Source organism: Microcaecilia unicolor, chromosome 3 (assembly GCF_901765095.1).
Source record: "Microcaecilia unicolor chromosome 3, aMicUni1.1, whole genome shotgun sequence".
Taxonomy (NCBI): Eukaryota; Metazoa; Chordata; class Amphibia; order Gymnophiona; family Siphonopidae; genus Microcaecilia; species Microcaecilia unicolor.
Genome location: NC_044033.1, coordinates 199,345,663 through 199,574,349, shown reverse-complemented (window position 1 = coordinate 199,574,349; position 228,687 = coordinate 199,345,663). Strand labels below are relative to the sequence as shown.

At 48.7% G+C, this 228,687-nt stretch overlaps 3 protein-coding genes and 1 long non-coding RNA gene across 5 annotated transcripts; 2 read left to right on the top strand and 2 right to left on the bottom strand.

Moving 5' to 3' along the window:
* Positions 1-21,161: 21,161 nt before the first annotated feature.
* Positions 21,162-28,013, top strand: P2RY11 (purinergic receptor P2Y11). Its single transcript, XM_030197095.1, has 2 exons — positions 21,162-21,300; positions 26,792-28,013. The coding sequence occupies exon 2, from the start codon at positions 26,824-26,826 to the stop codon at positions 27,754-27,756; it is 933 nt and encodes a 310-aa protein (XP_030052955.1). The 5' UTR covers positions 21,162-21,300; positions 26,792-26,823; the 3' UTR covers positions 27,757-28,013.
* A 6,523-nt stretch (positions 28,014-34,536) lies between these two features.
* On the bottom strand, positions 34,537-78,879 carry EIF3G (eukaryotic translation initiation factor 3 subunit G). The gene is made up of 10 exons (XM_030197087.1): positions 78,774-78,879; positions 77,559-77,605; positions 55,716-55,804; positions 50,849-50,908; positions 50,530-50,634; positions 49,563-49,755; positions 48,970-49,077; positions 48,248-48,384; positions 47,570-47,676; positions 34,537-34,640 (listed from the first exon to the last, which is right to left on the bottom strand). The coding sequence occupies exons 1-10, from the start codon at positions 78,791-78,793 to the stop codon at positions 34,625-34,627; spliced, it is 882 nt and encodes a 293-aa protein (XP_030052947.1). The 5' UTR covers positions 78,794-78,879; the 3' UTR covers positions 34,537-34,624.
* Positions 78,880-85,723: 6,844 nt separating this feature from the next.
* DNMT1 (DNA methyltransferase 1) lies at positions 85,724-189,715 on the bottom strand. 2 transcript variants are annotated; one of them, XM_030197082.1, is made up of 34 exons: positions 189,140-189,711; positions 179,204-179,246; positions 172,978-173,085; positions 171,850-172,099; positions 171,458-171,521; positions 171,056-171,146; positions 170,316-170,362; positions 169,863-169,914; positions 169,411-169,494; positions 168,686-168,795; positions 168,253-168,371; positions 168,044-168,136; positions 163,772-163,923; positions 152,098-152,285; positions 143,589-143,769; positions 143,270-143,367; positions 142,467-142,614; positions 141,752-141,867; positions 141,369-141,570; positions 140,808-140,941; positions 140,516-140,689; positions 139,853-140,077; positions 139,249-139,441; positions 131,981-132,071; positions 131,733-131,864; positions 131,177-131,459; positions 130,829-130,970; positions 130,315-130,481; positions 124,064-124,241; positions 122,557-122,752; positions 122,285-122,448; positions 104,024-104,140; positions 103,323-103,413; positions 85,724-86,143 (listed from the first exon to the last, which is right to left on the bottom strand). In XM_030197082.1, exons 1-34 carry the CDS (start codon positions 189,187-189,189, stop codon positions 86,106-86,108), a joined length of 4,521 nt encoding a protein of 1,506 aa, XP_030052942.1. In that variant the 5' UTR covers positions 189,190-189,711; the 3' UTR covers positions 85,724-86,105. The 2 variants fall into 2 exon arrangements, with proteins under 2 accessions (XP_030052942.1, XP_030052943.1); XM_030197083.1 differs by lacking the exons at positions 85,724-86,143; positions 103,323-103,413; positions 104,024-104,140; positions 122,285-122,448; positions 122,557-122,752 and adding an exon at positions 123,156-123,230 and having other exon boundaries at positions 124,019-124,241; positions 189,140-189,715.
* Positions 92,499-102,912, top strand: LOC115466073. The gene is made up of 3 exons (XR_003941499.1): positions 92,499-92,840; positions 92,979-92,989; positions 102,400-102,912. It is a non-coding gene; the product is annotated as an uncharacterized LOC115466073 (long non-coding RNA).
* Positions 189,716-228,687: the final 38,972 nt, after the last annotated feature.

Below are 228,687 nucleotides of genomic sequence, written 5' to 3'. Positions count from 1 at the left end.
AACACTAAAACTTAAACCAGTATAAGCTAGCAGCCAACCCCCAAGCAGCCAGTAAATCCTTAACAAAGCAGAAAACAAACCAATAAACAATTACCACCCCGAAAGGTCAAAGAACCCTGTACTCAGAAACAAGAAACACGTGCTTCAACTGACCGAACGCCACGGCGCTACGGTCCCTCTCTGAAATGCAGAGGAAATATATGTATAGCAAGACTTGAAATTTAGATACCTTTTAGCCATAGCAACATAGACCATAAGTACACCAGAACTCTGCCAATCATACTCACCACAAAGAAACATACACAGCGGGAGGGTTCTTGACCGGTCTGAAGGGTCTAGAGGAAAGAAAATTAGCAGGTAAGACCTAATTTCACCTTCCTCAGCGACCCTCCAGACCGGTCAAGACGCTTGGGAAGTACCAAAGCAGTACAACTCCTAAGGGCGGGAACCTTGCATCCCAGAAGTCAACACTGCCGCACCAAAACTGGCATCCTCCCTAGCCTGCACATCCAGTCTATAATGTTTCACAAACGAATGCAACGAGGCCCAGACCGCCGCCCTGCAAATATTTTGAGGCAGAACCAGACCACTCGCCGCCCAGGAGGAAGCTACTCCCCTGGTCGAATGCGCCTTCAGTTGGTCAGGCACTCTACGTCCCTTGATCAAATATGCCAAGGAAACCGCCTCCTTCAACCATCTGGAAATAGTTGCCTTAGAAGCTGCAGCTCCCTTCTTTGGACCGCCATACAACACAAACAACCTATCTGAAGACCGAAACTCCCGAGTCCTGGATAAATAAGCCCTCAAGACTTGCCGAACATCCAGCTTGGTTAAACAGCGCTGAGACGCATCTCCCAACTTATCTCCCAGCACTGGCAAAGAAATGTCCTGATTTACGTGGAAAGACGACACTGCCTTGGGTAAAAACAATGGAACAGGTTTCAAAGAGACCTTTTCCTTCGAGAAAGCCAGGAAAGGTGCACGACAAGACAAAGCCTGCAACTCCGAAACTCGCCGCACCGAAGTAATAGCCACCAAAAACACCGACTTCAAAGTAAGATCTTTAAGAGTACTTGACCCCAAAGGCTCAAAGGGAGGCCCTACCAAGACTTCCAACACCAAGTTCAAATCCCACGGCTGTACAACCGGTCACCGAGGAGGACAAATCAGCTTTACAGCACGTAAAAAACCGAACCACATCCGGGGAAGACACCAAGGAGACTCCCTGTATCCTTCCCCGAAAACAGGACAGAGCCGCAATCTGCACCTTCAAAGAGCAAGACCTCTGTCTACACCATCCTGTAAAAACTATTAACACCTCCAGAATGGAAGCGGTCCAAGGCGAACAAGAACGATCGTTACACCAACCTTCAAAGATCCACCACACCCTAACATAAGCAAAGGACGTGGAACGTTTACAGGACTGCAACATAGTATCAATCAGCTTAGTTGAAAAACCTTTCTTCTTCAGCCTGTCCCTTTCAAGAGCCAGGCCGTAAGCGAGAACGGAGACGGGTCTGGCATCACGATCGGACCTTGCACTAACTCCGCCAGCGCGAGCGGCCCACCTATCGCCAGACATACTAGATCGGCAAACCAAGGCCGACAAGGCCAATTTGGAGCCACAAGAATTACTGTCCTGGCATACCGCTCTATTCTTTGAACTATCCATCCTATCAAGGGCCAAGGAGGAAACACGTACAACAGCTGGTGAGGGGGCCACGCGAGCACCAGAGCATCGATCCCCTCGGATCTCGCCGCCGGCTGAAAAACCTGGGTACTTGAGCATTGTCTGACGAGGCCATGAGATCTATCAACGGCAGACCCTACTCCTTCACTAGGCGACGGAACAATGGACGATGTAGCGACCACTCTCCTGGATCCAACGTGTGCCTGCTGAGAAAATCCGCACTGACGTTGTCTACTCCGGCTACATGACTTGCCGAGAGACTCTGAAGATGAAGTTCTGCCCAACGCATTAACTCCGCCGTCTCCTCTGACACCTCTCGACTCTTGGTATCCCCCCTGATTTATGTACGCCACTGCCGTGGCATTGTCGGACAGTACTCGAACTGCCTTGCCTTCGAGAAGATACTGAAGGGACTGCAGTGCCAACCTTATCGCCTGAATTTCCAACCGATTTATGGCCCACAAGGCCTCCTCCGACGACCAGCGACCCTGAGCTACCTCTCCGAGACAATGCGCCCCCCCAACCTGCTAGACCGGCATCCGTCGTTAGCACCGTCCACTCCGGAGGATCCAAGGGCATGCCTTTTTCCAGATTCGGCATGTGAAGCCACCATCGCAGCCTGAGATGAACCGGATCCAGCAAGCGCAGTCTTTTCTCCAAGCTCTGAATCTGAGGAGACCACCGCTCCAACAGTGCCGCCTGCAGCCGCCTCATGTGAGCCCTGGCCCAGGGCACTACCTCTATCGATGCCGCCATGAGTCCCAAAATCTGAAGGTAAGAGTGAGCAGACGGGAACAGTTTGGCACAAAACTGGCAAATCAATAACTGCATCTTGGCAATTTGAACTGCCGGTAACAACACCTGGCCCTTCGCGTATCGAAGCGAACCCCCAGATATTCCAGGGATTGAGTTGGTACCAGGTGACTCTTGACCAAGTTCACCACCCAGCCAAGCGACTCCAAGAAAGCTACCACCTTCGCCGTTGCATCCACACTCTCCTGAAGGGACTTGGCGCGAATGAGCCAATTGTCGAGATACGGGTGTACCAACACTCCTTGTTTCCTCAAAGCCGCCGCCACGACCACCATAACCTTGGAAAAGGTATGAGGCACCGTAGCCAGACCGAACGGCAGCGCACAGAATTGAAAATGCTGACCCAGAACCGCAAAACGGAGAAACCGATGATGCGCCGCCCGAATGGGAATATGAAGATAGGCTTCTGTCAGATCCAAAGCTGTGAGAAACTCCCCCTTCTGCACCGCTACTATGACCGAGCGCAACGTTTCCATGCAAAAGGAGGGAACTTTCAAAGCCTTCGTTGACCCTTTTGAGATCTAGAATAAGCCGACAGGAACCTTCCTTTTTGGGGACCACAAAATAAATCGAATAACAACCTGTCCCCCTTTCTGAAACCAGCACGGGAACGACCGCCACCAGATCTATCAGCCGATAAAGCGTCTGCTGAATCGCCCTGGCCTTGACCCGAGAGCGGCACGGAGAGGAGAGGAAAAAAATCTGGAAGGAAAGTCTCGAATTCTAGCGCGTACCAGTCTCGCACCACTTCGAGTACCCACTGATCTGATGTGATATGGGTCCACCTCTGATAGAATTGGCTCAAACGAGCCCCTACCTTTACCAGAGGCTGGACCCGCACACCTTCATTGTGAAGCACGCCCGGAGGACAGACCTTCCCCTGGCGCATCTCGGCCTCCTCGCCGACCTCCGCGAAAGGGCTGAGTACACTGAAAAAATCAACCTCTAGGTGCAACACTAAACCTACGCGGCCTATAGCGCTGAGTATCTTTTAAATGTGCACGCCCTGCCATACCTCGACCCCCTGCTTTGAGGCGGAACTCTGGCAAGCGCGGCATTTTGGCCTCACCAAGACCACAAACCAACTTATCCAACTCTTCTCCAAACAGCAAGGTCCCCTTGAAGGGGAGAGAACATAACTTGGACTTAGACGCCGCATCCGCCGTCCAACCACAAAGCCAAAGAGCCCGACGAGCTCCAACAGCCAATGCCATATTCTTAGCAGAAGCTCTCAGCAGATCATAACTAGAATCTGCCAAAAAGGAAGAGCCCATCTCTAACTTGGCTAGCTCTTGCACCAAGGAAGCTCTATCTAAGGCCGGGCCATCCAAAAGTTTTTCAGCCCAACGGAAACATACCCTGGCTACTAGGCCCCCGCACAGAGCGGCCTGAAGTGACAATGCCGAGAGATCAAAATTGCGCCGAATGACTCTAATCTATCTGGCAGATCTCTGAGAGCAGCCCCCCCCCATCAACCGGAATAGCCGTAGCCTTGGTAACCGCGGTCACCACCGCATCCACTGTCGGCGACTTAAAGGAGTCCTTATCCCCTTGCGGAATAGGGTACAGTCTCGCCATAGCTCTGCTCACCCTACAAGGAGAATCTGGGGAGGACCACTCCTGGACGATCTCTGAGATCCGAATTCATGGGAAAAGTATGCGCTGCCCGCCGAATTCCCTTAACTAAAGGGTCAAGCTGCTCAGCGTCCGCTATCACCGGCTCAGGCGAATCAAACCTAAGCGTGGACACTACCTGCTCAATCAGCTCAGGAAGCTCATCCCTAGGGAAAATGCGCACCACCGAGGGGTCTTCACCTGGCAAAGGCCCCTCCGCCTCAGAAACCTTGTCCACTAGGAAATCATCCCCCAGCAGACTACCCTCGTCGTCTGAGGGAGGCAAGGAAAACAAATCTGGCTCTTCAGACCACTCTAAACGCTGTTGCTTAGGAACCAGAGGCCCTGCTCCCTTCAGAGGCTCTAACTGATTAGGGCCTGACTGCCAGGCCTGAAACATGGCCCAAATAAAATCCGGAGGAAACCCCCATGGCCCCTGCACCTTCCAGAGGCCTGGAAGCACTCTGCCCCGGACCTTCCAACAGCGGGCGAGCAGCCACCCCCGTGGCGCCCGAATCCAAGATGGCGGTTCCTGCCAAAATTGGAACCACCGCTACGGACCCAGAGGACAAGTCAGAGCCGGGCAAACCTTTACCGCTACCTGAACCCTCCGCAGCTAGTACCGGAGGCGAAGAATCAGGCTGTTTAGGCTCCCCACAGAACCTGCATTGAGCTCCTGGTGCGTCTACCCCCTTTGCACACAAGTACGGCAGCGCGACGACTTTCCCGCCGACATCGCAAATTTAAAGCGGTACACCCTAACGTCCCCGCTCTCTCAAAGTTGCTTAAAATCCCCAGGCCTCTCTGTCAGCTTCCCAAACAACACAGTCAAGCACTGCCAAGCAGCCAAACACTGTTTCTTTTTTTTTTTTTTTTTTCCACACAACAAAAGCCCAGTTGCTAAGAGCTGACCTGGACCAGGGTTGCCAGATGGGCGGTTTTCCGCAACCCACCGCAGGAAACTTTTGCCCGCGGTTTTTTGGGCTTGTTTTTTTTTTCGCGCGGGTTTTGGGCGGTTTTTCGGCTGGCGGGGGTGGGGCTAACGGCGACAGGCGGGGTTTGGTGACGTATTGGGTGGGGTGAGGTGACGGCGGGGGCGGGGTTGATGGCGGCGGGGGTGGGGTGTGGGCGGGTTTTGGGTGGGAATTTTTTTTTTTTTTATATGGCAACACTGACAGGGACTAAGCACTCAAGAGGCAACAGGCAGAAAGTTCAGAAAGAGGATTTCAAAGCTACAAACTGCCAGAAGTTATGGCTCTCAAGGTTCCTGTCACAACAGGAGCCGAGGTACATGGCTGCCTAACCAAAGGCCAGCCGGGGAATAAGCCACACACCGGCTAAATTCCACAGAGAAAGTACAGGGTATTAGTTAAGAAAATCTAATCCTACCAGACCAGACTGACTGCTCAGGCTGCATGTCTATCCTCTGCTGGAGACTGAGATTTACTGGCTGCTTGGGGGTTGGCTGCTAGCTTATACTGGTTTAAGTTTTAGTGTTCTCAGTCTCCCTCTGCTGGTGGGCATGCATAACCCAAGCATCTTGACCAGTCTAGAGGGTCGCTGAGGAACAGGGCCTTTCTCTTCTCTCCTTTAGTCTCACTCATTTTCTCCTGTGTTTAGTTACTTTGTTAAGTGCAGTGATGTGCAATACAAACTGGTATATCGAGACTTGAAATAAACACAAACGTTGCAGTTCTGGGGCTGGGATCTTCTAAAAAAAATAGAAAAGCAGTGGAGGGGGAGATCTATTTCATCTCTCACCCAACCTGAACCTCAGTCTCCTTTCCCCTTGTATCTGCTCCCTGTTCGCTCCTAGATCTGCTCATTTTGAGCCAGATTCAGTAAATGGTGCTGGGAACAGAGGGCCCTTTGTCGAGTAGCGTTTAAGGGGAGGCCTGTGCCCACCTTTGGGTGCAAGAACTTACACCAGACTGACTATGTGCGCATCTGGGCTTTGCCCCCAAATTTGGGTGACCTAGAGAGAATCCAGGGATTTAACCGCTCTCCTAAAAGATGCTCGAGGTGGCTTTTGAAACCAGCTGCAAGATGTTCCTTTCCCAAAGAACTTGCTTTCTAACTGGGTTCCTGGGTCAACCTGAGAAAATGTAACTTGTCCAAGGTCACCAGATGCAGCTGTTTAAGAAGTAGGATTTGAACCCCCACTGCTGTAACCACCAGCTCCCTCCATGTCCAATCTAGGGGGGGGGGTCCTTTTGCTAAGCTGTGGAAAAAAATGTCCTTAAGTGGCTCTTACCTACATGTTAAACCCATTTTTTTTTTTAATAAATTTTTATTGATGACTACAACAAACTTACAAGTCAAAAATTGCATACTGCCCTCAAGCGAATGCTACATACCTGTAGAAGGTATTCTCCGAGGGCAGCAGGCTGATTGTTCTCACTGATGGGTGACGTCCACGGCAGCCCCTCCAATCGGAAACTTCACTAGCAAAGGCCTTTGCTAGTCCTCGCGCGCTCATGCGCGGCCGTCTTCCCACCCGAAACCGGCTTGTGTTCGTCAGTCCCGTATGTAGCAAGACAAAGACAAGGGAAGACACAACTCCAAAGGGGAGGCGGGCGGGTTTGTGAGAACAATCAGCCTGCTGTCCTCTGAGAATACCTTCTACAGGTATGTAGCATTCGCTTTCTCCGAGGACAAGCAGGCTGCTTGTTCTCACTGATGGGGTATCCCTAGCCCCCAGGCTCACTCCAAACAACAAACATGGTCAATTGGGCCTCACAACGGCGAGGACATAACTGAGATTGACCTAAAACATTTACCAACTAACTGAGAGTGCAGCCTGGAACAGAACAAACAGGGCCCTCGGGGGGTGCAGTTGGATCCTAAAGCCTAAACAGGTTCTGAAGAACTGACTGCCCGAACCGACTGTCGCGTCGGGTATCCTGCTGCAGGCAGTAATGAGATGTGAATGTGTGGACAGATGACCACGTCGCAGCTTTGCAAATTTCTTCAATAGAGGCTGACTTCAAGTGGGCTACCGACGCTGCCATGGCTCTAACATTATGAGCCGTGACATGACCCTCAAGAGCCAGCCCAGCCTGGGCGTAAGTGAAGGAAATGCAATCTGCTAGCCAATTGGATATGGTGCGTTTCCCCACAGCCACTCCCCTCCTATTGGGATCAAAAGAAACAAACAATTGGGCGGACTGTCTGTTGGGCTGTGTCCGCTCCAGATAGAAGGCCAATGCTCTCTTGCAGTCCAATGTGTGCAGCTGACGTTCAGCAGGGCAGGAATGAGGACGGGGAAAGAATGTTGGCAAGACGATTGACTGGTTCAGATGGAACTCCGACACAACCTTTGGCAAGAACTTAGGGTGAGTGCGGAGGACTACTCTGTTATGATGAAATTTGGTGTAAGGGGCCTGGGCTACCAGGGCCTGAAGCTCACTGACTCTACGAGCTGAAGTAACTGCCACCAAGAAAATGACCTTCCAGGTCAAGTACTTCAGATGGCAGGAGTTCAGTGGCTCAAAAGGAGGTTTCATCAGCTGGGTGAGAACGACATTGAGATCCCATGACACTGTAGGAGGCTTGACAGGGGGCTTTGACAAAAGCAAACCTCTCATGAAGCGAACAACTAAAGGCTGTCCTGAGATCGGCTTACCTTCCACACGGTAATGGTATGCACTGAATGCACTAAGATGAACCCTTACAGAGTTGGTCTTGAGACCAGACTCAGACAAGTGCAGAAGGTATTCAAGCAGGGTCTGTGTAGGACAAGAGCGAGGATCTAGGGCCTTGCTGTCACACCAGACGGCAAACCTCCTCCATAGAAAGAAGTAACTCCTCTTAGTGGAATCTTTTCTGGAAGCAAGCAAGATGCGGGAGACACCCTCTGACAGACCCAAAGAGGCAAAGTCTACGCTCTCAACATCCAGGCCGTGAGAGCCAGGGACCGGAGGTTGGGATGCAGAAGCGCCCCTTCGTCCTGTGTGATGAGGGTCGGAAAACAGTCCAATCTCCACGGTTCTTTGGAGGACAACTCCAGAAGAAGAGGGAACCAGATCTGACGCGGCCAAAAAGGAGCAATCAGAATCATGGTGCCTCGGTCTTGCTTGAGTTTCAACAAAGTCTTCCCCACCAGAGGTATGGGAGGATAAGCATACAGCAGACCCTCCCCCCAATCCAGGAGGAAGGCATCCGATGCCAGTCTGCCGTGGGCCTGAAGCCTGGAACAGAACGAGGGACTTTGTGGTTGGCTCGAGATGCGAAGAGATCCACCAAGGGGGTGCCCCACGCTTGGAAGATCTGGCGCACCACTCGGGAATTGAGCGACCACTCGTGAGGTTGCATAATCCTGCTCAACCTGTCGGCCAGACTGTTGTTTACGCCTGCCAGATATGTGGCTTGGAGCACCATGCCGTGACGGCGAGCCCAGAGCCACATGCTGACGGCTTCCTGACACAGGGGGCGAGATCCGGTGCCCCCCTGCTTGTTGACGTAATACATGGCAACCTGGTTGTCTGTCTGAATTTGGATAATTTGGTGGGACAGCCGATCCCTGAAAGCCTTCAGAGCGTTCCAGATCGCGCGTAACTCCAGAAGATTGATCTGCAGATCGCGTTCCTGGAGGGACCAGCTTCCTTGGGTGTGAAGCCCATCGACATGAGCTCCCCATCCCAGGAGAGACGCATCCGTGGTCAGCACTTTTTGTGGCTGAGGAATTTGGAAAGGACGTCCCAGAGTCAAATTGGACCAAATCGTCCACCAATACAGGGATTCGAGAAAACTCGTGGACAGGTGGATCACGTCTTCTAGATCCCCAGCAGCCTGAAACCACTGGGAAGCTAGGGTCCATTGAGCAGATCTTATGTGAAGGCGGGCCATGGGAGTCACATGAACTGTGGAGGCCATGTGGCCCAGCAATCTCAACATCTGCCGAGCTGTGATCTGCTGTGACGCTCGCACCCGCGAGACGAGGGACAACAAGTTGTTGGCTCTCGCCTCTGGGAGATAGGCGCGAGCCGTCCGGGAATCCAGCAGAGCTCCTATGAACTCGAGTTTCTGCACTGGGAGAAGATGGGACTTTGGATAATTTATCACAAACCCCAGTAGCTCCAGGAGGCGAATAGTCATCTGCATGGACTGCAGGGCTCCTGCCTCGGATGTGTTCTTCACCAGCCAATCGTCGAGATATGGGAACACGGCACCCCCAGCCTGCGAAGTGCCGCTGCTACTACAGCCAAGCACTTTGTGAACACCCTGGGCGCAGAGGCGAGCCCAAAGGGTAGCACACAGTACTGGAAGTGACGTGTGCCCAGCTGAAATCGCAGATACTGTCTGTGAGCTGGCAGTATCGGGATGTGTGTGTAGGCATCCTTCCAGAGAGCATAGCCAATCGTTTTCCTGAATCATGGGAAGAAGGGTGCCCAGGGAAAGCATCCTGAACTTTTCTTTGACCAGATATTTGTTCAGGGCCCTTAGGTCTAGGATGGGACGCATCCCCCCTGTTTTCTTTTCCACAAGGAAGTACCTGGAATAGAATCCCAGCCCTTCTTGCCCGGATGGCACGGGCTCGACCGCATTGGCGCTGAGAAGGGCGGAGAGTTCCTCTGCAAGTACCTGTTTGTGCTGGAAGCTGTAAGACTGAGCTCCCGGTGGACAATTTGGAGGTTTTGAGGCCAAATTGAGGGTGTATCCTTGCCGGACTATTTGGAGAACCCACTGATCGGAGGTTATGAGAGGCCACCTTTGGTGAAAAGCTTTCAACCTCCCTCCGACTGGCAGGTCGCCCGGCACTGACACTTGGATGTCGGCTATGCTTTGCTGGAGCCAGTCAAAAGCTCGTCCCTTGCTTTTGCTGGGGAGCCGAGGGGCCTTGCTGAGGCGCACGCTGCTGACGAGAGCGAACGCGCTGGGGCTTAGCCTGGGCCGCAGGCTGTCGAGAAGGAGGATTGTACCTACGCTTGCCAGAAGAGTAGGGAACAGTCTTCCTTCCCCCGAAAAATCGTCTACCTGTAGAGGTAGAAGCTGAAGGCTGCCAGCGGGAGAACTTGTTGAATGCGGTGTCCCGCTGGTGGAGCTGCTCTACCACCTGCTCGACTTTCTCTCCAAAAATATTATCCGCACGGCAAGGCGAGTCCGCAATCCGCTGCTGGATTCTATTCTCCAGGTCGGAGGCACGCAGCCATGAGAGCCTGCGCATCACCACACCTTGAGCAGCGGCCCTGGATGCAACATCAAAGGTGTCATACACCCCTCTGGCCAGGAATTTTCTGCACGCCTTCAGCTGCCTGACCACCTCCTGAAAAGGCTTGGCTTGCTCAGGGGGGAGCGCATCAACCAAGCCCGCCAACTGCCGCACATTGTTCCGCATGTGTATGCTCGTGTAGAGCTGGTAGGACTGAATTTTGGCCACGAGCATAGAGGAATGGTAGGCCTTCCTCCCAAAGGAGTCTAAGGTTCTAGAGTCTTTGCCTGGGGGCGCCGAAGCATGCTCTCTAGAACTCTTAGCCTTCTTTAGGGCCAGATCCACAACTCCAGAGTCATGAGGCAACTGAGTGCGCATCAGCTCTGGGTCCCCATGGATCCGGTACTGGGACTCGATCTTCTTGGGAATGTGGGGATTAGTTAGAGGCTTGGTCCAGTTCGCCAGCAATGTCTTTTTCAGGACATGGTGCATGGGTACAGTGGACGCTTCATTAGGTGGAGAAGGATAGTCCAGGAGCTCAAACATTTCAGCCCTGGGCTCGTCCTCCACAACCACCGGGAAGGGGATGGCCGTAGACATCTCCCGGACAAAGGAAGCAAAAGACAGACTCTCGGGAGGAGAAAGCTGTCTCTCAGGAGAGGGAGTGGGATCGGAAGGAAGACCCTCAGACTCCTCGTCAGAGAAATATCTAGGGTCTTCTTCCTCTTCCCACGAGGCCTCACCGTCGGTGTCAGACACAAGTTCACGGACCTGTGTCTGCAACCTCGCCCGACTCGACTCAGTGGAGCCACATCCACGATGGGGGCGTCAAGAGGTAGACTCCCTCGCCCGCATCGGCGAAGCTCCCTCCGCCGACGTAGTCGGGGAGCCTTCCTGGGAGGCGACGGCAGCCGGTACCGCACGCGGCACCGACGCCGGAGACCTCACCTCGGGCGATGGGCCAGCCGGCGCCATGCTCGACGGTACCGGTGGCGCAAGCACCGCCGGTACCGGAGGGTTAGGGCGCAACAGCTCTCCCAGAATCTCTGGGAGAACGGCCCGGAGGCTCTCGTTCAGAGCGGCTGCAGAGAAAGGCATGGAGGTCGATGCAGGCGTCGACGTCAGAACCTGTTCCGGGCGTGGAGGCTGTTCCGGGCTGTCCAGAGTAGAGCGCATCGACACCTCCTGAACAGAGGGTGAGCGGTCCTCTCGGTGCCGATGCCTGCTGGGTGCCGACTCCCTCGGCGACCCAGAGCTCTCGGTGCCGACACGGGAAGGAGACCGATGACGATGCTTCTTCGACTTCTTGGAACAAAGCATGTCACCGGAGCTTCCCGGCATCGACGAGGAGGACGTAGAATCCAGCCGTCGCTTCCTCGGGGCCGAGGCCGAAGGAGGTCGGTCTCGGGGGGGCTGTACCGCAGGAGCCCTCAGGGTAGGGGGAGACCCACCCGAAGGCTCACCGCCACCAGCAGGGGAATGGACAGCACCACCGTCCGACGACATCAGCCGACGAGGTCCCGGTACCACCGACGTCGATGCAGCTGTCCGATGTCTCAGCGCCGATGCAGAGGGCCAATGCCTCGATGCACTCGATGCACTGGCGGCCGAGGATGAAGCTCTGGACGCTGAAGACGTCGATGCACTCGATACCCCCGGTGCCGATGCCGACGAAGAGCCCGAGAACAAAACGTTCCACTGGGCCAATCTCGCTACCTGAGTCCGCTTTTGCAAAAGGGAACACAGACTACAGGCCTGCGGGCGGTGCCCAGCCCCCAAGCACTGAAGACACGACGCGTGCCTGTCAGTGAGCGAGATGACCTGGGCGCACTGGGTGCACTTCTTGAAGCCGCTGGGAGACTTCGATGTCATGGGCGGAAAAATCACGCCGGCGAGATCAAAAGTCGAAATGGCGGAAAAGGCACCGAAAAAACAAGGGGAAGAAAACTTCGACCCGAGGCCTAAAAGCGGCCTACCCCGACGATGAAAGAAAACTTACCGGGGCGAAAAAGCTGAAAATAGCGGGGGGAAAAAGGACCAAAGAGTCCTTTTCCACACAGAATGGATTTTTTTTTTTTTTAAACAACACGACGAACGCGCGAGGTCGACTTTGCGGGGCCCGACACGGCGAAAACACGACCGTACCGAGCGCGGACAAAAGAAGACTGACGAACACGAGCCGGTTCGGGCGGGAAGACGGCCGCGCATGCGCGGTGCGCATGGGCGCGCGAGGACTAGCAAAGGCCTTTGCTAATGAAGTTTCCGATTGGAGGGGCTGCCGTGGACGTCACCCATCAGTGAGAACAAGCAGCCTGCTTGTCCTCAGAGAAATATAATGTCCAATTAAACTTTTACACTTTTTAACTCTCTGGGATTATGTGTTCGTCATCATACATTTTCAATTTCCCCCCCCCCCCCCCCTTCCCCTCCCATCCCTCCCTCTCCCTTCTATGCCAGGTTCTACATGAGGCTTAGTTATCCATTTAAGACTCTACTACGTGCTCGTGGTGTCAGAGTGTTCAAGAAGGGCATCCAGCATTGGAGGTATTTTTCACCTTTCGGTGTGGCTAGATCCAACACATCTTTTCTTTCTAGGGCACTTAGAGAAATCATATATACTCTCCACCGCTGAATTGATGGTTTCTCCTCCTGGAGCCATAGCTTAAGTATTGTCTTTTTCCCCATCATCACCGATCGCCTTTGAAAATTTCGAAGTCCAGCCCTACGTGGTCCTTGGTTTGCAAAGTCCTCGAATAATAGACCTGGGTGCCTTTTCCATTGCATGTCCCACATCTTAGAAACATTTGTACATATTAATGACCAAAATCTCAACACCGGTGGACAGTGCCAGAACATATGACCTAGGTGTGCCCCTCGCCCCATACACTTTGAGCAGTCGTCGCTGGGCCTTAAGGTTGCCCTGAATGCTCTATGTGGCGAGATAAAGAGTCGCATCAAAAATTTATACTGTGTTTCCTGTATTTCGGGAGCCCCAAATTCTTTATAGCATGCCTGCTAGCTGGATTGTATGACGTTATTTCCCAGGCTACAGCCCAGCTCCCCCATCCAGTCCTGTGTCAATTTTTGATATTGGATTGTGGGCATAGCCTCTCTTATCTGCGTGTGATAGTACTTCAGTGGGACTATTTTCCGTGCTGTCAAATCCAAAATTTCTATCAATTGTTCCTTTACTTTATAGGTCAGTGATGGCCCGGAGAGAGATCTTACATAATGCTTCAATTGGTCATATACTTGGTTTTATACTTCATACAACCATTGTTATTTTTTAATTTTGATTTTTTATGCGAATAAATACATTTTTTGGTATTCTCATCCATTCTACTCACTTTTTTCTTTCTATCAATTGGTCATATGCCAGGAAGTCCCTAACCTCTATCCCCCGACGTTCCTTCAACTCTTCTTTAGACTGTAGTGTTCCATCCTCCCTCAGGACCTGATATAGAAAAAATATGCCTGCTGCCCTCCACTTGTTGAAGGTGAGCGATGAGCTTCCTACTGGGAAGTCTATGTTACCCCCAATAGGTAAAAATGGCGAGACCTGGGCATTAAAGCCAAAAAGTTTACTTACACATTTCCATGCCTTCTGTAGAGGCGTAAGCAGAAATGTAATATGTGATGGCGTTTTTGCTTTACTGGGCCCCGCGTGTAGCCAATAACTGAAATGTACCTCACCCAACATCCTGCACTCTGCTTCTGAATATGTAAAATGTGTTGTCCCTCTAATCCAATCTGCTATGTGTTGCATACATCCTGCAACCGATATCCATTTGACATTAAGAGCTCCCAGCCCTCCCTTAGCTCTTGGTAAGTATGTTTGCTGCATGGATATTCTGGCTCTTTTCCCATTCCAGAGGAATTTCTTGAGCAGCCTATACAGGTCTAGCTCATCTCTCCGTGTTATATACAATGATAACACTTGCACTACATATGTCCATTTTGGGATTATAATCATGTTGTATATGACTACTCTCCCCAACAATGAAAGAGCCAATTTCTGCCACATCATCAAAGTCTTTTGTGTAGTTTCCAACAGGGGTTTTAGGTTAATTTTATGTATTTGGTCTAATTGGGGTGTGAGGTATATTCCCAGATATTTAATTTTGTTCTCACTCCATTGTAAGGGGAAGGGCCCCTCCCACTGTGTTTTTATTTCTGATTTGTTTGGTAACACTACTGATTTTTGTCTATTTAGTGTGAAGCCAGAGTGGTATCCAAATTCTTCCACTGCTTCTAAAAGATTATGTAGTGATCTTTGTGGGTCTATTAGCGTAAGGAGTATATCATCTGCAAAGGCCAGTATTTTGGTTTGTAAGCTAGGAATGGCTACCCCAACTATCTCTTCATTGTTTCCCACTGTACGTAGGAAGCTCTTCTTATAAGGGGGACAGTGGGCATCCTTGTCTTGTGCCTCTTTGTACTGGGAAAGCGGAGGATACCATACCATTCACCACTATGTGTGCTGTTGGTGCTGTATAAAGAATAGACACTGCTCCATGATACCACTCCTCCAATCCCAGATATTTTAATACTTCAAACAAATATCCCCACCTAAACTTGCCAATATCATGGGATCTCCTTTGGCCTGGCTGTGTGCCATGGCCAGTAATGCTCTATGGACATTAAGGCATGGTTGTCGTCCTTTCACAAATCCCACTTGATGTTCGCCTACAATGTATGGCAGATGCTTTGCCAGACGAGCTGCTAATACTCTAGCTAATATTTTTATATCCACATTGAGTAAGGAGATTGGCCTATATGCTTCCAGGTCTTCCTGGGACTTGCCTGGTTTTGGAATCAACGTTATAAGTGCTTCATTTGTTCTGGGAAATAGTCCCCCTTGCTCTACTGCCTCTAGAAAATATTTTGTTAGAGGTACCATCACCCGGTGTACCATCATTTTATAATATTCTGTGGAAAACCCATCTATTCCTGGGCTTGTACCCCCTGAAAGTGACATAATCACCTTTCTCACTTCCTGCGTACTTAATGGGGCATTAAGTTGGTCCTTCATCTCTGGGGAAAGGCGTGGCATCCCCGAGTCTTCCAAATAATCTTGAATTGCGGTGCTTTCCACCTCTGGCTCTGCTCTATATACCCCGGCAAAATAATCCTGAAATAGTTGAAGTATTTCTGGTGGACTATTTTTCCTCGTACCATCTGTAGCCTTTAAGGTATGTACAAAGGTCTGCCCAGTCCATGTTCGTGTTATTCTCGCTAATAGTTTCCCATTCCGATTCCCAAATTTATAATATTGAAATCGCCTATGTGCAAGATATTTTTGTGTTCTTTCATGTATTAGTGTGTTTAGACTTGTCAGATCCGCCATCATTTGTTCATAATGGGCTCTGGTAGGATTGTTTTGATGTTTTCACTTAGATTTTATGTGCTGACGCTCTAACTGTATGATTCCTTGTGCGATCCTCCTGTTTCTACCTGCTACATAGCTAATGATGTCTCCTCGTAGGACCACTTTCGATGTTTCCCAGAATAACCCTGGCGTTTCTTGGTGTTTATTGTTAGTGTCAGTGTAGCTTTCCCACTTCTGTTCTAAGAATGTACGGAAGTCTGGATTATTTGCCAGATATGCTGGGAATCTCCAACGTCTAAATTGTTCCACTGGAGGGCCCATTGTTAGTTCCACCCAGATTAATGTATGGTCCGATATTGCCATCGGACCTATCTCTGCCTCATGTACTTCCGAGAATAGTGTTGTAGCTACTAAGATATGATCTATGCGTGACCAAGTTTGATGTGCTTTTGAAAGGTGTGTATATTCCTTGTGTGTTGGATGCAAGAGACGCCAGGGATCTACCAGTTCTAACATTGTGCATAGGTAATCCATCTCTTTGCCCTTGCTTGTCGTTCCCCAGGCCACTGTCGCTGACCTATCCATGCTGGGATCCAAAACTTGATTGAAATCACCCATGATTATCCATGGTGCTGTATCATATTTCAGCCCTAATTTTACCAAAGTGTGCCAAAAGTTTGGGTCTCTTACATTCGGCCCATATATACCACAAATGTAATATTCTTGTCCCAAATAATTTAGATGAACTAATATGTATCTCCCTTCTTTATCTTTCTCTAAAAGTGCCCGGTGTGCCCTTCTTAATGAGAATTGCCACTCCCCCCCTGCGTTTTCCTGCAGATGAAAAATAGCAGTCTCCCACCCACTGTTGTTTCAATTTTAGATGTTCCGCATCTGTTAGCTTGGTTTCTTGCAGGCATGCTATTGATGCTCTATATTTTTTCAGGTGGGCTAATATCTTGGTCCTCTTCACTGGGGAGATAATCCCGGAGACATTCCAGGACACCAATCGCAGTGCTGCAGGACTAGCCATTATCTCGCATGAGAGTGGGGCAAGGGCAAATTTTTACCAATTTCCAAGGCTCCGGGTCTCCCAGCCAGGACCCTTCACCTGCCTCGTCATGTTTTACTCTATTTGTCCATTTCTCCTTATAGTGCCCCATGAGACCTGGCTTAGCTTGTTCATCCCTACCCACTCCCACATCTATCCCCCCCCCCCCCCTGCAATCCTTCCCTTTCTCCTTCACCTTTTCCAGCATGCCTTGTGTTCGGCACACGGATCTGTTTAATGCACCCGGTAACCCACATCCAACCCTCATGATACATAAATGAACTCTTTTCTGCTTAATCCTACTTAGACTATTCCAACTTTTAACATTCTTTGTATAACTTATCTATCCATTGGAGCGTCAATAGACCCTCATGATACATAAATGAACTCTTTTCTGCTTAATCCTACTTAGACTATTCCAACTTTTTTAACTTTTAACATTCTTTATATAACTTATCTGTCCATTGGAGCGTCAATAGACCATTGTCCTTTGCCAAATTCACTATCCACCATGTTTTCTCTGTTCGCTGTGTTCCCTCTGCGATCTCAGCCGCTTCAACCTGATGGTGTTTCAAATCTCAGTATTCTCATCCCACCGAGGAGTTCATCCATTCCAAAGCCGACTCCGGTGTGGTAAAGATTTTCCATCCATTAGTTGTTTGGACTTTCAATGTAGCAGGGTACTGTAGTATAAATCTTTGCTTCTTCTCCACTAAACGTGTGCAGGCCGGTGTAAAGGCTCTTCTCCTTGTTGCTAGTGAGATAGAATAGTCTTGAAATATCTTTATGGCGCCACCTTCAAACTTTGCGTCTTCTTTATTGTTTTTATATAGCTGGAGCACTGCTGCTTTCTGTGCATAGCGATGAAACTTTGCGATAATCACTCTTGGCCTGGTGTCTCTAGATTGTTTTTGGCCTATTCTGTGCGCCCTATCCAACTGGATATTACCGCCCTCATTGGCCTCCGGAAACCGCGCCTGCAGCCATGTTTCTAGGGTGGATTTAATCTCTCCCTCTGTTAGTGTTTCAGGGAACCCCACAAACCGCAGATTTTCTCTTCTGGCGCGGTTTTCCAGATCATCGATTTTTTGTTGATATTCTCTGGTTACTTGTTCCAGTTTTGCGATGCTCTCTGCATGCTCGTTCTGGACATCCTCTACCTCTGAAACGCGCGTTTCCAGTTCTCCAGTACGGCGTGTCAGCTCAGAGGTGAGCGCTGTAATCCCAGAGATCTGTTCCGATAGCTTGGTGAAGCGCGGGTCTAGTGCACGTACTACCGCTTCGGTCAGGTCCGGTATCAAGGAGTCTGATGGGATCTGGGGCGGCGATGCGGGCGGTGAGGCCGGCGCCATTTTGTTTTCGGCTCCTCGGAGCCTATCGTCCTTTCTCTTTGCCGTTTTTGTGGCTGTCGACATTTTATTTTGTATCAAAAATTTGTCCATACACTCCTGTTAGCTTTATCTTCTACTCAATATGCCTTGTGGAGTTGCAGAACTTCCCAAAGCTTGGGTTAGATGTGGGTTCCGGAGCCAACGATAAGACCCACGTCCACCATTGCTCACTGCATCACGTGAACCCCCTGTTAAACCCATTTTTAACACAGCCGTATCCCCTCCTGATTTTCTATTTGTTGCATTAATGGTCATGCACTAATATCTCTATTAGTGAATGCCATTTTAAAATATTTACCGTGTGAGCGCTTGTCGCTGTCCATTTTGTAGGCAGTAAGGGCTCATGCGGTAATGGAGTGTAGAATCATGAGCACAGGTCAAAAAGAGCAGAGGCTGACAAGGTGGTACAACTCTGGAATCTATCAGAGATTGAGAAGCCTGTAATTTATTAAAGAACATAAGCCTGTGTAAACTCAGGAATTTATGATCTATTATGATACCCTTACGGGCAAGCTGGCGTGGGAAAGGTGCAATTATGGATGGACAGAAGAATGTGATTTAGCAACTTAAGAGAAAATAGATGGTGAGAACAGAATGATTTCAGGAAGATAAGTGCTGAAGTAATGTGAAGAATTGCTTAACACAAAAGGTATATAAACAATTGAACCAGTGCATTATGTTGGAGAGGCAGTGGCAGACAACGTTTGTGTCCCCTGCTCTCCACATGAGAAACTAGCATTTGTAATTGTAACTATATTGGTAAATAATTGAAGCATTGCTTTTCTCATACGTGTGGCCTTCCTAGTCTTTTATCTCTCTAAATTGCGAGTGGCTGGTATTAATTTGGGGAGGTAGTAAAAAGACTAGTAATATATAACAGGAGGAATACCCACTCTCTTCCCCTGACATACCCTCTCAAAAACAAATCCGAAATATTTATAGCGCATGCAGATTTTCAAGTTACCCCCAAGATTCCCGAGCGTGGCCTGCAGCACTCCCCAATCATTAACACCTAATGCAGCTTAGGAAAAGAGCCCCTTAATGTATTAAAATTATAGTCTTCCTATCCCAGTAACATAGTAGATGACAGCAGAAAAAGACCTGCACGGTCCATCCAGTCTGCCCAACAAGATAAACTCATATGTGCTACTTTTTGTGTATACCCTACTTTGATTTGTACCTGTCCTCTTCAGGACACAGACTGTATAAGTCTGCCCAGCACTATCCCCGCCTCCCAACCACCAGCCCCGCCTCCCACCACCGGCTCTGGCACAGACCGTATAAGTCTGCCTAGCACTATCCCCGCCTCCCAACCACCAGTCCCGCCTCCCAACCATCAGCTAAGCTCCTGAGGATCCATTCCTTCCGCCATTTTCTGATGCCCACACTATACCCTGCAGCCAGTTTCCCTTGAGGGGGAGGGGTGAGCTCAGGCACACTTCCCCTGTGCTCTGCTCTGCAGGCAGGTTGGTATATTCTCCTCCACTGGTACTGTGAGTCTTTCACAAAAACCAATGAAATAAGCCAGGGCTATACCTTAGCAGCTCAAGGTCTCCCAACTCTACACTTCCCTGTCTAATAAAAGTTGTGAAAAACAGGAAGCTGCTGTTTCTGTCCCAAGCAATGAGCCATTGTGCACATCCTGGATTTCTTCACTTGTTGATAGGGTTTTCTCTGGGGTAGTGCCAGTGCTAGGGGGACTCCAGTTTAGCTCAGATATGTGCCATTCTAAGAAGCCTGAGACAGTCAAGAGATCATGAATCATGCTGAGGCAGGAGCCAGGAGGGGTAAATCCTCCACCTCAATGCAAACTGTCAGTGCAAAAAAGGGATCCAGCCCATAATCGGACACGATTGAAACTCACCTCTCCATTTACTGGTTGCAGGAACTCTGTATTACTCCTTTTTCAGTTCTACAGCGCTAATAGACAAACACAGCGCTGTACACCGACCATGAACATCCCTGTTCAACAGAGCTTACAGTCTAATCAGAACCAACAAACAGGATAAATAAGGGATAAGGTAAATACTTAAGGTGGGAATTATAAAACAGACATAGATACGACTGGCTTCACACATTCCCTTTTTCTCTCTCACCTTCAAAATCCAAATTTTTATATTTATTCTTTCTTCACCAACCTCCAAACAAATGTCTACCAGAATGATCAAGGTGCATTCCATTCAATTGTAGATAAAATCACATGACACCAGCACCTGCCTGATACCATATCCAAAAATCTCTAAATGTATGTGCCTTCAAAAGAAGGAATTTTTTTTATTTAAATTTTAAATACCATCTACTAAATGGTGCCAGCCAACCTGGCAGCATTTGTGATCACTTGCAGGATAATGAGGTGCCTTCCCATAAAGGGAGGTTAAAAACCGACACATGCGTGCGCAGTGGTGGTACTGGAGTCTGTGGCTGCCACAGATTTATGACTATAGCACAGTGAGCCGAACGGTAACTGAATGAAGAAAAGCTCACAGGGTAAACAAAATAAAGAGTGAGAGAAGGAAGCAGACTAAACAAACAGGTTTATTTGCTATAATATTTTGGACTCGACACGGCATTGTGTTTCGGCACAGAAGTGCCTGCCTCAGGAGTCTTGTATTGAAGTCGACTATAAAGAAAAGAACAACCTATGTGGCCGGGAGGGCAATGTGTAAAAAGGTGAGCCGCACACAGCACCGAGCACGATTGCTCGGCACTACTTAACTCAGAACGGTTTATCCTTTGAGGAGTGGAATATCTTTTTACACACTGTCTTTTTAAAGACCATTTTTTACACATTGCCCTCCCAGCCACATAGGTTGTTTTCTTTATAGACAACTTCAAGACAAGACTCCTGAGGCAGGCACTTCTGTGCCAAAACACGATGCTGTGTGGAGTCCAAAATATTGTAGCCAATAAACCTGTTTGGGAGACCATTTTAGAGGTGGAATAAGAACTTGGAGCTGCTCATTTCTAGTTCTGTATTCACCAGTGTATTTTTATCACAGTCATAGTAAACAAGTTTGAAAGTGTCACATTTATTTTTTTTTTTCTAGCGGCACAAAAAGGAAGGAGAGCCAGAGAGAGGGAGGGACGAGGGAAGACGGGGCTGGGGAGGGGTGTCTGGGTGTCTCAGTATGTAGAAAGCAAGAGGAACAGAAGCTTATCCGGGCTAAACTCCAAGAGAGACCAGGCAGAGGCCGCTGCTGAGGAGCCTCCCAAGGGGGTGGAATAACTTTCCACAAAAGCAAGGACCCAAGACAGGAGGAGGTGAGATGTGTGAGGGATCCCAGGCTTGTAGACAGAGCAGAGAGAAGAGCTTGCTCTCTGAGGAGGGGGTAAGATCCAGAAGAAAGATCTGCTCACAAACTCTCCCCCTTTGTGGCACTGAGTCCCCCCCCCCCCCCCCCCCCCCCCCCCCCCCGGGCATCTGTAGAACAGGCTGAAATTCTTCTTTTGGGGAGGTGTGGGCTAGGCTAATGTTGCATTTCCAGTTCTGCTTGTTGCAGGAGTTCTGAAGCCAGGACTCTAGGGGTTTTTGTTTCTTATTAGCTATGGATATTATCTGATCAACCCTTGTGTTCTGCAATACCTGGGGGTGGGGGGCATTGGAAGGTTTAACCTCTAAGCTGCACAGAAATCCTAGCCCTGTTGCCTGTAGAACATTGTTGGAAAGCCAGAAGCCTGTCTTCCCTTTCTTTGGAGAATAAAAAAAAAATTCCCAAATGGGTTATTTGACAGGATTGTGTTAATACTGGTGTGTGTCCCTTCCTTTCTGACCCCTCCATCCCCAAACCAAAGTAAAATCACTGAGCATAGACTGACACCTTTGTTCGGACTCTGGTGTAGGGGGAAAAGTAAAGGTGGGGGGGCTTTTTTTCTGCCACTACTGTAAAATATAAAATGTTTTCTGTAAAATGAGTTTATCTTGTTGGGCAAACTGGATGGACCATACAGGTCTTTATCTGCCGTCATTTACTATGTTACTACTCATGCCATCCCTATTTGAGAATGTCCTTTAATAAGTAGATTTAAAACAAAATTCGCTTTTGGAAAGCTTCTGTGCTGAGCAAAGTTCTGACTGCGCAGTTTATTAGGGAATGGAGAGGGGAGGGCCACATGGGGGATATATTATAAGTGATAGTTCTGCCAGGAGAACCAGTATAACGGGAAAATTCTGTTACTTTCCTAAAAGAAACGCCTTCAGAAAATGGAAGAAGGAACCATCTGAAAATAACAAGAAGCAGCATAAGGAGTGTCAAAGCAAATGCAAGGCGCAGATAAAGAAGGCCAAGAGGGATTACGAAAAAAAGATAGCATTAGAGGCACAAAAACATAGCAAAAATTTTTTTTGGTATATTAAAAGCAGGAAGCCGGCAAAAGAATCGGTTGGGTCACTGGATGAGCGAGGGGTAAAAGGGGCGATCAAGGAAGATAAAGACGTAGCGGAGAGATTTGGGTGGGATACCGGTGTCGGAAATGGTATTTCAAGCGGACGAGTCAGAGAAACTTACTGACTTCACAGTAAACCTGGAGGACGTAATGGGGCAGTTCAGCAAACTGAAGAGTAGCAAAATCTCCTGGACTGGATGGTATTCATCCTAGAGTACTGATAGAACTGAAAAATGAGCTTGCGGAGCTACTGTTAGTGATATGTAATTTATCCTTAAAATCGAGCGTGGTACCAGAAGACTGGAGGGTGGCTAATGTAACGCCAATTTTTAAAAAAGGTTCCAGGGGAGATCTGGGAAATTATAGACCGGTGAGTCTGACGTCGGTGCCAGGGAAAATGGTAGAGACTATTATCAAAAACAAAATTACAGAGCACATCCAGGACATGGATTACTGAGACCAAGTCAGCACGGCTTTTGTGTGGGGAAATCTTGCCTGACCAATTTACTTCAATTCTTTGAAGGAGTAAACAAACATGTGGACAAAGGGGAGCCAGTTGATATTGTGTATCTGGATTTTCAAAAGGCATTTGACAAGGTACCTCATGAAAGGCTACAGAGGAAATTGGAGGATCATGGGATAGGAGGAAATGTCCTATTGTGGATTAAAAACTGGTTGAAGGATAGGAAACAGAGAGTGGGGTTAAATGAGCAGTATTCACAATGGAGAAGGGTAGTTAGTGGGGTTCCTCAGGGGTCTGTGCTAGGACTGCTGCTTTTTAACATATTTATAAATGATTTAGAGATGGGAGTAACTAGTGAGGTAATTAAATTTGCTGATGACACAAAGTTATTCAAAGTCGTTAACTCGCGACAGAATTGTGAAAAATTACAGAAGGAACTTACGAGACTAGGCGGCTAAATGGCAGATGACGTTTAATGTGAGCAAGTGCAAGGTGATGCATGTGGGAAAAAAGAACCCAAATTATAGCTACGTCATGCAAGATTCCACGTTAGGAATTACGGACCAAGAAAGGGATCTGGGTGTCGTCATCGATAATAACACTGAAACCTTCTGCTCAGTGTGCTGCTGCGGCTAGGAAAGTGAATAGAATGTTGGGTATTATTAGGAAAGGTATGGAAAACAGGTGTAAGGATGTTATAATGCCGTATAGCTCCATGGTGCAGTACTGTGTTCAATTCTGGTCACTGCATCTCAAGAAAGATATAGTAGAATTGGAAAGGGTGCAGCAAAGGGCGACTAAAATGATAGTGGGGATGGGACGACTTCCCTATGAAGAAAGACTAAGGAGGCTAGGGTTTTTCAGCTTGGAGAAGAGACGGCTGAGGGGAGACATGATAGAGGTATATAAAATATTGAGTGGAGTGGAACAGGTGGATGTGAAGCGTCTGTTCACACTTTCCAAAAATACTAGGACTAGGGGGATGCGATTAAACTACAGTGTAGTAAATTTAAAACAAATCGGAGAAAATTTTTCTTCACCCAACGTGTAATTAAACTCTGGAATTCGTTGCCAGAGAACGTGGTGAAGGCAGTTAGCTTAGCAGAGTTTAAAAAGGAGTTAGACGGTGTCCTAAAGGACAAGTCCATAAACCACTACTAAATGGACTTGGGAAAAATCCACAATTCCAGGAATAACATATATAGAATGTTTGTACGTTTGCCAGGTGCCCTTGGCCTGGATTGGCCGCTGTCGTGGACAGGATGCTGGGCTTGATGGACCTTTGGTCTTTTCCCAGTGTGGCATTACTTATGTACTTATGGAGCTGTGACACAAAGGTTCTTGCAGGGTTGGGGGATGGAGTTCCTGCAGTGCTCTGGGGGGAAGTTCCTGTAACATCCCCAGCTCTGCAGGAACTTTTGTCCCAGAGCCCAGTAGGGATGGAGTTCTTGCAGGGCTCTGAGAGAAAACTTTCTCTAGGGCTGGAGTTCCTTCATAAGTTCCTAAAAGGTTGGAGGTTCCACTGGGCTCTGGGACAAAAGTTACGGCAGAGCTGGGGATGCAATAGAGTCCTGCAGTGCTCTGGGAGAGAGGTTCCTGCAATTGACTTCATCTGGTGTCAATGAAGGAGAGGCAGCTACTGGAATAATTTAAATCCACCTTCAGGGTAATCAGAAGTGGTGCTCCACTGGAAATAATGTCTTTGCAGGGTGGATCATTTTCTGGCCCTTAGTGCTGCACATGGGATAATCCCTCAGTTAGTGGCTTCTTCCACCAGAGTATTAATTTCCCAGGAAATAACCCATCCTGAAGAGCTCTGAAGGGCGAGTGGGCACTAGCCAGTATGATTCATTATCACACCATTACTGAGTTTCCAACCACGCACGATATACTCTGGGGCATGATCTTATCTGCTGCTGCCAAGTTTATACAAGATGTATAAACTCATGCACGGCCTTGTCTTTGCATAATTGTACCGGTTCACAAAAAAAAAATCAGAGAATCTGGTCAGTTAAAAATCACCAAGAAATGCAGAAAACATGCAGCCCTTGCTTCTCTTTTCTTCCACTCCCTCACCCTGAAGGTGACAAAACACAGCACCTCAGGATCTGCAAAGCATACAAGTTTAAAGGCCGACTGAATTTCAGTTTAGGTTTCAGTTATGATGCCAAAACCAGCCCAAAATCCTTTTCAGTTTTGGCCGATAGGTTATTTTAGTTTCCATGTTATAGGAGTTTTTCAGGACCTATGATTAGGTCCTGAAAAAAGGAGCCTAAAAGCAGATTTGTTGAAAAGCTGTTTGGCTAATAAAGTCTAAGCACTTGGCTATATGAAGTCCATTTCCCCTAATACAAGAGTGTGTACAAGTCTCTGTTTATTCCATACATATTGGTTAATAGTGATACTGTTGTATTTGTGTACTGAAATTATATACCATCTTTTTTGGATTGCTATTTTAATTTCTATCCATATTTTCCGTTTTGGATGAAAATGACCGTGTTTTCGGTGGAATCCAAAAATTTGTGCTTTGTCCCATTTGACTCCACCCCCCTCCCCTGAACAGAAATTGCTCCTCCCCCACCTGTATGCACTCCTGAGCCTATCTTACAATCCCTTGACATCTACAGGTGTACTTAGGGCAGTTATTCCTACCTATTCTGGCTGTCGTGACCGGGGAATCGCTCCTGCCCTGACTACACCACCACACCACCAGGGGACCACAAATGTTGTAATGAACTCTCGATGGGGAGCAACATTTTCTAGGTTGCTCTCTATGCTGGTTTGTCACACAATAACATAGTAAATGACGACAGATAAAGACCTGTGCAGTCCATCCGGTCTGCCCAACAAGATAAACTCATTTTACATGGTATGTGATACTTTATACTCGAGTTTGATTTGTCCTTGCCATTCTCAGGGCACAGACCGTAGAAGTCTGCCCAGCACTCTTCTTGTACTAAAAGTTCTGAAGCTAATGTTGAAGCCCCTTAAAATCTACACTCAAGCTCATCCATATCTATTCAGTCACGATCAGGGCGTAAACCGTAGAAATCTGCCCAGCACTGGTTTTCCTTCCCAATTACCAGCATTGCCACCCGCTAAGATTCCGTGGATCCATTCCTTCTAAACAGGATTCCTTTGTGTTTATCCCAAGCATGTTTGAATTCCATTACCATTTTCATTTCCACCACCTCCCGCTTGAGGCAGAAGCGGAGCCAGGTTGACGTGGAGGGAGCGACAGCGGACTTCCGCGGGCGCACATTTTCAATGCAACACATTGAGAAAAAAATAGGCGCAGGAGCTGGCAGAACTCCATTTGGGGGAGCAGCCGCTCCCCTGGCACTCCCCTGGCTACGCCACTGGCGGGAGGGTATTCCATGTATCCACCACCCTCTTTGTGAAAAAATACTTCCTGTCATTACTCCTGAGTCTGCTCACTTTCAACCTCAATTCATGTTCTCTAGTTCTACTGCCTTCCCGTCTCCGGAAAGGGTTTGTTTGCAGATTAATACCTTTCAAATTTTTGAATGTATTTATCATGTCACCCGTTTCTCCTTTCTGCCAAGGTATACATGTTCAGATCGGCAAATCTCTCCTCGTACAGTTTGCAACGCAAATCCCATACCATTGTTATAGCTTTTCTTTGCACCGCTTCCAGTCTTTTTACATCTTTAGCAAGATACGGCCTTCAAAACTGAACACAGTACTCCAAGTGGGGCCTCACTAACAAGTCACTTAGTCCTCCATTGCACCAGGTACAATGTACTGCTTAGATTGTGAGCCCGTACAATTGTATGTAAATTGCCAAAAGAGGTGGTATATCAAATTGATAATCAATGTGAAAGGGCATCGTGCAATGCAAGCAATCCACAGCTGATCCTTTTCTGGTTTCTGTTGCCATTCTAGGTGCCCTCAAGAGCCCCTGTGGGTGAAAAAGCATGGAGAAATGCAATACGTCCTTTGCCGCATTCCAGGTGGCCTTCCTGCCCTCTATGTTTGGCATCGAGTTTCTCTTAGCCTTCTGCGGGAACGTCCTGGCACTGTACCTGTTTACCACCAGAGAGAAGACCTGGCACACAGGGATCATTTACTCCGTGAACCTGGTAGTTAGTGATCTGCTCTATGCCCTTTCCCTGCCCTTGCTGGTGATCTACTATTACAAAAACAAACACTGGCTCTTCGGGGAAGGAGTCTGCAAACTGGAACGCTTTCTCTTCAACAGCAACTTGTACGGGAGCATCTTCTTCATCACGTGTATAAGTCTGAACCGCTATGTGGCCATTGTCCACCCCATGTATGCCCACAGCAGAATAGATCCCAAGCATGCCAAGGCCATCAGTGTGGCAGTCTGGATAGTGGTGGTGGCCATCTGCGCCCCGGTATTTACCTTCTCCTCCTTGGAGTCACGAGAAAACGCCACTGAATGTATCGGCACTGCTGTTGACGGACGCCTGTGGGATTATCTGCCCTACAGCTTGTTCCTGGCTTCTTTCGGGTGTGGGCTACCTTTCCTCCTAACTCTGGCCTCCTACACATCTGTCGCTTGGACAGTCTTCAAGAACAAGAATCTCAAGGGGCTGGAGAAAAAAAAGGTGGCTATCATAGTCTTCGTGGTGCTTGCTCTGTACACTATCTCCTTTGTGCCTTACCACGTCTTAAGGAACCTCAACCTCTACCGGCGGATGCACAAGTTGGATTATCAGGACTGCAACACCTGGATTCATTCTGGCTTCCAGGTAACCAAGGCCCTGGTGACCCTGAACATGTGTGTTCACCCCTTGCTGTACACTGCTGTGGCTGACAGCATGAGATCCATCTACAGCTGTGCAGAGAGGGAAAAGCCCACAAGAACCAACCATGGGATACTGTAAGCCTAGAAGTGGCCAAAGCTGGACTCTGGATGCATCAAAGATTTGATCAGTAAACCGTGGTGGCTTGTTGCTACTTTCAAACACCCAGGAGGGCTGCAGGACTGTAATAATGAAATGCCGCTTGGGTAGCTCCAGGGAAAACAGCAATGAGGGCTGCAGCTTTGTGGTTTGGATTCATTAGGACAAGAAAACAGAACCCTAGTGGTTAGTGCAGTGGACTTTGATCCTGGGAAACTGGGTTTGATTCCCACTGTAGCTCCTTGTGACTCTGTGCAAATCCCTTAACCCTCCATTGCCCCAGGTACAAATAAGTACCTGTATATACTATGTAAACCACTTTGAATGTAGTTACAAAAACCACAGAAAGCCAGTATATCATGTCCCATTCCCTTCTCTATGCAAGGGGCAGCAACCTCATGTGCAATAAACTGTCATACTGCTAGTGTGACTCTGTTCAGCACATTTATTTCTATATTTCCGTCCAGTCGGGCGATGGCTGCTGAAGGAGTTAAGCGCTGCTCCCACTGTGGTAAACGCTTTGTAGTACGTGCTGGCACAGCCGATGGGGGGAGGCGGAGCTGGTGGTTGGGAGGCAGGGCTAGTGCTGGGCAGACTTATACGGTCTGCGCCCTGACAATGGCAGATACAAATCAAGGTAAGGTATACACAAAAAGTAGCACATATGAGTTTATCTTGTTGGGCAGACTGGATGGACCGTGCAGGTCTTTTTTTGCCGTCATCTACTATGTATGTTACTATGTTACATACTGCTGCCAGATGGGACACTTCAGTCCGTCTGTTTCTTGTAAGAACTGGTTATGATTTTTATTAAACGCCATTATTCTGTTAATAAAATATTTTGTCTTTTAAACATTGACAGTTTTGTTCCATTCTCTAATTCCTTCTGCATTTTATCAGTCTTCTCTGGTATTTTCACCCCCTGCGCTCTCTGCATTTTGTCAGTCTCCTCTAGTATTTTCACCCCCTGCATTCTCTGCATTTTGTCAAGAGTCTCCTCTGGTATTTTCAGCCCCTGCACTCTCTGCATTTTGTTGGAGTCTCGTCTGGTATTTTCAGCCCCTGCGCGCTCCATATTTTGTTGGAGCCTCCACTGGTATTTTCATCCCCTGCGCTCTCTGTATTTTGCTAGTCTCCTCTGGTATTTTCAGCCTCTGCACACTCTGCAGTTTGTCAGTCTCCGCTGGTATTTTCAGCCCCTCCGCTCTCTGCATTTTGTTGGGAGTCTCCTCTGGTATTTTCAGTCCCTGCACTCTCCATATTTGTCAGAGTTTCCTCTGGTATTTTCAGTCACTGCACTCTGCATTTTGCTGGAGTTTCCTCTGCTATTTTCACCCCCTGCATTTTGTCAGTCTTCTCTGGTGTTTTCACCCCCTGCATTCTCTTTTTCAGTCTTCTTTGGTATTTTCAGCTCTTGCACTCTCTGTATTTTGCTAGAGCAGCTGTTCCCAAACCTGGTCCTGGAACACCCCAGGCAGTCAGTTTTCCAGTCTATCCACATTGAATATTCATGAGAGAGATTTGCATGCCTCACCTCTACGGATACAGACACCTAGCTAAAGATGGGCCTTCCAGTCTCTGCCAGCTTTAAGTCCCAGAGATGTCACTTCATTTCCCCTTCACTTACTTTTAACTAGAGATCCTTGGTGCTTAGCCCAGGCTTTCTTAAATTCTATTAGTGTGTCACCCCCTCCCCCTCCAGTTCCCCTGGGAGCCATTCCATATAAAGAAATATTTCCTGATGTTACTTCTGAATTTATGCTTTTAGGGGGGCTCAAGCTATAACCCCTTATTCTCAGCTTTCTCCTCACTGAAAAAGGTTTATTTCTTCTGCCCATAGGTGTAGTTTGGAGTGGGCATGAGGGGTGGCACCCCCTTCAAATGGCACAGGTGCTAATGTTGAATCAGCCCCCTTGATTCCACTGACAATTTGACTTCCTTTCCTTGCTGCCCCCCCCCCTCTCTCCCCATCACAAGCAAGCAAACTACACTGATGCCTTTAATTTTAACTGGGAGCAATGTCTCCACATGGTCAGTTCTGCACACACGACAGGACTGAACCTCACTCCTAAGCCAGGGTCTCTCACACTTACTGCTAACGCTCACAGTAAACTTGCATCATGCCAAAGACAGCTTTCCTCTGGAGCTCGTAACATGTATAGGTAACTTTTCCAGGTGCGCTTGGAAGTTCTTTTTAGCAAGTCTGTGAAATCCAAGACAGTGGGAAATTTTCTGTATCTTTCTGCCACATTAACTTGGTTCTCAAAGTACCTTCTCTCTCTCTCCACCCTATTCACAGAGTAGTCGCTTGGGACTGACATTTCTATGATTAATGTGTTTCTCTCCTTTACCACCATGTGTGGTTTCCTTGCATCCAGCTTATCAGTTGGAACGAGAATGTGTCATGTGATCATAACCTCTTTGCTTACCACAATTCTTATGGTTGCGATCTCAGTGTTTTTCCAGTTTAGCCATGTTGTAATGTTTACAAAGTTTCCAGCTGATGAGAGCAGACACCTTGTTGTGTCTTTTCCCCTTTAAGTGTTTATTTAAGACGGTTAATGTTTACAAACTCACAACAACCCACTGCTTCTGTTGTTTGAAGCCAGGGTAGCTCGTATGAAGCAAACATAGGCTAGTGAATCTACATTGGAGAGTGCCTGACTGATCCTCAATGTGCATTTTCCCACTGCTCCAGTGAATGCACTACTTCCACGGTATGCAAATCTATCTCATGCATATTCATTGTGGGTATCCAGAAAACCTGTGTCCCCAGGACTGGGTAGAGAACCCCTTGTTGTAGATGAACTCGTTTGATGGGATTGTCCCAAGCACCCCTATTAATGGGGGGGGGGGGGGGGGGGATGAGCTTGCAGCACTTAATAGCGCTGGGGTGACTGGAAGTCAGGAGAGTCTTGTCTTCCTGTCACCCACCTCACTTTTGGCCTTGGAAGCGGTTGCACGTGGGCAGCCTATGATTGGGCTGTTTTATGATTTAAGCTGTCTTGAGCGCCAAACTTTAGGGTTTTGATTGGCTGTTCTTCAGGGTGGGATGTATCTGTTCTGTTGTACTTTATCTCTACAGATCAAGCAACTCTTGTTCCTGGAGGCAGCTTTCTTGCCCTTTTTTGGTTGGCATGTTTGCTCATGCTTCATTGATGTTTTCAGCTGGTTGAGGTAGTCTATCGCAGCTTTTTGGGGGAGGGGGGTGAATACCCAAGCAAAATGTTGAAAGCCATTATTTTAAGTTCTGGGGTGTAATCTTCACCTGGCAGAGAACATTAGGGCTCTATCCTTCAGCTTTGAGACAGTTCAGGCATGGAGGGTCCACGCCAGTATATCAAGACCTTGCTATGCATGGCGGGGCAGTAATGTCAATTTCAAGGGTATTCAACTCAGTGAGGAGCTAACTCTCTCCTGAGACAACTGGTGTAACCCCTGAAAAATCATGAAAAGAAAAAAAAAAACAAAAACAAAGAGAAGCAAGCCTCTATAGCATCAGAAATCCCAAAGAGGACACTCCAACACCACGGAAAATGCCGAGGTGTAAAGATCGCTTTATGCACATACTAGCGACCAAGAATCATGCTGCACCAAAAGAAATGTAAAAAGAGGCCGAGAACCCGGAGGGAAAGGTCTCCATGGCAGAAGGTAACTGTGACAATGTCAAAATCACTGGTGGTGTGAAGAGCTAATATACATTGTATTCTCTTGTTACTATGTAAGCTGCATTGAGCCTGCGATGAGCAGGAAAGCGCAGGGTACAAATGTAATAAATAAATAATATTCATCTGAGAAAATCTGGGGCAGATCCAGTGAAATTTATTTCTGTTTCTTACATGGATATATATCAACTGCCTCCAGCTCTGAAAGGGGACTCGGAGCTCCTGGAAACTGGATTCCTGAAGGACTTTTGAGAGTGAAAGAGCATCCTCCTATTACAGCAGCAAAAAAAAAAAAAAAAAAAAAAATCCTCCCAACACCCTCAACTATTGGAAGTCCTGATTTAAACAAAAAAACAAAACAAAACATTGATTCAATAAAGATATGGAACCCTAAAACAAGAGATGCTTGTAACTGATTCCATGTGTCAATCTAATATAATAATTTACTCCTCCAACATTCCAATGTGTGTCACTGGGATTGTAACTACCTGCTGACATCACTCCTCCAACGTTCTCCATCCCCCCTCCCTAACTGGGACCCTGGAACTGGAGGGAGGGGGGACCCTGGAAATGGGAGGGAGGGGGACATTGGAACTCAGAGGGAGGTGGAGGGGGGCAGGGGAGAGATGATGCACATGGATGGATGGAGGGGGCAGGGCATGGAAAACGTTGCCTGCATATGGATGAATGCAGGGGAGAGAGCATAATGCAGGGGAGGGAGGGGACAACAATGGAACTGGGAGGAAGGGGGGACGACGACCCTGGAACTCGGATGCCAGGAAGGAGGGGGACCCTGGAACTGGGAGGGAGGGGGGGGGCCCCTGGCACACACTCTCATGCTCACACACACACACACACACTCTCTCACACACACTCGCACCAGTCTCACTCTCTGTCACACACACACACACTCGCACATTCACTCTCTCTCTGTCACTCTCACACACACTCTCTCTCAAACATACACACGCCAAGGAAAACCTTGCTAGTGCCCATTTCATTTGTGTCAGAAACGGGCCTTTTTTACTAGTTTAAAATAAAAGCTTTGTAGTTTTCACAACTCATGTGCAAAGATTCTGTAATGGCCGGCTCAGATTTTAACAAAAGATCAGATGGCCGCAGTCCTCTCTGACGCTAACGTGCCGGTCAAAATGCAGAATCACAAACAGCTGCAGTTTACGGAGACCGCCAAACTCATCTCACAGATGGCCTCCGCAGACTGATTTCCTCGCTTGCTGGCTCTGTATTACAAGTCTGCAGCAGAAGCAAGTGTTATAAGGAGGGAACAGCCGCTCTCTGCCTTGTGCCTAACCACAGCCAAAGGTTAAAATGCACACATTTCCCCCTCTGTCAGGCGAGAAGCGGCTCATTCATAGTGTGCACAGGTTGAAACTTCCTGACCACAGCAGGCATGGCAGGATGTGGTATTCTCACGCTCATCATGACTATCTGGAGGTTTTAAGATCGGTCTGGGCAGGGTCGCAGCAATCTATGTACGGGTGGTGTGGCCACCCAAAATTCCACTCTGGCCACTGCCTCCCCTGCTTGGCATTCACAGTAGGCAAGGTGAAAGCGCTAAGGCACGTCTCAAGCTCAGGATGCCTCGGGACCAGAGCCTTTCCATGCCTGGCACATCACTAAGACCCACAGGAGGAACTTTAAAGGTTAAGAGAGACAGAGAAGGAGCTGTCTGCTGACAGCTGGATGACTAATTCAGTCTCTCTTAACCTTTAAAGTTCCTCCTGTGGGTCTTAGTGATGTGCCAGGCATGGAAAGGCTCTGGTCCCAAGGCATCCTGAGCTTGAGACGTGCCTTAGCGCTTTCACCACAGTGATGTGGTTCTAAATAGCAGCTTAAGACACCCACAAGTTCCGGACTCACTTTACAACCCGACTCCCAAAAGTAACACTGCAACTACCAGGTTCCAAACAGGGCTGAACTTCTGACCCGCCCCCCACATCGATGCAGAAGCAGTCGAGTTAAACCCTCCAGAAGCCAGACCCGCCTTTTCTTCAGGATAAGCTACCAAGTTACACATCTACTTGGTACAGATTAACGCAGATGGGGGTGGTAGTTAAAAACACTATAGCATATAATTCCCATGGGTATCTGAGGCCTTCAGAAATCACCCAAAAGCATGACAACATGAAAGGGATGTTACAGGCCTTTTTGGTTGCCAGAAAGGTCCGGCCAAACCTTGTGTAATATTTCCAAGAACCCATAATGCCACGCTTATGAGGTATATTACAAAACCGTGGCCCTTGAGGGAGGGGCAAGGTGGAGCTTACAACCAGAGCTAAGCAGAGATCAGAAGCAATGCAAGGTCTGCAGTGGGCACAAGTAAAGGCTAGCCGGGTTGTAGACAGCCATGTGTTCTGAACCGTCAGCTCGTACATATACTATATTGTACTAAAATCCTCTCCTCTTTCACCCTACTTGTAGCCAAAACATCTTCTTTCACCTCCCGCTTAAAGCCCCTTTCTTGATATCTTTCACTAGTGCAGCCACAGCTGAATTACACACAGCGCATCTTCAGCACACACTTACCCAGAGCCTACCATCTCATTATTAAAGCATTTTTGGAAGAGGTCCTCACTCCTGTCCAGCATTATAGAGCTTCTGTTACTCTTTGTCCCTTTCTTTCCCTCTTGCCCCCACCCACAATTATCAGTGTTTCTGTGCCCCTCCTGCTGTTATCTGCAGCTCCTTGGCAGAACAGCAAGCTCCCAGGTCCCCTGTCCTCCCAGCAGATGCTGGGTTTAAACCCATCACACCATCTACTGCCAATTTCTTCTTCCTTATCCTGGTAACACCAAACAGCAGCCTTTGGATGAGGGTATCATAGGCTACACAACAGTCCCCTTAAGGGCTAGGAGATGCCCCTCACAGCTCTAGGAATTATACAAATAGAGGCCGAGCACTAGAAATGAGACTCTCCTGTCAACCACGTGGATACAGCTGTCAGGAGAGGAAGCAAATAATTTCTACAACATCAAGCACTGCATGTAGACAAAGGCAGGAAGGTGATAATACAGAAAGCTTTTCTGATCCAGAGACTGCAGCAACCACCCACTCAAGACAGTACTCTGACAACGAGGAGCCTGCAGCAAAACCTTTTATTCTAGAGACAGCACAGATACGGAATCCTCCGCAGTCAGTTCTGAAACACAGACACCGCCTCCCCTTCAGCTGTTGGAAGGCCTGTGGGGGGAAAGGAAAAAAAAAAATCAAGGTTAGAGTAACAGGGAGGATTAGGTGCCTTACAGGAAGGAGACTTAAACTAACCAAAATTGGAAACTAGTGCACATGAACCAAATCGTTCCATACCAATGCAAACTGACTTCCCACCCCAGCAAAAGCCACTACATAAGGATGTACAACCCCAGCCCAGACATCTGTGCTCCATCTTTCAGAGTTCTCATTTGAAAACGGACCCCAAGATTCAGTCAGTTTAGAATCCATGCATTGGATCCTTGCACAAAGGTAAAATTATGTATAATCATACCTGATAATTTTCTTTCCATTAATCATAGCTGATCAATCCATAGACTGGTGGGTTGTGTCCATCTACCAGCAGGTGGAGATAGAGAGCAAACTTTTGCCTCCCTATATGTGGTCATGTGCTGCCGGAAACTCCTCAGTATGTCGATATCAAAGCTCCATCCGCAGGACTCAGCACTTAGAGAATTACACCCACGAAGGGACACTCTGCCCAGCTCACCACCGCCAAAACGGGGGAGGGGAATTAACCCAGCTCATCCCCACACAAGTGGGGGAGGGGAATCCGTCCAGCTCATCCCCGCGGAGCGGGGGAGGGACACCACCCCGCCGATGCGGGGGGATCTGGCTTATCCTGCAACCGCAACCGCGGGAGGAGCTGACTGACCCTAACACCGCCGAAGCGGGAGGGGTACAAAGCTGCCCTACAGCCGCACGAAGCGGGAGGGAGTGCCGGCAGAATTTTAAGTCTCAATCCAGCCCCGTAAAACGGAGGGGAGAGGAATGCAGCAGCTCACTGTAACACAAACTCGTCTTAACTCTTGAAGAATCCAAGTGAAAAAACTTGAACACGAAGTCTTTCTGAAGTAACTGAAGACTAAACTTGAACCTGAAATGCAACCAGAATAAAAACAGTACAGATACCTGGGAGGGGCTATGGATTGATCAGCTATGATTAATGGAAAGAAAATTATCAGGTACGATTATACATAATTTTACCTTCCATATCATCAAGCTGATCAATCCATAGACTGGTGGGTTGTGTCCATCTACCAGCAGGTGGAGATAGAGAGCAAACTTTTGCCTCCCTATATGTGGTCATGTGCTGCCGGAAACTCCTCAGTATGTCGATATCAAAGCTCCATCCGCAGGACTCAGCACTTAGAGAATTACACCCACGAAGGGACACTCTGCCCAGCTCACCACCGCCAAAACGGGGGAGGGGAATTAACCCAGCTCATCCCCACACAAGTGGGGGAGGGGAATCCGTCCAGCTCATCCCCGCGGAGCGGGGGAGGGACACCACACCCGCCGATGCGGGGGGATCTGGCTTATCCTGCAACCACAACCGCGGGAGGAGCTGACTGACCCTAACACCGCCGAAGCGGGAGGGGTACAAAGCTGCCCTACAGCCGCACGAAGCGGGAGGGAGTGCCGGCAGAATTTAAATCTCAATCCAGCCCCGTAAAACGGAGGGGAGAGGAATGCAGCAGCTCACTGTAACACAAACTCGTCTCAACTCTTGAAGAATCCAAGTGAAAAAACTTGAACACGAAGTCTTTCTGAAGTAACTGAAGACTAAACTTGAACCTGAAATGCAACCAGAATAAAAACAGTACAGATATCTGGGAGGGGCTATGGATTGATCAGCTATGATTAATGGAAAGAAAATTATCAGGTATGATTATACATAATTTTACCTTCCATATCATCAAGCTGATCAATCCATAGACTGGTGGGATGTACCGAAGCAGTACTCACCCAGGGCGGGACATTGAAATCCCTGACCTCAACACTGAAGCTCCAAACCGGGCCTCCGCCCGTGCAGCCACAGTCAAACGGTAATGCTTGGAGAATGTATGAGCCGAAGCCCAAGTTGCCGCCTTGCATATCTCTTCCAAGGAGACGGAACCGGCCTCTGCCATCGAGGCCGCCTGAGCCCTCGTGGAGTGAGCCTTCAGCTGGATAGGCGGCACCTTCCCCGCGGCCACATAAGCCGCTGCAATGGCTTCCTTGACCCATCTTGCCACTGTAGGCTTAGCAGCCTGCAGACCCTTACGAGGACCTGCAAACAGGACAAACATATGATCCGATTTCCGGAAATCATTGGTCACTTCCAAGTATCTGATGATGACTCGTCTCACATCCAGATATTTAAGAGCAGAGTACTCCTCTGGGTAGTCCTCCCTACGAAAGGAAGGGAGACAGAGCTGCTGATTCACATGGAAGCGAGAAACAATCTTGGGCAGGAAGGAAGGCACTGTGCGAATAGTCACTCCTGCCTCAGTGAACTGCAGAAAAGGCTCTCGACATGAGAGCGCCTGGAGCTCGGAAACTCTTCTGGCTGAAGTGATAGCCACCAAAAAGACTGCTTTCAACGTCAGGTCTTTCAGAGATGCCCTCGACAAGGGTTCAAAAGGCGGCTTCTGCAATGCTCTTAGTACCAGGTTGAGATTCCACGCAGGCACCACTGAGTGCAGAGGAGGGCGCAGGTGATTAACTCCCTTGAGAAAGCGCACCACATCTGGCTGCGAAGCCAGGGAAGCACCCTTCAGGCGGCCCCTGAAGCAAGCCAGAGCCGCTACCTGGACTTTAAGGGAACTGAGCGACAGGCCTTTCTCCAGACCTTCTTGCAGGAACGCCAACACTGAAGCAATTGGAGCAGTGAAGGGAGAAAGTGAGCCTGCTTCACACCACGCTGCAAAGATACGCCAAACCGTGGCGTAAGCAGTAGAAGTAGAGCGCTTCCTCGCTCTCAGCATAGTGGCGATGACCTTGTCTGAGAAGCCCTTCTTCCTCAGACGCTGCCGCTCAATAGCCAGGCCGTAAGACCAAAGGGGGAGGGATCCTCCATCACCACGGGACCCTGATGTAACAGGCCCTGCTCCACTGGCAGCCGCAGAGGATCGTCGACTGAGCCTGATCAAGTCCGCATACCAGGGACACCTGGGCCAATCCGGACCCACCAGGATTACCCTGCCGGGATGCTTTGCCACCCGGTCTAGCACCCTGCCCAACATGGGCCAGGGCGGGAACACATAGAGAAGCTCTTGTGTCGGCCACTGTTGGAGAAGAGCATCTACTCCCAGGGATCGAGGGTCCCGTCCTCTGCTGAAAAAGCGCGGCACTTGGCAATTGGCCGATGACGCCATCAGATCTAGGCTCGGCTGGCCCCAGCGCTTCGTGATGTCCAAGAACGCCTGAGCAGATAGCTGCCACTCTCCGGGCTCCCAGGTATGGCAACTGAGAAAGTCCGCCTTGACATTCATGACTCCGGCAATGTGGGCCGCTGAAAGCTGCTCCAGGTTCGCTTCCGCCCACTGGCAAAGATTCATAGCCTCCTTGGCTAGAGGGGCGCTCTTGGTACCTCCCTGGCGGTTGACATAGGCCACAGCCGTGGCATTGTCCGACAGGACCCGTACAGGCTTCAACACCAGTACCGGGATGAACTCCAAAAGCGCCAACCGAATGGCTCTGAGTTCCAGGAGGTTGATAGACCACTTTGCCTCTGCAGGAGACCAGAGCCCCTGCGCTGTCCTTCCCAAGCAGTGGGCTCCCCAGCCCGACAACGAGGCGTCCGTCGTGACGACAATCCACTCTGGGGTCACCAGAGGCATTCCCGCAGACAACTTGTCTGTCTGCATCCACCAGCTCAGCGCCTTGCGCACTGCTGGGTCCAAGGGAAGGCGCACAGCATAATCCTCCGACATCGGAGTCCAGCGCTGCAGCAAAGAGTGTTGAAGTGGTCTCATATGAGCCCTGGCCCAGGGCACAACTTCCATCGTGGCCGTCATAGAGCCCAACAGCTGCACATAGTCCCAAGCCCGAAGGGGAGAGGCTACTAGGAACTGGTCCACCTGAGCCTGAAGTTTGACAATCCGATTGTCTGGCAGGAACACTCTGCCCACTTGGGTGTCGAATCGAACTCCCAGGTACTCCAGGGACTGAGTCGGGCGCAGCCGGCTCTTCTCCCAGTTGATGATCCATCCCAGGGAGCTCAAAAGAGCAACTACCCGGTCCACAGCTTTGCCGCACTCTGCATAAGAGGGGGCTCGGATCAACCAGTCGTCCAGATAAGGATGGACTTGTACCCCTTCCTTTCGTAGGAAGGCCGCGATGACCACCATTACTTTGGAAAAGGTCCGCGGAGCAGTAGCCAACCCGAAAGGGAGGGCTCTGAACTGGAAGTGTCGTCCCAGGACTGCAAAACGCAGAAAGCGTTGATGAGGAGGCCAGATGGGAATATGCAGGTACGCTTCCTTGATGTCCAAGGATGCCAGGAACTCTCCTGCCTTCACTGCCGCTATAACAGAGCGGAGAGTCTCCATGCGAAAGTGCCGCACTTTCAAGGCCCGATTGACCCCTTTGAGGTCGAGGATAGGCCGGACAGAACCTCCTTTCTTTGGTACCACAAAGTAAATGGAGTAACGTCCCTTGCCAAGCTGACTTTCTGGCACCGGAACGACCGCGCCCAGGCGGATCAGATTGTCCAAGGTCTGCTGCACTGCCACAGCTTTGACCGGAGACTTGCAGGGAGAGAGTACAAACCCGTCTTTTAAGGGTCGGCAGAACTCTAGTTTGTAGCCGTCTCTGATGACTTCCAGCACCCACGCGTCTGAAGTTATTGTGGTCCACTCGCCCAGAAACGAGGACAGCCGTCCTCCAATCTGCACTGGGGCGTGGACCAAGACCCCGTCATTGGGTACGAGACCCTGGGGGAGGACCGGAGGGAGCACCTCTGGGACAGCGGTCTCTGCGAAAGGAATGCTGCTTGGGGGAGAAATTCCTCTTGAAGGAAGAGGGGGCAGAGGAACCCGACTTGCCCGGGCGGTACCGACGGGCTTCCTGCAACCGTCCTCTGGAGGTACCGGGACGAGTACTAGCCCGAGCCCTGACCTCTGGTAATTTCTTGCCCTTAGACGTGCCGAGATCGGTCACGATTTTGTCCAGCTCGACCCCAAAGAGCAGCTTGCCTTTAAAAGGCAACCTAGCCAGGCGGGATTTAGAGGCGTGGTCAGCAGACCAATGTTTCAGCCAAAGCCACCGCCGCGCAGAGATTGTCTGAGCCATGCCTTTCGCTGAGGCCCTCAAGACATCATACAGCAAGTCTGCCAAATAGGCTAAGCCCGATTCCAGGGCCGGCCAATCAGCCCTCAAGGAATGATCCGAGGGGGAAGCCCGCTGCACCATAGTCAGGCACGCCCTGGCCACATAGGAGCCGCAAACTGAGGCCTGCAAACTTAAAGCAGCCGCCTCAAAGGACGACCTTAAGGCCGCCTCCAATCTACTGTCTTGGGCGTCCTTTAGGGCCGTGCCACCTACCACCGGCAACGCCGTTTTCTTAGTCACCGCAGTGATTAAAAAATCCACGGTAGGCCACAGATAGGCCTCACGTTCACTCACAGCCAAAGGATAGAGGCGGGACATAGCCCTAGCCACTTTAAGGCTCGCTTCTGGGACATCCCATTGAGCCGAAATTAAGGTGTGCATGGCATCATGCACGTGGAAGGTTCTAGGCGGGCGCTTCGTCCCCAGCATAATGGCAGAGCCAACAGGGGCTGAGGGAGAGACGTCCTCCGGAGAGGAAATCTTCAAAGTGTCCATGGCCTGTAACAACAGGTTGGGCAAATCCTCTGGGCTAAAAAGCCGCGCTGCAGAGGGGTCATCCGCTCCATCCGAGCGGGGATCCGTCTCCTCCAAGGAATCCGCAAAGGACCGTTGGGAGACCTCAGACACGCTGCCCTCATCTACATCGGAGGAGACAAATTCCTCCAAGGCCTGGGAATCAACCCGAGGGCGTTTACCTCTGGGAACCTCAACCTCTTTACCAGACGAGGGAGCAGGGGCAGCGTTGTGCATGAGGAAGGCCTGATGCAGCAGCAAAACAAACTCGGGGGAGAAACCCCCCAGACTGTGCACTTCCGCAGCCTGGGCAACAGCCCTAGACGCACCCTCAACCGGCGCTCGCAATAGCGGGGGAGAGACATGCTGCGCATCCAAAATGGCGTCCGGCGCGAAACTCTGCGAAGGAGCCGCGCGGGAAGAACGGCTCTTAACTTTAGCCGCTTCTGTGCCGTCGCCCAAATTAAGGGCGTTCATGGCATTAATGTCTCCAACCTCAAGGGCGGCCCAAGAAGAAGCCGTCCGAGCCGCGTGGCCGGCCAAGATGGCGGAGGCGAGGAGCGGGGGATGGGCGTTTATGGCGGGAAAAACCGCCACGCCGGAGGAAGGACCGGGACATTCATCGGTCACGAAACTGTCACCCAACAAGGGCGAATCAGGCTTTAAGACCCCCGCATCCCCTCTAGAAGCGCTCAAGCGACCCGGGGAGCGACCCTTTGCGCCCTCGCCCTCCGACGCCATATGCCACGAGGAGAAGAATCGGGGAACCCCCTGCCCGCTATAAAAAGGTAAAAATTACCTGCTGTCCGCTCCGAGTTGTAACGACCTGGTGTCCCAGTGAGTAGCTGCAATAGACGCTTAAATAAATGTCGAAATAAACGCCTTTAAGGACGTTCAAAATTTTTTTTTTTTTTTTTTTTTTTAACGGAGCCAGCGGGAGGGGGGAGAAAAGGAGGGACCTGGCACCACCAGGTTTGCACTTGCTCAAAAGAGCCCTCAACCCCAGGCACTCAACAAAACCTAAAAGGAGCAATTAGACCTTACCTGCTAATTTGCTTTCCTTTAATCCCTCCGGACCGGCCCAGGATTGGACTGATGGGTTGTGCACGCCTACCAGCAGGTGGAGACTGAGAAAAAAACTCTGACTCTAGCGAGCCAATAGGAGCCCTGGTCATGTGACCCTAGCCTCAGTATTTTCATAACAAAGCAGAAAGAACAAACAGTCTGTGCCTCAAGGAATTCAAGCAGCCAGCGAGCACTAGTAAGTACGTGCTCTTATTATAATGGCTCACCGAGTACCCTAACCAGAGCATCGGTATGGCCAGATTATCCTGGCTCACCACTCTAACCAGAGCAGCGGTATGGCCTTATCACAATGGCTCACCGAAAACCTTAACCAGAGAATCGGTATGGCCTTATCACAGTGGCTCACCGAATACCCTAACCAGAGCATCGGTATGGCCCAATCATTGTGGCTCACCACGTACTCTAACCAGAGCAGCGGTATGGCCTGCATAGAAAATGCATCATCTTTTTTTTTTTTTTTTTTCTTTTTAAACTTGCAAACAAAACAGCTCTGCAACCAACAATTGAACATAGAAACTTAGACAGAAATATAGAACACGGGAGGGGCCGGACCGGAGGGATTAAAGGAAAGCAAATTAGCAGGTAAGGTCTAATTGCTCCTTCCTTAGCATCCCTCCGGACCGGCCCAGGATTGGACTGATGGGACGTAACAAAGCAGTAGTCCTACGGGAGGGACCCCAGCAGACCCGCTGAAATCACTCGCGACGCAAAAATCGCCTCCTGCTGACACTGCACATCAAGCCTGTAATGCTTAGAAAACGAATGGAGAGAGGCCCAAGTTGCTGCCTTACAAATCTCCGCTGGTGGAACCAATGAACACTCGGCCCAGGACGCCGCTTGCCCTCTAGTTGAATGAGCTTTAACAGAGTTCGGGACAGCTTTACCTGCCAAAAGGTAGGCTGACCCTATCATCTCCTTGATCCACCTAGATAATGTGGGCTTAGAAGCCGCCAGCCCCTTACGGTGACCGGCCAACAGTAGAAAAAGACGGTCCGTGCGTCGAAAATCTTCCGTAACTGCGAGATACCGCTTAAGCACTCTTTTAACATCCAGAGTATGTAACTGTCGCTGTTCCTGCGTCCCTGAGGCCGATCCCAAAACAGGAAGAAACACTGACTGGGACAGATGAAAACGGGATACCACTTTAGGCAAAAAGGAGGGAACCGGATGAATAACCACACGCTCCTTGGAAAACTGCAGAAAAGGAGATCTGCATGAAAAAGCTTGCAACTCTGAGACTCTCCGAGCCGATGCAATAGCCACCAAAAACACTGTCTTAAGCGTTAGATCCTTCAAAGAACATGCTTGCAAAGGTTCAAAAGGTGGTTTCGTGAGAGTCGAAAGAACCAGATTAAGATCCCAAGATGGAAAGACTGATCTTACCGGAGGACGAAGAAGGCTGACTCCCTTTAAAAAACGAGCCACTTCCGGAAGACAGGAGAAAGATTTACCTCGAATCCGACCTCTAAAGCAGGAAAGAGCTGCCGCTTGCACCTTAAGAGAAGAAAAAGACAGCCCTTTATCCAACCCTCGCTGTAGAAAATCCAACATCTGAGGCACAGATGCTCGAAACGGAAGGATGTCAGCCTCTGCACACCAGGCCTCAAAAATTCTCCAAGTACGAATATAGTTTAGCGAAGTGGAACGTCGACGAGACCTAAGCATGGTGGAAATCACCGGTCCTGAAAAACCCCGTTTAGCTAAACGGGCTCGTTCAAGAGCCAAGCCGTAAGACAAAATCGACCCGGATCTGGATGTGGAACTGGTCCTTGAACCAGCAAAGTCCTGTGAACTGGGAGCTGAAGAGGAGGCGCCACCAATAGCCGCTGTAGATCCGCGTACCAAGGACGCCGCGGCCAATCCGGTGCTACCAAAATTACCGGTCTTCCGTGATCTTCGATCATCTGTAGGAGACGGCCTATTAGCGGCCACGGAGGGAACGCGTAAAGAAGGTCGGAGGGCCACTGTTGCAAGAGAGCGTCTACCCCTGCCGCTCTTACCTCCTTTCGACGACTGAAGAAACGAGGGACTTTCGTGTTGAGATTGGATGCAAACAGATCTAGAACTGGAGTGCCCCAGCGCTCCACTATCAACCGAAACGCCTGATCGCTGAGCGACCACTCCCCGGGATCGAGAGTGTGGCGACTGAGAAAGTCGGCTTGAACGTTTTCCACTCCGGCCACATGCGATGCTGAAATGGCCGAGAGGTGAATCTCCGCCCAGGCGAGGAGACTCTCCGCCTCCCGACACAATAGACGACATTTCGTTCCCCCCTGACGGTTGACATAGGCCACTGCCGAGGCATTGTCCGACAGAACTCTGACCGCTTTGCCTATTAGTAGAGGCCTGAAGTGCTGCAGGGCCAACCGGATCGCTCTGGTCTCCAACAAATTGATTGATTGAACTGCTTCCAGTTGAGACCAAAGACCCTGGGCCCACTGCCCCAGGCAATGCGCTCCCCAGCCTCGGAGACTGGCATCTGTTGTTAACGGTATCCAGCGAGGAGATTCCAAAGGCATGCCTACTGTGAGATTCTTCATCCGCAGCCACCAAAACAGCGAGCTGCGCTCTCTGTTGCGGAGAGGCAGACGCTTCCATAGTGACTCCCTCTGAGCGGACCAACGCGATAGAAGAGACCACTGAAGAGGCCTCATATGGAGTCTGGCCCAGGGTACTACTTCTATGGTGGCTGCCATGGATCCGAGAATCTGAAGATAATCTCGAGCACACGGACGCTGCTGTTGAAGAAAGGCCCGAATCTGAGACTGCAGTTTTAGAATCCTGGCTTGCGGTAGAAACACTCGGCCTTGTGTCGTGTCGAACGTGACGCCCAAATACTCCAGAGATTGAGAAGGAACCAACCGACTCTTTGACACATTTACTACCCAACCTAGAGACTGCAAGAACTGCATCACTCGTTCTGTGACACGACAACTCTCGTGATAAGACTTTGCTCTGATTAACCAGTCGTCTAGATATGGATGAACCAGAATCCCTTCCTTCCGGAGGGCCGCAGCCACCACGACCATAACTTTGGTGAAAGTGCGGGGAGCCGTCGCCAAACCGAAGGGCAGAGCACGAAACTGGTAATGCTGCCCTAGAATTGCAAAGCGCAAGAACTTGTGGTGAGCCGGACGAATGGGAATATGCAAATAAGCCTCTGTGAGATCCAAGGCTGTCAAATACTCTCCCTGGCGCACTGCGACTATGACTGATCGCAGGGTCTCCATCCGAAAACTTGTGACTCTGAGAGCGCGATTGACCGGCTTGAGGTCCAAGATAGGGCGAAAAGAGTCTTCCTTCTTGGGAACTACAAAATAAATGGAATACCTGCCTTGCCTGTACTCGGAAGGAGGGACTGGACAGATAGCGTGAAGATCTAACAGCCTCTGTAGAGTCTCCCGAACCGCCCTCACCTTGAGAGGAGAACGACAGGGAGACTCCAGAAAGGCGTCTGCAATAGGCCTTGCGAACTCTAAGGCATAACCGTCTCGTATAACTTCCAAGACCCACTGATCTGAAGTTATGTGGGCCCACCTCTGATAGAACTGAGAAAGACGAGCTCCGACAGGCACCAGACGAGAGGCCCTCGCCCCTTCATTGGGAAGGACGGGTCTGTGATCTAAAACCTGGAGAGGAGAAACTCGCTCCTCTGCGAGTACCCCGAAAGGACTGTGTCCTATTGTAGAACCGAGATTTATGAGGTTGAAAACCCCGACCAGTCTGAAATCTACGGAAACCTCTACCTGGACCTCTACCAGAGAAGGAACCTCGACCGGACAGGCGGGGTCTATCTTGCGGCAATCGAGGAACTTTAGCATCTCCTAAGGAATTAACCAACTTATCCAATTCTTCCCCAAACAAAAAGGACCCCTTAAATGGAAACTTGCTCAATTTGGATTTGGAGGCCGCATCCGCCGACCAACCTTTCAACCACAGCGACCGGCGAGCAGCGACTCCCAACGCCAAAGACTTAGAAGATGCTCGCAACAAATCATATAAGGCATCCGCCAGAAACGCCGCTCCCGTTTCAATCCTAGCCACCTCTAGATCAATAGCTTGAAGATCATCCGAAGTCCTGTCCAGAACTCTCTCTGCCCACCTAAAACAGGCCCTAGCCACTAAGGACCCACAAATGGCAGCCTGTACTGCCAAGGAAGAGACATCAAAACTATTCTTGAGCAGAGAATCCAGGCGTCTGTCCTGAACATCCCTAAGAGCTGTTCCGCCATCTACGGGGACTGTATTCCGCTTATTCACCGCCGACACCACGGCATCCACGACCGGCACCTTAAGCAAAGACTTATCCACTTCAGGAACCGGATAGAGACGAGCCATAGATCTGGACTGCCGGAAAACCGCATCTGGGGACTCCCATTGCGCTTTAATAACATCCCAAATATCCTGGTGCATAGGAAAAGTCTTGGTAGCAGACCTAGAGCCTTTAATCAAGAAATCGACCTTACGGACTGCCGAAGCTGGCTGTAAATCTTCAAAGTTCAAAGTAGAAGACACCATAGAAATTAGCTCCTGCAAATCATCCTTATGGAAAACTCTGGCTACAGCAGGATCTTCTCCCTGAGCAAAAGAAGTAGCCTCAGGATCTGGAGAAGAAGATTCCTCCCAGATATGATCCGCCAGATCTTCCTCTTCTTCTAAGAAGGGCATTTCCTGCTCATGAACTGACTCCAAATGCTCCCGCCAATCTCCCTCCCTAGATCTCTTAGAGGGAGGGGGAGCAGCCATACTCAAAGGCCCTGGCTCAGCTGAAGAATCCCCTTTCTGCAGCAAAAAAGCCTGATACATCTGGAGCACAAACTCAGGAGGAAACCCCCCTGCCTGAGTAGGCCCAGCCTGCATCAGTGCTCCTGCAGAAAAAACATCCAACGGAGGTACCGAAAGCCCTGCAGGCTGCGAGGGAGAAGGAGAGGGCGAATTCAAAATGGCCGCCGTTCGCGCCAAAACCGGCGTTCCGGAGTCCGGGGGCGCGCCTGACCCTTCTGCAACCACGGGATCAGAGCGCGCCGGTGAAGAGACCGAACCAGCTGACTGAACCGCTGCCGGCAAAACCGGACCCGACGCTCCCGCTAGCGCTGTACAATACTTACAAGCGCCTGAAGATGAAACACCCCGACGCTGACAAACGGAGCAGCGCTTAAGTTTTTCCGACATCGCTGACGCGCGCGTGCACGCGCGTACCCAATTCGCGCCGAAACTGTACTTTTTTTTTTTTTTAAACAGCACTTCAATTAACAACACGAATCCCCCGAAAACAAATAGAAAAGGGAGCCAGGCCAGGCAAAGAAAAAACTGTGCTCTTTATGGTTCCCTGCTGTGGAAACGCTAATCAGCCACACCACACACACTTGACAGTAACAGAGCTGCCTGCTCGTTTAATCAAGGGGACTGAAGAGATCTGTGGCAGAGAGACCAATTTAGCCTCTTTTTACTTCTGGCTGCCTCTCCCCAAAGGTAAAATCCCCTTGCTAATCAAAGGGCTACCCTTCCCTTTGAAATTGAATTAGATAATAAGGGAGGTGGGGAGGAACAAGGGGGGAGGGACCCGGGACACCCGAGTTTTCACCCCTGAGGCTGAAAGTCAACCAAACTGAAAAGAACACCTAACAAGCCTCAAAGAATTCCTGTGGCACAGAATAAAGGCAGACTAAAGCCATCAATAAAGAAAAAGCTGAAAGACAATATAGAGAGACTAATGGGCTCACTCCTACCTGCTGGGAGACTGAGAAATACTGAGGCTAGGGTCACATGACCAGGGCTCCTATTGGCTCGCTAGAGTCAGAGTTTTTTTCTCAGTCTCCACCTGCTGGTAGGCGTGCACAACCCATCAGTCCAATCCTGGGCCGGTCCGGAGGGATGCTAAGGAAATTAGGCTTGGAGGCCTAGCCAGAGCTGCTGCTGTGTGTGACCACCACCTGCTGAGATAGAGAACATACTGAGGAGTTTCCGGCAGCACATGACCACATATAGGGAGGCAAAAGTTTGCTCTCTATCTCCACCTGCTGGTAGATGGACACAACCCACCAGTCTATGGATTGATCAGCTTGATGATATGGAAGTGTGCATTCTTCAAAGGGGGCAGGGAAAAACACCTCTGAAAACCTCCGACCCTAGAAACACAGTTTATAGACAGTGAGCCAAGCTAAGGGGGGAGGGGGGGAACAAACAAACAAAGAGAAACATACTTTGCCCATTCTACGTTGAGGATCAAATGGTCATAACCGAAGCCAGACACGCCAGCAATGGCACGAGCAGCATCCTCTCTGCGGTGGAAACTGATAAAGGCAAAACCCTGCAGAACACAAAAGGAGACGTCATGTCATTTCTGACACACTCCATTAGCCCGAGAAAGGAACAGGGCCCCCAAGTACCATCAACTTCCACTCCTACCAAAAAAAACACACAAGCCGTGACAAGGGTGAGCTTCTGGTATATACTATGAGATTTTACCAGAACAGGAGAGTTTGTAAACTATGCCAGCCAGGATAAGAATCTCTCAAATTAAAATAAATGATGGAATAAAAAACAAAACTTACTAAATTCAATACCAATGTGCTTGAAGCCACTGTTTGAGGTCCTCAAAGCGGGGGCGAGCAGTGAGTGTTAAAATAATAGTGTTCACCCACAGGTAAGTAAACACTCACAGGGGGACAAAGTGACTCTACCCCAAAGTCATACACACTGAAAACACTTTAAATTAGAACTGAGGCACAGATCCAAGGCAGAGCCAAGACTGCCAAAGTCTTCCTCTCTAACTGGTTGCCCTATTGGTCCGCCCTGAAACCTCCCCACAGCAGATAGCTTCTGAGGTGTGGTTAGTCAGTTCCCCCCCCCCCCCCCCCCGGTTGACACTGCTCTGTTACCTTGGACTGCCCCGTGGTCTTGTCCTTGGCCAGGTAGATTCGGGAAATGGACCCGAAGGGCCGGAACAGCTCCTGCAAGTCCGTCTCCCTTGTGTCCTCTGACAAGTTGGTGACACGGATGGTGGCATTGTCGTCAGCTGTTGTAGAACAAAACACAAAGGATGGAGAAGCGATTAAAATAAAACACATGCAAAGCTAGGTCCTTCTTTCGCCAATACACACAGAGGAAAGGATTAATGGTGCAGTGGCATAATGAAGGAGCCCACCAAGCATCTGTCTCATCATGGATACGTGCAAGACAGATCACTGAATCTATGAACTCCAACTTTAATCTGTCCGCCATCAAGTGCCCAGAACCCGCCGCAGCATCTTAAATAAGATATAAAACCTCCATCCTGCCTCACTTTGGATAACCATGAACCTTCCTTTGCTAATGACAGGGTTTCAGTCTTGCAGCACCCTAACCCTCCCCTTAGCATCTCTCCCTCGCAATCCGATGAATGGCTGACTGGGAAGATTTCTGAGTCACACATCTGAGCCACAAAGTAGAACACATCTTTGGCCCAAGGGTATATTGGGGAAGCGCCAGACTTCAGCAGCTTAATATGACTGCCCCCCCCCCCCCCCAAAAGGCCCACCACGTTCTCTTAAATGGGGCAGGGTGGTCAGGAAATTCCCCCCACCCCCTACCCCCACCAAAAGTGTGTTAAATCTCTCTGTACCTCTGCGGTTGGGCTGCATGGACTCCCCCCTGCGGCTTGCTCCATCTCGGAGACTGGGAGGGACGTACTTCCCAGTTTTGCTCTGCTGAGCCTGGGCTGGTTCTGGCTCTGAAGAGACAAGACAAAAAAAAAACAGAGCGGAAAGATTGTAATCATGTTAAGAATTTGCAGGATGTAAGGGATAAGGAGAAGAGAGACAAGGGCAGGATCTAGGGAGAAGTTTGTAAATCTAGCTATTGCTGGTTAACGCCAGGAGAGTAGCTAGGTGGGGCCACGGGGGCATGGGCCCCCCACAGATTTAGCACTGGCCCCCAACCCCCACCAGCCGAAGTCCTCTTCAGCGCTGGTCTCCTCTCCGGCGCGTTTAATGATCTGTTTCTGTGAGTCCTGACTCCTGATGTCCTGCATGTAAGTGCACATACGTGCAGGATGTCAGAAGTAAAACTCACAGAAACAGATCAGCAGGTTGGGGACCCCCGCCAGCAAAGGTACCTGGCGGCGGCAGAAAGGGGGTGGGGCTAAAATGTGCCCCCTCACCTCGGGCTCTGGACCCCCCTCCCGCCGAGGTCTGCCTACGCCTCTGGTTAATGCACCTGCTCCTGGGACCTTTTCTTTCTCTCCGGTGGAGAGGCCCAGCTGCTCAGCCAGCTCCTTTTGCATGGGCCCCAGCGTGTCTTTGTACGGACAGCGCGTGGTCCAGTGATCTCCTTTGCAGATTCGGCAGGACACTATCTTCTGTCCCTTCAACTTGTTCATAGGGTCTTCGTCCTCCTGATTGTTCAGGTCCTATGAGGGATGGGGGAGAAGCACTGGTTACTTGGGTGGGCAATTGTGGAGGGGGAGCTGCAGCCTCAGCTCACTGACAAAAAATATTAAAAGAAAAAAAGATGGCAACAATACACAGTAACACAGTACGTGACAGCAGAAAAAGACCTGTATGGTCTATCCAGTCTGCCCAACAAGATACAAATCAAGGCCATATGAGTTTATCTGCCATTTTCAGGGCACAGACCGTAGAAGTCTGCCCAGCACTAGCCCTGCCTCCCACACCGGTGCTGCCACTCAATCTCCGCTAAGCTTCTGAGGATCCATTTCTTCTGAACAGGATTCCTTTATGTTTATCCCTTGCTTTTTTGAATTCCGTTACCGTTTTCATCTCCACCACCTCCCTCGGGAGGGCATTCCAAGTATCCACCACTCTCTCCATGAAAAAAATACTTCCTGACATTTTTCTTGAGTCTGCCCCCCTTCAACCTCATTTCATGTCCTCTAGTTTAAACCTAAAGAGCTTTATATGTGAAACATGGTGGTGATATTATGGGGGGGGCCAGATGCTGCCCGAATACGGTACTTTCTGAAAGTCACACTGCATATTTTAACCCCCCCCCCCCCCCCCGAGGTACAGTCTTTCCTGGATTTAATTTTTTTGCCAGTTTTAGACTGTGATCATGTACCTTTTCCAGTTCCTAGGTCTCTCTCTGTATGGTGCTCCCCCTTCCCCCACCATTACCACACCCACTCCTCTTTTTGGTCCCCAGCCTCTCTGTACAGGTGTCTTACCTCCTTGCTTGTAATAAATGTCATGAACACATCATCACTAACGGTGGTTGTGGCCACGTTAGGACCAGGAGCATCAAACTCTGAATTCCCAAATTTCTTCCAGTTCTATGCAATAACAAAGTAAAAATAAATCAATAATGCCACTTCCACACCCATACAAAGTACAAAGTAAAAATAAATCCATAGAGTCATTTCCGCACCCATAAAAAGTACAAAGTAAAAATAAATCCATAATGCTATTTCCACATCCATAAAGAAGTACAACTCCCAAGCAAACATTATACTACAATCGATGGACCCCACACCCTTCCAAGCCTACCTTTCTTCTAGCCACAGCCTTCGAAGCCTTCCTCGTTTCAATTTTGTAAGTCCGGATGATCTAGAAAGAGAACAGCGTCAGTCAATTTACGAGAGTGGAAAACTTGGGGTGGGGCTGTTATGCTGCAAAAATCCACCACATTGATCTCTGAAAACCAGCTGAACTTGGCTTTTAGGGGCTGGATACATGGCGCTCGAGAATTATGCCACATCTATTTACCAAAGCGCCCACCTCTCCCCACTGCGACTGCCATTTTCTCAAGTCCTGTAACTAAACACAGGGCTCTCCTTTTATTTTATTTATTATAGCAATTTTACATATATATTCAAGTATTCAACTTGTTTGAAAAGTGGTACATTTCACATCATGTTTCAAATTTAAGTAACAACTAATAATTTGAAATCCCCTCTCAAGTCCACAATATGGGATTCAAGATGATAGAAAGTGGAATTATATTCAAACAGAAATACATTTTTAAGAACAATAATTTGAGAGGATCACAGGTTACACTTTTCGGTGTTATCATCAGTGCTTTTTTTGTGCCGGTACGCAACGGTACGGCGTACCGGCACCTTTTTTTTTTTTGCTCCCCCCGCCCCGTGAGTCCATGTCCCGCACGCAGTACCAGCCCCCATTTCCGGCCGCTGCTGCTTCTCCTGTTGAGCAGCAGCGGCCGCTACACAAAGAAAAAGATTTTTTTAAAAATTGAAACCTGGCTGAAACGCGGCACCCCGGCACTGTAGACAGCCATTAGGCATTGGTTGTTGCCCCGCAGCCGCTCCTCCTCTTGCCTCAACGTCACTGCGCTCCTCCGGGGTCTTCCTCCAGGGGCAGTGACGTGGAGGCAAGAGGAGGAGCGGCTGCGGGGCAACAGCCAATGCCTAATGGCTGTCTACAGTGCCGGGGTGCCGCGTTTCAGCCAGGTTTCAATTTTTTTTTAAATCTTCTTTTTCTTTGTGTAGCGGCCGCTGCTGCTCAACAACAGGAGAAGCAGCAGCGGCCGGAAATAGGGGCTGGTGTCGCGTGCGTCGCGACTTCGCGCCGTTCGCGGGAAACTTGGCAGGGAGAGGGAAACCAACAGAGGGAAGGATTGGGGAGAGAGAGAAAGAGGGAAACCAACAGAGGGAAGGATTGGGGAGAGAGAGAAAGAGGGAAACCAACAGAGGGAAGGATTGGGGAGAGAGAGAAAGAGGGAAACCAACAGAGGGAAGGATTGGGGGGGGAGAGAGAGAGAGAGAGAGAGAGGGAAAACAATAGAGGGAAGGATTCGGGAGAGAGGGAAAACAACAGAGGGAAGGATTGGGGAGAGAGAGAAAGAGGGAAACCAACAGAGGGAAGGATTGGGGGGAGAGAGAAAGAGGGAAACCAACAGAGGGAAGGATTGGGGGGAGAGAGAGAGAGGGAAACCAACAGAGGGAAGGATTCGGGAGAGAGGGAAACCAACAGAGGGAAGGATTGGGGAGAGAGAGGAAGAGGGAAACCAACAGAGGGAAGGATTGGGGAGAGAGAGAAAGAGGGAAACCAACAGAGGGAAGGATTGGGGAGAGAGAGAAAGAGGGAAACCAACAGAGGGAAGGATTGGGGGGAGAGAGATAGGGAAAACAATAGAGGGAAGGATTCGGGAGAGAGGGAAAACAACAGAGGGAAGGATTGGGGAGAGAGAGGAAGAGGGAAAACAACAGAGGGAAGGATTGGGGAGAGAGGGGAAAACAGATGGAAGGATTGGGGAGAGAGAGAAAGAGGGAAACCAACAGAGGGAAGGATTGGGGGGAGAGAGAGAGAGGGAAAACAATAGAGTGAAGGATTGGGGAGAGAGGGAAAACAACAGAGGGAAGGATTGGGGAGAGAGAGGAAGAGGGAAAACAACAGAGGGAAGGATTGGGGAGAGAGGAGAAAACAGATGGAAGGATTGGGGAGAGAGAGGGGGAAACAGATGGAAGGATGGGGAGAGAGAGGGAAAAACAGATGGAAGGATGGGGAGAGAGGGAAAAACAGATGGAAGGATGGGGAGAGAGAGAGAGGGAAAACAGATGGAAGGATGGGGAGAGAGAGGGGGAAAACAGATGGAAGGATGGGGAGAGAGAGAGAGGGAAAACAGATGGAAGGATGGGGAGAGAGAGGGGGAAAACAGATGGAAGGATGGGGAGAGAGAGAGAGGGAAAACAGATGGAAGGATGGGGAGAGAGAGGGGGAAAACAGATGGAAGGATGGGGAGAGAGAGAGGGAAGACGCTGGATGGAAGAATGCAGAAAGATAAAGGGGAGACACTGGAAGGTTGGGGAGAGAAAGCAGAGCTGCTGGATGGAAAAGGGGAATAGAGAAAGACTGGAGAATAAGAGGAAGGGGCATGGGGAGAACAAGGGTGAGGAAAAGATGAAAAGCCACAGGTAGATGAAGGAAATTAAAGAATGGATAGTAAGAATGAATTAAATCTGGACAGAGAGAGAGCCTGAAAAATATTGAAGAAAGCAAAGAAAAAGGAGACAAAAATGACAAATGGCACAGAAGAGTTAAGCGAAAACAAAGGAAAGCAGAATCACAGACTGGGACCAATATGGAAAGAAAAACAGTCACCAGACAACAAAGGTAGAAAAAAATCATTTTATTTTCATTTTAGTGTTTGTAATATGTCCAATTTGAGAATTTACATTGGCTGTCTTATTTTGCACTGGGTATACTGGAGCTGTAAGAGCTTACATTGATTATTTATAATGAAAAAAATCACGTTATTTTTTTCTCCTATAGTACTATAATATTTTCAATGATGTCTGTTTATATGCGCCATGGCTGGTATAGGGGGTGTGGTTAATGTGGGTGTGGCTATCATAGGGGTGGAGCCATATGTGGTGACCCCCGCCCATAATGAGTACCGGCACCTTTTTTTCTACAAAAAAGCACTGGTTATTATCTATATCTAAGGAGAAGGTGACATTTTCAAACTTCCTTATTTCGCCTCTTTTGTGTCTCTCTAGAGACGTCAGGAAATATCTGTAGTTTTTGGCCTAGGAAAACTTTGTCCTTATTTCTAAAGTACATTTTCATTATCCAGGACTTATCTGGTGGCAATGCTATCGTCACTATCAATGTTGTTGGAATAACAGGATCATTATCCGATGACTCTAGTATAGCAGATATATTCAAGTCTTGTTTCTGATTATCTTGATTTAGTATTGGTAAAGAATAAACCTGGGAAAAGGGAGGGATAGTCTCTTCTTTCACTTCAAATATTTCCATTAGATATTTCTTTAACATTTCCCTAGGTGACTTAGACAATTGTTTGGGAAAATTTAGGAATCGAAGGTTATTACTCCTAGCTGAATTTTCCAACACTTCCGTTTTTTTCCTCAGGGAAATCAGATCTCTCACCATAATCTCTTGTTGGGTTTGAAGTTTTTTAACTTCCAAAGTCATTTCTTTGTCCGTTTGCTCTAACTTTTCAACTTTATTGTCCAAAACTTTAGTTTTTTGTTCAAGAATTAACATGTCCTGATTCAGTTTATTTATTTGCAGAGCAAGAGTTTTTCCTAGACCCACTATTGAAGTCCAAAGCGAATCTAACGTTACTTCAGCTGGCTTATTTATTTCAAAAGAAAATTGTGTGAGTAGTATCTCTTTCTCCAATGATTTCTCCAGAATCAAACTTTCAGCTTCCTCCACCTTAGATGAAGTAGATGTTTGTGTCTGGGCCCTCAGCTCACAAACAACCGGATCTAATTCCTCCTGCCTCTGTCCACCTACCCACTTTGGGAAAGTAAGTCCAGAGACGCCTCGGTTGGTGTGCTGTAACCCGCGGGTTGCAGGGGTGGTTTCCTTAGGTCAGGGCTGAGCATCAGCTCTAGCCCAGGAGAAGCTTCCGGGCCTCCACTCGCACCGGCGCTATTCAGCGGGCTGCCTTCCGACATTTGAAACACCGAAGTAGTTGGTGTAGACGATATCTGAAGAAGCTTACGAATATCTTGAGAGACAAGAACTTGCCGTTGCGGGGCTTTGGAGGCAGGGCGTCCCCGTCTTTTCGGCATGTTTAAAGGAATTATTCTCAGAGAGCTGTCGAGCGTAGCTTGCTAGCGTCTCAAAGGTGCGGCCATCTTAAATCCTGTCAGTCAGGGCTCTCCTTTTATGATGTGAACTGGTTATGACTTACCAGTCTCACCGTGACTTTCATACACCGACTTGTACTTTGGCGATAGCAATACCCTGCTGTTAGAAAGCATCAGCGCAGACTGTGGTCAACTTGCCAAAATATCTGTTAAGCAATGCTCTCCTGAACAACAACAACCTCATAACATTATTAATTCAGCACAGTTAACGGCACCATCATTGTTCTTTCATGAGGCTTCTGAAGCAAATGGAGAGAGGGGTGTCCATGCAGTACCATATACAGGGGCTCTAATCTCTGAACGTTAATACTGAACAAAGAAGTACAGGGCCCACACTTCAGCCTCTTCTAAATGACATCTACCATACAGAGGGCTAGAACAGGGCCATGCTGTAAGGGGGTCAGAGTCATGTATTTGTGCAGCGCTGCGTACGCCTTGTAGCGCTATAGAAATGCTAAATAGTAGTAGTAGTAGTATTTGATATACGGCCTTTCTGCATTATAACCAAAGCAGTTCACGTATTACATACAGGTGTTTTCTATGGCCGTTGGCAGAGACTCAAGTCTAAATTTTGTACCTGGAGCAACGTGTCCAGGGTCACAAGGAGCTGCAGTGAAAACTGAACCCGGTTTCCTCAGTTCTCAGCCCACTGCATGAACCACTAGGCTACTCCTCCACTCCATGTTCAATAGCCAGTATATTCCGGTACATTTTATAAGCGCATAGGCTGTCTCTCACCGTCAAGTGGCCCAATGAGGATGCACGCTTACCTTAAACTTCTTGCCATCTTCATCTTCCTTGTACTCTGTTATGATTTTGGTGTTCCCTTTTATAACTTCTTTAGGCGATGGGAGGGGGCCTGAAAGAGAAAGGTGTTGAGTTTCATTTCATTTTATATATCGCTTACAGGTTCATTTGCAGGTGCTGGGTCTGTCCCTGGTGAGCTTACAGTCTAAGTAGTACACTGTACAACTGTTGTACCTGGGGCAGGGTGAATTGACTTGCCCAGGGTCACAAGGAGCTGCAGAGGGAATTGATCCTGGTTCCCCAGGATCTCAACCCGCTGCTGACCATCAGGTAGCAGTGGGAAATGAACCCAGTTCCCCAGGTCCACACCCCGCTGCACTAACCATTAGGCCACTCCTCCATTCTCCTGATGTGTCTGTTTTATTATAACAGCGGTGGGCTGTACCCCGTAGGGATAACCATTCCAGGTAAAAGTATAGAAAGTAACGGAAGTCCTTGCAGAATAAAGCCTCTTACCCTCCTCAGTGATTTGGCATCTGCTCTTTACTGTCCTACACATAGAGCCGCTTCCATACCCATAACTCTGAGATGGGAACATATGTGTACTGTTTTCCTTTTCAGCACCACTTTATATGGTATATATTTCATGGCAATTATTTAGGAAACAGAGTGGGGTGTTACTGACACTGCTTTCACTGGCCACAGATGTTTATAAAACTGGAAAGGAGTTTGAGGATGGAGTGGAATGAACAGACTGAATCTTATCAAAACCCTGCCTGTTTGGAAAAATATCCTTCGTGTCAAGGGGCCCTTTTAATAAAGGGCATTAAGCCCTTAAAGCATGGTTAACCCATACTAGACTACTGCAGAAATGCATTAAATGATTCATTCATTCACTTATTGAACTTTTTATACCACCTGTACTGCTATGGCAATATCTGGGCAGTGTACAATATAATTAATATTCTAAAAAATCAAATGAAAGAAACTTCATTAAATCAGACAGGAAAGAAACAACAACCACTCAAGAACATAAGATACAAAAAACCCCCCAATCCTACTATATAAATGAAGAGTGACTGACGTGCCGCACATGCGCAGAACAGCGCAGCTGTTCTGCGCATGTGCGGCACGTCACACAACGCTTCAGACCGACCCACACCCACCTCCTCCGCCTGTCCCTTAAAAACGATCACAACTGCTGAACATACCCACCTCCTGCTCCCGCCCATGTGCGGCACGTCACACATTGCCGCCCCACCCCTGCCCCGCCGAAGTCGCTACCGCTCCTCCCCTGAGGTCGCCACTGGCCCCCCTCCACCCGGGCCCTCTCCGTTGAACTTACAGCACTTCACCTCCGAAAGCACAGCAGACAGCGGCAGACTGCCTCCCTTCAGCCTTCCTTCCCTCCCTGTGTCCCGCCCTCGCCGAAGTTACGTCACACGAGGGCGGCACACAGGGAGGTAAGGAAGCCCGAAGGGAGGTGATCTGCCGCTGTTTGCTGCGCTTTCGGAGGTGAGGCGCTGTGAGTTCAATGGAGAGGGCCGGCGGTGACCTCGGGGGGGGGGGGGGGGGGGCCGCGGCGAACTGGGAGAGAGGGAGGGAGGGAGAGGGGGGGGGGGGGAGAGAGGGAGGGAGGGCCCTGGAACTCGGAGGGAGGGAGGGGGGCCTGGAAGTCAGAGGGAGGGGGGGCCTGGAACTCGGTGAGAGGGAGGGAGGGAGGCTTGGAACTCGGAAGGAGGGAGGCCTGGAACTCGGAGGCTCTCTCTCTCTCACAATTCACTCTCACTCTCTCTCTTTCACACAGATACACACACACACACACACTTTGTCTCTATCTCTCTCTGAACTCACTTTCACACTCTCTCTTTCACACAGACACACACAGCGGCACAATGACGCTGGGAATGGATCCCAGGCACATCGCTCACACACACCGCACATACAGTGAACTCACTGAAGTCCAACAATAACGCACCATACCTCATATAGGATACAGGAAGATGTATGGGGGAGGGGGGGCAGGCGACTCAAAAACGAGCCCTGCTTTGCTACCTCAAACAACTGGCTAAGGAGCAAATGACCCTCCACTGTCATAGGGACACCTAGCAGCTCTCTCTCTCACACACACACACACACACACATATATATATATATATATATATATATATATATATATATATATATATACACACTGTCACTCTCTCTGTACCCCCAACTTTTCCCCGCACCCTTTCAAGCACTACACATTACGTTCATCAAATTTTACATTATATGTCAGAAATAAAAAATATTGCCCATTTTAATGGGCTTAATGGCTTGTATAATATATACCAAGGCCTCTGGCCATCTAGTCAACAAGTACAATTTCTATAAGGAGATTGCCAGAATGAAGTAATGAGTTTTCAAACAGTTTTTAAATGTGATGAATGACATTTCTCCTCATAATTGTGGGGGGAGGTCGTTCCACAGCTTGGGAGCCAAAAAGAAAAACGATATTGGCATGTGGGTTCGTTCAAGTTTTGGACCAGGGAGAAACAGTCTGTTACTGTCCAAAGAACGCAATAAGTGGGTTGGTGAATAAGGAATGGTCAACGATGACAGATATGCAGATTCACCAGAATGGAAAGAAAGAAACAGGCTATTTTGCCTGTTTGGGTACACTAGCCTGCGTGTTACTGATTTTTCGGAGGGGGCAGAGAGTGGGCGTTCCCATGTGATCCAGCTACTGTGTTATACCACGCGCTACCTGGATAATGCAGGAGATGGTAAGTGCTCCCAAGTTAACACAGGGCACCTATTCATATTCAGGCAGCAGGGAAAATGGAAATAGTAAGTTACAAACCCTCACAACTAAACAATAAGCAGGAACCTGAGTTATTTTTCCTTTTTATTTTTTTCCAATCTTTATCTTTAATAACAAGACATAAAAATAACTCAAAACCATAAGACTATATAATCACAACTACTGACATGCTGCAACTCTTCAGCAAGTGGCCATATATCAAAACTTCTGAAGAGCAAATACATGTATTAGAACAACCCTCCCTGCTCCCCCCATACTCCCAAAACCTCCTTTCCCACCCCCCCTGCCATGGCCACTGTAGCCTAATAAAAGGAAAACAGGTCATCAGCAAATTTAATATGTCAAGAGAAAATTGTGTCCAGCCATTAAGCAGAACCTGGGGTATTTTTCCTTATTCTTTGCCACAGAAGATCCATTTGAGAATGGGGCGTAGAAGGCAATTTTTAAAAGGAAACACTCCCTCAAAACCAGAATCCGTGACCTTTCCCTTTAAAGTGCTGGCCTTCCGAAAGCCAACCAACTTAAAACACAAACTAGTGAAAGGCAAATTCCAGAAAGAAACTCAAAAAGAGAGTGGCACACAGCCTTGCAATATATCTAGCTGCAAACTGTGCCAACACATTTCACTGGATCCCACGGTCGCAAAGGAAAAATATTCAACATAAAGGAATCCTTCACATGCTGGAGTGGAGGAGTAGCCTAGTGGTTAGTGCAGTGGACTTTGATCCTGGGGAACTGAGTTCGATTCCCACTGCAGCTCCTTGTGACTCTGGGAAAGTCACTTAACCCTCCATTGCCCCTGGTACAAAATAAGTACCTAAATATATGTAAACCACTTTGAACGTAGTTGCAAAAACCTCAGAAAGGCGGTATATCAAGTCCCATTTCCTTTTCCCTTTCTTCAAATGTGGTATATGTCGCTCAATGTAAAAAGTGTGAAGAAGGGTGCTATATTGGAGAAACAAGCCAGATGCTAAAGATGAGATTTAATCTACATAGAACATCATATGAAACAAGACAATGCCAATGAATGGACAAGCACAGAAGAACAAAAGGCCCTCCTCGCACAGGTCAATGCAAGCGGGCAAACACAGCGAAGGTGACACCAAAGATGATGCAAAACAAAATGTCCAACGGTCTCAAAGAGTTCACATCAGAAGTTTTATTCCAAGTATAATGGACTCGAGACAAATCGTGTTTCGTAGGGTTACCATAGGTCCAGTTTTACCAGGACATGTCCTCATTTTGAGGACATGGCCAGGCAACCGGGCAGGTTTTGCCAGCCTGTTTGTCTGGATTTGCGGACAAACAGGCAGGCTGGCGGGCCTAGTGGTGTCCTATCCTCCCCTTCCTGTTCTGCCCTGGTGGTCTAGTGATCTCTTCGGGGTAAGAAAGAGCCCCCTCTTTCCTGCCCGGAGCGCCTGCAGACTGTTTTTTTGCTGACTCCGGTCCCGGTGCCGATTCAAAATGGCTGCAGAGAGTTGAAGCAGCCTCGCGAAACTTCTGCAGAAGTCTTGCAAGGTCACTCTCGGCGGCCAGTTTGAATCTGCGCTGATATGGGATGGAGCATGACAGTCTCTGCAGCTGCTCTGGGCAGGAAAGAGGGGGCTCTTTCCTGCCCCAAAGAGGTCACTAGACCACCAGGGCAGTACAGTAAGCTAAGGGGAGGATAGGACACCCTTAGGGGGGTGTGGGGGGAGGAGGGTGAAAGGAGGCATGGCGGGGGGGGGGGGGGGGGGGCATGTGTCCTCTTTTTGGGGGGAGCAAATATGGTAACCCTAGTGTTTTGGCCACAGAGGCCTGCTTCAGGAGTCCCTGTGAAGTGTAAATATATGGCTTCTCAGCGCTCTACAGGTTTTGAAGGCAATAACCTAGATTCCGTGTATCAATTGCAGGAGCGCCTACATCCAAAGTCGAAGGTAAAATTATGTATCATACCTGATAAAGCGAATGCTACATACCTGTAGAAGGTATTCTCCGAGGACAGCAGGCTGATTGTTCTCACTGATGGGTGACGTCCACGGCAGCCCCTCCAATCGGAAACTTCACTAGCAAAGTCCTTTGCTAGCCCTCGCGCGCCCGCGCGCACCGCGCATGCGCGGCCGTCTTCCCGCCCGAAACCGGCTCGAGCCGGCCAGTCCAGTATGTAGCAAGACAATACACTTCAAGGGAAGACACAACTCCAAAGGGGAGGCGGGCGGGTTTGTGAGAACAATCAGCCTGCTGTCCTCGGAGAATACCGTCTACAGGTATGTAGCATTCGCTTTCTCCGAGGACAAGCAGGCTGCTTGTTCTCACTGATGGGGTATCCCTAGCCCCCAGGCTCACTCAAAACAACAACATTGGTCAATTGGGCCTCGCAACGGCGAGGACATAACTGAGATTGACCTAAAAAATTTACCAACTAACTGAGAGTGTAGCCTGGAACAGAACAAACAGGGCCCTCGGGGGGTGGAGTTGGATCCTAAAGCCCAAACAGGTTCTGAAGAACTGACTGCCCGAACCGACTGTCACGTCGGGTATCCTGCTGCAGACAGTAATGAGATGTGAATGTGTGGACAGATGACCACGTCGCAGCTTTGCAAATTTCCTCCATGGTGGCTGACTTCAAGTGGGCTACCGACGCTGCCATGGCTCTAACATTATGAGCCGTGACATGACCCTCAAGAGCCAGCCCAGCCTGGGCGTAAGTGAAGGAAATGCAATCTGCTAGCCAATTGGATATGGTGCGTTTCCCTACAGCCACTCCCCTCTTGTTGGGATCAAAAGAAACAAACAATTGGGCGGACTGTCTGTGGGGCTGTGTCCGCTCCAGATAGAAGGCCAATGCTCTCTTGCAGTCCAATGTGTGCAGCTGACGTTCAGCAGGGCAGGAATGAGGACGGGGAAAGAATGTTGGCAAGACAATTGACTGGTTCAGATGGAACTCCGACACAACCTTTGGCAGAAACTTAGGGTGAGTGCGGAGGACTACTCTGTTGTGATGAAATTTGGTGTAAGGGGCCTGGGCTACCAGGGCCTGAAGCTCACTGACTCTACGAGCCGAGGTAACTGCCACCAAGAAAATGACCTTCCAGGTCAAGTACTTCGGATGGCAGGAATTCAGTGGCTCGAAAGGAGGTTTCATCAGCTGGGTGAGAACGACATTGAGATCCCATGACACTGTAGGAGGCTTGACAGGGGGCTTTGACAAAAGCAAACCTCTCATGAAGCGAACAACTAAAGGCTGTCCTGAGATCGGCTTACCTTCCACTTGGTAATGGTATGCACTGATTGCACTAAGGTGAACCCTTACGGAGTTGGTCTTGAGACCAGACTCAGACAAGTGGAGAAGGTATTCAAGCAGGGTCTGTGTAGGACAAGAGCGAGGATCTAGGGCCTTGCTGTCACACCAGACGGCAAACCTCCTCCAATGAAAGAAGTAACTTCTCTTAGTGGAGTCTTTCCTGGAAGCAAGCAAGATGCGGGAGACACCCTCTGGCAGACCCAAAGAGGCAAAGTCTACGCCCTCAACATCCAGGCCGTGAGAGCCAGGGACTGGAGGTTGGGATGCAGAAGAGCCCCTTCGTCCTGCGTGATGAGGGTCGGAAAACACTCCAATCTCCACGGTTCTTTGGAGGATAACTCCAGAAGAAGAGGGAACCAGATCTGACGCGGCCAAAAGGGAGCAATCAGAATCATGGTGCCTCGGTCTTGCTTGAGTTTCAACAAAGTCTTCCCCACCAGAGGAATGGGAGGATAAGCATACAGCAGACCTTCCCCCCAATCCAGGAGGAAGGCATCCGACGCCAGTCTGCCGTGGGCCTGAAGCCTGGAACAGAACTGAGGGACCTTGTGGTTCACTTGAGATGCGAAGAGATCCACCAGGGGGGTGCCCCACGCCTGGAAGATCTGTCGCACCACACGGGAATTGAGCGACCACTCGTGAGGTTGCATAATCCTGCTCAACCTGTCGGCCAGACTGTTGTTTACGCCTGCCAGATATGTGGCTTGGAGCACCATGCCTTGACGGCGAGCCCAGAACCACATGCTGACGGCTTCCTGACACAGGGGGCGAGATCCGGTGCCCCCCTGCTTGTTGACATAGTACATGGCAACCTGATTGTCTGTCTGAATTTGGATAATTTGATGGGACAGCCGATCTCTGAAAGCCTTCAGAGCGTTCCAGATCGCTCGCAACTCCAGAAGATTGATCTGTAGATCGCTTTCTTGGAGGGACCACCTTCCTTGGGTGTGAAGCCCATCGACATGAGCTCCCCATCCCAGGAGAGACGCATCCGTGGTCAGCACTTTTTGAGGCTGAGGAATTTGGAAGGGACGTCCCAGAGTCAAATTGGAGCAAATCGTCCACCAATACAGGGATTCGAGAAAACTCGTGGACAGGTGGATCACGTCCTCTAGACCCCCGGCGGCCTGATACCACTGGGAGGCTAGGGTCCATTGAGCAGATCTCATGTGAAGGCGGGCCATGGGAGTCACATGAACTGTGGAAGCCATGTGGCCCAGCAATCTCAACATCTGCCGAGCTGTGATCTGCTGGGACGCTCGCACCCGCGAGACGAGGGACAACAAGTTGTTGGCCCTCGCCTCTGGGAGATAGGCGCGAGCCGTCCGAGAATCCAGCAGGGCTCCGATGAATTCGAGTTTCTGCACTGGGAGAAGATGGGACTTTGGGTAATTTATCACAAACCCCAGTAGCTCCAGGAGGCGAATAGTCATCTGCATGGACTGCAGGGCTCCTGCCTCGGATGTGTTCTTCACCAGCCAATCGTCGAGATATGGGAACACGTGCACTCCCAGCCTGCGAAGCGCCGCTGCTACCACAGCTAGGCACTTTGTGAACACCCTGGGCGCAGAGGCGAGCCCAAAGGGTAGCACACAGTACTGGAAGTGGCGTGCGCCCAGCTGAAATCGCAGATACTGTCTGTGAGCTGGCAGTATCGGGATGTGTGTGTAGGCATCCTTCAAGTCCAGAGAGCATAGCCAATCGTTTTGCTGAATCATGGGGAGAAGGGTGCCCAGGGAAAGCATCCTGAACTTTTCTTTTACGAGATATTTGTTCAGGGCCCTTAGGTCTAGGATGGGACGCATCCCCCCTGTTTTCTTTTCCACAAGGAAGTACCTGGAATAGAACCCCAGCCCTTCTTGCCCGGATGGCACGGGCTCGACCGCATTGGCGCTGAGAAGGGCGGAGAGTTCCTCTGCAAGTACCTGCTTGTGCTGGAAGCTGTAGGACTGAGCTCCCGGTGGACAATTTGGAGGTTGAGAGGCCAAATTGAGGGTGTATCCTTGCCGGACTATTTGGAGAACCCACTGATCGGAGGTTATGAGAGGCCACCTTTGGTGAAAAGCTTTCAACCTCCCTCCGACAGGCAGGTCGCCCGGCACTGACACTTGGATGTCGGCTATGCTCTGCTGGAGCCAGTCAAAAGCTCGCCCCTTGCTTTTGCTGGGGAGCCGCGGGGCCTTGCTGATTCGCACGCTGCTGACGAGAGCGAGCGCGCTGGGGCTTAGCCTGGGCCGCAGGCTGTCGGGAAGGAGGATTGTACCTACGCTTGCCAGAAGTATAGGGAACAGTCTTCCTTCCCCCGAAAAATCGTCTACCTGTAGAGGTAGAAGCTGAAGGCTGCCGGCGGGCGAACTTGTCGAATGCGGTGTCCCGCTGGTGGAGAGACTCTACCACCTGCTCGACTTTTTCGCCAAAAATGTTATCCGCACGGCAAGGCAAGTCCGTAATCCGCTGCTGGATTCTATTCTCCAGGTCGGCGGCACGCAGCCATGAGAGCCTGCGCATCACCACACCTTGAGCAGCGGCCCTGGACGCAACATCAAAAGTGTCATAAACTCCTCTGGCCAGGAATTTTCTGCACGCCTTCAGCTGCCTGACCACCTCCTGAAAAGGCTTGGCTTGCTCAGGGGGAAGAGCATCAACCAAGCCCGCCAACTGCCGCACATTATTCCGCATGTGTATGCTCGTGTAGAGCTGGTAAGACTGGATCTTGGACATGAGCATAGAGGAATGGTAGGCCTTCCTCCCAAAGGAGTCTAAGGTTCTAGCGTCCTTGCCCGGGGGCGCCGAAGCATGTTCCCTAGAACTCTTAGCCTTCTTTAGGGCCAAATCCACAACTCCAGAGTCATGAGGCAACTGAGTGCGCATCAGCTCTGGGTCCCCATGGATCCGGTACTGGGACTCGATCTTCTTGGGAATGTGGGGATTAGTTAATGGCTTGGTCCAGTTCGCAAGCAATGTCTTCTTCAGGACATGGTGCAAGGGAACAGTGGACGCTTCCTTAGGTGGAGAAGGATAGTCCAGGAGCTCAAACATTTCAGCCCTGGGCTCGTCCTCCACAACCACCGGGAAGGGGATGGCCGTAGACATCTCCCGGACAAAGGAGGCAAAAGACAGACTCTCGGGAGGAGAAAGCTGTCTCTCAGGAGAGGGAGTGGGATCAGACGGAAGACCCTCAGACTCCTCGTCAGAGAAATATCTGGGATCTTCCTCTTCCTCCCACGAGGCCTCACCCTCGGTGTCAGACACAAGTTCACGGACCTGTGTCTGCAACCTCGCCCTGCTCGACTCCGTGGAACCCCGTCCACGATGGGGGCGTCGAGAGGTAGACTCCCTCGCCCGCATCGGCGAAGCTCCCTCCGCCGACGTAGTCGGGGAGCCTTCCTGGGAGGTGGCCGCGGTCGGTACCGCACGCGGTACCGACGTCGGGGACCTCAACCTGGGCGATGGGCCAGCCGGCGCCACGCTCGACGGTACCGGTGGCGCAAGCACCGCCGGTACCGGAGGGGTAGGGCGCAACAGCTCTCCCAGAATCTCTGGGAGAACGGCCCGGAGGCTCTCGTTTAGAGCGGCTGCAGAGAAAGGCTGAGAGGTCGATGCAGGCGTCGACGTCAGTACCTGTTCCGGGCGTGGAGGCTGTTCCGGGCTGTCCAGAGCGGAGCGCATCGACACCTCCTGAACAGAGGGTGAGCGGTCCTCTCGGTGCCGATGCCTGCTGGGTGCCGAATCCCTCGGCGACCCAGAGCTCTCGGTGCCGACACGGGGAGGAGACCGGTGTCGATGCTTCTTCGATTTCTTCCGAAGCATGTCACCGGAGCTCCCCGGCACCGACGAGGAGGACGTCGAATCCATCCGTCGCTTCCTCGGGGCCGAGACTGAAGAAGGTCGATCTCGGGGGGGCTGTACCGCAGGAGCCCTCAGGGTAGGCGGAGACCCACCCGAGGGCTCACCGCCACCAGCAGGGGAATGGACAGCCCTCACCTGCACTCCACCCGATGCACCACCGTCCGACGACATCAGCAGACGAGGTCCTGGTACCACCGACGTCGATGCAGCTATCCGATGTCTCGGCGCCGATGCAGAGGCCCGATACCTCGATGCACTCGATGCAGGGGCGGCCGAGGAAGATGGTCTGGACGCTGACGACGTCGATGCACTCGAAGATCCCGGTGCCGATGCCGACGAAGAGCCCGAGAACAACACGTTCCACTGGGCTAGTCTCGCTACCTGAGTCCGCCTTTGAAGCAGGGAACACAGACTGCAGTTCTGAGGGCGGTGCTCGGCCCCCAGACACTGAAGACACGACGAGTGTCGATCAGTGAGCGAGATAACCCGGGCGCACTGGGTGCACTTCTTGAAGCCGCTGGAAGGCTTCGATGTCATGGGCGGAAAAATCACGCCGGCGAAATCAAAAGCCGAAATGGCGAAATTTGAAGCACCAAATTTAGAGGGAGAAAAAATCTCGACCGAGGCCGAAAAGAGGCCTACCCCGACGACGAAAGAAAACTTACCGGGGCAAAAAAGCTGGAAGTACGGGGAGGATTTACACGAAACCCGGCGGGGGGTTTCCGGAGCACTTCCCGACTAGGACAAGCTTTCCCGAAGGAAAAAAACACGTTCAAACAAATTGGACGCGCGAGGTCGACTTTCCGGGGCTCGACACGGCGAAAACACGACCGTACCGAGTGCGGACAAAAGAAGACTGGCCGGCTCGAGCCGGTTTCGGGCGGGAAGACGGCCGCGCATGCGCGGTGCGCGCGGGCGCGCGAGGGCTAGCAAAGGACTTTGCTAGTGAAGTTTCCGATTGGAGGGGCTGCCGTGGACGTCACCCATCAGTGAGAACAAGCAGCCTACTTGTCCTCGGAGAATTTTCTTTCCATTAATCATAGCTGATCAATCCATAGACTGGTGGTGTGACTGGTGGGTTGTGTCCATCTACCAGCAGGTGGAGATAGAGAGCAATCCTTTTGCCTCCCTATATGTGGTCATGTGCTGCCGGAAACTCCTCAGTATGTTGATATCAAAGCTCCATCCGCAGGACTCAGCACTTAGAGAATTACACCCACAAAGGGACACTCTGCCCAGCTCACCACCGCCGACACGGGGGAGGGGAATCAACTCAGCTCATCCCCACACAAGTGGGGGAGGGGAATCCGTCCAGCTCATACCCGCGGAGCGGGGGAGGGACACCACCCCGCCAATGCGGGGGGATCTGGCTTATCCTGCAACCGCAACCGCGGGAGGAGCTGACTGACCCTAACACCGCCGAAGCGGGAGGGGTACAAAGCTGCCCTACAGCCGCACAAAGCGGGAGGGAGCGCCGGCAGAATTTATGTCTCAATCCAGCCCCGTAAAACGGAGGGGAGAGGAATGCAGCAGCTCACTGTAACACAAAATCGTCTCAACTCCAGAAGGATTCAATCGAAAAAACTTGAACACGAAGATCCTCCTGAACAGGAACAGACGACTAAACTTGAACCTGAAATGCAACCAGAATATATACAGAACAGATTTCTGGGAGGGGCTATGGATTGATCAGTTATGATTAATGGAAAGAAAATTATCAGGTATGAAACAAGTTGCTGCCTTACAAATCTCTTCCAAGGAGACGGACCCGGCCTCTGCCATCGAGGCCGCCTGAGCTCTAGTGGAGTGAGCCTTCAGCTGGATAGGCAGCATCTTCCCTGCGGCCACATAAGCCGCTGCAATGGTTTCCTTGACCCATCGTGCCACTGTAGGCTTGGATGCCTGCAGACCCTTACGAGGACCTGCGAACAGCACAAACAGATGATCCGACTTCCGGAAATCATTGGTCACTTCCAAGTATCTGATGATGACTCGTCTCACATCTAGATATTTGAAAGCAGAGTACTCCTCTGGGTAGTCCTCCCTACGAAAGGAAGGGAGACAGAGCTGCTGATTCACATGGAAGCGAGAAACAATCTTGGGCAGGAAGGAAGGCACTGTGCGAATAGTCACTCCTGCCTCAGTGAACTGCAGAAAAGGCTCTCGACATGAGAGTGCCTGGAGCTCGGAAACTCTTCTGGCTTAAGTGACAGCCACCAAAAAGACTGCTTTCAACGTCAGGTCTTTCAGAGATGCCCTAGACAAGGGTTCAAAAGGCGGCTTCTGCAAAGCTCTTAGCACCAGGTTGAGATTCCACGCAGGCACCACTGAGTGCAGAGGAGGGCGCAGGTGATTAACTCCCTTGAGAAAGCGCACCACATCTGGCTGCGAAGCCAGGGAAGCACCCTTCAGGCGGCCCCTGAAGCAAGCCAGAGCCGCTACCTGGACTTTAAGGGAATTGAGCGACAGGCCTTTCTCCAGACCTTCTTGCAGGAACGCCAACACTGAAGAAATTGGAGCAGTGAAGGGAGAAAGTGAGCCTGCTTCACACCACGCTGCAAAGGTACGCCAAACCCTGGCGTAAGCAGTAGAAGTAGAGCGCTTCCTCGCTCTCAGCATAGTGGCGATGACCTTGTCTGAGAAGCCCTTCTTTCTCAGACGCTGCCGCTCAATAGCCAGGCCGTAAGACCAAAGGGGGAGGGATCCTCCATCACCACGGGACCCTGATGTAACAGGTCCTGCTCCACTGGCAGCCGCAGAGGATCGTCGACTGAGAGCCTGATCAAGTCCGCATACCAGGGACGTCTGGGCCAGTCCGGACCCACCAGGATTATCCGGCCCGGATGCTTTACCACCCGGTCTAGCACCCTGCCCAACATGGGCCAGGGCGGGAACACATAGAGAAGCTCCTGTGTCGGCCACTGTTGGAGAAGAGCATCTACTCCCAGGGATCGAGGGTCCCGTCCTCTGCTGAAAAAGCGCGGCACTTGGCAATTGGCCGATGACGCCATCAGATCTAGGCTCAGCTGGCCCCAGCGCTTCGTGATGTCCAAGAACGCCTGAGCAGATAGCTGCCACTCTCCGGGCTCCAAGGTATGGCGACTGAGAAAGTCCGCCTTGACATTCATGACTCCGGCAATGTGGGCCGCTGACAGCTGTTCCAGGTTCGCTTCCGCCCACTGGCATAGATTCATGGCCTCCTTGGCTAGAGGGGCGCTCTTGGTACCTCCCTGGCGGTTGACATAGGCCACAGCCGTGGCATTGTCCGACAGGACCCGTACTGGCTTCAACGCCAGTACCGGGATGAACTCCAAAAGCGCCAACCGAATGGCTCTGAGTTCCAGGAGGTTGATAGACCACTTTGCCTCTGCAGGAGACCAGAGCCCCTGAGCTGTCCTTCCCAAGCAGTGGGCTCCCCAGCCCGACAAAGAGGCGTCCGTCGTGACGACAATCCACTCCGGGGTCACCAGAGGCATTCCTGCAGACAATTTGTCTGTCTGCATCCACCAGCTCAGCGCCTTGCGCACTGCTGGGTCCAAGGGAAGGCGCACAGCATAATCCTCCGACATCGGAGTCCAGCGCTGCAGCAGAGAGAGTTGTAGTGGTCTCATATGAGCCCTGGCCCAGGGCACTACTTCCATCGTGGCCGTCATAGAGCCCAACAGCTGCACACAGTCCCAAGCCCGAAGAGGAGAGGCTACTAGGAACTGGTCCACCTGAGCCTGAAGTTTGACAATCCGATTGTCTGGCAGGAACACTCTGCCCACTTGGGTGTCGAATCGAACTCCCAGATACTCCAGGGACTGAGTCGGGCGCAGCTGGCTCTTCTCCCAGTTGATGATCCACCCCAGGGAGCTCAAAAGAGCAACCACCCGGTCCACAGCTTTGCCGCACTCTGCATAAGAGGGGGCTCGGATCAACCAGTCATCCAGATAAGGATGGACTTGTACTCCTTCCTTTCGCAGGAAGGCCGCGATGACCACCATTACTTTGGAGAAGGTCCACGGAGCAGTAGCCAACCCGAAAGGGAGGGCTCTGAACTGAAAGTGTCGGCCCAGGACTGCAAAACGCAGAAAGCGTTGATGAGGAGGCCAGATGGGAATATGCAGGTATGCTTCCTTGATGTCCAAGGAAGCCAAGAACTCTCCTGCCTTCACTGCCGCTATAACAGAGCGGAGAGTCTCCATGCGAAAGTGCCGCACTTTCAAGGCCCGATTGACCCCTTTGAGGTCGAGGATAGGCCGGACAGAACCTCCTTTCTTTGGTACCACAAAGTAAATGGAGTAATGTCCCTTGCCAATCTGATTTTCTGGCACCGGAACGACCGCACCCAGGCGTATCAGGTTGTCCAAGGTCTGCTGCACTGCCACAGCTTTGACCGGAGACTTGCAGGGAGAGAGTACAAACCCGTCTCTTAAGGGTCGGCAGAACTCTAACTTGTAGCCGTCTCTGATGACTTCCAGCACCCAAGCGTCTGAAGTTACTCTGGTCCACTCGCCCAGAAACGAGGACAGGCGTCCTCCAATCTGCACTGGGCCATGGACCAGGACCCCGTCATTGGGTATGAGACCCTGGGGGAGGACCGGAGGGCGTACCTCCGGGACATCGGTCTCTGCGAAAGGAATGCTGCTTGGGGGCAGAGGAGCCCGACTTGCCCGGGCGGTACCGACGGGCTTCCTGAAACTGTCCTCTGGAGATACCGGGGCAAGCACTGGCCCGAGCCCTGACCTCTGGTAACCTCTTGCCCTTAGACGTGCCGAGATCGGTCACGATTTTGTCCAGCTCGACCCCAAAAAGCAGCTTGCCTTTAAAAGGCAACTTAGCCAGACGGGACTTAGAGGCGTGGTCCGCAGACCAATGTTTCAGCCAAAGTCAGCGCCGTGCAGAGACTGTCTGAGCCATGCCTTTAGCCGAGGCTCTCAAGACATCATACAGTAAGTCTGCCAAATAAGCCAAGCCCGATTCCAGGGCCGGCCAGTCAGCCCTCAAGGAAGGATCCGAGGGGGAAGCCCGCTGCACCATCGTCAGGCACGCCCTGGCCACATAGGACCCGCAAACTGAGGCCTGCAAACTTAAGGCAGCCGCCTCGAAGGACGACCTTAAAGCCGTTTCCAATCTTCTGTCTTGGGCGTCCTTTAGTACCGTGCCACCTTCCACCGGCAACGCCCTTTTCTTAGTCACCGCAGTGATTAAAGAATCCACGGTAGGCAAAGTTAACTGGGTGTGTGGCTGTGCTTTCCCCAAGGGCCATACTGTTAGATTATTATGAAGATTATCATCTAGAGAATAGAACATACATGCTACTGTTGCGGAAGGCAGGGGTTTTGGGGAAGAAAGTGATTTTAGGAGTGTGGGTGGGAGATGAAGCACCGTCTTTTTGGGTGTGGAGAAATAAATTTCATGCCCTAATGGCTTTTGAACATAGATATGCTAAACACACGCCCAAGAGGCCGAAGCAATTCCATGAAGTATGGGGAGTGTACGTGGACTCTCTGCCACACAGAGCGAGAAGTCTGCTGCTAAATGCGGGTTGAGGACTGTAGGATTAAAGAGAGGACACTCCAGGGAGATCAGTGATTTATATAGGATGGGGGGATGGGGTCCCCCTTTGTTTTAGGATCGCTGTCTTCCTCTTCTCCCCCCCTCATGATGGACATCTGTGTATATAAATACCCCCAAAATTAATAATTTTTTATTTTTTTTTTGTCTGTGTGTCTTGGACTTGTATTTGTCTGTGGTCTGGTGTCAGATGAAGATTGTTGCTGAGAGATGGCGACTGGGTGGGAGTGGGAGGGAGGGAAAGGGAATAATTGAGGATGCTAAGTGGAAAATTCATCGGACATATCACAAAGTAGAGATGTATTGATGGGAGCTTTAAGTACATCTCCATATTGTTTAATTGTTCCTTAGAGCCCACAATATGCTCACTAATTGTTCAGCTTTTGGGCGACTGGTAAGGTGGGATGGGAGCTGGGAGTTTGAAGATAGGACTGAGTTGAGTGCACATGTTCTCGTATAGTTATGACTGTTGATATGTTTTGATTGACTGAATTGTTCAAACACACTGTTTCAATGGGAAAAGGGGGAGGGTGGGGGGGGAGGAGAAGGGGGGGAAAAGTTTGATGAATATAAGTAATAAGATGTTTATTTGGATACGAATTCATGCTTCACGTAATGTATATTCGAAACCTGCAATATGTGATTTCTTTGATCAGGAAGAAAAGGGGGGGGGGGGAAAGGTTGCAATAAATAGTTGGAAGGGGGGGGGGGGGTTTAATAAATAAATTTGATGACCATTACTACGGATGTATACCGGTGATGTTTCTGTTACAGCTGTTCTGTATGTGCTTTAGTGAAGTTGTATTTTTGGATTTTGTCATCAATAAAACAGTTGAAATCTAAAGAATCCACAGTAGGCCAAATAAAGGCCTCACGTTCACTTTCAGGCAAAGGATAGAGGCGGGACATAGCCCTAGCCACTTTGAGGCTCGCTTCCGGGACATCCCATTGAGCCGAAATTAAGGTGTGCATGGCATCATGCACGTGGAAGGTTCTAGGCGGGCGCTTCGTCCCCAGCATAATGGCGGAGCCAACAGGGGCTGAGGGAGAGACGTCCTCCGGAGAGGAAATCTTCAAAATGCTCATGGCCTGCATTAACAGGTTGGGCAAATCCTCTGAGCGAAAGATCCGTGCTGCAGAGGGGTCATCCGCTCCATCCGAGCGGGAATCCGTCTCCTCCAAGGAATCCCCAAAGGACCGTTGGGAGAACTCAGATACGCTGCCCTCATCTACATCAGAGGAAACAGCGTCCTCTAAGGCCTGGGCATCCACCCGAGGGCGTTTACTTCCGGGGGCCTCAACCCCTTTAACGGACAAGGGAGAAGGGGCAGCGTTCTGCATAAGGAAGGCCTGATGCAGCAGCAAAATAAACTTGGGGGAGAAACCCCCCAAACTGTGCAATTCAGCAGCCTGGGCCACAGCCCTAGACGCACCCTCAACCGGCGCTCGCAAGAGCGGGGGAAAACCATGCTGCGCATCCAAGATGGCGTCCGGCGCGACACTCCGCGAAGGAGCCGCGCGGGAAGAACGGCGCTTAACTTTAGCCGCTTTTTTGCCGTCGCCCAAATCAAGGGCGACCATAGCATTAACGTCTCCCACCTCGAGGGCAGCCCAAGAAGAAGCCGTCCGAGCAGAGTGGCTGGCCAAAATGGAGGTGGCGAGCAGCGGGGGATGGGCGTTTATGGCGGGAAAAACCGCCGCACCGGAGGAAGAACCGGGACACTGACCGGACTCCAAACTGACTCCCAAAAAAGGCTATTCACATGCATATTTTCAAAGCACTTTGGGAGGCTAAGTGCTTTGAAAATGAGCTTGTCAGGCTTTGAAACCCCCGCATCCCCGCTAGACGCACACACGCGGTCCGGGGAGCGATTCTTCGCGCCCTCGCCCTCCGACGCCATAGGCCACGTGGAGACCAATCGGGGAACCCCCTGCCCGCTATAAAAGGTAAAAATTACCTGCTTCTCGCTCCGAGCTGTAACTAACTGGTGTCCCAGTGAGCAGCTGCAATAAACGCTGATATAAACGTTGAAATAAACGCCCTTAAAGGACGTTCAAAACGGAGCCAGCGGGAGGGGGGAGAAAAGGAGGGACCTGGCACCACCAGGTTTGCACTTGCTCAAGAAGAGCCCTCAACCCCAGGTACTCAACAAAACCTAAGAATTAGGCTTGGAGACCTAGCCAGAGCTGCTGCTGTGTGTGACCACCACCTGCTGAGATAGAGAACATACAGAGGAGTTTCCGGCAGCACATGACCACATATAGGGAGGCAAAAGGATTGCTCTCTATCTCCACCTGCTGGTAGATGGACACAACCCACCAGTCACACCACCAGTCTATGGATTGATCAGCATGATGATATGGAAGCAAACATTTTGCATCATATTTGGTGTCACAAGACAATGCCAACCAGGATGTCACCTCCGTGGGACAGCACTTTACAAAAACAGAACACTGCATCAATGATTTTATGGACCATGATTTCACCTATATTTAAATCTTCTCAGTCCTATATTCTTTTTAGGGAAAATTTGAAAACCCCTCTGTTTCAGAAATATGTATCCCATGCTAACTACTGATTTACAATTTATTCTTAATCACTAAATTTACTATTATGCCCCTTCTTCCCAGTTAAATGAAACTGGCTTCTTAAATAGTTGTAACCTGTGTTAATAATAATAAACATGCTGCATAAATATAATGAGAAACAGTTGAACAGTATAAAGTTCCTATGGTCAGTGAAGTGCAAGTATTAAGGCAAAAGAGCTATGAGTCACAAACCTGTGAAAACGATAAGGGAGTCATAGAATCAGCCTTGAGCTGGGTAGCCTTGTGTGAAACAGAGACAGAGAGTCTGTGCAAGGGTAGAAAAAATGCTGCTGACATTTGTAGATAAGAAAGAACAGGCTTCAAAGAAAAGGGTTGCTGACGTGCAGGCATTGGGTGCAGTACGAATGTAAGTGAATATAAGCTGAGCAAAATATATGTAACCTAAGCAAACATATATCTCTGTATTACTGCTGATCATATAATGTGAGTATACTTTGCTTCCTGTATGATGTTCTCATACTGCCTCTGTCCAAGGGAGGACAGTTGAAAAAATAAAATTGTTGATTATTCTTCTTTATAATAGGTGTCAGTTTCTTTGTTTACACACATATAAGGTGTAAATAAACACCTGCTTAGAACTGTGAGGTAATAGCGGGATAGAAATCTAATTTACCATTACCATTTATAGTGAGAATACTAAAAGGAAACAGACAATCCAGGAACGCAAGGCCTTTGAAACTTATTATATGGAAAATCAATTATCCTACCTGAAATATCTAATGACTCGGACAAACTTCTATTTGATTTTCTAATATCTGTTGCCCTTAAACTCATTGTTAATCATTGGAAGGATAACTCACCTCTTTCTTTCCATATGTGGTGGAATTGGGTTATATTTTATAAGGAATATGAAAATAATTTAAGTTGTACTTTCAAGAAATCTCTAAGTTGTTAAAATGGACAACTTTACATAATTATTTATCTAGTATATAACTCACAAAGGTCAGCACTCTGTTATCCGAAAGTATTTACACATTGATCCTGGATATACACTCATTGTACTCAAGCTTTCTCCGGAGTACTTGCTGTACTGTTCTTGTTACTAATATACATTTGTGACTTGTTTATATCAGAATTTAATTATATTTATTTACTTATTAGGATTTATTTACCGCCTTTTTGAAGGAATTCACTCAAGGAAGTGTACAGTAAGAATAGATCAAACATGAGCAATAGGCAATTACAGCAGTAAAAATATTCAAATAACAATACAAAGAATGGCATGGAATACTCCTTATATAATTTTGTATTTTCAATCATACTTGATAAAATATTTTTCAAAAAATAAAATTGACACCCATTAGACAGGACTTAAAGATCTGGGTTTTCTAGCCCATTATAAACCATAAAATTCTACTACTTTGTCACCCTCTTATCTACAATCCATCTCCCCCCACCTCTCTCATCCACCCAGCTACCCCTGTTTCTCACCTTACCCACCCCACCCTCTTCCTGTGAGACTGTCATTGGAATGCTTTGGTGTTTCACTTATATATACTGTTGTTTATCAACATTTGTTTATTTCTGAAGGATTATCCTCAAAAGCTAATCAAAAAATGTATTTAGACCAATAAAAAAGTATCATCTTATTTTCTTTTCTATGTTTCATTTCTATTTATTACCTTTACATTTCAAAACAATACAAACCTTTCTGGTAATACATATTGAAAAATCTAGAATTTTTAGCAAGGTGTTAAGACTTGGCTGTCACAGTCTGCTTTTCAAAGCTAGCTGTTCTTTGCGGGAGCTGCCAAAGCAGTGAAGGGACAAGCAGGTTTATATGTTATTGTAATCCTCAGAGAACAGTGCTTGTTGGATCCGATATGATAAATAAGGACTAATTTAACCCGGATGTCTGAATCTAATTTCATAGTAGTTAATGTTATCAATAGAAATCAAACAAAATAAAACATGGAAAAGAAAATAAGATGATACCTTTTTTATTGGACATAACTTAATACATTTCTTGATTAGCTTTCGAAGGTTGCCCTTCTTCGTCAGATCGGAAATAAGCAAATGTGCTAGCTGACAGTGTATATAAGTGAAAACATTCAAGCATTACTATGACAGTCTGACAGGGTGGGAGGATGGGGGTGGGTAGGAGGTATGCATGGGGACATCAAAGCATATCATTGATATTCTAACAGGATGGGTGTGGATAGGTGAGGGGAGTTCACTTAATGGAATTAACTTAATAGTGGACTTATCAGATGGACAATGAATGAATTTTTACATTTTATCTATGTTCTTACCTGATTACTGAATTTATGTGACCACCTTATTTATATTATAATGATAATGGGTGGATAATTTAATACTGTGGTTATGTTTCATATCATTTAATGAAGAGGACACAATTCATGTTTGAATATAAAGAATTGTTTTCTTTTTAAGGAAAAGTTCAACACCCATATCACTGTCAAGAAACCTCAAATCTGATGGCAAATAAGGCCTGTACAACCCAAGGAGGTTTAATAGACAGGAGATGAAGTGATGTCAGAACGCTGAAACCAATTAGGCCAATCTAAGTTTCCCCTTCCCAGTGCAGCCATCATCCCCATTCACTCAAAACAAAGCAAGCAAACATATGAGCTGCTGCATCCACATTGTCATTTTTTTTATTGTTGGTCCATCTGTAACAAGTCTAAAACTGTTTCAATTGGATAGGCAGTGCCTTAAAAGGTGGAGAACAAAAGTTTTTTTTTTTTTGTTACTTATTGGACAGCTTTTTAATTTATTTGAAAGCTTCCCATATGTAGATATAAATATCATGAAACAATTGAATATCACTAAAACAGCTTTAAAAATTATTATAGATGGTAGAAACAGTAATTTTAAACTCTATTTTGTGCTCATTTATCTACACTAAAAACTAAATACACTGTATACAATACAGATGGGGAAACTTAGAAATTGGCTTCCTTGCTTACAGTGGACTAAGGCTCATTTCCACTCCTGTTTATTAAACCTCCTTGGTACACTGGCTTCCGTTCAGGTACCGCATTCAGTTCAAGCTTCTCCTACTAACCTACAAATGCACTCAATCTGCAGCCCCTCACTACCTCTCTACCCTCATCTCCCCTTACGCTCCTACCCGTAACCTCCGCTCACAGGACAAATCCCTTCTCTCAGTACCCTTCTCCACCACTGCCAACTCCAGGCTCCGCCCTTTCTACCTCGCCTCACCCTATGCTTGGAATAACTCCCTGAGCCCATATGCCAAGCCCCCTCCCTGCCCATCTTCAAATCCTTGCTCAAAGCCCACCTCTTCAATGTCGCCTTCGGCACCTAACCATTGTACCTCTATCCAGGAAATCTAGACTGCCCCAATTTGATAGACTGCACTTTTGTCCTTTAGATTGTAAGCTCCTTGAGCAGGGACTGTCCTTCTTTGTTAAATTGTACAGCGCTGCGTAACCCTGGTAGCGCTTTAGAAATGTTAAACAGTAGTAGTAGTAGTACAACCTGTCTAATCGCTATCAAATTTATGCACAAAATATATAAACCACCTCACCAACAAACAGTCAAAGGGATGTATTTAATCTCCTACCAGTGGGCCAAGTAAAAACAATATCAGACGTGTCCTAGTACGAGAGATCCTAGCTTTGCGATTAAGGACCCTTTGTGCTTGTTTTAAGCTTTCTTGAATTCTGATACTATTCTAGCTTCAAAATTAGGCCTTATAATCCTGAACACAGCATGGCATCTACCATATATTTTAGGAATTTAAAGAATAGAAAATCCAGTATCCATTACCTTCATCAACCTCATCCTCCACCTGGTCAGCCCAGCTGGGTTTTGAGCTGCAGAAAAACAAGTCATAAAGTCCTTTAGTAAAGGAAAGGCAGAGGGATGGGATTTGATATTACCACCTTTCTGTGGTAATCAAAGTGGTCTACATATTCTATACAGGCAATTATTTTGTACCAGGAGCAATGAAGGGTTAAACGACTTGCCCAGAGTCAGAGAACTGAACCCAGTTCCCTTGTTCTCAGGCCAATGTACTAACCATTACGCTACTACATGAAGAATCACTCCATATTCCCCAGACTGCTTTACAAATATATTATCTTATGATGGTAAACTGAGCATTGTACCGGAAGGGCTCTACACCCCCCCCCCCCCCCACCCCTCCATTCCATAGCACTGACTAGGAAGAAGGTGGGGCATGGGAACACCACAAAATGAAAGCATGAAAAGGGGGGAAATTCTTCCATTTAAAACATGTAAAAGTGAGCACTGGTGCCCTGCAGAGACTGCCATGCTCTCTGTACTGAGAAACTAGGGTGATGTGAAAAAGGCAAGATGTTATCTATTCAAACCTTCTCTTGCTTTTTGTAGTTTATTTGAACATTTTAATAAGAACAACACAAAAATAGCTTCCTCCCCTAATCCATAACCAGGCCTCATCTTCCCTTCTTCCTAATCCCAAAATGATGTGTTCACTCCCAGGCCGGTCACCCTCCCCCTCCCCCCAAAAAAACCAAAAATCACTCTCAGGCCCCAGAACCCTTCCAAACCAGACTTTAAAAAAAAGTCCACTTTTCGTAAATCTTGGATTTCAAAATGGAGGACTTGAGAGTATATAATTTACTATTTTTGTTGCTTCTTTAATAATTATATTATAATTATTAGAAATTGAAATTTATGTGAAAAAGTATACTTTTCTGTACAAGTATTTACTTGAATTGAAAATTAAATTAAAAAAAAAAAATCCTTTGACTGAGGGCGGGGGCGTAGAAAACCCAAGCTACGCTCCTGCCTCCAGTTTGCTAGTTATAGATACCGTGTGTGACCGCAGCCCCAGTGCCCCCACTCCATTCTATTACCCAACTGTCTGTCGGCCCCACCATCACCAGTCCCTCTCGTCCCTGATATATGAGGGCTGGGGGGGAGGAGTAAGGCGCGAAATCCCCCCCCCCCCCCCAGACCAAGAGCGCGACAACTAAACCCCGCAGGCGCCTTCCTCACTCGTAGTCGCCGGTCGGCATCGCTGCACGGTTCGTTTCCTTCCTCAGCGCGAGCGACGACGGCGCGGAAAGAATCCGGATGTGCCACTAACGCGCCTGCGCCAAGAGGAGACGTCAGCAGCACAACACAGGAAACCGCCCAGGACCATAGAGAAGAAGCGGAAAGAAGAACCCGGATGTGCCGCTACTTCTTCGCGCCATAGAGAGGCGATGCGGTGCCGGCGTGCACCGTTTGCGCAGCGGACGCGCTGCAAGTTTCAGTTGCAATATTTAAACTCGAACAGGACAGGCAGCTGTCTACAGCTTATGAGCATAACAACGTGTACACGTGAGCGTGAGGATTGTTGCTGCCAAGATTATGTTTAAAAGCAGCCAGGAGGGCAGGGCTTCTGTGTAACATGCTATGATGTTGGCCTCAGGCTTCTATTATACGTTTATAGTCCGCAACCCTCAACTAGTGGCCACTGTAATTTCTCCAAAAATGGAACAACTAAACTCAAACCTAGAATGTAACCTAACCATTTTACTTTTATTCAGGAAATTTAGACTGCCCCAATTTGATTGGCCGCACATTTTGTCCATTAGATTGTAAGCTCCTTTGAGCAGGGACTGTCCTTCTTTGTTAAACTGTACAGCACTGTAACCCTAGTAGCGCTTTAGAAGTGTTAAGTAGTACTACTACTACTACTACTACTATTTAGCATTTCTATAGCGCTACAAGGCATACGCAGCGCTGCACAAACATAGAAGAAAGACAGTCCCTGCTCAAAGAGCTTACAATCTAATAGACAAAAAATAAATAAAGTAAGCACATCAAATCAATTAATGTGATCGGGAAGGAAGAGAGGAGGGTAGGTGGAGGCGAGTGGTTACGAGTCAAAAGCAATGTTAAAGAGGTGGGCTTTCAGTCTAGATGGTGCATGGTTATAAAATGATGTCATGATTGTTCAACATGACATGAGGTGACTATTCAACTATTGTACAGCACTGCATAACCCTAGTAGCGCTTTAGAAATGTTAAATAGTAGTAGTAGTATCAACTTTTGCATTAAGTACTGCCTGCCCCTCTTATTGAATACAGCCATTCTTAAAAAATCAGACTGGGTAGGTTATGCTTTAGGCCAACTTCCTGAATTTTGTCTCCTTCCAAACATGCCAAGTATTTTTACTAAACTACTCTACTACTACTACTTAACATTTCTAAAAGCACTACTAGGGTTACGCAGCACTGTACAATTTAACATGGAAGGACAGTCCCTGCTCAAGGAGCGTACAATCTAAAAGACAAGTGTAGAGTCAATCTGATAGTGCATACTATATTTCTCGAAAGGTTAGGTGTCGAAAGCAGCATTGAAGAGGTGAGTTTTAAGCAGAGATTTGAAGATGGGTAGGGAGGGGGCTTGGCATAGGGGTTGAGGAAGATTATTCCAGGCCTAGGGTGAGGCAAGGCAGAATGAGCAGAGGCTGGAGTTGGCAGTGGTGAAGGGTACTGAAAGGAGGGATTTGTCCTGTGAGCGGACGTTACAGCCGGGAACATGGGGGAGATGAGGGTAGAGAGGTAGTGAGGAGGCGCAGACCGGGTGCATTTGTGGGTAAGAAGAAGCTTGAATTGTATGCGGTATCTGATTGGAAGCCAGTGAAGTGACTTGAGGAGAGGGGTGATATGAGTATATCGGTTCTGGCGGAATATAAGACGTGCGGCAGCGTTCTGAACGGATTGAAGGGGGGATAGATGGCTAAGTGGGAGGCCGGTGAGGAGTAAGTTGCAGTAGTCAAGGCGAGAGGTAATGAGAGTGTGGACGAGAGTTCGTGTGGTGTACTCGGAAAGGGCGAATTTTGCCGATGTTGAAGAGGAAGAAGCGACAGGTCTTGGCAGTCTGTTGGATATACGCAGAGGAGAGGGAGGAGTTGAAGATGACTCCGAGGTTGCGGGCAGATGGGACGGGGAGGATGAGGGTGTTATCAACTGAGATAAAGAGTGGAGGAAGAGGAGAAGTGGGTTTAGGTGGAAAGATGAGGAGCTCGGTTTTGGACATGTTCAGCTTCAGGTGGCAATGTCAGATAAGCAGGCCGATACCTTGGCCTGGGTCTCCACGGTGATGTCTGGTGTGGAGAGATATAGCTGGGTGTCATCAACATAAAGATGATACTGAAAACCATGAGATGAGATCAGTGAGCCTAGGGAAGAGGTGTAGATTGAGAAGAGAAGGGGGTCCAAGGACAGATCCCTGGGGAACTCCAACAGCTAGTGGGATGGGAGTGGAGGAAGATCCATGAGAATGTACCCTGAAGGTGCGGTGGGAGAGATAAGAGGAGAACCAGGAGAGGACAGAGCCTTGGAACCCAAAAGAGGACAGTGTAGCAAGAAGTAAATCATGATTGACAGTGTCAAACGCAGCAGATAGATCGAGGATGAGGATGGAATAGTGGCCTCTGGATTTGGCGAGGAGCAGGTCATTGCAGACTTTAGAGAGTGCTGTTTCTGTCGAGTGTAGAGGGCGAAAACCGGATTGAAGTGGAGCGAGGATGGCATGAGAGGAGAGAAAATCAAGGCAGCGACTGTGAACGGCGCGCTCAAGTATTTTGGAGAGGAAGGGTAGGAGAGAGATGGGGCGGTAGTTGGAGGGGCAGGTAGGGTCAAGTGATGTGGTTTTTTTTTTTTTTTTTTTTAGGAGAGGTGTGACTACAGCGTGCTTGAAGGTGTCAGGGACAGTTGCAGTGAAGAGAGAAAGGTTAAGGATGCGACAGATGGAGGGGGTGACAGTATGGGAGATGGTGTTAAGTAGGTTGGTGGGGATGGGATCAGAGGAACAGGTGGTGCATTTCAAGGAGGAAAGAAGGCGGGAGGTTTCATCCTCGGTGATCTCAGGAGAGGAGGAGAAAGAGGCCTTGGTTGGTTGGTTGTTGGATAGGGCTACAGGCTGAAGAGGAGGTGGTGGCTTGGTAGTGAACTCAAGGTTGATCTTTTGCACCTTGTCACGGAAGTAGTCAGCCAGTGATTGAGGAGAAAGTGAAGGGGGAGTGGGAGCGGGGGGCACTTTGAGGAGGGAGTTAAGGGTGCTGAAGAGACAACGAGGGTTGGAGCTGAGAGAATTGGTCAATTGGGTGTAATAGTCCTGTTTTGCAAGAAATAGGGAGGAATGGAAGGAGGATAGCATGAATTTGTAGTGAAGGAAGTCTGAATGGGTACGAGATTTCCTCCAGAGGCGTTCAGCGGATCGGGTGCAGGAGCAAAGGTAACGGATGCAAGGGGTCAGCCAAGGCTGGGGATTAGTACGCTTTGTGGGGCGGGAGGTGGATGGAGCAAGGGTGTCCAAAGCAGAGGAGAGAGCAGCATTGTAAGCGGAGACTGCTTTGTCTACAGTCTCAGAGGACATGATGGAGGGGAGGAGATTAGAGATAGTAGAGGATAAAATGGGGGGGGGGGGGTCAATAGCCTGGAGATTCCTGGAGGTGGTGGATAAAGTTGGACCGGGGGGGGGGGGGGGTGAAGAAGTGTGAGTGTGATCAGGTGATGATCAGAGAGAGGGAGAGCAGAAGCGTGGAAATTGGAGGGTGAGCCGGAGGAGGAGAGGACAAGGTCAAGACAATGGCCATCACGGTGAGTAGGGGTGGTGGAGCACAGCTGGAGGTTGAAGGAGGATGTTAGGAACTTAGAAGCATTAGGGTCGGATGGGTCATCAGCGTGAGGGACGGAGATGAGGGTTCAAGAAAGACGGAAAGCCAAGCATCAAAGTCGGTGAGGAAGGAAGAGAAGGATTTTTCAGGGGGGGGCGGTAGATGACTGCGACTCTGAGTGGCAGCGGGTAGAATAGCCAGATGGAGTGGGCTTCAAAGGATGAGAAGCAGTGAGACTGCGGTAGGGGGAGGGGTTGGAAACTACAGGAGGGCGAGAGTAGTAGCCCAATGCCTCCACCACGGCCAACTGGGCGGGGAGTGTGGGAAAAGAGATAACCTCCATGGCAGAGTGCCGCGACTGAGGCCGAGTCTTCTGGGGAGATCCAGGTTTCAGTTAGGGCGAGCAGTTGAAGGGAGCGAGAGATGAAGAGATCGTGGGTGAAGGGCAGTTTGTTGCAGACTGAGTGGGCATTCCACAAGGCGCATGAGAAGGGGAGGGAAGAGGGGGGGAGGAGGGGAATAGAGACGAGATTGGAGACATCCCGGAATCGTTCGCATGGATAGGATGGGGACAGGTGAGGCGGACCTGGATTAGGGTTAATGTCTCCCGCAGATAGCAGGAGGAGGAGCAAGAGAATGCGGAGGAGGGTGGGGGAGGTCGGGCGGCGAAGACGGGGTGTACTTAGGAGGAATGGGGATGGGTTAATGGCAGGAAGGTAGTGTTGAAGGTTATGAGCTAGGAAGGAGGAGGGGGACAAGAGGGATGGTGAGGTGGTGGGGGATGAGGGTGAATAGGGTATTGCCATGGCAGGCAGGGCGGGAGGGCAGCGAGTTTTAGTGGTAGACAGTGGGAGTGGTGGGGGGGGGGGGGGGAAAGAAGATTAGGAAGGGACAGGGCAAGGAAGAGAACATGGACAGGGGCCATAAGTAGTGACTGAGGTGTAACAGGTAACTATGTAGTGACTGAGGTGTTAAGCAGTTAACAGGTGTTAACAGGTGACTGAGGTGTTAAGCAGATAGATAGAGCTGGAAAGCTGGGTTTTGGACTGGCGAGTAGGTAAGTCAATGGCTGACAAGCTAGCAGGTAGGTAAGTCAATGGCTGAGAGGCTCGCAAGCAGGTAGGCAGGTTACTCGATGTGTTAACAGGCAGGCAGGTAGCAGCTGGAACAAGCGGTCAGGAACAAGCTGAGATAGAGGGACAGGAACAAGCCAGTAGGTGTTGTCCATTCATCAGTGTAGAATTGTTGCCAGAATGTTAGTGGATCTATTTTGCCTCTCGTAGTATAGGCTTTTTCCTCTTCAGTAAGGATTTATTTTGCGTGTACTAGATGACGACTGCGCGGGGAATGGGAAACAGAGATTAACCAATCTGGCTTCAACTTTTTGACGTCATCCTGTCTCCTGCTTTCTTCAATGTGCTTGCTCAACACTCGCCTAAAAGTAAACCCCGCAAACTACATCCTTCACTTTTTTCCAATCTCTTGTAGGTGAGCAGAGATTTTAACATGGTCGTAAAAAGATAACTTTTTAACTAAATTGTTTTATAAGTTTGGTTGTTTCACAGTTATCAAAACAATACCAACAAGTTTTCCACCTTTTAAAAATACTAACAGTAGATGACAGCAGGTATGGTCCATCCAGTCTGCCTAACAAGATAAACTCATAGCATAAGGTTTTGTGATGCCACATGTGTATACAGTGAAAATAAGCCAAACAGACAATTGCCAGCAGTAAAAATAATCATAATATACTTAGTGTCAATACACATTACATCATGTTCAAAACTGCTGATGAAACCAGAAAAAGTACTGGAAAATGTTTTCAGAGGAGTGGATAAGCAAGCGCCAATACAGTACATGTAGCTGGTGTTAGGCCTAGCTAGTTAACAGTTTATTAAAAAGGCTTTGGAGAAGAGCTAGCCTTTCATTTGCTTCCTAAAGTAGAGATAGGCTTCCCTTGAGCAAAGCTCCAGCGCTGGACCCCCCCCCCCTCCAGGTTTTACACTCTCCTAAATTGACTCGTGCTGTTCTCTTTCTAGATCTGGACCTATATTGAAAGCAAGTCTAGGCGGTTTACACAAATTAAATAAGCAAATAATAGGAACACAATCATCATACATACTAAGAATCATACAATCAACCCCCAAATTTTTGTAATAAATGTCAGTCTCATTCAGATACAGCTCCTGTCCAAGACTCCAGATTGGTCTCTAAATGCTATTTGAAATACGCTTTTAAAGCTCCCTTCAAAAGCATCAGATTATGTTCCTGCCTCTAGCAAAGAGATGCTGTTAGGGATATTCCTTGGGAGGATCTTAGCAACTTGGAGGTATGATCTCTCTCTACACGCAATTCTGGAGACCGCACCTTCAAAGATATATGAAACAGGATGGAGTCAACAATTATGTTCTTTGTAGCCTGCATAGTAGATACCCACATTGAGCTGTAACAAATTGAAAGACTGCAATAAACCAGGAAAAATACAAAAATATTAACTCAGTTGAATTTAAGGTACAGTTAGAAAATATTCTTTAAATAGAACCGATTTTACCACCTTTCTAAAAATGCGATAGTTGTCTCACTGGGGTGGCCACTAAAGTGGTTAATGGTCTTTTGTAATAACATATGGGGCCAGAATCTTCCACTTTTAATGAGCAAAGAACTCATGTTGGAATGTATGATATAACCAAATTAGTCAAGTAAATATTCCTTGGCTGGTTCTTCCGAGCTCTTTTAAATGCAAAATGAAAAGCTGAATGGTAGATTCTTTATTTTATTGCCCTAGCCCTATGGAATACTCTTTGTAATTATAATATTGGGGGGCACACCGGTTAGAAACCACTTATGTGTTCTTCAGCCAGTCAGCACATAAAGGTAGACAGAGCATATTCCACACTGGTTGGGTCTTGTTTCATCAACTGCGTCCGACCAATTGGAATCCAGCTCAGTGAGGTCCTTTTCAACTGGTCTTGGTTTTCCTGAGCCTCATTTCCCTTCTGGGCTCCAGTTCATGCCTTGCCTTGGTAAGGGAATTTGGACTAGCTGGTTGTGTTCTAATTTTACAGGATGATTGAACACCCCTTTTTCTGACTGAGACCTCCTTTGTAAAAAGAAGCTGCAACATTAAACAGAATGCATGTGTACAAAATCTACCATCTTTCCAAAGCAGATATAGTTCACAGTTCAACTATTTAGTATACCACAAATAAAATAGCCGTTTACATTTCAAAATTAAGATCAAGGGTAAGGAGATTGGTGGAGACATAAGGTAAGGATTAAAAGTACATGGGAAACTTATAAAGCTCAGAGAGAAACCAGGAATACTGCCATGAGTAATTTATAGGAGAGATTTATTTGAAGAAATATTACAACATATAAAAACTACATAAAGTATTAATTTCCACTTCCATAAAGTGGGATGATTTTTTTTATTATTATTAATACAATGCATAATAAAGCACAATCTTAAAATTCCAGAATGCACTGCTGAGAGTGCACAGTTGATCACTGAAGATCATCAAGTTGATAAAACAGATTGTAGGTAGCTCCACTTCAGCTGTGGAGACAAACAGTTCACAAACACAATTGAGATGTGCGTTGTGTAGGGCATGGAGAGGATTGGGATTTCAATCTCAGTATGTAAGAAAAATAAAGAAAATCAGTGCATGTCCCAAAGTCTAGGTGCTAGAAACAAGGATGGGAGGGTTTTCTGGAGTTAATTTGTAGTGTCCATTTTTTCCTGTTTAATGTTTCCTGCAACAAAGGGAAAATGTGGTTTAAATTCTAATACAATCACAATGGGAAAAATTAGGTTCTTACCGTGATAATTTTCTTTCCTTTAAGTCATAGCAGATTCAGCCATTACAGATGGGTTGTGTCCATCAACCAGCAGAGGGAGATAGAGAGCATACTTTTTTCAGTGCCTCATACCAGCTTGCTCCACTGCCTCTCTTCAGTATATGAAGCTTCCAAAGCAGTATGGCAAACCGCAATGGGAATAACATAAGCTTTCCTCACAGCGAACGATGGCCCTACAACAAAGGGCATTAACTCAGAATGGAAGGAATGAAACATCCTCCCGGAAGGCATAAACTCATCCTCCACTGAGACATAACTGGAGGGAATAAACTCATCCTCCCGGAGGGAATAAACTCATCCTCCAAAACATGAAACTGGAGGGAATTAAGTCATCCTCCTTTAATTGAACAAGAATCCTGAAGACTGTTTTCCGACTTTCTCCCAAGGACGGAATCTCCAGGAAACACGAACAGAACCTGAAATAGATTTACAGCAGATAGCATCAGACAGGGAGGGATCATGGCTGCATCAGCTATGACTAAAAGAAAGAAAATTATCACGGTAAGAACCTAATTTTCCCTTCCTTGTCATCAAGCAAATGCAGCCATTACAGATGGGATGTATCAAAGCAATCCCTAGATAGGGTGGGAACAAGCCACACCATGCGCCAGCACGCGCTCCAAAATGTGCGTCCCTCCTGGCAGCCACATCCAGCCTCTAATGTCGGGCAAAAGAGAGCTTAGAAGCCCATGTTGCTGCACTACAAATCTCTTGAAGAAAAAGAGTGCTCCAGTTTCAGCCCAAGAAGAGGAAATTCCTCTAGTGGAATGCACCTTAAAGGCATCAGGCCGGCCGGCAAGCAAATAAGCTGAAAAGATAGATTCTTTAAGCCAGCGGGCAATAGTGGCTTTAGACGCTGGAGACCCTCTGCGAGGACCTGATAGCAAAACAAACAGATGATCAGAGGTCCTGAAACAGTTAGTAACTTGCAGATACTGCAGCAGAGTCCTGCGCACGTCAGGTGCAATTGCCCAAAAGATTCTGGAAACTCCTCCTCGACAAAGGAGGGCAAGCAAATAGGTTGGTTTAGGTGAAACGCTGAAACCACCTTAGGCAAGAAGGAAGGCACGGTCCGAACCGTGACCCCGGACTCTGAAAACTGCAGAAAAGGGTCTCTACAGGACAGCGCCTGGAGCTCTGACACCCGTCTCGCCGAAGTAATGGCCACTAACAAGACGGCCTTCAGTGTCAAATCTTTCTCTGAAGCACGCCGAAGCGGTTCAAAGGGAGCACCCTGAAGGGCCTTCAGCACTAGCCCCAGGTTCCAAGCTGGACAAGGTGCACGCACGGGAGGACGGAGCCGAAGCACCCCTCTAAGAAACCTTGCCACATCCGGATGAGCAGCTAAAGACACGCCTTCAACCTTGCCACGCAGGGAGGCCAATGCTGCCACTTGCACCTGCAGGGAATTATAGGCCAAGCCTTTTTGTACACCATCCTGCAAAAAGTCCAGAATCTGCGAGACAGGAGCCCGCAGGGGTGTGATCTCTCTGGAAGCACACCAGACTTCAAACTGGCGCCAAATCCTGGCATAAGCCACAGAAGTGGAATGCTTGCGGGCTTGCAGAAGAGTGGTAATTACTTTATTGGAATAGCCTCTGCCTCTCAATTGCGCCCTCTCAATCGCCAGGCCATAAGACCAAATCGGCCGGTGTCCTCCATGGTCACCGGACCCTGTGACAACAGGTTGGGAACCAGAGGTAACTGAAGGGGATCCTCCACGAGCATCTGTCGGAGGTCCGCATACCAAGGCCTCCTGGGCTAATCCGGGGCGACGAGAACCACTTCTCCTGGATGCAGCCGAATCCGCAAGAGCACTCGCCCTATCAAGGGCCACGGAGGGAACACATACAGTAGGCCCGGAGGCCAGGGTTGAGCAAAGACATCCAACCCCGCCGCGTGAGGATCTCTCCGTCTGCTGAAGCAGCACGGGACTTTGGGATTGGAGCTTGTCGCCATTAGATCCATCACGGGCTTGCCCCACTTGGCACATATCTGCAGGAACACTTCGTCTGCAAGTTCCCACTCCGTTGGATCGATCTGATGCCTGCTTAGATAATCGGCTTGCACGTTGCTCTGACCTGCAATGTGAGCTGCCGACAGAAACTGTAGATGCAGCTCGGCCCAGTGGCAAATTTGTTCGGCCTGCATGGCTAGAGCTCTGCACTGAGTGCCGACTTGTCGATTTATGTAGGCCACTGCTGTCGTGTTGTCCGACATCACTCTGACAGCCAAACCTTCCAGGGTCACTTGAAAGGCCAGAAGCGCCTGAAACACTGCTTTCAACTCTAGGCGGTTGATGGACCACTCCGACTCCTCGGGTGTCCATAGACCCTGGGCATGCTTCCCCTTGCAATGTGCGCCCCAGCCTTTCAGACTGGCATCTGTCACCACTAGGCACCAATCGGGGAGCGCCAGTGGCATTCCTCGCCGCAGCATGCTGTCTGAGCCACCACTCCATGCTGAGTTGGGCCGCAGGGAGCCAAGAGAGTCTGCATTGGTAATCCTGAGATACTGGACACCATCTTTGGAGTAGAGCATACTGTAGAGGTCTCAGGTGCGCTCTCGCCCAGGGCACCAGTTCCATGGTGGCCGTCATCGATCCAAGCAGCTGGACAATGTCCCAAGCTCGCGGGCGGGGCATCCTCAGGAGCAGACGGACCTGATTCTGAAGCTTGCACCGCCTTTGCTCGGGTAGGTACACATACCCCAAGGCTGTGTCGAACCTGGCCCCCAAATATTCTAGAGACTGCGAGGGGGTCAGGTGACTTTTGGCCAAATTGACGACCCAGCCCAGAGATTGAAGTACTGAGACCACTCTGGCTGTTACATGCTGACTCTCTGCAGCAGAGTTTGCTCGAATGAGCCAGTCGTCCAGGTACGGGTGAACCCGAATACCCGCTCGCCTTAGAAAGGCAGCTACTACCACCATAACCTTCGAAAAGGTGCAGGGAGCTGTGGCGAGGCCAAAAGGCAAGGCCCGGAACTGGAAATGCTTTCCCATCACCGCAAACCTCAGAAACCTCTGGTGCGGGGGCCAAATTGGAATGTGCAAGTAAGCTTCTTTCAGGTCTAGAGACATGAGAAACTCTCCTGGCTGTACCACCGCAATGACGGAGCGCAGGGTTTCCATGTGAAAATGCCGCACTCTCAGGGACTTGTTTAATTCTTTTAAGTCCAGAATAGGGCGAAAAGACCCTCCTTTTCGCGGCACCACAAAGTAGATGGAGTAGCGGCCGCAGCCATGTTCGGCGGGAGGTACCGGGGACATGGCCCCTATCTGAATCAGACCTTGTAAAGTCTCCTCTATCGCCGCCCTTTTGGTGGCAGAACCGCATCGGGACTCCACAAACACGTCTCTTACAAGGGCGTCGAATTCTATTCTGTAACCGTCTCTGATCAGGTCCCAAGACCCACTGATCTGAGAAAATGTTGGCCCACTCCTCGGCAAAGAGGGAAAGACGTCCTCCGATGACAGGACTCGAGGAGAGGGCCGGCGCACCATCATTGAGAGGGTCCCCCCTGAACTCCAGGCCTTGAGCCAGTGGCTGTGGAACGTTTGTCAGAGCAAAAGGAGTTCCTCTGCTGAAAACGGGCACGAGAAGTGAACCCAGCAGAACGCCCCGGGCGGTACCTTCGAGCTTCACGGAAGCGAGGTCTGTAAGAGGAGTGGACCGCCGCACCCTTAGAGGAAGGCCGAGGCCTATCTTCGGGCAAGCGCTGGGGTTTAGCCTCACCCAGGCCCTTCACAATTTTCTCCAACTCCTCACCAAACAGGAGAAGGCCTTGAAAGGGCAACTTCACCAACCTTTGCTTAGAGGCCATGTCCGCCTCCCAATGCCGTAGCCAAAGAAGACGGGCAAGCCGCCACTGCTACTGCCATGTGTTTAGCCGAAGCTCTGACAATATCATAAAGGGCGTCAGCAAGAAAGGACAAGGCCGACTCTATCCGCGGAGCCACATCTGAAAAGGGCTCCGCGCCATCACTGGGCTGTTCCACTGCCTGTTGCAACCAAGCCAGGCAGGCTCTAGCAGCATAACAACTGCATGCAGACGCCCGAATAGTGAGACCTGCAATTTCAAATGACCGTTTAAGTGCTGATTCCAGTCTACGGTCTTGAATATCCTTCAGGGCAACACCTCCTTCAACCGGGAGGGTAGTTCTCTTTGTCACAGCTGTGACTAGGGCATCCACTTTAGGCATAGCAAAGCAAGCCATATGCTCCTCACTGAGAGGGTATAACTGCCCCATAGCCCTGGAAACTTTCAAAGGTCCCTCGGGGTCAGCCCATTGAGCCGAAATAAGCTCTTGGATGGAGTCATGCAAAGGAAAAGCTCGAGCAGGCTTTTTGGTACTAGCCATCCTAGGATTCACAGAGGAGGCTGTGCCACTGGCAGGGTCCTCAATAGAGAGAGAGCCTGCAGGGCATCAGAAATAAGCGCTGGCAGCTCATCACGGTGGAAAATCCTCACCGCGGAGGGATCATCCAGATCCTGAGTCACTTCTGCACCAGACTCTGGCTCCTCAGACCATGAAGGCCTGCCAGTCCTCCGAATCCTCGCAGCCCGACCATGGGGGGGGGGGGGGGGGGGGGGGAGGAGGAGGTGCAGCACTCTCTGAAGGGGAATGACCCCTTCTGCACTTCATATTCTGCCAATTATCAGGGAATAACACCTCAGAGGGCATACCCAGGCTAGAATCCACCGGGGGGGGGGGGGGGGGGGGGGGGGGGGGGGGGCATTAGAAGAGGCTCATGCCGGGCTTTGTGGGAGAGCTCTTTTAAGCATGTATGCTTTATGCATTAATAAGACAAAATCAGGGGAGAAAAACTCACCCTGGGCACCCGGATCTCGGCCAGGGCTAGTAGCTCCCATATCAGTCTCACTCCGAGGCCTTCCCCCTGGGCTCAGGACTCTCTGTCTCAGCGGAGGTCGCGCCATGTGGTAAATTCAAAATGGCGCCCGCTGCCAGCTCAGAGCGCGAAGAATCATCGCTTGCCATGCTCGGGCCGGCTCTAACGTCTGTACAGCACGATTTACAGAGCCCCGCTGCTGATTTGCGCTTGCCACACTTGGAACAGCGCTTTACTGTCTCCGCAGCCATCGCCGAAAACGGCGGTAAAATTCAAAATGGCGGTTCGCGCCAAAATCGCCCCGATCGCGGGCCCACCCCGGAGGAGTCAGAAAACACTTACCTCACTGGACTGAGTATCACAGCTCCGGTCCCACAGAAAAAGGCAAGGAAAAAACCTCTGTTCCTTTTTTTTTTTTTTTTTAACGCTGTGAGGAAAGCAAAGGTAAACAGAACTCCGAAGGCTCAGGTGAGTGGGAAAGGCAGGGAAAGGGCGAACCTATCTGCCTGCATCCACTGTTGGTGGGGAAGGACAGGGAAAGCTAAGCAATGTGTCCACATCCACAGAGGTATGGGTAAGGCAGGGAAAGGGCGAACCTATGTGCCTTTAAAGTGAAGCTGCTATAGCCTCCAACACCCCTGCTAACAACTGGCAAAAGCACAGGAGCAACCTCCAGGCAGATTTTAGATGGAGCTCGAAGAAGCTGCAGCCACTCTGCTAGGGGAGATAGAGAATACTGAAGAGAGGCAGTGGAGCAAGCTGGTACGAGGCACTGAAAAAAGTGTGCTCTCTATCTCCCTCTGCTGGTTGATGGACACAAACCATCTGTAATGGCTGCATCTGCTTGATGACAAGGAAGTATACAATTTATCCTTCTTTAAGGGACACATCTTGCTTTACCGTGATTAATGCTAAGACACAAATGCCACAGAGACAGTCAAGGATACATGTGTGTGAGATTTCACAAGGCTCGCATGAAAACTACTTCTGCAGTGTTTGTCCTGGCTAAGGTAACCAAATACAAATGATGTGGCTGCACTTTTGATCAAACTGATACCACTGTAGCTTTTGCCCTGCAGGGTATAAGCACAAGTTGACAGGGACATTAAAATGCAGCAATTTTTCTAAAAGGATTTAGTCTATGAAGAACAGAAACAAAAGTATACAAAGAGGTTTAGTCAGGGGACACCTTTGTACTGGACTAATACATTACTTGACTAGCTTTTGGTGGCTATGACAAAATTAGGTCTTTCCTGCTAATTTCCACTTCTTGAGGACCTCCAGATCAGCCCAGTCGTGGGTTTACACTCTATCAGCAGGTGGAGATAGAGAACTAGTTCTCACTCTACAAGTGATAGCCAGCACTTCTGTTAAAGCATTCAACCTCCTTGCCTTCCTCAAAGAGGGTGGTAACTGCAAACAAGTAGTGCAACACCAGAGGCTAACAGCTCTAGTTCCTCTTAAGTTCTGAGGTATGTCACTGCTCTTTCATGTACCTGCTCTGTAAGAAACCATCCATGAGCAATATCTGAACTAGTCTGAACAGAAAATTAGCAGGCAGTTAGCAAGTGTGACAATTTCATCTTCTTCCTCCTCCTCCCTCCAGACCAGTCTGGATGTGTGGGAAGTATCAAAGTAGTATTTAACTCAGGAGGGGCCTAGACAAGCCTGCCTCCAACTCTTGTGCCCCAAAAGGCCATGTCCTGCCTACCTGAATAACTAATCTAGTGATGTACAAAGTGTATAATAATGCTACAGCTATGAGCCTTGGTCCCCTGCCTAGACTTTGGTTCAGGCTCTAAAATGAGGGAAAAGCTTACAGGCCTGTGTGGCTCTTGCTTGAACTCCCAGTGTTGGAGCACTGCAGAGAACAACAGGAAACAAAAGGGTGGGGGTCCAAAGGAAAGAGTGACATTGTGGTCAGCCATGGTGTGAGAAAGGAAAGGTATAGCTGGATGCAGTGTCTTGCTTAAGATTTGTGGTCAAGCGAGCTAAAGACAAAACCATGTTAGCAAGATAAAAGCTACTCATTAGCATGAGCCAATCAGTGACAACCATGACATTAGCATAGATCCAATCAGTTATATCTGTCATATTATCCATATCCACCTATAAAAATCAGAGTATTTCCTGGTTTAAGCTAGAGAGAAGGGTTGCCACTCTCTCTCTCCAAGGGAAACCAATGTGACCAGCAGAATTGACAAATTACCTAATTGCTTTCCCTTGTAAAACCTTTAATTGGTAAAAGAAATTATAAATGACTAAGATTCAGATAGCACTGTTTGCAGCTGGATTATTATATTCCTATAATTAATTGATTGTACGTGCCTGTTGTCAATCACTGATTTGACTTGTATCTTGGCAAATAAACTCCTCATCCCAAATGATGTTCTGTGGACTTCACTTAATGATCAAAGGCTGTAAGTATAGATGCTTCTGCCCTATCAGGCTCTCTCTTGCTTCATTGTATAACCTGTAGCCTAAATCCAGTTTGTCATAAGGCTGGTATCTTTTCCTTGCCAGTGCTGAGAGGCTGACTAACATCCCTCCCAGTGGCAATTCCTTTTAGAACTTCACAACTTCTTGATTACCCCAGTACTAGTGCTATTTAGAGATGGAGTCAGATTTGAGGTCTCTGAACCCTAAATTAAAACATTGGTGACCCCGACGTTGGTGACCGCCACGTTCAATTTAAACACGCCACCAGAATTTTTGTCAAGGTGGGGTTTGATTATAGATCTTGACTAAAATTCTGTTGTTGTTTTATCTTCCAATTGAATGTTGCCCTTACTAACATGATTTTTGGCTGAATTTATAAACTGCTGTTTTCCTCAGCGACCCTCCAGACTGGTCAAGACGCGTGGGTTATGTCCTCCTACCAGCAGAGGGAGACTGAGAAAACACTAAGCTTTTGAAGCCTGTATATATAACCTGTGCAGAACCTCCACTAGCCAGTATTTTCTCAGTCTCAGCAGAGGTAGCAGTTGACAGCCTGTGCAGTCTCCAATAATCTGGTGAGGTAGTTTGTCATTGGGTCGTAGGATTTTTTCCTTCCAAACTTTATTCTGTTGCAGTACCCTGTACGTGTGTGTGTAAAAAAAAAAAAAAGTGCTTTGGGGCCCTGGGTCTGGTGGGGCCCAGTTTTTCCCCCTGGGGTGTTACACCTATGTTTGGGTCCCTCCCCCTGTGCTGCTCTCTATTTCTGTTTGCTTGGCAGCTTTGTGCCTCGGCTGCTTTCTCAGTATTGTAGCCTTGAGTGCCTTACAATTTCCAGATGCCAGAATTAGAGTACTGTGCCTTTAAGGTCAGTTATTCTATTTCGTTTTGCTTGGCAGCTTTGTGCCTCGGCTGCTTTCTCAGTATTGTAGCCTTGAGTGCCTTACAATTTCCAGCTGCCAGAGTTGGAGTACTGTGCCTTTAAGGGCATTTATTTCTTTATTTTCAGCGGACCGAACGGGGGTTTTGATTCCTTGCTGGAACGAGAGAGCAGCGCTTTCTCCAGTGCTTTTGCAGTGTGAGTGAGTTTTTGGTTTGGCGCGTTTGCGGAACAGCTTTTCCCTTCCCTCGTGGTTTATGGCGGCCCAGCTCCTCCGATGTCGCGCGTGCTCGTGGCGAGGGGTAGAGGCGCCGGGCGCTCAGTGTAGCTTTGCGGTGCACCTATAAAGGTGGCTGCGGCACCCCCCGACTTGACCACGGAGGGATCGATGGTGTCGGGAGTCTCCGGGTCAGCGGGAGCGTAGGCAGGGCCGCTGTCAGCGGGAACAGTTTCGGCGGGAACAGCCGCCATCTTGAGTCTGACGCGGCCCATGGAGCCGGCTGGTTTTGGGCCTGCGGCCTCCGTTTTTGGCACAAAAGGGCCTAATGACGGTCCAGGAATGGTGGGCTTTCCTCCAGATTTTGTCTGGACGCGGTATCAGGCCTGGAGATCGGGACCCCCCCTCCCCCCCCCCCCCCAATTGGAAGAGGGGGCTATTTCCGTCTTGGCTGAGAGACCACGGTTAGAGTGGTCAGAGGACAGGCAATGTTTTTCTCCTGTAGCTGCAGAAGCTGCGCTTAGGTATCTGGGGGAGTCAGATGGAATTGACGGCTCTCAGGAGCAGGATTGTTGGATTCCTGGAGAGGATCCTTCAGTAGTGCGGATTTTCCATAGAGATGAGCTGTCAGAACTCATAGATCAGGTGTCGTCCACCCTTCAGTTTGGTCCTGAGGTGGCTTTGGGGGAAACTGTCCAGGATCCGTTGGTGAAGGGCATTCAGCGTCAGGCGTGATCCTTCCCTATGAACAAGGATCTCCGGGAGATGATTTGTCAGGAATGGGATTTGCCGTGTAAGGTGGCAAAGGCAATGGCGAGGCTTTATCCCCTCCCTCAGGACGATAGGGATTCCTTTAAGGCTCCCACGGTAGATGCAGTAGTGACGGCAGTAATTATAGCTACGGCTATCCCGGTTGATGGAGGAACGGCCCTCCGTGATCCTCAGGATAGGAAGTTGGGATCTTTTCTCAAGCGTAGTTTTGTTTTGTCGGCTCTAGCCCTGCAGGCCTCGGTTTGTGGGGGTCTGGTAGCTCGGGCATGTTTTCGTTGGGCCGAGAAGCTCCTGGATGATTCGGTAGATGTTGGTTCTTCTGGGGGTCAGGAGTTAGCCGACTTGGACATGGGTTCATCCTTTTTGTCTGAGGCTTTTATGATTTGTTGCCTACTTCAGACAAAAAATATGGCTATGGTTGTGGGTCTCTGCCACTTAAGGGAGCTATGCTCTTTGGAGAAGATTTGGACAAGTTAGTGTGAGGTCTTAGTGATACCAAGGTTCTATGGCTTCCAGATTTTCGGTTCAAGGCAGGGGCCAGAACTAGTTCCTCTCGGGGACGGTTTAGGGAGGCTCAGCGGTATAGGCCGGGCAGATCGAGTGGGACCTACCCCTAGCTGTCTGTTTGTCCAATTTAGATTGTAAGCTCTGTTGAGCAGGGACTGTCTTTTCATGTTAATTTGTACAGCGCTGCATAAGTCTAGTAGTGCTATAGAAATGTTTAATAGTAGTAGGACCTCTAGGGGTCGGTTTTTCCAGCGCACACAGTTCTTTCGTGAGAGTCGTCGCGGAGGGCGTGGCTTTTCCGCGGGAGGTTAGTATTCAGGCCACAATTCCCAATGAAGGTGTGCGGGCTCAGGCTCTGGTGCATGTTGGGGCTCGGCTGAGTCTGTTTTACCAGAGTTGGGCCCAAATCAGGTCAGATCAGTGGGTTCTCAAGGTGTTTCGAGGCGGATGTGCGCTGGAATTCGAAAGCTGTTCTCCCGAAGTGTTTCTGGAATCCCTCTGTCGGTCTTGGAGCAAGAGGGCAGCAGTGAGGGACACTCTGCGGTGGCTGCTCGCGTTGGGAGCCGTGGTTCCTGTTCCTTCAGATCAGCAACGCTCAGGGTGCTATTTGATCTATTTTGTGGTCCACAAGAAAGAGGACACTTTTCGTCCCATTTTAGATCTCAAAAGGGTCAATGCGGCACTCAAGGTGCCCTCTTTCCGGATGGAGACGTTGCGGTCGGTCACTGGTGCGGTCAGGAAAGGAGAGTTTCTCACTTCCCTGGATTTGACGGAAGCTTATCTTCACTTTCCTTTGTGCAGCCTTTTGGTTCCAAGTTACAGGGTCCGATTCGTCGGTTCCTTGCAGAGAAGGCGCCGACGGCCCGTACTTATCGTCAGGTCCTGGGCCTGATGGCGGCGACCATAGAGGTAGTTCCGTGGGCCAGGGCGCACATGCGTCAGGTACAGTCAGCTCTGCTCAGTCGTTGGTCCCCTCTGTCGCAGGACTTGGAAATGTGTTGTCCGCTGTCGGTGGCCCCTCGTCTCAGTCTCCGCTGGTGGCTCAGTCCGCGCAATTTGGGAAAGGAATGCCGTTGGAGTCCCCACAGGGGCTGGTAATGGTCACGGATGCCAGTCTGCAAGGTTGGGGGGCACATTGTCTCAGTCAGGTAGCTCAAGGCCGGTGGTCTCGGGCAGAAGCAGAGTGGTCCATCAACCGGCTGGAAACTCGGGCCATTCGGGTGGCGCTCCAGGCCTTGACGTCGGTGGTTCGCCACAAGGCAGTCCGAGTGCTCTGTGACAATGCCATGGCAGTAGCATATGTCAACTGTCAAGGGGGGAACAAAGAGCCTTGGCGGCGCAGTTGAACTCATCTTCAGGCTCTCTTGGCAGCGCATGTGGCCGGGGTAGGTCACATAGATGCAGATTATCTCAGCAGGCACACTCTAGATCCCAGAGATTGGTCTTTTCTTCGGTCAGTGTTCCAGTGAGTTGTGTCGGTCTGGGGACTTTCGGTGATCTTAGGGCAACGGCTCGCTATGCGCAAGTTCAGAGATTTTTTTTTTTTTCAGTCGCTGAAGAGACCCTTGAGCGGAGGAAATCGACACTCTTCTGTTGCCTTGGCTTCGGGAGTGACTGTATGTGTTTCCTCTGTGGCTGTTAGTCGGTCGAGTAATATAGCGCATCGAACATCACTCCGGTCGGGTGATTCTGGTAGCTTCGGATTGGCAGCGTCGACCATGGTATGGAGACCTGGTGCGGTTGGCAGGGGCGGCGGCCCTGCCTTTGTTGGGATCAGTTCTGTGTCAAGGCCCGATAATCATGCCGGATCCGGCTCGGTTTTCGCTTATGGCTTGGCTCTTGAGCGGCACAAGTTGAAGAAGAAGGGGCTTTCATCCAGTGGCTTTGCTACGATGTTGAGTTGCCGTAGACGATCCACTTCCTTGGCGTATGTCCGGGTTTGGAGAATCTTTGAGCACTGGTGTGAAGACCATCGAGTTCGGCCGTTTCACTCTTCGGTGGCGGAAGTTTTGGAATTTTTGCACGATGGTGTTGATAGAGGTCTGGCCTTGTCTACACTGAAGGTTCAGGTGGCAGCTTTGTCATGTTTTCGTGGGAAGCTTCAGTGAAAGTCCTTCGCGTCTGTGCCTGAGGTAGTGCGTTTTTTGAAGGGTGTTAAGTTGCTGCGTCCGCCTCAGTGACGGATGGTGCCTCCGTGGGATTTGAAGCTAGTTTTGGATGCTTTGATCAGGCCTCCGTTTGTGCCTCTGGTATCGGCATCTTGTAAGGATTTATCTTTAAAGGCGGTCTTGTTGGTGGCGATTACTTCAGCACGGAGTGTTTCAGAGCTTCAGGCTTTAGGGAACCATTTTTGTCCTTTCTGAGGGAAAGGTTTCGTTGCGGACGGTGCTTTCCTTTTTTGCCCAAGGTGGTTTCCGAGTTCCATGTTAATCAGGTCATCTCTCTGCCAGTGTTGGGTGATATGGCTGGAGATTCGGAGCAGCGTGGTATTGCCAAGCTGGATGTCAGGAGAGTTTTGAGTTGTTATCTCTCTGGAACTCAGGACTTCAGAGCCTCTGACCGTTTGTTCGTTCTTCATGGTGGCCCAAAGAAGGGTGCAGCGGCTCCTAAGGTGACCATAGCACGGTGGTTGAAGGAGGCGGTTGCATCTGCTTACTTGGTGAAGGGTCCTGTGGTGCCTAGGGGCTGGTCTGCTCATTCCACTAGGGGAATGGCAGCCTCGTGGGCGGAGAATAGTATGATTTCTCTGTTAGATATTTGTCGGGCTGCGGTTTGGTTTTCGTTGCATTCCTTTGTGAAGCATTATAGGATTCCTGTGCATGCAAAGGACGAGGTGCGCTTTGGGGCAGCAGTTTTGACCTCTGGCCTTAGTAGGTCCCTCCCATAAGCTAGTTACTGCTCTGGTACGTCCCACGCGTCTTGACCGGTCTGGAGGGTCGCTGAGGAAGGTGAAATTAGATCTTACCTGCTAATTTTCTTTCCTCTAGACCCTCCAGACCGGTCAAGAGCCCGCCCTGTCTGTATTGGAGGCCAGGAGGTGTGTTTGTTGGATAATTCTTGGCTGCTGTAAATTGTTGTTTCTCTAATTGCAGACTGTTTATTTCTGTTTTGTGATAGGAGTCCGGGACAGGTGGGGCTCTTCTTTGATAGTCCACCTGTAGAAGCCCAACTGTTTTATCAAAGGCAAAGGAACACGTTTCCGTAAGAGCAAGCGGAAGATGTTTCTTGTTTTTGCAGTTTACTGTGACCACGTACAGGGTTGCTAGTTGTTGTTAGTGTTTTTTGTTTCTCTGCTTTGTCAGGGGTATACTGGCTAGTGGAGGTTCTGCACAGGTTATATATACAGGCTTCAAAAGCTTAGTGTTTTCTCAGTCTCCCTCTGCTGGTAGGAGGACATAACCCACGCGTCTTGACCGGTCTGGAGGGTCTAGAGGAAAGAAAATTAGCAGGTAAGATCTAATTTCACCTTATTTTTGCTTTCTGGTCTCTTTCTGAAACTGTTTCTGAGACTTTCAGAATTAAGATGCTATATTGGGCAATCTAATCTGTTGCCTGGTTTCGTTAGAACTCAAGAGACAGATTTTTTTTTATGCTGCAAGACACAGCCTGGTAGATCTTATTGTGTTCCACAATGTGGTTATAAAGTTTTAAAAGTTTGCTTCGTTTCCCTTAACAGTTTTCAATACTATATCTTAATTCTAATCTCTATTTCTCCTGCGTAGTCCCTTTTTTTTATATACTTCCTGAGAACACTTCCTCTGTTGCTACATATATGAATTTTTCTCTCCCTCCACTCTCTATACCCCCTCCCCTCCTGTTGAAGACTGTAAGTTTCTCTGTTTTCAGTTCTAACTTTACTTTTAAAGTTTTTTTGCACAGCTGCCTCCAACTTCCACTTACTGTACTTTCCCATACTGCCAGTCATGTTTCCTTTCTGGCTCACTGACGTTTCCTGACCTTATGGACAGTCTGCAAGTCTCTCCTTTCAGACTTTTTATTTCATGTATGGGTTTATTATTCTCTTTATGTGCCTATTGTTCTGATCGTTGCAACCTGCTCTGGGAGTCTGTCTCTCTTGAGAGAGATTCCCTGTTGTAAATTAACTTGTCTGTAGATCTGGGTTTGCCGTTGATATCCATCTGTAGTCTTGGTTTATTTTATCTGGTACCTTAACATCTATATTATAGCTTAATGTGACCTGCTTTACAGCTGATGTGTAACATCATTTCTGTCTAAACACTATTTGGGTACAGTAAACTTGCTGGTGGCTGCTACAAGGTTTATTTTCTGCTGCGACGTATTTTCTGACACTTCCCCTTTTCTAGCTGGGGTGTTTCCCTCCCCACACCTAGTAGGCATCTCCGTGACTTTACACTGTTCATTGCCTATTCATCATCCTACACTTAGAAGCCTGTCATTGCTGCTAGTCTTTTTGAAATGTTGCAACTGCTCCATTGTAATTAAAATTGGTTTCCCTTTAGTGTCTTTTCTGCAGCCCTATGTTACCTAATTTCTAAACTTTTTTTTTTTGTTGCACTCCTGTAGAAACTGTTTCTAAGATGCTCATTATTGCTGGGCAACAGTTTCCGCTACTTGTTTCCTGTTTCACTGAATCTATTGGCAGTCTGTCAGCCTGAACTTCTGAAGTTGTTTCTTGAGATTAGAGATTTCAATTTGTTTCCACCTGGGGCTTTCTCCTACGTCCCTTACATTCTATTTTTCAAGTGGGTAGAGCCCCTGCCATTGCTGCATGTATTTTATGGTTTCTGCATGTTCGGGATTGCATAAACAATTTGATGATTGCTTTTAACATTTAACCCTTAGCTGGTGATTGTTTTAGCAGTTTTTTCAGCAGGTGGCTAGCCCGGATATATTATAGTGTTTCAGTCACGAGAGTTACCTCAAGCCCCTCTTTCCGCTATGGGCTCTAGCTAAAATGACTCTTCAAATAAGTCCTGATAAGCCATCCTTCATATTAAAACTTTCTTCTCTTACTTTCTCTCCTCAGACACTGCCCCTCCCTTCCTTGGTGGCTGCTCTGTCTCACAACTCCCACTCTAGTGGTTTTACACTTTTTTCCCTTGCTATCCCTTAATTCAGCTTAAATAAGACTTGCTCACCATGCTGTTACAGGGCTTTCAAACTTTTTTTGTCTCTCTCATGGACTGCTTATTGATTGGTATGTTAAATCCATTTCTCTGAGCTATCTGCCAGCTTTTTACCCATCGTTAAGTTTAGCTCAGTCTTATACAACTGCTTACTCATTGGTTCGCTATGGTTGTATATCTACTGTCATATTATCCATATCCTGAGGGCACCTATAAAAATCAGAGTATTTCCTGGTTTAAGCTAGAGAGAAGGGTTGCCACTCTCTCTCTCCAAGGGAAACCAATGTGACCAGCAGAATTGACAAATTACCCAATTGCTTTCCCTTGTAAAACCTTTAATTGGTAAAATAAATTATAAACGACAGATTCAGATAGCACCTGTTTGCAGCTGATTATATTCCTATGATTAATTGATTGTACGTGCCTGTTGTCAATCACTGATTTGACTTGTATCTTGGCAAATAAACTCCTCATCCCAAATGATGTTCTGTGGACTTCACTTAATGATCAAAAGCTGTAAGCAGGGGCGTATCTGCGTGGGGCCTCAGGGGCCTGGGCCCCCGCAGATTTCGCCCTGGACCCCCCTACCGCTGCCAACCCTCCCCCTCCGTTGCTCGCCTACCTTCGCTGGCGGGGGACCCCAACCCCCGCCAGCCGAGGTCCGCGTCCTCCTGCCGCTGCCGGCTGCCTTTGGTCCTTTAATTCTTCCATTGAAGCTGGCGCCGACGAAAGTTTCTTTTGAGTCTGACGTCGCTGCACGTTGTACGTGCAGGACGTCAGACTCAGAAATTGTTTCTGAGTCTGACGTCCTGCACGTACAACGTGCAACGTGCAGCGACGTCAGATTCAAAAGAAACTTTTTCGTCGGCGCCAGCTTCAATGGAAGAATGAAAGGACCAAAGGCAGCCGGCAGCGGCAGGAGGACGCGGACCTCGGCTGGCGGGGGTTGGGGTCCCCCGCCAGCGAAGGTAGGCGAGCAACGGAGGGGGAGGGTTAGCAATGGCAGCGGCTGGGGGGAGGGGGATCGGCAATGGCGGCTGCGGCGGCGGCGGCGGGGGGGGGGGGCTATAATGTGCCCCCCCTCTCTGGCCCTGGCCCCCCCTACCGCCGCAGTTCAGATACGCCCCTGGCTGTAAGTATAGATGCTTCTGCCCTATCAGGCTCTCTCTCGCTTCATTGTATAACCTGTAGCCTAAATCCAGTTTGTCATAAGGCTGGTATCTTTTCCTTGCCAGTGCTGAGAGGCGGACTAACGTCCCTCCCAGTGGCAATTCCTTTTAGAACTTCACAACTTCTTGATTACCCCAGTACTAGTGCTATTTAGAGATGGAGTCAGATTTGAGGTCTCTGAACCCTAAATTAAAACAAAAGGAACAAAGATGGCCAAATGGCTGCCCTACAAACGTTCTACCCCAAACTAAATCTGCACCCAAACTGGAAAGAACTGCACAACCCTATAGAAAGTATGCTGACCTCATAGTCTACTTAAATGTTCTCTATTGTTTGCAACTCAAAATATTGCTGCAAGAATAAATTCTATTCAAATCAAAATTCCACAGAATTTCTCCATTATTGTTAACTCTGCATTGGTTATCAATCTGAGCTGTGTTTATACACAGTCTTAAATGGGTTGAATCCCATTTATTTGGCTGATTTATTCTGTCTTTGGGCTAAAAACAGACCACGTAGAGGACTGCATTGCAACAAATTGGATTTGTCAAAGTCATGAATGCGACTCATCTTCCCACAAAATCTTATGGCTTTAGCTATGCAATTGTGGAATTCTCTTCCTGCAGAATGCTGGCTAGAATTACATTATATGCATTTTTGCAAAATACTAACAACGTGGCTTTATAGAAAGTATGTTTTAAGTTGTTAATTTTTCTTCTGTATGTTATCAATCATCCAATGAGTCATGGATGCTATAGAGACAAATATTGTGGGCTATATAGGACCCTATAGAGGGTGATGTCATCAAACCAGCAGTCTCCATCTGCTGGTAGGAGAGAATAAACCTACTTGTCTGAAAACACTCCCTTAAGAGTTCATCCAAGTGTGTTCAAGTTTTGGGAAGTGTTCAGTTTTCCTTCCTTCTTCCTCTGGCCTGGAAACAGAATATTTTCTTGCGATGGCTTTCAAAAGAGAACATTTGCTTGATAAGAGCAGCATATCGCTTGGAAACTAAGTCTACACACTATCAACTCTGCAAAAAGTTAAATGTAAACATTTTGCTTGAGCCAAAATTCTTTTGTAAAGACAATTTTGATATTAGATGTCAATTATAATTTAAAAGCACAACTACCTGCTGCATCTTCTCTCAGCTTTGCAAGAAGACACAATTTCAGCTCCAGTCCAATAGCTTTAGCTAAAGGAGGTGGTACTGCATTGCCAACCTGAGAGGAAACAAGAGATGAGCCTGAGAGATATCCAACACAGGCAATAGAACACAAAAACTTACAAGATCCATCAGGTGCCATTTGATATAATCCAACCCTCAAGGGGGTGGCATGCGTCATGCCTACAGATCCACAGAAAGTTGGCTCATTCTTTTAGAGAAAGATCTAATCAAACTGCTAGATTTGCTGAAATTCTGAGTCACCCTCAAGTTAGAGAGAGGGCAGTTTACGCTCCTGTGTGCCACTTCTGGAGAGATGCACAGAGCATGGAGTTCACATGAATATTTTTTAATTCCATATTTATATTCACTTTTCCTCTTGCTGAATATCATGGAAAACATCCCGAATGTAAATGACAGTCTTACACACAAGACACACTGACATACAAAAAAAAAAAAAAAAAAATCACTGTAATGTTCAATAGTGGTTCTCAGCAGTAACTTATCAGCCCGTTATCTATCAGAACCTCCCAAGGACAGTGTCTGTTCAGTCATTCTCCTGAATCTTTTAAACAGCTGAATATTAAGATCACTCAGGCCCATTTTTCCACACCTCTGACAAACCAATTCCCCCACTCTTGAAACGCCTTTGAGAGTTGTATCCTGACCTGTCTATGCTTATCGAGAATATTTCCAAACAGTCTGTAAGTATCTGGAAAACCCTGGGACCGGGCACACTCACGTACGCTGACCACACGATGCTGCTCTGGATGAAGAACACGACCCTGGGAAAGAAAGACATAACCGAGTGTAAATAAAAAGGAAACTTTCAAAGGTCAGGCCTACACATGTGGAACCGCTGTTCCTGGGTGGGGTTAGTGGGAAGAGAAATAGGAGGTATAGAGAGGATGTGAGGACACGGAGGTATAATGGTCTTTTGGAGGTAGTTGTTGTTGCTATGCTTAGGATCTGTTTTCAGAGTCTATGGAGGAGTATGTTATTTGCTCGAGAAGCTTTCCAATTAGACTGTTTCTAGTTAAACATACAGTATATTTATTTTACAGCTTTTATACCCCACAATTTCCCACCACTGGGAAATATATATTTATAAATAAAGCGAATGCTACATACCTGTAGAAGGTATTCTCCGAGGACAGCAGGCTGATTGTTCTCACTGATGGGTTGACGTCCTCGGCAGCCCCCTCCATCGGAAAGTTTACTAGCAAAGGCCTTTGCTAGTCCTCGCGCGCCCATGCGCACCGCGCATGCGCGGCCGTCTTCCCGCCCGAAACCGGCTCGAGCCGGCCAGTCCAGTATGTAGCAAGACAATACACTTCAAGGGAAGACTCAACTCCAAAGGGGAGGCGGGCGGGTTTGTGAGAACAATCAGCCTGCTGTCCTCGGAGAATACCTTCTACAGGTATGTAGCATTCGCTTTCTCCGAGGACAAGCAGGCTGCTTGTTCTCACTGATGGGGTATCCCTAGCCCCCAGGCTCACTCAAAACAACAACCATGGTCAATTGGGCCTCGCAACGGCGAGGACATAACTGAAATTGACCTAAAAAAATTTACCAACTAACTGAGAGTGCAGCCTGGAACAGAACAAACAGGGCCCTCGGGGGGTGGAGTTGGATCCTAAAGCCCAAACAGGTTCTGAAGAACTGACTGCCCGAACCGACTGTCGCGTCGGGTATCCTGCTGCAGGCAGTAATGAGATGTGAATGTGTGGACAGATGACCACGTCGCAGCTTTGCAAATTTCTACGCCCTCAACATCCAGGCCGTAAGAGCCAGCGACTGGAGGCTGGGATGCAGAAGTGTCCCTTCGTCCTGTGTGATGAGGGTCGGAAAACACTCCAATCTCCACGGTTCTTCGGAGGACAACTCCAGAAGAAGAGGGAACCAGATCTGACGCGGCCAAAAAGGAGCAATCAGAATCATGGTGCCTCGGTCTTGCTTGAGTTTCAACAAAGTCTTCCCCACCAGAGGTATGGGAGGATAAGCATACAGCAGACCCTCCCCCCAGTCCAGGAGGAAGGCATCCGATGCCAGTCTACCGTGGGCCTGAAGCCTGGAACAGAACTGAGGGACTTTGTGGTTCACGCGAGATGCGAAGAGATCTACCAAGGGGGTGCCCCACACCTGGAAGATCTGTCGTACCACACGGGAATTGAGCGACCACTCGTGAGGTTGCATAATCCTGCTCAACCTGTCGGCCAGACTGTTGTTTACGCCTGCCAGATATGTGGCTTGGAGCCCCATGCCGTGACGGCGAGCCCAGAGCCACATGCTGACGGCTTCCTGACACAGGGGGCGAGATCCGGTGCCCCCCTGCTTGTTGACATAGTACATGGCAACCTGGTTGTCTGTCTGAATTTGGATAATTTGGTGGGACAGCCGATCTCTGAAAGCCTTCAGAGCGTTCCAGATCGCTCGTAACTCCAGAAGATTGATCTGCAGATCGCATTCCTGGAGGGACCAGCTTCCTTGGGTGTGAAGCCCATCGACATGAGCTCCCCATCCCAAGAGGGACGCATCCGTGGTCAGCACCTTTTGTGGCTGAGGAATTTGGAAGGGACGTCCCAGAGTCAAATTGGAGCAAATCGTCAACCAATATAGGGATTTGAGAAAACTCGTGGACAGGTGGATCACGTCCTCTAGACCCCCGGCGGCCTGATACCACTGGGAGGCTAGGGTCCATTGAGCAGATCTCATGTGAAGGCGGGCCATGGGAGTCACATGAACTGTGGAGGCCATGTGGCCCAGCAATCTCAACATCTGCCGAGCTGTGATCTGCTGGGACGCTCGCACCCGCGAGACGAGGGACAACAAGTTGTTGGCTCTCGTCTCTGGGAGATAGGCGCGAGCCGTCCGAGAATCCAGCAGAGCTCCTATGAATTCGAGTTTCTGCACTGGGAGAAGATGGGACTTTGGATAATTTATCACAAACCCCAGTAGCTCCAGGAGGCGAATAGTCATCTGCATGGACTGCAGGGCTCCTGCTTCGGATGTGTTCTTCACCAGCCAATCGTCGAGATATGGGAACACGTGCACCCCCAGCCTGCGAAGTGCCGCTGCTACCACAGCCAAGCACTTTGTGAACACCCTCGGCGCAGAGGCGAGCCCAAAGGGTAGCACACAGTACTGGAAGTGGCGTGTGCCCAGCTGAAATCGCAGATACTGTCTGTGAGCTGGCAGTATCGGGATGTGAGTGTAGGCATCCTTCAAGTCCAGAGAGCATAGCCAATCGTTTTGCTGAATCATGGGGAGGAGGGTGCCCAGGGAAAGCATCCTGAACTTTTCTTTTACGAGATATTTGTTCAGGGCCCTTAGGTCTAGGATGGGACGCATCCCCCCTGTTTTCTTTTCCACAAGGAAGTACCTGGAATAGAATCCCAGCCCTTCCTGCCCGGATGGCACGGGCTCGACCGCATTGGCACTGAGAAGGGCGGAGAGTTCCTCTGCAAGTACCTGCTTGTGCTGGAAGCTGTAAGACTGAGCTCCCGGTGGACAATTTGGAGGTTTTGAGGCCAAATTGAGGGTGTATCCTTGCCGGACTATTTGCAGAACCCACTGATCGGAGGTTATGAGAGGCCACCTTTGGTGAAAAGCTTTCAACCTCCCTCCAACTGGCAGGTCGCCCGACACTGACACTTGGATGTCGGCTATGCTCTGCTGGAGCCAGTCAAAAGCTCGCCCCTTGCTTTTGCTGGGGAGCCGCGGGGCCTTGCTGAGGCGCACGCTGCTGACGAGAGCGAGCGCGCTGGGGCTTAGCCTGGGCCGCAGGCTGTCGGGAAGGAGGATTGTACCTACGCTTACCAGAAGCATAGGGACCAGTCTTCCTTCCCCCGAAAAATCTTCTACCTGTAGAGGTAGATGCTGAAGGCTGCCGGCGGGAGAACTTGTCGAATGCGGTGTCCCGCTGGTGGAGAGACTCTACCACCTGCTCGACTTTTTCCCCAAAAATGTTGTCCGCACGGCAAGGCGAGTCCGCAATCCGCTGCTGGATTCTATTCTCCAGGTCGGCGGCACGCAGCCATGAGAGCCTGCGCATCACCACACCTTGAGCAGCGGCCCTGGACGCAACATCAAAAGTGTCATAAACTCCTCTGGCCAGGAATTTTCTGCACGCCTTCAGCTGCCTGACCACCTCCTGAAAAGGCTTGGCTTGCTCAGGGGGAAGAGCATCAACCAAGCCCGCCAACTGCCGCACATTGTTCCGCATGTGTATGCTCGTGTAGAGCTGGTAAGACTGGATCTTGGCGACGAGCATAGAAGAATGGTAGGCCTTCCTCCCAAAGGAGTCTAAGGTTCTAGGGTCTTTGCCCGGGGGCGCCGAAGCATGCTCCCTAGAACTCTTAGCCTTCTTTAGGGCCAAATCCACAACTCCAGAGTCATGAGGCAACTGAGTGCGCATCAGCTCTGGGTCCCCATGGATCCGGTACTGGGACTCGATCTTCTTGGGAATGTGGGGATTACTTAATGGCTTGGTCCAGTTCGCAAGCAATGTCTTTTTCAGGACATGATGCAAGGGAACAGTGGACGCTTCCTTAGGTGGAGAAGGATAGTCCAGGAGCTCAAACATTTCAGCCCTGGGCTCGTCCTCCACAACCACCGGGAAGGGGATGGCCGTAGACATCTCCCGGACAAAGGAAGCGAAAGACAGACTCTCAGGAGGAGAAAGCTGCCTTTCAGGAGAGGGAGTGGGATCAGAAGGAAGACCCTCAGACTCCTCGTCAGAGAAATATCTGGGGTCTTCTCCGTCCTCCCACGAGGCCTCACCCTCGGTGTCAGACACAAGTTCACGGACCTGTGTCTGCAACCTCGCCCGGCTCGACTCCGTGGAGCCACGTCCACGATGGGGGCGTCGAGAGGTAGACTCCCTCGCCCGCATCGGCGAAGCTCCCTCCGCCGACGTAGTCGGGGAGCCTTCCTGGGAGGTGGCCGCGGTCGGCACCGCACGCGGTACCGACGTCGGGGACCTCAACCTGGGCGATGGACCAGCCGGCGCCACGCTCGACGGTACCGGAGGCGCAAGCACCGCCGGTACCGGAGGGGTAGGGCGCAACAGCTCTCCCAGAATCTCTGGGAGAATGGCCCGGAGGCTCTCGTTCAGAGTGGCTGCAGAAAAAGGCTGAGAGGTCGATGCAGGCGTCGACGTCAGAACCTGTTCCGGGCGAGGAGGCTGTTCCGGGCTGTCCAGAGTGGAGTCCATCGACACCTCCTGAACAGAGGGTGAGCGGTCCTCTCGGTGCCGATGCCTGCTGGGTGCCGAATCCCTCGGCGACCCAGAGCTCTCGGTGCCGACACGGGGAGGAGACCGGTGTCGATGCTTCTTCGACTTCTTCCGAAGCATGTCACCGGAGCTCCCCGGCACCGACGAGGAGGACGTAGAATCCATCCGTCGCTTCCTCGGGGCCGAGACCGAAGAGGGTCGATCCCGGGGGGGCTGTACCGCAGGAGCCCTCAGGGTAGGAGGAGACCCACCCGAAGGCTCACCGCCACCAGCAGGGGAATGGACAGCCCTCACCTGCACTCCTGACGATGCACCTCCGTCCGACGACATCAGCAGACGAAGTCTCGGTACCACCGACGTCGATGCAGTCACCCGATGCCTCGGCGCCGATGCAGAGGTCCGATGCCTCGATGCAGTCGATGGAGCGGCAGCCAAGGAAGATGGTCCGGACGCTGACGACGTCGATGCACTCGATGCCTCCGGTGCCGATGTCGACGAAGAGCCCGAGAACAAAACGTTCCACTGGGCTAATCTCGCTACCTGAGTCCGCCTTTGTAACAGGGAACACAGACTGCAGTTCTGAGGGCGGTGCTGGGCCCCTAGACACTGAAGACACGCAGAGTGCCTATCAGTGAGCGAGATTACCCGGGCGCACTGGGTGCACTTCTTGAAGCCGCTGGAAGGCTTCGATGTCATGGGCGGAAAAATCACGCCGGCGAAATCAAAAGCCGAAATGGCGAAAATTGAAGCACCAAAATTTAAAGGGAGAAAAATCTCGACCGAGGCCAAACTAGGCCTACCCCGACAACGGAAGAAAACTTACGGGGCAAAAGCTGTGAAAATTACGGGAAGGGCAGAAAACCCGAAAGGGTCTTCCGGAACACTTCAGGAGCGCTTCCCGAACTTTTTTAAAGAAAAACAAGGAAAAAACACGTCGAAAAGGACGCGCGAGGTCGACTCTCTGGGGCACGAACGGCGTAACACGACAGTACCGAGCGCGGACGAAAGAAGACTGGCCGGCTCGAGCCGGTTTCGGGCGGGAAGACGGCCGCGCATGCGTGGTGCGCATGGGCGCGCGAGGACTAGCAAAGGCCTTTGCTAGTAAACTTTCCGATGGAGGGGGCTGCCGAGGACGTCAACCCATCAGTGAGAACAAGCAGCCTGCTTGTCCTCGGAGAAATATAACACAATAGGGACAGAAACTTTATGTAGTAGGAGACTAAGGTAAAATTATGTATCATACCTGATAATTTTCTTTCCATTAATCATAGCTGATCAATCCATAGACTGGTGGGTTGTGTCCATCTACCAGCAGGTGGAGATAGAGAGCAAAGCTTTTGCCTCCCTATATGTGGTCATGTGCTGCCGGAAACTCCTCAGTATGTCGATATCAAAGCTCCATCCGCAGGACTCAGCACTTAGAGAATTACACCCACAAAGGGACACTCTGCCCAGCTCACCACCGCCGAAACGGGGGAGGGGAATTAACCCAGCTCATCCCCACACAAGTGGGGGAGGGGAATCCGTCCAGCTCATCCCCGCGGAGCGGGTGAGGGACACCACCCCGCCGATGCGGGGGGATCTGGCTTATCCTGCAACCGTAACTGCAGGAGGAGCTGACTGACCCTAACACCGCCGAAGCGGGAGGGGTACAAAGCTGCCCTACAGCCGCATGAAGCGGGAGGGAGCGCCGGCAGAATTTAGGTCTCAATCCAGCCCCGTAAAACGGAGGGGAGAGGAATGCAGCAGCTCACTGTAACACAAAATCGTCTCAACTCTTGAAGAATCCAATTGAAAAAACCTGAACACGAAGTCCTCCTGAACAGGAACTGAAGACTAAATTTGAACCTGAAATGCAACCAGAATATAACCAGTACAGATATCTGGGAGGGGCTATGGATTGATCAGCTATGATTAATGGAAAGAAAATTATCAGGTATGATACATAATTTTACCTTCCATATCATCATGCTGATCAATCCATAGACTGGTGGGATGTACCGAAGCAGTACTCATCCAGGGCGGGACATTGAAATCCCTGACCGCAACACTGAAGCTCCAAACCGGGCCTCCGCCCGAGCAGCCACAGTCAAGCGGTAATGCCTGGAGAAGGTATGGGCTGATGCCCAAGTTGCCGCCTTGCAAATCTCTTCCAAGGAGACGGACCCGGCCTCTGCCATCGAGGCCGCCTGAGCTCTAGTGGAGTGAGCCTTCAGCCGGATAGGCGGCACCTTCCCCGCGGCCACATAAGCCGCTGCAATGGGTTCCTTGACCCATCTTGCCACTGTAGGCTTAGCAGCCTGCAGACCCTTACGAGGACCTGCAAACAGGACAAACAGATGATCCGACTTCCGGAAATCATTGGTCACTTCCAAGTATCTGATGATGACTCGTCTCACATCTAGATATTTGAGAGCAGAGTACTCCTCTGGGTAGTCCTCCCTACGAAAGGATGGGAGACAGAGCTGCTGATTCACATGGAAGCGAGAAACAATCTTGGGCAGGAAGGAAGGCACTGTGCGAATAGACACTCCTGCCTCTGTGAACTGCAGAAAAGGCTCTCGACATGATAGGGCCTGGAGCTCGGAAACTCTTCTGGCTGAAGTGATAGCCACCAAAAAGACTGCTTTCAAAGTCAGGTCTTTCAGAGATGCCCTCGACAAGGGTTCAAAAGGCGGCTTCTGCAAGGCTCTTAGCACCAGGTTGAGATTCCACACAGGCACCACTGAGTGCAGAGGAGGGCACAGGTGATTAACTCCCTTGAGAAAACGTACCACATCTGGCTGCGAAGCCAGGGAAGCACCCTTCAGGCGGCCCCTGAAGCAAGCCAGAGCCGCTACCTGGACTTTAAGGGAACTGAGCGACAGGCCTTTCTCCAGACCTTCTTGCAGGAACGCCAACACTGAAGAGATTGGAGCAGTGAAGGGAGAAAGTGAGCCTGCTTCACACCACGCTGCAAAGGTACGCCAAACCCTGGCGTAAGCAGTAGAAGTAGAGCGCTTCCTCGCTCTCAGCATAGTGGCGATGACCTTGTCTGAGAAGCCCTTCTTCCTCAGACGCTGCCGCTCAATAGCCAGGCCGTAAGACCAAAGGGGGAGGGATCCTCCATCACCACGGGACCCTGATGCAACAGGCCCTGCTCCACAGGCAGCCGCAGAGGGTCGTCCACTGAGAGCCTGATCAAGTCCGCATACCAGGGACGTCTGGGCCAGTCCGGACCTACCAGGATTATCCGGCCCGGATGCTTTGCCACCCGGTCTAGTACCCTGCCCAACATGGGCCAGGGCGGGAACACATAGAGAAGCTCCTGTGTCGGCCACTGTTGGAGAAGAGCATCTACTCCCAGAGATCGAGGGTCCCGTCCTCTGCTGAAAAAGCGCGGTACTTGGCAATTGGCCGATGACGCCATCAGATCTAGGCTCGGCTGGCCCCAGCGCTTCGTGATGTCCAAGAACGCCTGAGCCGATAACTGCCACTCTCCGGGATCCAAGGTATGGCGACTGAGAAAGTCCGCCTTGACATTCATGACTCCGGCAATGTGGGCCGCTGACAGCTGTTCCAGGTTCGCTTCTGCCCACTGGCATAGATTCATGGCCTCCTTGGCTAGAGGGGCGCTCTTGGTACCTCCCTGGCGGTTGACATAGGCCACAGCCGTGGCATTGTCTGACAGGACCCGTACTGGCTTCAACGCCAGTACCGGGAGGAACTCCAAAAGCGCCAACCGAATGGCTCTGAGTTCCAGGAGGTTGATAGACCACTTTGCCTCTGCAGGAGACCAGAGCCCCTGCGCTGTCCTTCCCAAGCAGTGGGCTCCCCAGCCCGTCAAAGAGGCGTCCGTCGTGACGACAATCCACTCCGGGGTCACAAGAGGCATTCCTGCAGACAACTTGTCTGTCTTCAGCCACCAGCTCAGCGCCTTGCGCACTTCTGGGTCCAAGGGAAGGCGCACAGCATAATCCTCCGACACTAGAGTCCAGCGCTGCAGCAGAGTGTGTTGTAGTGGTCTCATATGAGCCCTGGCCCAGGGCACTACTTCCATCGTGGCCGTCATAGAGCCCAACAGCTGCGCATAGTCCCAAGCCCGAAGAGGAGAGGCTACTAGGAACTGGTCCACCTGAGTCTGAAGCTTGACAATCCGATTGTCTGGCAGGAACACTCTGCCCACTTGGGTGTCGAAACAAACTCCCAGATACTCCAGGGACTGAGTCGGGTGCAGCTAGCTTTTCTCCCAGTTGATGATCCACCCCAGGGAGCTCAAAAGAGCAATCACCCGGTCCACAGCTTTGCCGCACTCTGCATAAGAGGGGGCTCGGATCAACCAGTCGTCCAGATAAGGATGGACTTGTACTCCTTCCTTTCGCAGGAAGGCCGCGATGACCACCATTACTTTGGAGAAGGTCCGCGGAGCAGTAGCCAACCCGAACGGGAGGGCTCTGAACTGGAAGTGTCGGCCCAGGACTGCAAAATGTAGAAAGCGTTGATGAGGAGGCCAGATGGGAATATGCAAATACGCTTCCTTGATGTCCAAGGATGCCAGGAACTCCCCTGCCTTCACTGCCGCTATAACAGAGCGGAGAGTCTCCATGCGAAAGTGCCGAACTTTCAAGGCCCGATTGACCCCTTTACGGTCGAGGATAGGCCGTACAGAATCTCCTTTCTTTGGTACCACAAAGTAAATGGAGTAACGTCCCTTGCCAAGCTGATCTTCTGGCACCGGAACGACCGCACCCAGGTGGATCAGATTGTCCAAAGTCTGCTGCACTGCCACAGCTTTGACCGGAGACTTTCAGGGAGAGAGTACAAACCCGTCTGTTAAGGGTCGGCAGAACTCTAGCTTGTAGCTGTCTCTGTTGACTTCCAGCACCCAAGCGTCTGAAGTTACCCTGGTCCACTCGCCCAGAAACGAGGACAGGCATCCTCCAATCTGCACTGGGCCATGGACCAGGGCCCCGTCATTGGGTACGAGACCCTGGGGGAGGACCGGAGGGCGTACCTCCGGGACGGCGGTCTCTGCGAAAGGAATGCTGCTTGGGGGAGAAGTTCCTTTTGAAGGAAGAGGGGGCAGAGGAGCCCGACTTGCCTGGGCGGTACCGACGGGCTTCCTGAAACCGTCCTCTGGAGGTACCGGGGCGAGCACTGGCCCGAGCCCTGACCTCTGGTAACCTCTTGCCCTTAGACGTGCCGAGATCGGTCACAATTCTGTCCAGCTCGACCCCAAAGAGCAGCTTGTCTTTAAAAGGCAACTTAGCCAGGCGGGACTTAGAGGCGTGGTCAGCAGACCAATGATTCAGCCAAAGCCACCACCGCGCAGAGACTGTCTGAGCCATACCTTTAGCCAAGGCTCTCAAGACATCATACAGCAAGTCTGCCAAATAAGCCAAGCCCAATTCCAGGGCCGGCCAATCAGCCCTCAAGGAAGGATCCGAGGGGGAAGCCCGCTGCACAATCGTCAGGCACGCCCTGGCCACATAGGAGCCGCAAACTGAGGCCTGCAAACTTAAAGCAGCCACCTCGAAGGACGACCTTAAGGCCGCCTCCAATCTTCTGTCTTGGGCGTCCTTTAGGGCCGTGCCACCTTCCACCGGCAACGCCGTTTTCTTAGTCACCGCAGTGATTAAAGAATCCACGGTAGGCCACAGAAAGGCCTCCCGTTCACTTTCAGGCAGAGGATAGAGGCGGGACATAGCCCTAGCCACTTTCAGGCTCGCTTCCGGGACATCCCATTGAGCTGAAATCAAGGTGTGCATGGCATCATGCACGTGGAAGGTTCTAGGCGGGCACTTCGTCCCCAGCATAATGGCGGAGCCAACAGGGGCTGAGGGAGAGACGTCCTCCGGAGAGGAAATCTTCAAAATGCTCATGGCCTGCACTAACAGGTTGGGCAAGTCCTCTGAGCGAAAAATCCACGCTGCAGAGGGGTCATCCGCTCCATCCGAGCGGGAATCCGTCTCCTCCAAGGAATCCCCAAAGGACAGTTGGGAGAACCCAAATACGCTGCCCTCATCTACATCAGAGGAGACAGAGTCCTCTAAGGCCTGGAAATCCACCCGAGGGCGTTTACTTCCAGGGGCCTCAACCCCTTTATCGGACAAGGGAGCCGGGGCAGCGTTTTGCATAAGGAAGGCCTGATGCAGCAGCAAAATGAACTCGGGGGAGAAACCCCCCAGACTGTGCACTTCCGCAGCCTGGGCCACAAGCCCTAGACGCACCCTCAACCGGCGCTCGCAAGAGCGGGGGAGAAACATGCTGCGCATCCAAAATGGCGTCCGGCGCGACACTCCGCGAAGGAGCCACGCGGGAAGAACGGCTCTTAACTTTGGCCGCTTTTTTGCCGTCGCCCAAATCAAGGGCGGCCATAGAATTAACGTCTCCCACCTCAAGGGCAGCCCAAGAAGAAGCCGTCCGAGCAGAGTGGCCGGCCAAGATGGTGGAAGCGATCAGCGGGGGATGGGCATTTATGGCGGGAAAAACCGCCGCACCGGAGGAAGAACCGGGACACTGACCGGCCTCCAAACTGACACCCAACAAGGGCGAATCAGACTTTAAGACCCCGCTAGAAGCACACACGCGGTCCAGGGAGCGATTCTTTGCGCCCTCGCCCTCCAACGCCATAGGCCACGTGGAGACCGATCGGGGAACCCCCTGCCCGCTACAAAAAGGTAAAAATTACCTGCTTCTCGCTCCGAGCTGTAACGAACTGGTGTCCCAGTGAGTAGCTGCAATAAACGTTGAAATAAACGTTGAAATAAACGCCCTTAAGGACGTCCAAAAATTATTTTTTTTTTCAACGGAGCCAGCGGGAGGGGGGAGAAAAGGAGGGACCTGGCACCACCAGGTTTGCACTTGCTCAAGAAGAGCCCTCAACCCCAGGTACTCAACAAAACCTAAAAATTAGGCTTGGAGACCTAGCCAAAGCTGCTGCTGTGTGTGACCACCACCTGCTGAGATAGAGAACATACAGAGGAGTTTCCGGCAGCACATGACCACATATAGGGAGGCAAAAGCTTTGCTCTCTATCTCCACCTGCTGGTAGATGGACACAACCCACCAGTCTATGGATTGATCAGCATGATGATATGGAAGGAAGGATTAAAGCTCCTTAAGTTCACTGTAGCTGGGAATTGATGAGGGTGTATGTTTAATGTTATACATAGAATAAAGGTGCGGGGTGGGAATGCACGGTTTAAAAAAGAAAGTTGAAGGAATGTAATAGCTTGCCCATACTATGTACTTCTTATTTGAGTCTGTATGTAATTCTACTGTGGGTGTGTCTTCTGTATTGACCTCAATAAAAATTGGTGAATATAAAGGGGGTTTGGGAAGGTGGAGGGAGGGCAGGGAAAGCGAATGCTACATACCTGTAGAAGGTATTCTCCGAGGACAGCAGGCTGATTGTTCTCACTGATGGGTGACGTCCACGGCAGCCCCTCCAATCGGAACACTTTACTAGCAAAGGCCTTTGCTAGTCCTCGTGCGCCAATGCGCACCGCGCATGCGCGGCCGTCTTCCCGCCCGAACCGGCTCATGTTTGTCAGTCCCATATGTAGCAAGACAAAGACAAGGGAAGACACAACTCCAAAGGAGAGGCGGGCGGGTTTGTGAGAACAATCAGCCTGCTGTCCTCGGAGAATACCTTCTTATGTAGCATTCGCTTTCTCCGAGGACAAGCAGGCTGCTTGTTCTCACTGATGGGGTATCCCTAGCCCCCAGGCTCACTCAAAACAACAAACATGGTCAATTGGGCCTCGCAACGGCGAGGACATAACTGAGATTGACCTAACAATTTATCCAACTAACAGAGTGTAGCCTGGAACAGAATAAACCTGGGCCTAGGGGGGTGGAGTTGGATTCTAAACCCCGAACAGATTCTGAAGCACTGACTGCCCGAACCGACTGTCGCGTCGGGTATCCTGCTGCAGGCAGTAATGAGATGTGAATGTGTGGACAGATGACCACGTCGCAGCTTTGCAAATCTTTTCAATAGTGGCTGACTTCAAGTGGGCTACCGACGCTGCCATGGCTCTAACATTATGAGCCGTGACACGACCCTCAAGAGCCAGCCCAGCCTGGGAGTAAGTGAAGGAAATGCAATCTGCTAGCCAATTGGATATGGTGCGTTTCCCCACAGCCACTCCCCTCCTGTTGGGATCAAAAGAAAAACAATTGGGCGGACTGTCTGTTGGGCTGTGTCCGCTCCAGATAGAAGGCCAATGCTCTCTTGCAGTCCAATGTGTGCAGCTGACGTTCAGCAGGGCAGGAATGAGGACGGGGAAAGAATGTTGGCAAGACAACTGACTGGTTCAGATGGAACTCCGACACAACCTTTGGCAAGAACTTAGGGTGAGTGCGGAGGACTACTATGTTATGATGAAATTTGGTGTAAGGAGCCTGGGCTACCAGGGCCTGAAGCTCACTGACTCTACGAGCTGAAGTAACTGCCACCAAGAAAATGACCTTCCAGGTCAAGTACTTCAGATGGCAGGAGTTCAGTGGCTCAAAAGGAGGTTTCATCAGCTGGGTGAGAACGACATTGAGATCCCATGACACGGTAGGAGGCTTGACGGGGGGCTTTGACAAAAGCAAACCTCTCATGAAGCGAACAACTAAAGGTTGTCCCGAGATCGGCTTACCTTCCACACGGTAATGGTATGCACTAATTGCGCTAAGGTGAACCCTTACAGAGTTGGTCTTGAGACCAGACTCAGACAAGTGCAGAAGGTATTCAAGCAGGGTCTGTGTAGGACAAGAGCGAGGATCTAGGGCCTTGCTGTCACACCAGACGGCAAACCTCCTCCATAGAAAGAAGTAACTCCTCTTAGTGGAATCTTTCCTGGACGCAAGCAAGATGCGGGAGACACCCTCTGACAGACCCAAAGAGGCAAAGTCTACGCTCTCAACATCCAGGCCGTGAGAGCCAGAGACTGGAGGTTGGGATGCAGAAGCGCCCCTTCGTCCTGTGTGATGAGGGTCGGAAAACACTCCAATCTCCATGGTTCTTCGGAGGACAACTCCAGAAGAAGAGGGAACCAGATCTGACGCAGCCAAAAAGGAACAATCAGAATCATGGTGCCTCGGTCTTGCTTGAGTTTCAACAAAGTCTTCCCCACCAGAGGTATGGGAGGATAAGCATACAGCAGACCCTCCCCCCAGTCCAGGAGGAAGGCATCCGATGCCAGTCTGCCGTGGGCCTGAAGCCTGGAACAGAACTGAGGGACTTTGTGGTTGGCTCAAGATGCGAAGAGATCTACCAAGGGGGTGCCCCACAACTGGAAGATCTGTCGCACTACACGGGAATTGAGCGACCACTCGTGAGGTTGCATAATCCTGCTCAACCTGTCGGCCAGACTGTTGTTTACGCCTGCCAGATATGTGGCTTGGAGCACCATGCCGTGACGGCGAGCCCAGAGCCACATGCTGACGGCTTCCTGACACAGGGGGCGAGATCCGGTGCCCCCCTGCTTGTTGATGTAATACATGGTAACCTGGTTGTCTGTCTGAATTTGGATAATTTGGTGGGACAGCCTATCTCTGAAAGCCTTCAGAGCGTTCCAGACCGCTCGTAACTCCAGGAGGTTGATCTGCAGATCGCGTTCCTGGAGGGACCAGCTTCCCTGGGTGTGAAGCCCATCGACATGAGCTCCCCACCCCAGGAGAGACGCATCCGTGGTCAGCACTTTTTGTGGCTGAGGAATTTGGAAAGGATGCCCCAAATTGGACCAAATCCTCCACCAATACAGGGATTTGAGAGAACTCGTGGACAGGTGGATCACGTCTTCTAGATCCCCAGCAGCCTGAAACCACTGGGAAGCTAGGGTCCATTGAGCAGATCTCATGTGAAGGCGGGCCATGGGAGTCACATGAACTGTGGAGGCCATGTGGCCCAGCAATCTCAACATCTGCCGAGCTGTGATCTGTTGGGACGCTCGCACCCGCGAGACGAGGGACAACAAATTGTTGGCTCTCGCCTCTGGGAGATAGGCACGAGCCGTCCGAGAATCCAGCAGAGTTCCTATAAATTCGAGTCTCTGCAATGGGAGAAGATGGGACTTTGGGTAATTTATCACAAACCCCAGTAGCTCCAGGAGGCGAATAGTCATCTGCATGGACTGTAGAGCTCCTGCCTCGGATGTGTTCTTCACCAGCCAATCGTCGAGCTATGGGAACACGTGCACCCCCAGCCTGCGAAGTGCTGCTGCTACTACAGCCAAGCACTTCGTGAACACTCTGGGCGCAGAGGCGAGCCCAAAGGGTAGCACACAGTACTGGAAGTGACGTGTGCCCAGCTGAAATCGCAGATACTGTCTGTGAGCTGGCAGTATCGGGATGTGCGTGTAGGCGTCCTTCAAGTCCAGAGAGCATAGCCAATCGTTTTCCTGAATCATGGGGAGAAGGGTGCCCAGGGAAAGCATCCTGAACTTTTCCTTGACCAGATATTTGTTTAGGGCCCTTAGATCTAGGATGGGACGCATCCCCCCTGTTTTCTTTTCCACAAGGAAGTACCTGGAATAGAATCCCAGCCCTTACTGCCCAGATGGCACGGGCTCGACTGCATTGGCGCTGAGAAGGGTGGAGAGTTCCTCTGCAAGTACCTGCTTGTGTTGGAAGCTGTAAGACTGAGCTCCCGGTGGACAATTTGGAGGTTTGGAAGCCAAATTGAGGGTGTATCCTTGCCGGACTATTTGCAGAACCCACTGATCGGAGGTTATGAGAGGCCAGCTTTGGTGAAAAACTTTCAACCTCCCTCTGACCGGTAGGTCGCCCGGCACTGACACTTGGATGTCGGCTATGCTCTGCTGGAGCCAGTCAAAAGCTCGTCCCTTGCTTTTGCTGAGGAGCCGAGGGGCCTTGCTGAGGCGCACGCTGCTGACGAGAACGAGCACGCTGGGGCTTAGCCTGGGCCGCAGGCTGTCGAGGAGGAGGATTGTACCTACGCTTACCAGAAGAGTAGGAAACAGTCTTCCTTCCCCCAAAAAAACGTCTACCTGTAGAGGTAGAAGCTGAAGGCTGCCGGCGGGAGAACTTGTCGAAAGCGGTATCCCGCTGGTGGAGCTGCTCTACCACCTGTTCGACCTTCTCTCCAAAAATATTATCCGCACGGCAAGGCGAGTCCGCAATCCGCTGCTGGATCCTATTTTCCAGGTCGGAGGCACGCAGCCATGAGAGCCTGCGCATCACCACACCTTGAGCAGCGGCCCTGGACGCAACATCAAAGGTGTCATACACCCCTCTGGCCAGGAATTTTCTGCACGCCTTCAGCTGCCTGACCACCTCCTGAAAAGGCTTGGCTTGCTCAGGGGGGAGCATGTCCACCAAGCCCGCCAACTGCCGCACATTGTTCCGCATGTGTATGCTCGTGTAGAGCTGGTAAGACTGGATTTTGGCCACGAACATAGAAGAATGGTAGGCCTTCCTCCCAAAGGAGTCTAAGGTTCTAGAGTCCTTGCCCGGGGGCGCCGAAGCATGCTCTCTAGAACTCTTAGCCTTCTTTAGGGCCAAATCCACAACTCCAGAGTCATGAGGCAACTGAGTGCGCATCAGCTCTGGGTCCCCATGGATCCGGTACTGGGACTCGATCTTCTTGGGAATGTGGGGATTACTTAGTGGCTTGGTCCAGTTCACCAGCAATGTCTTTTTTAGGACATGATGCATGGGTACTGTGGACGCTTCCTTAGGTGGAGAAGGATAGTCCAGGAGCTCAAACATTTCAGCCCTGTGCTCGTCCTCCACAACCACCGGGAAGGGGATGGCCGTAGACATCTCCCGGACAAAGGCCGCAAAAGACAGACTCTCGGGAGGAGAAAGCTGCTTTTCAGGGGAGGGAGTGGGATCCGAAGGAAGGCCATCAGACTCCTCGTCAGAGAAATATCTGATGTCCTCCTCCTCCTCCTCCTCCCACGAGGCCTCACCATCGGTATCAGACAAGTTCACGGACCTGTGTCTGAAGCTGTGCCCGGCTCGACTCCGTGGAACCACGGCCACGGTGTGAGCATCGAGAGGTAGACTCCCTCGCCCGCACCGGCGAAGCTCCCTCCGCCGACGGGGAGCCTTCCTGGGAGGCGACCGCAGTCGGTACCGCAAGCGGCACCGATGTCGGAGACCTCACCCCGGGCAAGGGGCCAGCCGGCGCCTCACTCAATGGTACCGGTGGCGCAAGCACCCCCGGTACCGGAGGGAAAGGGCGCAACAGCTCTCCCAGGATCTCTGGGAGAACGGCCGGAGACTCTCGTGCAGAGCGGCTGTGGAGAAAGACATGGAAGCCGATGCAGGTGTCGATGTCAGAGTCTGTTCCGGGCGTGGAAGCTGTTCCGGGCTGTCCAAGGTGGAGCGCATCAACACCTCCTGAACAGAGGGTGAGCGGTCCTCCCGGTGCCAATGCCTACTGGGTGCTGACTCCCTCGGCGACCCAGAGCTCTCGGTACCGACACGGGAAGGGGACCGGTGTCGATGCTTCTTTGACTTTTTCAAACGAAGCATGTCACCGGAGCTTCCCGGTACCGACGAGGAGGACGTAGAATCCAGCCGTCGCTTCCTCGGGGCCGAGGCCGAAGAAGGTCGGTCTCGGGGGGGCTGTACCGCAGGAGCCCTCAGGGTAGGGGGAGACCCACCCGAAGGCTCACCGCCACCAGCAGGGGAATGGACAGCCCTCACCTGCACTCCAGTCGAAGCACCACCGTCCAACGACATCAGCACTAGTGGAGGACCCGGTACCACTGACGCCGACGCAGCCTTCCGATGTCTCGGCCCCGACGCAGAGGGTCGATGCCTCGATGCACTCGCGGCAGAGGACAGAGGTCTTGACACCGTCGACGTCGACGCACTCGATACTCCTGCTGCCGATGCCGACGAACAGCCCGAGAACAAAATGTTCCACTGGGCCAATCTCGCTACCTGAGTCCTTTTCTGTAAAAGGGTGCAAAGACTACAGGCCTGCGGGTGGTGCCCAGCCCCCAGACACTGAAGACACAACGCGTGCCTGTCAGTGAGCGAGATTACCCGGGCGCACTGGGTGCACTTCTTGAAGCCGCTGGGAGACTTCGATGACATGGGCGGAAAAATCACGCCGGCGAAATCAAAACTCGTAATTGCGGTAAGGCACCAAAAAGAGGGGGAGAAAAAATTCGACCCGAGGCCTCAAAAGGGCCTACCCCGAAAACGAAAGAAAACTTAACGGGGCAAAAACTGCAAATAAAGGAAGGGGAAAAAGACCGAACAGGCCTTCTTCCGAAATCCTTTTTTTTTTAATTTTTTTTTTTATTAGCGAAAAGTCAAAAAAGACGTGCGAGGTCAACTTAAGGGGCGCGAACGGCGTAAACACGACCGTACCGAGCGCGGACAAAAGAAGACTGACGAACACGAGCCGGTTCGGGCGGGAAGACGGCCGCGCATGCGCGGTGCGCATCGGTGCGCGAGGACTAGCAAAGGCCTTTGCTAGTAAAGTGTTCCAATTGGAGGGGCTGCCGTGGACGTCACCCATCAGTGACAACAAGCAGCCTGCTTGTCCTCGGAGAATGATGAAAATTTGATGACAGACTATCTTTTTGACCTTTTTGTATAAGATCTGATAATTTGACTTTTGTGTATATCAAGATTTACAGCTATATATGTTTTATTTAAGGTCATCAATAAAAATGTTGAAAATTAAAAAAAAGGAAACTTTGCCTGAATTTCAGGAGGAACACCCTGGGTGCCCTACCTGTTTGCCCATAGGCTCTGGATTGGTGACGGTGGTACTGAAGAAGCCTGCCCACTCTAGTCTCCCATACAAGCCTGCCCAGTGGTTGTGTCTGTTACCGGTGTGGGGCAGGCACCAGGGGATAAGGGTATTGAACTGTCTGTCTGCTGGATCACATGGTTTACCTGCAAAGAATTAAGAAGAGGCAAGGGAGGGTCAAAGGCAGACATGTAAAGCTGCAGTACACGGTTGACAGAAGAGCACAGAACTGCTCCTACTTAGCCAAAGCCTACCTTCTGCACAGGAGCAGACGCCTCTGAGCGCACCGGTGCTACTGCGCCCATTCTTCTTCTCGTGGTGTGTATACCTTAGTTTCCTGGTGGTTGTGCCATCTGAGAGCCGCACCTCTATGTTTGGCAAGTCGCGCCAGTCTGAGCCAGGAGCCAGAGGAACATACCTCATGCGAGCAGCTACCAGCGCACTCATATCCTACAGCAAATGAAACCGGAAACTGTGGCAGAAGGTTCAGTGATATGCCCAGTGGGCTGCAGCTACTACCAAAGGGTGGCTACACAATATGAACAGCAGAATTCCCCAGTATGGCTCCTCTGTTCTATGATCTCAGACTTGTCCTTCCTGGCCCTAAACACGCTCACCACGACTCCACCAGGACCACTGCATTTTTATTTTCTCTCGTATCTGGCATTTGCTTCCTATTCATCTTCAGAGCGATCCCTCTTTAAAAATCCTTCAAAGTTAACTAAAAAAACCCTTTTTTTCAACAAGCTTTTGAAGATAATGAGTGATGGACCGGCCAGTATAAGTTTTCCGTCTATAATACTCTTCAGACCTTACCTTCCCCTTCTTAAGTATGAATGAATAACTTTCCTACCATTTTATGGCGTTATTATTTGTGATCTACATAAATCACTCTGCTCTGCCTTGGCAGGGTGGTATAACAAGTCTCCTCGGCTCGTAACTTTGGAGTCATCTTTGATTCCTCTCTCTTCTTCTCTGCGCATATTCAACAGATCGCCAAAACCTGTCGTTTCTTTATCTACAACATTAGCAAAATTCGCCCCTTCCTTTCTGAATACGCTACCAGAACTCTTATCCAAACACTTGTCACCTCTCGCTTGGATTATTGAAATTTGCTTCTCACTGGTCTTCCACTCAGCCATCTCTCTCCTCTCCAGTCTGTCCAAAATTCTGCAGCACGATGTATTTTCCGCCAAAATCGTTATGCCCACACTAGCCCACTCCTCAAGTCAATTCACTGGCTCCCTGTCCGCTTCCGCATACAGTTCAAACTTCTCTTACTGACCTTTAAATGCATCCATTCTGCAGCCCCTCATTACCTCTCCACTCTCATCTCTCCCTACATTCCTCCCCGTGAACTCCGCTCACTGGACAAATCTCTCGTCGTCCCCCTTCTCCTCCACTGCTAACTCCAGACTTCGTTCCTTTTCCCTCGCGGCACCTTATGCCTGGAATAGACTTCCTGAGCCTGTATGTCTAGCTCCATCTCTACCTGTTTTCAAATCTATGCTGAAAACCCACCTTTTCACCACTGCTTTTAGCTCCTAGCCACTACTCAATTGCCCTCCACTTGTTCCTTTCTCACCCAGTACTTCCCTCACCCTTGTCTTGTCTGTATTTTTTAGATTGTAAGCTCTACTGAGCAGGGACTGTGTGTGCCAGGTGTTCAGCGCTGCGTGCGTCTGGTAGCGCTATACAAATGCTAATAATAATAACAAACAAACAAGGGCAAGGAGCAGCTTCTAACAGACTTTGGATTACCTTGCAGATGTGGTCCCTAAGAATGGGCTGGTACTGAGAACCTCTGATTTGCCTCTGGAACCAGGACTGAGGTTCCCCATTGTAGGAAATTTCGAGGGCAGAAGCCCCATTCCTAATCTCCGGCAGGTCTGACATGGTGTCACGTACTGTGATGGTTCGGAACAGACTGGAGTTTAGTCTGCAATAAAATCAAAAGTAAAAGAAATCAGCTGGACCACTAGATGACCAAGGGGTTAAAGGGGCAGAGTAAAGAGATTAAATTAATTTTTTACTTCAGTTTTCAGAGGAAGATGAGGAAAAGATAACATTGAATACCATTTCTGGCACTGGTGAGTCAGAGAAACTGAAATCTCAGTAAACCTGGAAGATGTAATGAGGCAATATGACAAACTGAAGAGTAGCAAATCGCTTCAACTGGATGGTATTCATCCCAGAGTACTTATTAAACTGAAAAATAAACTTAAAGAGCTATTGTTAGTTATGTCCTATTATGGATTAAAAACTGGTTAAAAGACAGAAAACAGTAGGGTTAAATGGTCAGTATTCTCAATGGAGATGGGTAGATAGGATTCCCCAAGGGTCTGTGCTGGAACCACTGCTTTTTACCATACTTTGATCTAGAGATGGATGGGAATAATTAGTGAAGTGATTACATTTGCTGACACAAAGTTATTAAATCGCAAGAGGATTGGGCATCCAAATGGCAGATGGTGTTTAATGTGAGCAAGTACAAAGTGATGTATGTGGGCATGAGGAAACCAAACTATAGCTATGACATGCAAGGTTCCATTAGGAGTCACCACCCAGTAAAAGGATATGCAAAAGAGCATAGTCATTCTCTTTTTTTTTTTGTTTTCCATTCCTAACATACTGCTTGCAAACTAAGCAGAGGGTTTTAATGTATCATCAACAATGTTATAATGCCTTTGTATCACTCCATGGTGCAACCGCACCTCAAATACTGTGTGCAATTCTGGTCACCGCATATCAAAGATATAGTGGAATTAGAAAAGGTACAGAGAAGAGCAGCGAAAATAATGAAGGGGATGGGGCGATGTCCCTATGAGGAAAGGCTAAAACAGCTTGGGCTCTTCAGCTTGGAGAAGAGACAGCTGAGGGGAGATACGACAGAAATCTATAAGATACTGAGTAGAGTGGAACGGGTAGAGGTAAATCACTTGTTTACTCTTTCCAAAAATACTAGGACTAGGGGGCACACAATGAAGCTAAGTAGTAGTAAATTTAAAACAAACTAGAGAACATATTTCTTCATTCAATACATACTTAAACGCAAATTCATTAGCAGGGTTTAAAAAAAAAGTTTGGATAATTTCCTAAAAGAAAAGCACATAAGCAATGATTTATTACCTACCATCTGCTGGAGATTGAGAACATAGTGGTCTGGACTGGTTTGGAAAGCCAAAGAGGAAAGTAACACTTGGTTTTGAAGAGGGAAAATACCAAATGTTAACCAGTTTTAAAAATGTTAAGGGGGGGGGGGGGCATAGAAAGTAGAAGACTGCAAGGTTTGTTTTACCTTGGTAACCCCTGTTCTACAGGTAAAGTGCAAGGCTCAGTATTAACAATTTTAATTTAAAAATATTTATAACCTGAACATCTAGAAATTCTCGGCAGTTACATAATTTTTTTCTTAGACATTGTTTGCAAGACTTAACACTGGTTAACTGGTCAAAGTAAGCTGAAAATCACTGGGGTGGGGAAGGGTTGCAGAGTCGTCGTCATCATCTCTGATCATGAGAAACCAAAATCATGCACCTGGATTTTCCTCAGCAACCCTCCAGACCGGTCAAGACGCTTGGGTTATGCACTCCTACCAGCAGAGGGAGACTGAGAACACAAAAAAATGTAACAATGTATAAGCCACCTGCCAACCCCCAAGCAGCCAGTAAATCTCAGTCTCCAGCAGAGGGTAGACGTGCAGCCTGAGCAATCAGTCTGGTCTGGTAGGCCTGGGATTTTTTTTAGGCCTTTTGTTGGTTAGCACCCTGTACTTAGAATGTGTGCTTCGAGGAAGTGGGTCCGGTGGGGCTCCGTTTTTCCCCTGGGGTGTCACACCCAGTGATCGGGACCCTCCTCCTGCTGTGCTCTCCTGAGCAGTCAGCCCTGTGCCTCAGCTCCTGTGTGACTGCAGGAACCTTGAGAGCTATAGCCCTTGTCAGCTTTTAGCAACCAGGCTGGGAGGTAAGAAGCCAGTTGAAAAAAAAAAAAAAAAGAAAAGCTCTGATTGTTTGTTTTGGGGCTGACAGGGAGAGCTGCAGTGCGTTTGTGAGACAGAGTGAGTCTGGGCGCTGCTGCCTGTTGGGTTGCTTACCTCCTTTCTTCCCTGAGGGATGTCGGCGGGGAAACCGTCCCATTGCCGGTTCTGTGCGCGCTGAGGTGTGGACGCACCGGGAAAACAATGCAGGCTCTTTAGGGAGCCGAAACCGCCTCTTTCTTCGCCTCCGGTATTGTCCGCAGAGGTTTCCGGGGTCGGCTCGGGCTCTGTTGATACGTCCTTGCTCCCGGGTGCTGTAGCGGCGGTTCCGATTTTGGCGGGAACCACCACCATCTTGGATTCCTCCGGTCCTGTGGTTTTGCCTCAGATATTGCAGGATTTTCAGGAGCAGAATGTAGGCTGGTCTCCTAAGTGATCAGGGGGCATGGGATTCCCACCTGATTTTATTTGGTCGATGTTCCAGGTGTGGAAGTCAGGATCCCAGCAGACAGACCTTCAGAAGGGGGTAGGGTCCCTTAGTTACCAAGCACCCTCATCTGGAATGGTCAGAAGACCCTGAGTTTTTGTCCTTACAGCACTCAGAAGAGGAATGCAGTAATCTTGGTGATAACGTTCTTTTGGACACCTGTCCTGATGAGGCGGGGTCCTTGCCAGTGAGGATCTTCCATAGAGATGAGCTGGCTGAACTGATTGATAAGGTGGTGGTTTCTACACTTAAATTTGATTCTCCTGAGACCACGGTGGCGGAGGTAAAGCAGATAGACCCGTTGGTTAAGGGTATTCGCCGGTCTTCCCGTTCTTTTCCCATGAATAAAGACCTCAGAGATATGGTCATATGCAGGAGTGGTCTTCCCCAGATTCTGCTTGTAGGGTGGCTAGAGCTGTTGCGAGGCTTTATCCTCTTCCACAAGAGAATAGGGACTCCTTAAAGTCTCCTACATATAACGCGGTGGTGACGGCAGTCACTAAAGCCACTGCTATTCCTGTTGATGGGGGGCTGCTCTCAGGGATCCTCAAGATAGGAAGTTGGAATCCTTTATTAGGCGTAGTTTTGATCTGTCCACCTTGTCGCTGCAGGCCTCGGTGTGTGGAGGTTTAGTAGCTCGTGCTTGCTTCCGCTGGGCTGAAAAACCTCTTAGATGATCTGGCGGTGGATAGATCTTCCTGGGTGCAGGAACTAGCCAAGCTGGAGATAGGTTCTTCTTTCTTAGCAGATGCTCTTTATGATTTGCTGCGAGCGTCGGCAAAAAATATGGCAATGGTTGTGGGAGCTCGTCGGGCTCTTTGGCTTCGAGGTTGGGTCGCAGATGCTTCCTTCTAAGTCCAAGTTGTGTTCTCTCCCCTTCAAGGGTTCTATGCGGTTTGGGGAAGAGCTGGATAAGTTGGTACTCAGTCTTGGGTATGCTAAGGTTCTGCGCCTGCCAGAGATGCGTCCCAGAACAGGTGGTCAAGGGCTATTGGGCCCTGGTCGTCTGCGAGACGCCTGAAGGTACAGGCCGGGTAGGGCCAATGGTGCGTCTAGAGGGCAATTTTTTCTGCGTACGCAGCCCTTTCATGGAGGCCGCCGGTGAGGTCGGGATGTATCTTCGGTGGGTTCCGCCTCGGCGCGTGCCTCGCAATGAAGGTGTACGGGTCCAGCTTCTGGTTCATGTGGGTGCTCATCTACGTCAGTTTTACCAGAGGTGGACCCACATCACGTCGGATCAGTGGGTGCTCAAAGTGGTGCGCGACGGGTATGTCCTAGAGTTCGATGGCCCTCTTCCCAATTTTTTTCTGGGATCTCCGTGTACCTCTCGTCTCAAGGCCAGGGCAATTCGCCAAACCCTCCTTCGGTTGATCGATCTGGGAGCTGTGGTTCCCGTACCTACCTCAGAGAGGGGGGCGGGTTGTTACTCGATTTATTTCGTGGTTCCCAAGGAGAAGGGTGCCTTCCGGCCTATTTTAGATCTGAAAAGGATCAACGGGGTGCTGAAGGTTGCGCTCGGTCATCGTAGCAGTTAGGCACGGTGATTCTGGTAGCTCCGAAATGGCCTCGTCAGCCGTGGTACGGAGATCTAGTGCGTCTGGCAGTTCGGGGTCTGCTGTCTCTGGAGGTCGGTGTTGTTAGTGCAAGGCCCCATAGTGATGCCCGATCCGTCTCCGTTCTCGCTTACGGCTTGAGAGGAACAGGTTGCGGAAGAAATGGTTTTCGTCCAGGTAATTGATACTACATGTTGCAGTCCCGTAAATGGTCCACCTCCGTCACTTATGTTTGCATGTGGCGAATTTTTGAAAATTGGTGTCAGAAGCGTTCTTATTCTCCTTGGCGCATTTTGGTTCCGGAAGTGCTAGAATTTTTGCAAGATGGTGTGGATAGAGGTCTTGCTCTTTCCTCTTTGAAGGTACAGGTGGCGGCTTTGGCTTGTTTCCGGGGGAAGGTACAGGGTGTATCCTTGGCCTCGTCTCCAGACGTGGTTCATTTTTTGCGGGGCGTGAAGTTGATTCGTCCGCCGTGGCGTCAGGTGGTTCCTCTGTGGGATTTGAATCTGGTGTTGGAGGTGTTGGTGGGTTCCCCCCCTTTGAGCCGTTGGTTTAGAGTACTTTTAAGGATCTCATTCTGAAGACGGTGTTTTTGGTGGCTATTGCTTCAGCTCGGCGGATTTTGGAGTTGCAGGCTTTGTCTTGTTGTGCTCCTTTTTTGACTTTTTCTAAGGAACAGGTGTCCCTGAAGCCCGTTCCATCCTTTTTACCTAAGGTGGTTTTTCCTCTTTTCATGTGAATCAGGACATTTCTTTGCTGGTTTTGAGCGATAGGTTGGGAGATTAGACTATGCCGTTTAGCTAAATTGGATGTTCGTCGAGCTTTGCGTTCTTACTTGACAAGGACTCAAGTGTTTCGGGCCTCTGATAGGTTGTTTGTGTTGTATGGGGGACCTAAGAAGGGTGCTGCAGCTTCTAAAGCAACAATATCCAGATGGTTGAAAGAGGCAGTTTCTTCAGCATTCTTGTTCAAGGGGCGTGCGGTGCCTTCGGTACTTAAGGTGCATTCTACTCGGGGGGGGGGCTTCCTCCTCGGCTGAAAGTAGTTTGATTCCTCCTCAAGATATTTGCAGAGCGGCTGTCTGGTCCTCTCTGCATTCTTTTGTGAAGCATTATAGGATTGATGTGCACGCTAGAGAGGATGCGAGTTTTGGTGCGGCAGTTCTGACTTCTGGTTTTCAGGCCCTTAGACTATTTACTGCTTTGGTACTCCCCAAGTGTCTTGACCAATCTGGAGGGTTGTTGAGGAAGGTGAAAGGAGAAATTAGACCTTACCTGCTAATTTGCTTTCCTTTAATCCCTCCGGACCGGCCCAATCTCCAACCTGCTGGAAGGCGAGCACAACACATCAGTCCAATCCTGGGCCAGTCCGGAGGGATGCTAAGGAATTAGGCCTTACCTGCTAATTTTCTTTCCTCTAGACCCTCCAGACCTGTCAAGAACCCACCCGGTATGTTTTAGTCTAGTGTGGTCTGCAGATTGGTTTTGGTTTTGTGCCTCAGGGTTGCTATGGCTGATAGGTCTTTACTTCTGGACTTCTCATTTTCTGAAGTTCAGTGGTAGTAGCCTCTGCGTTGTCAGGGGCAGACCGCAGCGCTTTGGCGTTCGGTCAACAGAAGCACATTCGTGTCTGTTTTGAGTTCTAAGTACAGGGTTCTATGTATTCGTTTTATGTGTTTGTTCTTTTCCGCTTTGTTACTGATTTACTGGTTGCTTGTGGGTTGGCAAGTGGCTTATACATTGTTACAGTTTTAGTGTTCTCAGTCTCCCTCTGCTGGTAGGAGTACATAACCCAAGCATCCTGACCAGTCTGGAGGGTCTAGAGGAAAGAAAATTAGCAGGTAAGGCCTAATTTCACCTTTTTGAACCTCTAGTCAAACCTTATGTACACAGCATGCAGGGTCAAGCTGCTGGAGACATACAGCAGGTACTAAACCATATAGATTATTCAAGATGATATACGACAAAGTCCAGTGAGCGGGTTAATTGGCACTTACCTCACAATGTTGCTGACAAACTTCTTGTCATCTACTACCACACTGAGCTGACAGGCCCGAGGTGCAAAGACATGCAGTGGCTCAGGGAACATGGGCAGCTTCTCTCCTGGAGCTGCTGCCAAAATAATGGCTCTTCTCCTCGTCTGAGCTACTCCATACTGCCCAGCCTAAAGAGAAGGGAGGGGGAAAAGCCACTGGTTCAGAACTGGGCATTTGGTTTTCTACTAATTGAAAGCTATTAGCTCATGTTTCTATGGGGTTTTTGACACACACTGACTGGGCCAATTGTACCAAAAACACACTTTACAAAGTGCCAGGAAAAAAAACAAGCCTAGCTCCTCACCTGTCTTTCTCTATTCCCTCCTCATCCCCTTGGCATGCTTACTCCTACATCCATACCCATCTCCTCTTTTCTTTTTTGGAAGGGTGGGGGGGGGGGGGGGGGGGGAGGAATAAGATCTTGCTTAACTCTTTGGTCAGATTCTTTCAAATTCTGAGCAAGTCTCAGATGTACCTGCAGCACACCAAACGTGCACTGGTAGCCCATGCGCACGAGGCAACGAAGGGTCAGCTTCAGTACCATGGACCGCTTGAAGGACACAAAGTTCCGGACATTTTCCAACAAGAAGAACCTGGGCCGGTAATAATCGCAATAGCTGTGGGAGACGAACAGCTGCCATTAGCATCGACTTCTATCCAGAATCCAAGTTGGCCAAATGCTACAAACCAGATTCATCCCATAATTAACACCTGCTCCCCTCATCCGTCTGCAAAATTCACAACCTACGTGAAAACCTTAAAAGCTTTTTAGAAAATGCTGTGCTCCCTCTCAACCATACCCAGAACTGGTAGCCCAGCTGACCTGAGAAAGGAAACCACCAGACAGTTCTTGAATTTGGAGTAAGTGCGCGAGTTGAATCTGTTCATGCCACTGAAACCTTGACAGGGGGGGCCGCCACACAGCATCTCCACATCACCCTTCTGGGGCAGCCTCTGTCCTAAAGAGTTGGTCTTCTCGCCAGACATGACCAGCTTCAGCAGCACATTGCAGTCCTCTGTGAAAACTGTGCTTCCGGGGTTATTCAGGCGGAAGGCCTGGGCTGCCGGCTCCCACATCTCAATTGCCCACAATGTTTCTGAAATCCCTGCAAGAGAGAACCACCACATGCTCAAAGCTGAAGATCTCACACCTGACTAAACCATTCTAGCATAAGCACGCCAATTAATGCTCAACCAACCAGTGAGTAAGGATGTCCAAAAAGTGACACAGCGAGACATCCTAACACACCACCACAGAGTTTGGCCAGAGATCTCCCTAGGGACAAGACCCCAGGAGCTGGACTTCTGCGATAAAGAACTGGGGAGCATGCTGCAAAAGGATGGCTAATGTTTTGACACACGAATCTCATTGTGCTTGCCTGCTTGATGGAAACCTTCCGACAATCCTCCACAGCCAGAGAACACATCCAAAGTGCGAAGTTTAGGAACCTTATTGTCTACCGCATGGCTCTCACTCGGTTCCGAAGTGCAGGATTTCCCTTTGCCCTTCCCTATTAAATAAAGAGAAGTGAATGGGTGACTTGAAAAGGATCCTTCATCAGCCCTTGCGTTACCAGTCTGAGCAGGTGAAAAGATGCGAGTTGTTAACCAAAAGCTTCTCAGTTACCTTTGCCTTTCCCCTTTCCTTTGCCTTTGTTTATGGAGCTGCGGGCATGATTTGGAGGGTCTTCAAAGCTCTTTGTTCTTGCATTGTACGCCTGAAAACAAGACAGAAATGGTGTGAATAGATCCTTCAGTTAAACTAAACAATTCCTCAGCATACAGGCCCTTACAAAACCCAAGTATAGACCATTTATTACTCAAAGAACACCATTAACTTTCAAGATGTTAGACCTGTGATCTTCACTAGGTCTGGGGGCCAGTGGTGGATCCCAAAAAAGTGCAGCCCCCCCCCCCCCCCCCCCCCCCACCATGTCCAACAACTTCTATAGAGGTTACTACTGGTGCTATCTCCATAAGGATAATTAGGTTTTACCTTCGTTTTCTTTCCTCTAGTCCCTCCAGCCCAGTCCTAACAGGTGGGTATATCTGCAAGTAGGTGGAGCCAGAACTACTGGCTCATGACATCATCCTAAGTATCCTGTGCAGCCCTCTTGTCACCCAGTATTTAAACAAAACAAAAATAAGGAACTTCCCTAAGTAACCTAGGGATAACCGAGACACAATAAATAAACAATGTAAAAAGGTAGTTATGTAATTGTATGCAGCTTGGTACAGACAAGAAAGAAGAGAACTACCATGCACTGCATCACCCTCTTCATACAGCACTTCATCTTCAGTACACTTGTCAGGTCCTGGACTGATCTGGGGAGAGTTGGTAAGACCTAATTTCAGTTTCCTCACTGGCCCTCCAGAACAGTCCAGATGTATGAGATTACCAAAGCAATACCCACTAAGGGCTGGACTTAGCCAATCAGATGCCAATGTACTCATTCCAAAAGCTGCATCTTGATTTGCTTGCATGTCCAAAGGATTGTGACGACATCCAAATTGCTGCTCTACAATTTCCTGGATGAAATCAACCTATGCTCTACACACAACAAAACCTATTGCCAGGTTGAGTGCACTTTCAAGACTGGTGGAACTGGGCACCCTTGAAAAATGTGAGCCAAAGCAAAGGCCTCCTTAACAAAGCAACCATTACCCTAGATGCCAGATTTCCTAGGTCCACCATACAGCATGAACATTCTTGTGTCCTTTCCACCCCTATATATAGACTCCAAAAGACCTACCTGAACAGATCAACTGCACAGGATATTCTCACCTACTATCTGCTGGAGACTGAGAAATACTGGCTGACACAGGGCTGCACAGGATACTTATAAGTTGACATAAGCCTCTCTACCTGTTGGCAGGAGAGCATATACCCATACATCTGGACTAGTCTGGAGAGACAATGAAATACAGCTGTTCCTCCACGACCCTCCAGACCGGTCAAGACGCGTGGGTTATGTCCTCCTACCAGCAGAGGGAGACTGAGAAACACTGAGCTTTTGAATACTGTATATATAACCTGTGCAGTACATCCACTAGCTAGTATTTTCTCAGTCTCAGCAGAGGTAGAAGGACAGCCTGTGAAGTCTTCAATAGTCTGGTGAGGTAGTTTGGATACTGGGTCACGGGGGCTTGTTGGTTTCCTGACCATTTTCTGTTTCTTGGCATACCCTGGACATGTGTTAAAAAAAAAAAAAAAATCATATTAAGTGCTTCGGGGCCCTGGGTCCGGTGGGGCCCAGTGTTTTCCCCCTGGGGTGTCACACCTATTTTGGGTCCCTCCCCCTGTGCTGCTCTCTGTTTGAGATCCTGGCAGCTTTGTGCCTCGGCTGCTTTCCTAGTACTGTAGCCTTGAGTGCCTCACAATTCTCAGCTGCCAATTTATGTTCCTGTTTCTTTAAGAGCAACAGTGAATTTTCTCCTGCTTGGAACGAACGGCGTTTCAGTTCTTGGTTAGAGCGTGAGAGCAGCGCGAGTGTGTTGAGTGTGAGAGATTTTGGGGCCATTTTGCGCAGCAGTGGTTTTTGCTCTCCTGTTTAGATGGCGGGCAAACTGCTCCGATGTCGTGCGTGCTCCGTGGTGTTGAATCCCCGGGAGCGCAGTGTCGTCTTTGAGGCGAACCAAAGCAGGCGACGGTGGCGGCGGCTCCCCCCCCCGAGTTAACTGCGGAGGTCCCGGCAGTTTCGGGAGTTGCTGGGGCAGCGGGGACGTCGCTCGGGACATCAGCGGCGGTTCCGGTTTTGGTGGGAACGTCCGCCATTTTGTCGGCAGCGCGCGCTGTGGATTCAGCGGTGTTTGGGCCCGCTCCCCCCGTTTTGGTTGCAAAAGGCCCGTCGGAGGCTCCTGGGGGGGGGGGGGGGGTTGGCTTTCCCCCAGAGTTTGTGTGGACCCTCTATCAGGCATGGAGGACGGGACCCCCCCAATTGGAAGAGGGGGCTAGTACCTCGCTAGCAAAAAGACCACGGGTGGATTGGGCGGATGACGGGGAGTTCTTTTCTCCGGGTGGATCTGACGTGGCGCTTAGTGAGCTTGGGGACCCAGAAGGGTTTGAAGGCTCGCAGGATGCGGAGTGCTCGATTCCTGGGGAGGATCCCTTGGTGGTTCGTATTTTCCACAGGGATGAGCTGTCGGAGCTTATAGATCAGGTGTCGGCCACCCTTAAGTTTGATCAGCCAGAGGTGGCCATGGGGGAGGCTAGACAGGTGGACCCCCTTAGTTAAAGGTATCCAGCGGAAAGCCCGGTCCTTCCCCATGAACACGGATCTCCGGGATATGGTTTTTCAGGAGTGGAATGCTCCGGATGCGCCATGTAAAGTCGCGAAAGCCATGGCGAGGCTTTATCCTCTGCCGCAGGAGGATAGGGATTCCTTTAAGGCTCCCACAGTGGATACCGTGGTGACGGCAGTTACTAAGGCCACGGCAATCCCGGTAGACGGAGGTACCGCTCTCCGTGACCCCCAGGATAGGAGGCTGGAATCATTTCTCAAGCGTATTTTCGATCTGTCAGCTCTCGCCTTGCAGGCCTCGGTGTGTGGGGGCCTGGTAGCTCGAACGTGTTTTCGCTGGGCCGAGAAACTTCTGGATGATTCGGTGGAGGTTGGTTCCTCGGGGGTTCAGGAGTTAGCCAAGCTAGAGATGGGATCGTCCTTTTTTGCGGACGCTCTTTATGATTTATTGCGTGTTTCGGCAAAAAATATGGCTATGGTAGTGGGGGCGCGTAGGGCCCTCTGGTTACGCGGCTGGGTCGCGGACGCGGCCTCTAAGGCTAAGCTGTGTTCTCTTCCCTTCAAGGGGTCCATGCTTTTTGGTGAGGAATTGGATAAATTGGTGAAAGGTCTCAGTGATGCCAAGGCCCCTCGTCTTCCGGATTTTCATCCTAAGGCGGCTTCCAGGGGTACTTCCTCCCGAGGTCGGTTTAAGGAGGCTCGTCGGTATAGACCAGGGAGGTCTAGTGGGTCTTCTAGAGGTCGGTTCTTCCAGCGCACCCAGTCCTTTTGTGGGAGTCGTCGCGGAGGGCGTGACTTTTCCGCGGGAGGTCAGGTTTCAGGGCGTAATTCACAATGAAGGTGTGCGGGCCCAGGCTCTGGATCGGGTAGGGGCTCGTCTGAGTATTTTTTTACCAGAGCTGGGCCCAAATCACTTCAGATCAGTGGGTTCTCGAGGTGGTGCGAGACGGATATGCACTGGAGTTCGACAGTTCACCGCCCGAACGGTTCTTGGAGTCCCCTTGTCATTCGAGGCTCAAGCGAGCAGCAGTGCGGGACACTTTGGCTCGTCTTATCCAGCTGGGGGCGGTGGTACCGGGGGCTGCTATTCGATCTATTTTGTGGTTCCGAAGAAGGAGAATGCCTTTCGGCCTATCTTAGATCTAAAGAGAGTCAATGCTGCCCTCAAGGTTCCCTCGTTTTGCATGGAAATGTTGCGGTCAGTCATTGTCGCGGTTCAGGATGGAGAGTTTCTAACGCCTTTGGATTTGACGGAAGCTTATCTCCACATTCCTATTCGTGCCGCTCATCAGCGATTTCTTCGCTTTTCGGTAGTAGGGAAGCACTTTCAGTTCTGTGCTCTGCCTTTCAGACTAGCAACGGCTCCCCGAACTTTTTCCAAGGTTATGGTGGTAGTGGCGGCGGCCTTGCGGAGGCAGGGTATTCTGGTGCACCCGTACCTGGACGACTGGCTGATTCGGGCCAAGTCCAGGTCGGAGAGCGAGATGGCTACTGCTCGAGTGGTACAGTTTCTTCAGTCTCTGGGCTGGGTAGTGAACTTCAGCAAGAGTCATCTGGTGCTGTCGCAGTCTCTGGAATATCTGGGGGTTCTTTTCGATACCAAGAAGGGTCGAGTATTCTTGCCGGGTCCCCGGATTCGCAAGTTGCAGGGTCAGATTCGTCAGTTTCTGGAGGAATCAGCACCGACGGCCCGGGAGTATCTGCAAGTCCTGGGGTTGATGGTGGCCACCATAGAGGTAGATCCGTGGGCCCGGGCGCACATGAGGCAGTTGCAGTTAGCTCTTCTCAATCATTGGTCACTACTGTGTCAGGAGTTGGACATGCGTCTTCAGCTGTCAGTAATCCCACGCCTCAGTCTCCGGTGGTGGCTAGACACAAGCAATCTGGAAAAGGGAATGCCGTTGGAGACCCCGCAGTGGGTGGTCCTCGTCACAGACGCCAGTCTATCAGGCTGGGGAGCTCATTGTCTGGGGCAAGTGGCTCAAGGTCGGTGGACTCAGATAGAAGCTCAGTGGTCCATCAATCGGTTGGAAACTCGGGCCATTTGGTTCGCGCTTCAGGCCTTTCAGGGTCTTCTGTTCCGGAAAGCGGTCAGAGTTTTCTGCGACAACGCCACCGCCGTGGCTTATGTCAACCGGCAGGGGGGCACAAAGAGTCAGGCGGTCGCGAAGGAGACGGCGCTGTTGTGCCAATGGGCGGAGATTCACCTTCTAGCGCTCTCCGCGGCACATGTGGCCGAAGTGGACAACGTGGACGCAGATTACCTGAGTAGGCATACTCTAGACCCCGGAGAGTGGTCTCTGCATCGGTCAGTGTTCGATCACATTGTGTCGGTCTGGGGGCTTCCCATGGTGGACCTGATGGCAACGGCCTGCAATGCTCAAGTTCCGAGGTTTTTCAGCCGTCGGAGGGACCCTCGAGCGGAAGGGATCGACGCTCTTCTGGTGCCCTGGCCTCAGGAGTTGCTGTGTGCGTTTCCTCCATGGCCGTTAGTCGGATGCGTAGTTCAACGCATAGCTCGGCACCCCGGACGGGTGATCTTGATAGCCCCGAATTGGCCGCGTCGGCCGTGGTTCAGAGATCTGGTACGGCTGGCGGTAGCGGACCCTCTTCCGTTGTCAGATTCAGTGGTGTTGTGTCAGGTACCGATAGTTATGCCAGATCCGGATCGGTTCTCGCTTACGGCCTGTCTCTTGAGAGGCACAGGTTAAAGAAGAAAGGTTTTTCGTCCAGAGTCATCACCACGATGTTGAGCTCTCGTAGGCAATCTACTTCGTTGGCTTATGTCCGGGTCTGGAGAGTCTTTGAGCATTGGTGCGCAGGTAGACAGATTCCTCCTTTTCGTGTGTCGTTGACGGATGTATTGGAGTATTTGCAGGATGGTATGGACAGGGGTCTGGCCTTGTCCTCCTTAAAAGTACAAGTGGCAGCTTTGTCCTGTTTTCGGGGTAGGTTCAGGGGAAGTCTTTAGCTTCTAGTCCTGATGTTGTTCGTTTTTTGAAGGGTGTTAAGCTGCTGCGGCCGCCTCGGCGGCAGATGGTACCTCCATGGGATTTGAATCTCGTTCTGGATGCTTTGGTTAGGCCACCGTTTGAGCCCTTGGTTTCTGTTTCGGACAAGGATCTTTCCTTAAAGACGGTTTTCTTGGTGGCTATTACTTCGGCTCGGAGGGTGTCGGAACTTCATGCTTTGTCTTGTAGAGAACCCTTTTTGACTTTTTCCAAGGAAAAGGTTTCGTTGCGGCCAGTACCGTCCTTTTTGCCCAAGGTGGTCTCAGAGTTTCATGTTAATCAAGTCATTTCCTTGCCAGTTTTGGGTAATTTGCCGGGGGATGCGGAGCAGCGTCGTCTGGCAAAGTTGGATGTGCGGAGAGAGTCTTGCGTTGTTATATTGCCAGAACTCGGGAGTATAGAGTTTCTGATCGTTTGTTCGTTCTGCATGGTGGTGCAAAAAAGGGCGCGGCAGCCTCCAAGGCAACGATAGCAAGGTGGTTAAAGGAGTCAATTGCTTCGGCTTATTTGCTAAAAGGTCGCTTGGTTCCTAAGGAGTTTTCGGCCCATTCTACCAGGGGAATGGCAGCCTCTTGGGCGGAGAGTAGTATGATTCCTCTGTTGGATATTTGTCGAGCGGCGGTTTGGTCTTCGTTGCATTCCTTTGTTAAGCATTATAGGACTGATGTGCATGCCAAGGAAGAGGCAGGCTTTGGGGCTGCAGTGTTGACCTCTGGCCTTCGTGGATCCCGCCCGTAGGATCTTTACTGCTTTGGTACGTCCCACGCGTCTTGACCGGTCTGGAGGGTCGTGGAGGAAGGTGAAATTAGATCTTACCTGCTAATTTTCTTTCCTCTAGACCCTCCAGATCGGTCAAGGCCCGCCCTGTCTGTCTATGGATTTTAGGCCAGGAGGTTTGCTTTGTCTGTTGATATTTCTTAGCAGCTGTTGATTGTTGTGTCTATGGTTTCAGACTCTGTTTTACCAGTTTGGTTGGTTTGAGTCTGGACAGGTGTGACGGTGTTTGGTAGTCCACCTGTGGAAGCACACACAAAAAGGGACACAGTAAGAGAAATAAAGAAAGTGTCCAGTTGGCAGTGACCACGTACAGGGTTGCTTATTATAGTTAGTGTTTATGGTTTCTCTGCTTTGTTAGTTTTATACTGGCTAGTGGATGTACTGCACAGGTTATATATACGGTATTCAAAAGCTCAGTGTTTCTCAGTCTTCCTCTGCTGGTAGGAGGACATAACCCGCGCGTCTTGACTGGTCTAGAGGAAAGAAAATTAGCAGGTAAGATCCAATTTCACCTTTTATTTTCTACCTACATCATACACTTCTCCGAGTCTGAACCACCCTATTTCTTGAATACTATGGGAGTTTGGGCACTGTGCAGTTCCGACTCACCAAAAGCCATGTAATCCCCAGAAGAAATGGAAAGAAGAAATGCTACTGGCTGCGTGGATGTGGTTGAAGGAAAATTTGTTGGGGGAGGGGGAGAAGAGTGGAGTACAGTTTATTTAGTTCAACATGAGGGATACTAAAGCTAGTCATGGATCTCATGCCCATTAAAAATGGTAAAGAGTGCAAAAAACAAAACAAAACAAAAAAACAATCACCTGGGTTGGGATTGGGGTGGTGGTGGGGGGGAAGGTGCTTATTACCTCAAGGAAATAGAAACGGTCAGATCCTCCAGAGGAATACTCCTGAATAGATTCAGTCAGGTCCTCACCATACTCCACAGTACAGCGGCCCTGCACATCTTTGAACTCTACGGTGACTTCCTCATCACTCCAATACAGCAGGTTAATGTCAGCATGGTAACTGGCTTTCATGCACTTGTGGGTATTCTCAGGCCTAGCAAGAGAATAAAAACTTCACGATGAAAAGACCAGGTACAAAAAAAAACAAACAACAAAACTTAAAGATTGTGAGCCCTCTAGGGACATAGAAAGTACCTGCATATTATGTGTACAGTGCTGTGTGTACAGCGCTGTGTATGTCTAGTAGCGCTATAGAAATGATTAATAGTAGTAAAAAAAAGCACCAAAAAATTATGACTTCAATTAAGATTAACTGGCTATAAGACTATGTAAGACAAGCACAAAGAGTTCTGCACCAATCTGTGGGACACTAAGGGTAAGTTAATTACCGCATGGTTCTGGGAATAAAGAGAATCCACAGAGTATGCTGTACAGTCGGAGCCAAATGGGGTTGGGACAGTGTCTTGGGACAGTCCTGGTGGGGCATTAAAACCTCTTCTCTTACCTGTAGAACTTGTAGATACGCAGTCTGATGTCCGATTCATTAGGCTTGCCATTGCTACGCTTGTGGCAGTAGATCTGCTTGATGCGACCAATGCGATAAGGCTCGGGAGCATCCAAGTTGCTGCCCTTGATATAGTCGGAGGATTTGCGATAGTATTCTGGGTACATGTCTTCGTCCACATCATCCTTCTTCTGTGGTCGTTTCATGGGACTGCCCAGTTTCACACTGAGGAACAGACTTGGGGAAGTCAATGCTGCAAGCAATTCTAAACTGAGGCCCACTAAGCTTTTTTTTTTTTTTTTTTGGGGGGGGGGGGGGGAGATTTGTACTCAATGCTGCAAGCAATTCTAAATTGAGGCCCACTAAGCTTCTTTTTTTTTTTTTTTGGGGTGGGGGGCAGGGAGATTTGTAGGGTCAATATCCAAAGCAAATCTGAAAACCCTCTTTGGCCTTCTCTCCACCAATACACATCCTCTCCTGGACACATATCCTGTGTGTTAAATCTGGAAATACTCTAAGCAATAAATACAGAACTCCCAAACTAGTTTTCAGATTTTGACTTTTGACACAGTATTTAAGGACTTTATCCACGTCCTTTTGGTGGGAATTTGTTCCAACCTGTGTCATAAAAGACATTACTAGCCAAGAAAAGGAGGTCCTAACCTGAAGGGGAAAGCATCAGGCAGCATCAGGACTCCGTCCCCTATTCTGTACTGAACCCCATTTTTTGTTGCGAGACTGTAGAAGACCCTTCCATCCGCCTCTTCGAGGGGGTCCGAGACTCTGGGCATTTCAGTCTGTCTTATTTCGGCTAGGCGGGTACAGCTGACACAAAACCTGGACAGGAAAGTTTAGACAAACAGAGGCATTTCTTCCTTTGAAAAATACACTTAGTTCTTGCATAGACAGGGGAGGAGGGGGGACAGGAAGGAAAAGATGAAAAGCTGGCACGCACTTGTACTTGTTGTCTTCTGTCGGCTGGGCTTTAGGTGGCGTCTCAAAGCGTGCATATTCCGGATCATACCACATCTGATAGAAGTAGGTCCTACCATCATCCTTCACCACTTTAATATCCACGTCCATTCCCCCCTGCAGGTTAAGGGGAAGGAGGCAAAATGGTACAGTTAAGATCTGCAATTAAATATTTTTATTCACCTCAAGTATCTTGTACATGATCAGGTGCATGGAATGGCTTGTTCCGACAGGCTTATAAAAAAGAACCTAGACCCACCCTCATTTAGCAATACCCATGGCTAGGAAGTCTTTTCCAAAATTTGCAAAAGGAGATGTTTTGGAAGTAAATTTGAGATGTACAGTTTTAAATTGCCTGTAACCAATGGGAGGATAAACAAAAGTGAATGGTTTTCAGGACCTAAGACAGGATTCTGGAACTCAAAATTACCTAAAACTGAAGCAAAATGAAAATTAAAAGGGAAGGACTGCATCTACCGTGTAAAATCAGGAGAACATGAAGGGGTGGGGGGAGGCAGACAGCCCCCAAAAGATGTTTGTGTACCTCCAAGAACCAGCCCTCAGATTGAACCTTGTACACGACATGCACTTTGCCATGGATGTAGGAGAGCTGCATGTCCTCACACTCATCCACCAGAAAGAGTTCCAGAGGGTCTGATGTGGCTCCAAGAATGGTATCCGTCCCCCGGCAAAACCAGTGGGCGTGAAACATCTGCCCACTGCTGTCTTCCCACAGTGCTGTGATTCTGCAACAGGAACACAAGTGGAAAACAAAATACTCTGTATGTCTGCACTCATCTAGAAGGTTAAACTGCTCCTTAAGAAAGGCCAAAAGGCTGATCTATTGTATAACATAACATAACTCACGTGTGAGAGCAGAACCCTTTAGAATACGCTTATTGCAGAGCATGGCATAAGTATGCTCACCTTGCTAGGAACAGAGGTTTTGTGGGATCATCTGGGCTGACTGAAACACAATCTCCAACCTCCAGGGTCTCTGAGTCAACACACACTTTCTGGTAGTACTCCTTCTTCCCATCAGTCTGCAAAAGAAGGCTGATTGTAACACAAAACTAGAAAACAGGAATGCTCTTCATACATATATTTCTACTGCCATAGGAAGGGCAATAGGGTAGAAAACAGATTTAATACGAATAAAGTGTAGACAAAGACAAGAACTAAAGCACCAAATCAATTATTTTGCATATTTAAGTTTCAAAGTTGATTATGGACTTCAGATTCTCCCCCCCCCCCCCCCCCCCAATATTATGCCACAGCATAATACAGCATCTACACTGCACATGCGGAACAGGAGAGTATATCAAGCACAGGCGTGAACCCATACTATTGCACTGGATCAATACCATGATAGGAAAGAGACTTGCATATCCTTATGCCCAATGGTATCTTGTATGATGAAGTAAGGCAAGGTGGGGTGGCTATGGGAGAGATCTGTGAGAGCAGATAAGATCTCACACTGTTAATCCAGCTGCCAAAGGCCATGTGCCAGCCCTTTATAAAGGACTTCAGTCCTGCTATCCTTTCGGACGTGTGTAGGCAAACAGGCAGAGTCTGCCACTTCAAATCCACCAACGGCAGCACAAAGTCTTTCCTGTCAAGAGGCTGGCACTCCTGGCATTACCTTGATTGGCTCTCCCACCCAGGAGATCCTGCTTTTTGTCTGCTTCTTCTTCCTCCCTTGCAGCATTTTCTTTGGCGAAGGCATTTCAGGAATGTTGTCATCCAGCTCCTCATCCTCATCTGCTTCTTTTACAGCCAAGTTTGGACACCTTGAAATTAAAATTACTACCCATCACATATCCAGGAGACGACGACAATGACCTTGACTTTCTTTCCAACCAATATTCCATTTGCTTATCCTGTACCCATCCCCCTCCTGCCTTTTCTACCCTTGCTTACACCTCTCCTACTCCTTCACCCCTGTCCTTCTCTACCTACTTATCACTTTTGTTATTCTGTTATATTTAACTTTTATTTTCTTATCAGAATCCTGTAATCCCTATTACTATGTAAGCTGCATTGAACCTGCTTTAGGTGGGAAAGAGTGGGGTACAAATGCAATAATAATAATAAAATTATAATTCTGTGATTAGTCCATAGGCTTGCGCCTCTACCACCTGGGAGACTGAGAAATACAAACGGACTGCACAGCTAACTTATAGGCTCCACCAGAATTCTGTAGTTCTCAGTCTCCACCCACCTGCTGGTAGACGTGCAAAACCCATCCGTCTAGTCCAGTCTGGAGGGACGCTAAGGAAATGTGTACTTTTTTTTAAATTCTGTGATTGGCCATAAAAATGAGCCAAACCCTTCTAAAGCTGTTGAGAACCTGTAGTGGGTTAAAAAGAATCAGGTAAAAGTGAAGAAAGTTCTCAAACAGACCCCTATTAACAGTGAGCAGAAACCAAGCGGCAATTGCTTTACCTCCTCTGCAGGCAGGCCTGCTTACTACGGCCGCCACCTCCAAACTTGATCATGTCCTGGCAAGCTTTACACTTCCCGCAGTCTGGCTGCTGACAAACCTGCCAAGAACAGAAAAAAAGCCAAATTGGGACCGGCAAACCAATAGTAAGTCACAATATGGCACACATCAGAGAAAAAAAGGTTTTCTAAACTTTTACACTTTAGAGCACTTTATACTTGGGTACTCTAGTCTTATTTCTCTTTGTCATCATCTTTCTATTCAAAGTGCGCTCTCCTCGGCTCAGTTCTCCCGTTAAGGACTTGAACGTTAGTGCCTTACCTCACACACACCGCAGCGCCTGCGCTTTGTGCTGTTCTCCTTATCCTCGTCCTTTTCAATTTGCTCAGAGAAGAACGTGTCAAATATCTGAGAGACAAGCCTGGTTGTGGTGGCTTTGGTTGGCCCTTTGTCCTTATCGATTTTGGTGGGATGCCGGATCGCCTGCCTCCTGGCAGCGCGCCTACAAGAAGAGTAACTGCATGAGTTAAAGAGCCAAAAGGAACATCTGTTCCACCTTCCATTCAGAGCATTATCACTTTCACCGATTCTGGCTCCCCGGCTGCCCCGAGTTTTTCATGTTCACTTATTCACCTCAATTAAAACCCACTTAATGACTTAAGCATATCCAATAACTACAGTGGAGCACCAATAGTATGCGGTAGATGGGAGGCAAAGACCTTGGAACCTTGTACTAATCAGTGCGCGTGTAAGTGAATCTGCATCCAGAGTTGTCATAAAAAAAGTCGCCAAAAATCAAGCACATAACCAGGTTTTTCTGGAGTGGTCTTATCTCATACAGTACAGTCCAGTAAGTTGCACAAACTGTGCCTACAGTTTGTGCCCCACGAGCAGGAACAGAATGCAGTGCGACTGAGTGGGGTTTCCTGTTCTGCTATGCAGGGGGCAGAAGCGTACTATACAATGCAGTCAATGTCGAGTGTTGTGTGCCTCTAACTTTTGCCTTCTGTGGCCACCGAAAAAACTCGTAGTGTGCATGCTTTATTGGTCACTTTTATAACAGAAATCTGGAGGGGGGGGGGGGGAAGAGATGATTTTAAAAAACAAACCTAGGCATCGAGGACTACCACATACAAACAAGTCCCACATACAAACCCGGCATCAGAAGGCATGTTGCGATCGTGCACAACCCAGACCTACTACTACTACTATTTAGCATTTCTATAGCGCTACAAGGCATACGCAGCGCTGAACAAATATAGAAGAAAGACATTCCCTGCTCAAAGAGCTTACAATCTAACAGAAAATAAATAAATAAATAAAGTAAGCAAATCAAATCAATTAATGTGAACGGGAAGGAAGAGAGGAGGGTAGGTGGAGGCGAGTGGTTACAAGTCAAAGGAGAAATTAGACCTTACCTGCTAATTTGCTTTCCTTTAATCCCTCCGGACTGGCCCAGGATTGGACTGATGGGTTGTGCACGCCTTCCAGCAGGTTGGGAGACTGAGAAAAAAACTCTGACTCTAGCGAGCCAATAGGAGCCCTGGTCATGTGACCCTAGCCTCAGTATTTGATTAACAAAGCAGAAAAAAAGGGAAGAAGACAGTCTGTGCCCCGAGGAATTCCAGCAACCAGGGAGCACATATTGGAAACGTGCTCTAACAAAGGCTCACCGACAACTCTCACCAGAGCAGCAGTATGGCCTTATCATCATGGCTCACCGAAAACCCTAACCAGAGAATCGGTATGGTCGAACTGTAATGGCTTACCACATACTCTAACCAGAGCAGCGGTATGGCCTGACTGCATTGGCTCACCACGTACCCTTACCAGAGCAGCAGTATGGCCTAACTGAAAAGGCTCACCACGTACCCTTACCAGGGCAGCGGTATGGCCTGAACAGGAGAGCAATGATTTCTCTTAAGTTTTTTTTTTTTTTCATCATCATTTATATTTTCAAACGTATATGTAACCAGCAAAAAACAGCTCTGCAAACAAATAACCTGAACATCCAAATACAGACAGAAAGTTAGCCCAAGGGAGGGACCTGGGCCGGTCCGGAGGGATTAAAGGAAAGCAAATTAGCAGGTAAGGTCTAATTTCTCCTTCCTTAGCATCCCTCCGGACCGGCCCAGGATTGGACTGATGGGACGTAACAAAGCAGTAGTCCTACGGGAGGGACCCCAGCAAGCCCGCTGAAAGTACCCGCGACGCAAAGACCGCCTCCTGTCGACACTGAACATCAAGCCTGTAATGTTTAGAAAAGGAATGGAGAGAAGACCAAGTCGCTGCCTTACAGATATCCACCGGTGGAACCAAAGAGCACTCGGCCCAGGACGCTGCCTGCCCTCTAGTTGAATGAGCTTTAACAGAGTCCGGGACTGGTTTACCTGCCAAAAGGTAGGCTGACGCTATCATTTCTTTGATCCACATAGACAATGTGGGCTTGGAAGCCGACAACCCCCTACGATGACCAGCCACCAGAAGAAAAAGACGGTCCGTGCGACGAAACTCCTCCGTAACAGCGAGATACCTTTTAAGCACTCTCCTAACATCCAGAGTATGCAACTGTCTCTGCTCCTGATTCCCTGCGGCTGACCCCAGAACAGGAAGAAAAACTGACTGGGCCAGATGGAAACGGGACACAACCTTAGGCAAAAAGGAAGGAACCGGACGAAGAACCACTCACTCCTTAGAAAATTCCAGAAAAGGAGATCTACATGAAAAAGCTTGCAACTCCGAAACTCGTCGCGCACAGGCAATAGCCACCAAAAACACTGTCTTAAGCGTCAAATCCTTCAAAGAACACGATCGCAAAAGGTTCAAATGGGGGTTTTGTCAGCGTGGTAAGAACCAGGTTAAGATCCCACGATGGGAAAAATGATCTGACCGGAGGGCGAAGAAGACTGACACCCTTCAAAAAACGGACCACATCGGGAAGACTAGTCCAAGACTTACCCCGAATCTACCTCTGAAGCAGGAAAGAGCTGCTGCCTGCACCTTAAGAGAAGAAAGCGACAGCCCTTTATCAAATCCTCTCTGCAGGAAATCTAACATCTGAGCTACGGACGCCCGAAAAGGAAGAATACCAAACTCCACACACCAGGCCTCAAAAATTCTCCAAGTGCGAATATAGTTGAGAGAGGTGGAACGCCGCCGACACCGAAGCATAGTGGAAATCACTGTCGCTGAAAAACCCCGCTTAGCTAGAAGGGCTCGTTCAAGAGCCAAGCCGTAAGACAAAATCGAGCCGGATCTGGATGCGGAACTGGCCCTTGCTCCAGTAAAGTCTTGTGAAGTGGAAGCGGAAGGGGAGACGCCACCAACAGACGTTGCAGATCAGCGTACCAAGGCCGTCAAGGCCAGTCTGGTGCCACCAGAACTACCGGTCCCCCGTGTTCCTCTATCCTCTGTAGGAGACGACCTATCAGCGGCCACGGAGGAAACACGTAAAGAAGGCCCGAGGGCCACTGCTGTGAGAGAGCGTCTACTCCCTCTGCCCTTGCATCCTTTCGGCGACTGAAGAATCGAGAGACCTTTGAGTTGAGACTGGTGGCAAAAAGATCCAGAACTGGAGTGCCCCAGCGGTCCACTATCAGCTGAAACGCCTGATCGCTGAGAGCCCATTCTCCCGGGTTGAGAGTGTGTCGACTGAGAAAATCGGCTTGAACGTTCTCCACTCCTGCTACATGCGATGCTGAGATGGCCGAGAGATGAACTTCCGCCCAGGCTAGCAGACTCTCCGCCTCCCGACACAAGAGGCGACACCTCGTTCCTCCCTGGCGGTTGATATACGCCACTGCCGAGGCATTGTCTGACAGGACTCGTACTGCCTTGCCTGCCAGTAGAGAACTGTAATGCTGCAGCGCTAGCCTGATCGCCCTGGTCTCTAGAAAGTTGATGGACTGAACTGCTTCCAGCTGAGACCAGAGCCACTGGGTCCATTTGCTTAGGCAATGCGCTCCCCAGCCTCGCAGACTGGCATCCGTCGTTAACTGTATCCAACGAGGAGGTTCTAAAGGCATTCCTACAGTGAGATTCTTCATCCTCAGCCACCAGAACAGAGAGCTGCGCTCCCTGTTGCGAAGAGGTAGTCGCATCTGTATCGAATCCCTCTGAGAGGACCACCGGGACAGAAGGGACCACTGAAGAGGACGCATGTGCAGCCTGGCCCAGGGAACTACCTCTATTGTGGCTGCCATGGAACCGAGGACCTGAAGATAATCCCGCGCCGACGGACGGTGCTGGCGAAGTAAGTCCTGAATCTGAGACCGGAGCTTTACAATCCTGCCCTGTGGCAGAAAGACACGGCCCCGAGCCGTATCGAAAACGACCCCTAGATACTCCAGACACTGAGAAGGAATTAACCGACTCTTGGGTACATTTATTACCCAACCTAGAGACTGTAAGAACCGCATCACCTGGTCTGTGACTCGGCAACTCTCCTGATAAGACTTTGCTCTGATTAACCAGTCGTCTAGGTATGGATGAACGAGAATACCTTCCTTCCTGAGAGCCGCGGCCACCACGACCTTGGTAAAAATGCGCAGGGCCGTCGCAAGACCGAAAGGCAGGGCGCGAAACTGGTAATGCCGCCTCAGAATTGCAAAGCGCAAAAACCTGTGGTGGGCCGGCCGAATAGGAATATGCAAGTAGGCCTCTGTGAGATCCAAGGCTGTCAAGTATTCTCCCTGGCGCACCGCGACTATGACTGAGCGAAGAGTCTTCATACGAAAGCTTAAGACCCTGAGCGCTCGATTGACCACCTTGAGATCTAAAATAGGACGAAAAGAGTCTTCCTTCTTGGGAACTACAAAATAAATGGAATGGCGGCCTAGCCCGTACTCCGCAGGAGGAACTGGACAGATAGCCTGCAGATCTAAAAGCCTTCGTAGAGTGTCCCGAACCGCCCTCGCCTTGAGAGGAGAGCGACAGGGAGACACCAGAAAAGCGTCTGAAATAGGCCTTGCGAACTCTAAGGCATAACCGTCTCGAATAATCTCCAGGACCCACTGATGGTGGGCCCACCTCTGATAGAACTGAGAGAGACGAGCTCTGACAGGAACCAGAGGAGAGGCCCTCGCACCTTCATTGGGAAGAACGACTCTGGGCTTGAAAACCCTGCTCCTCTGCGAGGACCCCGAAAGGACTGAGTCCTATTGCCAAAACGAGTCCTAGGAGGCTGATAACCGCGACCAGCTGAAAATCTACGGAAGCCTCTCACTGAACTCCTACCAGAAAAAGAACCTCGGTTGGCTAGACGAGGCCTATCCTGCAGTAGACGAGGAACTTTGGCATCCCCTAAGGAATTAACCAGCTTATCTAATTCTTCTCCAAACAAGAAAGAACCTTTAAAGGGAAACTTGCTCAACTTTGACTTGGAGGCCGCATCCGCCGACCAACCCTTCAACCATAAAGACCGGCGAGCAGCGACCCCCAGAGCCAAGGACTTAGAAAATGCTCGCAGCAGATCATACAGAGCATCAGATAGAAAAGCTGCTCCCGTCTCAATTCGAGCTACCTCCAAATCGATAGCTTGCAGATCATCCGACGTCCTGTCCAAGACTCTCTCGGCCCACCTAAAGCAGGCTCTAGCCACCAAAGAGCCACAAATGGCAGCCTGTACTGCCAATGAAGAAACGTCAAAACCTGACTTAAGCAGAGAATCTAGCCTTCTATCCTGGACATCCCGCAGAGCCGTGCCTCCATCCACGGGCACCGTATTGCGCTTAGCCACCGCTGACACCACTGCATCCACCACCGGGACCTTAAGCATAGCTTTATCTACTTCTGGAATCTGATAAAGATGAGACATAGATCTAGACGGACGAAAAGCCGCATCTGGGATCTCCCATTGTGCTTTAATGACATCCCAGATGTCCTGATGCATGGGAAATGTTTTAGCTGCGGATCTAGACCCCTTGATCAAAAAGTCTACCTTACGGGTCTGAGGAACTGGAGGAAGATCGTCAAAATTCAAAGTAGAGGAGACCATAGCAATAAGCTCCTGCAAATCATCTCTGTGAAAAACTCTAGCTACAGAAGGGTCATCCCCCTGGACAAAAGAAGCAGCCTCAGGATCTGAGGAAGCAAAATCAGGATCATAGGAGGCATTGTCCATCAGATCCTCCTCCTCCTCCTCTAAATAGGGCATCTCCTGATCCCAAAAAATCCCATGCAAATCACCTTCCCTCGATTTCTTAGAGGGAGGAGGAGCAGGACTGGTAGTATCTCCTGCCCCCATCCCTGCATCACCTTTGTGCATCAAAAACGCCTGGTACATCTGAAGCACAAACTCAGGAGGAAAACCCCCAGCCTGAGCGGGCCCAGATTGTACCAGAGCTGAGGAATTCAAATTATCAACATTTGATACAGGTAAAATCGCAGGCTGCGAACGCGAAGACAGCTCCGTAGCCGGATTCAAAATGGCCGCCGTTCGCGCCAAATCCAAGGGAACGGCGTCCTGACGCGTGCCCGAATCCTCCGGTACCACAGAAATAGACCACGACGGCGAGGAGCTCGGCCCCGGCAAAAGCGGACCCGAAGTCGAAGGAGAGGAACAATATTTACAAGAACCGGCGGATGAAACCCCCCGCCGCTGACAGACAGCGCAGCGCTTCAATTTCTCCGACATCGCGGAGACGCGCGTGCACGCGCCGGAACGGTTCGCGCCAAAAACAAATAACAAAATTTAGCGATTAGCCAACTACACACCCGCGAAAAGAGATCTTAAAAGACTCCTGAAGAGCAACTAAAATTCTCCGAGTCTTTCTTTCCGTTCCTGTCTTTTTTTTTTTTTAATCCACTGCTGCTGATACTGCAACAGACACCATAGAAACAGACACCAGAGCTGTGTGCTCGTTAAGTCTATGGGGAAGCTCTGCTTAGCTCTGTCCCCCTTTTTTTTTTTTTTTAAACTTTAAACTGGCTGCCTCTCCCAAAGGCAACAGCCCCTTTGCTTGCCAAAAGGGGGCCCTTCCCTGAAAATTGTGATCTTTAGCAGGGAGATGGGGAAGAAAGAAAAGGGGGAGGGACCCGGGACACCCGAGTATAACACCCATGAGGCAAAAGATAAATGCTAACAAGCCTCCAAAGAATTCCTCTGGCACAGACTAAAATAAACACCAAATTTCAGAACAGACAGACAAAATAAAAAGTTTTGAAAATAACAAAGAGACTAAAGGGCTCACTTCCTACCTGCTGGGAGACTGAGAAAATACTGAGGCTAGGGTCACATGACCAGGGCTCCTATTGGCTCGCTAGAGTCAGTTTTTTTTTCTCAGTCTCCCAACCTGCTGGAAGGCGTGCACAACTCATCAGTCCAATCCTGGGCCGGTCCGGAGAGATGCTAAGGAAAGCAATGTTAAAGAGGTGGGCTTTCAGTCTAGATTTAAAGGTGGCCAAGGATGGGGCAAGACGTAGGGGCTCAGGAAGTTTATTCCAGGCGTAGGGTGCAGCTAGACAGAAGGCGCGAAGTCTGGAGTTGGCAGTAGTAGAGAAGGGAACAGATAAGAAGGACTTATCCATGGAGCGGAGTGCACGGGAAGGGGTGTAGGGAAGGACGAGTGTGGAGAGATACTGGGGAGCAGCAGAGTGAGTACATTTATAGGTTAGAAGAAGAAGTTTGAACAGGATGCGAAAACGGATAGGGAGCCAGTGAAGGGTCTTGAGGAGAGGGGTAGTATGAGTAAAGCGACCCTGGCGGAAGACGAGACGGGCAGCAGAGTTTTGAACTGGAGAGGTGACTAAGTGGGAGGCCAGCAAGAAGCAGATTGCAGTAGTCTAAACGAGAGGTGACAAGGGTGTGGATGAGGGTTTTGGTAGAGTGCTCGGAAAGAAAGGGGCGGATTTTACGGATGTTGTAAAGAAAGAAACGACAGGTCTTGGCAATCTGCTGGATATGAGCAGAGAAGGAGAGAGAAGAGTCAAAGATGACCCCAAGGTTTCGAGCTGAGGAGACAGGGAGAATGAGAGAGCCATCAACAGAAATAGAAAACGGGGGGAGCGGGGAGGTGGGTTTGGGGGGGGGGGGGGGGAAATGAGAAGCTCGGTTTTGGTCATATTTAATTTCAGGTAGCGTTGAGACATCCAGACAGCAATGTCAGACAAGCACGCTGAAACTTTGGTTTGGATGCAAGGTGAGATATCAGGGGTAGAAAAGTAGATTTGGGAGTCATCAGCATAGAGATGGTAGGAAAAGCCATGGGATGAGATTAATGAACCAAGGGAAGAAGTGTAGATAGAAAAGAGGAGGGGACCAAGAACAGAACCCTGAGGTACGCCGACAGGTAGAGGGATAGAAGTAGAAGAGGATCCACCAGAGTGAACACTAAAGGTGCGGAGGGAGAGGTAGGAAGAGAACCAGGAAAGGACAGAGCCCTGGAATCCAAGTGAGGACAGGGTATCGAGAAGTATGCTGTGATCGACAGTGTCAAAAGCAGCGGAAAGATCAAGAAGAATGAGGATGGAATATTGACCTCTGGATTTAGCCAGTAATAGGTCATTGGAGACTTTAGTAAGCGCAGTTTCGGTTGAGTGGAGAGGGCGAAAACCAGATTGTAGTGGGTCAAGAATAGCATGTGAGGAGAGGAACTCAAGGCAGCGGCGGTGAACAGCACGCTCAAGTAATTTGGAGAGAAAAGGAAGGAGGGAGATGGGTCGGTAATTAGTGCGGGTGTTTCACTGTAACCCACCAAAACACATCCTAATTCACTGCTCAGGACTCCTTATGTCGAAGTGTCTGAACATGTAATTATCACTGAACTACAGGATTTTTTTTTTTTACGTTTCCTTGCCATAGACAGGTACTTTCAGTGCTCTAATTTACTACCTTTTGCCCAGGGTGACACCTGCTAACTTAATTAGGTCCCTCATGCAGGGTGTGATGATTACTGGTTGCTCATCACTGTCTCCAGCCTCATCATAGCTTTCCACTTGCTCCACCACAAACTGAGCATGCCGTAGTAGCGAGTCCTCTGTGAAACGGTTAAAGTTCAGCCCAGCAGGAGGAACAGCAGTCTGAAACAAAAAAATCATGGAGCAAACCATAGTACTGGAAATGGCAGGGTGAGAGAACGAGAGCACTTTGATCACTATCTACTTTTCTGTCATGGCATGACCTTTTCTCTTGTTTTTAAATTTGATTTTAGCCATTGTACCTTCACTCTCTTACTGCCTTAAAAGAAGTGTGGTATATCAAATGAAAAACTATAAACCATTATTTCTCAAAGACTGTACCACTGAATGCATGCAAATTTTCACCAGACTACTATGTTATCATGGATCCACACAAAATAAATCCTGTGTCATTAGCATGAAGTCCTTGGAGGAAAGGTATAGTGGACTACAAATTTCAGGGTGCCCGACATCAGCAGAGAAGAGCACTGTCACTATTCTAAAGACCTCACTGGGGACATTCTAAGGAGAAATTAGATCTTACGTGATAAATTTTCTTTCCATTAGTCCTTCCCACTATTCCAGAACCTGTGGGATAGTTGTGTCCATCAACCAGCAGATGGAGCTAGAGAACTGAAAATTGAGCCAAGGCATCTCTCTTTGCGTCCAGTACAGCTCCGCAGTATTTACTTAGACAAGCAGTAAGGATAAGCTCAGAACAAAACACAACCACCTTAAACAATTCGCTAACCTAACACTAACCAGACGAGAGAATATGTATGGACACCTCATCTCTGGACAACTTGTAGAGAACAGATATGCAGGGATGATGCACTGTGCAAGGTGAGGTCGTTGTTTGACTCATTACTTTGCACCGACTAAACATCTCAGAAATCTCAGGTAGGCCTCTGGAATAGTGGAAAGGACTAATGGAAAGAATCATCAAGACCTAATTTCTCCTTCCATTATGTAGTTTCCTACTATTCCAGAACCTATGGGATGTTTAAAAGCAATCCCTAGAGTGGGCGCAGCCACTCTGAAAATTTGCAAAATTCATTCATGACCCTCAGATACCTAATGAGGACTATGCACATCAAGAAGCTTCAAGGAAAAATACTGAGCCTCTTTGTTCTTTCTGTGAAAGGACAGAAGCTCCACAGACTGGTTGAGATGAAATGCAGATACCACTTTTGGAAGAAAGGAAGGAACTGTATACACGGAGACAGGGATCCTGAAGCTCCAAAAATCCTACGTGCTGACACACTAAAGACAGCGTTCTTGGTGGCTGTTGCAAGATGAGTCACAAGAAACGTCTTCTATTGTCAGCCCCTGAAACAGACCAAAGTTTCAATCTGAACTTTTAGCGAACCCAACGCCAATCCTTTCTGAAGACCTGCCTGGAGAAATGCTAGGATGTGCGTGATCTGAGCAGAGCAAGGAGAAAGTCTACACTCATAACACCAGCCCTCGCATATGCCATGGATGTAAAGTGTTTCCGAGTCTGAAACAAGTTAGCAATGACCCAACCAGAATAACCTTTTGTCTCAACTGAGCCCTTTCAATGACCAAATCGTAAGACCAAAGGGGCACAGATATGCCACCCTTGCTTCAGTACGCTGTGTACCTGCAGAAGAAAGAGGATCCTCATACAGCAGTCAAATCAGATCCACATACCACAGCCTCTACGGCCAATCTGGGGCTAAGAGAAATATTCAACCCCAATTCAATGCAATCCTTTTCAACATACAGCCTACCATGGGTCAAGGAGAGAAGACATACAGTAGATGCTCAACTGCAGACATGACCAGAGACACGATACCCATCGAGCTTGTTTCTTCCAACAGCTGAAGTTCTTGGGCACTTTGGCATTCCTTTTCATCGCCATCCAGTCCAGAAGTACAGAACCCAACCAGTCAACTATCAGCTGCAAACCCTGACTGTATAGTTCCCATTCTCCTGGGTCCAAGGAGTGTGCTGAGAAAGTCCTCCTACACATTCAAGGACACAGCAATATGAGAGAATTTCTCTCCACCCAACACATGAGGGAGGCCACCTCCACCACCATTGGGTGACTGCGGGTCCCACCTTGCTTGTTGATATAAAAGCCACCGTCACATTGTCAGAGAAAACTCAGATCGTGGCCCTTGCCAGAAAGGGAGCAAAGTCGCTTAAGGCATTCCACACTGCCCTGAGCTCCAAGCGATTAAATCCATCACCAACACTCCTGTTCCACCCAGTGCCCTGTGTCAGATAGAACTTGTAATAAGCTCCCAACCTGACTTGCTGATGTCCATTGTGTTATCCTATTGTGTTAATGGAAAGGGAGTTCTGACGGTCAAATTCCAGGGTGACAACCATCACTGAATACTCAGTCTGGCAACCAGCATTCAAGGAAGATGATCTTATTTCTGCGACTCCTGTAATGGCCACATATCAGCCCTTGCCCATGGCATCACTTCCATCACCATTGTCATAGACCCCAGACACTGGGACTACCTTGATTAAGGAGAAGATGAACTAGTTTTCACCTCCTGCAATCTGTGAAAAGACCTACCCTGCTATGTCAAATGGAACAGCCACATAATCCAGCGTCTGTGATGGAGTTAGTCCACTCTTCTCAAAACTGATCACCCAAACCAGCAATTGCAGAAAACAGACAACTTTGTTTATTGCCACCATGCTGTCCGAATAAGACGATGCATGAATGAGCAAGTTGTCAAGATACGGGTCAATTCAGATTACCTGGCGTCTAAGGAAGGCCACCACCACCACCATAACCTTGGTAAATGTTCTTAGTGCCATGGTGAAAACAAAGGACAAAGCTCTAAACCGGAATTGACAGGCCAGCACCACTATATGGGTATAAGCAAATGCGCCTTATTGAGATCAAGGGTGGTGACAGTCTCCCATTTGAACCAAGGCTATGTCTAGTTTTAGTGTTTCCGTATAAAAAGGAATATTTGTCTTGTCCCTGTTCGGTCTGGGGAACTAGAACAATGGCCTGAAGCTCCAGCAAGGTTATCTAAAGTGGCCTGAACCTTGACAGCCTTGGTTCCCTTTCGTCAAGGAGACATCAAGAAAAGAGGAAAGACAAAGTAAGAGAACTCCAACTTGTAACCTTCTATAAGAATATCTAGTACCCACTGGCCTGATATGATTTGGGCTCACACCTCTCGAAACTCCTGAGACATCCTCCCACCGGAGGAAGAAGAGAAGAGTGGACCAGCCTCCCATCAATGTGAAGCTCTGGAAGGACTTCCTGTCCGCCCGAAAGGAAGACTGACTTGCCCAAAATGGGACTTCTGACCATACAGCGAATGATACATACCTGTAGCAGGTGTTCTCCGAGGACAGCAGGCTGATTGTTCTCACGACTGGGTTGACGTCCACGGCAGCCCCCACCAACCGGAACAAAACTTTGCGGGCGGTCCCGCACGCAGGGTACGCCTACCGCGCATGCGCAGCCGTCTTCCCGCCCTTGCGTGACCGTTCCCGCTCAGTTGAATGACAAGAATGAGTAAAACTCAACTCCAAAGGGGAGGAGGGAGGGTAGGTGAGAACAATCAGCCTGCTGTCCTCGGAGAACACCGGCTACAGGTATGTATCATTCGCTTTCTCCGAGGACAAGCAGGCTGCTTGTTCTCACGACTAGGGTATCCCTAGCTCTCAGGCTCACTCAAAACAAGAACCCAGGTCAATTGAACCTCGCAACGGCAAGGGCATAACAGAAATTGACCTACGAAGAACAACTAACAGAGTGCAGCCTGACCAGAATAAATTCGGGTCCTGGAGGGTGGAGTTGGATTTAAACCCCAAACAGATTCTGCAGCACCGACTGCCCGAACCGACTGTCGCGTAGTAGTAGTAGTAGTATCCTGCTGGAGGCAGTAATGTGATGTGAATGTGTGGACAGATGACCACGTCGCAGCCTTGCAAATCTCTTCAATAGTGGCTGACTTAAAGTGAGCCACCGACGCTGCCATGGCTCTGACACTATGAGCAGTGACATGACCCTCAAGAGTCAGCCCAGCCTGGGCGTAAGTGAAGGAAATGCAATCTGCTAGCCAATTGGAGATGGTGCGTTTCCCGACAGCGGCCCCTTTCCTATTGGGGTCGAAAGAAACAAACAATTGGGCGGACTGTCTGTGGGGCTGTGTCCGCTCCAAGTAGAAGGCCAATGCTCTTTTGCAGTCCAATGTGTGCAACTGACGTTCAGCAGGGCGGGTATGCGGTCTGGGAAAGAATGTTGGCAAGACAATTGACTGGTTAAGATGGAACTCCGACACCACCTTTGGCAGGAACTTAGGGTGAATACGGAGCACTACTCTGTTATGATGAAATTTAGTTTACGGAGCATGAGCTACCAGGGCTTGAAGCTCACTGACCCTACGAGCTGAAGTAACTGCCACCAAGAAAATGACCTTCCAGGTCAAGTACTTCAGATGGCATGAATTCAGTGCCTCAAAAGGAGGTTTCATCAGCTGGGTGAGGACGACGTTGAGATCCCATGACACTGTAGGAGGCTTGACAGGGGGCTTTGACAAAAGCAAGCATCTCATGAATCGAACGACTAAAGGCTCTCCAGAGATGGCTTTACCTTCTACACGAAGATGGTAAGCACTAATCGCACTAAGGTGATTCCTTACTGAGTTGGTCTTGAGGACAAACTCTGATAAGTGCAGAAGGTATTCAAGCAGGTTCTGTGCAGGACAAGAACGAGGTTCTAGGGCCTTGCTCTCACACCAAACGACAAACCTCCTCCACTTGAAAAAGTAAATCTTTTTAGTGGAATCCTTTCTAGAGGCAAGCAAGACACGGGAGACACCCTCAGACAGACCCAACGAAGCGAAGTCTACGCCCTCAACATCCAGGCCGTGAGAGCCAGAGACTGAAGGTTGGGGTGCAGAAGCGCTCCGTCGTTCTGCGAAATGAGAGTCGGAACACACTCCAATCTCCACGGTTCTTCGGAGGACAACTCCAGAAGAAGAGGGAACCAGATCTGGCGGGGCCAAAAAGGCGCTATCAGAATCATGGTGCCGTGGTCTTGCTTGAGCTTCAGTAAGGTCTTCCCCACCAAAGGTATGGGAGGATAAGCATACAGGAGGCCGGTCCCCCAATGGAGGAGAAAGGCATCCGACGCTAGCCTGTCGTGTGCCTGTAGTCTGGAACAGAACAGAGGCAGCTTGTGGTTGGTCTGAGAGGCAAAAAGGTCCACCGAGGGGGTGCCCCACACTCGGAAGATCTTGCGTACCACTCTGGAATGGAGCGACCACTAGTGCGGTTGCATGACTCTGCTCAGTCTGTCGGCCAGACCGTTGTTTACACCTGCCAGGTATGTGGCTTGGAGAAGCATGCCGAATTGGCAAGCCCAACGCCACATCCCGACGGCTTCCTGACACAGGGAGCGAGATCCGGTGCCCCCCTGCTTGTTGATGTAATACATTGCAACCTGATTGTCTGTCCGAATTTGGATAATTTGACAGGACAGCCGATCTCTGAAAGCCTTCAGTGCGTTCCAGACCGCTCGGAGCTCCAGGAGGTTGATCTGCAGATCCTTTTCCTGGAGGGACCACAGTCCTTGGGTGTGAAGCCCATCGACATGAGCTCCCCACCCCAGGAGAGACGCATCCGTCGTCAGCACTTTCGTGGGCTGAGGAATTTGGAATGGGCATCCCCAGATCAAATTGGTCCGAATGGTCCACCAGTGCAGTGAAGTGCGGCAACTGGTGGAGAGGCGGATGACATCTTCTAGATTCCCGGTGGCTTGGCACCACTGGGAAGCTAGGGTCCATTGAGCAGATCTCATGTGAAGACGAGCCATGGGAGTCACATGAACTGTGGAGGCCATATGACCTAGGAGTCTCAACATCTGCCGAGCTGTGATCTGCTGGGACGCTGTGGTCTGAGAAGCCAGGGACAGGAGGTTGTTGGCCCTCGCTTCGGGAAGGAAGGCCTGAACCGTCTGGGTATTCAGCAGAGCTCCTATGAATTCCAAAGATTTGGCTGGCAGGAGATGGGACTTTGGGTAATTTATCACAAACCCCAGCAGCTCCAGGAGGTGAATAGTGCACTGCATGGACCGGAGAGCTCCTGCCTCCGAGGTGTTCTTTACCAGCCAATCGTCGAGATATGGGAACACATGCACTCCCCAGCTTGCGTAGATACGCCGCGACCACCACGAGGCACTTTGTGAACACCCGTGGGGCAGAGGCGAGCCCAAAGGGCAGCACACAATACTGAAAGTGCCGTGTCCCCAGACGGAATCTGAGATACTGTCTGTGAGCTGGTAGTATCGGGATGTGAGTGTATGCATCCTTTAAATCCAGGGAACATAGCCAATCGTTTTTCTGAATCATTGGTAGAAGGATGCCCAAGGAAAGCATCCTGAACTTCTCTTTGACCAGGTATTTGTTCAGGCCTCTCAGGTCTAGGATGGGGCGCATCCCCCCTGTTTTCTTTTCCACAAGGAAGTACCTGGAATAGAATCCCTGACCTTCCTGCCCGGGTGGTACGGGCTCGACCGCATTGGCGCTGAGAAGGGCGGAGAGTTCCTCTGCAAGTACCTGCTTGTGATGGGAGCTGAAGGATTGGGCTCCCGGAGGACAATTTGGTGGAGGGGAGGCCAAATTCAGGGCGTATCCGCACCGCACTATTTTGAGAACCCACTGGTCGGAGGTTAAGAGAGGCCACCTTTGGTGAAAAAATTTTAACCTCCCTCCGACCGGCAGATCGTCCGGTACGGACACTTTGATGGCGGCTATGTTCCCGTGGATCCAGTCAAAAGTCCGTCCCCGGCTTTTGCTGTGGAGGCGCAGGGGGCTGCTTAGGCGCACGCTGTTGACGGGAACGAGCGCGCTGGGACTGTCCCTGTGCCTGATGAGGCCTTCGGGCCGGCTGGGTGTACCTACGCTTGTTATAGGCGTAGGGCGCAGCCTGCCTGGCCCAGGAAAAACGTCCACCTGCTGAGGTGGATGCTGGAGGCGCCCGGTGGGAGAGCTTGTCGAGAGCGGTTTCCCGCTGATGTAGTTGGTCCACCAACTGCTCGACCTTCTCGCCGAAAATGTTATCCCCCCGGCAAGGGACATCGGCCAGTCTCTGTTGGGTGCGGTTGTCCAGGTCAGAGGCATGCAGCCATGAGAGCCTGCGCATCACTATACCTTGGGCCGCAGCACGAGATGCCACGTCACAGGTGTCAGATACCCCTGGACAGGAACTTTCTGCACGCCTTCAGCTGCCTGACCACCTCCTGAAAAGGCCTGGACTGCTCTGGTGGGAGCTTATCAACCAGGTCCGCCAGTTGCTTCACATTGTTCCGCATGTGTATGCTCGTGTAGAGCTGGTAAGACTGGATGCGGGTCACGAGCATGGAAGATTGGTAGGCCTTCCTCCCAAACGAGTCCAGAGTGCGAGACTCCCGCCCCGGGGGCGCCGAAGCGGTATCCCTCGAACTCCGTGCCCTCTTGAGAGCAGAGTCCACGACCGCCGAGTCATGAGGCAATTGAGGCCGCATCAACTCTGGGTCCGAGTGGATCCTGTATTGGGACTCCGCTTTCTTGGGGATGGTGGGATTAGATAATGGTCTCAACCAGTTCCGAAGCAGTGTCTCTTTGAGGACATTGTGCAACGGCACCGTGGAGGACTCTCTAGGTGGTGATGGATAGTCGAGGACCTCGAGCATCTCAGCCCTCGGCTCATCCACAGAGACCACGGGGAAGGGAATGCAAATAGACATATCCCTAACTAAGGAGGCAAAGGAGAGGCTCTCAGGTGGCGAGAGCTTTCTCTCTGGTGAAGGAGTGGGGTCGGAGGGAAGGCCCACAGACTCCTCTGAGGAGAAATATCTGGGGTCCCCCTCCTCCCCCCACGAGGCCTCTTCCTCTGTGTCGGACATGAGCTCCTGCAGCTCAGTCCTCAACCGGGCCCGGCTCGACGTCAAGGCACCGAGGCCTCGGTGACGTTGTCGAGCGGTGGACTCCCGCGCCGGTGGGGATGAAGCTCCCTCCATCAACGTCGACTCCACCTGCGTGGCGGTCGAGACCGGCGCCGCAAGCGGCGTCGGCGTCGAAGGCCTCGGCACCGGGCTAGAGCACGCCGGCGCCTCCATCAACGGCGCCGGCACACTGTAGCGCATCAGCCCTTCCAGGATCCCCGGAAGGATGGCTCGGAGGCACTCGTCTAAGCCCGCAGTCGGGAAAGGCGAGGGGGCCGGTAGAGGTGTCTGTGCCGGAAGCTGGTCGGGTCCAGGAGACGGCACCGAAGTGCTGGCACCCTGGCGTGACGATACCTCTACCACCGAGGGGGACCTCTCCTCTCGGCGCTGCCGCTTCCTCGGCGTCGAATCATCCCTGGCGCCGGGAGCCTGATGCGCCGTGGGCGACCGATGACGGTGCTTCTTTGCCTTTTTACGGTGCCCATCATCGGCGCTTGGTGGAACAGAAGAGGAGGAAGTAGATCCCCCTCGGCCTCGGGTCCGACAGGGTTCGGTCCCGAGGGCCCTGGGTAGAGGGAGTGACCGGGGCCGATTGCCCCCGCGGCCTCTCACCCCTGCCGTCTCCGGAGGACCGGCGGGCCGACAGGACTTGTGCTCCTGGGGTCGGTGCCGTTGGTGCCGATTTCGTGGACATCGGTACCGGTACCGAAGATCCGGCCGTCGATACCGATGCCGTCGAAGTCGACGTCGAGGGGCCGGCGCAAGTTCCAAGAAGACGGTCCCGTAGAACTTGCCTCGCTACCTGTGTCCGTTTCCGGAGACCGAGACACAAGGTACACGTCTTGGTATCGTGCTCCGGCCCGAGGCACTGGAGGCACCAAGCGTGAGTGTCGGTCTGCGAGATATGCCGGCCGCACCGACCACACTTTTTAAATCCACTCGGGACCTTCGAGGACATCGACGGAAAAATCGCGTCGGCGAAGTCAAAGTCGTCGATGGTGGCGGTAAAATTCACACCTCGAAAATAAATCGACCGCGCGGCCACAAGGCCGCAACGAGACGCCCCCGCTAAAAGACGAGGGAAAAACAAAGTTCTGCGGGTTTTTTTTTTTAGACAAAATAAAATAGAAAACGGAGAACAAGAAAGGAGAAAAAAGCTCGCGGCGAAAGCGCGATCCGGTTTCCGGGGCTGACAGAGAGAGAGACGAACGCGGCTCTCTCCAGCGCGGAAAAGAAAAGACTGAGGGGGAACGGTCGCGCACGGGCGGGAAGACGGCCGCGCATGCGCGGTGGGCGTTCCCTGCGTGCGGGACCGCCCGAAAAGTTTTGTTCCGGTTGGTGGGGGCTGCCGTGGACGTCAACCCAGTCGTGAGAACAAGCAGCCTGCTTGTCCTCGGAGAATGCAGATGACCAGGCCAGTACCATTTGTTGTCTCAAAATAGAGGGAGATCAAGAGTCCCCCTTAAGATGGAAAACCAGAGGCTTTAGGCTTATTTTCTGGCAACTGCTGTGGTTTAGTTTCCCCCAGTTTTCAACAAAATACTGAAGTCTTCTCCAAATAGCCACTTGCACTGAAAGGGTAACTATGACGTGACAGACACTACATCCGTTGCCCAGTGCTGCAATCAGAGTTGCCGATGTAGTGTGACTGCCAGACATACTGCAGGCTGTAATCTGTAGCATGTCACATATAGCATCCGCCAAGTAGGCCAGCCCTGCTTCCAGCTGGGCATTATGGCTTCCGTCTTGTGTTGTAGACTGATGCCACTTCAGGCGTGCTCTAGCCACAAATGAGCTGCACACTGTGGCTTGAAGGCCCAAAGAGACCATTTCAAAGGCTTGTTGCATCAAGCCGCCTATCCTGTAGGTCATTTAGGGCAATTCCCCCTTCCAACGGCAAGATGGTCATCCGAGTCACCGCTGTAACAGGGGAGTATACCCTGGGAAGCTTCAATTTATCTTTCTCCTCTGGAACCAAAAGGTAGAGGTGCACCATGGCATTTCCCCCCAATCATCCCTGAGTCCAACGAGACCCATTCTGTTGTAATCAGGGTCTTGAATATCTGGATGCATTGGAAAGGCCTTAGGGCCTCTAAACCCACTCAAGATCGAAGATGGAACTCCTGATGTCAAAACAGAAGGCTCAATGGAAAGCACCAATACCTCAGAAATAAGAGTACTGAGCTCCTCTTTACCAACCATCTTAGTACTTTCGGGTCACCCTCCTTCCTCAGGAGAAAGCTCTCCCTCCTCTAATGGCCCCTCTGGATAGACCAAGGTCACATGAGATAAGGAGGGAGAAGCAGATATAGACCTCCAGAAGTGGACAGATGAGGCTAAACAAGATCTCTTAGGAGCCACAGAGGCAATGGGGTGAGAAACTGAAGTGCCTGGCAGCAACTTTGACTGTCCCTACTTCAGTAAATAGGCCTTGAGTAAGAATATAAACTCTGGAGAAAAAGATCCTGATGCAGCTGAATGCTCTGTTGGACCCTGAGGTTGTAAAATGGTGACTGTGCTGAACGTGTGATCAGAGGCTGTTCCTCACTGCCAGTCAGCCCCAATAAAATGGCATCCGTTCCTGTGCTCTCCTGCATCAAACTGCACAACAGCCCGCCAGAGAGCCCAAAGTTATCAGCATATTCAGATGCTGAGCCAAATCTGAAGACGTGCTGCCAGTTTTCCCTCATTCTGTGGGATTCCTAGCTTGCATACACTGCAACACCCCGATGCAAGCCAGTGGGTCCCACAGCAGGAAAACTGCTTAACTGCCTCCGAGAGAGTCACCAGTCACCCCAACTGGCACCAAACACAGTACAATACAGTCCAAAACAGTAAGTCAGGATCCCTGCACCAAGTATAACTTGCAGCGGTTTTGAGTCAAACTTTAGTCAGGCTTTCCACTGCTGGCAACTCTCCACCTGGCAACTCTCCACCAAGCTCCGTCTCTACAAGTCTTACCCCAGAAGAGAACGAATCAAGACATAAGAAGCATAAGCACATAATAGCAGCCATACTGGGCCAGACTAATGGTCCATCTAGCCCAGTATCCTGCTTCCAACAGTGGCCAGTTCTGGTTACAAGTACCTGACAGAATCCCAATTAGCAAGATTCATGCTACTTATCCCAGAGACAAGCAGAGGCTTTCCCCATGTCAATCTCAATAGCAGACATACTGTCACACACTCTCCAGTAAACCTTTTTCCTTTACCATTTTTAAATGTTGTGCTGGAAAAGGACAGCTCCACAGGAAACAGGGAAGAGGTGAAGGGAAAGAAGAAGTAACTCACAGGGCACCAGAGACTGGTATCTGAAAACCTCCAGATATGATTCTGCTGACTCAAGCCACCCACAAAACTCAACAGGGGGACCACGAGCAAATCACTCAGAACCAGAAGCTGAAAAGTGTATCCATCCACCTGCTAGAAATAGAAAATACTGAGAAGCTGGACTGAATGCTCAATTTTCGATTCAATCTCCACCTACTGGTTGACACAACTATCTCACAGGTTCTGGAATAGTGGGAAGCTATATAATGGAAATCCAATTTCACCAAGTAACCAGGAAGTACCATCAGGTGCTGCATACAGGGCTTCCCTGTATAAGGATCCTCATTCATTAGGCTTTTAAATTATGAAATCTCCCTTCCTCCCATCAATAGATCAGGAACCATTCTCACCTCAATCTTGTTCAGCAGATCTTCATAAGAGACATCGGGATTGTTCTGCAGAAATTCCACCACTATTTTGCTCATGTAGATTTTCTCCTGCATCAACGCAAAGATGGGAGCGTACTCTTCACTGGGTTCCATCAGAATGTAGTCAGCAAATGCTGGGCAGAGGAGGTAGAAGAGTGTTTATAGTGAATTAATGGCCTTGACACTTGTGAAGATTTCTTGCGAGTAGCTATTTATACCAAGCTAGACTTCCACAGAAGGGCAAGCCAGTTCACGCCCTAATGAAGACATTAACGGTCTCATAGGTTTTCCCCATTTTGAGCTGCTAGCTTGCCCTGTTCCTTAAGAATTTTTGTTTCAACAGAATGAGGAAAAGTCTGGCCTTACCTGTTAAATTTTTTCCATAAGTCCAACAAGACCAGGCAGAACACATGGGTTATGTCCCTCATCTAGCAGATGGAGACTTAACAGCTGTGAACCCTGCACCGTAAAAGGCTCCATGCAACCACTTACTCTTCAGCAATCCTGTTAAAGTAACAGAGAAATCCTCCTTATAGAGGAATAGCCTAATGGCTACTGCAGTGGGCTGAGATCTGGGGGAAACAGGTTTAATTCCTGCTGTGGTTTCTCGTGACCCCTGGCAAGTCACTTAACCCTCTGTTGCCCATCAGGTACAAAATGAACCCACTAAAAAACAGAAAAAAAAACCACATTAAACTGCTTTTGCTGTATCATAGAAAGGCAATATATCAAGAATCAAAAATAAACTGAAGATCCTTCCTTAACTGGAGATTCAAAGTTAACTGCAACCGGAGCACAGCTGAATAAGTCTTCCAGGGTGGGAATCTGGACTTATGTGGCTGGATATAACAGCACCCATTAAAGTTGGATGGATTACGGCACCAAAGGAGGCGTCTTGAGTGAGAATCTAGCTAGCCAGTAGTAGACAGCAACAATTCCCAAGTTGCAGCAATATGAACTTCCACTGGAGAAATTTCCTTAAATTACTATCCAAGATGTTGCTACACAAACCAAACAGGGCTTCCAACCTCATGCCCTTAAAGAGACCAAGGGTTCATCCACTACTTCAAACTAGCTTTAGCTTCCAAAATTCAAAGGGTGCATTTTGTTGACATTGTGACAACTATAAAGGACACATGAGTTTGAGCCCATGGAACCACTGAACATCACTGCCATGGACCCTAGATACTGCATATAGTCTCAGGCAGACAGCATCTTTACTACAAGAGCCTGAATTTGGGCCAGCTTAGGCAGAAGTGTCAAAAAAGTACCCCAAGATATTCTGTACACTAAGTAGGTTCCAATCTACTATTTTCAAAACAGAGGGCTCAACCTAGAGATTGTAACAACCACTCAAGTCACATCTCTCTCCTTTTTTGACCATACTCTTATGACCAATTGTCCAAACATGGACAATTTCCCTTTAAGTGCCTGGTTAAATATGAGAATCATTCATACATCTTTTTAGAAACTGCACATCTAGAAACTTTTCTTTTGAGAAAAGGTAGTTAATACTTTCTAGGTTGTTTATATTGACAGATTCAGTTAAAGGTTTGATTTTTTGTTTCTCAGGTCTACAGAAAAATTTCCATTTTCTTTGATATTTGAAAACTTTTCTTAGATTTTTTTTTCTCCCCTTGATGTGGGCTAGGAAATGTGAATGTATGTATGGAAGTTTACTTCGTTATGTAGATTTTTTTCTAGTGTAATAGTTATTAAATTTAAATAAAAAAAAACAAGGGCCTTCAACTGCTGTGATAATGCAATATTACTGAGAGGAGTTCTCTCCAGAAGGGACAGACCACTAAGATCCTCTCCATCACCAATGGGAACCTCATCTTCCTCCAAGAAGTTTGCTACTGAGGTTCTCATCTGCCAAACTGATTGAATGCCAGTGATCAGATACTGCTGAGTGATCTACAAATCAGGATCTTTTAGCTTGTGGGGAGGCTCCTACGAAACCCTAGGCTGCTCTATGACCTCCAGGCGTTTCCAGTCTTCGGTGGGGGGGAGGGGAGAAGGTACCAACAAATAAAACCTTCTGAGGTCTGCCAGATGAGGTGAATGACCAGAACTCCTCCAGAAGTCCCAAGAATGCAGCCAGCCTGTTAGGACTCTGGATATCCCATCATCTGGTATGGCTCAACTTGGGGGCCCAGTTCTCTAACTAGGCCTAGGACCTACTTCACAAGACCAATCCTCTGCAGCATGGCATGCCCATCACCATCTGCTGGAGACAGAATATTGAAGAGCTAGTGGCTGCACTGAGCCTTTTATAAGGCAAGATTCACAGCTCAAGTCTGTACCTATCTTTTGGCTGAGGAGCATAACCCATGCACTCTGAACTGGTTTAATGGACAAGACAACCCAGTTAGGGCCACAGCATCTTGAGTCTTCATCTGCAGCTGATTCTCCCCAGGCATCACCTACTGGAATCCATCTATGGTGGTGAAAGTTCTTGGGTGGGTTCACAGACTGGCATCATCATTATGGTGCAAGGACTGGGCGTTCATCTCCCAGAACAGGATTGCTCAACTCAGTCCTCGGGGGAACCCCAAACCAGTCTGGTTTTCAATATCTACAACGAACATGGCTGATATATTTGCAAACAATAGAGATAGTGCATGAAAATCTCTCATGTATATTCAGCATTTTGGATGGCTTTGTGTTCCCTGAGGACTGGGTTGAGAAATCCTTCCCCACAGGCTACAAACTTTCTCCAGTGGGGACTACAAACTTCTAGCCCCCAATGGCATGAGAAACAGAAGCCAGTTGCAGAAATAAAACCTGGGTCTCTCTCAAAAGGAGGTGGCACAATCAGAAATTATCCTTGCAAGATTGCACTGTAAAGAAAGGGAGCTGCTCCTTTACCCTACAAGAGACAGTCTCCTAGGTTTAACACTACAAAGTGCAAACCCAGGAAATCTCCAAATTAGGGGGGGGGAAGGAAAAGGCTAAGTATCTTGACCTGAATCATCACAAGACTAAGACAGATGCACAAGTCTAAGCAGCAATTGAGATGACAACACACTGAGGGCAAGATGCACAAAAGTCCTCGTTGGAGCCATTCCGTACCGAATTCCATAACGAATCGGTACGGAACGGCTAGGCACGAAGGATAGGGAATGCAAATGAGCTGCTCGTTGCAGCTCACTTGCATTCTCTAACCCTTCGTTAAAACCGTCGATAATTGGCCCGTAAAGCATGCTGGCTGCTCTGCGAATGCCAAAAACGTCAAAAAAACAAAACAAAAACGAACACGTCCCTTATGGACGGCCATGCCCCCCACCCCCGCCTGAGATCGCCGCTGCTCCCCGCTGCAGTAAAATCGTGACTTTTTTAGGCAGCCCCGGCCCTCCCTCCCGTCCTCTCTTTCTGCTTTTTTAGAAAAAACAGCTCAGACGGGGGCTGGCCCAGGAGGAACAGAGGGACGTCGGAGACTCGGAGAAGGCGATCAGCTGTTCTTGCCCGTGCAGCGCCTTCACACAGAGGTGAGAGTCGCTGCACGGGCCCGGTTTCAGACGGAGGGGGGCCCGGTGGAGGGGGGAAGCGGCGGCGACAACCTCAGGGGGGACGGCGTGGGCGGGGCATGAGGGAGGTTTTTTTTTTTTTTAAAGCAGAAAGAGAGGAAGGGAGGGAGAGAGGGGGGCCGGGGCTGCCTAAAAAAGTTACGATTTTAATGCAGGGGGGGGGCAGCGGCGACCTCGGGTGGGGGTGGGGGGCAAGGCTGTCCATAAAGGACGCTCCTGACGAGCATTTTTGCCCCCTCCCGTTTTTTTTTTTACATTGTTTTTGAAGCCAGGCAGCCCCAACGACAGGTACAGACCTCTCGTTAGCTCTCCCAGAGTTTTCCTGCATTAGGGCAAGTGGAAAACTTTAGTGCATCTCATTTCAATAGGGTTTCTACACAGTTTGCTCATCTGCATTCCGTTTTCGTTTCCTGCTACCGTCGTCGGAAATTGGGCTTTAGTACATGCCAGGGTTAAAAACTTGTTTGTTAAAGGCTCGTTTAGTTTAGTGCATCTTGCCCTCAATTCTTTCAACATGAGGAGCATGATTAAATTCTTTCTACCACAGCTTTCTTCATACACTAAGAGGAACAACTGTGAATGAATCGGTATCACTAGCAAACAGCTTCAGCATTCTTACAAAGAGGGCGAGAATTGGGTGCCAAAGATAGGCAAAATCTTTCCACATTAACAGGTTCTTAAAGGTGTGGGGGGGGGGGGGGGGCATTTGTTTGCAAGCCTGTACCTGTAGTAAAGCCAATCAGTGCCCTCTCGCCACCATCAAAACCAGTGATCCACCAGGCATTTATGGGTCCCAGCTTCTTGGCTCGAACACCTCCTATGGGACAAAGGAATAAAGCATCGAATCAGGCGATAAAGCCTCTGCTAGCCAAAGGTCAGATAGAAACAGATTCCTTGAATGACTGCAGAAGAGGAGAAAATGGCCAAACTTACCATCTGAACAAGGATTGTCGTCATATATGGGCTTCACAACTCCACTGAAGTATAGTTCAACGTTCTTCTCAATCAGGCCAGAATCAAATGGACACAAGTGGCCCTTTTTATCATAAATACTGGGGGAAAGAACAGCATGAATATTTCATGTAGTTTTCACCTAATTTTGCTAAACAGTTCTAAAGAGCTTTCATAACCCCTCAAAGAACACCTCCACAATTACTTCTACTAAGTAATACCCTTCATTACAAAAGCACTACCCTATATCATTCCAAACAAATCCACAAACAGGTGCCATGTTCCTTCAGTGAGGCACATAAATCACTTTTCAGATTCTTATTCCCCTCCCCCCCACACACACCACCTTTGATATACAAAATGGAAGACTCCTACCCCTACATCCCCCCTTTACAAAAACAAAGTCTAGGGCTACCTGAAAGAAGTCGCTCTGTGCTGAGGCAGGTCTTCATAACTTTCAAACCCATCTTCATTTGCATCAAACAGTGATAAGCGCTCATCTGTCAGCATTTCTGGCTCCTCCAGCTGAAAAGGATAGGAGTTTTTTAAAAATGAGGTGGGGAATGGGAATCCTTCTGCCTCGTACAAATGGCTCACACTTCCAAGCAAAGTCCTGCGTAATTGAGCAAGCTTATGCTAACTGGTTCTCTGAGGGGCATAAATGGAGGGTGAATTCAGGAACACACTGAATAAAGACCATTATCTGCGTCAGTTCCAGAGGAGGAAAAACAAGCAGCTATACAAAAAAAAAAAAAATGGCAGCAGCTAGATAACGCAACTAGCCCCTTAGCCCCAGAAAACGAACAAGTTCACAGAACAAATGGCATGAAGAAGCGTTAAATACAGCTAGGCATGCTTCTGACTCAGCTACACTCTATGCTGGATACCGAAGAATTCATGCAGGATCTAAAGGAAACAGTTGCCAGCTTCTTATAGGACATTTGCTCCTTGTCCCTCAAAAGGTAGCAAGATAAAAAATTTGGTAGAATGAGCGAGTCCTCCGTAAGTGCTGAAATTGGGGCTCGACAAGGTGGAGGGACAAAATAAGCAGGTAGCACCAGGGATGATTCTCTCTACAGAACCAATTGCCTTTCTTTGCCAAAGATTGGGACAGGTTTACTACTTCCATGGCCCACTTACGGCATCATCGGGATCTCCCTGGAAGTATTTGAGATCAGGGTCATCCAGATATTGGCTGCACGTCATGCACTTTGGTGGTGTCGTCTGTCAGGAAATGAAAGAAAATAAAAACTAAGTAACTGTACCATCCAGTGTTGTCCAAAATACCTGCTGCTTCTTTTTGTAAGTAAAAAGTGAGGGGAAGGTCTAGAAATAAAACCAGCAACAATTCGAGACCATCTCTCCTGTACTCACAATTTTGGGTACATCAGAATGCTTGCAGTCACCTGCTTTGGATGGTTTTACATTCATATCTTGTTTATTCATGTCTGCTTTTCTTACAATATACTAAATATATAAACTGGAGATTTAAGCTCTGTCCCACTATACGGTTATGGTAATATATAAATATAAAGCCCACCTCAAACTCTGCAGTGAAAGAACTTAGCTAATGTAAATCAAGCACAATATACCTTGGCAGGCTGCACTGTTTTAACTTTGGAAAGTTCATCATTTATCCGAGACCTGGTGAGAAGACAAGCAGGGTCAGAAAACACACTCAGTTTATACAGTGAAGGGGTCAGGCTGCTAAGGATGCTGGGAGCCTGCAGACAGGCCAGTGAGGGTCCAGTTCCCTTTGGCAAAGTTTATCTTCTATGTTGTATACACACAGAAGCACAGAGCTGGAGGCTCTGGCGAGTAAGAACATAGAATGGGTGTACTATCCGCAGGCAAGTTCAGGCTCCACCCAAACCAAATACAATAGAACGGGGACAGGACTTCAAGAGCAGTGGATACATTTCCACAGAATACAGGCGCATGCAAATACATTGCCGATAGCTTGAAAAACCAGACTGGCTGAGTGTGTCCTGAGGATCTGGTACAAGCCACAGATGCCCAAACTCCATTTTTAATGGCTGTCTTACCCTTCATTTTCTTTGGCTTCAACTTTAATTCGCTTTTCATCTTGTTCCTTAAAAATAAGGGTACAGAAAGTGCCAGTGTGATCAGCCTTTATGAAGCATGATTAACAGAAAAACTCCAGCACATACATCACACATTAATCTAACTTAACATAGTAACATAGTAGATGATGGCAGAAAAAAAGACCTGCACGGTCCATCCAGTCTGCCCAACAAGACAACTCATGTGTGCTACTTTTTGTGTATACCCTACTTTGATTTGTACCTGTGCTCTTCAGGGCACAGACCGTATAAGTCTTCCCAGCACTATCCCTGCCTCCCACCACCGGCTCTGGCACAGACCGTACAAGTCTGCCCAGCACTATCCCCGCCTCCCAACCTCCAGCCCCGCCTCCCACTACCGGCTCTGCTATCCAATCTCGGTTAACTTGCTGAATATAAGAAGTTACAAGGGGCAATTTAAGCATCATGGTAAAAATGGGGAATGCTCCAGCCGACTCCTGCATTTAGGACAGCAGAGAATACTCAAAACTTCCAGAATTAGATATTCCTTTGTCAGCAGGTAGGAGACAGGGTCATACTCCCATTTCTTTCTGGTGTGCACACAAGCAGCGCTGTTTAGAGAGAGTGCACATACTGGGTGAACTACAACAGGGACTGTAGCACACTGTAAACAGCTGCCATTGAAAGCATGGAAAGATCTGTGCAGAGGTATGTTAGCAAAACCAAGGGGAGCCTAATACCTTATCGGCTGTCTGCTCTTCTTCCACCTCTTTCGGCTCACTTTCCACCTTAGCTTCTCCATTCACCTCCCCCGATTTGCGCTTATTTGATCTATCAAGATAAACAAGGAAAGCAACAATACAAGTAGATAATTCCTGAACTATGGCAGAGTCAGTACACTAGAGAATCCAACCATTCACCAGCAGCTGTATCTGCAGGCTTTAAAGGCATTTCAAGTAGCAAGAGTATACAAATTTATGAACAAGTAAACGAAAAGGAAACAATTTTTTTTTAATGGAAAAGATTTCTAGCCTATTGCTCTGCATCTCATGACAGCCACAGTTGATTATCTGTGCCTGTAGAAGCTACTGAAAGTGTGCAAAGGGAAAAAAAGACAAAACAAACAAACAGGATGTACTGACCCTTTGGAAAACATGGACAGAATTGTAGGCTGTCTGCCAGAGCTTCGGGTTATCCTGGAACCACCTGGCAATTTTGGAAACAAAAAAAAGGTATCTATAATATTGAAACAACAAAAACAAGCAAAAATCTAAAGAACAAGACTGCAAGACAATGTGAAATAATACCAAACCTTTAAAAAGCATTACACAATCCTGCACATTCTGTTGAAGCTGAAATCCTTCAAAGCAAAGGAAATATATTTCATATTCTGAATTTTCCCTATTGCCCAGTATTCTTCTGGGAATCCCTAGCATGTGAAACAATCTCATCTTTCCTTTACTTCCCTAAATATTCCAGGCCCATGGTGAAGTCACAACTACCCAGAAGCATGTTAAAGATCTTATAAAATTACTTTTATTCTCAGTGCTCTGCTTGCTCCTCCTTCCTCGACGGCTTTTGGAGCCCGGTGTCACTGCCTCCTCCTCCTCCGTTTCCATGGGGCCATCATCTTCTCCATTGTGCCCGTTTTTGCCAGAGTCCTCGTCGCTGGTGTAAGTTCCATTCTCAGTGCAGCCGTTGGATTTCTGAGACAAGCTGCGGCCTCCGTTCACTACACAAAGCTCCTTACCCAGCAGAGCATTCACTTTTGTCAGGTAGCCCTCCTGGATAAAAAGAGATGACAGCAGAAAGATCTGGCTGAGATTCTTCCACTTTGGACTAAGGATGGAAAATTTACATGCTTATCCAGCAAACCCCAGCTCCCCACCCCCCTTTCACCTGACTTCACTCCCTTCCTTACCACTGCCATATCAGTGCCCAGAATCTGGCACAGTGCTGGGAGACCATCTCAGGATACATCATCCTCCTCCAATTCTGAAGAGACCACCACTATATGCAACACTCCTTTCCATGCCTTATCACCAAACTTTATAATAATGCACATCTACTGAAACTACTAAAGCTGTTACCAAAACACCTGGCTTCCCCCTGCTCATCAAAGTTTGAGTTTTAATGCACTCAGATTCATAAAGAGGTATATCCACCACTGCTCTACAGCGCATCTGGACACAAGCTTACCAGCAAAATTTGCTAAGGATCTCATTTATGTACAGTGACATCATAAGATAAGGACCCCACCTTAAGTACACAGATTCCTTGACAGAATACAGAAATTCTAACAACCCCCAGGGCTGTATTAAAGTATTGCTTTATTACTCTCAAAAACACGACAAGCCACTTAACCTGCTTTCCTCCTCTGGGTATGCTTCTATTTAACCCTGGTAAAAGGACAAGTGCTATCAGAGCCCATTTCTAAGCAAGCATAAATTTATCACGATAATGAATTTAAAACTGCCCCTAGTATACTTTTATTTACACAGCGGTGGTCTTATGCAATTATGACTGGGTGTGCCTTTGTTTTTTCTTTTAATGCTTACAAGAAAGTGTGTAAATATTACAGAAGAGACAACAAAATGCCACAAATTCTGGAAAAGCAAGTGTCTTGATTCTGAGAGGGCAGGAAAAGAAATCAGATATTTACCTCAGAGAGTTCCTCTTTGTGAAATTTATTCTCCAAGTCATCCAGCTGATTCTGTGCATCTGCTTGCAGAAAGCCATGCACCAGACTAAGCTTCTCCTTCACACACTCCTGCGGACAAAGTCAGGCCTTTACCTCAACAATTCACAAATACCACTTTCAAAGCAATCCAAAAATTACAACAAGAAATTCCATTAATTTCAGTGTCATCTATGGTGCGAGGATTTCTGTTGGTTTCTCAACACATTAGTAGAGTGGCGCCTCAGAGAGAAAAAAAAAAACCCAACAACATCTCACCCAAGCAGTGTCTAAGGAGAAATTAGGTCTTACCTGATTCTTTCCATTAGTCCTTCCCACTATTCCAGAACCTGGAGGATAGTTGCGTCCATCAACCAGAAGGTAGAGATAGAGAACTGAAAACGAGGCTGAAACATCTCTTGACATCCAGTCCACCTCCTCAGTATTTATGTAAGCAAGCAGTACCAACAAACTCCAAATACACACAACCACCTTAAGCAACTCGCTAACCTAACACTAACCTGAGCAGCAAATGTGTGGGCCTCATCTCTGGACAAGAGAGATTACTCATCTGGACTACTATAACGTACTCTATTTAGGGTTAAATTCCAAATATCTTAAACTATGACTCATACAGAACACCACTGTAAGATTAATTTTTAGAGTAAATAAGTACACTAGTGTTATAGAATATAGATTAAAATTGCACCGGTTTCCATTAGCTGAACGTACGTTTAAGGCATTTTGTTTGATGTTTCAGATTATTCATGGCCTTACATCTTGTCTATTAACTAAAATGGTTTCTAAGACACTTGCAGGCTTATTTTCAAAAGTGATCGCCGACCATTTCCCGACATAAATCGGGAGATGGCCGGCGATCTCTCAGAAGCGGCGAAATACGTATAATCGAAAGCGGCTTTTTGACAGCATTGCCGCTTTCCCGTCGCCTCACCGGCAAAAGTTCAAGGAGGCGTGTCGGCGGCATAGCGAAGGAGGGACATGGGTGGGCATGGGCATGGCTACCAGATGGCCGGCTTTCGCGGATAATGGAAAAAAAAAGCGGTGTTAAGCAGTATTTCGCCGGGTTTATTTGGTCCTTTTATTTTCACGACCAAGCCTCAACTCACCAGATAACCACCGGCGGGAATGGGGGATGACCTCCCCATACTCCCCCAGTGGTCACCAACCCCCTCCCACACTAAAAACATACAAATCAAAACCTTTTTACCAGCCTGTATGCCAGCCTCAAATGTCATACCCAGCTCCCTGACAGCAGTATGCAGGTCCCTGCAGCAGTTTTTAATGGGTGCAGTGCACTTCAGGCAGGCAGACCCAGGTCCATCCCCCCACTACCTGTTACACTTGTGGTGGTAAATGTTAAGCCCTCCAAAACCCACTCTTCCCATATGTAGGTGCCCCCCTTCACCCATAAGGGCTATGGTAATGGTGTAGAGTTGTGGGGAGTGGGTTTGGGAGGGATTTGGGGGGCTCAGCACCCAAGGTAAGGGAGCTATGCACCTGGGAGCTTTTTTGGTATTGTTTAAAATTTTTTTAGAAATGCCCCCTAGGGTGCCTGGTTGGTGTCCTGACACGTGAGGGGGACCAGTGCACTACAAAAGCTGGCTCCTCCCATGACCAAATGCCTTGGATTTCGCCGGGTTTGAGATGGCTGGCATTTTTTTCCATTATCGCTGAAAAACAAAACAGGCGATCTCAAATCCGGCGAATTCTGGCATTTGGCCAGGCTAAACCGTATTATTGAGAAAAAAAGATGCCCGGCCATCTTTTTCGATAATACGGTTCCGGACAGCTGTTGAACCGCCGCCAAAATACATCGCCAGCGATCTATTTCGCCGGCGACGTTCGATTATGCCCCTCTTGGTCATTCTCAACAATTGCAGGACCAAATGACTCTCTGCCCTCCTTTAACAGTATGCGCTATGTGAAGATAATTAACACTATTTTATTGACTGTCATCCCTAAATGGAATTCTCTTCCATTAACGAATAGACTTGGACAGAAAGTTTCATAAGATACTGAAAACATTGTTTAAGCTTAATTTCTTTTGACACCGTTTTCATTTCATCTTATTTTTATTAATGTACACAGCATTGAACCCTAGTATCCAGAAAACAGTAGTCAAGAAGTATCACATTGGCATATGCAGAAGCAAGGCAACAGTCGTTATTTGACCCATTACTTCACACCAAATAAACATCTCAGAAACATCTGGCAGGACTCTGGAATAGTGAGGAGGACTAATGGAAAGAAAATTATCAGGTAAGACCTAATTTCTCCTTCCATTACATAGCTTTCTACTATTCCAGAACCTGTGGGATGTTTAAAAACAATCTGAACATTAACTGTTTGGGAGCAGTGGAATTTGGGAAGTAGGTAGAGAGTTGAGTGACCACAGCTAAGCCTTCTGTTAAGTGCATTTTAGCACACTCCACGAATAAGGGATTGTGTGGTGGATGGGGTGGGAGGGGAGGAGGAGTGGGGATGTTAAGTAATAAAAATTTGTTACTGTTTTGCATCAGCCCGAGGAGCCTGCTTCCCCGCAAGCTAATATGGTGATACAATAGTCTCCTTCACCAATCTAGCAACTGTGGGTTTGGAAGTCATTAGGCCAAGTCTCTGTTTACCAAAAAGCATAGTCCCATCAGATTTACAAAACTCATTCATGACTTCCAGATGTCTAAAGAGAACTCTATGCACATCGAGAAACTTTGAGGAACAATACCGAGCCTACTCATCCTCTCTGCGAAAGGACAGAAGCTCCACAGATTGTTTGACGTGACATGCCGATTCCACTTTTGGAAGAAAGGAAGGAACTGTGTGCAGGGAGAATCACCCCCCCCCCCCCCCCCCCGAAAAGTGAGAAAGGGATCCCGACAAGAGAGCCTAAGGCTTGGAAACATGTGCAGATAAAAGCCAACAAGAACACCATGTTTAGCGTAAGATCTTTCAAGGCAGCCTTCCGGAGTGGCTCAAAGGAGGCTTCTGAACAGCCCAAAAAATTAAAGTAAGGTTCCAGTCTAGACATAGCATACAAAAGGAAGGCCTCAAGTGGGCCATTCCCGCAAAAATGAAACAATATCTGGGTGAGTCGCAAGGGATGTCTTCTGTAGTCTGTCCCTAACACAGGCCAAAGGCTTTTAGTGAACCCAACGCCAATCTTTTCTGAAGGCCTGCCTAGAGAAACGCTAGGATGTGTGTGATCTGAGCAGAGAAGGGAGAAAGTCCATTCTCAGAACACCAGCCCTCTTAATGTCCTCCATACATTTGCATATGCCATGGAGCCTGAAGAAAGGTAGCAATGGCTGAATCTAGGTCTCCTACAAGGCTGTAGTGCGGCACTGATCCCCATCGAGCATGGCTCTTTCCAACGGTTGAAGAGCTTAGGCCTTTGGCAATCCTTTTTGTTGCCATCAAGTCTAGAAGCAGAGAATCCTATTGGTGCACTATCAGTCAAAAAACCCTGGCTGGATAGTTCCCATTCTTCTGGGTCCAAGGAGTGCCTGCTCAGAAGTCCACCTCCACATTCCAGGAACCCAGCGATGCACGATGCCAACAAGCAAAGAAGGTTCTTCTCCATCCAACTCATTGGACAGCTGCAGGTTCCACCTTGCTTTCTGATATAAGCCACCGCTGTTGAGCTGTCAGAGAAAAAAAAGACTGGGGCCCGAGCCACAAAGGGAGCAAAGTCACATAAGGCATTCCGCACTGTCCTGAGCTCCAAGCGATTTGTCTACCACTGAAACTCTTGCTCCATCCAGGTGCTCTGTGCCACATGGAACTTGTAATGAGCTCCCCTACCTGACTTGTTGGCATCCATTGCCACCACAACCGATTTTTTTTTCAGAAAGGGAGCGCCAGTCAAATTCCTGGGCAACCACCACCAATGCAAACTGTCTGGCAACTAGTGTGAAGGGGAAAATAAAGGCCATACTTCTATGACTCCTGTAATGGCCACATAAGAATCCTTGCCCATGGCATCACTTCCATTGCCGCCGTCACTGACCCCAGAACCGGGGCATAGTGCCAGACCCTGGGCCTGCCTTGACTGGAGAAGATGAATCTGTTGAACCAGCTTCAACCTCCTGCATTTCGTGATCCTTTCCCCTGCTTTGTCAAATAGAACACCCAGATGCTCTAGCATCTGTGAAGGAATTAAGTCTGCTCTTCTTGAAATTGATCACCCAACCCCCAACAACTGCAGAAGATGGAAAAATCTTTGTCCATCGCTGCCACGCTGTTTGAATAAGATGATGAATAAATGAACCAGTCGTCAAGATACAGGTGAATTCTGATTCCCTGGTGCCAAAGGAAAGCCGCCACCATAACCTTGGTAAACGTTCTTGGTCCCGTGGTGAGACTGAAGGGCAAAGCCCTAAACTGGACATGATACGCAAGTACACTTCCTTGAGATCAAGAAATTAAACGACTGCTCTTAGTTTTGCCATGAGAGAGAGAGACACTCAAGAGACAGTTTCGACCTTTGAGACTTAAGACCGGACGATAGAAGATACAGAGGAGCTGGACTGGATGCCAAGAGATGTCTCGGCTCAGTTTTCAGTTCTCTCCACCTGCTGATTGATGGACACAAATACCCCACAGGTCCTGGAATATTTGGAAGCTGGGCAATGGAAAAGTTATGTTACAATTGTAACAAAAACTCAGCTCAACTGCTATAAAAGGTAAAGGCTGCCCAAAAACTGCCAAAGCAGTTTACAAGCGTCATATTTGAGATATATGCAGGTAGTCACCTGGGCTGTAAAATGAGTACAAGCAGACTTTACAGGAAGAATAAAAATTGTACATTGCAGACCTTTCTGTGGAAATAACAAGACAGGCAACGGTGAGTATGGACCACACAGATGGCTACAATACTCATCCACTATCCATGATCTGCCAACAAGCTTTGTTTAGGCTTGCTTTTCTGAAGTAGGCTGTTTATAGCTATTCTGCATGCTGTTTTAGATTCAATTCGTAATTTTTCAATCTGTATTTTGCATTTATCTTTTCATTACTTTTTAATTCTTTAATTTATTTAGGGCTGCAATGGAGAGTTAAGTGACTTGCCCAGAGTCACAAGCTGCAGTTGGGGGGGGGGGGGGCACAAAAAACCAAACATAACTTTAACTGCACAATTAAAATTTTAATCAAAATGCTGGCCTAAATTTCTCACAAATTATTTAGCATTCTCTATATATCACTTAGATAGGTATCATTGTATAGGATCTATCAGATATCTCTGTCACCACCATTCAGGCTAATGTGAGCCAGGCACTTTTAAGGTAGGCAGATATTCCTCATTTGATCCAAATTTTTCCATTCTTAAACTTTAATTTAAATTCTACTTAGCTAAGTAGAATTTAAATTAAATTAAAGTTTGCCTGGCTCACATTAGCTTGAATGGTGGTGACAGAGATATCTGATAGATCCTATACAATGATACCTAAGTGATATATAGAGAATGCTAAATAATTTGTGAGTTGGGTATTTAATTCTGGTTATAAGAAGAGAACCCCCCCCTATGAAAAATAATAGTGATACTGGACTAACTGGATGGCCTAAATTTCTATGCATTTCCAAAAGACCCAACTTGTTTTTCTACAGGTGTCTTTTGGTTTGTTCTTATTATATTGTACCTCAGCTTCTCTCATTATGCATCCCCTAAGTTCCTGAAAGGATCATCCCAAGTTTTGTATTTCAACACACTAATATCAAACACTAACAGTATAAAAAGAATCAAGCGTTATAAAAACACAATTCCAAATGAGCAAAGTACAGTTTAACAATGGAACAATCAAACTTACACCATTTGAGTTTGCACATTTTTCTTTTTCCAGCCCATGCTCAGACATGCCTCTACCCTCAACAACTTGTCAGCTTAATCCCCCAAACTAGCAAAGGGAGGTAAGAAAAGGCCTTCAGATTCCAGCAAGTACTGAAAGGTTAAAGTCAGCATAATTGCGTTGGAAATCAGTGCATTAGAACCCAGGGTGGGTGGGCCTTGGCACACTATACAAGACCAGTTTGAAATTTACATTTGTGTGCTCTCATGTCCCATGCTGCACCTCACAATGAAGGAGGACTAGAGGTCCACTACACTTTACAGCTGCAATTTAAGATTCCCCTTTAACAAACATTAACTCATGGATAACTGACCTATAATTCAGATGCAAGAATCTAAGAGGATAAATACCTTCTCAGTCAACCCATCACCATCTTTCTCCAAGTCTTGAAGCCTGCAAGAGGGCAAAATTATTTGTTATATGGAATACGTCTTCCCATGCTTTAGATCTAGTTCACCATAAGCCCCAGAATGTTCCTCTTACTTAAATCTAAAAGAACAGGAAATCAGTCAAATTAACATTCAAACTTACAGAACTGCTCAGAAACAGGTTACACAATTCCTAGAATGGAACAGACTGATTCTTGCAGCTCTTTCACACCTTGGCAGACCTGTCAATGCTCACCATGTGGAACTGTATCAAAGGCTCAGCTGAAAATATGCAAAAGCCCAAGAAGCCAGAAAACCTTTCCAAACAAAATGCTTTGAACTGATGAAAGGACAATTGAACTGTCTGACCACAATCACACAACATACATATCTGGGGGGGGGGGGGGGGGGGGGGAGACAGTAGGAACATTTAAAGAAAAGAATATCTTTCCAACCATCGACTCAGGTACAGAATAAGACTGTAAGTCCTCCAGGACAGAAAAATACCTACCATACATTAATGTAACTCACTTAACTATTGAAAAAGGAACGCTGTAAACCTAAAAACCCTTCCCATCAAGCCTCCCCATTTTTGATGCTGCATGGCAGCCTGTGGCACAGAAAATATACAGATGGAAAGAAAAGATTCAACTAAAAACAATATATCCTAGAAATTAAATGTGTCATCAGTGAAGGTGTGGGAAAACTATGCAGAGCACAGCTCATGGAATTCTTTCCAACCATGTGCATGCACGGGAGGCACTAAAGGTTTACATCCCTCGTAAGAATATTTCTCAAATATGAGCTACATTACAGGAGCTGAACACCTTCCAGAAACATGCAATCTGCCATTTTTTGGCAAGGACTTATCTCTCTGGAACCTCAGATCTAATCTGGACCATTTTCAAACCTGATATTTCTTTTTACTGGGTTTCCTCACATGTCCAAGCTTCATCTAATTCCTTTACATTTTTGAAGAGTTATTTTGCCTCAGACCCTTTACAACTTCCATTGGGGTGGAAGGAATAAAAAAAGGTGAAGCTGAAAATACACAATGCAGTACAATATCTTATATTCAACATGTAACCAAAAGGTTCAAAGTGGATTACAATAATACAGAACTGGACAATTCCAGGAATTACAATTTACAAATATTAAATTTAAGGCAACAAAGCACCTATCCTAAAAACCTTACAGATCTTCAAAAGAGGCTGAAACTTTCAGCAAGACAATCTGAAACATACCTCAAAACCAACTATGAAGCCCCCAGGATTTGATTATTGAAAATCTGTGGGGCGATTGCTAATACATGCAAGAGACCAAAAAAATATTTCCGAGATAAAAAGATTTGACAAGCGGGAAAAAGTTCAGAGAAAGAAGACTCTTAGCAGGCTGCAGGAAATGTTTGGAAGTGGTTATGTGTGCCAAAGGAGGAGTGGGGTGTCCAAACTTTTGCACCTGCCATATTTACTGTTTTCTTAACACCATAAAGCAACAAATAGACATGCATTAAAAATTGTAGAAAGAGGTCATGCTTAAGGCTATGTCACCTTCTGTTCACTTAAGATTTATGGAAACTTAATTTGAACTGGAATGCCTAAAATTTCCATCAAACTAAAAATAGTAACATGTTCAATGGATCTGCACGTATAATATGGAAAACGGAATGACTAGTGAAGACCATCAAATACAGTTGTGTTAGAAAATTTAGGAGCACGTTATGCGCACATCTACCTTACGTCCTATTCTATAACTCATAATTAGTGTCAATTAACGTTAGTGCCTAATTGACTAGTTTCCACATGCATCTGCGATCCACACCTATATAGAATCTGGGGCAGATGACGTTTAAGGTGAACAAGTACAAAGAAATAGCTACATTACATGAATTCCCTGATAGGCACCTCTCTACTTCAGGAAGCAGATGAAAGCTTGCCTCTTCAACCAGGCCCACACAAGGAGTGACAGGTTGCACATACTGCAGCAGGACATGTTTATCTACTCCTACCCTAGCTAACATTTAAGCACCTCTCTGGCCTCATATGCAACTTTCTTTAAATTACTCACCTTATTTTCTACCTTCTCTTACTCTCTTATCTATATGTTCCATCTTTGCTTATACCCTACGCTATTACGTATTCTGTTGACATTGTTAGTAGTATACCATGCCATACTTTGTATTTAAATATTTTTTACTGCTGTAATTGTCTATTACTTATGTTTTGATTTATTCTTACTGTACACGTCCTTGAGTGAATTCCTTCAAAATGGCAGTAAATAAATCCTAATAAATAAATATTAGCAGTCAGCACACAGGCAAGGGTCTCGGATTCTCTTTGGACAATATGTTGAAATCAGCAGCTCTGTGGTGGTGGTCACAAAAGCAAATAGATTAGGAATTATTTAGAGAGGAATGGAGAATAAAACAAAGATTATAATGCTTCTGTCAATCTATAGTGTGACCACACCTATTCCACAGTACTAGGAACACTACAGAGGAAGGCAGCCAAAATTATTAAATGAATGGAACAACTTCCTTGTATGAAGAAAGTCTGAACAGATTAGGTCTCTTCAACTTGGAGAAGAGACTGCTAACAGGGAATATGAGAGGACTACAAAATCGTAAATGGAGGTAGGTATTCAAAAAGGTAAAAGTACCATTTCATGAAATTTATAGCACTTTTTAGACATGTTCCTGGAGGAAAAGCCCATAAACTATTATTAATCATGCAGTCTTGGAAAACCACTGCTTATGCCTGGTTAAATAATAAGGACTAGATCCAGTCTGGGATCCTGCTAGAGTGGTCATTAGTGCAGGCAATATGCAGTGGTCAGTGGCCCATAGTGGGTCTGGTAAGGCTCATCTCAGCGATTGGTTACTTTTTCTGCCACTACACAATTCTCCATTTAATCATGTTAATTCTTACTTGTCAAGTTTTCTTGCTCTGTTCAACCTATCGAAGATTCTCTTCTCTGCATGGTCCTTGCAGAGTTTTCACGGTTTGGATCCATGCTTGATATTCTCTTTTATGCTTTACAGTGCCTTTCCAATTTATGCCTCAGTTTCTGTGGGTGTTGCAAAAATGGCCCATTGTTTTGTCTGGGACTAGGCCACCAAGGCGGGTGGAGTGGTGACTACTGGACCACCAGGGAAACTGTTTTAACTGCAACCCTAACGCCAGCTCCGATCTGACGTAGGGTTGCTGCAGGAGCAGTACCATTGTTTGGTGGTTTGACGTTTCAAAAGAAAGATAAGACAAGCCAGCGAGGAACCAATTAGAACAAGTAAGGTGAGGAAAGGATGACTAGAGCCCATGGGTTTTATGGATCTGACATCAAAGAAGCCCAGAGACATAGAAATCAGTCTGTGAAGAAGACAGGAGTGAGTTGTTTTGGTGACTAATGTATGATATCAAGTTCCAACAGGCCGATGATCAAAGACAAATGCGGTCACTAGAGGCACTAGCGCCGAACTAGAACACTTGTTTGGCTTCACCCTATGATCAGAGCTGGTGAGCGCATGTAACAGCGAACTCGCCAGCTCTAAGTGTAAGTAGCATGCAAATATATGCTAAACAGGGCATTTACCAATATACATTCTTTTTTTAGAACCCATCCTCTGAACATTCTCATGTTAAACAGCAGCTTGCTTGCTTCAGGCTTCATATGGCAAACTCTGGGGCCAATGCATAAAGCAACTATGGGTTGCAACGCAGGATTAATGAGAAGTCTAGATGCTTGTTTGGACTCAGATTAACTCACACAGTAGACAGCGGCACACAGCATTTTGAAATACACATAGCATTAAGTTATCTGCAGAAATGCAGTGAAGACTCAGACCTGTGTGCAAATAATCTACCACCATGTCTGAGGTGGCATTGCAGTGCTAGGGAGAGACCCCCCTTCCCAAACAGCTGTCTGCATTGTCCCCCCCCCCCCTTTCTCCCTGGCAATCTGGTTACCCCTCCCCTCACTGTCTATTTAAAAAAAAATCTCCCTGGTATTCTAGTGGCCCTTTTCTTTCCCTCCCTCAGTCCCCCCCCCCCCCCAATATTAAACATACCTGGTGTCCAGTGGCACCCCTCCCATGCCACACCCAACATTATCTGAATACATTTTCTTAAAAGGTCCCTAGTGTCTATCAGGAACCCCCCCATACCTTGTCCTGGTTCCCCCAAAAGCTGTAGCTCTAAATGAGGCAGGAGCGATGCCCACTCATTCCTACCTCCAGCGCCATCATTTTCAAAATGGCAGCACCCGGCCCTGCATGGTGCCAGTCTGCCGCATAAGGGAATTTGTTTTTTTAAAGATACAGGGTATGATTGCCCCCCCTCGGACTTTTTTTTAAAGCCAGGTGGTAGGAGGATAGGGTGCCACTAGACACCAGGGATTTATTTTTTTTTTTTTTTGGGGGGGGGGGGGGGGGGGGTGAGAGAAGGACACTGATGCAAAATGCCACGGAATGCTTTTTTGCCTGCAGCTCTTTTGTTTTTTTAATGTCATGTTTCCTGTCAGTGCCAGAGCCAAAATCACCGCTCAGGCACTGACAGGAAAGGTGGCAATTAATGAGGTGGCAATTACTGCTGCACTTTTTATGCAGCAATAACTAGCATGCTTATAGCATTATGGTGGTATTGTCATATCGCTAATTTTGCAGTAGAGCTGTGTGCTGAGCCATGTCTACCATAAGACCCTCTGTATTGGCCCCTCAGTTTTCACCTATTGCTGATTTTTTTTTTTTTTAAAGCTTGGTCAATTTTCTGTTTAGCTTTTGAACTGTTTATTGTATTTGTACCTCTACTGCGATGTGTTCTCAAAAATGCATTTCCAAACAGAACCTGAGAGGTGAAATAATGAAAAGCACCAGCAACTTAAGTGTCCTGACTGGGGTTTCTGAAAGCATAAGGAACCAAAGAGTAGGGTGAAACGGTTGGCACTTCCAAAAAACACAAGGGAAACGGGATGATCCTTCTGCGTGGGAACTTTCATCCCACTCTTTGGTTCACTTTGCTACAGTCGTAGGGACTGGTGTTCCTCCATCTGCTGTGGTCGTTTCTCTTATTGTCTCCAAAAGCATATCACACAGCTGCTAAGCAGCAATTTAGGAAACCATCAACACAAGGACAAGAGTTCATGACAGTAACCTGCTTATTTTCGAAGGAGAAGGGCGCCCATCTTCCGACACAAATTGGGAGATGGGCGTCCTTCTCCTAAGGTCGCTCAAATTGGCATAATCGAAAGCCGATTTTGGGACGACCAAAGTTCAAAGGGGCGTGTCGACAGTGTACCAAAGACGGGACGGGGGCATGGTTAACAGATGGGCATCCTCGGCCGATAATGAAAAAAATAAGGGTGTCCCTGACGAGCATTTCACTGACTTTATTTAGTCCATTTTTTTTTTCACGACCAAGCATCAAAAAGGTGCCTGAACTGACCAGATGACCACCGGAGGGAATTGGGGATGGCCTGCCCTGACTTCCCCAGTGGTCACTAATCACCTCCCATCGCGAAAAAAAACTTCAAAAACTTTTGTCTTTTTTTTTTTTTTTTTTTTAGAGTGTCCTTCGCTATGCCTGCGTCCCTGCAACGGCAGTTGAGGACGTCCAAAATGTGGATGTTTCTGTGAGGACATCCATGCCTTTGCTATGCCTCTGACACCCTCTTTATTTATTTACTAGTAAAAGAGGCCCATTTCCAACAGAAAGGAAACGGGTGCTAGCAAGGTTCCAGGGCCCCCCTCCCGCCCTCCTCCGAGTTCCACGCCCCCCCCTACCTGCCTCCCTCCCAGTTCCACGCCCCCTACCTGCCTCCCTCCATCTCCTCCAAGTTCCAGAACCCGCCCCTCCGCCACCCCTCCCCCTCCGCCACCCCTCCCCAGAGGCTGTCAGTCCCTGAGGTGAAGAGTGGTCAGGGCAGTTTAAGTCCTTCTCTCCCACACAGAGAGGGATCGGGACAGGATGAAGGGATCTGTCAGCCTGGGGAGGCGAGCGAGAGAAGGGAGATAGTGTGCTGCAGACGCAGTCATTTGACCCCCCCCCCCCCCCAAGCGGCTTCAGTCCTCATCTCCCGAGGGAAAGTTGAGCAGGAGAATCTCTGGAGAGGCAGCGGAGGAGGAATCACCCGAAATCAGCAGCCGAGGCAGAGCCCAATGAACTGACAGGATCCAGCGCTGTTCCCAGAGACCCCGGCCCAACGAGAGCCTGCCACCAAGCGGGCATGCGTCAGCTCTGTACCTGGTATTGCCGGCGCCAGGCACTCAGTCTGATCCAGCTCCGGATAAGGTGTTGAAAGTGGCCCTGCTCTCTATTCAGAGGTCCGCCCGTGCTTGAGACGCGTTGAAGTTTCCTAGGCAACATGGTGAAGTCACTGGAAGGCTTCAGACATTACAAACTGGGCTTCAACTTCCTGGCAGTCAGCTTCAGAACGTCTTCAACTGCCGTCGCAGGGAAGGACGTCCTCAACTGCCGTTGCTTCCCCTCCTTAGGAAGGAAATCATGTGAAAATGAGCTAACAGCGAGCAGCTCATTTGCAAGCAATGTCCTTCATTCATGCCTGTTCCTTTCCTGATCGGTAAGGGAAGGGCTTTTTCCATTCAGTTAGTGGGACCAGTGCACTACAAATGCTGGCTCCTCCCACGACCAAATGGCTTGGATTTGGTCGTTTCTGAGATGGGCGTCCTCACTTTCCATTATCACCAAAAACCAGGGACGACCATCTCTAAGGGCGACCTAAATTTCATGATTTGGGCATCCCTGACCGTAGTATTGAAATGAAAGATGGATGTCCATCTTGTTTCGATAATATGGGTTGCCCCGCCCCTTTACGGGGCCGCCCCCGTTCGATTATCCCCCTCTAAGGTTATTCACGCCTCGTCTATCCTTATACAAAATGTCTCCAAGCTGCTGAGGCGCACATGAATCAAATCAACTTTCAGGTACAATAAAGCATCTGACAAGAAGAGATTCTGCATTTGCTCCTCTTCTAAAAAGGACCCTTACTGGGCTCACGTTCCCACATGCAAAAACATCTCACTTCCACTCAACACAGCTATTTCCCTTACAGTAGGGAGTGGCTGGCTTTAACGCCTAAGAATTAATTAGTAGGCCAGCCCAGAAGAGTTATCCAGCATCCTCTGTTTTACTGATCAGTGATAGAATCCACAACACTTTAGACAAGGTTTTTGAAGTTTCTGCCCTTCTGGCTGTCTCTGTGGGAAAGACTAATCCAAAATGATTCCTGCAAAGGTCTGAAAACTTTTTCAAGTTATTGCATTTTCCTATTTGTAAATGTCCTGCTAGCCTACTGAAGCAGAAGTGAATCCATATGCAATTTAGACAAGCACTGGGAATATCTGACAAACCACTGCCACATGTTAAGAAAAAAACAACCTGCCTATAACCTGTTTTTTTGAACTTACAGTACAAATATACTAATGTTGATTCAGCCATACTGTGGTAGAATGGGTGAAAGTGAATGAAGAGAACTATTATCCATTACTTACAGCATCACAAAGCTGTTCTTGATTAACAGACAAATGCTGTCATGTTTGCTCAAGCTGCAGGAAGCACTGATCCCTGTACTGGATACCTTGTCACTGTGACTATGGGACTGATACAAGAAGTTTTGTACAGCTGTTCCATTTTTAATTTTTTCAATGGCCCCCCCCCCCTACACAAAGCATCAGCCAAAATATGGGCCTTGTTGGGTCCTCCAATAAAATCTGCTTCTGAACTTTAGCTCCACCTTGTTTCATCTGTGGCCCTCTATATGATTATTGCTTCAGTTATTTGTGTTGCTGTCTCCCTCTGGTCTGCTTGCTTAACAGACAAAACAAAAATGGCCACTAGTAACTTTAATATTCATATAACCTGTTGTATGGCAATTTTTCCAGACATACAGAATGGGAAAAAAACATTTGGGAAATCAGACCTTTGATCTTTAAAGGTCTAAGAAAAGATCATAATGTGGATGTAGTTTCTATAGCTGACCTGAAGATAAGCCTCAAAATAATTTAAAAAAATAGACAGAGACCTGGCCACAAAGCAGTAGGTGTTTTCTGGACAAGCTGTAAACACAATTCTTATAATTATTATTTATAAACTGCTTTGATCTCATCAACTTAAAGGTGGTATATCAAGAAACAAATAGCCTCCTGGATGTGAAACAAGGTTTCTAACAAGTAAAGGGAAAGTTGTCAATTTGGAACAACCTACTATATAGGTACAAGAACACAGTGCACTATATGTACAAGATGTTGTGGGGGGGGGGGGGGAGCTGTTTTACAAATGAATTAATGATCCTCTTTGCCTTCTGCTCATCCGGAATAGAGTACGTGCACGCCAGTTAATCTGGGACTTGTTCCTCTTTCCCCTCACAAAAGTGCAGGGCAATAAAGATAATTCTCTAAGGTCAGAAAAAATGGCAATTACATCAATAGCCTTTGACTTGACTGTCAATCTTTTGCCACAACAAAATATCAACCTCCATACCAAGTGCTCCTAGTACTTAACCTGTTCTGCATTTCCTTGACTTCCACCATGTGCCCCTCTAAAATATCTCTGCAAATGTCTTATACACAGGAAGCACCTGTTGATATGCTGAAGAGAAACAAGTCATGCAACAATTGTTTTCTGAGCTTACATGGAAAGTGAAAATCTAAGCACCAGAAAACCACCACCCCATTACTGCTCTCAAAAGCTGTAAATGCAAGAGTGAACAAAGGTTCTTTGAGCACCTTCTCTAAAGATCACTTCTCATTTCTTTCTGGCCAAAGGAAAAAATCTCTTGCTGGACAATCACATTTCTTCCATTCATGACATCTCAAAGAAATGATCATCAATTTGCAAACACTGACAGGCAATGCATGGGAGAGATTACTTCATATTTTCTCCTAAACCAATTAATGTAGAACAGTTTTAGGAGACATATGCATGGGGAATGGGGGAAAAGGGGAGAAGACAATATGGTACACAGCAAGACCAGCTTTTGTCAATATACTGTACTACACAAGCAAAATAAATGGGGCCAAAAAAAAAGTTTGCTGAACAAGTCTAATATACAAAGAATGGGGGTCAACAGGCCATTAGCTTTGTTGCGTTTTTCTTTAAATCTCTAACAGCAAAAAGTTACTTCATATGAAACTGAGAAAAACACCTTAGACTTCACGAGCCCGTTAGGGCCAAACTACCTAGAAATAATTAGTAGTAGCAACAGTAGAAAAAGAAGAAACACCCCAAAGCTAGTTACAAATATATTAAGGCAGAAAAGGGCGCTCGGGTGATTTTCCCCTACAACCCCCCCCACAAAAAAAAATTCTAGAGCGACTAGCAGAATCAGGAAGCGCTGCGGATACACCTAGCCAACACCTCCAAAACACGGAAAGGTGATCAAGAAGGTACTTTTAGGAAAAAGTTTTCTATTACACGTTCAGATCGGCAACAGAACCCGAGAGAAAGGAGATGTCGAGTCCATTACCCAAACCAGGAGCAGCGGCACCACCAAAGCGGAACGGTAGGAACAGAGGGTAACAGTGACCCATCTTCTTACCCCGCCCCTTGCCCCCCCCTACCCCCTTCGGAAGCGGTTTGGCGGCTGTACGCGCTGCCCCCACTGCTTCCGCCCTCCACGCGCGGGCCGCCTCCTTCTCCTCCCTCACAGGGAGGCGGCAACGGTCGGAGCTCGCGCCGCCTCTCGGTTCCACACGTCCCCCTCCCCATAATACCAATAAAAACCAACTCCCCTCCCCCAATACCACTGCCGTTATTACAACCGAGAGCGAGAAACGTCACCACCCACCACCACAGTCTTAACCTGGCGGAGACGGGAACCAGAGCGCTCACTCGTAAGTCTGGCTAAGCTTTTTAAAACGAGTCAGATACAAGCTATTGTGGCCTTTATTTCCCTTAAACCCCGCTTTACCGTTTCCTGACGTCCTCGGGTAACGCTGACAAGAGTGTCCTGGCCGGCATGCTGGCGACGGGGAGGGGAGAGCGGCAACAGGAATAATAACAATTTATAATACCCGCGGAGGGGACGACATAAAAGGGCGGGGAGACGGAGAGCGAGCGCGGCGCTCGACGCGCGTGCGTGGGGGGAGGCCGGCTGCACCGGACGATAACGTCGAGGGAATTTCGCCGGTGCAAAGTAAGAAACCCGGCGCTCTTTTCTTTTTTCTGTTTCTTGTAACGATTGTTACGGGAGGAAGGAAGGACGAAGCGGAGAGACGGGGGGCGCGCGCGCGCTGGGCCGGCTTTTCGCGCGGGAAACCGCGAGGAAGGAAGGAAGGGCGGGGCTTGGGCTCTACCAATAGAGAGAGGGCGCGGGCAGGGGGAGGAGGAGAGGGTGACGGCAAAACAGATGCACGCCCGGTGGCTACAATTGAGTGATTGTAAATAAAGAAAAAAAAGAAACGGAACGAGCGAGTTTTTTTTTTAATTTCGATTGCTGGCTTGGAGGGCGGGAATAAGTATAATAGGAAGTTGGAAAAAATCGCTGGAGGTGTCCGCTGTCGTCCCCTAGCCGTGGTTTAGCACTTGCTACGGTCCCGCTCGAAATAGTGGTTGAATGGGCAGTGATGACGCAAAAGCAGGAAGGGGCGGTCCAGGAAGAAAACGCGCAGGCGCGTGGCGTGATGGGCGGGACTTTTCTCGGCCTGATGTCATAACCGGTGGGGTGGGGTGGGGTTGGATTGCTTGGCATTCTAGGACTTGTAGTTCTCTTGGTAAAATCTGAGTTATAGGTTTTGGGTGTTAACACGGCTTTTATCAGTTTGATTCATTTGTTAACTTTTTAAATATCGATTCTCTTTAATAAATTTTAATTTAATAAGAAACTTACAAATGAAAATAATTTGTTAGCCTTTTTTGTTCTTTAAAATATATATAATTTCTAGTTATTATTTCACTAGAGAGTGATTCAAAAGATCTCGCATGGCCCGATTCAGAGACACGGCAGTATATTAAAGGTTTTCAGGATACCCACAATGAATAAAAAGAGATTTGCACGCATTGCCTCCACTGCATGCACATCTGTCTCAGGAATATTCATTGCGGATATCCTGAAAACAGACTGGCTGGGGTGCTTCCAGGACCAGGTTTGGATGCACGTGGGTATACAAATTGAAAGGAGCTGTAAATGACGACGGATAGACTAGTATGGGCCATCCAGCAACTCCAGTAGTTGGAATGTAAGGACGGGGCCAGCCAGGCAGACTTCTATGGTCTATGTCATAAGAATAGCTATACTGGGTCAGACCAATGGTCCATCTAGCCCAGTATCTTGCTTCCAACAGTGGCCAATCCAGGTCAGACGTACCTGGCAGGAATGGCAAAGAAAGACCATTAGCAAGTATTTTATATCACATTCATTGTTGATTTGATCATGAATTGATAATGAATGTGACAATTGGGCAGACTGGATGGACCGCTCAGGTCTTTATCTGCTGTTACTTACTATGTTACTATGATTAAAAATTAGGAGAGTGCAGCTGTCAGTGGTAGAAATAGGTGTGGGTGATTGTTTATGCGACCACCAATATATCTCCATAGTATGTGTATAAAGGGATGTTCCTCCTTCCCCTCAACCCTTTTTATACTGTTCATTAGGGTTTTATTTATTTATTGCATTTGTATCCCACATTTTCCCACCTATTTGCAGGCGGGTTCATACCTTGTAGTGTTAATCTTGGCCATATAGTCCTGCAAAGCACCCCGTGCCAGTGTGCTTGCCTTTATCCTTACTAAAAAGGGTGAGAACCATATTGCAGTGGCCATGAATTTGTAATCTCATGACCAAGCAAAGTTGCCCTTTGAAGTTTGGAATGCAGAAACTAACCAACCTCTGGAAGTTCCTACAAGGAAAACCTGATGCATAATAAACAGTAGGGTGTTAACCCAGCAATAAAGACAGAGCCAACATAAACCTGGCTGATCACTGCTTACCCACTAGGGGGCACTCTGGAAACACAGAAGGTGTCTTGGAATAAAGTTGGTTTCCCCTTCACTGCAGGCCAAGCCATGTAGAAAAGGACTTTAAAATTCAAATATATTTCTGTTACGGTATCTGCAGCAGGCTGCCTTTTAATATGAAGTTTTTCAGTGTTCCACCCTCAGGTGGAAAATGCTTTCTCTTCGCATGCACCCGGGAGCAAGTGACTTTTAAGAACATAAGATGTGCTGTTTTGGACCAGACCAGTGGTTCATTAAGTCCAGCATCCTGTCTCTAGCAACGGCCAGTCTAGATCACCTTGGAACTACCCAGAAGATCCTAATGATAAGGTCCATTTCATTTTCATGTTGTTCAGCATTTACTTTGAGGGAGTGTAACATTGATGACTTTGAGGCATATTTTCAAAGCACTTTGGGAGGCTAAGTTCCATAGGTTTCTATGGAACTTTGGGAGGCTAAGTGCTTTGAAAATATGCCTCATTGTGTGCAAATAATTTCCAATGCCAAGGATGCGTTTTAATGGAAGTCATACTATTGAACTGGTGAAAGTCATGCAAATACCTGGACCCATCCAGAGGCTGTTGTATTCATTAGGGATAATTATATGAACCGATCTGGGTTGCAGTTTAACACTAGTGGATTTGGACAACTCTACAGCTAGCTTTCTCGTTATATGGGACAAGCTGGTTGAAGCCGGATTTTGCTACATGGCACACTCAGAGATGTAGTTCTCGTTTTTATTGGGGGACAACATTGATACAGTGGGGGCCACACCAAGCCTGGCTCAGTCCCTGTTTTTGTCAAGAGCTGTATGGTCACCTGAGGGAGTCAAGTTATATTTCAGTGCAATAGGGCTGCTCAGAGCTTGGCAACTGAATGACTATTAGATTGGAAAAGCTGAAATACATCTTTGTACCAGTAAATTTTCTTCTGTGTCAGTCCTGAGGCTTTATGTGTCAGCTGGGGCCGCTCTATTCTTTGCTTTCAACAGAAATTAGAAACAAATGGTTTCCCAAAATAGAATGCTCAGGAGGTTTTCATTAAAACAAAACTGGAGCCATGGAGGTAAAGGGATTCCCAAAAAAGGACCTTATTGATGATCCATGACCAGTTAATGTTTGCTTATATTTACATCATCTCTTTCATGATAAGGAAATGTGTGGTAAGTGACTGGAGAAAAACAAAGATCCTTCAACTTCTTATATTTTGAATTTCCTGCCAGCAGTTGGAAGAGCTTACATAGTACTGGCATGAGAAACCAGCAGCATGATCAGTGCGCCTTCACACCATTACAGTAATCAGTGCAGATTCAGGATAACTCTTAGGCTGACAGACTTTAATGATGTAATGTTTTTTTCCAGGCTAAATTCTGTACAGTATGGTTTCTGCGTGAGAGCTGAATCAACTATTGGTTTTCCAGACCATTCTGCAGGGCATCAATACCCGGTAACATAGGAGACTGTAGCAGATATGCATATACATTCCCTTATTTGAATCAATAACCCCTCCATATCTTCTTCCCCACCTCTCAACCCTGTCATCGCAGGCCTTTGTTTGTCAAGTTTATTAAAGGTTTATACCCTGCCCATCAAAAAATGTCTGAGCGGCTTACAGTGTAAGGGGGGAGGAAAATGGAGACGACAACAAAGCAAGGGAAATACAATATAAAAAGAAAAACAGAGGGCAACATGGGGGGGAGGCATCACTCACAAGGTGTATGGAGGGGGTAAGTTAATTAAAGGCATTTATAAAAAGGAAAGTCTTCTGGTCAGGGAGGGCAAGAGTCATAAGCTACTTGGTAGCCTGTTCCAGAGGTTGGGGGCTTGCAAGGGGAATATGGCTTGCCAAGTGGTAGCATGCCTAATTTCACAAACAGATGGAACAAGTTGATTCTGCTGAGAAGGTCTAAGTGTACGGGAAGGACAGTAAGGACTAAGGAGGCGAGACAGATAAACTAGTTCACTGGCCAAGCGGATCTTATAGATCAGTAACTGTAGCTTTTAAGTTATACAAGAAGAAATTGGAAGCCAATGTGCAGCACGGAAGAGGGGAGTAACGTGATCAAATTTACGGTGTCCAGCGATTAGTTTAATGGCTGTGTTTTGGCCTAATGGCAAGCAATGCAGATCTTTAATGCAGAGGGCTTTCTACAAAGCATTACAGTAATCAAGCTGGCTGAGTATTAGGGAGTGTATGAGACTGTTAATTGCCTACGGATGTAGGAAGGATTTAATGAAGCGTATCAGATGAAGCTTGAAAAATGAGTGCTGAACCATGGTGGAAATTTGTGGGAGGAAAGAAAGCAAAGAGTCTAAAAGGACTCCTAGTATCTTTACAGTGTAGACTATGGGGACTGAAGTGGAACAAAACTGAACAGGTGCTACAAGCGTTAGGCTTGGGTGATTAGTGAAAAGAAGGATTTTCAATTTGGTGGGATTTAGTTCAGGTTTATTGGCAATTAGCCATTCCATCACTTTGATCAGCCTCATGTTGACGGAATGAACTTTTGCATGGTCTGAAGAGTTCAGCATACACAGAGTTTGTATATCGTCTGAATAAACATAAGGAGTGAAGTCTAAAGACTGTTAAAGTGTCAAGAGATGCAAGAAAAAGATAAAAAGGGTTAGAGCCAGAGCTGAACCTTGTGGCACACTGGAAGGGAGCAAAAAAGGGCTTAGAAGTGGCCATAGGGGTTTGCATTGTGTAGGAGTGGTTGGATAAGTAGGAATTGAACCACTGAAGAGCAATGTTCTTTAATCTGAGTTAATAAAGTCTGCTGAGGAGAATAGTGTGGTCACTTAGGTTGAATGCTGCTGTTAAAATCGAGGAAAAGCAGAAGAACTGAAGAAGACTGCTCATTATCCAAGGCTATTCCATACTGGTTACCCTCCCCTCTTGAAAGCATAATGCAACCACTCTGCTCACATTATTATATTTTCCCTTTATAAAGTGTGAAATGACTGAGCAAACATTCAAGCCCCCGCCCCCATTTCTTCTACCTGTTATCCCCCACCTGCCTGTCTCAAGCGTGCTGAAATGCCATCACAGTTTTGACTGCTAATACCTCTGTCACCAAGTTGCAAGCCAGTGCTGAGATATGCAGCAGGATTCACAGGAAACTATCTGCTTGCTCCCTCTCACCAGCTCATTTCACACTGGCCACTTGAGCTGGGATTTTATTTCTCAGAAAAGAGATTGACAAGTTCATAGAAATACTGGGACAAAACCAGGAGCATTGATGCTGGTGTTATGAATGTTCTACCACAAGACACAACGGAAGGAAGTGATACAAACTGCAATCGGTCCATTTGTATGTCAAGAGCTTCAGTGTAAGTTCTAAATCCCAGCTGTAAATATCACAGGCTGCCGTCCCCCCACACACATGCTCTGCAGCTGTGGAAGGAAATGGTAGAAGCAGAGGACAGCAAAAGCAGATATTCTTTATACTGCACCTGAGGTGTCTACAGAGCTTTTAGGCTTCCTAAGTCAGATGGTCTGTTGTGTCTACACCACCTGCACCCCTATGATTTTGTGCATGCCCCCTTCCATTACATTGTGAATGTTTGATTACTGGGGTATTACGGTTTGCCTTGTGTTTGTTTTGTTTATTTCTTATAAGCACTTGGTATATTGCTATTAATGTCTAGGCATACATAGCGATTTACAATAAACAATGAATGTAAAGAAAGGGGACGGAACAAAAGAGGAAATTGGTGCATGAGGGGGAATCAGGGAGGCTGCAGATCACAGAAGCAGGGAATAACCATGTCATTACTGCCTTTAGGAATTTAAGATAGGAAGATTCAAAGCAGACATCCAGTGGGAGGGAATTCCAACAGCAGGGTTTTAGTGGGAGATAGCAGAATCCCCGGTGGTGGGGGTAAACAAAGGCAGCACACAAAATGTTCACCCCACCATATCACAGGCACAGATTCTGGAAGAAGGCTTTAGGCTAGATCTGACTTTATGATGCACTTTGGTACCTACACTACTAGTGTCAAGAGGGGGGAAAAAAACTCCCAAGACTTACATGCTTCAAAACTGGAGGGGTCAAGAATTTCCCTCCAGAAACTAGAGACCGCTTTATTGGAGATCCATCACAGGAACTGTACTACTGGCATAGAAGCAGGAAGTCAGGGTTCAAATTCCTGGAGGAGTGGCCTAGTGGTTAGGGTGGTGGACTTTGGTCCTGGGGAGCTGAGGAACTGAGTTCGATTCCCAGCACAGGCAGCTCCTTGTGACTCTGGGCAAGTCACTTAACCCTCTATTGCCTGCCGCATTGAGCCTGCCATGAGTGGGAAAGTGTGGGGTACAAAAAAAACAACTAGATACTTCTGTGACTTAAGCAAGTCAGTTCACCTTCCATTAGCCCAGGTAAATCTTAGGGGCCAGTGTACTAAGGCTAGGGTCCATTTCTGCAAAATATAGTTATAGGATGCAGATGAGGTCCTTTCCTTAAATCTCATGAGAAGTTTATTGCTTCTTCCAAGCTGTAGCAGTGATCAAGAACAAATTTTAACCAACTCCCCCTTTTGCAGAGCTTTAGTTTAAAGATTTTAAATAGAGAGATAATCACATGACGTTCATGATTTCATTACGCTTACAGCGTCTTTTAGCGGGTAAATGCCATGTTCTCAGAGCCTATCTATATGGTCAACCCTTTGAATTTTATAGGCACTAATTTATACAAGTATGGTATAGTATCTTTGTCTTTGATATGACATTGTTTTCTTTTATTGGATGATAAACAATAGACTTTATAGGACATATGGTAGTCTTGTTCAGACATATTAACCCTGGATGCAGGCGCTGGTTTCACCAAAAAAATCTTCTCTGCTTGTCAGCAGCTCACATCGCTGGGCCCTGGAATGTGGAGGTGGCCTTTCTCAGCAGGCACTCCTTGGACCCTGGAGAATGGGAACTATCCAGCCAGGGTTTTCAGCTGATAGTGGACTGATGGGGTTCTTCACTTCTCAACTTGATGGCAATGAAAAGTAATGCCAACTGCCCAAGTTCTTCAGTCGATGGAAAGAACTGGGCTTGATGGGATCGATGCCCTACGGCAGCCCTGGCCGGAGACACATCTATAGTATGCCTTTCCTCCGTGGCCCATGATAGCCCACGTGTTGAAAAGGATTGCATTGCTCCGGGGTCAAATAATTCTCATAGTCCTGGATTGATCGCAGAGGCTGTGGTACATGGACCTGATTCAACTGCTGGACGGGGATCCTCTCTGTCTTCCACAGGTACATGGCCCACTGAAGCAAGGTTAGGTGCTCATGGAGGATCTGTGCCTCTTTGGTCTTACAGGTTGGCCATTGAAAGGGCTCGGTTGAGACAAAAAGGTTATTCTGATTCGGTCATTGATACCTTGCTTCAGGCTCAGAAATGCTCTACATCCATGGTGTATGTTAGAGTGTGGAGGACGTTCGAGAGCTGATGTTCTGAGCACAGACTTTCTCCCTTCTCTGCTCAGATTGCACACATCCTAGTGTTTCTCCAGTCAGGTCTTCAGAAAGGATTGGCGTTGGTTTCTCTAAAAGTTCAGGTTGTGGCTTTGGCCTGTTTCAGGGGCAGACTGCAGAAAACATCTCTTGCAGCTCATCTGGATATCATTCGATTCTTGTGGGGAGCAGGCCACGTTTGGCCTCCCTTTTGTACACCGTGTCCAGAGTGGAACCTTAATTCCTTAGCTTCAGCAGCAGATGAATCCAGGAACTGATGGGTTGTTTCCATCTACCAGCAAGTGGAGATAGAGAACACTCAAAGAAGGCAGTGACCTAGAGATCCCAGGTCCTTCCCTCTTCAGTATATCTCTTATCTCCAGCAGGTGTTAGACTGATCTTTCCAGCTCCTGGTGTCTGTGGGGAAGTTGTAGGCTCCTGGTGTATCCAGTTGAGCTTGAGGTTGTGTGGCTTCAGGTGCCCACTTTGAAGGCAAACCTATTTGTTAGTCCCTGCCTTACCCAGAAAAAAAATTTCTATGTCTCTCCCGTATTGCTGACTTTCTATGTTGCCTGTCTGTGCTGTGCTTCTGTAGCCCGGATCTTCCTCACAGCAAAAAGAAAAAAAAAAAACGGGGGATCACACAGCACTGTACCAGACCCGTGCTCCTTGGAATGGGTGTGCAAACGCTGAGCTGCTGTGGCACTCCTTGGGAGAGATCAGCTGAGTGAATTTTGAAGGAGGGGTGAGTCACGCCATTTTCCCTCCTTTCCTGCCGGTAGCGAGGAGCCATTGCAGTCCTGGCGGCAGACTGTTAAGCGCTGCTCGCGCTGTGGAAAACGCCATAATGCGGCTGGGCTATGCAGCTCCTCATGCCTGGAAGGCTTGGGAGGTTCGGGGGTGGCGGTGGCCGATTCAGAGTTTTCCCACGCTCGTGATGGCGGCACGGGCGCCATTTTGGAACCGCCATTTCAGCCCGACCATGCAGTCCTTGCAGCGGAGCCGGTAGGCAGGCTGCCGGTCAGTGTTTCTGATGGGAATTTACTACACAGAGAGCATCGAGGGGCTCCTGTGGCGTTTAGGGAGCAGGGATCTGTTTTCTCCCCGGAATTTATTTTGTTAATGCATCAAGCCTTTTTAATGAGGCAGGCCTCTCCAGTATTTGACAAAATGCCTTTTCAGCAGGCAGTTTCAGCAGCCCAGAATGTGTATGTTCCAAATGAGGATGAGGAGGACAGGTCTCTGCTTGCGGGGGAACCCTCCCCCGCTGAAGCGTATGAGGGCCCACTTGGTTTCAGCTACAGACTCACTGAAAGTGCATTCTCCTTCGTGGTCCCTGGCAGGGACAGCGGAGGGCTCCTCCAGACCTTTGGCAGTGGAAGAACTGGAAGAGGGAGTGATTATTCAGGAGGAGCAGGATGATCAATCCGCAGTTAGGATTTTTCATAGGGAGGAGCTTCCTTCGCTGATTTCTGATGCCTTGCAGGCTCTGAAGACCCTGAGGCGGTAGCGGCCGCTGCAGTTAATGTTAAGATAGCCAGCACCGGTACGTGAGGCTATACATGATTTTATCTCAGTGCAGTGGACGGACCCAGATGGGGCCCTAAAGGTTTCTCGGACTATGTCTCGCCTTTATCTTGTGGGGGAACCTCATGTTTCTTTGTTTGCCTTTCCTAAGGTGGATGCACTAGTGACGGCGGTCACTAAGAAGACCACGCTGCCTGTTGAGGGAGGGGTGGCATTGAAGGATATGCAGGATCGTCGCTTAGAAGCGTCTTTTTAAAGCGGTCCTTTAAGGTTTCGGCTCTTGCTTTGCAAGCTTCTATTTGCAGTTCGTATGCAGCCAGGGCGTCGCTAGCCTGGCTTCATCAGGCAGTCCAGTCCAACATGGAATCCGCAGATGCTCTGGCAGAGGTGGCGCCTCGTATGGAATCAGCGCTAGCCTTTTTAGCCGATGCTCTATATGATTTGGTGAGAGCGTCTGCAAAACAGATGTCATTGGCGGTCACAGCGCGACGTTTGTTATGGCTTCGACATTGGGCAGCGGATATGGCTTCTAAACAGCACTTTATTAAGTTACCCTTTCAGGGCAACCTGTTGTTTGGGGAAGATTTGGAGAAGATAGTGCGGGATTTGGGTGATTCCAAATCCCAGCGGCTGCATGAGGATCGGTCTCGGGCAACTATCAAAGGGACGGCATCAAAGCCTAGGTTTCGTGACACCAGGCGATACCGTCCTGGACGGTCTTCTGGCTCATTTCAGCACCCCAGGTATCAACAGCAATCTTCTTTTCGTGCAGACAAAAGATCTGCAATGGCTACTTAGAAGCAGGGAGGCCCTGGCCGGGGGACTCAGTGATGGTGTAACGGTCCACTCTTCCGTTCCAAGCATAGGGGCGTTTATCCCTTTTTCAAAGAGTGGGCCAAAATTACCACGAACCAATGGGTGCTCGACGTGGTAAGAACCGGGTACAAATTGGAGTTCTCTGCTCTCGTGCAGGATGCCTTTTTTGAATCCCATTGGGCCTCAGCTATCAAACAGGAGGCTGTGTGCGAAACCTTGGCTTCTTTGCTGCAGTTGGGAGCGATAGGACCGGTTCCTCCGGACGAATGGGGCACAGGCCGCTACTCCATTTACTTTGTAGTGCCTCAGAAGGGAGGATCTTTCAGACTGGTGCTCGACTTGCGCAAACTAAATGAATGCTTCAGAGTGCAGCATTTCCGCATGGAGACTCTGCGTTCGGTTATTGCAGCAGTGCAACCGGGAGAGTTCCTGACTTCTCTAGATCTCAAGGAGACTTATTTGCATATTCCAATTTGGCCTCCTCATCATCGGTTCCTAAGTTTCGCCATTTTGAGTCAGCACTTTCAGTTTCATGCTCTGCCTTTTGGTCTCGCCACAGCCCCATGGACCTTTTCAAAGGTAATGGTAGTTGTGGCGGTGTTTCTGCGAAGACAAGGAATCAGAGTGCATCTGTACTTGGACAATTGGCTGATAAGGGCGGACTCCGAGCTGGAGAGTCGGCTGGCCACAACTCAGGTGATCGAAGTGCTGCAGACCCTAGGTTGGGTCGTCAATTACTCCAAGAGTCGATTGGTTCCCTCTCAGTCATTCGAATATTTGGGAGTGTCTTTCAACACAGCGCTAGGCTGTGTTTTTCTTCCGGACGACCGGCAAGGCAAGTTGCAGCTTCACATCCAACGTTTGCTCGGGATTCCATGTCCCCGTGCTTGGGATTATATGCAAGTTCTCGGCTTGATGGCAGCGACACTGGAGGTGAGTCGATGATCTCCGTTATCGCAAGAATATCAGAGACGGCTTCCGTTGAGGCCACAGGCCAGGAGCAGTATGGCTTGGTGGCTCTCTGCAGAGAACCTTCGGCGGGGGATGCCATTGGCCACGCCGCAGTGGCTTCTGGTCACTACCGATGCCAGTCTGTCAGGATGGGGGGATCACTGTCTACATCTCTATGCTCCGAGCCGGTGGTCAAAGCTAGAGGCAAGCTGGTCCATAAACCATTTGGAGTTGAGAGCCATTCGGCAGGCCCTGTTGGCCTTTCTCGCACTTCTGGCAGGGCACGCGGTGAGATTGCTCTCAGACAATACGACGGCCGTGGCTTATATCAACCGTCAAGGCGGTACTCAGAACCAGCAGTTAGCTGCGGAGGCAGCGACCATTTTGGCGTGGGCAGAACGACATCTTTTTTTTGTCGGCACCGCACATTGCGGGGATATCCAATGTGCAGGCCGACTTTCTCAGTCGCCACTCCCTCGATCCGGTGGAATGGGAATTGGCAGAGGAGGTTTTTATTTATTTGTAGCATTTATACCCCGCTCTTTTCCGCTCGATAGCAAGTTCAGTGCGGCTTACAATGTATGGGTACAAAGTATCTCCGAGGTAATACAATGTATGGGTACAAAGTGTCATAGAGATAACACAATGTGTGGTTACAAAGTATCACAGGGATGACACAATGAAGTGGTACAGAGTATCACAGAGATAATACAATTGTGTAGAGAAGGACAAGAGGGAGAGATGTGGGGGGTAGGATTGAGGTATGTTAATGTTAGTGGTGTGGATTAGGTTCATAAATTAAGTTGGGTCGTTTGAGTAGGCTTGTTTGAAGAGGTATGTTTTCAGCAGCTTTCAGAAGGGTAGATGTTCGTTGGTTGTTCTGATGTGTCTTGGTATGGCGTTCCAGAGTTGGCTGCCTATAACGGAGAAGTTGGATGCATAGTAAGTTTTGTATTTGAGACCTTTGCAATTGGGAAGGTGAAGATTGAGATATGTTCGAGAAACTTTGGACCCGTTCCTGGCTGGAAGGTCGATTAGGTTGGTCATATAATTTGGAGATTCTCCGTGAAGGATCTTGTGGATCAAAGTGTGGACTTTGAAGTTTATTCGTTCTTTGATAGAACCAAGACGGTGTTTCTGGTTGCTATCGCGTCTGCACGCAGAGTGTCGGAGTTGCAAGCTCTCTCATGTCGAGATCCTTTTTTGCAATTTTCGGAGTCGGGGGTTACTCTCCGGACGGTTCCTTCCTTTTTGCCTAGGTGGTGTCGGCATTTCATCTCAACCAGCCACTGTTTCTTCCATCCTTTCGGAAAGAAGATTGGCCGAATTCCTTTCGGCAGCTGCGCTGTTTAGATGTTAAGCGCGCGTTATGGCACTACTTGTGGATGTCGAATGATTTTCGCTGTTAAGACCATCTTTTTGTTCTCTTGGCGGGTCCGCGGAGAGGTTTCCCTGCATCCGAGGCTACCATTGCTCGTTGGCTTATATTTTGGATGGGAAGTCTCTGCCAGAAGCATTGAAAACACATTCTACGCGAGAGCAGGCCTCTTCCTGGGCAGAAACGTCCATGTTTTCTGTGCTTGAAATATGCCAGGCCTCAACTTAGGCTTCTCACCTCTCGTTTGTGAAGCATTATAGGATTGATGTGGCAGCCCGTACCGATGCTGGTTTTGGAGTGCGGTCCTCTCGCGAGGAGCGGCGGCTACCCACCCGGTTTAGGGAGTGCTTGGGTACATCCCACCAGTTCCTGGATTCATCTGCTGCTGAAGCTAAGGAAGGAAAAATTAGGATTTACCTGATAATTTTCTTTCCTTTAGTCGCAGCAGATGAATCCAGGGTCCATCCCTGGTGTTCATGCTGTGTATATATAGTTCAGGAGTTAAGAAGAGAAGAGTTCAACTATGTTTCACTGTGTTCAGTGAAAGTTTTTTGTTGTGAGTAAGGTTTGGTTCCTTTGAGCTTTCTCTGCTTTTCAATGTCTGATATACTAAAGAGGGAAGAACTGGGATCTCTGGGTCACTGCCTTCTTTGAGTGTTCTCTATCTCTGCTGCTGGTAGACGAATACAACCCACCAGTTCCTGGATTCATCTGCTGCGACTAAAGGAAAGAAAATTATCCGGTATATCCTAATTTTTCCTTTAGTCATTTGGGCTCTTCAGAAGCCTCCTTTTGAGCCACTCCAGAAGGTCTCCTTGGAAGATCTTACACTAACGTTCTTGGTGGCTTTTCTATTAGCATGTAGGGTTTCATAGCTTCAGGCTCCCTTGTCGGGGGTGGGGGGTCTCCCTGTACTTGGTTCCTTCCTTTTTATTTATTTCCGATCTGAGGAAGAAGGGCAACCTTCGAAAGCTAATCAAGAAATGTATTAAGTTATGTCCAATAAAAAAGGTATCATCTTATTTTCTTTTCCATGTTTTATTTTGTTTGATTTCTATTGATAACCTTAAGAGTGGACTAACACGGCTACCACACTCCTCTTCCTTTTTTCCAAAAGTGGTATGAAAATTTCATCCTAACCAATCTGTGGAGCTTTCATCCTTTTGCAGAGAGGACACAGAGGCTCAGAATTCTTCCTTGAAGCTTTTCTATGTGTGTAGAGTCCTCATTCTCCGAGGACAAGCAGGCCTAAAATTCTGACAAGTGGGTAACGTGATCCGCATTGCCCAGTTCAGAGCTTATATCAAGATGAAAAGAGCTTTATGGAGCGAGAGACTCGCTCCATTGCGCGAGTGCCTTCCCGCATGCTGCAAGAGCCCAGGACTGCCAGCCCTCAGCACCTCTATGTCCTTACGGTTATTAACTTGTAGGACTCTAGTCATGGCATCGCCTCTGCCTAACAATCTCATCGGATTTCTTATCTATCCAGCCAAGTTACTTGTTTGAAGGACTATAAAAATAAGTCTGTTCACAAAAATCCCCAAAGATTGTGCAACTTTTTTATATATCATGGTAGCTAATCTATTTTGGCCTAGATGCTGAAAGTTCAAGTCTTGGTGTGGTTTACAGAGAAAGAAAGACTGCTTATTGCTTTCTCATCCCCAGGCAGGCCTTCCACTCCCAATCCAAATGTGATCTCAGCTGGTAGCATTTATAGGAAGTCACAGGAGCAGTTTCCCATGGAGAAGTGAAGCGCCCACCAAGACGAGAGAGGTGAAATCTGAGAACATCCCCTCTGTCATGACAAGGCCAGGCTAACACCGCCACAAACCTCAGCATCACTGTGAGAGATCCCTTCATACACCAGTACTATTAACACTAGTTTAGCTAATGTACCTTCATTCTACAAGTATTAATAGCATTTCACCATTTAAAACAATTATGAGTCTGATTATCATGAAAATCCGGTGCAGGCATTGAGCCACACAGAGCCTGAATACAGCATGTATAGCTGAACTGCAGATCTTAATCACGACATGCAGGCATCATACTGATAGGTGTAAAGGATGATTACAGCACAGACACCTGAAAAGTGGGTCTTCAGAGCTCCATGGTGGTGTCATGCTGATATCCTCTCAAGGATCACCACTATCTGTACCCTCAGCAAAAGAAATTGTATGATGTGATACCCGCCAGCGAGCCTTCTCAGGAGTAGCCCCCACGCTCTGGAATTTACTCCCAGATGGGCTACTATAACTTGAGACTACTTCTACTTCAGGAAGTAGGTGAAAGCCTGGCTCTTCTTCCAAGCCTTTAATAAATAGGGTAACTGACTATACACCCATTCTACACATGGACTAGTTTGCTACACATACTGTTGGTGGCATCAGAGATCACCTTGTCTAAGTGTGATAGCTCTTGGCTCTAAGCACTAAATCTTGCACAAACTTGTGATAGAGGTGGGAATGGGACCAGGATCTGTAGGTGTCGTGGGAGAAGGAATGGGTTAGTAAATTAGGGATGAAAAACTCTCTCTGACTTTAATTTGCATTATCTGCTAATATCACGTCTCACTCCTTCCTTCATGAGCAGCACCGAGGAAAACGTGGTTGGGAGGAGGGGAAGTGGGAAGGGACATGTAGAAAATTTTTAGTATCATCTATGTTAGTTGAATGTTCTAATGCTGCTTATTAGGTGTTTTGATGCAGGGTTCAGTTTCATTAGTATTATGCTTATGCTAATGTCATATTCCTTAGCATCCCTCCGGACCGGCCCAGGATTGGACTGATGGGTTGTGCTCGCCTACCAGCAGGTGGAGACTGAGAAAAAAACTCTGACTCTAGAGAGCCAATAAGAGCCCTGGTCATGTGACCCTAGCCTCAGTATTTTCTCAGTCTCCCAGCAGGTAGGAAGCGAGCCCATTAGTCTCTCTTTATAGGATTTATATCTATGTAGATTGGTATTCTGGTTTTTTCTCTCTCATTTATTTCTGTGCCTGGGGAAGTTTATTAGAGGCTTTTTGGTGCTTTTCTCTGCTGTTGTCAGCCTCTGGGGTGTCACACTCGGATGTTTCCGGGTCCCTCCCCCATTCCTCCCCATCTCCCTAATGTTCTCTCAAAATTATTAAAGGAAGGGAAGGGCCACCCTTTCTGAGGAAAGGGGTTTTGCCTTTGGGAGAGGCAGCCAGGTTGTAAAAAAAAAAAAAAAAAAATCGAGAGAACTTGCCCCACTGACTGAATGAGCAGACAGCTCCGTTTGATTGCAGGGGAATGCCTTGTTGGCTGTGATTCAGCTGTGTAAAAAAAAAAAAAAAAAAAAGGGAAACCTGAAAAGTAAAGCTGCAGCATTGTGTTACAGCCCTCTTTCAGAGTAGTGCTGTTTTTTGGATTTAGCAGTGCCGTTTGTAGTTTTATATCGGGGAATTCGTTATTTATTTATTTAGCAATTCCTTGCCGGGAACTTGCGCGAACCGCGTCGGCGCGTGCACGGTTTTTTCCCTCCAAAATGTCGGAGAAGTTGAAGAGGTGCGCTGTATGTCAGCGTCGAGGCGTTAATGCCTCAGGCGCTTGTAAATACTGCACGGCGATTGATGTTTCTTCTGCCCCTCTCCCTCCGTCAACTACGGGGTCCGTTTTGGCGGTTGGCCCTTCTTCTCCCGCGAAGGTGTTAGCGTCGACGGTGGAGGCCTCAGATTCGGGGGGTAGCGCTGGAGTTTTGGCGCGAACGGCGGCCATTTTGAGCCCAGCTCCGGTTGTTACTGCAGGGGGTCCGTCTGCTTTGCGCAGCTCTGCGACCTTAGCTGAGACGGAATCGGGAGTTATATTACAGGCTGCCAGCTCTCAGGCAGGGGGGTTTCCTCCTCAGTTTGTTCTACAGATGTATCAGGCGTTTTTAATGCAGAGGGGCAATTCTGGTACAGCAGTGTCACAAGAGCCTGTCACTACTACCCTCCCTCCAAGAGACCTAGGGTTTGGGACATGCAATTGGAATCTCTTTCAAATCAGGATCATGATATGCCCCTTTTAGAGGAGGAAGAGGAATTAGTGGACAATTCTTGGGAAGATTCTTCTTTAGATCCAGACGCTGTACCTTTGGCTCAGGGGGAGGATCCTGCGGTGGCTAGAGTGTTCCATAGAGAGGATTTGCAGGATCTCATTTCTATGGTATCCTCTACTTTGCATTTTGAGGATCCCCTTCCTGACTCAGGGGTCCGAAAGGTGGATATTTTGGTTAAGGGTTCCAGAGCCTCCACAAAAACTTTCCCTATGCATCAAGATATTTGGGAGGTTATTAAACCTCAATGGGAAGTCCCGGATGCGGCCTTTCGCCCCTCTAAATCGATGCAGTTTCTTTATCCTCTGCCAGAGGCTGATAGAGCCTTACTTAAGCTTCCGGTGGTAGATGCTGTGGTCTCGGCTGTTACCAAGCGCAACACGGTTCCAGTGGATGGCGGAACCGCGTTGCGCGATGCTCAGGACAGGAGACTTGACACTCTTCTTAAGAATAGTTTTCATGTTTCTTCTCTGGCGGTTCAAGCGGCTATTTGTGGTTCTCTGGTGGCCAGAGCTTGTTTTCGTTGGGCGGAAAGAGTTTTGGACCGCTCTTCCGATGATTTAGGAGCCATTGATGTGGAAGTGGCTAAGATTGAGACGGGCTCTGCGTTTTTAGCTGATGCTCTGTATGATCTGTTGAGGGCTTCTTCTAAGTCCTTGGCCTTGGGGGTCGCTGCCCGTCGCTCTCTTTGGTTGAAAGGTTGGTCGGCGGATGGGGCGTCCAAGTCTAAATTAAGTAAATTCCCCTTTAGAGGCTCCTTTTTATTTGGTGAAGAGTTGGATAAGTTGGTTCAGTCCCTGGGGGATTCTAAGGTCCCGCGTCTTCCGGAGGTTAGACCTCGGCAGTCTAGTCGTGGGGCTTTCTTTGGTCGTGGTCGCATGCGTTCTTTCCGTAGATTTCAATCTGATAGGGGTCCTCAGACTCAGAAACCTCGGTTTTTCAACAGGACTCAGTCCTTTCGCGGTTTCCGCAAAGGAGGTAGATTCTCAGCTGCGAGTTTTCGCTCCCCTTCGCAGGCTTCCCAATGAAGGTGTGAAGGGCTCTCCTCTGATTCCCGTAGGAGCTCGGCTGGCTCAGTTCTATCAGAGGTGGGCCCAAATTACTTCGGATCAGTGGGTCTTGGAAGTTATTCGAGACGGTTATGCCTTAGAATTCGCAAGGCCCATTTCAGACGCCTTTCTGGAGTCTCCCTGTCGCTCTCGTCTCAAGGCGGAGGCGATTCGGGAGACTCTACAGAGGCTCTTGGACCTTCAGGCCATTTGCCCTGTCCCGCCGGCGGAGCGCAAGCGGGGTCGTTATTCCATTTATTTCGTGGTCCCAAAGAAAGAAGATTCCTTTCGTCCTATTCTAGACCTCAAAGCTGTCAACCGGGCGCTCAAGGTTACAGGTTTTCGTATGGAGACTCTTCGGTCAGTAATAGTAGCGGTGCGCAAAGGGGAATATCTCACTGTGTTAGATCTTACAGAGGCGTATTTGCATGTTCCCATTCGCCCGGCTCACCACAAGTTCTTGCGATTTGCGGTTCTAGGTCATCATTTCCAGTTTCGAGCGTTGCCTTTCGGTCTTGCGACAGCACCGCGCACATTTACCAAGATTATGGTGGTGGTGGCAGCGGCCCTCCGGAAAGAGGGCATTCTCGTCCATCCTTACTTGGACGACTGGTTGATAAGGGCGAAATCTTATCAAGAAAGTTGCCAGGTCACGGAACGAGTGGTAGCGTTCTTACAGTCCCTAGGTTGGGTGGTGAATCTATCCAAGAGCAGTTTGGCTCCCTCGCAGTCGCTCGAGTATCTGGGAGTTATCTTCGATACGGCGAGGGGTCAAGTTTTGCTTCCGCAGGGCAGGATTCGGAAGCTCCGGTCGCAGATTCTGAATTTGATACATCACAAGGTCCCTTGTGCTCGGGATTATCTTCAGGTTCTCGGATCCATGGCAGCCACGATAGAGGTGGTGCCTTGGGCCAGAGCTCACATGAGGTCTCTTCAGTGGTCTCTTCTGTCTCGGTGGTCGGCGCAAACGGATTCGCTTCTGAAAAAGTTGCCTCTGCGCAACCGGGAACGCGTCTCGCTATTTTGGTGGTTAAAGATGCAGAATCTCACTGTAGGGATGCCATTGGAGTCTCCTCGGTGGATTCCGTTGACGACAGATGCCAGTCTCCGAGGCTGGGGGGCTCATTGCCTAGGTCAGTGGACTCAGGGTCTCTGGTCTCCGCTGGAAGCAGCTCAATCCATCAATTTTTTGGAGACCAGGGCGATTCAGTTGGCTCTTCAGCACTTCAAGTTTCTCCTGGTGGGCAAAGCAGTACGAGTGCTCTCGGACAACGCCTCAGCGGTGGCTTACATCAACCGCCAGGGAGGAACGAGGTGCCGTCTGCTGTGTCGAGAAGCGGAAAGTCTTCTCACCTGGGCAGAGATGCACCTCACAAACCTCTCAGCTTCACATGTAGCAGGAGTGGACAACGTCCAGGCAGACTTTCTCAGTCGTTACACTCTCGATCCAGGGGAATGGGCTCTCAGCGATCAGGCGTTTCAGTTGATAGTACACCACTGGGGTCCTCCAGTTTTAGATCTTTTCGCCTCAAGTCTCAATTCCAAAGCTCCTCGCTTCTTCAGTCGCCGAAGAGATGCAAAAGCGGAAGGGGTCGACGCCCTCTTGCAGAGGTGGCCCTCCGGTCTTCTTTACGCGTTTCCTCCATGGCCACTAATAGGTCGTCTCCTGCAGAGGATCGAGGAACACGGGGAGCCAGTAGTGTTGGTAGCACCGGACTGGCCTCAGCGTCCTTGGTATGCGGATCTGCAACGTCTTTTGGGGGCATCTCCTCTCCGACTTCCAGTGCACAAGACCTTGCTGATACAAGGGCCCGTTCCTCATCCAGACCCGGCTCGATTTTGTCTTACGGCCTGGCTCTTGAACGGGCCCGCTTAGCTAAGAAGGGTTTCTCAGCTCCAGTAATTTCCACCATGCTTCGCTCTCGTCGGCGTTCCACCTCTCTGAGCTATGTTCGCACCTGGAGAATTTTTGAAGCTTGGTGTACAGATGCTGGCATTGTTCCTTTTCGTGCGTCGGTGCCTCAGATGTTAGATTTTCTGCAGCGAGGCTTTGATAAAGGACTTTCGCTTTCTTCTCTAAGAGTGCAGACGGCAGCTCTGTCCTGTTTCAGAGGAAGGATTCGTGGTAAGTCTTTGGCCAGTATTCCCGAGGTGGCCCGGTTTTTGAAGGGAGTTAGTCTTCTTCGTCCTTCGGTCAGGCCAATTTTTCCATCTTGGGACCTTAATCTGGTCCTTTCGGCTCTAACGAAGCCGCCTTTTGAGCCGTTACTAGCGTGTTCTCTGAAGGATTTGACGCTTAAGACAGTGTTTTTGGTGGCTATTGCATCAGCCAGGAGAGTCTCGGAGTTGCAAGCCTTTTCCTGTAGATCTCCGTTTCTGGAATTTTCTAAAGAGCGAGTGGTACTTCGACCTGTTCCTTCTTTTTTACCCAGGGTCGTGTCTCGGTTTCATATGTCCCAGTCGGTTTTCCTTCCTGTGCTAGGATCGGCCTCATGCACGAGGGAGCAGCAGAACTTGCGTACTCTGGATGTTAAGAGAGTTCTTAAACGATATATCGCAGTTACGGACGATTTCCATCGCTCGGACCATCTTTTTCTCCTTTTCACTGGGCACCGCAAGGGCTTGTCAGCTTCTAAGCCCACTTTATCTCGGTGGATTAAGGAGATGATAGCGTCTGCTTATCTTTTAGCAGGCAAAACAGTTCCTGAGGCGCTTAAGGCTCATTCAACACGAGGGCAGGCAGCCTCATGGGCGGAGTGCTCCTTGGTGCCTCCAGAGGAGATCTGTAAGGCGGCGACTTGGTCTTCTCTTCATTCCTTCTCTAAGCATTACAGACTTGATGTTCAGTGTCGTCAAGAGGCGGTCTTTGCATCCCAAGTGCTCACAGCGGGTTTGCTGGGGTCCCTCCCGTAGGACTACTGCTTTGTTACGTCCCATCAGTCCAATCCTGGGCCGGTCCGGAGGGATGCTAAGGAAGGAGAAATTAGACCTTACCTGCTAATTTGCTTTCCTTTAATCCCTCCGGACCGGCCCAGGCCCCTCCCGTGTGCTATTTTTCATTCTACATTGCTGTGTACAGATATTCAACTGTCGTCTTCAGAGCTGTTCTGCAAGTTAGACAGTTAAAGGATTTGCATACTGTTCCCCAAGTTAAATGGTTATATACTTCATTAGGTTATGCAAGTTGAACAGTTTCAAGAATTTCTTAGTTTTATGTTATGCAAGTTGAACAATTTATACAAATACAAAAATCTGTACATAATTGGCCATACCTCAGCTCTGAAACGAGTTGTTGGTGAGCCCTCTGTCACGGCTAAGCCGTAGTTGTAAGCACGTTTATCTGGTGCTTCCTGGCTGCTTGGATTCCTCATGGCACAGAATATAGGTTCTTCTTTTCCTTTCTGCTTTGTTATTCAAATACTGAGGCTAGGGTCACATGACCAGGGCTCTTATTGGCTCTCTAGAGTCAGAGTTTTTTTCTCAGTCTCCACCTGCTGGTAGGCGAGCACAACCCATCAGTCCAATCCTGGGCCGGGCCGGAGGGATTAAAGGAAAGCAAATTAGCAGGTAAGGTCTAACTTCTCCTTATATCTCTGGTATTTGAATTTCAGTGCTGTTAAATGTGCACATTCCTTAGCGTCCCTCCGGACCGGCCCAGAATGTGACTGATGGGTTGTGCACGCCTTCCAGCAGGTGGAGACTGAGAAAAAAAAACTGTGACTCTAGAGAAAGCCAATAAGAGCCCTTGGCAACAAGAGAAAGATCCAGTAATCTCAGTCTCCAGCAGGTGGAAGGTGGTGAGCCCTTCAGTCTCATTCTTTATATTATATTTATGTTCTATTATAGTCTTTATATTTTTTCTATTTCTTGCTTTAATTCTTTTAGTTGGTTTTAATTTTTCTTCTGTGCATATATATATTTATTTATTTATTTATTTATTTATTTATTTATTTATTTATTTATTTAAGCCTGTTATTTAGAGGCAGAGGCCTGTGGGGGTCTCTTAGCGCCTCGGGGTGTCAAACTTGGGTGGCCAGGTCCCTCCCCCCCATGTCCTCCCTGGTATTCTTTTAAGCTGTGCTTGAGTAAAAAAAAATAAATACAAATAAGAGGAAATCTCAGCAAAAAAAGGCAGTTTCCTCAAGCTCTTCAGGGAGCTTTTGAGGCAGGGAGAGGCAGCCACGAGAAAAAAAATACCCAAAAGACAAGCTTTGATTTTGGTTCTCTGCCCTTTACTTTCTCTTTAAAGTAGCAAGACAGCTTCTGTTTTCTCTCTGTGACAGTTTGCTGTTGTTTTTTCTGGCTCCTGTTTTGGTTCGCAGTTGGCTTAGGCAGATGCGATGGCAGAGAAGCTCTGCCGCTGTTCAGTCTGTCAGCGGCAGGGAGTCGGCTCAAGCGGTGCTTGTAAGTTTTGCTCCGCAGTAGATGCTTCGTCTGAGCAGGGAGCAGGGGCTGTAAAAATGTCGGCGCTGTTAGCAGGGGGGTCCGATTCGGCAGTTTTAAGTGTGGTCGGGTCAGCCTCGCTGGCAGCGCCAATTTCGGCGGGAAACGCCACCATTTTGTCTTCCCCTCTAAATGCTGCATCCCTGCCTGCTTTACCAGCCTCTCTACCGGCTCTGCCTCAGACTCCTGTTTCTTCAGCAGTTGAAGGTGGCTTCCTGCCTGACTTTGTGGTACAAATGTACTAAGCTTTTTTATTGCACAAAGCTGCTCCAGGAGAGGCTTCAGTGAAGAGGTCTCAGGAGGGTCAAGCAGCGGCTGCTAAGCAGCCCAGGCAGTTTTGGGATTTAGAAGAGGATTTTTCTTCTGATTTGGACCAGGAAATGCCATCCTTGGAGGAGACATAGGTGTTTCCGTAAGGTCATTTTTCTGAGGACCTCAGTCAGCTGGAAGATGGTGCGGAGCCTCTCCCTACGGGGGAGGATCCCTCAGTGGTGAGAATGTTTCATAAAGATGACCTGCAGGAGCTTATTTCTCAGGTTTCCACAACCTTGCGATTTGAGGAGCAGGAGACTCCAGTGGCGGAGTCCAGAAAGGTATTCGTAGGCCAGGTAAGACTTTTCCAATGCATCAGGATATTAGGGACATCATTCAGGCACAGTAGGAGGTGCCGGATTCTGCCTTTCATCTTGCCAGATCCATGCTCAGGCTTTATCCTTTTCTGGTTTTAGACAAGGATCTTTTACGCCCTCCAGTAGTGGATGCCGTAGTTTTTGCAGTAACTAAACAAAATACGGTTCCCGTGGATGGTGGGACGGCTTTGAGGGATGTCCAGGATCGCTGTATAGAATCCTTGTTAAAGAATAGTTTTGATGTTTCTGCTCTGGCAGTGCAGGCTGCTATCTGTGGTTCTTTAGTAGCGAGAGCCTGTTTTCATTGGTCTGAAAAGGTCTTGGACCGTTCTGATGATTTTTTCAGCGATAGATGCCGAAGTGGCGAAGTTGGAAATGGGTTTGGCCTTTTTGGCAGATGCTCTTTACGACTTGCTTCAGGCCTCTTCTAAGTCTATGGCTGTTTGTGTGGCGGCCCGTCACTCTCTTTGGCTTCGTGGCTGATTTGCGGATGCGGGCTCTAAGTCCAAGCTTAGTAAATTTCCTTTTATGGGTTCTTTTCTCTTTGGCGATGAGTTGGATAAGCTGCTGCGTAGCCTAGGTGAGGCTAAAGTTCCGAGGCTTCCTGAGGATCGTCCCAGGGGGCCTGGATGTGGTGGTTTTTTCCGGCCGTGGTAGGAGCCGTGCTTTTCGGTATAGACCAGGCAGAGTAGTTCCGTTTTAACGATCCAATTTTTTTTCAGAGGACTCTCTCCTTTTGGGTGGTCGTAGAAGCGGTCGGGAAACAGGAAATTCTTTCTTGTCTTCCTCCCGTCCTCAGCAATGAAGGTTTGCGGACCCAGCCTCTGGTTTAGGTAGGAGCTCGGTTGGTGCAGTTTTAAGGGCCCAAATTACTTCAGACCAGTGGGTTCTAGAGGTTATTTGCGATAGGGTTCGCCTTAGAGTTTGCTCGTCCTTTGTCAGACACTTTCGTGGAGTCTCCCTGCCGTTCTCTGCTCAAAACCAGGGCTGTCAGGGACATTCTACGCATACTTCTCGACCTTAAGGCTATTTGTCCAGTTCCTTTGTCAGAGCAGTGTCTAGGACGTTACTCCATAAACTTTCTGGTTCCCAAGTAAGAGGGTTCCTTCAGGCCAATTTTAGATCTCCTCAGGGTGCCCTCGTTTCGTATGGAGACTTTGCGGTCGGTCATTGTGGCGGTGCAGACCGGGGAGTTTCTGATGTCGCTCAACCTCACAGAAACCTACTTGCATATCCCTACTCGACCGGCACACCAATGTTTCCTTCAGTTTGTGGTGCTCGGCCAGCATTTTCATTTTCGGGCTCTTCCCTTCGGGCTTGTGACTGCTCCTTGGATGTTTACCAAAGTCATGGTCGTAGTAGCTGCAGCACTCAGAACGGAAGACATTCTAATCCATCCTTATTTAGACGATTGGTTGATCAGAGCAAAGTCTTACCAGGAGAGCGTTCAGGTGACAGCTCAAGTAGTAGACTTCTTGAAGTCCCTAAGTTGGGTAGTCAGTGCACAAAAGATCCATCTGCAGCCATCTCAGTCATTGGAGTACCTGGGAATCTGTTTTGACACGTTGCAGGGCCGTGTTTTTCTTCCACCGGCTCGTGTCCTCAAACTGCAGTCTCAGATTCGTCACTTATTGCAGTCACCGAGGCCAGCAACCAAGAATTATCTTCAGGTCCTGGGTTCCATGGTGGCGGTGATTGAGGCAGTGCCCTGGGCCAGGGCTGACATGAGGCCGCTTCAGAGGTCGCATTTTTCTCGGTGGTTATCACAGAAGGACTCTCTAGATCAGAAATTGTCACTTCCGGCTCAGGTGAAGAGCAGCCTACATTGGTGGCTGTGAGATGCCAGTATGACCAAGGGAATGCCTCTGGATCAGCCCAACTGGAGGGTGATTACGTCAGATGCCAGTCTCCAGGGATGGAGAGCTTACTGTCAGGGACAGTATGCTCAAGGCTTGTGGTCTCCTCAGGACAGATCTTGTTCAATAAATCTATTAGAGACCAGGGCCGTTAGACTAGCAATCCAGACTTTTGTCCATCTGTTGAGGGGCAAGGCAATCCGCGTGATGTCAGAAAATGCCACCACAGTGGCTTACATCAATCAGCAAGGAGGAACGAGGAGTCGGCAATTGGAGCAAGAAGCGTCACAGCTGTTACAGTGGTCGGAGGTGCATCTGGTGGCGCTGTCAGCGGCTCATGTGGCAGGAGTTCAAAATGTTCAGGCAGACTTTCTCAGTCGAAACATGCTAGATCCTGGTGTGACAAGGCTACATCCCCGATGTATCGAGTGAAGCAGCAGAACCATGAACTACATATCCCAGAATGCATTGCCAGTCCTAGCAGTGAGATCCCAGGAGATAGGCAAGCTGGCCATATACCGTCTCTGACCACAAGAGGGAGGGTGAATGAAGGAGCCAGTTCCCGGGACCAGCAATCTGTATATCATGCTGCCCACCTGTAATAGGGAGGGGTGGGCTGAGAAGCAGGAGGAGGATTGGATGGAAGAGGGAATTAATCAGCCTGAGCAGGGGAAGAAAGCAGAACGGAATGGGAGCTTGAGAGCTGAGGAAGGCAGCCCCTGAAGGTTTGGAACCTACATGGTTTTGGGACTTTATTTTGGTTTAAACCCTGCTTAAGTAGAGAAGCCTGGTTTTCTTTTGGGGAAACCCTGAGTGGTGGTGGAATTACAAACCTGTTTTGAAACCTGATTATTGTGAGAACCTCTGAAGTTGGAAGGCTTGTTTATGAAGGAGGGCTGCCTGGTGGGAAGAGGGGTTCAGTTCAGGAGGAGAGGAGCAGTGCAGGCTGAAAATCCTTGGGCAAGACAGGTCCCTAAAGAACTGAAGCAGGCTGAAATACCTTGGGTGGAAGGAAGTCCCAAAAGTATTGAACCTCCTGAAAGTAAAGGCTGCTTGGTGATTAACACTGTCTTGAGGGGAAATCCTGCTTGTGGGACAAGTACTATTTGTTTGCTACTGACTGGGACCAAAAAAGCAGGGATTTCCAAAGGACTATTGCATTCCCCTCCGGGAAGGGGGCAAAGTCTTTGTGTAATTGGTTGATGTACTAAGCAAGGCAGAACAGCCCTGCCTGAGAAGCAAGTCTCTACTCTGGAGGGAAGTTTTGTTTATGAATCTGGAAAATAAAGGAATGTTTTTGAAGTATTTCCTGGTGGCAGTTTTGTTAAGTTCTGGCTATTCATGGGAGGCAGCTTCCTCCCCCATACTGGAGAAGCGGGCCCGTTTACACTGGGGAGTGGGCTCTAAGCGATGTGGCGTATCGGGCGGTGGTGAACTGTTGGGGGGGGGGGGGGTTCCCCAAGATGGACCTGTTTGCTCCCTGGCCGACTGGTCTTCTTTATGCCTTTCCTCTCTGGCCATTGATAGGGCGTCTACTTCAGAGAGTCGAGATGCACAGGGGCCGTCTGATCTTGGTGGTGCCGGATTGGCCTCGCAGACCGTGGTACGCCGATCTTCAGCGGCTTCTAGTAGTTGTTCCATTCAAGCTCCTGGTCAGGCAGGATCTTTTGTCTCAGCTTCGCTCTCGTTGGTGTTCTACCTCTTTGAATTATGTTCTGACCTGGAGGATTTTTGAGGCCTGGTGTGAGGAGCTCTGGATAGCTCTCTTTCACGTGTCCGTCTTGCAGGTTTTGGATTTTCTGCAGCATGGTTTCAACAAAGGCCTTGTTTTGGCTTCTCTTAAAGTGCAGATTGCAGCTCTATCATGTTTTCGAGGTCATGTTCAAGGAAGATCGCTGGCTAGCCACCTGGATGTGTTCCGTTTTTTAAGAGAGGTTAACCTCCTGCGTCCTCCGTCTCGCTGTTCTTTTCCCCGCTGGGATTTTAATTTGGTACTCTCGGTTCTTACCAAGCCTCCCTTTGAGCCTTTATCTTCTTGTACTTTGAAGGACTTAACCCTGAAGGCATTGTTTTTAGTGGCTATTGCCTCAGCTAGGAGATTTTCAGAGTTGCAGGCTCTTTTGTGTAGGTCTTCGTTTTTGGAATTCAGCTTAGATTGAGTCGTTTTAAGACCAGTTCCTTCTTTTCTGCCCAAGGTATTGACTCGTTTTCTTTCATATCAACCGGTGGTGTTGCCTGTTCTAGGTTCTTTCTCCGGGTCAGAGGAGCAGCGTCTCTTGAAGCATTTGGACGTCAAAAGAGTTCTGAAGCATTATGTCAAGTCTACGGAGGAGATTTGTCAGTTCGATCGTTTGTTTTATTCTCATCGGAGGTTCACGCACAGGGTTTATGGCTTCTAAACCCACTATTTTTCATTGGCTTAAGGAAATTATTGCATCAGCTTACCTTCTTTCTGGGAAATCTGTTCCAGAAGGAGTTAAGGCTCACTCTACCAGAGGTCAGGCTACTTCTTGGGCAGAGCGTTGTCTGGTACCTCTGGAGGACATTTGTATAGCGGTGACTTGGTCTGCTTTGTATTCCTTTTCAAAGCACTATTGATTGGACCTCCTGAGTCATCAGCAAGTTGTTTTCGGGGCACACGTTTTGACAGCGGGGCTGTTAGGATCCCTCCCATAATCTTACTGCTTTGTTACTTACCATCAGTCACATTCTGGGCCAGTCTGGAGGGACGCTAAGGAAGGAGAAATTAGACCTTACCTGCTAATTTGCTTTCCTTTAGTCCCTCCGGACAGGCCCAGATCCCTCCCTTTAGGTAATCTGTGTCTTCAAGAGTTACAGTGGGGGAAATAAGTATTTGATCCCTTGCTGATTTTGTAAGTTTGCCCACTGACAAAGACATGAGCAGCCCATAATTGAAGGGTAGGTTATTGGTAACAGTGAGAGATAGCACATCACAAATTAAATCCGGAAAATCACATTGTGGAAAGTATATGAATTTATTTGCATTCTGCAGAGGGAAATAAGTATTTAATCCCTCTGGCAAACAAGACCTAATACTTGGTGGCAAAACCCTTGTTGGCAAGCACAGCGGTCAGACGTCTTCTGTAGTTGATGATGAGGTTTGCACACATGTCAGGAGGAATTTTGGTCCACTCCTCTTTGCAGATCATCTCTAAATCATTAAGAGTTCTGGGCTGTCGCTTGGCAACTCGCATCTTCAGCTCCCTCCATAAGTTTTCAATGGGATTAAGGTCTGGTGACTGGCTAGGCCACTCCATGACCCTAATGTGCTTCTTCCTGAGCCACTCCTTTGTTGCTGTATGTTTTGGGTCATTGTCGTGCTGGAAGACCCAGCCACGACCCATTTTTAAGGCCCTGGCGGAGGGAAGGAGGTTGTCACTCAGAATTGTACGGTACATGGCCCCATCCATTCTCCCATTGATGCGGTGAAGTAGTCCTGTGCCCTTAGCAGAGAAACACCCCCAAAACATAACATTTCCACCTCCATGCTTGACAGTGGGGACGGTGTTCTTTGGGTCATAGGCAGCATTTCTCTTCCTCCAAACACGGCGAGTTGAGTTCATGCCAAAGAGCTCAATTTTTGTCTCATCTGACTACAGCACCTTCTCCCAATCACTCTCGGCATCATCCAGGTGTTCACTGGCAAACTTCAGACGGGCCGTCACATGTGCCTTCCGGAGCAGGGGGACCTTGCGGGCACTGCAGGATTGCAATCCGTTATGTCGTAATGTGTTACCAATGGTTTTCGTGGTGACAGTGGTCCCAGCTGCCTTGAGATCATTGACAAGTTCCCCCCTTGTAGTTGTAGGCTGATTTCTAACCTTCCTCATGATCAAGGATACCCCACGAGGTGAGATTTTGCATGGAGCCCCAGATCTTTGTCGATTGACAGTCATTTTGTACTTCTTCCATTTTCTTACTATGGCACCAACAGTTGTCTCCTTCTCGCCCAGCGTCTTACTGATGGTTTTGTAGCCCATTCCAGCCTTGTGCAGGTGTATGATCTTGTCCCTGACATCCTTAGACAGCTCCTTGCTCTTGGCCATTTTGTAGAGGTTAGAGTCTGACTGATTCACTGAGTCTGTGGACAGGTGTCTTTCATACAGGTGACCATTGCCGACAGCTGTCTGTCATGCAGGTAACGAGTTGATTTGGAGCATCTACCTGGTCTGTAGGGGCCAGATCTCTTACTGGTTGGTGGGGGATCAAATACTTATTTCCCTCTGCAGAATGCAAATAAATTCATATACTTTCCACAATGTGATTTTCCGGATTTAATTTGTGATGTGCTATCTCTCACTGTTACCAATAACCTACCCTTCAATTATGGGCTGCTCATGTCTTTGTCAGTGGGCAAACTTACAAAATCAGCAAGGGATCAAATACTTATTTCCCCCACTGTAAGTGATATTGTTTTCTTGGGAGCTGTGTTGCTGGTTTCATTGTTTAAAAAAAAAAACACCACAAATTCTATGGGTCAGTATGTAACCTTTTGTGTATGATATGCAGGGTCATGTCTTTGGTTCATTATTGTTGGTGGCACACACCCTGTGTTGGCAATGTGCCGGTGGCTGCTCAGGCTTTCGTATGCACAGACCATTTACGTATTGTTTTACTTCCTTCTACTTTGGTACTTTGTTACTGGATCTTTCTCTTGTTGCCAAGGGCTCTTATTGGCTCTAGAGTCACAGTTTTTTTCTCAGTCTCCACCTTCTGGAAGGCATGCACAACCCATCAGTCACATTCTGGGCCGGTCTGGAGGGACTAAAGAATGCAAATTAGCAGGTAAGGTCTAATTTCTCCCTTTCCTTAGCGTCCCTCCGGACCGGCCCAGAATGTGACTGAAGGGTTATCTACGCCTTCCAGCAGGTGGAGACTGAGAAAAGAATCTGTGACTCTAGTGAGCCAGTAAGAGCTCTTGCCAGCTAGAGAAAGATCCAGTAATCTCAGTCTCCAGCAGGTGGAAGGTGGTGAGCCCTTCAGTCTCAGTCTTTTCTATTCTTTCTCTCTTTTGGTTAAAAGTTTCTTTGATTGTTTACATTTGTGTTGTGTCCCTGTGCATTAAAAAAAAAACATGCTCTTTGGAGACTGAGGCCCGTGGGGGTCTCTCAGTGCCTCGGAGGTGCCACACTCGGAAGGCCGAGTCCCTCCCCCACTATCCTCCCTGGCTAATGTAGGTGCTGGCTATTTTGGGTCTGCTAGCATTTTTTGCTTTTCAAAGCATTAAAGATTTACCTCAAGCTCCTCAAGAAGGGAGCTTTAGAGGTGGGGAGAGGCAGCTACTGATTTAAAAAAAAAAAGAGAGAGAGCCCTCCCGGTCTGCTGTCTCGGCAGAGCCATTTTTGGGCACTATCAACAAGCAGGGCAGCTCCTTAGCGGTTCGTGTCGTAGTGATCAACAGTTCGGCGATCAGCTCTTGTTTATTTTTGCTTTCGCAATGTCGGAAAAACTCCGCCGCTGTTCTGTCTGTCAGCGGCAGGGTTTAGGGGCGGCTGGTGTGTGTCGTTACTGCACCGCTGTGGAGGACCAGGGTGCAGATTCTGGCAAATCATCGGCGCCACCGGGGAGGGAGGGGTCCGAGTCCATTGTTTTGGCGGCGGCCACGTCTCCCTCTCCTCAGGTGCTGATTTCGGCGGGAAACGCCTCCATTTTGGAGACCATGCCATCGGTTGTTTCTCAGGCTTCTTTAGCTGCTGGGCCTGTGCCTGCTTTTCAGTCTCCAGTGTTGCCAGCGGGGGAAGGCGGTTTTCCCCCTGAATTCATGGTACAGATGTACCAAGCTTTTCTTCGGCACAAGGCTGCACCTGTGGACTCTCAGGTGAGGCGGTCTATGGAGGGGGCCTCTGTGGTTAAGAAACGGTGTAGGTCCTCTGTAGAAGCTGATCAGGATTTGTTTGTTTCTCATGACCAGGACATGCCCTCCTTAGAGGAGGAGATATTCTTTCCTGAGGAGCAGTTTTTGGAGGAGCTGGAGCACACAGTAGAAAGAGAGGAATCTCTTCCGGTGGGGGATGATCCTTCAGTGGTAAGGATTTTCCATAAGGATGATCTTCATGAGCTTATTTCTATGGTTTCTTCTACTTTACGCTTTGATGATCAGGATCTTCAGGTGTCAGAGCCCAGAAAGGTGGATTTGCTGGTCAAGGGTATTCGCAGAGCAGGTAAGTCCTTTCCTATGCATCAGGATATTAGGGATATTATTCAGGCTCAGTGGGAGTTCCCTGATTCTGCTTTTCGGCTTGCTAGGTCCATGGGCAGGCTTTATCTGGTTCCTGACTTAGATAAAGACCTTTTACGTCCCCCCGTAGTGGATGCGGTAGTTTCTGTGGTTACTAAGCAAAACTGTCCCGGTAGATGGTGGTACGGCTCTGCGAGATCCCCAGGATCGCCATATTGAATCCTTGTTGAAGAATTCCTTTGATGTTTGGGCTCTGGCAGTGCAGGCTGTGATTTGTGGGTCCTTGGTAGCGAGAGCTTGTTTCCGCTGGTCGGAGAAGGTGTTGGACCGCTCTTCCGATGATCTTTCTGCTATTGATAATGAAGTGGCTAAGCTGGAAATGGGTTCAGCCTTTTTAGCAGATGCTCTTTATGATTTGCTTTGGGCTTCTTCTAAGTCTGTGGCGGCTCGTCGTACGCTTTGGCTGTGTGGTTGGTCGGCGGATGCGGCCTCTAAGTCTAAGCTTAGTAAATTTCCCTTTAAGGGCTCCTTTCTGTTTGGAGAAGAGTTAGACAAGCTGGTGCATAGCCTCGGAGAGGCTAAGGTTCCGAGGTTGCCGGAGGATCGTCCAAGAGGATCTAGTCGTGGTATTTTCACAGCTCGGGGTAGAGGCCGTGATTTTCGTCTATTTTGGCCAGACAGAGTTTTTCAGGGACAACGCTCCAGATTTTCCAAAGGACTCAGTCCTTTTGAGGAAGTCATAGGGGAGGTCGAGAGGCAGGGAATTCCCTTCTCTCCTCCTCCCGCTCTCAACAATGAAGGTGTGTGGGCCCAGCCTCTAGTCCGTGGGTGCTCGGTTGGCGCAGTTTCAAGAGAGGTGGATGCAGATTACTTCAGATCAGTGGGTATTAGAGGTTATTCGAGAAGGGTACGCATTAGAGTTCGCTCACCCTTTTTCAGATGCTTTCCTAGAATCCCCTTTCCATTCTTGCATCAAGACCGGAGCTGGCAGAGCTACTCTCCGCAGACTTCTGGACCTTCAAGCGATTTGTCCAGTCTCTTGGGCAGAAAGGTGTCAAGGCCGTTACTCCATTTACTTTCTGGTGCACGAGAAAGAGGGTTCTTTCCGTCCGATTTTAGATCTCAAGGCGGTCAATCAAGCCCTCAAGGTGCCCTCTTTTCGTATGGAGACTTTGCGGTCCGTCATTATTGTGGTGCAGCTCGGAGAGTTTCTGGCTTCTCGCGATCTTACAGAAGCCTATTTCCACATTCCTATTTGTCCTGCACATCATTTCCTTTGTTTTGCAGTGCTAGGCCGCCATTTTCAGTTTCAGGCTCTTCCTTTCGGACTTGCGACTGCTCCTCGTACGTTTACCAAGGTCATGGTAGTTGTAGCTGCGGCTCTCAGAACGGAAGGCATTTTAGTTCATCCTTACTTAGACGATTGGTTGATCCGGGCAAAGTCTTACTACGAGAGTGTTCAGGTAACGGCTCAGGTGGTAGAATTCTTGCAGTCCCTAGGTTGGGTAGTCAATGTACAGAAAAGCTGCCTTCTCAGTCGATAGAGGATCTGGGAGTCTGGTTCGACACAAAGCAGTGTCGCGTGTTTCTTCCGCCGGCCCGGGTCCTCAAGTTGCAGGCTCAGGTTCGTCTTTTCTTGCAGAATTCGAGTCCGCTGGCAAGAGATCTACAGATTTTGGGATCAATGGCAGCAGCGATCGAGGCAGTTCCCTGGGCCAGGGCTCACATGAGGCCTCTTCAGAGGTCGCTTCTGTCGAGATGGTCGTCCCAGAAGGATTCGCTTCATCAAAGTTTGGCACTTTCGCTGCAAGTGAAGACCAGTCTACGATGGTCGCTTCGGGAGGCCAATTTGGCCAAAGGTATGCCTCTAGATCAGCCCAGTTGGACAGTGGTGACGACAGATGCCAGTCTCCATGGCTGGGGATCTCACTGTCAGGGGCAGTTTGCTCAGGGTCTCTGGTCTCATCAGGAAACATTATTTTCAATCAACCTGTTAGAGACCAGAGCGATTTGTCTGGCGCTCCAGAGCTTTCTTCATCTTCTGAGAGGCCGAGCAGTACAGGTAATGTCAGACAATGCCACAGCGGTAGCTTATATCAATCAGCAAGGAGGGACGAGGAGCCTGCCGTTGGAGCGAGAGGCGTCGCTGCTACTTCAATGGGCGGAGGTCCATCTGGTGGCTCTGTCAGCGGCTCCCATAGCAGGGGTCCTAAATGTTCAGGCAGATTTTCTCAGTCGTCACATGCTCGATCCCGGAGAGTGGTCGCTAAGTGAAATGGTGTTTTGGCTGCTGGTCGATCGTTGGGGGTCTCCCAAGATAGATCTGTTTGCCTCCGCCAGCAGTGCAAAACTTCCTCTGTTCTTCAGTCGGCGCAAGGATCCCAAAGCACAGGGCGTGGACACTCTTCTTCAATCCTGGCCAGCCGGTCTAATGTATGCTTTTCCTCCATGGCCTCTGATAGGGCGCCTTCTTCAGAAGGTCGAGACGCACAAGGGATGTCTGATTTTGGTGGCACCGGATTGGCCTCAAAGGCCATGGTACGCCGACCTTCAATGTCTTCTGGTGGATCTTCCCTTCAGACTTCCGGTCACGCAAGATCTCTTGTCGCAGGGTCCGATCGTTCATCCTGATCCGGATCGATTCTGTCTTACGGCCTGGCTCTTGAAAGGGCTAAGCTGATTAAGAAAGGTTACTCTGCTCAGGTCATTGCTACTATGCTTTGCTCTCATCATCGTTCTACCTCTTTGAATTACATGCGCACTTGGAGGGTATTTGAGGACTGGTGTAAGGAGTTTAGTTTATCTCCTTTTAGTGCTTTGGTTCCGGAAATTTAGATTTTTTGCAGCAGGGCTTTGGCAAAGAACTTGCTTTGGCTTCTCTTAAGGTGCAGATCACGGCTTTGTCTTGTTTTCGTGGTCGTATCCAAAGGAAGTCTCTAGCTAGTCATCCGGATGTGGTCTGTTTTTTGAGGGGGGTTAATCTCCGTCCCCCCTCGCAATGTTCTTTTCCTCGTTGGGATCTGAATTTGGTGCTTAAGGTTCTTATTAAGCCTCCATTCGAGCCTTTGTCGTCCTGTACTCTGAAGGACTTGACCCTGAAGACAGTATTTTTGGTTGCCATTGCTTCTGCTAGTTGAGTTTCAGAGTTGCAGGCGTTGTTGTGTAGATCGCCATTTTTAGAGGCCTGTTCCTTCCTTTCTTCCCAAGGTAGTAACTCGGTTTCATGTTTCTCAACCAGTAGTATTACCTGTGTTAGGTTCTTTTTCCGGCTCGGAGGAGCAGCAGCATTTGAAGTATTTGGATGTCAAACGGGTGTTGAAACACTATGTTAAGTCTACGGAGAACATCTGGCGATCTGATCATTTGTTCTTATTGGAGGTGCGCGCAAGGGGTTCATGGCCTCTAAGCCCACTATTTCTCGTTGGCTTAAAGAAATGATTGCTTCAGCTTATCTTTTTTCGGGGAAACCTGTTCCAGAGCATGTTCAGGCGCATTCTACAAGAGGTCAGGCAGCCTCTTGGGCAGAGCATTGTCTGGTGCCTCCAGAGGACATTTGTAGAGGGGCAACCTGGTCGTCTTTGCATTCCTTTTCTAAGCACTACCGTTTAGACATCCTCAGTCGGCGTCAGGTTGCTTTTTGAGCGCGCGTTTTGTCGGCGGGGCTGCTAGGGTCCCTCCCATAATTTCACTTCTTTGTTATTTCCCATCAATCACATTCTGGGCCGGTCTGGAGGGACTCTAAGGAAGGGTAAATTAGGCCTTACCTGCTAATTTGCTTTCCTTTAGTCCCTCCGGACCGGCCCAGATCCCTCCCTTCAGGTATATGTGTTTTGTTCTGAAGTTCCGAGTTTTTTTTATTGGAGCTGTGTTGCTAGTTTAGTTCTCTATTTAAAAAAAAGGAAAAAGAAATGTTTTCTGGTTTATTGAAATGTCCTCTTTGAAGGACCATAATATGTTTAAAGTCAATCACCCTTTGATGGCAATGTGCGCTGGCTGCTCAGGTTTTTGGATGCACAGGTTATGTAGTTCTTCTCTGGCTTTACTTCTGGTTTGGTACTTTATTACTGGATCTTTCTCTATCTGGCAAGGGCTCTTATTGGCTCGCTAGAGTCACAGATTTTTTTTCTCAGTCTCCACCTGCTGGAAGGTGTACACAACCCATCAGTCACCTCGGGGATGTGGCAGTGAGGGCGGCAGGGGCGGGGCCCCGGGCCCGACCCAGTTTCTCGGCGGCCCTGGGTGGAGATGGTGGTGTGAACTGGTAGCGCGGGTGCAGTGGCGATGGAGAGCTAAAGCAGCTCCCGCGTTGCATGTAGAGGAAGAGCTGAAGCTGCTCCTGCAACGTTCCAATGTCTCTGCCTGCGTTCGTAACCATCTCCTGACGTCAGGCAAGCAGGCTTCTACTGTGGGAGAGTGACGTCAGGAGATGGTTACGAACGCAGGCAGAGACATTGGAACGTTGCAGGAGCAAATTATTATATTAGATATTGTAACATACAATACGATTGCATAATGATCTATTCTTGTGCGATTATAGGAGTTTTGTTAAATTATGTGTTCATTGTGTACATTATTTAACCAGGGCTTAATTTGTAAAGGAAATGGATCTGTGGAGCCTTGGGGAGGGGGTGGACCAGGTCAGGAGCAATAGGAGAAGAGGGGCTGGATTAGGGAGCAGAATGACTGTTCTCTGTCCTGCTCCAGGCTCACCCCCTCCCCTCCCCTTCTCTTCCTTGCAGGCTGCCTAAAAGGGAAGGGCTGGAGCAGAACACCCCTGCTGCTCTGGAGTCTGAAAAGAAGTGGCAGTCCCAGACCATCCACCCAGAAATGAAAACCTGATTTGAACTATGCTTTAAGTATCTATAGCAATACCATCTTTTATAAACATTTAAACAAATAAGAGTTTTCCTCATAGCATAGTGCAGTGATTGAAATATCTGTGATTCTTATCTGACACTGCGAAAGGGGCTTTCGGTTTGTTCTAGATGGTTCTTCTTTGTCTTCCATCTGTTGCTTATGTATGCAAAGAGGAGAGGAGGGATGAATCCAGTGTTTGTCCCCAGCGTCCAGGCTTGCTGTAGCAGAGAAGACATCTAGACAGCCAAGCCTGTGATGGAGACTGGATCATTTCAGGGCTGGTGCAAGGGTGACATGTGCCCTAGGTTAACCTTCCGCTTTGTTCTCCCTTCAGAATCTGATAATGAAATGAGCAATCATAATTCCCCCAACACTACTCCCTCCCAGAACAAATTTGTAAAAAGGTATATTTGGGCATCAACTTTAAAACATTGAACTATGTTACATAGTGATATACATAGGAGGAGGCATAGCTCTAATCCACAGATCACACTTCACCATAACAACAACAGCCGAATCTATAACCCCCCAACTTGAAATCGCCTCAGTTAGAATCAATCGCACAAACTTGCTTGACCACCTAAACACTGTCCTGTTCTACAGGCCACCAGGCAACTGGCATGAATGCAAACCACACTTCATGGATTTTATATCAAACGTGTATCTACCTCCAATCTACTTATAATAGGGGACATAAACCTACACCTAGAAGAATCTAACTCAACTAATGCACGCGAATGCAAGGACTTCCTCCAACTATGCGACCTCAATTGGCCAAATTTGCAAGCAACCCATGCCAAAGGACATACACTTGACCTCATCACATACAAACTGTCCCCAGACCTAAACCTGGCACCAACAGATATAAAATGGTCAGACATACCATGGTCAGACCACTACAAATTAAACCTATCCCTACAATGGCAAAAAAAAAAAAACCCACACCATAATCAAGAGCATCAACCTATACTACGAGAGGACAAATTGACCCTGCAATATTTTGGCAACAAATCTACAAGAACGAATGGACAGCACAAACAGACTCGAAACACTATCTCCTAGAATGGGTTAACAGATGCAGAAACATATTAGACAATATAGCACCATTACAAACTTGAACCTCACGAAGACAAAACTCAATACAATGGTTTAATGAAGAACTGAAAAAACTAAAAACACAAGTTAGGAGGCTTCAACGAGCATGGAATAAAAAGAAAGATGAAATGACACTCAATACATGGAAACAAACACAAAGGAAATACAAATATGCACTAAGACAAACCAAAAGATCATACTATAAAACCAAAATAGGACCAGACTATAAAGACACGCATAAACTTTTCCAACTCGTGAATAAACTACTAGATATCACACCGGTTACTACAACCAACACAGACACCCCATCTGCAGACAACCTTGCTAAACATTTCAACTAGAAAATTATAAAGCTACAACTCACGCTACCTCTCAACACCATCGACTATGAAAAATTCATTGATTGTATAGACCCTAACCCCAATAAATATCCAGCAGACCGAATCTGGACAAACTTCACTATACTCATTGACGAGACCATCACCCAAGCGATCAAAAGGCTTGCCAAGTCCCACTGCAAACTGGACATGTGCCCCAATAGCCTAACAAAATCCGCCCCTCAACGATTCATAATAGACATCACGACCCACCTGAACTATATGTTACAACACGGACTCTTCCCAAAGGACAAAGGAAACATTCTTCTTACCCCAATACCCAAGGACTTAAAGAAAAAAAAACCAAGTGACATAACTAATTACCGCCCGGTAGCATCTATCCCTCTGGTAATCAAACTAATGGAAAGTATGATAACCAAACAGCTTACCGACTACTTAAACAAATTCTCAATACTGCAAGATTCTCAATCAGGATTTCGATCCAACCACAGTACCGAAACAGTACTAATCACTCATAACCAAATTCAAACAAGCAATTGCAACTGGCAATAGTATATTACTCCTACAATTTGACGTCCAGTGCGTTCGACATGGTTAGCCATAAAATATTACTAAATATCCTAGAATACTTCGGGATTAGAAAAAACGTTCTCATCTGGTTCAAAGGCTTCCTAACCGCAAGAACATTTATTATTATTATTATTATTATTAGTATAGTATTATTAGTATTAGTATAGTATTATTAGTATAGTATTATTGGTATAGTGCTACCAGACGCACGCAGCGCTGAACATCTAATTCAAAGACATCAGCACCAAGGAAACCAGAATGTGGAGTACCCCAAGGATCACCGCTGTCACCGACCCTTTTCAACCTAATGATGATACCACTGGCCAAATCCCTATCCAACCAAGGCCTCAATCCATACATCTACGCAGATGATGTCACGATCTACATCCCGTTCAAACATGATCTAAAAGAAATCGCTAATGAAATCAATCACAGCCTCCAAATCATGAACTCATGGGCGGATACATTTCAATTAAAACTTAACGCAGAAAAAAACACAATGTCTCATTCTCTCATCACAACATAACAAGAGCAAACCCGCCAATATAAACACCCCAAACTATACCCTCCCTCTCTCAGCCTGAAAATACTTGGAGTCACAATAGACCGTAATCGCACACTAGAAAGCCATACAACTAAGAAAATGTTCCAATCAATGTGGAAACTCAAAAAAGTAAAACCTTCCCAAGGGAAATATTCCGCAACCTGGTACAATCAATGGTGCTAAGTCACCTAGATTACTGTAATGCACTATACGCTGGATGTAAAGAACAAATCATCAAGAAGCTCCAAACTGCCCAAAACACAGCAGCCAGACTCATATTTGGAAATACAAAAATGCCAAACCCCTAAGAGAAAAACTACACTGGCTCCCACTTAAAGAACGCATTACATTCAAAATCTGCACTCTGATTCATAAAATCATTCACTGAGAGGCCCCGGCCTACATGTCAGACCTCATAGACTTACCACCCAGGAACACTAAAAGATCAACACGCACATTCCTGAACCTCCACTACCCCTGCTGCAGAGGACTAAAATACAAAACAACATATGCATCCAGCTTCTCCTACATAAGCACACAGCTATGGAATGCTCTACCACTTGACGTAAAAAGAATACCCGACCTAACCAACTTTCGGAGATTACGGAAGACCAGCTTGTTCAACAAGGCATACCACAACGATCCATCCTAATTACCAAGCAACGAAATCCAAGCCTGAACTGGATAAAACCTAACTCTCTATACTTGACTACAAAGGCCCACGCTACCACGAACGAACTCTAATGCAATACCACCCTACCACTTATTCTGAGTATGCACTCCTTATACCTGACTGCTCAATCTACTATATCAATTAAGACCTTTATTGTAATACCACTGTATCTCTCACTCCGGAAATGGCGATTGTCATGATGGAACAATGTAAGCCACATTGAGCCTGCAAATAGGTGGGAAAATGTGGGATACAAATGCAATAAATAAAATAAATACAACATAAACATAATGAAAGCAATTTCCAAAAGCCATTTAGCCAGGTAAATGAGCCATTTGAAAATTACTCACCTTTCCTGCAGGTAAAGTGCATGCTGATAGTTCTCTATGACTTCCTAGTCTGCCTCAGGGCTACTTTTACCTATGGGCAAAGGGGGGCAGCTGCCGCTGTCCCAGCTTAACAGGTGGTCCATAAATAAAAGCAGCTTCCTTGTCACTTGCAGCAGATGAATCCAGGAACTAGTGGGTTAAGTCCGCCTATCAGCAGGTGGAGATAGAAATAAACTAAAGGCAGTGATGCCAGACGACCAGCTTCTTCCTCAGTTAGTATGTCTCTATCTCAGCAGGTGGTGGACGGCTTTTTCTCCAGCTCTTGGGCTCAAGGCCTCTGAGGGTGCTCCTGGGCCAGTGGCCAGTTTGAGCCAGGGGTGGCGGACTGGTGGTGTCCCCTTTGGCAGCATACGCAGTTGCTGGGTCCCTGCTGCACCTCATATTTCCTCTGAACAGGCGTTTGCTGTTCCTTTCCTTCCCTGTTTGTTTCTGCCTCCTCACTAAAAAAAAAAAAAAAAAAAAGAGAGAGAACCATAGAATTTATTTAAAAGAGAAACAGGGAAGTGTGTTTTTTCTGAGAGCAGGTTTGTGTTACTGCTGTCCGAGTCCTGTTTTCTGTTGCCTGCATGTCTGAGCAGCTGTCAGTTCTGCGCTTTCCCGGTCCGGGGTAAGGCGATGGCAGTGGAGGCGGTAAAACGCTGTTCCCGATACAGGAAACAGCGTTCAGCGGGGTGCGCTGATTTCACGGGACTCGATGGAGCGGTGCCCCC

What these genes read in the sequence shown, in the direction of transcription:
- P2RY11 (XM_030197095.1), top strand. Translation starts at nt 26,824, where the DNA reads ATGGAGAAATGCAATACGTCCTTTGCCGCATTCCAGGTGGCCTTCCTG.
- EIF3G (XM_030197087.1), bottom strand. Translation starts at nt 78,793, where the DNA reads ATGCCGACCGGCGACTACGA. An exon ending in GGAGGATGAGGTTGATGAAG is followed by an intron (nt 55,805 to 77,558) that starts GTAATGGATACT and finishes TTTCTCTTTCAG; the next exon opens with GCCCCCTCCCATCGCCTAAA. An exon ending in CATGCAGCCCAACCGCAGAG is followed by an intron (nt 48,385 to 48,969) that starts GTACAGAGAGAT and finishes GTTCTACAACAG; the next exon opens with CTGACGACAATGCCACCATC.
- DNMT1 (XM_030197082.1), bottom strand. Translation starts at nt 189,189, where the DNA reads ATGCCGGCCAGGACACTCTTGTCAGCGTTACCCGAGGACGTCAGGAAA. An exon ending in CGTATCTACAAGTTCTACAG is followed by an intron (nt 139,442 to 139,852) that starts GTAAGAGAAGAG and finishes TTCTCTTGCTAG; the next exon opens with GCCTGAGAATACCCACAAGT. An exon ending in CGTCTGCTCCTGTGCAGAAG is followed by an intron (nt 122,449 to 122,556) that starts GTAGGCTTTGGC and finishes AATTCTTTGCAG; the next exon opens with GTAAACCATGTGATCCAGCA.